The sequence below is a fragment of the Opisthocomus hoazin genome, chromosome 9 (genome assembly GCF_030867145.1).
Source record: "Opisthocomus hoazin isolate bOpiHoa1 chromosome 9, bOpiHoa1.hap1, whole genome shotgun sequence".
In the NCBI taxonomy this organism is placed as follows: Eukaryota; Metazoa; Chordata; class Aves; order Opisthocomiformes; family Opisthocomidae; genus Opisthocomus; species Opisthocomus hoazin.
The window spans coordinates 22,696,493-22,959,008 of record NC_134422.1 but is presented as its reverse complement, the minus strand read 5'-3'; the positions used below and the strand labels follow the sequence as shown (position 1 = coordinate 22,959,008).

General features: G+C 39.7%; 5 protein-coding genes and 1 pseudogene across 9 annotated transcripts; 3 read left to right on the top strand and 3 right to left on the bottom strand.

Moving 5' to 3' along the window:
- The first annotated feature begins 23,220 nt into the window (after window positions 1-23,220).
- Window positions 23,221-154,187, top strand: LRP2 (LDL receptor related protein 2). Its single transcript, XM_075430425.1, has 79 exons — window positions 23,221-23,314; window positions 42,440-42,547; window positions 44,461-44,583; window positions 47,073-47,189; window positions 53,606-53,716; window positions 53,838-53,951; window positions 55,743-55,859; window positions 56,637-56,780; window positions 57,800-57,919; window positions 60,309-60,437; window positions 62,127-62,296; window positions 64,558-64,781; window positions 65,581-65,787; window positions 67,413-67,615; window positions 68,249-68,389; window positions 69,320-69,523; window positions 73,104-73,296; window positions 74,473-74,598; window positions 74,892-75,022; window positions 75,785-75,922; window positions 76,820-77,101; window positions 78,139-78,378; window positions 79,019-79,138; window positions 79,524-79,640; window positions 80,469-80,846; window positions 81,734-81,982; window positions 83,165-83,376; window positions 83,859-84,043; window positions 84,958-85,186; window positions 86,249-86,426; window positions 88,464-88,592; window positions 92,535-92,701; window positions 96,086-96,229; window positions 97,174-97,283; window positions 98,982-99,159; window positions 99,497-99,710; window positions 100,195-100,434; window positions 100,563-100,751; window positions 101,849-102,769; window positions 103,304-103,469; window positions 104,307-104,465; window positions 108,032-108,321; window positions 109,633-109,836; window positions 110,238-110,480; window positions 111,579-111,704; window positions 113,357-113,476; window positions 114,328-114,459; window positions 115,391-115,592; window positions 116,090-116,385; window positions 116,889-117,405; window positions 119,348-119,500; window positions 119,986-120,156; window positions 121,441-121,664; window positions 122,074-122,251; window positions 123,184-123,380; window positions 124,974-125,219; window positions 126,154-126,282; window positions 126,975-127,094; window positions 127,674-127,790; window positions 128,053-128,169; window positions 128,557-128,694; window positions 129,484-129,606; window positions 130,544-130,672; window positions 132,642-132,773; window positions 133,765-133,896; window positions 136,113-136,256; window positions 137,051-137,216; window positions 139,684-139,812; window positions 140,600-140,820; window positions 141,249-141,425; window positions 142,176-142,295; window positions 144,507-144,597; window positions 145,174-145,241; window positions 145,401-145,521; window positions 147,634-147,763; window positions 150,020-150,139; window positions 150,235-150,342; window positions 151,572-151,643; window positions 152,725-154,187. Exons 1-79 carry the CDS (start codon window positions 23,221-23,223, stop codon window positions 152,884-152,886), a joined length of 13,986 nt encoding a protein of 4,661 aa, XP_075286540.1. The 3' UTR covers window positions 152,887-154,187.
- Window positions 154,188-157,342: 3,155 nt separating this feature from the next.
- On the bottom strand, window positions 157,343-164,890 carry LOC104329047 (retinol dehydrogenase 7-like; annotated as a pseudogene).
- Window positions 164,891-170,051: 5,161 nt separating this feature from the next.
- Window positions 170,052-197,887, bottom strand: DHRS9 (dehydrogenase/reductase 9). 3 transcript variants are annotated; one of them, XM_075431185.1, is made up of 6 exons: window positions 197,614-197,887; window positions 177,007-177,094; window positions 174,094-174,441; window positions 172,603-172,861; window positions 171,369-171,532; window positions 170,052-170,500 (listed from the first exon to the last, which is right to left on the bottom strand). In XM_075431185.1, exons 3-6 carry the CDS (start codon window positions 174,410-174,412, stop codon window positions 170,274-170,276), a joined length of 969 nt encoding a protein of 322 aa, XP_075287300.1. In that variant the 5' UTR covers window positions 174,413-174,441; window positions 177,007-177,094; window positions 197,614-197,887; the 3' UTR covers window positions 170,052-170,273. The 3 variants fall into 3 exon arrangements, with proteins under 3 accessions (XP_075287300.1, XP_075287299.1, XP_009932368.1); XM_075431184.1 differs by lacking the exon at window positions 197,614-197,887 and adding an exon at window positions 177,874-177,964; XM_009934066.2 differs by lacking the exons at window positions 177,007-177,094; window positions 197,614-197,887 and adding an exon at window positions 175,347-175,366.
- On the top strand, window positions 182,149-232,949 carry ABCB11 (ATP binding cassette subfamily B member 11). 3 transcript variants are annotated; one of them, XM_075431179.1, is made up of 28 exons: window positions 182,149-182,254; window positions 185,441-185,543; window positions 190,561-190,582; window positions 192,130-192,178; window positions 194,108-194,349; window positions 196,008-196,095; window positions 197,013-197,146; window positions 198,973-199,144; window positions 200,937-201,061; window positions 201,820-201,994; window positions 205,123-205,236; window positions 207,372-207,482; window positions 208,394-208,519; window positions 209,317-209,520; window positions 210,789-210,959; window positions 211,317-211,518; window positions 212,250-212,328; window positions 213,276-213,411; window positions 214,958-215,119; window positions 221,511-221,615; window positions 221,714-221,875; window positions 224,007-224,210; window positions 227,505-227,746; window positions 227,841-227,997; window positions 229,029-229,226; window positions 230,034-230,240; window positions 231,093-231,239; window positions 231,982-232,949. In XM_075431179.1, the coding sequence occupies exons 2-28, from the start codon at window positions 185,468-185,470 to the stop codon at window positions 232,180-232,182; spliced, it is 4,011 nt and encodes a 1,336-aa protein (XP_075287294.1). In that variant the 5' UTR covers window positions 182,149-182,254; window positions 185,441-185,467; the 3' UTR covers window positions 232,183-232,949. The 3 variants fall into 3 exon arrangements, with proteins under 3 accessions (XP_075287294.1, XP_075287295.1, XP_075287296.1); XM_075431180.1 differs by lacking the exon at window positions 210,789-210,959; XM_075431181.1 differs by lacking the exons at window positions 221,714-221,875; window positions 224,007-224,210; window positions 227,505-227,746; ... (3 more) ...; window positions 231,093-231,239; window positions 231,982-232,949 and having other exon boundaries at window positions 217,858-221,582.
- A 453-nt stretch (window positions 232,950-233,402) lies between these two features.
- On the bottom strand, window positions 233,403-244,093 carry G6PC2 (glucose-6-phosphatase catalytic subunit 2). Its single transcript, XM_009934069.2, has 5 exons — window positions 243,829-244,093; window positions 243,401-243,510; window positions 240,505-240,616; window positions 239,538-239,653; window positions 233,403-238,337 (listed from the first exon to the last, which is right to left on the bottom strand). The coding sequence occupies exons 1-5, from the start codon at window positions 244,044-244,046 to the stop codon at window positions 237,826-237,828; spliced, it is 1,068 nt and encodes a 355-aa protein (XP_009932371.1). The 5' UTR covers window positions 244,047-244,093; the 3' UTR covers window positions 233,403-237,825.
- A 7,349-nt stretch (window positions 244,094-251,442) lies between these two features.
- SPC25 (SPC25 component of NDC80 kinetochore complex) lies at window positions 251,443-255,677 on the top strand. Its single transcript, XM_075430455.1, has 7 exons — window positions 251,443-251,497; window positions 252,063-252,220; window positions 252,309-252,374; window positions 253,166-253,312; window positions 253,460-253,564; window positions 253,871-253,969; window positions 254,975-255,677. The coding sequence occupies exons 2-7, from the start codon at window positions 252,067-252,069 to the stop codon at window positions 255,106-255,108; spliced, it is 705 nt and encodes a 234-aa protein (XP_075286570.1). The 5' UTR covers window positions 251,443-251,497; window positions 252,063-252,066; the 3' UTR covers window positions 255,109-255,677.
- Window positions 255,678-262,516: the final 6,839 nt, after the last annotated feature.

The window sequence follows — 262,516 nt, the reverse complement described above, 5'->3', positions numbered from 1 at the left end:
GCTGCCCAGGGCTCACTGTCAGCTGTCTTGTCTTCCCTGTGCTGGATGCTCTGCGAGGAAAGGAGGGAGAAGTTGGGCTGCAAGCTCCTGTAAGAATTGGTGTCATGTGTCAGGAGGGGCCAGCAGACAGAGACAAGGAGAAAGGGGAAGAACAGCAATCTTGGCCCCCCCTTCTCGGCATCCACCCGCTCCTCTCCTCCTCTCCAGCCTATGCACATGCATCCTAGGTTTAGTCCCCCACAGTCATTTGCACTCATAAATCCTCGTCTGTACTTGCACATGTGTGGAAGAGGACTGTTCTCACCCTAACACAATTTCCTACACACCAGCCCAGCTGTGTTCACTCTCTTCTCCCATTACTACCACACACCTTTCAGCCCCACACTTCTGCACATCTGTCATGCTTTCGGAAGGCAGCTTTTAGTACTGGTCGTCATAAGTTCCACACCATCATAGTGGTCCATGTCCGTAGGATCCCTTTCAAACCTAAATAAATCTCCTCATAATGAAGTATTCCTGTTGCTTCTGTAGTAGAAAGATATTTACTGTCCCATGGACTGAGCCAACTGGAATATTAGTTGCTGTGAGATTGCCCAGCATGAGGAGGTCAAAAAAGACAGACCAGTCTGAAAGCCATACAGTTTCTCCAGCCTGTGTCACACCTATCCTTTCAAAGACTGTAATAGTTAGAGAACAAGGACCAACACATAATATGATGCCCTCAAAACCTAAGCTAGGTGGCTATGAATCCTGAAGGCTATCTCTTTTACCAGTGATTTCAGGGTGTCACCTAATTCTTAAATATCCTCAGAAAGATTTTGTGTTACAAACAAACACATTAAACGAGTAGCTCTTTTCCACAGAAATACATACTTTTTTTTCCTGTGGACCCATCATTTTCCACCTACATGCGTGCTATGGGGACCCAATGCAAACTGCTGTCCTCGTTTCCATCTTAAATATCCACCAGCTCAGCCCACTTATGACAATCACAGCCAAGGAGGCTGAGGGGATTATGGGGAAAGGAAGCAGCTTTGGCTCCACATTAAATAGGCAGGAGGGACTGGCAGGACAATGCAGCTGGATGCCGAAGCCGTTCACTATGGTTCTAGCCCTGTTTTATATTTTCCATCTTTAACAGTAATTGGTGCTAAACTGGTGAACTAGGATGGCTGAAGTGCGACTCTACATATTGTATGGCTGCTCATCCTTACCTAAGCTGAAAGTAGCTCAGATAAAGCTATTTGTGCTACAGTTACAGCTGAGAAAGGATCTTCTTTCAAGGTTGGAAAGAATTGATGTTTATTTCTCTTCAGCCACTTTTGTTTCTCCATGCTTACACTGACATATTTAGATTTTGATTAAGGCAAGGAATGAAAAGGCAATTTTTTTCCCTTTAGGGAATACAAATAATATGGTGTTTAACTGAAATAGATACAATAAATCTCACATAGCCCCTAAATCTTACTGAGAAAAAATCTAATTCTAGCAAGAAAAAGCATGTTAACTATGGTTGGGATTGTGTGCCTCCTGTAAGCAAAACATTGTCATTCTTTCATTTTCACTGCTAATTCCTACCTTAAAACATAGCTGGCAGATAATTTCTTGATTAAGTAACTATTCTGCCTGTATATTTAGTAGCAAGTTCTTGGCTTCAGGATATTTCCTTTTATTAATGAATGATGTTTACCCTCAGGACAAATTTTTCTTTTTTTATGTTTTGGCCAGGTGCAACTTTAAAAGCTTAGTGGGGCCTCCACATTTTTATAGCTCTTTGCGTGGGATGCATGGGATTATTCTGTCCAGAATTCCAGGTATGTGACATACCATACAGTACACTTCTAGACTTGTAGTCTTCTGAAGTTGTGATGTTCTCAATACCTGCACAATTCTTATGGTAACAGTTTATCGAAACCTAAATGATACCAATGTATAATATGTCTGCATTGATGCATCTGAGATAACTTAAGAATTAACAACAAGGTTTCTTGCCTCATTTACCTCAAACTTCATGAAGTGCGTATTTACCATTTTAATGGCACTACACTGTATGTATTCTTCAAATAGAGTGTCTTAAAAGCTATGATTAGAAACATTTATGCTGTCATTTAAATGTTATAAATTTACTGCTAGAATTCAACTCAATTTTTTTTGTAAAGAAATAAAAAAGTTTCCTATTTTACTAAGGAATCTAGGCATTGGATGCTTCAGCATACAATTAATAACACTTCTATTCACCTACTATTTAAACATATTTAAGTATCTTTGATGTCTCTGGGAGTTGACACTACAGACTTGCATACTTAGTTGACTAAGTTTGGCCCAGCTACCCCCACTCACGAATACTTTCAAGATGACAGTAGTTGGCATAAAGATTGGTTATCTTCACAGGTGTCAAAGACTGAAATGAATATAAAGGCTATGTTATAATTGCACCAGCTGAAGCTGAGGTTACCAATATTGCTGCATATCCAGATCTTTGGATTTTTTCCATCACTGTTTGAAATCCAAGGGTTCTCAGCTGTCTGAGCTCAGTATTTCAATCTGAGAAATGAAGCCTAACATTTTTTTCAGAGGATAAAGGGGTATATGAGAGCTATGTAAAACCACAGCTAAATAGGCAATGTAAATTATTTATAATATTTGAATTACATTAATGATAATTTAAATTCCTCAATTAAAGGAAATTTCTTATCATTTTAGAACCATGAGGAGAGATATAATGAAGAAGAATACACTCTTTCTGCAAGTGAGTGTGTTTAAGCACTATTAAGAAGGGAAACCAAAGTGATACTACGCCCCTTGGTCACTGCTGTTACCATTGCATAGGTGGTAACAGCTTCAGAGCTACATTAGGTGGCAAAGTCACTTTGAAGGGACACTGAATGAAGAATTGGGGTTAGAGATGCCAGTTGCTGTGGGTAGCACGACCTCTTGTAACAGTCCTCAACTATCCCTTTCCAATGGGCAGAAGTAGCAGCAAGCCTGACTTCCAAACTCCTTTCCTGGTGCTCTCTTCTTCGTCTGTCCCTGCTCTCTGTCTGTGGGTACCTCTCTCACAGCCTGGTCTGGCTCAACTGTGACCACTTCATCCGTTGGTTAGCAAAATTCAGTATATTATTGAGAAGCCTTGAGTATTTGTGGTGCTGAATTAACTAATGTCTTCTAGCATGGTATCATGTCACTAGAATGGGACAGAGCCCTGACTAGTCCTTCTTCAGCTATCTAACAAGCCTGCGACCGGACTGGAGATGGAGTAATCCAACATAGCTGGCAAAGTGTGATCTGAATATTTCCATATGCTAAAGCAATACTCAGTCACCAGGGAGGCCAGTTTTTGGGAGCACCATGAAGCAGACAGAACATGCCTGCAATTTTCCTCTGCTCTGATGGTATTTTTTTGTCCCAAAGAGCTTGACACGATGCTTTTGAAATGTATTTCTGTTTTTTTTTGCCACATCAGTGTGAATCATGCAAATATCTTGTCTGCTGTGAACTGTGAAAAATACACACAATCTTCTTCTAGTGTTTCATGGCCTCAAGATAGTCTTGACCATTTAACCTGACTGCATCATGCTGTAATGGTATTTCAAGAGTATTTATTTCATTGTGCTATACATGTCAGTACATGACCAAAGTGCCAAGAAGAAACTAAAACCTACCTGACTTGAACTTGTAAAATAATGAAAGCACACCATTTACAATATTTTGAATCCTGATATTAAAGAGCAATCTTATAAAGAATGTGGTTCACAGTCCCGTAAGTTGTATAACGTGTGAATTTCAGGAAAAACAGTTCAAAAGTTCAAATACTCAAAGTAATTGAATAAGAAAATTTAGAAAATCAGAACTGAACTTTAGTGAAGATTGTATCTGATGAAGGATAAAATAGAAATTTGTATTTTACCTTTTGACTGCAAAATGTGTTTTAGTGGATTTGACAGGACCATTCAGGCTGAATAGTCAGCTGAGTATGGTAAATCTTCACAAAGTGACCTCTCTTTGCCAACTGTTGTGGGTGCAGTTTTAAAAAAATTTTAACGTGGACCTGTGTTCTGTGACAAAACCTGATTGTTCTGTATGAAAAATGATGTCTTAATGGCACAGCCTTATAAAAACCTATAATGAAATCTTGGTGTATGCAAAGGTAGAGGCAGAACTATTGATCCCAGTGAGGCCAGGATTTTGTCTTTGCATTTCAGTACAAATCTTGAGCACATAGTCTGAAAGAGCTGATCAAAGCATATCAGCTTTAATGTGTTTTCATCTAAACTCACTCTCACAGAAAATGCTGTAAGCAAGGTCTTTGATGGCAAGGAGTTACTCTTTGTGTAGCTCCCAACAGATTTTAATGATTCTTTGGGACTGGAGTGGTAAACATGGCCTTCTCTTTTGCAGCTGGTATGAACTTGGCTCTCCATTTCCTCCTTTTTTCATATTGCTCTTCTGCAACATTTTTCAGGAGGTGCAGCGAGGAAACAAACTCTAATGAGGCATAAAGGCAGGAGGCTGCCTTCAGTACTGTGGCTCGTGTCCTGCCCCATCGAGGTGCCCAGGGAGATGGCTGGGGCTGCCCCCAGCCTGCCCAGCTCCCTTGCTGGGGGCACTGGGGCGGCTCTGGCTCAGAGGCCCTGCTCTGCGTTCCCCTGGGGAGCCCCTGTGCCCCTGCCCCGGCGATGAAGCCGGCCATCGCTGCTCCTGGCAGAGCTGGTGCTGTTACAGCTCCGCACAAATGCTGCTAGGTGTCTGAGCACTGGTGGGCATCCGTAGTGCTCACAAAACCCTCCATGAACCCTGTGTGAGACTTCAGCCCTATCCCGCAGCGTTTGCTCGTGGCTAACACGAAGCTACTGGAGCTGAGGGTAGGCCTTTGCTCTCGTAAACTAGCAAAACTCTGCCTCATTCAGAGGTTTTAAAGAAGGTGTCTTTAAATGTATGTTTGTAAATGAGAACTTGTAGAATGTAAACACCGTAGAGTTGCTTCTGTGGAGCGATGTTAGGAGGAACTCTGATCTGTGAATTGATTTTACGTGGTGCTTGAAACACCTCTAGGTGTGCCCGTAGCAAGCGCCGTAGGTATGTTTTTATGTGCAGGCACACATTAGCTGCAGAAGGAGTCTCTCCTATGGCTTGGTGAGTTAAGAGCTTCATGAAATGCAGTTATTACTGAACTGACAGCAGTAGGCAGTGTTTCATCCTGTTTATTCTTAACCATTTGGAGCACCAAGCCAGCTGAATCTTGGTGTTTAGCCCTCAAAAAAAGTCTTTCAGTACCTGATTTTGTACATGTTACAGGACTTTAGTTGTAGAGGCACTATACAAGGTGCTTAAGAAGGCGGGTTAAGATGCGCGGAGATAAAATAAAACAAAACCTGGTAACAGCTACATGGCGTTAGACCTCGCAAGCAAAGCGAGTAGCTTGAGCCGAGCTCAGCACACGTCCCACGGGGCCCCACTGCCGGGCCGGCCCGGGGGCGGCCATGCGCGGCCTCTCCGGGCGGCGGCCGAAGCGGTGCATGCCGGGAAGCGTAGTTCCCCGCCCTGCGGGGAGCCCTTCCCGCCGGCGGCTGTGGCTGACGGCTGCGCCGGGGTCGCGCTGCCCGGGGGGAGACAGCAGAAGTTTTACAGAGCAAGGTGTGGTTGCCTGTTGTCGCTGGACTGGTACACAGAGCCGAAACTGCTGCAGCACCTCTGCGCGCACAGAGCTCGCTTCTGAGGGCGAGCAGCGCGGCTCTTCTCAGCAGCTGCTGTAAAGGCCTCCTCAGTTCGGGAGGCAGAAGTCTGTGTAACCCGAGAGCAGTGTTTTCGCAGGAGTGGAGACAATAAATAATGTAAGGGTCAAAATGGCTGGTGGCTTTCTGCAGCGAAGACTTGGTTCCTCCTGCAGAGTTGACTTGTTAAATTGCTTAAGCATTTGATACAGCCATCAAATCCTCTGCAGGAGTGAAGGAATAGAGTAATGCAGTCTGCAGTGTGGAGCTAAGGGAACGCGACTCTGGTTTTCAATGCTTAAATAGTAACAGAAGTGGTGTAACACATTTGGTGCTAGTATAACAAGCGTTTTTGTAGTGGGGAAAAGTAGTGGTTCCTTTGGGCTTACTGAAGGACATGAACAATTCTCTGTAACATCTACCGGTTAAAATACATTATGCTGTAATCCTTTGTATCTAGCCTAGCAAAAATGCAAGCAGACCCTTATTTCTGGCTCTGAGGATTGCTATAAAAACTAAGCTATTAGTAGTGATGGTGTTTGTTTCAACAATATTTTTGTTTAAAAATTTTTGTTTCAGATTTTTTAAATTTATGTTGGATAAGTTTGCAGCTATCCATGCTGAAGCTCCCGAATTCAAAGAAGTGTTTTAATCTAGTTGTGGACTTGTTAGCTCTATATGCCAGAGAAGAAAAAAATTGGTCAGGCTTCCAACTTCCTTAGCAAGTTTCTGACTCAGTTTACGTAAAAATGAATGGAATGTTTTGCACCAGATATAGATAGTATGGACATTAGAATCATAGAATGGTAAGGGTCGGAAGGGAGCTATAAGATCCTCTGGATCCAACCCCCCTGCCATGAGCAGGGACATCTTCCACTAGACCAGGCTGCTCAGAGCTCCATCCAACAAATTGCAGACTCCAGTCTTCTGTGACTGCTAGTATTTTATAAATCTGTGCACTAAGTGTTATTCTGTGCCTTTTAAGGAGCAATAGAAAAAATTTCTGACAAAAACTACTGGACTCTGAATGCCTTGTTTCAAAGTGGTTTGTGTTTTAGCAGGTGGTGTGATTGACCTGCCTGCAGATATAATTTGAATCCATAAGATGCTACCACAATGCTATCCTGTGCTATTGCTGAGCTGGGTATCTTTTCAGCAACAGCTCTTCTGTATTCTACACTGCAAATCATGTACCCTAATACCATAGGCTCAGAATACTATGATGTGGCTTTTGCTATAAAGAAAGTTCTCCTGGTAGCCTGTTCGTGCCCTTGCTGCTTTCTCCTATTGCTATTTAAAAGCAAATCTGAAATACTTCAGATCAAGCAACTGTGACTTTGTAATTGGCATCACATGCAGCATCCATGTTCCATCTAAAATGATTTTGAGAGAGGGTTTAATCTCCATCATCTCCTCCAAATAGGATTACAAATTATGTCAAGATATTATTATAGTATTATTACTATTTTTGAAATTGAGATACTGTCTAAGGAAGATTAACTGTAGTTCAGACTCAACATTCAGAGACTTTTGTCCCAGACTCTTCAGGGTATTGAAGTTTTCACTGGTTATGATGGAAAACCTAGTGCCTCTGAAATAAATGATTCTTGGGTGTTTTAGCTGGTAAAACATTAACATCAATTCAGCCTTTATTTACCAGATAAACCACGACGTCTGTTGGATTGATGCTACTCTCCCACCTTTCAGTGGAGAATGTAATTCTGCTAGTCTAGTATATGCTGCCTTGGGGCTTGAATGCACTTGCTAAATTGCTGATAGTGAAATAATAACTACTTACCATGATAGCCTCGTGATATTTGCATCATTCTGCCCTGTTTTGCTGATCACATTGAAGGGTCGTGCTGCTAAGCATTTAGCAAAGATGGGGCATATGATAAACAAGGCATTTCTTGCTAGTATTGCAAAATTCCGCTGTATCATCTTTGGATAAGCTGAAACCTTAACTGTATGTAGTTATGCCTGTCAAGGCACCATGCACAGACAAAATCGTAACAGCTGGTGTCTTTGAGGGTGAATAAAATAAGGCTTTTTATTGCTTTTGAAGTGGTTTTCAGAAGAGAAGGCTGAAGGTCTGGTGTAGAATCTCACTATGGAATCTCAGTTCTTAATCAGGTTGGGATAAAAAAAAGATATGCCCACTGGGTGTCAGTCTTGACTCAAGTATGAACGTTTTGTGGGCTTTGCTGACTGCAGAGAATTGCTCTGAGATGCCTGATGGAGCAAAGCTATTAATACCAGTGCTACGACTAACATAATTCTTTTTTTGAAACTTCAGGAAATTGATCTGTCATGGAGGAGTAACAGTGCTATGATTGTAGCCACTTAGCTTCAAAAAGAGACCAAAATATGTAATGTGGTGGTTTTATAGTTTTGTTTTTCTGTTGAAAGGTCTTTTTGGGCATTGTGCTTTACCTATGGATCAGAAAGATGGAAATGGGAATAGCTGATCTTTCCTCCTCCCTGATCTGTGGAATACTATCATAAATAACTGCTGAGCAAGCACTGGCCTGTAATGGAGTGTGGGCCACTGGAGCTGTCCTTGAACTAAACAAAAACGTGGTGTGGTGTGGTGTAAGATCTTGTGTATGAACAGTATTGCCTGCTGAAATGGCTGAGATACAGGCTTTGTTAGTTAACCTAGCCTGCTTAGTATATTTACTGCCCTTTGCATGCACTTTTCCTGTATGTAAGAACTTAGTACTTTTTAGAGTTAATCTCATGTGACAGACCTTCAGCCTTCTCTTCTGAAAACCACTTGAAAATCTTCAGTTGTTCTGCACTGCAGAAAATAAAGTTTGTTTTTTTTAAGGATAGCATTTCTACACTCTCTTCCCAAAGGTAATCTTAAATAAAGTTTGGATATTGCATGTTCAATAGATGTCTAAGGCTATGTTACATTTCCTTATGTTGTCCATATCTCCACCTGACAGACAGGGAGATAAAAAAATACTTAGGGAACATCAAATGGTAGTAAATGAGTTTTGCCAAGCTGTTTTTGAATGGGGCTCAGACTATTAGTGATTCAGCTGAAAGGAAAATGCTGATTCAAAATATTCTGTAATATTTTAATAGTTAAAATTAATTCTCTTTTGAATTGTCTCAGAGTATGAAGACTTTCAAAGAAGTATAATCAAATTCAAGGGAATGTACGAAGGTACAATACTAGCAAAATTAATTTCAAAACATTTCCAAAATGAGCAAATTACAAGCTCATCTTTCCCATCTTTTTGGAGATCCAAAGGTAGCCTAACAGTCTGCTCCTTCCCCCTCTTCTTCTAATTACCTGCATTTATTGCTTATGTTTTCAGGAAGGTTTTTTTCCTAATGAAACTGCTTTTCAAGAGTGAGGTGCTGGTACTGATAAAGCTGACATAACTGGGAAGGAATGTTCCTCATGGTTAAAGTTAAGAAACCTTTTAGTGCTGGATTTCTTATATTCTGGAGACTGTGTGTTGAACTGAGATAACTTCAAATACGTGCTAGCTGAATGTTAGAATGCTGAAGTACCTTGAGCAGGATCTTGAAGCAGTTTCATTTAGTCTTTTATGTTATAACCAGGCAGGTTTTTATGGACATGTCAGCTGCTGATACATGGCTTACAGATTAGTGGCTTTCTTTGTAGAGCATCTTTAATTGGTTCGTATTGGTTTGCAGAGATCAGAGATGCTGGAGGTGCTGTGGGACAGAACTGCCCCAAATCTGGTTCAAAACTCATTTCCATGAATTATATGACAGCTGCCACATGCCTGTAGAGGTTGCTGTGTTCTGGGGTGATGCTTCTAAGCTGTAACTGGGACTTGGGAGAAGATGGACGATGCAGTAAGGTTAGGCTGAAGGAAACAGTGGTACCTTTTTTTCTGTGTGCTCACGAAGCCTGACCTAGACAAAGCAGCAACCACTTAGAGTGCCGTGACTGTTGCTTGTAGTGCTTGTTGTGTCATGCGAAGCAGTGGATCTTAGACCTTCTTGCCTCCTTGGCTTGAGAACCTCTTGAGAACTCTGGTCTGGATTAGAACTTCTTACCCCACTCTAAATACATAAAGTTCTAATGGAAGCATTTTAAAATAATAATAAAAAAAGTGAAGTTGCCTGAACTAGAAGTGGCTGCTCCTGGCTCTGATCATTGTATATTGTAAAGCATGCTGTGCAATAGTTAAGGCAGTTACTCTGCCAAATGCAAGCAGGAGGAATGTGCAGAGTTTACGAGGATTTTCATGTAAGATTCTTTGAGTATTTTATGTTTCTTTCCTACAGTCTTCACTGTGTCAGGTATTTGGTCCATCTCAGCCCTGTTGGTAATGGTTACCATCAAGAAGAAGACAAAGTCAAGAAGGAAGAAGTCCTTTGTCAAAGAATGAGACGTTAAGTGTACTGAATACATTACTATTTTGTTTGCTTTTAGAAGTCACTCATGCCGCAGGCCCTCCTGAGTAGACCCTCGCAGTCCACGTCTGTTTCCCAGGTCTGTTAAATGTCACCTCAGAGATCAGGAAAAATTTTTGCTCCTCCCCTTAAACCCATTTAGCCAGGGGCAGATGAACTAAAGATCACTTCAAAGGCCAAGCATGGCTTTTTTTTTTTTTCTTTTACTTGGCATTGCAGTGGCAGTAGGTGGTAGTCCTAATTTTACTGTCACAGTTAAATGTTATGACTATACCTGGTTCTCTTCATATTTGTGCATATCAGGAACATCTCTTGTAAAGATGCTGGAATTGCAGTAGCTGAAAATTGGTGTTGTAGAAATGGGATCATTCCCCATATGTGATAAGAACTCTAAGGCAGAAAAGGCATGCGACTCAACATCCCTTATCTTCAGCTGTAACTCCTTTCAGGAGTGCTTAGATAAGATTAAAAGAACCAGGCTTCCTTCCAACCATCTCCCACTTTTTCACCTGAAGAAATTTGCTGAGAAAAGGAGCAGACTCTAGCTGCAGAATTTGAGTCAGCTTCTAGCATGTCACAACACGGATTCAAATTCAAGTAAAACGGGTCATTTCTGCAAATGTGCATGTGAAACCGAGTTCTTTTTTGATGTTGCAATTCAGTTGATAGAAAAGATTGTTGGCTGCTTTTTGTCATTCATTCTCTGGGGAAAATTATGTAAACCAAATGCTAAAAGAACTGCAAACCAAAATCTGAGAGGATTCTTCCATATAGTTTAAATAAAGCAAAACTAAATTCAACAAACTATTAGAGTTGCAAACTTAAGTAGTCTGAAAATGTAAATGCTACTGTTGCCCACAAAACTTCACCTCTGATCCTCCTCACCAATGCATTTTTTTTTTCAGTCTTAAGGAAACAAGTGATAGTAGTGAAGATCTCTGTTTTGTTTGGCAGATAGGGGAATGCGGACATAAAGATCAAAACGACATTAAAACTAAAAGGGAATGTTTTATTATCTTGCAGGGTAAATCCACCAAACCGATATTTACTGTATTCAAATTGTTTAAAGTGCTTTGCATTTGTTTTTGGCCTCTCCCTTCTGTGACTGGATTATAAACTGGCAATGAGTTACGTGGGTGCTTACAAGAGCAATAGTGTGTGATGAAGTCCATAAAAATACTGAACTGTTTTTTATAGGAGGCTCAATGGAGCCTGCTGTCAACTGGTTTTTGTGCTTCAGCAAGCAAGTGTACCAGCAATGTATCAAAAATGTAACATGCAATATTCGTATAGGTGTTTATATCAAGGGCAATGTTTCTGTTTGGGAATTTGACATGAGAATCTCTGTGCTAGATAGCATGTTCAGACTGAGCACATCTGGGAAAATGGGCTGTGGTGGAGACACAGGAAGATGCACCCACATTTTTTTCTTCTTCCTTACTCCTGTCACCAAACAATCTAAAATAACACCGGATTAGTTCTGTGCTCTTTTCTGTAAAAGTTACCGGTATAATTGAACTTGTACATTGAGTCAACATCACATTTGTCTACTGTCATTCGTAGTAAGGGCTGCTTATGACTGTGCCCTGCCCAACAGCTGGGTGGGGGAATGCCATGGAAGAGAGTTAGCAAAGGGAAGGGAAAAAGGGTCTCTGTCTCCCACAGGCCCTGTAAATCATCCCAGTATCTTGGAGGCTGGTTTTCTAGTAGTGATACCAGATACCAGAACTAGACCTTAGTGTTTTGGCTGGATTTTCATGTCTGTTTTTTAGACACTGCTAATAATTCTTTAAAATATAGTACTGGCTCTTGAAATCTTGAAAGCAATAGAGGGAACTTAGCTAGCTAGCAATTGCTGAGATAGCAGAATGGTTTTATTATACATGTGTGTAAGCAGGTTGCAGGCATCAGTTAATATATTACTGTGTTTTCAAGAGCAGGAGATAGAGTTAAAATTTTGTATTTACAGTCTGTGTGTGTCCATACATAAAAATCAAAGTATATATTAATATTTAGACATCTTAAAAATAGTAGAAATACTGGTATCTGGTGCAGTTATTATTCAGGCTTTAGTAATAAAACCAAAAAATAAATAAAACTAAAAAATTATTCTTTATGAGAATTAAGTTTACACACTTATTTGATAGTGGCACCCAAAAGTTCAGTTAGGATGAAGAGTTAATTGGGTGGAACAGTGTAAAAATATGATTAGGCTTCTAGATACTGAGTTTTAATGAAAAGTATTACTTGAAATACTCTCATGTCCTCTATATTTAGAAACACTGCAACATGAACAGAGATGATAAATTTTTTTTTTTTAGCCTGATTTTGGGAATGTGACCCATGGAAAACTAGCTTTTGCTGTGAGGGGGAAAAAAGTCATCTCCTGCAGGATGACTGAGGGCATGGAGTGCAATTGTGTCCCTGTGGTAACTGGTCAGTTGTGACAGGTTTTTTAATCTCAGAAATAATAATAGTTCTCTTTAATATTCTAGAATATGGGAAATGCCTTATTCTTATATTTTAACCCTTAACTGAATTCTAGAGAGAATGGCATTTTGAATAGCTTTCTTCTGATTTAACCTGATTATTATACTGTTAAAAGCTAAAGGTCAAACTAAAATGGAAAACTGCCTACAAATCCCTAGTCTTTCACCGTGTTTAGCTCAGGATGAGTGTGAGATGATGACAGGTGGCTTTAAAGTACCTTTTGTCCTTTCCTAATCCTGGTTTATGGGGATTTAAACATCATGGGCATAGTAAGTAGTCAACAAACTGCTCTATCTCAGATAGTTGTCCAGGGAACACTGGGAACTAGGAAAATATAGAGGCTATAGTGTTGTACCTTCATCTCTTTCTGGCATGCCCTCTAGTTGTGGTCTGGAGTAGGATCTGCTCTGGTGACCCTAAATCATATTCAGTTTGTATGAGGTTTCTATACTGGTAAGTTAGCTCAAACCAGCAGCTTCATAGTTGTGAATCTGACATTATATCTTGCACTGTAACTTGATCAACATGTCAGTTTACATAAGAAGTAATTGTGTTGTGCTGTGAAAAGAGTAGTAAGAACTACTGCACATATTGATTACATTCTTTTTGTTTGTAGTCCTATTTGCTGTCTCTTGTAACCTAATCTTTAAAGAAGCAGATTAATGCCTGTAAGGAGATAGTAGCAAGACAAGAATATATTGGGAAGGAAAAGGAAATGGCAATTTAGAAAAATGTGTGATCCATACTGGGCTAAGTGAGGGTATAGTAACAGAAATAAACAATTATATATTATATATATTATATATAATATTATATATTATATATATTATAAACAATAAACAATTAATTCTCCATTAAGAGAACAGTAAATGGGTTTTGGTGCTGTAGCTCTAAGAGCAAGGTTTGACTCTGATGTTGTCTTTCATCAAAAAGACCTTGGTGCACAAATGGAAGAGTGCTGGCAATAACATATATATAATTTGAATCACTGTTGACTGTAGTCAGTGCTTCAGTATTTGAAACTTGCAGTCTGATGACATTTGGAAAAGCTGGATGATAGTAAAACATGAGAAGTTTCATGTATTTTGAATGTGTTCTGTAATTTTTGTTGAAGCTCACTTATCTGAATTGATTAAAAATGCAAAAAACTCATGTATTACTACATTCACGAGGCTTGTCAAAACCCAAGCAAGATAGAAACAACAGTGATTATTGGCAATGAGATGCATAAAGGAACAGATATGACTAAATCACATTACAATGATGGTGTGGGATGCCTGTGTTGATTACTGAGGATGTAAATGTCTTGAATTTTCACTAGGTCTCTTTTGATTGCTGGATATAAAGAGAGAGATATCTGCTTCTGCTGGAAAAGGTAAACGTGGATCAGCAGAATTTCTATTTAGTCTTTACTTCAGCATTTCTTAGTATCATCATCTGCCTGTGACAGCTTTTTAAATGAGAATTTCACCATTCATACATACATACATGCCTTTGCTCTTCAGATTGAATCACTTTATTATGCTTGAAGGGTAACAAGCCTTGAAGACCACTCAGAAACAACAGCTAATAAAAATTCAGGGGACTAATTGAAAGGTTGACTGCAAAAACTGGCTATTGACAACAATGAGTTACTGCTTCTAATTAGGACAACTAGATATCTAGTTTCTGAAGTCAGGCATGGATTTTTGTCATCTTTTGCTGAAAAATACCTTCTTTTCTTCCTGCAGTACATCCAGGCATCTTGTGTTTCATTTGAATAATGGCTATGGGGAGCTGGTCACTGACTGCTGATGAATCTTAGCTTAAACTACTGAATTTTAGAGTTTTCTCTTGTTAGTCTAATGGAACCAGAATATAACCTAGCGTCTAAATTTTTTTAAATCTAGAAGAAAGCTTTTTAACTCTGACCTGTGGAAATCATCTGAACATTTTCAGAATTGAAGACATACTTATTCATATGCACTTGATCACCCATCAGCTTTTCACAGGTAGATGGCAACGGTAATGTATCAGGACTGCTGAGTCCTTACTCCGCTTTTTCTATTGTGCAATATTTAACTGCGTGCCCAGCTTCATAATTCAAAGGTCTAAGGTTTGAGGCTTGTCCTCTTAATTATTTCTGGAGTTTTGACTACAATGCTACAATATGAATAAAACATTACATTCAGGTCAATATGAAGGTTCAAGCTCATGGCCTTCAGATTAATGAAACAACTTCTTCTGCTGTACCTAATCAGCCACAAAGGATTATGGGGACCTAGGGCATTTTCATTAGTATATCTTAAAATGCCTGACATAAAATGACATAGCTCCAGTTTTTCTAGAAAGGCTAAACATTAAACAGTCATTGTTAAGCAACAAAAGGAGTTTTAATATCTAGGGAAATGTGGTATGTAACCTTCTATTTACTTTTAATAGCTTATGGCTTTGACTTGCAATGACACTTAAGCACAATTTTTTCTCTTAAAGAGGAAAACAGCAATGAACACCCTCCTCCCTCACCCAAGTCTTCTAAGACATTGGTAATTACAGTGAGTATGTTGTATGGCCCTGTTCTTACATACTTTTTCAAACTCACAAACTACAGTTCCAGTGGAAATTTAGGCAAAACAAGTAAAGAATGTGTTCCTGTTGCTTGAGTATGCCATTTGGCTCATGGTGCAATGGAGCTGCACTAGAAACTCAAGTGTTATGTGTCTGAAATTTCTTAAGATAAGCACCAGAAAAGTAACTTTCCTGTTGGTTTTAATTTAAGATCTCATCCTCAATAATGTTGATCACTCTCTATTCAAAACAGTAAAACAGCAGGAGGTACCATTTACTGTGCTGAGGTCTTTAGAAGTATCCTAATCAGGAAAAATCTTAAATTTTAGAACTGGATTATACAACAATAACTTCTGTATGCAATAATGAGTGCTGAGAGGAAGGAGGAATTCCGTTAGGTATCTTGCAAAGTACAAAACACACCATTAAGCTGTTTTTTTGATGGCAAACTTCCATCTCGCAATTCTCTGTTCTGTGAAGTGGCTGTAAAAATGACATTGTATGCTCTCCTGGTGGCAGGTCAGGTGGATCTAGCTTCTCCAGGCATGCTATCCGGTTTGTAATCCTGGATTGTAAAGTACAATCTGATGAGATGTTGGCATGAGCAGTAAAGTTGGTTTAAGTGTGTTGTGCTCCCTGCTGCCATTTGCAGCTCTGCCCCATGTTTGTGGGGCTGTGCTGTACGGCAGGCACAGCAGTCAGCGCTCTCTTGAGGACCTGCACAGCTGAGGGGACAAAAGGGAGGGTGAATTGCGACGCTGCAGCTCCAAGGGAAGATGGATAAAGGGGGAAGGGTGGACTTCTCAAGCCAGTCACCCTGCTTACCGAAGTCTGTGCTCACTGAACTGTCCTATATCTCATTCCTGTGAGCAAGTCCCCCAAGGAGAAGAGAGGTTGTTTTTTTTTAATTATTGTAATCCTTTTGACCTCATGCATTCATGAGTTTGGTCTCTTCTTGTCAAAGTAGTTTTGCAGGTTGGCTGAATCAGGTACTATTTTCAAAGCAAGTATTTTGGGTATTGTTCCTTAGCAATCAGTTAAGAATTGCTAAAATGTGGCTTATCTGGAGCTATCAGTTTCTTCATATTTTTCCATTTAATTTAATATAACAAAATATATTTATACTGTAAATATCTCAGTATACAAATCAATAGTTCATATGCACAGGGTTTTGCAGGATAGCTGTATTTTGGTCATGCACTGAGGAACTTCGTTCTCAGAAAGACTGTGTTTTCTAGGCCTATTGCTGTCTAGTCCTCGTTTTCAATATGCATAAAGGTTTGTTCATGAAATTTGTTGAGTAAGACCTTATTTTCAGTTTTTCTGTTAAGTAGGCAGTGGTGAATCTCTGAAATACATATCAAAACTGTGAGAATCAGTCACCTGCAGTCCAGTGCAGCTAAACCATGTTCTCATTTGCTTACTGTTATTACCCTGGGTTTGGCCTGAGTTCTAATTAATACTACAGATCTGAAGGCTTATTTATCTTTTCTCAGGTGCTTTTGATGGACTGCTTTTGTGATCTCTCAAGCATTTCATCCCAGCTGTTCATGGAACAAGATGTAACAGTTCATGGTATGAGAGAGTCTCACTTACAAAGGTGTTTATCTGAACAGCCCTCAAATCTGCTATTAATAGGGATGTATACTAACAAAAATAGGTAATTTAACATATGACACGTGGTAGATACTGTTGTCTGTTTGGTAATTAAGTTTTTAAACTAACTCTGTGGGAAGTAAGAGGAAAAGAAATTTGCAGGACATTCTAGCTTGAATGATATATGAAGGGGTAGTAATCTTGCCTCATACTAGGTTCACTCAGTGTTATCTCTTATAATATCACATCTGTATTTACTTGAGATGGATGGTATACTGTTTTCTCCCACTGTCTTTTATACTACTTATATTTCACTGAGAAGAAGCTTACTGATTTCCTTTCAGAGTTTTTCTAGTTCTCAACTGTAAAGTGCCTGAGAGATTAATCTAGTTTTATGCATAGGGAACTGATGCACAGAAGGATTATGGTTAAATTATCCTTTGGTTTTTAGTTTCTGGGGTTTCTCTTTTTGGTACCTCAATTAAAATATCAAGGGCTCATAATTTCAGAGTACTTGATACTACACCTATAAAGTACAGCTCCTATCAACTTTGGTTACAGCAATGAGCACTTCAGGTTTTGCTAAACAGGCCCAGGTGTCTCAAATCAGAAAATAATGAATGCTTGAGAAGTTTTAAGTGACTCCCTATCATATAAAAAAAAAGGCTGTGGCCTAGGCAGAGCTAGAGTAAACTAGTGGTAAACTTTCTTTTCTTCTTTCTTGTTTCATTTGCTACTACATTTCTGCAAAAAAGGAGGCAAGGGCTTTTCCTCACTATTTTATCCTCATAGACTGCCCAGGAGTGGTCGGCTGGTATACTGAATGAGTTAGCATCCTACGCAAACCAGCAGGTCCTTGTGTAATTAAACTGTTCCTGAGTTCACTTCTGCCTTCAGATGTGAAGGTACATTGGCTCTTACTTTGAAAGACATGCTATGTGTTTCTGTCCTTTATAGAATACTGTGTGGAGATGCATGACCTTGAAAGTGAATGTTATCATACAGAACACCTAAAAATATGTGGGAAATGCTAATGTTTCTATTGCTTTTGTTGTACTTTCATTGCAGTGAAACTCAGGATACACATTCACAGAGTATTTTCTACCCTATGAGAACTCTTGGGATGTGCACTTGTATTTTTGCAATGCTGCCCAGGCGTGGTTGGTAGAGTGAATTTTGGTTGGAAAAACATCAAGAAGACAAGGACTCCGGTCTTGCTTTTTCTTTGCATAGCTCAATCTGCTCTTGTAAAGGGTGTTCAGTTATTCCAGCCTATCTGATTTCCCTTGTGAATACCCTAAAAACTTTTTAGAACATCAGTCATTGGGAAATACTTCTTTACCTCCCATTCCTTTTCAAGTGCAAATTTAATCTGTTGCTTCCTTGCAGGGCAAAGCAGGCACTGAAGGACCAGTGAAATAGCACAAAAATGAGGATCTCTGTTCTCGGAGACAGAGAAAGTGCCAAAGAAGCCTGCTTGCAGTAAGGCAGGTACCAAGAACTTTGGTAACTAGAGATATAGCTGGCGTAAAGCATACCTGCCCTTACTTTGTGACTGTGTCTGCAGGATAGGGCACAGGGACTTGCTGGCTGGACCAGACAGTGCCGACCTAGGGTGGAGGGGGACAGCTGAAGGCTGTTTGATCTTTCTCCACTTCCTTCTGCCTTCCAGGTAAATAAACTCTCTCATCTCCATACTGTTATTGTTAAACTCCATCACAGGCCCAGTCCTGCAGCTGAAATATATAGGTGTTGTTTGGAAGCTTGTTTAGTGACTGTGTCTTTGCTTTTCTCACTCATTTAGTGACAGTTACCAAAAAAGCTCACGGTTCCCATGCACTGCTTCTTGTTCCAGGGCACAGTGATATAATTCCAGGTTGAAAGAGGGAAGTTGTAATGTGTCGCTAGCCAGGAGACCTTGAGGAAACTTCTCACCACAGTGCTAGCTGCATTTTGCAATCCTGACTGTGATTTCTGTTGTATCCTGATTCATGTCTCCTCGATTTAATGTTTCTCACATTCATGTGGGCTAGGGATCCACCTTTGATCCAATCTTCTGGAAGTCTGTGCTCTAGTTATGAATATGCATTAGATGTTTGGGAACCATATCAACTGAGACCCTCTTTTTCTTGGTTTGAGATTGGGTGGGTTTTGTTTGTTCTTTTAAATCCTTGGAAAAAATACCTCCCTGGCAAATAACTGCTGTTGTTGTAGAGACTGTGAAAAGTGATGTGGCTTATATCAGAAACTTGGTGAACTTGGGGCTGTTTTCTGCTTTTCTCCTCCGTGCCCAGCAACAGGACAAGAGGCAGTGGGCACAAACTGAAGCACAGGAAGTTCCGTCTGAACATGAGGAAGAACTTCTTCCCTCTGAGGGTGATGGAGCACTGGAACAGGCTGCCCAGGGAGGTTGTGGAGTCTCCTTCTCTGGAGATATTCAAGACCCGCCTGGACAAGGTCCTGTGCAGCCTGCTGTAGGTGACCCTGCTTTGGCAGGAGGGTTGGACTAGATGACCCACAGAGGTCCCTTCCAACCCCTACCAGTCTGTGATTCTGTATGTTGTAGAGTTGAAATCAATATTGGTTCTATGAACTAAGATGCAGCCCAATTCCCTAAAACATGACCTTCCTATTTATGGAAACTTCTGCTCACGCTACATGTACTTGGAAAGATTTAAGTGGTGAAGTGCAAACACACATTGCTACTGTGGACCCCTATGAAAACAACTAAGTCTGCTCTCCCTGAACTCTGATGGCTTTGATGTAAACTGAATTGGGCCTTAGGTGAAGGAAATGCCTCAAAAGTATTACCTTTCAAGAGACTCTTCTGCCATTAATAGTCTGTTAAGAAAGGAAGCCTCTAACACACACAAATATTGTTGCTTGCTGTAAAACAGAGGTTCAGTTATATAAATGGGGCACTTAAAATTGTAGAATAGCACAGATTGATGAAATCTGAAGAATGAACTGCTGCTGTTGGGTACTCATGTTATTACCCAGGCAGAGAGACAGTCTTTAGTTTAGATTTGTATGACTTGTCATTACTCGTGTTCTCTCACAAAATGAGCATGGCTACAGGTAGCCTTGCTTTAGTATGATTAAATAAACAAAAATAACAAAAATGTTTGTCGTGATAAAGGCATAGGATTTAATGGTGAAACTTAAATGTGAAATTGGAAACACAACTTGTAACATGTTTTCTATGTGGAGAACCTGGGTTTATCCGAGGACAGATTGACCACAAGATTACTGAATGCCAGTGGCAATTACAGCTTTACTGGATAATGCACTGGGCATATCCTCAGCCTCTGTAAACTGTCCTAGCCCTGAGAAGTTCAGAAGAGACAAATTTACAGGTGCGGATTTGACCTACTGGTTCTTTTAGGATATATATCTTTTTTTTATTAGCCATCAGCTTTGTGTCTTTATCTAGTCATACATCAACCCTGGTGTGTGTGTCTGTCTGTTAAGAATTGGATGAGTTTGTGCACTAAATTAGAACAGAACCCTGGCCAAAACTCAGGCCTTTTAATTTTTAACTTCCGTGCTTAGCATGCATCTTTAATGTGTAAGCAATGTGGTTGTTCATTCTAAATTACACCTTTAACAGCTTTTCTGATTGCTTGCTTACAGCAGAAACCAGGCAAGCAAACACATCCCAAACTGTATTTTGAATTAAAAGCAGGCTTCAGTGAACAACTGCATTGCCTATGTTCTCTCCCTCTAACCTTCTAACAGATGTAGTCTGCATCTTCTTAACTTTGCAATAATCAGTTAAAAATCCCTAGATCTAGTTCAGTCAGAAAATGATGAGCTGACATTTTAGTCAACAGGAAGCTGACAGGGAGAAGTGTGTTACACTGGCACAGGGAATTTTGGATCTAGTTATGGAAAAGCATTGAGGTCTTTGAATCTGCTCTTTCAGCTCTAGTCTGACTGAAGCCGATTTGATGGTGTCCAGCCAGCCAGGGTACCTTTGGTTGGATGATGAGGTGCCACTGTAAAGTACGAGGAGAAAATTTTAAAGTAAATGGAGAACAGCATTGTCCTATGCTGGTTCCTTAGAGAGTATCATTCTTCGGCAGTGAAGCATCTGGGCTGATCAGTTCATTTGTCTCTGGATGCAAATTTTGTCTTCTGAGCGCAAAGAATAATGGGTGGGGAGGGCTGACCCACTGTCTCAGCATGGGGCTTCCCCTCACTATCAACAGCCTCTCCTCCGTTCCTGTTTGAGAATCCCTCTTGCCTACCACCCTCTGGGAAGTGCGGACGTGTAGAAGTGGTAATGGTGAACGGGGCAGGAGCACACCTTCTGGTTGCCAGCTGTGTGGGAGTGCGGCACAGGTAGGTGCCTCCCAAAGCTTGTCACGTCAAACATACAGTGAGGGAAGAGTGCACATAGCCCCCAGTCTGGATTTGCAGCTCCCCAGCACTGTTTGCCCTGTCTGCATGTTGCTGTGGTGTGAACTGCTTTAAACAATTCCCCTTCTAATTAAGTACGGTCAATCTGTGTGTCGGCTTTTCAGGCACCCATCTGTACAGAGCGGATCTGCCTGCTCCCCTCTGAGGATCCCTTCCTTCCCTCCCCATCGGCGTTGTTGGGGGATTAAAGCAGCGGCGGCCCCATACACAAACGCAGCTGGTTCCGTTTGGTCAGCCTGAGCCTTGCTGTGAAACCATGACAAGAATTCCAGTAAGTTGGCAACACTGAAACACAAAGAAAACAACAATAGGAAAAGTCCTTCCGTGCAGAAAGGAATGTTTCAAGCACTGTTCTCCTACAGTGAAAGGGGAGAGGGTGGGAGGGAGGAGAGAGATTTGAAGAGGGCAGGTCCCCCCCTCCCCCGGCAGCTCTGGATCTTGTGATGGAGAGATCTTATCCTCTCTTTGTGATTCAGAGGTGCCAGGAAGCTAATTGAATATTCTGATCTGCCCCTAGTGTTTCTTGTGGCTTGACCCCGGTGCTGTGTCGTACCACTACACCAAACAGCCCTGAACCTGCATAAATCACAACCTTGCAAAAGCCTACGCTCCACATCTTCTCCCCCTTCTCCCTCCCCTTTTCTATCCTGATAGATAGAAAACCTTTACGGAAAGATTTGGGCAGATTAGAGTCCTACAGGGTTTGGAGAAAAATCACAATCTGCTCATAAGCAAGAATATCTTTCTCTGCAACTTTTGCAAGAATAGTGCAGGCACCTCTACCCCTTAAGTGAAGTTGCAGTCCATGGCAAAAAGTAGTGATTTTCAAAGCATTAACTCTTCTTAGGTTCTGTTGCAGCATCAGCATCACTCACTGCAGTATAATGAACATGGCATGAAGCTAACATAAACAATATGTGGAATTTATAAAGGTGATGCCATTAAAATTAATCTGACAAAGATCTTGCAAGACAAATAGACCCATCATTCTCCCATGGTGTATATGCGCAGTAGTTATTGTTCACATGCATGTGTATGTGTGCATACATACAGAGAAAGCAACATGTATATGGCATAACATATATATGGCGTAACTGAATTTTCTACATGGAAGACTATTTCTGAGCAATATAAAACAAAATAGTGATTTAACTTCACACGGTTTCTGTGTGATGCTTCTGGTTCTGCAAGCAAAGCCTCCAAAATGTTTGCCCTTTTCCCAAGACTGCATTCCAACCTGAAGTATTAGGATATCTTTATCTTTCCCCTGTGATACTGTGCACTGTTCTACCCTTGTTAGTAGGTATATGATTGCTGAAATGGCAGCGGTAAAACAGAGGCAGACATTTCACATGTGCTGCACGCACTGTTGGAGAATTAGAAACCCAGTAAGGTGTCTCCAGCTGGTACCTTAAGCATTCACAGTCAAAGTACTTTACCAAACTGATTTTATCTGTTAAGAAAGAGGAAAGCAAGTTTCATCCCTACAGTTTTCCTTTCTCAGTATTTCTGTAAGGAGTAATAATAATAATAAGTTCTAAGCTTTGTCCTCTGCATTGGTAAGTAGATGTTGGGATGTTTTTCAAAGTTGTCAGAAATAACTTTTCTTGTTTGGAGCATGTCTTTGGGACACTAAAACCTGAGACATATTTCACTTGCAATCTGAAATTCCCATGATCTACTCAAAATAGGCAATGTGTAGCAGCAATGGACTCTGACAGCAAGTCTGCAGAGTGCAGGGACTTGGAAGCATCTTGCCTGTCCCGCGAAGGGTGGAAGGAGGGGCAGCGGCAGCCGGTGGCTGCAGGGCCTGGAGCGGTGCCTGATTCCCTCATGCTAGTTCCGGGGCCGCCGGGTATAAAGAGCTTTATGCAATGTCTGGAGGGTGGGAGTTTATAGAAAACGCGATGTCTCAACAGGCAAACGCGCCTTTCTTCTGCAGCTAGCGGGATAAGAAAAAGACACCAGGCTCCTTGGGCTGCTGCTGTGCAGATCAGCACCCCGGAGTCGAGCAGCCAGCTTCTGAGGGAGCTGGAGCATCCCAGCCCAGATGGGACCTCACCATCGGATGGATGGAAGAGCAGCAACTGCTTGCAAACTGCTCATATTATTCACTGCATGCATAATGCAGGGCAGTTGCCAAGGTAAGCGCTATGCTCCAGCCTCTCCAGAATGGGACTTGCACCGCAAGGAGCACATCCCTGTCCTGGGGACTTCCATGAGAAAAAGACCAAAGCGCCTGAAAGTAGAGGGTTAACGGGAGCCGATTCAGGGAGTTCTGGCTAACAGCTAGCGGAGACGGCTGGCTCTTTCCAGGAGCCGCTTGATGGAGTCGATTTCTGTTGCGGAAAAGGAAGTAGTGCCTTAAAACCCACTACAAACACCACCGGCTCTTTAGCTTCACTTCATCTTGGTTTTAAATTATCCCAGGATGTTTTTTCTGGTTTGTAGAAACTGTTTTCTGGTTGTACAAGATGGCAACATACAAATGTTGCTAAATGTGGAGGGACAGCTTAGACTTTGCAACTCCATGGTCTAAGCTCCCAGTTTTACAGAGGGGCAGGTGGGCAGCTTTCCCTGTAGCGAGTACTGCTTGCTGGCTGTGGCTAAGGTTAAAAAGAAAAATAATAATCACTCCGGAGTTTTTGCATTTTTTCCTTGTGCTCTTTGTGCCCTTCTTGCTGCTGAAGTGAGGGTGGTTTTGCAGAGCAGAGTTCACCTGCATTCCAAGAGCAGGTTTGGTGACCACTGGAATGGTACCTGGGGTGGTTTTTGCTGAGCAGTGCCCAGTCTGCGGCACTCGCAGGTAGACAGGTTGTGCCGGGGGGGGGGTATGGGGGCCAGGCTTGCATACGTGTGGTAAATGCCGTCATTTACAGAAGGCTACAGGAAAGAAACAGATGCTTAGTCTGGAGCACAATAAGCTGCCCTCCGTCCGTCTCGGGCGCAGATTTGAAGTTGAGAGGGAGAACTTTTTCCCTGGGCTTTGCTGTTGCTAGGCGACGCGCGGGAGCATGTGACGGCCGAGCGGGCGGAGGGCTGCTCCGCTGCTGCTAATCTGGCTGCTGGGGATGGAGCTGCCGCCTCTCCAGCTCGCTCCCCGGCCCGCCCCGGCCCCACCTCTGCGCGCACTTCGATCGCCCGGCAGCGAAAATGAAGCCTGTCTCGCTGGCGCAGGAGTGGACCCGGCAGGCCTGCGCCTTGTGTGTGTGTGTCTGTGTATTACACGGGCGTTCAAATTGTTAATCTGCTTTCTTTGCACAACTCTTAGTTTAAGCTCCTTAGACAGAATCAAGTAAGTAATTATACAGCAACTGCTGCTAGCAGCTCCCACTTAACGAGCAGGGCAATAGGAGATAGCTAATGTGCGGCAGGAGACCTGCAAAAGCTCTAGCCAAGGAGGTCACACTGGCCAGAGTTAATCCTATGCACTATTATTTTACATTGGATAGAATGGAAGCTGCAGTGCTGATTGAAAAGTTTATTTCTTTGCTCTACAGCTGCTTTTGACTGTTCAGGACGTGCCTGGTAAATGACATGACAGGATAAGCAGAGGGAAGCTCTGTAGTAGGATCCATAGGCAGTGGAAGTACAGGTTTTTTTTTACTTTGATGATGTCCCATTGCCCCCCGACCTTGAACGCAGAATAATTCTGCAAATGAAACAGTATAGTTTCAGTAATAGGTAACCGATACTAGTAAAATCTCTGGATAGCAATCTTGGCCACACTGTGATTATTATTGTGAAATATTTGGTATCCTTGAGTTCCAGCTCCTTGATTGTTGAGATCATGTCAGACTCATTTAAAAAAAACAAACAACCATGAAGAGAATCATGAAAGCAATTCCAAGGCTCAGAAAGAAAATGGTGACAATCATATTAACTTGCCTCATCCTCAGTATTTTCAAAGGTGCTTCCTCAATATTTTTGGAGGTTTTTGTTGACAATACCTGAGTGTTCCCAGTGTAAGCTGGATGTTTCTAGACGTAGTTTCACCTGAGCACTTGCTCAAATGATAGCATCATGATTCTTCCATGATTTTATCTAATTCTGGATTTACTGGAACTAAATATACCACTTATAAACTGAATATAAATACTGTCTCTTGTAATTGCCAGTAGCGTTTAGTTCTGCAACCTTTACTCTGTAAGCCTTGTTGCCTGTGAGGTAACTGTTATCAGAAAAAATTGCAGCTGGAATCTAAAAAACTACCTAACTGAAGGCAGTTGTCAAGAAGGAGCATCACAGGACTAACGTTAATGTTTGTTTTGAGGAATGTCAAAGTGCTTCATGCTCATAGTCATAAACTAGAGACGCTGGATGCATGTTGTACTCTCAGCAGTTTTGCAGAGGGCAAATGAGATCACTAGGGCAACTTCGTGTTTGAACAACGAGTTCTTTAATGTTACTGCAAAGCATACCAGATCTACGTACCCATGCAGTGTTCCACATAGCATCTGTTATCAGGCTCACCTTATCTAACATGGAAGGCCTGCTGTACTTTTTTTGATGAGGATTTAGTACTTGAGAGTGTTTGAATTTTTCTCTGTTCTGAATAGTTCAGCACCAGAGGAACCGTTAGCTCAGTTTCTTTGTAAAATCATTTGTATATATAAAATAAGCTATAAATCATTCATAGAAACCTGCTTTTGAACCCTTCTTTCTAGATACAAAGTGTTAATAACATTCTTCACAAATCTGCTATAGTTAATATTTCTGTAGCCTGTATATTTCAGATGACTTAGACTTCCTTTATTGCTTTTTGCTGCCCCTTAGGTCCTGATGACCTGCTTTCCACAGAGGTGATGTAAATCTCCCAGAAAAAAAATGTATTGGTATTAAAATAATATGAATTATCTAATAAATGTCATTGGAATTGATTTTTGTCACCAATTAGTGCAAGTTACAAAACAAAACAATGCCAGTATCATCTTTTTTCAGACTGGCATGCACTTACACTGAAATTCTGGCTTTGCTGCAATTTATTGTTAAGTACCAAACTGCTATGTAAAGGCCAGGATTTCACTGTATTGTGTAGTTTACAATGTTTACATTGCTGTTTGTCTCCCATGTCTTTCTAGTGGATACTTCTGAGGATCTTTTTATTTCTTTAGCACATTTCATGTATGGATTAAAAGATGACAGATTCACATTGCTGTGAATTACATGAGATCAATGATTGCTTAGCCAGGCTGTATATTTTCCTTGCTGATGATCATAATGTTCGTGTAAACTTTCAAATTCTGGGAAATGCAACTGGAAATGCAGGCATCGCCATTAATGGTCTTGCTCTCTACATATATGCTAATTTTTTGAATTTTTGGATTCCATGTTAAGAGGCCATAAGATCACAGCTAGGTTGACTTCTAGTATTTATTTTTTTGCTGCTCTTTTCAATAGCTCATAATTTACTGATTTTTTTATAGGTTTCTGTTGTTGATCTTGAGATCAGAAGGCTTATAATCTAAAATATTGTTTTTTAGGAAAGCTCATTATCTACTCTGTATGGGTCTTGGCAAAACATGATTTGTTCAGAAACTTTGCCGTAACACAAAAGTTAGTGCATCAAATTTGATTTACATCTTAAATCTCTGCAATGATAAATCATCAGCTTAAATACCTGCCAGGCCAATATGACTAAAATTTGTTACCATTATAAGGTTTCTATTAGTCTGAGAATGAAGGCTATTCTAAGAATGAATCTATATGGTGTGATATCATATCTCAGAAATCATAATAAACAGTTGCGTGAAGCGAAACCAGTAATGAATAGGTACAATAAGCCAAAGCAGAGAAGAGCTACAGCAGCTCTTTCCAGAATGACATGGAGAAACAGGCTTTTCCATCAAGCATTGTAATAGTTCAATCTCCAAATTAATAATTCAATCATTTTTAGACATTGCCATCACTCAAATCTATTTAATCTGTCCGTGGGATGATGTATAGTGACGTTGCTCTAGGCAACAGGCCAGAGTGAGTATTCATACTCCCTTGTACAGCACTGTGCGCTTTAAATGACAGCGAAGCCTGTCTGTAAGATTATGGTCCTGCCAAGACCTAGTGTTTGAAGACTTTGAGACTTTCCTTGGGGACTGAGGATTTGGGAGTAATGAGCAGGGAGAAAAAATGGCAAAATAAATGAATATACCAGTGCAATCCTGATGTACAATTTAATAGGTGTTGTGCATGACCTATGGGCTGCAGTGTTCATAATCCTGCACTGGTATAATTTTCTTGGTTTCTCTTAGAGATGTACTCACAAAAAATCAAGAGCAAAAGTCGCACTGAGTGTCCGTGTACCCAGCTCTGAACCAGTTTATTTCCTGAGGGCTGAGAATTTAAAAGTACTTGTCAGTGAAACACATTATAATCTTCTCACATTTTAATTAGAGTGGTATTTCTGTGCACTGACAGTCTTTTTTTTTTTTTTTTGTATGGTTCTTTTTAATGAGTAGCCTTCTTTTAGTACATCCCTTGAATTTTCTTAATGATTTACTCTTTTTCAGTATTCGGTTCAGCAAAGCATACCAGGAATTTGCAATGTAATCAGCTAATGTGAAGAATGGGACAAACCCCAGAATTTTAGTTAAAAATTGAAAGCAGTAATTGGATGATACCTGGTTAGATTTAGGTTCTATGCCAAATGCTAGAATTACAGTAAATAATTAAGCTACAGGAGTCAAGACAAATAGAGACAGAGCATCTGAGGAGATTTCAACTAAGATAAAAGTGTGATGTATGCGATGCTTCTATTTCCCTGTAAGACAAACTAAAACCTTCTTTCATATATTGAGCTGATTGGAAATTTGAGCAACGAAATCCTACTTTAATTGAGATTTACTTTCCATGTGTTTTGCAGGAAATGAGCAAAGATTCATTTGGGGGAAAGGTAGAATGCAATTTCATTAAAGCCTTTTAATTCTTTTCCTTTTGGGCTTCCTGGATTGACATGAAATCAATCATACTGTTTGGAGCCTTTCCTCCTCCATATGCCTTCTTGCACTACTGGGCTTTGATCTGGCAGTAATCTAACAGTGTTTTCTTAACTTCTCATTATTTAGCACCAAACCTGAAGGTTCTTCTGTCAAGATTTTTATTTTTTTGTCTGAATACTCTAATTTTTAATTGAGCAGTAAACAGACACGTTGTAGAGGTAGTCCATTTTGTCTTTATGAATATTGAATAAAATGTCATTCAGTCTTGCTACAATACTTATTTTTACATCTGAAAGCTTGTGAAAAGTCTTCAGATAGACAAATATGTAACTTTGAATCACATTGCACTATCACTTTTTTAAGCAGGGATTTATAATTGTTTCTCTTCTTTCAGAGCTCTGCTTAGAAAGTGCTGGAGTCATATAGCACTTTGGATGTTTCAAAGGAGATTACACTTTCTAGAAGTTGTCATTGTTGAAAAACATTCAAGGTCCCTTCTAATTAATGATCTACAGGTTGACATCTATTTAAAGAGAAGTTGATGTTTTTATTCTATGGTGGCTAATTAGCGATGATAATCAGATAATTTGTCAGCTTCTTTTTAATAGCTTACACTGAATGTGGCAAATAAAGGACAGAGCTGTTTTTCAAATTATTTGAAACTGAAGTGCTTCTTTATATAATTTGATAATTATACTTTATTCTTAAAGATACCTTGAGCTGTTTCTGGATGAAGGAATACCAAGGTTTCTTCTGAGTCTATCCAGTGCAACTCCATTAATTTCAAAGAAATTATCCTGGACTTGTACTGATCTAAGAGACAGAAAATAGGATTCAGTGAAGAGTAAACATCTCTTTTAATAGCTTATTATTGTTTGAGATCCATTTTGAAGTCCACTTTCTTATGATAATGTTCATTTTATTACCTGCTTTTTGCTTCTTTAGCTCAGCACACTTTTAGAATAGTTTAAGTAAATGAAGTTTAGTGAGTAAACATAGAAATGTTTAATGGAATGGATAGCCTTTAGCGGATTCCATAAGCTTTTACTGTTGGTTTCAAGGATTTTAATGTTTTCTTTGTTTTGCAATGCTTAAAGTGGATTAGAGATCTAAGGATCACTGTTATAAGTTTTGTTTTGGATTAATGAAATGACATATAAGAGTTGACTGAAATTGTTCTACTTTTATGACCTGTTCTATTTTTATGTTTTTAACATGAATAAGTTGCCTTTGTTTTACAATTAAGAAGCCAAATCTTCAGAGAAAGGACATTGTTTACAACAGCAGTGTGTCTGCCCAATTATTTTCTTGCACAAGCAGGTCATGATACTACACCCTGCTGAGTCGAGTTGAAGAATGGGGGCCCATTCCAATAGGGACTCTTTGATGGGGATTTCAGGCTCATGCTTTTGTGGAGCAAGCAAGATGGGGTTTTTAGTTGTGTTCTGTGGCATCTCTAAATAAACTCCCAGGCATATTCCACGAGATATCCCAGGAACTGACATATTCACTGATGTATTTAAAATCTAGGTAGTGGTTTTTATCTTCAGAAACAATTATGCACATTAACAACTCAGCTAAATATACCACAGAGTTTAGTTTAGCTAGAGGAAGTATAGGGCCTGCAGAACTGAACTACATACATATATCGATAATCCTCCCCAGGTTTGCCCAGAAGAAGGAAGTCTGCTATGTGAAGTTCCCATCATTCAACACCAGTGGGAGACCCCATTTAGATCTCATCATACTTTATCGTCTAAGGGTACAGAGAAGTGATGAGCCAATTGAACAGTTCACTGCTGCTGGAAGCAGGAGGCCCCACTCTCCTTCCCTCTCTCCTCCAGTGTCCCATTCCCATGTTGCTGCCAGCTTTGAGTTCTTGCTGCTCGCTTTGTGCTAGCACTGCTGCTCATGGGACCTCTCTGTGAACTACTTTCACTTACAAACCTGGAGGAAAACTAAACTGAGCATAGGGAATTGTCCCTGCCCATGGCAGGGGGTTTGGGACTAGATGATCTATAAGGTCCCTTCCAACCCAACCCATTCTGTGATTCTATGAATTAGGTGGTTTTCTGGTGGCTTAGTGATTTACAGCAACGTGCAGAAAGGTCTGGTAGCTACTGGAGTTTGGAAAAGAAAGTAAACCTTGGCGTCAAGTGGGAGAAGGAGAGGAGTTGGAAAGAGCAGGAGAGAGACCCTTTTTTCCTGCGGTAAGTCAGTGGGTTGACTCAGCTGGCCATGCAACCACTGCTTAATGCTACTGCTAAGAACATATAGGAAATGCTCGGCTGGCATGCTAGTTACAACAGTGGTCCCATGAGGGCTGCAGTGAACCAGTGTTAGCACTGCGGGAAACCCTTTTGTGAAGTTCTCTAGTGTAAACAGATGGCTTGACTTGAATGGGACTGCTCACGTGTTCACTTTTGAGCAGGATTGTGGGGCTATTCTCAACCTGCAATGCAATAAGTGAGCTGGACGATAACCAAGCACATGGAATGCTGCTGTGGTTTTTGTTGACCTTTTAGCTGTGTTAATAAAAATAACTTTTACAACTCTGAGGTCTAATAGGTTTTTAAACTATTTCATGTCAAACAAACGAGCTCCAGTTTGTGTCTGAAATGAGTGACAAAGTTTGTGTTGTCTTCTGTATGAATATATGAGCTATTTTTATTAGCTTTGCAGTTTTTACTTTTCTGTGTGAAGTCACCCACAGAATGCACTTTAAAACCTCACTGAAAATGAGTTTTTGTTCCTACTACTCTGTAAGTGTAGCAAAGTACTAAAATTCCTTTTGTTAACACCTTTGCAGTATGTGAAAGATATTTAGTGGAGTAATTAAACTGTGTCTACTTCAGTTGTTAATCTGTGCCTTGACAAATTTCTGTTGGCTGAACCAATAGCAAATCGGAGTAGAGCTTCAGACATAGCTCAGTCGTGGCCTTTTTCCTCAGACAGGCTTCACTGGGAGCTCTGCCTGAGTAAAGAGGGCAACAACGACATTCTGGCTCCTTTGGCACTTGCAGAAATGATATTCCGTCATGGAATTTGTGTTCTAACTGTAGGCAATTGAAAAAAATGACCATTTAACCATGGAAATTAAAAAATGCAGTTATTACTAGCTTTTATTAGTCTTTTTATTAGCCTGTGACAGAATGTGTTATAAAATTATCGTCTTATAGTGACAATGCAAAAAATAATAAAATTTTAAAGCTGAATTTTAAACCTTTAGAAATTTGGGTGTCTCTTGGATTTGAGGAAAAAAGAAACTAAAAGACAAATAATTAAATTCAATAAAATAATGAGAAGCAAAATTTAAATTACTTAAGAATGAGTAAAAGCTCCAACCTTGACGTATTTCATCCATGCTAAGACTTCATCACCTATTAGGTAACAGAAACCATTCCTTCCTGTTTTTTACTTGGTTTCCTAAAGAAAAGATGCTTTAGCAATTGATTGCCTTTTTTTTTTTTTCAGATGTACAATACTTTTAAACTTGTTGGCTTATGTAACTTTTTGTAATAGGGGTCAAGAATTCTCAGAGACTTAAATCCCAAGAAATTTCATAATGTAGTAGGGGGAGAGAGAGACCCAAATTATCACCCTGTTAAGGGAAAATTTTGATCATTAAACATTCCGTATGGAGATACTGGCTCTGTGGCCAGCAGTATACCAGGTATGGTTGTAATCTTCTTCCTAGCAGGCATTTTGAAAGACTGATGCAAACTATTGCTGTGAGGAAGGGATTAAGATTTAAAGGTTGCAAGTCTGTAGGCAGATGCCTGCAGTTCTGTGAGCTAATGTTATTTATATGTTGTGTGCTATCACTGTGAAATTGGGAGACAACATGTGCCTTTCCTGTCGTTTTGTGCGCTTGCTTCTGAATGGAAGTACACAGCGTGCAGCACTTGTATGTTCTTGTGTTTCCAAGGATGCAGCCAGTGTAGGGCTTATCCAGCTACACAAACTAAAGCAGAGGACCCTTCTTCATTGCTGTTCACCTCTGTGTCTGGAATGCTGCTTAGGGTAGCTAGTTAATGTAATGTAAATAGTTACTTAAAATATTAAGCCTGGCAACCACTGGTGAAGGGAAGTAGCAACAGAATCAAGGATCCTCAAAAAATCCAACTGGGTGAGGAAATCTGACAGTCGTAGAGTTTGGCTGGTTAGGGGACATGTGAGTAAAACACTTCCATTTGGGCTGACAGGAAAGGTAGTGTTTCAGTGGGAGATGATATTTCTTGTATTTATCCTCTTTGGCTGAATTCAAGGACTTTTCTTTTTAACTTGATTAACTCATTAGTATTACTGTTCGGGTAAAAGGATTTTTTAAAAATTATTTTTTAGACTGAGAAGTATAAAGAAAATGTACTACATTTAAAAATGAAATAGCCAAAGGATGATTTGATTCTTATTGTTCATTTTTAGGTCTATTAAGATGAAGTTGCATTTTCTGTGAGCGCATTGGACAGCATTGTTCTTTCAGTTCAGGTGACCCTTCCTTTACTCAGGCCTGCCTTAGCACATGGAGTTTCCTTTTCGAGATGCTTGATAAGGAGTGACCAGCCGTAGCTATTAGCTGCTAGCTGAAATTGAGTCACTACTGAATAAGGGAGAAATGTGATGAGTGTCAGCGCATCCGAAGAGATACATGTAGTTCCTAATGTCATGGGCAGTAGTAAGTAGCATTAGAATGTCTGTCTAGGCACAGTAGAGGCTTGTAGCATATGATCTGTCTGTTCTGTACTGACACTTCAGCTTTTCTGCTTTTCTGAAAATGTTCTCACGTGTAGTTTGTAACAAGTAACAGTTGCTGATTTTGAAGTGAGAAGTAGTGACTAGTATCCTGTGAAGCTTTGGGACACAGCTTTAATTGTCTACTTTTATCTAGAGTCCCACTAGTTATGATGGCACTATGCAAGTAGTGAAAAATTTTGTTACAGATACAGGTTCTGTGGTGGGAAGAGAGAAATAGCTTTTTCTTTATGTGCTTACTGTGTTTGTCTGTAGGGGAAAGTGGTTTATTTTTTCCATGCCAAGCTTCATTTTTCATTTAATAACTTGTGCTATAATATTCAAGTAAGGTTTATGATTTGGCAGTGTTACATGTTGCATAGCAATTTTCAATATAGCAATAATATATGAAATAAATATAAAAATTACCCAATTTCACTGTCACAAACTGGATTGGAAGGCTCTTACTGAGGCTGATTCCTAGTGCTACAATGACTCAGCCGCTTTCAGAAGAGCGTAGCTGAATTGAATACAGTTCACCATCTCAGTGTGGGGTCTAATTTTGAGAACAAACAGCACATTGCTTGGAAAATGTATCTAAAAAACAGTACAGGTCTCGGAATAGCTTCCTGACATGCAGCAGTAGATGATAAAACAACCTTCTGTCAGACTTTGTCAGTGGTATGTACTGTACGTGTTCTCTCTAATTTTAAGCACTTCTGTTTTCATTTTCCACACACTGTGTATTTGTAAATACTTCCTAGTCTTGAAGATCTTCCTGGTTTGGTCATATTCCCCCCCTCGTTCTGTTACCCAATTGTTATTCTGCAGCAGCCTTGGGGCCATTAGCAAGGTTCATTCTTATGAAAATGCTTGGGATACTTCCTTCTGTGAGTAACTGGGGCTGTCTTTATTTCTACCGTGTTTGCTTGTTCTTCTTCCTCTTTATGTTATTTGGTCAATTAGAACAGATTTTTGCATATTTAATGTGCCATTCATAAAAAAGAAGCTTCTGGGATTTAGGAGAGCTCAGGCGTGTATTCTTCCCTAGAGATCCAAGCACTTGCTTCACTTACCCAGCTAGCAAAATCACAATTGATTTATGTGGATTAAGACACCTAATGTCAACTGGCTGAGGTTATCCAATTTAGTGCAGAACATGTTCTTTACATGTGATGTATTCAAAATACTTTTTTATCTTGTGAAAGCTAATCTTTTATTACTGCAAATACTGGTTCTCTTGAATTTGGCCATACAGATAATAACTTCACTGAATTCTCTAACAAAGGAGTAGAAATAGTTTTCATTAGTCTCACCTGGAAAAATACTTTAGATACAGCTGGGTTTAAAGAAAGTGTCCAACAAAAAATAATAGCTGATTCGCAGTTATCACTGAAGTACAAGAAATTTGACAGTGACTTAAACAGAAGAAGGAACCTGGTCTATTCAATATAAGGAATATTTACTTTATCAGTAGAAAGGAGCATCACCTCCTATCTCTTAGAATTAGCCCTTGCTTAAAAGGATTGTTTCTTATTCCTGCCTTGTTACAGGACTAAGACGATAGTAAGAGTTTATTTGTTCCTATTAATAAAGTGTGTGAGTTGAAGCAAGGTTATAAAGGAACTTAATTTTGATTAATTTGCTTATAATATTGTCTGTTGGTAAAGATGCATAGTATGGATATGTGCTGTTTGTGGGCATGTATGATAAATAAATTGTTATGATTTTAAATTTAAGATGTTTATTTTTTTATTGAGGATCAGTGTGAATAAGTTTAAAATATTGTATATCTTTTTTTTTTTTACTTTTTCTAGGATGGCTGATTTTAAAGTGATGATGTAGAAACCATAGTTGTTTTGTTCTGGATACCAGAGCTTTAAGAAAAAAAAGAAATTAAAACTGAGAGTTTTTTCCAAGAAGTCCATATGTGGTTTGTCAGAAAATTAGGAACTTGTTATTGTTGAGGCTTATACTTGAAAAAAATAAAGTTGAATAGATTTGTTAAAAATGAATTTATAAACCATTTCTATTTTTATCAGGCTGTTTGCATTCATTGCTATTTCATTTAATAAAGCTAAAGTAAGGTAGAGGGGATGAGGATTATGAATATCTTTAACGTTGCTAGGAGACATTTACAGTGTCATTCCTTTGAACTTCATGTCTGCAGGAGACTTGAACCCTTTTTTCTTTGCAGGAAAGCTTTCCTACTTAGTTTCAGAATTAAAATCCTGAATTTCTTTAATTCTTGAATTTATGTTAAGGCATTAGCAGAAATGAATCTATAGTCCCTGTATTAACTGAAAACAAATAGTTTAACATAGAATACACTTATTTAAAGTAATTTAAAAGAAGATTTTGCATGTGAGCATTATTAAAATGAGATTTGATGCTTTAGTTTTAATGGTGGTTTTAACTGACAAGTGTCTGTATGTACAAGAGCACGCAGGCACAAAGCACGGAATATAAGGTAGATTCTTCTGCCTCCAGACTTCCTTTTTTTTTAACTACTTGGCAAGTGGTTTTGAAAGGGAAACCATAAAAATCTGCTCTTATTTTAGTGAAACATGGTATTTCTAAGTCCATACTGAAAGACAAAAATTTCGCTCTTGTTCTTGAATTTTAAGGTGCTTTTTATTAAAAATCATTGAGTAAAAATTTAAAATGCAGGTATTGGATTCTACTCTGACAGGCAAGATCCATTTATTACAGCTTCTGGTACCTGTCATTCCATTGAACTCGGGACTTGTTTTACTCAAAATTTCCTCTGCTATGAGTATGGAATATCTAGCTTACTCACCTGAGATGGAAATAGACTGCGTATCCAGGTACACTTAAGGAAGGGAACAAATGAGCAGATATTAAACTTCAGTTTCTCTTCTGTTTTCATTCCTCTCACCCTCATGATATCAGTTCTATTTATAATCTAGTAATATATAAAGTTCTACATGCGAGTGGATTTTTAGGGACAAGGGCTAGAAGTATAATTTTCTGCTGTTTGGTGGAGCAAAAGCTATTTTGTTATTGTCGTCAATGGATTTCTGCTAATTTTTGAGGAAGCTGTGCAACTGGGACTTGGGAGTCAAATCTCTTAGTCCACTTAGTGTCAGTGGAGAACAAGATCTGTTGCTTGATGTTCAGTCCTTTGTCATTTCCACATCTCCTCCCCTTCATAAATAATCTGAAATAATCTGTATGATTTGTGTACCAGAAAGTTTTCTAAAATGTCCGCATCTTTGCATGTGGGCTAGGGACTGCAAAATAAAACAATGAAATCAAATAAACGAAGTACTTCTGCACATACATCACATGATGTTTTTGGTATTCCAAAGAAGAAATGGACTCAAAACCAGAGTAGATGACTGTTGTGAAGAGTAGTACATTGACCACTGTTAAACACACCAGAGTTAGAGGTGGAGTCTCTGGCTCAGAATGCTTCCAGCATCAATTGGTAGAAGGTTGGAGGCCCTTCCATAGGAAGGATCAAGGTGTATGTTCCTTGTTTATAGTGCTGTCTAATAAATATGCCAGCAAAACTGAGTGTGCCTCTAATGTACTGTGACCTCCTGGAGTGCTACTGGAGAAACAGTAGGATATGAACAGGCGTTGGGGAAGGGAAGAACAGCACCATTTGGCCTTTGATTGTTGACACTGGGACATCCAGGTGAGTTCAAGTGCCTAGCATCTTTATGCTGCAAACTGTCTAATGTATGACCCATCTTTTTGTCAAGTGTTTGTACAGTGCAAGGCACAAAGAGTCCTGGATAAAATACTGAGTCTGTAGATGCTATTTTACTACTAATATTTTTGTAATATGTAATTGGATGGTGATTCAGTTATAGAAATCCTATACTTTCCTATTAATGTTGTAACTCTGTCTTTCTCGCACTGCAGCTCTTCTGCTGCAGATTGTCCCTTGAGTGTAGTTCCTTGTCCACCTATCAATCTGTTCAGAGATCTTCCAGTCATGTGAAGTGGGTGCACACTCACGTTTGTACTGTCTTTTTGTTGATATTGTCAGTTAAAATTATTTCTCTGATATAATGTAGTTTATACATATGTAAGTATGAAAGATGTTCTGTGTTGCAAGATCTTGAAGACTGAAGAGAAAGCGTGTACTGCTTTCTGTAATACCTATAAACGCTCGTGTATTCTGTGTTTTTTTAATCTGAAGAATTTGTATTAAATACAGTGGAGTTTGTGGAGTGTAGAAAGCCTGAAAGTTAGATATTATCTCAAGGTATATGAACTTTAGCATAATTTTATCAGACTTTATTTTTCTTCATATTTTAAATAATCTTTGTCCGTTAGCCTATTATAATTGCTAGCAGAATAGTATTTTTCAGTATCACAGGGCATTGCACAGCAATAAGCAAAGGTTTTGTCCTGAACTATGGATTTTACTTTTCTTCATTAGTGTGAGGGAACAGAGATGGAATTTCCAGAGATTCAGCTTCCCCTCCCTGAGCATTCCAAAACCTCGGGCTATTTGACATGTAATTAAGCTAGGCAAAAATCTGACATCCAGAGTGCATGGAAGGTGATTCTCCAGGATTCTTCTACCTGTAAGGCCATTGGAGTGGGCTGTTCTCTTTGGGGGCTGAATAGGAGCAAAGAGTACCCTTGATGGAAGGCAGAAAGGGAGAAAAGAGAGCTTATAACTTTTTTTTCTTTTTGTAAAAATTATGTGGAAGAGGCTTTTAATGTACAATTCATTTGCACTTATTTGTTGAAAAACTGCAGATGTATTAAATATGGAACTATTCAGTTGACAAAATATTGCCTTGAAGAACGTTACTCTTTTAAACACAGAAAATCTATTGAGAGAGTTGATTCCTGAAGTGTAAGGTAATTGCAGAAGTGTAAGTTTCATTTTTGAGTGAATGGTTTGAGAGTGGTGCAATCTACCCTGGGCTTCATACATTCTTCACTACTTTAAATTTTTCATTCATATTTGCCTGTTAAAGGGGTGTTAGCAGTTCTCAAAAGTATTGTGAGCATGAGCAAAAGAGAACAAATGAGGGTGTTTGGCCTGTTCTGTGTAGTCAGAATAGACAGTCATGGTGCCCATAATCTGTGGATGACAAATGTAATTCGAAAGGTTTGTAGTCAAAGTTAAAAGTATGAGGGACTTCAAGGTTGAATGGGCAGGTAAAAAGTATGAAAAGAATGAGAAAATACTAGAGCTGTTCAGAGAGGAACTGAAAGGAGTCTAAAGTAATGCGGAGAGTGGCAGAGGGTAAGGCAGTGTTGGTTTCCATTGTAAGCTGAACATAACGTTCTGGTTTTAACACCACAGGGTTGTATTTAAGCTTTAATTCTCAATCTAATTTCTACACAAACACATTGGGGCAAATGAAGCACGGAGGAGGTGGAGTGAGAGTAAGGGACTGCCTTCCGATTAAAGACTGTAGCCAGCTGGGTTAAACCATTCTGTGAAATGCCGGAAGCTGTTAACCTCTCTCTCTTCTTCTGGAGTTCCGTATCACTTAATGTGACGTGGAGTAACATTCATTAGTGATTTGAAGGTTGACTCCCGTCCTCTAGTGGCAGTGGAGTTTGTCTTTGGCAGTGGTTTAGCTTAGGATACTTCATTCCTATGCAGGCAACATTTGTTGGGCAGAACTTGTCTTGCAGAACAGAAGGTAGTTGTATTGAATAGTGCTTGTATTGCATTATTTCCTTTGGTAAGAGACGTTTATTTTTAATAAATTAAAAGCAAAAAAAAGTGTTTAACTGTTTTGTTCAAGCTTTGCTCTGACAAAATCACTATTATATTGCTTTATTCCAGTGGAAAGTGACTACCTGGCATAATCTTTATGCAAGTAGCTTACCCTGTACAAGTAATGTTAGCCTTCCTGTTTTTACCTGAGCAAATTGTGAGTCTTAAACATCCACTTAGGAGTCTCTTATAAGAGAATCCCAGGCACAGAACCACGGAAAGTCTAGTGACAAAGTTAGCATACAGCCCATAGATAGTAAGTATAGCAAGAAGTTTAGAAGTAGTGCTTTGGGCTATATTTTTCCAGTGGTGCTTCTGATCTGTGGTTTGCATTTTTCAGGACTAGACTGGTTTATATTAAAGATGATATATTTGTTTTTTTTTTCCTTGGTATGTTCCTGAATATTGAGCAGTTGAAACAGATCTTATCTTTCAAAATGATTGTAGTTAATGCCTAGAGATTCTTCTTTATATATGTTCTGATGTGATTCATAAGGTCTGCCATTTAAGTCCTTATTTTAGTAGTCATATAATCAGTCAGATGACTCAAATTGAATTATAGTAAAAGTACAACAACACCAAAAATTCAGTCATTTCTGAATTATGAAGTTTTAAAAGTCACCTAGATTATTTTGTATTAGCAAATTTTAAGCATGGCAGTGAAGCCTAATTGTTTTACTGCTTGTTTTTAAACTTGATAGTTGTTTCCTTCAGGAATCCTGCTAACAGGATTCTGTTTGCCTGAGAGAAGTGTCTGGGTTTATCAGCATCTATCAGAGTAAATCAGTATTTCTATGCAAATTAGCTCATTAGTATTAATATTTGGCAGTGTCTGACTGATTCATGAGCTGCCTTGCCATTTAAAAAACAAAAAAATCTGATACTGAAAGAGAAACCTTCCATGAAATTACTAATGACTAATCCTTCAGTGAATCAAGGCTTCAAATAATGGCAATAAACAAGCGGATACCCCTTGTCTTCTGACAGTTCCTGCTTTTGCTGAAACCCAGATGCTGCAGGCTCACGTTGCGTAGCATATACCAATGCAAACAGTCCTTTTGGACTCCATATGCTTCTTCTGTGGGTCATTACTACTCAGTGTGAGTAATGCCCACAACATTTTTACTTAAATTAATACTGTTTAAAATGTTTAGCTAAATTGATAGTAACTAAATCGCATTTCTTCAAATCTCAGAAGTTTCCAGTACTTGTTTTTAGTAGAATATGTACAGTTAAGTTTTGAGAAAATGGTCTCTGTAGTTGTCTATAGTAACAAACCTGATTATTGCTGACATGGTTATTTTTCTTTCATTCTGGGTATTTCTCCTGGATATTCATAGTAGTAATTTTGCAGTCACACATTTTTCCTCTGATTACTTCCTCCTTTATCAAAGTTAGAATCGTTTTTGTTTGCAGTTGAATCACAAGCTTTTCAGAACCTTGATGAGAAGTGTCCTTGATACTGTAGATCAGTTTTACTTCTTCCATATTACTGAGTTTCAAAGATTATCTTGTTAATGAATTAACATCGTTATCTGCTATGTACTTTTCTTTGATCTAAAGATAACATAAAACAGTGGTAAGTGAAGTATCAATCTTTCATATTTTTTAGAGGTGTTTCAGAGCTCTTTGCCTTCAGTTACAAGTAAGCATGCAAGATAACATCTGAAAAGCCTAATGCCATAATTAAATGAATTATAACAGGTCTGCTTAAGAATTGTGTAAAGGGACATTAATACAGTGCTTACTGCATTTAGGTGTGAGCAACTTAAACTATAATTCTGCAAAGTATTACGGAGTGTAGGAGGACTGCATGATTTGCTGGTTTTCTGTTAACATTCAGTTACCCTTTCTCATGCTGTACAAAGGCTGCTATGTTTATAATGCTTTCTAAAAAGTTTATCAGTGTTATCTTCATTTTTATCGCTATAAGGGTGTGTTTAACTATAGTAACTTAATACAAGATAGGCAAAATAAATTAGCGTTGTAAGTAGCGCTTGAAACTTTTTTGACTAGATATTATTTAGAAATAACATAAAAATTGCTTGTATTGCTTGTTTATAAGCATGTTTCGTTAGAAATTCTAATCACGTGGATGCAGATTTAATTCTGTATTGTAACTTCTTAAGTAAGTGGCTATGAATATTCCAGTGGTTTTGAATAGCAATAATATACTAAATATACAAGCAGATTTAGTATTTGCTTTGCATAGTAATTCCAATTGATAAATGGTGGTTTGTGTGTTGTGTTTATTAGAGCTTCAACTGCTAATCTCATATGGAAATGTTGCTTTGTAGGGCAAAATTCAGCTTGAGGGCCTGGGATTCCAGAGTGAACTTGTACATTCCTTCAGGGCATTTTTGCAAGGGAGGTTGTTGTGTTTTAAAGGTAGTTGATAAGAAACCTGCACCACCAACCCCAGACCTGCACCACCAACCACCATCATGCATTAGTCTATAGAAGGTATTTGGGTGAACATACTCCTGTACCACTCTGTACCACCATTTATCCAAGTGAAATTTTTGACCATTTGCAGGATACATTATAAATCAGGATGTCACTACCAGACAATCAGATTTGAACATTCCTTGCATAAAGTAGCTTGCCTATATCCCTTAGGAATACATCACTTAACTGTGTTTATGTGACAGTGTTGATATGCCTGGTTTTACATGAAAGTTAGGGTAGCGTATTATTTATGTCATCATGAATTCAAAAAGTAGGTGGTTGTGCTTTATGTATACTGAGGTTATCTTCTCTGGACAAATGACTCAGAATAATTGAAAGATGTAGTTTTATCATATGGCTATTAATTAAATTAGGAAACAGGATATTTTTTTTCCAGAGTTAGACTTTGCTACTAGGTCTTTTTTTTTTTCAGTGTTCCCTTCTCTGAGGTGCTGACAACAGATTAACATGAAACAGAACTCTGTTGAACCTAATTATGTTATAGCTCATTGTTTTGGGGACCTATAAAACTGTTCACTCCCATTTTATGAGGCTGTAGTCACAATGAAAGGCCATAAACAGTGCATTTTCTCTTTCCTGTGGGACTGGAGATTTCATTAGTAGACTCTAATAAAGGCCTGATCCAGCTGCATTTACACCTGGGAAAGAATGCTTCTTTATCAGGTCTTAATCCTTAGTAGGTCAAGCAGGAGGAACTGACAGCAGGATAGCTTTTGATCAGCCATAAATATTTGAAAGCTTAATTTCTTTTAAAATTATTTGCTATTCAAATGTTGACTGAAGGCATGCTGTCCTGCACTTCAGAGGAAAGATTTTAAATATTAGGACATTATTGAAAAGCAAAACAAAAATGGGGTCTTTCTGTACTTTCAAGCAGTCACTGTTGAAACAAGATTTCCACATCAGCTAAGGGAATTTTTATTTTTTTTAAATCCTCAGAGACTCAGGGGAGGACTAATGTTTAGCATGTTTAACCCTGAGAAATAATGTGGCAAATGATGCCCTACCTTTATTTAAGTCTACTGCTTGTGAATTTAAAGTTGATAGATTCCTGCTAAATAAATTTCTGTAGTGTGGGTGGTCTTCTGAGACTTGTTTGGGTTATTTTTCCTTTTTTTTGCTGTTGTTTGCATAATAGACAAATATTAAAGTTATGGGCATTTTCTAGCAATTTAGTTGAATTATATCCTGTAAGATTTAGAGCTGATTCTTTTCTTTTTTTTAGTTGACTGTGTACGATCTTTTTTATATATATAAATCACTTATAGTTTTGTATTATCATAATATTATTTTCTCTCCTCTCCATGCCACAAGGTGATGGATAGATTACAGTTGTTTGACAGGAATGCACTCCACTGTCCGTTTTTATGTGCTGTATCTGCTAACCTGCTTCTTACTCTGCTTTACGACAGGATGTGAGCGGGGGCAGTTTCGCTGTGGAAATGGTCGCTGTATTCCTGCAGATTGGAGGTGTGATGGGGCTAGAGACTGCTCGGATGATACAGATGAAGCTGGTTGTCGTAAGTGAAACAACTACAGAGCAACTTTTTTTGTAATATAATAAATACTGAGATCCAAATGTGCTCAGCTGTGCCTGTGGTACAAAAATGAATATCGGAGGGGGAGAACACTGCTGGTTGTTCAGATGACTGCCGAATCTGCTGAAGAATTGTTTTTCTTGAGTCCATTGGCTTTGGTAGTCAGAAAATCAAGTAGTGCTCTACTTCTAAGATGACGTCTTTGCTTAAAAATCGGAGTGTCCAATGATACAGTTTCATTTGATGACTAATGTTCTAAGTAGAACCCTGTCTGTTTCCAGGAACTCACATGCATTTTGACCTTCTCAGTTCTAGTGTTTTTTGAGGTCTTGTGGGCTGGTGCAGTTATCAGCCCCCTTGTAGGTTAGGCCAGGTTTTGCCCCTCAGATGATGGGGAGTGAGAAAGACTAATTTTTGTTGGTTCTTTTCACGCTAGATTGTTTCTTTGCTGCTTAACCCATATAATAATTGGAGGTCATTCCCACAGCTTGGCAATTTGTTTTGTTGTTTAGCACTTTAGTTAGTTCCAAAAACCAGTGCCATTCTGGATGAATGAATTTCTTAAACTGGCAAAACAAAATGGTGGTTTAGCTTGCTATTTCAGCTTAGTTCTGAACTGCAACTGTAAAGAAGTGTTGGGCTATGAACAAAGAGTGGGTAAAATTCACATTGCTCTCTGAAAGATAAAAAAAACCCCTGACACACACTGTATTTGTCATAGTTATAAGCATGACATTGAGTTGTTCTCATTTTCATACATGTGATGAATTAGGAAGATAAAAATTAAGCTTTTCAGGTTTTTTTTATTTAATTGTGCTTTTAAAAACAATACAAGAATGTGCTATAGGTAGTGGGGCATGTAGGTATCTAGGAAGATAGTTTTAAACTCTTTAAAACTGGCCTAAGGCTAGAATTATATTACAAGATTATTCTTTGGTTCTTAAAACAGGAATCAAAAAAAAGTATGCATGAAGTGCATTGTCTGTATGTAGTATGTGATCGGTTTTATCCCTCTAATTACTTTACCTCTAATGTAATTTTGTACTTCTCAACTCTAAATCTACAGTGTGATTGAATTTTTTCCCTTGATGTTTTGTTCACATTGGTAGTTGTGCTTGCATATCATCCCACGAGCACAGAGTGTTTCTAGTTGACTTTGCAATACTGCAAAAATATGATCCTGAGAAAAATGATGGTAAGACCAGAGTCCTGTCCACTGGACTATGTTGTGTTAGTGATTCTTCCCAGGAATATTAACTAGGGATGGAGTAAACTGTAACGCAGTTTCAAACATTTGTTGTGATCTTTCTGTCTAATGGCTCCCTGCTGTTTGGCTATTTGAAAAGTACAGAATGGAGCTGGGACAACAACATTCAGATTGTTCTGACCTGACCCTTGCTTTTGCCTCACTTCACATCACAATGAGAAGAGTCATGAGCTTGTTTTGAAAGACCTTCTTCCTACCAGGGATAGAGCACCTGAAGCGGAGTGAGAGCAACTGAACAGACCCCTGTGAGGCTGGGGAAGCTAGCATGACTCCATATATAAGTGGAAAAAAAGAGGCTCTGCCAGAGGGCAGTTCAGAGCCTTAAGGTTTTGCTGTGACCTGCCTTCTAGAGGAGCCTGTGTCTCCAGGGGAGGATACAAAACTGAAGATTCATATGCAGGAATTCACTAAGCTAGATTTTGCCTTTGAGCGCCCTTCTGCTGGCCCACTTTCCCCTCCCTGCTCTGTCCATTTTCTCTAGTTTTTCAAACACTTCACATGTTTAGTGGAAGTTACAGTCAATGGACACTTGAACCTGAAGTCGTCTTTTCCCTTATTTAATAATTTTCTTTGAAAGTGCTTTCCCAGATGTCTGTGAAATGACAATTTTTTTCGTTGCTTACACTAGCACAACCTACCTGTGAGGGAAATCAGTTTCAGTGTCAAACTGATGGCGAATGTATTCCACAATCATGGGTTTGTGATGATGAGGAAGACTGTGAAGATGGCTCAGATGAGCATCAACAGTGTCGTAAGTATTTAAGTTCTAATGTTACACCAGCTTTGTGAAATAAGGTAATTCACATAGCAGCATATTGAGAACATACAGAAACAAGTCTGCTGTAAGTGCAGCTTTTACCAGAAGAGTCTCTCTAAAGTAGTTTCTAGAGATGAAATAATCTGAAATAGATAAAATACAGAAAATATGTCCAAAAAGACATCTCCAGGTCTTGAAATCTGAAAATTACTGATGTTTCAGTTAATTAAAAGGATAAGAAAAGAAGAAAAATATACAGTGCACATTAGTTTTATAGTTGATACAAAACTTAGTTGTTCCAAAATTGGTGAAATATTCATAATAGTCAGATGTCCAAATGCTGCCTCAGTCACAGAAAAAGCTGCTTTATTCATTGCATAATGAAATTCACACTGGCATATCAGAACTATATATATTAAAAAGTTAATTTCTTTCTAGAAAGTTTTGAAATTTATATGTATACAAAACGGAGGAATTATCAGTCAGTTGAAGTAAACATTGCTAAAGATTCTTGTACTGCCTTCAGTGATGCTATTTAATGGCATTATTATTTAAAATGACCAGAGCTGTTCTTTCTTATGTTCAGATAGGAGGAATACCAAAAGTCCCGGTATGGGGTGAAAGTCTAGTCTTTTGATATCATTTGGACAGCTTAAACTTAGAACATAATTCCTATTAGTATTTCACTTTAATATGCTAAACAGTATATTAATTGTGTTCAAATTGCTATTTTAAACTAAAGTGTTTGATGTTCTCTGTGTATTTTAGAGAAAAGAAATCATTTAACAGCCTAACTGCCATAGCCATAGGCTCTTTCTTTTTCAGTATTGATAGCAAGTTAATTACTGATAATAATAAAATGTTACTCTGATTTTCAAATTTCGTGACTAAGCAGTATAAGGACTACATACAGTAAAGTACATGCTGACATGATGAACAGTGAACTGAGATGATTATTGCACCAAATTATGTTTTATGCGTTATTGCATAAGACTGGAAGAACAGGTGTTGTAGTGTTCTAAAGAACCGATTTCCTGCTACTTCTAGTATTAAAGTTACTTCAAGTGATGAGGATAAGATTAATTTATTTTCCTTTTGATTCTGTGTAGAAGTTTTGGATAACTTCTTTAAACTGAACAGCTCTGGACCTACTCACTAACTCCGTTGATTCTGGGGAGGTTTGCAGGTTTAAGTTTTGGAAGGATTTTTCTCACAGACTTGGTTTGTGCTTTCATATCTCAATACTTGTTCACACTGATGATGGAAAAATTGGAGCTAAGGTTAAGTGTCTTTTGCTGCTCTCTTTCTCTAAGAAGGTGTCAGCACAACTCGTTGTTTTAACTAAGGAATCTGTAGATACAAAATGTGAAATGAGCAACAGCTCTGAGTTGACTTTTGAACTGGGTCACTAACATTGTTCTCCATGAACTAGTTAATCCTGAGTGTTACTAACTATACAGTGGCGTTGTGCTGCTGCTGCTGTTTTTGAGCCATGTCCTGGTATTTGTCCTTATAAAGTGACTTTTTATCTCTGTGCTTGGGAATCCTGGAGGAGCTTTTCTTTCTTGAAATGTTAGAAATTTTTCCTGAGAAAAATGGCTGACAGCTCTGGAAGGCACACATCCAGAATTAAAACAAATTTGTTTTACTTTACTGTCTTGCTCTTGTTTTTCCTCATGACACTAGTATCCCAGTAGCTGATCTTACTTTGGAAGCACTGCTGACAGAAGAAGAAATAGAGAGCCCCTGTAAAGCAGCAGATCAGATACCAGCATATAGACTGGGGTGGTGTTGAGATATAGCATGAGTTTGAAAGAAACAAATGTGCAGGTGGCAGAGGGGAGGAAAAGTTAGCAATAACTTTGCCCTTCGGCTATATCGTCACAGACTGAATTAATTTGCCTAAGAACAGAGAGTTAAATTTAGCTGTAGTGGAATCAAAGTGGAATTGCATGGTTTTATGTGGTTGCCTTTCACTGACACAGCTGTCACGAGAAGAGACATAATGAATGTAAAATACTCCTGACTGCTGAGGTCCTGGCTGTGTTAGAAAGCAGTGCCTTCAGCAGTTACCTCCAGCTCTGCTGTGTTTACATTGTGGCATTCTAGTTGACCAAATAACTTAGTTACTGACAGATTTTGCCCAAGTAAACAAAGTAATAGAGAAAGCTTTAAAACAGTGAGAATTGGTAATTTAATCTTTTAGGCAGAACAATTATAGGGAGGTAATTTTTAAGCTAGCGGTCAACCCCTTTAGTGAAGAAAAGCAGCGACCTTGCACACTACAAAAGGCCTCAGAGTTATGTTATCTGCCATGTGTTTGACAAGTGTGCTTTAATCTCCTTGAGTACACAAAGGTACAGGAGTCTTATGCTAATTTTTGTGAGAAGGATGGAGTAGTTAGAGGAAGAGGGGAAATATTTTTATGCATTAAAAAAATTTTGATTGATGGAAAAGACTGATTGAATGCCCATTTCTTGCAGCGGGAAGGACATGCTCAAGTCAGCAGTTCACATGTTCAAATGGACAGTGTATCCCGAGTGCATACTGGTGCGATCGAGTAAAGGACTGCACTGATGGAACAGATGAAAGAGTTTGCCGTGAGTCTTAACTCTTAGCACTAGATCTGGTTTCATCTCATCTCTCAGTGGCATTTTAATAAATTTGTAAGATTAAAGGGCTTGTTGATGGACAGGATGACCACAATATGCTGCTTGTTACAAGAGTTTCATTTCAGATTCTTTTGTGTATTAGAGCTGATGTTCTGATACAGATCCATTATTGCAGAACTCAAATGCAAACTGCCACCATAGGATCAAGGATTCTTGTTTGTCGTTGTCTGAAAGATAATTAATATTGCATTGGAAAAAAGCAACCATGTTTAAATGTCTTAAAGCCTTGGGAGACTCAGGGCTAACTTTGCCAAATTTTTTCATATTCTTTTTGCATACTCCTTATGAAATCTGTGGTAACTATAACCTGTATAGAAAAGAAGAATTTGACCCCAAATCACTTCTCTGAGGGACTCTGACCCTTTCAAAAGCATTTGTATTCTAGACTTCAGTTTCCTGTGGAGATGAAGCAGCATTGGGTCATATTGTATTCAGATACACTGTTTATATTGCGCCAGCAAAATGCAGATGCACAAGTCGGTTTTTTTTCAGTCTAACTTCCCCAGAGCTGAGGTTGTCTGTCTGGTGACAGCATCCCTAGATCCTGGCCTACGTTGAATACTGATGGAAAGGACAGCTGGCCACAGAATAGAGGCCACATTTTTCAGAGATGTTTTTGCCTAATACCTACACAATAGTGTGTGACAGCATGTCTGTTCATTGTTAGTATTAAGGAAAAGCTTTACGCATGTCATGAGTGTCATGGAACATTAGAGCTGCTATTCCAGCTGTTAGAACTTAGTGTGTCTTTGGGAAAAAGACATAACTGTACACTTTCCTCAGAACCAGACCTTGGGTGGGAGGTGGGGGAAGAGGCTGCGATGCTAAGGAATGGATAAAGAAGCAAGAAATAAAAAGTTGTTAATGACTGGACTTAGAGGATAAAAGGGCATATGCACATGGTGTGTAAAGGAAAACCAGCATATTACACGGTCAGCCAACTGCTAGTGCGTTTTATCCCTGACTCATAAATGGCCAAAATCTATGCTCTGTGGAATGAAAGGTGATTTAGAACTATATGGTACTCTGGAATAAAAGGTTTCTGAGACAGCCAGCTTGGAACTTTTCCATGTGATAGACCCACAGTCAGTTCTGAAGTCACCAACACAAATGGCTAGAAGCCAAGATCCAAAGTACCCCATATTGTTACTGGAAGAATATCTTCTGTAGTTTGGCATTTTTTCTATTAAAATTAGAGGAAGAAAAGAGATTGGTAACTTAATTTAGCAAATCTGTGACACATTAACAAAAAGATCCTGAAGAAAATATACTTGTTTAAAAAATGCATTATCTGTGAATTAAAAAAGAGAAACTGCTCAGCACCTCTGAGAACTCTGTGAGCAGTCATTGAACACAGTGTGAAGCAGCCAGATGAAATGGTGTGATGGTTATAATGCAGTAAATCTGTGGCAGACTGGGAGTGGAGTCCGAAAGACAATACTTGCAATTCTTTCTTCAGAACAGAAGCTGCCGTGATGTTTGATAATTGAAGTGCACTTTTTATTTCATGTTTAACATTCTCAACTAAGTGAATTGGAAAGGGGCCTCTAGATATCTTAACAGTAGTGCTCTACTGCTGTGTGGGAAACCCAGTCCTTGCGGCATCAGCCAGCAGGCCCCACGACTGTTGTGAAGGCAGCGTATTTAGCCCCAGGGAGAGGGACTGCCTCATATCATTCAACAGCCTCTACTTTGGTTTATTAGAATATGTGTTGACAGTCCCTCTAACACAGAAGAATGACTGTGACTTGGAACATTGAAAGTAGGAGTGTTGGACTAGTTTAAAGAAATGTGATGATGCTGAAGACAAGACAATCAAGAAGAATGTGGTGACAAGACCCTTCCAGAAAAGCTGTTTACTTTTATTGCCTCTCTGTCTTTGCAAGGCCTGGAACTTTAAAAGAAGCCACAAGATAAAATTAATAATTTGGTGATTTTATGATTAACTATACAGTAGGCATTAGTGTAAGTGTTAGATTTTACTGTTTTGAAGCAGATTCTAATACTTGCTTTGAATACTGATTTTTCACACTGTTTAATCCATTTCCTTTTCCACACTATCTGATCTAAACAATTATAAGAGGAATATAATTATTTTGGCCTTTTCCTTTGTTGTTTTTCCTTAGTTAATTTACACTAAAAGGCTTCATAAATGAAAATGAAACTTCCATGAACAATGAAAGAAAAGCTATTTAGAATTGATTCTGTTATTTCTCGGAGCATGACAGAATGCAAACTTAATCACATCCATTTACTTATGCCTTGCACTCACTGATCTGTCTGGAAGCAGGTTTAGATTGTAAAGAAGATAAAGTTTTGTTGCTGAATAAGTTACATTATTTAAGACACTAGTCAAATGCAAAATGTCACCATTATGAAGTAACTCGGCAATTAAACATGTAAAGAAATAGAACAAAGGAATTTAAAGTCTTAGTCCATTTTACTGCTAATGGGATTAACAGCAAGGGAAAACTACCCATGCAGAGGCTAAGATAAACATCAGAACAATGTTTCAGCTACAGGTCATGTAATTAGTGCTTTGAAGCCATTTTAATTTTGTAAAATCGTGGTATTTTATTTTCTTTAAGTATATATGTATGTCAGGTTGTTTTCCAAGGGATTTTAAATAGTCAGCAGCTGGCAAATATTTTCATTTTAAAACTTTAGAAATGTAGAATGAAATGGCAGACTATGTGGTGTAGCAAATACTTTTTGGGAGTAAGCAGCCAACACTGGTGTCATTTTGCTGTGTCACATATTTTATTTCTTTGACTTAAAAGTGAAATTCTCTCTCCTGCCTCAGCTTCATAGATGAAAAATGAAAATCCCAGCCATGTCCATTTTGCTTTGCTGTGACTGACAGAATAACCTTCCTGGATACAGTTCTGGCAGCTGAGCACTGCACGGAGGCCATGAGGGAGAACGGGGAAGTATTTTAAAGACCTGTTGTTTGAGGCTGACGGGCTGAATGCAGGCGCAGGAACTCTGGATTTTTGATTCTAATTTTGATGTTGAGTTGCTGCCATGGATCAGCTGCCTAACCTGTTAATCCCTGCCTCTTGTTTGCTACACTAAATAGCTGTTGTGGTCAGGAAGTGGGCAGCCAGGTCTGGGATGCATTTGTGGACATCAGGGTGAAAGTGAACAAAGATCAAAAACTGAAGTGATCATAAGGCATGTAGCCCAAGACGGAAGAAAAGGGCCGTGGTCAGAGGCTAATGTTCTTGATGGTGGACAAATTACGTGTAACAGCTACAGGACAAGGCAGAAGTTCAGGCTGGAGGAAATATCTGCACCAGGGAGAGTCTGGGACAGGGAAGAAACAAAACTGGAGCAAGGTAAGGAAGGCAGCCAAAAACTAGAGGCAGGGATCAAAATCAAGAATTAAGGCCAGGAATGAGGGTCTAGCCAGTCTGCCAGCTCTCAAAGCATCTGTGCTATTAATGCTACCTGACATTATGTAGCTCATAGGACTCATGGGCTTGGGGTAAGTCCTACTCCTGGTGTCTCTGATAGGGTATGAGCTGTCTTGTCTTGGAGATGATTTGCCCACTGTGAGGTGGTGACTCATGACAGTGAGTCAAAGGGTTTAAATTAATTTTGTTTTGTAAAATGTTTTGAAATTTTGCTGCAATAAAAGAATGACACTTAAAAATAGGAAATTGCCCCCCCCCCCCCCCCCCCCCCTTTTTTTTTTCTTTCTCCTTCTTATAATGTGGGTTAGGGTCACGGAAGGTTACACCTTCTGACTGTGACAGAAATCAGTGTGTGCTAAATCAAATACCAATTGCCGCTGTTTCCTGTTACTGTTTTTGTATGGATTTATTTCCAGCTTGCAGAACAAAAGTGTTAGGCAATGAGCAAAATAATGTAGGTTTAGCAATTGCTGTGACATAGCTTTCAAGCATCTTCCAAATGTGTATGTTGAAATATGCCATTTAAATGTGTTTGCAGCTGTTGCCCCAAACAGTTTATGGGTTACAAGGAGCAAGGTGCCTCATCTGTCATTTGTGCTGGTGTTTGCCAGTTGTTTATATTTTGCAACTGAAGTGCTGGCATACCACAGGGAGACAGATTGTGGACAAGTATTTGGCTAAGAAAAAGATGCCTCATAGGACCAGAATGTATAATGTAATAAAGATTTTTCCAGGCTGAGGACTTCACCAGGGTTGCTACAGGAGAGAAAGCTTTGATAGTTTCCCTTCTTCTAAGGCAGTTTAATATGAGCTTGAGAAAATCTTATTATGGACTAGATCCTTAGATTGCCTGGGCATTCTTGAAGAAAGAGGCAGTGCAAGGCAATGGGTTCAACTTCCCATTTGTTTGACATTCAATCCATCAGAAACAGTTTGGAACATTACTGGAGGTATTTCTGTGGGATATGAAGAAAGATGAGGAAAATTACAAAACTGTCCATTATAAATACCCTTAAAAGCTTTCCCACTTCAGTGCAGTTACGAAACAGATACCTCTTACTGTTCTTTTTCTTATATGTGCCCCATAATACCTATAGTACCCTTGTGCTGCCATAGCTATTTCCTGCTATGCCACAGAACTCCTGAAGGTTGCTCCCTGTGATGGCTTCTCTGCTTCCAGACAGGGAAGAAGCATTGATTCCACAGTGAGCATAAAACGTGGGCCCAGGTCAGGCCTGCCTTTCTTTATGGAGGCAGAGTTAAGACTTCAGAATCCACATTATTTCCGAAGCTTTATGAGTTGTTCATAAGCTTAACCCAAGCAAGAAATGGATGAGATGTCAGTGTTAGAAGGGAGTTTGTCTGATTGAGAAGTGGAGCTAAAGGATGCTAATCGTGTAGGGCATGTGTTGGCGTTGTCATTGCAGGCTTTTGGAATGGAAGGTCTGGGAACTAGCACCAGAAGGCCACAGGTAGAAACACTGTAGCTGGAACCCTGGTAATTGGGAACTACCATTCCCTGATTAGGAACTTACTCTTCCTACCTGCCAGCTGCGGACTTATATTACTTGCAGTGAAAATCATAGAATCCTGGAAAATGATTCATGAAAATGAATGAAATGTAAATGCATCAATCAGGGAGATAGTCTGGCTAGGCTTGTAGTGCTTGTCAATATAGCTGTTTATGCTCTCATATTAAGAACTTAACATTTAAAATAATGTAAGCCTATTCCATAGGTGACTGAATTTTTGTGGGAATGCGATGATATATAGAACAGCAGGAGCAAACAAAACAGTTTGCCACTGCCTGGAAAAATTGCAGCTTTGCCGAGTTCTGCTTGAGCAATTTTATAATCCATGTTTTGAATTCCAATACAGTGAATGAGAATGTGCCTAAGTGAGAGCCTACTGTACCTGCTTTATTAACGAGTATGCAAGTAAAATGGTAGAAGAATTCAAACTGAAAATCCAGAAGGAGTAAAATAAAATTTGGTTATTCTGTTTTTTGAGTTCATTTATCTGTCTGTATTTCCATATACAGGCAAAGGTTCACCAAATCTCACTTCTAAAAATACCAATTATTTGCTTTCATACTTGCTGTTTGCCTGAAATAAGTAACTTTTGTCTACATGGCAACGAACTAAACTAAGTTCATATTCTCCTGCTTCACTCTAGCACATGTACATGCTTAATTTGTTGGATAGTTCCACTGAGGTCACTGACTACTTGTATGCAGAAGTATTTTCAGAATTGGTTTTAGGTGGTTTGAAATAATCCCTTGTGTTGGCCTGTAGGTTATCTAGATAAGTAGAACAGCCAGAAACTGAAAAATCATTCACTCTACAGAATCTTTTTTGTTTTGGGAAGGGAAAAACACGTAATAAAAAAACAGAGGTCCAAAAGTTGATCATGGACTTGGAAGTTTAACATCCTTGGCTTAATTAGAACAAAATCATAAAAACCTGAAGTCTCTGAGTTTGAGAACTCATGACATTCTAAGAGGACCTAGGAACTGTAAATTTCAGGAACTCTGTTTCTGCCTAAGTGCTTTTATTCAGATTAGGAAAGTGTGAAACTAAGGTACAAGTAAATAAAATAAATGTTCACTTCTTGCTGTCCTTTCGTGTTGCATTGTTTTCTATCATATTGTAAACAGTTTGGGCTGCAAATCTTTTTGGGGTGTGGGAGGGTATCTCCCTTGTTTCTTGGGAAGTTTTGTAGCATCTGTCTAGAGGATATTCTTAAATATCTGTTGCAGGAGACAGTATACTGGATAAATTGATTGTTTGTCAGTAGTAGTATGGGAAGTTTTGTATTCCCTTTTTGTTTTCCTGTAAATCAAGATATTCTGTTGACACTGGATATATATGACTCATTATACTCTGCAGTCTAACATTCATGCTAATACTGAAGGATTTCTTATTGTAGACTATCCAAGATGTGAACAGTTGTCATGTGCAAATGGAGCATGTTTTAACGCAAGCCAGCGATGTGATGGCAAAGTTGATTGCAGAGATTCTTCTGATGAAGCTAATTGCAGTAAGTATCACATGCAGAGTGATCCCAAACAAATATGTATTTTAGACCTTCTTTTAAAGTTAAAGACAGTAGTTTTCTGACAGATTTTCTGTATGTCTTTCTGTGCCAAAATCTCTTTCAGCACATGGATGTACCAGTACACAGTTTCAGTGTGCTAATGGAGAATGCATTCCACGAGCCTTTATCTGTGACCATGATGATGACTGTGGAGATAGGAGTGATGAAAACTCTTGCAGTACGATGTTTTTTTGTTTGTTTTTCTTCCACTTTCTTTAACTGTTTTACTAAGAACTGGTTCAAGCAGATAATACAAAGTAGGTTGCTTGGCTATACAGCCATCAAAAGCTAGCCACTGTTCAACACGGACTTTTTTGTATGGAAAGAAGAAAATAGCAGTGCTAATATTATAGACTTTCTTCAGGTTGTTGTTACTGCTAAGTGCCTGGGTGTGTGCTTACTATTTGAGTTTGCTGGATTCAATGACAGTTTGCTTCTTAACACATACAATTTCACTTCTTCATGTCATCATTTTCTTCATTTCATAGAATCATCATAGAATAGTTTGGGTCGGAAGGGACCTTATAGATCATCTAGTTCCAACCCCCCTGCCATGGGCAGGGACACTTTCCACTAGACCAGGTTGCTCAAAGCCTCATCCAGCCCGGCCTTGACCACTGCCAGGAAGGGGGCATCCACAGCTTCTCTGGGCAACCTGTGCCAGTGCCTCACCACCCTCACAGTAAAGAATTTCTACCTAATATCTAATATAAACCTACCCTCTCTCAGTTAAAGCCATTACCCCTTGTCTTATCGCTACATGCCCTTGTAAAAAGTCCCTCTCCAGCTTTCTTGTAGGCCCCTTCAGGTACTGCAAGGCTGCTCTAAGGTCTCCCTGGAGCCTTCTCTTCTCCAGACTGAACAGCCCCAACTCTCTCAGCCTTTCCTCACAGAACAGGTGTTCCATCCCTCTGATCATTTTCATGGCCCTCCTCTGGACCTGCTCCAACAGGTCCATGTTTCTCGTGTGCTGAGGGCTCCAGAGCTGGATGCAGGACTCCAGGTGGGGTGTTATTTCAGCATGACCCAAAGATAATTTCTTTACTCTGAAATCTCAATTAAATACAGCATGCTATTGTTTTTTTTCCAAATTTGTTTGGCTCTTTTTTGCATTTTTATTTTCTGATAGATTGAATGGATCTTCTAGAATTATTCCCAGTGATTATAATGTACAATTTACAGACAAATAACTGTACAAATAGTTGGCCTTTAGATATTCACGTAAGGTATTTAATTGACTGTTCTGTTTCTGGAAATTTCTCGCTCCTTCATTTTTTTGTGATCAGGGTATTCCAAAGCATTGCGTCTCTAGCCAGAATCATCGCTGTATGTGAGCTTGTGTGAGCTCTATATTTAAAAAGGTCCCCAACTGATTATAGGATCTAAATTAGTTTTATATTATGCATTGCAGGATGGCCACATGTTGCCATTTAGTTGCTCTATCCTACCAAGAACCCCACACCAGTATGATGCCCCCCCCCCCCCCCCCCCGATATTTCTCTTTTATGTCTTTGGAAGTGTCTTCCTTTTCGAGGACCCACAAATGAACTCTTAGCAGGGAATACTTCCCAATCATGGATGGCTTTGACATAAATGTTCATTGGGTTTTTAAAACTGTTTCTCTTAGTACAAGGCATACACATATTTCACCTCTTGATGTCTTGAGTATCGTCTCCTTGTCATGTCCACCTTCAGGAACCATGCTAGTAAGGCGTCTTGTGTCTAGATGCACAGCTAACTGAGAAATTTAACCTTCTCTTTCATCTACATAAAGAGCCAGAGTGTTCTAAAATAAAGGTCATTCCTAAACCCAAGCAAACCAACAGTGTTTCTAATATATATAAGATGTGGAACTAACTCAGTTTTTCAGGAGAGATTATAAATGACTGTTCATCTATGAGAAAATGTTACTATTTCTAACCTTTTAGTCACTTAGAGTACTTTGATTTTCTCATGTTTCTTTCCTTAGCTTATGCAACTTGCAGAGGCAACTTCTTCACTTGCCCAAGTGGCCGTTGCATTCATCAGAGCTGGATATGTGATGGAGATGATGATTGTGAAGATAACGAAGATGAAAGAGGATGTGGTATATACTAATGCTAACTTCTAATGATGACATTTTCAAAGGAAGACTTCACTAAGCTAATACATTTTAATACTGTGAAAACCTTAGAATTCTATCTTCACCTGTTTCTTTTTTTTCTTATGCAATGTTTTTTACTGTTGTGTCTGTGAGAGTTTTATTGCTGTGATTCCAAGTATGATGCAAATGAAGTTTAGCATATAGCAATATCTTTTTTCTTTTACATCTTCTCTTACATCTCTTGGGTTTTTTTTTTCCTGTGGAGATTTTTAAGGTCATCTGTTAAGACACAGGAGTCTCCTAATAATCAAAATCAATTGGTTGAAAATGAAAATAACTTGTCTCCTGCCAAGATTTGTCATGTGAGAAACAGAAATTTTAATGAATGAAAGCGTGGGCTTTTTTCTCTTTCATTGGCCTTTTCTATGATGAACATTATGCTCTTCATCCAGACATCCTTTGCATGTTTTGAAACCACAAAATGAGAGTTCCATTTTCAGTTAGTCTGAAGCTAAATGGTTTTACTGTTTCTAACAACAGAAAGCTAAAATGATTCATGTGTCTGCACAAGTATTGTTTGCATCGCACTTTGAAGGTAAAAAAAAAAAAGCATGCCAGGGAAGTGTAGACGCTGTTTCTTCTATAGTCTTTCCCAGCTGTGTGCAAGAACCAGAAAGTGGATAATGAAGGTTAGAGATGCTTTGGGAAGGTGTTAGGGAAGAAATTCTAAGTATTATTTGAAACATGATCCTCAGTTATTCTTGTTTTTCTTTTCCATAGAAAGTGGTCGTCATGAATGCTACCCGGGAGAGTGGGCCTGCCCTGGGTCAGGGCGTTGCATTCCAATTGGGAAAGTGTGTGATGGGGCTGCAGACTGCCCTGCAGGAGAAGATGAAACTAACATCACTGCGCGCAGACACTGCAGTACGTATTAGAATCAAAAGCATACACGGAATAGCAGAAACATCAGCATTAGTATCTTTTTACATTCACTTTTTGTCTCCTAAACAACGCTGATGTTTTGGAAGCTCGCTATTTTTGTTGGGACTGCTTTGACCAGGGTATTTTACATTTTTAATTTCTAGGAAGAGGAAAGTGCCTATTAATAAAATCATGCCTTTTGGGAAAGGAGAGCAGTAAATATAATAGGAAATTAAACCTTATTGTAAAAAGCATCTCTTGCTTAGCTGTCTATTTGAGTCATAACATCAGACGTGGGCTGCAAAGCAAGGCCTTTAACAGAAGAAACTGAGAAAAAGCAAGAGCAAAAGGAAGGAGGTGGAAGTCAGCAACTGCTTTACAACCATAATTTGATCACCTGTCACTGAATTGTTTATTAGGTAGTAGTACAAGGAAAGGGAGAAGTGGTGAAGGAAAAAAGAAAAAAGAGAGAGAGAAGAAAAGGCTAAAGAAGAGTTTCTCCATGGACACAACCTGACCAATATATTCTAATATATTGGACTAATATACATATTCTTCTTAATATAATGTAGTAGGTTTTTTCCTGCATAAAAGAGTAAATGATGAGGTCACATGCCTATAGATGGAGCTGGAGGAGGTGTTGTTCACAAGTAGGTCTTGTGGAGCCAGAGAAAGGTATGGTGCATTGCAGATGGCTTCCTCTGTGCAGCTTTTTACATGGCATTTACTAGTGGTGGTTCACGTAACATTGATGCTTATCCTTTAACCCCATTCTGAAAACCTGTTATAACCAGTAGCTTACCTTCTCTCTTGCATTTCCTTGCCTGCATGTATATAAGCACATGCAATTTTGTGGAACTTCAGAGATAATTTCTTGTGTAGAGTTGTTTTAAGAAGCCGTTCCTGAAATTGTAGATGACTTATAAAGAAGACTATAGCTTTTTAACTGTTAGTAAGGCAAAAAGCTGTTCTGCTGGTAATATGTGTAATTGTATTTCTGAAGTATTTTATTTCCTTTTTAGACATATCACACTGTGCTGCTCTGAGTTGCCAGTATCGCTGTCATTCTTCTCCATCAGGAGGGATGTGTTATTGCCCTTCAGGATATATAATAAGTAGCAATGACAGTCGTACTTGTATTGGTAAGTGAAGTACAGTGATTGCAGATACATAGTACCTTCTTATAGCTTATTGGGAAAGTCTGGATTCATTGAATCATAGAATGCTTTGGGTTGGAAGGGACCTTAGGTGGATGTACTGGCAAATAGAAAATCTCAAGAGTCAGCAAAAGAATAAAAATTGAAGTAGTACAATGGCAGCATGGTGACACAGAAACAAACCGGAGAGATATCATAAAGATCTCTCAATAAGACTGTTAAAGACATAGTGAGAGCATGGTTATGTTTAAAAAGATATACTCTTGGATGGTGTTTTATTATGGAATTTTTTTACAAGTCTTAGTGATTAGATGAGGAGAATTTGTTTCTGCTCCAGGGATGTGTGGTGTTGTGTTGTATGCCTGGAAAAACGGTTAATGATATTGAAGTGTTTGGTACTTTTTGAAAGTGGCTGTATATGAAGACAGTAGAACATTGTACTTTAAAATGAAAAGGGTGCTTTGTATTTGCATTATGGAATGGCTGTATCCTCTGTGACATTTCAGTATAGACATTATTTACATGAAAATTAAGAATATTTGCAAGAATGTAAAGGTAAGTGAGGTATTTTGGTTTTGCCTTTCTATTCCGTAGCTGCTGTAACTTGGTAGCACAAACCCTTGATAGTACAAATGATTTATCTCAGTAACTGGAAATAGACTAACTTCAGAATCCTGAAGTTTAGCACTGGCTAATAAAAGAAATTGGGTAAATATCTCTTACGGGTTTTCCACCCAAGCTGTCGTGTTTGTGCTAATAAAAGTATTCCAGGTGCTCAGTCTCTGATAAGATTTCTGTATTTTTGAGAATACTGGGTGGCCTAGTGCTGTGTGAGCTGCAGTGACAGTGTGGTTGCTCTTCATAGAGAGAAGGAATCAATGCACTGACTCCAGGCACAAAATTTGCTCCATGCTTTCTTATGTAGGAAATACATGAAGGACACATTTGCAAAGCTGTTGCAGTCTCAGTGAGTCCTGTTGTTCTTTGACTGCCCTGTAAACCCAGCTATCTGATTCTGGCTTGTAAATCTGAGTCAGTGTATTTTGGTTTGCCGAGAGCTAGGCATGTATTTGTAGTGGGAGCAAGACTTGTCATAGGGGAATGGCTCACAGTCAGTAGTGTATAATTCCAGATCTTAGTTTAAATCAATATTATTGGTTTAAGCCCAGAAGAATGAAAGTATAGTATTAGTGAAATGTATTACTTTTTGAAGCCATAATATTCTCAATTTGTTTTCTCTTTGTTTGCTTCTGGCTCCCTATATAGTGAAGGTTTTTACACATATGGAAGCTGGAAAGCTACTGAGCACAACATTGTTTTCAGTACCAAAATGTACTATCTAGGAAATATTTCATTTTCACTTACGTGTTAGTAAATGCTTAAAACCAGAAGTTCCAGTAGGAAGAGTATTTGAGATCTCATTTTCTCCTTTTTTGGCTTAACAATAGACTTACCGGTTTCCAGCAATGTAATGTACTGATTCTACTCAGGTTTTCAAGTGAAAGAGGTGAGACTTTTAGTGTCAAAACCATGTGTTAAGTAGTGTCAGAAATCTCCAGGGCTTTAAATAACCACATATAGGATGAAACACCAGACAGTGTTCAGATCTGATTTGATTTTTTTTTTTAGAAAATCAGATTTTTAAAATCGTTGTTTTTGAAAGATGACTAGTTAGATATTTCACAATTTTTGAAGTAAAAGATTCTGCAGTTACCCTCAAAATTGCTTGTAGAGCACATCTGTGAGAACTTGCTGGGTCGTCCTAGCTGCAGACTCTACCTATATGGTATTTTGCATGCCAAAGTGAACTTCTTTGTACTTTTTGCTGTCTGGTTCTGGTGCACAGCCAGCTTTTAGTTGGAAATCAGACACCTGTTAACATGGTACCAAGTCTGAGCTAATAAACAGTGCCTTTTAGGAGGACTTATTAGTTTGAGTACTGCACTAACATAAAGGTAGGGTTCTCCTTCAGAGTGGGCTTAAATCCAGTCAAGTGTGTGTGTGTGCGCGTGCACGCAAAGTGTACAAATCTGTTACAGAATATGTCCATGCGGTATTCTTCCTGCATCCTGGAAAGTAGACAATGACATCTGTTCCAATTAATTTTCCTCTGCTCTTGACAGGTGTGGGGTTTTTTTTGGGAGGGGGAAGGGTGTGTGGGTAGGTCCCTGGGCAGCAAACGTCAGTTGTTTTGTTATCCAGAAATAGAAAATTGAAACATTGGTGAATAAAACATACAAAACCTCTTTTCCCATGCCACAGTTTTGTGAACAGATATAAAGCAAGCAGAGAGGATAAACCTGCAGGTTCCCAAATATAATGACATCCTTTTATACAAAGCAGTGTTTATAAATATGCCTTATTCACTTGACAGATTTTGATGACTGCAAAATGTGGGGTGTCTGTGATCAGCTGTGTGAAGATCGTGTAGGACATCACCAGTGCCACTGTGTGGAAGGTTATTTCCTAGAGCATCATCGGCATTGTCGGGCCAACACTTCAGGTTAGTGTGCAACAGTGCAAGTTTCTTGCTGTTGTTGGACTAATACAGCTGGATAAAATGGGGCAGTTGGCATGGCTATGCCATACAACTGTGTTTGATTTTGGCATAACTCCGGCCTTAAGGACTTAATGTCAGGACAGCATCCAGAACATTAGCAAATATCAAAGGACTCTGCATCTGTGGGCACCTGTAGGCTGGCAGAGCTGATGGCCCCATCAGGGCTGCTTCTGCTCAGAACAATGTCTTCTGGGCTCCAGTGCTTTCTCAGCGTTCCTCACTTCCACAGACTTGAGAGGTCATTGCCAGAGCCCTCCTTAACTGACAAATCATGCTCCTATGAGAGGCACTTTCCTGATCCGCTCTCTGTAGAACCCAGTGGGATCAAGAAATTGGGAAACCTCATTTTTTTTAGGACTGTGACATGCAAGAAGATGATGCTGAATGGTGAGCTCAGACACTTGCCAGTGAGAGAAACCATGCTCCTGGCTTCTAATGTCCTGGAGTCTGAACTCTGCAAGAATGCTTGCCTCACACAGAGTGTGGTTCCCCATCAACAGTAGGCAGCTGCTCCTGGTTGTACACCTCCTAGTCTATTCTGAAAGCAGGCCTTGGGAAGGCCTTCTTTGTGGAGATGTAATAGCTTAACAGGCTTTTGTGTGAGGCAGGTGTTCCTGCCTGCAGGAACGCAATGGGAATGGGAGTCCCTGCTTGGCATAGCTGATTAGCAGGCTTGCTTCTTAGGAAAGCATGAACTGCCCAGTTCCCTCCCCCTTCCTTCTTTCTTCAGCCATGTCTGCAGAGTAGTCACCATCTCGCAGTTTTCTAAGTATGTCCTCAAAAAATAGGGAGGGTTTTTGAGCTAATGAAATATATTTGACTGTATTAAGACATGCGTATGCCAGCACTGGGAAAGATTGTTCTGTTTCCAGAAAATTTCCGTATCTTTCACAGGAAGCTTTCCATTCAAATTAGTGTGACTTTTGGACCAGTGAGTAGTTTAAGTGTTGATTTTCTATCTTATTAACGGGGGAATTTCATACCTGCTCTAAATCCGTTTTCCTGGATTCATTTTTGCTTTAATTGGGGAGGGTTTTATATGTAGGGTGAATAGGATTTGGGCTTAAATATATTCTTGTCAGACTTATACCAAGCCTTTCAACAGGCATCTACTTTGAAAGTGAACTTTCCTTCAAAGACTTGCTGGAATCTCTCTTCTATTGTAAGATACAGCAAAGGTTTTCTGATGAAATGAGAGAATGAAGAAGGTGGATAGGATAGAGCAGTACATAAAAAGATAAGAAACATGGCTTGCCTGCTAGAATCAAGGAATATTTGAATCTCATGGGGCAGAAAAATCTTAAAGTTTATACTTTGATTAAGAGAGCTAAAGCAAGGAAATAGAAAAGTAGTAGTAATCTTTTGCAGTTTAGATGCACAGGGGTTTTGTATAAGTTTCACCTGGTAGGGCTTTAGATACATATTCCTGCCTGGTTTGCTCCAAGTCTAGAAATCGAAGGCAAATCAAAGCAAGTTAGTACATGCGTAAAGACATTTATACAGATTGTAGTCTGAGCATCTATTTACACCTGTGTGTCCAGTGTGTGTGAATCACTATCTATATATTTCAATGCCCCTTTGCGAAATAGCTTGCCTGCAGAGGAGTCATGTATTTGTCACCCCTGCTTTCAGCTGGTGTTGCATCAATTATTTTTTCCAATGGCCGTGATTTACTGATTGGAGATCTTCATGGAAGAAGTTTTCGTACTTTGGTGCAGTCACAGAATCGTGGGGTTGCAGTTGGAGTGGACTTTCACTTTTACCTTCACAGAATCTTTTGGACTGATACAGTGCAAGATAAGGTGGGTAGAAATTTCAGAAAGAATATATTTTTGTGTATGTGGAAGTAGAGAACTGCAAGAGGCAGAGTGTGTTGATAGGCTTTCATTTTTGAGAGCAGAAGCTGGCTGTATTTTTGTTTTCTAACAAAAAAGCTCCTTGAAATGTTTTATGTTAATGGCTGCATTTTTCCAGCTATACTATTACATGTGACATATTAAACAAAGAATACTATTATATGGGAATGTCTTGAGCAACTTTTAATTTTACTCGAGATGGAGTCCAAAAAACTAATTAAGAGAAATAGTAGACATTCTTTCAAAACTGAAAAAATTTTTCTTGGTAATTTTTTGAAACATGATCATTTAAAATGTAAAAGCTGTGTGCCTTCCAAGATGATAAAAATCAGATTTCTTCGTATACTTCAAATGGCTCTGTAATTGAGCTTGGATAACAAATATTGACAGTATTTTGTGTAATGAGCCAGTATTTTCTTACCTTTTTTTTAAGAGGAAATATTTTAGCTTCAAGAAACAGTAAAAGAGTAATTTTTAAAAGCAGTCTGGAGATCCATGTGAAAGTTGGACTTCACCCTTGTTCTTTTTGTCTGTGCACAACTTACTGAAATAAAAAAAGTCCTAGGTCAAATGCTGACACTCCACAATCTTCATCCCCATGTTGATTGTCATGCAGAGTGAAGGAGAATCCATGGCCTGTCTCCTGCTGACAGAACGTATGGATCAATTTGGTGTCACTGCTGTTATTCTGAACCTACACATAAGCTGTAAACGATAGTTTCTACTACAGTACCACACTGGTTCTGTTAGAAAGCACACTGTAAAGCTGTTAAGTAGGACAGGATTTGCATGCACAATTTTTGACTTGTTCACAATTCTGGCATTTTAATTTTCACTACAATGGGTTCCCATTAATGCAATTGCATTGACAACGGCTGAATTAAGTCAGGGTCAAATTTTAACTTCCACGAGACAGGAGATTTGTGTTATCTCTGTAAAAGGTATACACAATAGATAATATGGTTTTTTTCACTGCACACCCCAGATGGCCAGGACTGCCTTTTCATCAGTCCCAATATAGTTAAATCCTAATTAATTAGTTAGGATTAATTAATCTAACTAAATCCTAGCTAGAATACCCTGGTGAAAACAATGACATTAAGAATTTTCTTATATGAAGCATATTTCCACCTGATGTCTTAAAATAAAAGTATTATTAAGTGATTAATTTTGGGATTTTTTTTGTTTTAGATTAAGATGTAAAGTAAACCATAAAATTGTGGGTTGTGTTCTGCATCATCTTTATCTCATTTAGTGTACTGCCTGATAACCTAATGCCCATAAGCTCTTCCATCAACAAGGTTTCCAAAGAACAGAATAGACAGTTAAATTGTTTGTTTCATTATTGTTACCTAGACCTGTACAATATTTAAAATGATACAACTATTTTAGCTCTTATTTTTCTTGCATATATTTACTCGTGGTAATCTATATTTTCATTTAAATACATTCCAGACCTCATGCTGTTGTTCCAAAAAAGTGGTAATGATTCCTAGCTTTTCACATTACCCAGTGGTATGATCAGATGATTACTGCATATATAAAATTATTGTGTTTGTACTGTCTGTTTCATGTAGCTCTGAGCTTGCTTGTAAGATAACAACATTATTTCTTCTTGAGCACGATGCTGTTAAAATTATCCTTAAATAAAGGAGAACAGAAGCAATGCTGAGCCTTCTCCTTTCTGTCAGGACAGAGAGCTTTCCCTTTCTTCACTTGGCAATTTCTCCTTAGCCGTTGGTGCAGTAAGAGCTCCCCCTTTTGTTTCTGGTCACTGAAGACAGTTTTGCTAAAACAGAAACAGAATCATTAAGGATGAAAACGTTCATTTGTTTTCAATTAATGAAAATACTGGTTATGCTAGATTCCAGGAAAGCAAGAAAGCAAGATGCACTTTCCTCATCTGTCTTTTTTTTTTTTTAATCCAGCAGTTTGTCACATTTGGTAAAGCACAAGGCTGTTTTTGTCTGTTACCTTGTCCATTTTGCAGAAATGCTAGTTGAAGGCAAGCTTCCTGTAGTTTTTATATTGTTTTCCAAATTTTTTGCAAAAAACTCTAAGCTAAGGAATAGCTTAGTGGGTAACTTGGTTGTATCTAGTGGCCAGCTGTGGATCTGTGCTCAGTGTGATGATAAAGGACAAGTGCCATGTGTCTTGTGATTAGCAAAACATCATGTGGGCACTGACAATATTTGTATTGTTTTCAGGTTTTTTCTATTAATATTGATGGCTCTGGTTTCCAAGAAGTTTTAAATGTTTCAGTTGACACACCTGAAAATCTAGCAGTGGATTGGGTTAACAATAAACTATATGTGGTCGAGACCAGTGTGAACAGAATAGATATGGTTAACTTGGATGGAACAAACCGTGTAACTCTTATTGCTGAAAATCTTGGAAATCCTAGAGGAATAGCACTTGATCCAACTGTAGGGTAAGTGATATATGTCAGGTAATGGTAAAAGATGTCAGAAATTCCTTTCTTCACATATGAAAGGAGGAGAAGTAAGAAATAGCTAGGGTGGTTGTTTTAGAATCAGATATAAAATGTTTTAAACACTTACATTCTATCCTAATCTGTTCTACACCTTAAATTGTCATGAGAGGGCTGTGCAGTGCTTTTATTCCCAATGTGCGGAATCTGTTTTATGACTAGAGTTGTGTGTGCTTGAGGAGCTCTGAAAACAGGGGAAATGTGGAATTGCCCTGCAGTAGAGTAGAAGTTATCCTGAAAGATTGCTGTTGTGATACTATCCACAGACCTCCTACTATCTGAAATAAAGTGGTGGAGTGAAGCCAGGGGAGCTAGTGTCTCCCAACCCAACAGGCTTCAAAAATATATGTGAGCCATGAAAACTTGGATCCTCAGAGAATGGGAAGAAGAATTTCATGCAACTTGTAGTGATGGGTGCTGCTTTTGTGATGCATCTATTTGTTGCCTGCTTCTTTCTGGTAGTACACTTAGAGTCTGTATTTTACTAAGGAAACTCAGTATTTCTGAGGTCTTTTGGGTGAAAGCGTGTTTCTTTCTAGATTCATTCTATAAAAGAAAATGCAAATTGCTTCTTGGGCAGGAAGTATAAACTGTCTTTTCATAGTATGCCAGCTGATAATCAAGCTCTGTCCTGAAAGGGTGCTGGTTTTAAATTCCATGTAAAATGTAATATTTTTTCAGTAAAATCTCAAGGAAAGATGGGAATTCTGCCTTTTTTTTTTTTTTTTTTCCTTTATAGTTATTTGTTTTTCTCAAACTGGGATAGTCTGTCTGGTGATCCTAAAGTGGAAAGGACCTTCATGGATGGCACAAACCGTCAGGATTTGATAAAAACAAAATTAGGCTGGCCTGCTGGAATAACTCTGGATATTGTATCAAAGAGACTTTACTGGGTTGACAGCCGGTTTGATTACATTGAGACTGTAACTTATGATGGGCTTCAAAGGTAGGAGAAATATTATTCCTTGGAGGTTACAGATACACTGATTATTTTGTATGTAGTTCAAAGAAAGATTTGTCTAACAAAATGAGATACAGAAAGGATGAAAATTACAACATAATGAATGTGAAGCACCTCGATAGCTTTGGTGCCATAATATTTCTAGACAATCTTTAATTCCTCCATCATTCTTTGTCCTTTTTCTACCTTGAATACCTATTGCACTTCTTTCATAATGTAGTTTTTGTAGTCCACCACTGCAGTACACTTTCTATAGCGTATGCTTTTCATTATTTTTGAATTATATACATTGTCTTCTATCATAATTTCTTTGCATCTTTTTTTCATGAATGAATTTATTTGAAATATTCCACTCCAAAGCACCACTTTGTGTAATGGGTATTAAGTGCTCTTCTTACATTTTATAAATCTTTGCTGCCAGAAATTAGGTCATCACTCACCCTATTATGATGCTGGGGAAACTGTATCACAGCATGCAAGAAAGGAGTCCTTGAGTTTTTGCGAGTCTGCATCTTATAGTATAGTGTTTAGAAGCCTGCTTACCTCTGTATCTGTGATTAGTCTCTGTTACTCAAGCACAAGAAAAAAATTGTCCGTTTTGGCATACCTCCTACATATTGATGTGAAAAACAGTCCTCTGCTCATTTGACAGGTTTATTGCTCAATGTATTTTTTCACTTACAAAATTATAAAAGTAATGCTGGTATCTTTGCTCCTTTATCATGGTTTAATAAAACAAGAATGAGTTTAGTAAAATTGCTGGTTTTTGGAGATAAAAACTTATCACTCACAGCAACACCAAAAATCTTGTAGATGTGAAAGTGGGCAAGAGGCAATGGCATAGTCTACAAAGAATGTTAAAATACAGCTTGCTGTCCACTTGTGTCACAGCTTGCATGCCTACAGCATGAACCTAAATCACCTGGGAAGCTGTTCGAGTAGAATTAATCTGATTTTGTAGACCTTCCTTCATAGCTCCATGAAAATAATATTTCAGTGTTATTGTTAGGTATTGTGTGAGGACTTAAAGGTCTCTCTTTTTCTGGATAAATATTAGGAGATAAATATTGTCATAATATCTTGCATAGAATAGATACAATTTATTAGCATTTGATTTCCTTTGGTTTTGCATGGGTGATTAGTTCAAGCTAAAGAAAGGTTTTTTGTTTTGTTTTTTTTGCACTGCACACATAGAATTTTATTTTTGGCCAGTCACTGTTGCAGCCATAATTTTTTTTACATTCAAGATTTCTTGAATATTTCAAATTGCTACAGATGTCTTTGATTTCTTCTGTTTGACCCCTTTCTCTAATTTTCTCTCAGTAATTATTAATATTTTCCTCCATTTTTGAGTTTTTGTGTTCAGTCACTGTGTTTTCTTGGAAATTGCTAACATTTTTGATTGCTCTGTTTTCACTCCGGTATCATTTATGTTTATGTACCGTCTATGTTTAGGTTCATCTCTTCAGTTCATTTGACCTTTTTCATTTGTACTTTGGCAGCTTCTATGTAGAAGCAAAAGCTAGTGAATGAATTAATAATCCTTCTGTTAAAAAAGTTATTTTCTAGATAATATTTTGTAAATAATTTTAAAACCATCTTTATAACAGGAGAACGATAGCTCATGGAGGCTCACTGATTCCTCATCCATATGGAATCACTTTGTTTGAACACAATGTTTATTTCACTGATTGGACCAAAATGGCAGTGGTGAAAGCTAACAAGTTTTCAGAATCTAACCCTCAAGTGATCTACCAGTCTTCACTGAGGCCTTATGGAGTGACAGTTTACCATGCTGCCAGGCAGCCATATGGTAAGACAGTAAGTAGATTGTTAAGGGAGATTTAGGAACTATCTTACCAAAAGTTGGTAAAAGTTATGAGACTCTTATTTTGCTGTAAAGAACTAATAATTGTGATATATAAATTTGTATTGTAAAACTGGTCTGGTTTTTATCACACAGTGGTTTCATCCAGCTCCTGTAGCTAATGAGCTGTCAAATGCAACATTAAGGGTGGGGGAACTTATTAAAGGTATTGATATTTCGAAGCGTCAAGCTTGTGCTTATGAGCAGTATTGGTGTTTGGGACTTTTTTTCCTCAACACTGCAATGAGGGTGCAGTTGGAAAAGGCTACCAGTATGAACAAATTCTGTGAAAAAGAATTCCGAGGTAGATCTATACGCAGAAAACTAAAGCCCAAATTATGGCCTCAATGCTGCGTGCTGAGTATCTCTGTACAGAGCTGAATACTTTTAACGCCGGTTAGCTCTGGTGTGATTTTGGTGTATTCCACGGTTGAACTGGGGGTGTATGATTTCCATGTGATGTAATTCCCAGAGTTGATATGATTTACTGTGGAAGTTGAGAAAAATCCTGAAAAATCAAGATAATGATGCCATTAGGTTAATAGATGAAGTTATAATTGTATCTGTGTTATTTTCCAGTAAGAAATCCTTGTGGAAGTAATAATGGGGGATGTGAACAGATCTGTGTTCTCAGCCATAAAACAGATAATGATGGACTAGGTTATCGCTGTAGATGTATACTGGGCTTTGATCTACATGTAGATGGACGACATTGTGTTGGTAAGAAAATGCCTCATGATTGTTGGAAATAGTACTGTTCCAGTAGCTCTAGAGCTATTTCTAAAACATCTTTACTCAGTAGCTTTGTGGGTTCAATATGCCAAGGACTTCATGTTTTCCCATCACAACTCTTGTTGACAGCTTTAAATGTAAGAATTTCTGCTGGTGTTCATTTCAAGCTATAACTTAAACTTACCACCTTTTATGAAGATTTTTAAGAGTCAGATATGGAATATGTGTAGACAGCTGTATGATTAAGCTCTTAATCCTGAAACCAAGCATGGATACTTGGTAATGTGCAGATTTTGCACAATTTTGAACATGTAAGCTTGCTTTCCTGTGCAGTAGTATGCAGATTAGATTGGTCTTCTCCTTTTGAACACATATGGCAAGAATAAGAGATTCAGTTTTGGAGCTGTGGCCTTCCGTCAGCAATCTGCTGCTTCCTGTTTGAGTGCAGAATTGTCACTAAGGGAGGTTTACCATATGTATCTATTGGCAAATTAAGCCAGATAGGTTGTCTATAGTTTTACTCTTTGACCATGCATTTATGTGGCTAGCTTACATATGGTCTGGTTATATGGTGGCTTCACAAAGCCTGTGAGTTACGTTTTTATAGATGATTGTAAAGAGGTGTGCACGGAAGATGACTTCTGCTGCTGTAGGGATAATGTTTTCTGTGAAGGTGTATTAGGACCACAGAAACAATGCAAGTAGAATAGCTGACCACATCACTTAATATTCTGGGTTGGGTTTTGTTTTTCTTCAGTTTTTAGGTCTGTATATATTTAAATCCCTATTTGCTCATTCTTCTTTTTTCTATTTCCAAGCTGTTAGTGTTGCCAAAGGAAAATAAAGCTTTATAGTTAATTAATACTCAATTGTCTCACCTTGTGAATAAGTAAAGACTGTGTCTGATCTCGTTTGCAGCTGTGCAGCAGTTCCTGCTGTTTTCATCCCAGCTGGCAGTGCGGGGGATCCCGTTCAATCTCTCCACCCAGGAAGATGTGATCATACCTGTAACAGGGAGCCCTTCATACTTCGTTGGAATTGACTTCTATGCTCAAGATGACACCATTTTTTTTTCAGACACAAGTAAAGACATGATCTATAAACAGAAAACCGATGGTTCAGGTGAGAATCATTCTTAGGAATTGTAGAGTAATTGCAGTAAGGAGAGTAGAATATATGTTTCTAAAAAGAAGCACAAAAAGTCACATTGTGGGATATACAGATAAATCTCAGTGTCACTCAAGTAATCTGGAAAATGTTTGTCAAAAACGTTTGTTCAATGCATATTAAACTCATTGAAGTCTCCCGTTCTTTGACAAATTTGCTGAATGTGTGTGGGAATGAACTATTTGTAGCGCTTCTCACAACTAGTATTTGTCACCAGCAGTCTGTTTATGCAGACTAGTATGCCTTCCACTAGTATGAAAATGAGTTTTTCCTTTTAATTTCCCTATCTGAAGAGCAGGATGTTTGTTATGATACTGTAATTCAGAAAAAGAACTGTTGTGGTTTAGCCCCGGGCAGCAACAAAGAACCACAAGCCGGTCTATCCCTCCTCCTCCTGCTGGGGTGGGGAGGAGAATTAGAAGAAAAAGGCAAAACTCGTGGGCCGGGATAAGGAAAGGTGCTCTGCTGGACCTTGTATTAACAAACGAGGAGGGACTGGTTGAGGATGTGAAGGTTGGAGGTAGACTCAGCTGCAGTGACCATGAAATGGTCGAGTTCAGGATCCTGCATGGAGGAAGCAGGGCGATAAGCAGGATCAAAACCTTGGACCGTAGGAGAGCTAACTTTGGCCTCTTCAAGGAGCTACTGGGAGGAATCCCGTGGGCCAGGGCTCTTGAAGGCTGGGGAGTCCAAGAGTGCTGGTCGCTGTTTAAACATCACTTCCTCCATGCTCAGGAGCGGTGCATCCCTCTAAGAAAGAAATCTAGCAAAGGAGGCAGGAGACCTGCATGGTTGAACAAAGAGCTTCTAGCGGAGATCAGGTGGAAAAGAAAGGTCCATGGAATGTGGAAAGAGGAGCAGGCCACTTGGGAAGAATACAGGAATGTGGTCAGAGCGTGCAGGGATGCGACGAGGAAGGCCAAGGCCCACCTGGAATTGAAGCTGGCAGGGGATGTCAAAAACAACAAGAAGGGCTTCTTCAAGTACATCAGTAGTAAAAGGAAGCCTAGGGACAAAGTGGGGCCGCTGCTGAATGAGGCGGGTGTCCTGGTTACGGAGGACGCAGAGAAGGCAGAGCTACTGAATGCCTTCTTTGCTTCAGTCTTCAGTGCCAAGGCAGGCCCTCAGGAATCCCAGGCCCCGGAGGTAAGAGAAGAAGCCCACAGAGAGGATGACTTTCCCTTGGTCGAGGAGGACTGCGTGAGGGATCGCTTAAGTGATCTGAAGACCCACAAATCCATGGGCCCCGATGGAATGCACCCACGAGTGCTGAGGGAGCTGGCGGATGTCATTGCTGAGCCACTCTCCATCATCTTTGAGAGGTCCTGGAGGACAGGAGAGGTGCCCGAGGACTGGAGAAAGGCCAATGTCACTTCAGTCTTCAAAAAGGGCAAGAAGGAGGACCCAGGGAACTGCAGGCCGGTGAGCCTCACCTCCATCCCGGGAAAGGTGATGGAGCAGCTTATCCTGGAGGTCATCAACAAGCAAGTGGAGGAAAAGAAGGTTATCAGGAGTAGTCAGCATGGATTCACCAAGGGGAAATCATGCCTGACCAATCTGATAGCTTTCTATGATGACATGACTGGCTAGGTAGACGAAGGGAGAGCCGTGGATGTTGTCTACCTCGACTTCAGCAAGGCTTTCGACACAGTCTCCCATAATATCCTCCTAGGGAAGCTCAGGAAGTGTGGGCTGGACGAGTGGTCGGTGAGGTGGATAGAGAACTGGCTGAATGGTAAAACTCAGAGGGTTGTCATCAGCGGCGCTGAGTCTAGTTGGAGGCCGGTAACTAGCGGTGTCCACCAGGGGTCAGTACTGAGCCCAGTCTTGTTTAACTTCTTCATCAACGACCTGGATGAAGAGTTAGAATGTACCCTCAGCACGTTTGCTGATGACACCAAACTGGGAGGAGTGGTAGATACACCAGAAGGCTGTGCTGCCATTCAGCGTGACCTGGACAGGCTGGAAAATTGGGCAGAGAGGAACCTGATGAGGTTCAACAAAGGCAAGTGCAGGATCCTGCATCTGGGGAGGAACAACCCCATGCATCAGTACAGGCTTTGGGTGGACCTGCTGGAGAGCAGCTCTGTGGAGAGGGACCTGGGTGTCCTGGTGGACAACAGGTTGACCATGAGCCAGCAGTGTGCCCTGGCTGCCAAGAAAGCTAATGGCATCCTGGGGTGCATTAGGAGGAGTGTGGCCAGCAGGTCAAGGGAGGTTCTCCTTCCCCTCTACGCTGCCCTAGTGAGACCTCATCTGGAGTTCTCTGTCCAGTTCTGGGCTCCCCAGTTCAAGAAAGATGAGGAGCTACTGGAGAGAGTCCAGCGGAGGGGTACGAGGATGGTGAGGGGACTGGAGTATCTCTCCTACGAGGAGAGGCTGAGGGAGCTGGGCTTGTTCAGCCTGAAGAAGAGAAGGCTGAGAGAGGGCCTTATAAATGCTTGGATGGAGCCAAACTCTTTTCAGTGGTGCCCAGCGACAGGACAAGGGGCAATGGGTACAAACTGAAGCAGAGGAAATTCCGTCTGAACATGAGGAAGAATTTTTTCCCTCTGAGGGTGACGGAGCACTGGAACAGGCTGCCCAGGGAGGTTGTGGTGTTTCCTTCTCTGGAGATGCTCAAGACCCGCCTGGACGCAGTCCTGTGCAGCCTACTGTAGGTGACCCTGCTTCGGCAGGAGGGTTGGACTAGATGACCCACAGAGGTCCCTTCCAACCCCTACCATTCTGTGATTCTGTGACTGTTTAACAGAACAGCAAAGGAAGTGAACAGTAACAACAATAATACTGATAAGAAGGATGTATAAAACAAGAGAATACACAGAGCAACTCTCTCACTGCCTGATGCCCAGCACACTCCCAAGCAGCAATTAACGTGCCCCCAGCCAGCTCCCCCCTTCAGAACTGAGCATGACGTGACACGGTATCAAATACCCCATTCGTTAAGCCATTGTGGGTCAGCTGCCCAGCTGTGTCCCCTCCTTGCTTTCTGATGAAGATTAACCCTATCCCAGCTGAACCCAAGAGAAGAACATTATGGCCGTGGGATTTTTGGAAGTCCTATTTGTGGTAGTTGTGAAGAATGTTTCTCTGCCATTTATAATAATGATGAAATATGTATGAAGTCAGCAAGTAGTCTTCTGAACTTGCTTGCTGCCTTGGGTCGGAGTGATAGTAGACTCTAGCTGACCACTACTCTACAAAGAGTAGGTGAGATCTGACTGTTGAGCAGGATGTCCTTACTGCACTGACCTTACTGATAAAACGCCTCCCAGTGTAAATTTAGTGACATTTTTTTCTCTTGTCTAAGTTACTCTCTATTTCTCTTCTTTTGGGTTTGTGCTCCTGAACATATACCTCCTTCACCTGGAGCAAAGGGCACCCAACTCCTCTTGGTTATTGGTCTTTATATTCGGTAGCACAAGGCAACATTTTTACCAAGGGAAACCACTAGTTTTGTGAACAGAGTACTGCATTCATGTTATCTCCTCTGTTCCTAAGCATTTACAATCATTGTGTGTGTTATAAATTCTAGGAAGAGAAATCCTGACTGCTAATAGAGTGGAAAGTGTTGAAGATTTGGCCTTTGACTGGATCTCAAAGAATCTATACTGGACAGACCCTCGATACAGGAGCATCAGTGTGATGAGGCTGGCAGATAAATCTAGGAGAGCTATTGTTCAGAATTTAAATAATCCTCGATCAATAGTGGTTCATCCTGTTATTGGGTAAGTTTAGCTTTGATTCTCATTTGAATCTATATGAACAAATTTATGGTTTAAGCAGAATTGGTGAGGTTAGATTTACATCTCATGCTGGATTTCTGTTTGGATTTGCGTTCTTTTCCAAAATACCATCTCTTTTCAGTTCTCTTGCCTTTATTTTGTTCGTTTTATTCTGGCTGAGGATTCAGCACCCAGAGGAAAGGGCAAGGTGATACAGATTCCACATGAAAGCAGCACTCCAAAGAATTCTCTTTAAAAGCACCATTTTTTTTCTTTTACTCCTGTGTGTTGACAAACAGGCAAAAGAACTTTGTTTCTTTGTATCACTCAGATTAGAAAGCTATTTCTCACAGTTGAAAGATAGAGTTTTCTAAATTATTTTTAATATACTTTCAGTTCCCGTAATATTAACCTTGGTTCCTTTATTTTTCTATCTAAATTGCTGTATTTTATTAGATGCTACTGGCTGTATTTAATACAGACTTTACAATATGTGATTCTTTATACATAAAATGAAGCCTTGCTGTTCTTCGATGGAAATGCTTAACTTCAAATTCAATACTCTGTTATTTGGCCATGCCAAAACAGCATTTCTTTCACAACATAGTTCATCTTCCTACCACCATACCACTTAATTTCTTAATTCTTGGATATTGAATTTTGATGTTTAGTAACCAGACATGCTATTTTGGGAATAATCTCATAAGAATAGTGTTGAACTTGGATCCTTGGGTATCCCAACCTTTTTTTTTCACTGCTTTGTAAATTTATTTAACACTAGCTTCAACTCTTTGACTATAGGCAGAGGTCAAAAGGATCAGGAGAAAATTTTTTGTGGTATTCATGCTTACTTGTGTTACCAGGAAGATGCATTTTTGCTTGATTCTTCCTCTTTGTCAATACTTTAATGAAATCCTTAATAATTTTAACAAAGTTATGGATATTTTATGTCTAAAGCGACAAACCACTTCTGAAGATTTTGGAAGTTGTTGTACAGAGGGTAAATACCAATAGTTGGCACCACTACCAATTGAGGAGAGGGTCAACATAAAATTGTATTTTTTTTAAGGTAGGTGAAGATGTGCTACAAAGAAGAATGTTAATGCTATTCAAACATTTGCTCTGTTTAATTACGCTATATCACTGGGTTTATGTGTATTCGGACATGTGTCCTTTCAGGTATATATTCTGGACAGATTGGTTCCGTCCTGCTAAAATCATGAGGGCCTGGAGTGATGGATCCCATGCCTTGCCAATTGTGAATACAACGCTGGGCTGGCCTAATGGCCTAGCCATTGACTGGAGGTAAGGACAACACAGAAGATAGAGAAGCTTTTTGAGCAAATGTGTTTATTCCTTTGAACTGTTAGGATATAAAAGTGAAGGAACTGTGTCAGATTGTGTACGCTGGCACTTTTGTATTGACCTTATTTTTTTATTTGTTGAAAAGCCTGTGAAATGTAAGATTTTCTCAGAATTGCTCCCCACACACCCCAATAGCCTCTTGTCAGGTTTAAGATTATTATTTAAGAAAATGTTAGTGCTTCCTAATGAACATAATGTCATTTGAAGAGATACGACATCTTCATTATTTCTAGTTCTCTAAGGCTGTACTGGGTGGATGCCTTTTTTGATAAAATTGAGCACAGCACATTTGATGGGCTGGACAGACGGACCCTTGAACGTATTACTCAGATGACTCACCCATTTGGCCTTACTATTTTTGGAGGTAAGTCTGGCACTGAAAAGTATTACCTATTGTTATTGAAGGTTTTTTTTTTTCATATGATGATCTGTGAGTATGTGAGATAAAATAACTTGGCCTTTGTAATACTGCTTTTCCTATAAAAAAGCACTGTTGAAAGTTTCTATAAAAATATATGTTTAGTACTTGCTTGTTTTTAGGACTGTTTTTATGTATATTTGTGTTTAAAAAATTTTATGTAGATGAAGTAACTCTTTTAGTGCAACAAGGCAGATATACCATACTAATTATACCTTCCAAGATGGGCTACTCATGCTGGACAGACAAAGTAAATCACATCCCTAGAGATGATCAGCAATTTCAGGATTTTATTAATTTTATGTAGAGTTTGTCACTGGATTTATATTGTGTGTGAAGAAAGATGTCAGCATCTGACCCCTTTTGACTTTGTGTAAAAGTATCTTAAAAATATTCTAAAATTTTCTGGAAAGTTATTTTAATGAATGACTTTCAAAGTTGTCTTGGAATTTGAAACGTCAGTTGAGTCTGATATATCTCAATTTAAGTGACATCTGAGAGAGCTTGTTTTGCTAAGTTATGTCTGCCCGTGACTGAAGGACTCGCTTTTACTGCATTAGTGATAAAAATCCTTTTGTCTTTTTTATGAAACTCTTATGAAAAGATATTAGATTTACATGAAAAGCCTTTCAGTTTTTACTCATGATGCTTAATTTTTTATGTTATATTACTATGTAATTGTTATATGTTAAATGTCTTTCAAAACAGGTTATGCCTACTTCACTGATTGGAGACTTGGTGGAATAGTTCGAGTGAGGAAGTCTGATGGAGGAGAAATGACTATTATTAGGAGGGGTGTTAATAACATTATGCATGTTAAAGCATACGATGCTCATTCCCAAATAGGTGAGATCTTCTGTTGTACAGATGAAAGACATGAAGTAGGGAATAAGAGACAAAATATCAGGACAGTAGGTTTCCACTCACAATTTTAGAAATGGCTTTACTGAATCATAACTGACAGGCAGGTGAGGCAGCACAGACACTTGCAATCACACGTGTATTTTGCTGTTTTATGACTGTATGCAGTTTTCCTGCACCACTCTTGTTACTTTTTTTAATAACCTTGTAAAATGAAATTATGATTCCATTGTATTTTGTGCAGTTCTATCACCAATTACAACCTTGTATTTCTCTTTTTCCAGTAGAAGTTTTAGTTAACCTGAACTATTTATTTTGAGAAATTGGGTAAACATTTATTAATCAAACTACTGTTCTTAAAGTAACCACTGTGTTTAAGTCTCTAATTTTTTTTTCTTTTCACTGCTGAATTCTATGCGATTCTATGATCTAAACCAAGGATTTGGTGTTGTAGTTGATTTAGTAAAACACCCAATGCACTTATCAAATATACGGTCAAACCATGTGCTAAGCCTCACCACCTATTTGGTGTCCAAAGACTGGATCAGGTCTCTCATTCTTGCTCAGACAAAGGTCCTCTTTTGTGGTAGTATACTTGTTTCCAGACAGTTGCTGAAAATTGCATGAAACTTAATAGTATGTTCTTGGCTTCCATAAACATTTGTGTCAATGAAGAGTATATGGAATGTGGGACTTACTATTATGACTTACCACTCCTGTTACTGTCAGTGAACTTAATCCTGTTTTGCAGTGTATGCCAAACCAGGATTTGCTACAACATCTTTTTTTGTAAAAAATTCTTTTACAGTTACTATGCATTTTTAATAGTTCCCAAGCTGTTATCAGTAGTGTATACGTTGATCTTCTCTATCACTTTTTAAGGCTCTAACTACTGTAACAGAGGAACAAATCCCAATGGAGACTGCAGCCATTTCTGCTTCCCTGTACCAAATTTTCAGAGAGTTTGTGGTTGTCCTTATGGCATGAAGCTGGCTCCAAATCAGCTGACATGTGTTGAAGATCCATCCAATGAGCCACCCACTTTGCAGTGTGGCTCCTACTCATTTTCCTGTGGTAATGGAAGATGTGTGCCTCGATACTATCAGTGTGATGGTGTTGATGATTGCCATGATAACAGTGATGAACAAAACTGTGGTTCTTTCAGTAAGTAATCCCTGTAATTTACAGTTAGTAGTTGTTGCTTGCAGTTCAGAAAGTTTGATGGATCAGTCTGATTTCATTGGAATAAACCCCAATTTCTTAGGGTTGCATCTGTGGATAAATCCTGAAATCTACCTGGGAGATTGATTACTTTGGAAATTATTTGGATAACTCATGGGAATACGGGATTCAACACTGGCCACCTAAAGAATGCACGAAAATATTCATATCTCACAAGTAACAAAATCATATGCAATGTCTAACCTTCCTCTAAGATTAGAGCAGTGCCTTTTATTTCATTTAATATCTGAATGGAAATTTTACTGTTTTCATTATATTTGGGCATTTCTGAACTATTGGTTGCATCTTTATTTTTACAGCAAAATGGATTAAAATCACATAAGTTCATTTCTTGGTTTTACTGTAAAGTGTCTCGCACAAAATATTTTGTTGATCAAGTAAATTGAGAGAACAGTGGGATAATTATAGTTGATAAGCTATTATATATATAAAAATATAATATATATTATATACATATATATGAGTTCTTGGCTTTTATGGCATATTTCGTGCTTCTTTCTTCAGAGTTAATTTTTTCTTTTAAACCACAAAAAAGAAAATAGGACATATAAATAAAATGTGCTCCTTAATGCATAGGATTAACTAGTATGACTAAGGCATAAACTCTATTTCTTGGTAGTGGGCTATTTCAGAATAACTAGAATGTCTTTTGGGGAAAATGAAAGTATAAAGCAAATGGCTACTTGAAGTTATTTTTCTTGTTCTTTAGATTGTTTTGAAGTGCTTAACAATTTAGTTTTTATTGATTCTTGCAGTTTAAAAAGAGCTTGTAAGTATTCTGTTCAGTTCAGCAGCATGTTGGCATGGCAGATACTTTCATTTGAAGCAATGTGCATTTTAGAATTTTATGCATATTTTAGACATTCTGTAAGTATACTAAATGTACTGAATACTATGGCAGGGAAGGCAAGTTTTGGAGATGTTTATAAAGGTGTTCTCCTGTTTTCTTTTTTATTTAGACAATACTTGTGCTTCATCAGCTTTTACCTGTGCCAGTGGGCAGTGTATTCCAGGTCGCTGGCGTTGCGATAAGCATAATGACTGCTTTGATGGCAGTGATGAATTGCATTGTCCTACACAAGTACCCACTTCATGCCCTGCAACCCTGTTCACCTGTGGTAATAATAAATGTATTCCTAGGATCTGGCTATGTGATACTGATAATGACTGTGGCGATGGGTCAGATGAAAAAAACTGCAGTGAGTATCACAACTGTCTGTTGTTTTTTAAACAACTATGTATGTCTACATGGAGATGTCTGTTGGTGTAAGGATGACAAGTGAAATTAGGAAGAAAGAACTAATATCAAGGTTAGGTTAATATTTTGCAGTCCATAAGAAGTGGAAAACTCACCTGATTTGAGCTACCAGAGCCAACTAGAATGCAGAAAAATAATAAAAAAAAAAGGGGGGGGGCAACTGTGATAGTTATAATCATGGTGCTTCATAATGTCATCCACTGCAATTTACAGCAAAAAGCAGCCAAAGCTTAGATGTTCTAAGCACTTATTTCATTAGTGATCTCAGTAATGACTAACGATGTAGTCAGCTAATCTAGTCTGGAAGTTTTTACCAGAAGTAAGACAGTAGTTTTTCCATATATGTTCTTTAGCACTATTTACCACTGAGTGGATTCTTCTGTTTGTTTTGCATGAGTCCAAGCCTACATATGAACAAACAATTACCTGATACTAATATATAAGTTCTTGTAATTTATGTGATTGTTAGCCACTCCATTACATGCTGCAAGTTAGTGATAGTGTTTTTTACTGTCTCAGTATGATGCTGATTTCAGAAGAGAGAAAAGAAACACATCTGCATTTATTGTCATTCTTAATAGCTTTCACGGGTACTTGTGAACCCAGGCAATTTCAGTGTCCAGACCATCGCTGTATTGACCCATTCTATGTCTGCGATGGAGACAAAGACTGTGTGGATGGTGCTGATGAGCATGACTGCAGTAAGTGTAACTTCGTTTGTTGAATGTCTCTTTATTGTTTCCTCGATCTTGCACCCTGAGGGGTCTTTGGTGACCTCATATTACCAGCTCCAAGATAGCAGAATGCATAGTAAACCCATCCATAAATTAACCCTGTTTGTGATGCTTGTTTTCGCATTTTAGTAAGCCCTTTGATCTATAGGCCGGTTGCAGAGGGCTGAAATCTGTTTCCTCTGTTTTCTATAGATTCCAGGGTTACTGGATCTTCTGTGTCCCAGGGAAATCATGGCCTTCAGTGGAACTCGGACTCCTGATGTCATATCTGAGTTGGACACCTGTAGAAAAATTGGGTGCAGTCTAGCTCTGTAAATAAAGAAATAACATCAATATTTTTTTTATTTTGTAGTATATAACTGCAGTGCCACAGAGTTTAAGTGTCGAAGTGGAGACCAGTGTATCAGTGCTTACTACCAGTGTGATGGTGTTTTTGACTGTAATGATCATTCAGATGAGACTGATTGCCGTAAGTATATTGATGCTGAAAGAAAGGCTTCAGTTATTAGGTGATGCTGCTGAAAATTTCCTTTATCTGCTATGTCAAATTATTGGCACTACTGTCCTTAAAACCTCAAAATTCTTTTTAGGGAAACTTGTCCAAGAATTGTTTTTCTGAGCAGAAATTTCAAACAGAGTAGGTTCCAGCTCAAGAGTAGATTTTTCTGGCGAAGAGTAGAGTTTGCATTCCTTTTGGTCATAATGTTTTGTTTTACTTGGCACCTCAGTCTCAGGGTTTAAAAGTAAAATTAAGAAGTCTGTTCATCTAGAAAACTGAAAACCTTGTGTCCATCAAATATTTCCCTTGAGTAACTATTTACATTTAAGTTAGTTAAAATATTGCAATGCAGGGTGGTGAAAACTTGTTTCAGCAACTAATTTCATATTGCTTTGGGCATGTACATAGATATCAATATATGTAGCTATCAGTATGTGCAGATATCATAGAATCACAGGTTGGAAAAGACCTCTAAGATCATCATTGTATGTGGATATCAATATATGTAGCTATCAATATGTGCAGATATCAATATATGTAGACATCAATATGTACTTTGTCAAAATATAACAATAGTTGAATTGCCTTGTTCACCATATTATAAAGTAGGAGTTAAATCAATGAGATTCTGAAATGTCATGTAGATTGACTGACTGTGGTTCTATGGCCTGATCTAAGAGCAACACAATTCTTTGTGATGGTATAACTACATATGCAACAGATGAACTGGACATAGTGATTTTGCTTCTCCGTCTAAAATTGAAACAGCTTCTGAACTGTTGAATGTCACTGTTTTAGCTACAAGACCATCAGGGATGTGCCACCAGAATGAATTCCAATGCCAATCAGATGGCAATTGTGTTCCTTCTAACTGGGAATGTGATGGCCATCTTGACTGTGCAGATGGCTCAGATGAACATCATAGATGTCCTGCCAGGACCTGTCCTCCATCTCATTTCCGCTGTGATAATGGCAACTGTGTCCATCGAGCATGGATCTGTGATGGTGACAATGACTGCAGGGATATGAGCGATGAGAGAGATTGTCCTACTCAACCCTTCCGGTGCCCAAGCTGGCAGTGGCAATGTCCAGGTCACAGTATCTGTGTGAATCTGAGCAAAGTATGTGATAATTCTGCCGACTGTCCTAATGGAGCGGATGAATCCCCGTTGTGCAGTAAGTTACTGTTCAAGCATCTACTATAGCCTACTATGTGCTACGGCTTCAGAAAGAAATGGAATGTTCAGCATTCTGTGTTTAGTACAGCAACATTTCTTTGCAGAAATTGTAAGCACACTGACATTAGAACTCAAATTACTAAGTGCAACTTGCTTGGAGTGAAAGGAGACTACAATGATGACTGATGAATTCATTAGCTATGTCCGATCTTGTGCTCCAAATTCACATGTGACTTCCATTGACTTCAGTATAGTTTTTTTATATAGCAATATGGGAATGAGCTTTGTGTTGCTGAACACATTCACTAAAGCATGATATGCTTTAAGTTCACATGAAATGTGGTTCAGTCCTTAATATTTTCTTTTAAATTTCTGACTTCAAAAATCATGAAAGAAAATCTAAAAGCTCACATGTAGCCAGAATTTGTAATTATGTTGATTATGAACTGATTTAAGCATAACCTTTTTCTTTCTTTCCTTCCTTCCTCCTTCTCTTTAATCAATGCACATTCTCAGATGAACCCCAGCCAGGTATGATTATAAATAATTTTAAATTATTGTTTATTAATACAATTCTAGGTTTGGAGTGGTACAGTAAAGTTTTGTATATTTCTAGCTAGCTTTGAAAAATTTGTTATAAATTCTTAGATGACCTTCTGTTTAGCATTCACTTACTGGGATTCAGTTGTTATCTACCTTTATGTTCATTGTGTGTGTTGTATTTTGCATAAAGGCCTCAGTCCAGCCTCACAGTGCATAACTGATGATTGTGCAGTCATGTTTTAGCAGCAGTCTTAGGCTAGTAATGCAACAGCAAAGTATTAAATTTAGTATAAGAAGCTTTTGTTAACTAATTGCTTATTTCCTTCCTGAACCCCATTTCAGATCAGGAGAGCTGCTCTGACAATAATGCCGGCTGCACTCATGAATGTATTCAAGGACCCTTTGGAGCTCAGTGTACTTGTCCTATTGGATACCAGCTTGCAAATGACTCCAAGACCTGTGAAGATATTAATGAATGTGACCCTCCAGGCTTTTGTAGTCAGCATTGTTACAATGAGAGAGGGTCTTTTAGGTGTTACTGTGATGAAGGATACATTCTAGAAGCCAATGGGAAGACTTGTAAAGCAGCAGGTGAGGAACAGTGATGTCAACCTAAAGAATGACAATGGAGTCTGGAAAATGTCCAGCTTTGCTATTCTGATATTATTCTTTTTTAAAAGAGCTGATGTAAACAGCCACTTACAGTTGTTCATGGTGGATAACCCTGAGTATTAAAAGTGTCAGCTGAGGGCTTAATTGGAAACTATTATTTCCTTGAAATAATATATTTAAATTAACACTGTAATTTTTAACCCTGGAGTGGTCAAAAATAATATTCTGGAGAAAAGCAGTACCAGGCACCTGTAAGCCATGGGTTTAAATTTGCTCTTTATAAAGTTCAGTTCTCACAGAGTGTTTAAATCCTAGCCTTTCACAAGACTTACCTAGTGCCTATGCCATACTTTTTCTAAAGAGCAAACAACACTGACACAGCCTAGCTATCCATTGCTCTGCATCTCTTATGTAGTACACTGATGGTGCGGGGGAGCCATATAGCCAGTGGAATTTCTCACCACAGGTCTCCTCGTTTAGGGTTATACTCAGGTAGCGGAAGACTCTTGCAATTTATCTGCAAATAAGTCTGGCCCTTACTAATAGGGAGTTTCTCATAGTTTGCTGTCTTTGTTGTTGCTACTCTTCAGTTGGTTTTCAGCAGCTTATTAGTGTAAGCTGCTGCACAGCAATCTAACCACTGCAGCCTATGGCTTTCCTGTAATGGGTTTATTCTCCTCCCTGGTACCCCAGCAGTGTAAAGGGGGGAAAAAACGAGCAGGCTGTCTAAAAATGAGGAAGAACCAGGCTATATAGAGTAACTGCTGGTACAAAGAACTTTGAGGGTTTGAATCAGGACTGGGAGCTGAGAGCGGCTTATGGAGGAATGAGGGCAGGATGTCAGCAGCAAAATGGTTAGACGATAGCGAAGAGGACCTGAGGTCAAGATGTGAGACTGGAAGGGGAGTCTAGTATAAAGAGCAGATGATGGAAAAAGGTGGAGGAAACCCAAGGTAGATCCAAAAGTCAGGATGGACAGATGGAATGTGATAAAAATATCTTGGCCTGAGAATTGATTTGAATTTGTCCTTTCAATATGTATATCTAGATACAATAGCTTTGATGCTATAAAACCATGTCAAATTACTTGGTGTTTCTTCTTCTTACAGAATTACTGTTGAATAGCTTATTGGTTTATTTTTATTTCTTTTCCTTTGACAGAGTCTGGGAATCTTCTTTTGCTGGTGGCAAGTCGTAACCAAATTGTTGTGGACAACATCACCTCTCAGTCACACAGTATTTATTCTCTGGTTCGGGATGGGAGGAACATTGTGGCTATTGATTTTGATTCAATCACAGATCGTATCTTCTGGTCTGATACAACACAGGATAAAATTTGGAGTGCTTATCAAAATGGGACCGACCGAAAAATAGTAAGTTTCACCAAGTTGTTCTTCTCTTTCTTGTGGAGAGAAAATGAAGACACTGTATCTCCAGTTAACAAAGGACAAGAGGGAAATCCCAACAGAGTAAGAAGAGAGATAACATAGACAAAATGAAACAACTTTGTAGATACTAAGCCAACATTTCATATAGCTTCTTGAAAAAGAAAACTGAATGCTTTCAAGAAGCCCCTTTTTAACATCAGGCTATAATTTCATTTTCCCATTAGCAGATGCTAACTTCAACAAACCCATTGAAGTTAGTAGGAGTGTTTGGGTATATGCTCTGTTAGCACTTAGAATACGTAGATTGTGACTCATTCTGTATGAGAGCTAGAAAATGTTGGCGATTTGGTTCCTCATTTTCTGTATCTATAGAAATAGAAAGGGTAAAAATTTAATATCAACTAGTTTCTTCTCTCTCTGTTTTTTTTCTTTTGTTTTTTTTTCTTTTAATTTTTGTTATTAAACAGGTGTTTGACAGTGGTGTCACCGTGACTGAAAGTATAGCAGTAGATTGGGTAGGTCGCAATCTTTACTGGACAGACTTTGTTCTGGAAACAATTGAAGTCTCTAAAATGGATGGGAGCCACAGGACTGTGCTGATTAGTGAAAACGTAACAAACCCAAGGGGACTAGTGTTAGATCCCAGAACTGAGTAAGATTTTTTGTTTTGTTTTGTTTTGAAAAGATGCATATTTTATGATGTAAAAATATTCAAATTTGAGATGTGCCAAAATTGCATTGTAATTGTAAATGACAAGTGGAAAAGACAATTTTTAAAAATAGTGTGTTTGCAGAGCTTATTTAGTAATTAAAGTCATATGGTAATTATTTGTAATCTGTTTCACTGTAGCAAGATAGTTTTTTTCATGCAAAACGGATTTTCCTACATTTGCTTCCTAGTTAAGAACTATTAATTCAAAATTCTGATGTATCATTAGCAGTTAGTGGAATACCGCAAACTTACATGTAATATAATGTGCTGTGACTACCTGGTGAGGAACAGGTTCCTTCAGAGTCCCAAGTCTAAAATAATTGTCTATACCGTACTAATATTCTCACAAAAGCACCTTCCCATTTAAGACAGCAAGTGTCATATAGTAAACGGAATGTTATGATTTGAACATACATGTACAAACTTTTGCTGTTTTTGGAGCTGTTCAGTGCCTTGAACTCTGTTTACTGCCAGCCACATGGGGCTCTTCAGTTATAGCACTGTTAACATTATCAGTGCATGCCTGTAAAAGTACAATCCCATATCAAATTACTATGTAGCAACTGGAGAAGCAGATTATAATCAATGTTGAAAGACAGTGATAACAGTAGTTTCTATATGCTGCTATTATTGACAAATGAAAATAGCAGTAGAAGTATTAAAAGAATTTTTACAGCAGAAATTATGGTAATATCTTAAGCATATTGCTGTAATGAATAATTTCAGTATCATTGTGTAGGACTCTTCTTAAAAAGCTTGTTTCTATTTTTTTTGGTTAATGAGTCTTCGTGTAATGTTTCTCAATAGGCAGTTAGCTTTTTTTCAGGTTGGTAACCACAAGTTACTTTTTTCAGTGCTCATGTAATGTTCTGGACAGACTGGGGCCAAAACCCTCGAATTGAAAAAGCCAGCATGGATGGCAAAATGCGAACAGTGATTATTAACAATAAAATCTACTGGCCCAATGGACTCTCCATTGATTACCCAAATAGACTTCTCTATTTTGCTGATGCCTATCTTGATTATATTGATTTTTGTGATTACAATGGAAACAACAGACGACAAGTGGTTGCAAGCGATTTGGTAAGACGTTAGTAAGAAACCATTGTTTTCCTATGTCCTTGCTGATAGTACTTAAAAACACATTTGGACTGTCATAGACATGGATGTATTTTTCTGCAAAATACTTGTCTGAAGCATATATGAAGTATTTTAGCTGCTTGCTACAGCTGGAAAAAGAATATCATATCCTATTCACAGTCCCTCAGGAGATCTTCAGCAGAACCTGGACCTGAGTGTAGACTTAGTGCTTTAGATCGCTCTCACTTTCTGTCTGCATGCATGAAGATGACATCTGACACTGCTGCTACTATCTGGTGTATTTGCTGTAGGCAAATACAGTACAAAAAAACTGGAAGAACCTTCCCCCGTCACCTTCTGTGAGTGATGATTGCTACTGTTCTTGGCAGCAGTGAAGGGTTTTGGGCTGCCAGGACTTGTTGCATGCAGGGCGCTTCCTGAAGACCATCCCTCTTACAGGCTATCTGCCAATGAAGTGCTGCTGGCAGCTTGTAGCACTGTCCCTGTACCAGCATAATAGTTCAGATGTTCAGCTGGAACACATAAGCTGGTATAAATCACCTCATGTATATTTTCAAGAATTGAACCTTGAGGCTTTTATTTTTGGCTGGAGAGACAATTATTGTGAAATAGGAGCTGGTGCAGTCTTTCTTGCCCCACTCCTAGTTTTCTGAAATTTAGATAATCCACCTTCTTTGACACTCTGGTAAATTGTAGGGGAGCTTATCAGAGATGCAAGGTCTTGGCAGGTCCATAGCTCTCACTAGACATTTCCTCTTGTGTTCTGCCCTACAGTCAGACTGCTTTGTTGATTCCTCATGCTGTACATCTCACAGGTTCTATTTAGCATTTTCATTTCAAAAAATTTATATTTCCCCCAAAATTAATGTCTTGCTTTCAGGCAATAGATGATATTTCATATTCTTTTGCTGAAAAATATCTTTGGAGACGCAGCTGCCTTTTTTCTTATATTTTTGAATTATGCTCAGGTCTGTTGTTACTTGACTGCAAGCTTTTCATGTACAAATTTCCAGCACTAAATTGGTAAATGTCCTTGCCTTTTAGATATTGCAGCATCCACATGCTCTAACTGTCTTTGAAGATTTTGTGTACTGGAGTGACCGCTACACTAATCGAGTGATTCGGGCCAACAAATGGCATGGAGGAAACCAGACAGTTATGATTTATAACATTCACCAGCCTTTGGGGCTTGTGGCAGTCCATCCTGTAAAGCAACCTCATGGTAAGTTCAGCAAAACAACTTTGGTAAATACAGACAGAAGCCATGTGATAATGTCATGCACAGGCACTCCTAGAATCAATCTTGTCAGTAAATGCACTGGGTTAAAACAAGCAAATAATTTATACTATTGACTTGCAACTGAAGGCCTTTTCAGCCTGTCCAGCCTGGTGTTTAGGGAAAGCAACCTAGAGAGCATGTAAACATGTTAGCCAAAAAGAATTGTAAAAAAACTAACCAAAAAGAATAATAGGGAATTAGTATGTGCCATTTTCTTACACTTTGTTTTGAATGTTTTTACAAGAAAATTGGAGCATTTTTGGAAAGCATTTTAATTTTTAAAATTTCTCTGTGACATACCAGACTCAGTTCCTTGTATGTTAATAATATAATTCTTTTAGACAAGATGACTGTCATCAGCCTTCTCTGAAAGCACTTTTCCTTTTGAAATAATAATAAATAAACCCCTTCATTGCATTCAAGATTCCCTCTGAGATCATATGCAGGTGGTCTTTTGCAGCTGAATAACTGTAAAAAAAAAAAAAAAAAAAAAGGAATTTTAAAGATTTTCTTTCTGTTAGGCAGAGTTATCATCCAAATCAGACTTTTCGTCACTTCGTGCCATAACTTGAAGTGTGGGAAATATATTGACACGAATATTGTCTTTCATTGTTTCTACTGTGTTTCTTGTGTATGGAGAGTTTTTGATTAATAAATACTACAATGACTTTTTTTTTTTCTTGAAAACTTTCATACCCAGGAGGGCGGAGACTTGCATCTGAGTAAGGCATTAGTAATTTTTGTGCTATATTTGTTTTGGAAGAAAACCTTCCTCAGTCATGTTCAGAGATAAAGCCATTTAGCACTCTCACTGCAAATTGTTCAGTCACCAGAGGGTACTGTGAATTTATACATTATAGTTCTGGTTTAAGAGGTTTTATTTTACAACCCAAGGTCTAAAAAACTTTCTACCACTGATGGAGAAAACTGCTTATTTTTCTTCATTGTATTAAATTACTACATTTTATGATTTTTCTTTTAGAATTGTTCTATTGTACTTTAGGTGGCCAGACAGAGAAGGGAATAAAGCACTTGCAATATAGCTAAACATGCTAATGTTTACAACTAAAGAAATTATTATTTGCTGATTGAAATTTCAGATTCAGTATTAAAACTGTCATCCACTCCTCTTTTTTTTTTTGTAAATCTTTAGATCTCACACCAACTAGAGTTTAGATATGTTATACTGATGAGATGAATAATTTTCTTACGGTTGGATTTCTGAGTTTATGCCATTGTTTTACTGTCATCTTGTTAATTATTTTTTTCAGTTCCTGTTAGTTTTTATATTTGGAACAACTGTGTCACTTTCTGGAACTTCCAGGCTTCTTAGAGTAAGACCTGCTGCAATTGCTAAGGATATACTCAAAATCTGATTTTTATTTTCTTATGAAAATGGCTCATCCTGAAAAATCCTCTTTAGCTGCAAGTTTGTGGAAGGAATCTAAATGGTTGAATGTTAGTGTATAGCAGTAATAGCAGTCACTAGAGACATTCTTCACTGTTCTTTTCACATTTTACAAGCTTAGACCGACAGTTTCAAAGTAATCCAAGAAATTATCCATTGAACTCCCACTACCTTTGAATGAGATGTAGGTAGCTATTTTGTCTTTTAAGTTTTCTCCAAGAAGCTTCAGTAAATAATTTAAGTCCCCCATCTAGAAGGGTTATAATTATCAAAGACTGAAAATCCTTCTGGCCTCCTGGTGCAGTTAAAAAAACTTTGAAAAGGAGTTTGAAAGATTTTCTATAATGCAAAAAAATTGAAAAGATCACTGTGATGATGGTACTGGTTTTACATGAAAAATTATGTCCTGTCACAAGTGTATTGTATTGCTTGTGGTTCTTGGAAATAAATTTTTCATTTTAAGGAATTGGCAAAACTGATTTAGTGCTGGGTTGATATTATCAGTAGCAATGACATTGAATGTTTTTTCCAGTCACTCGTATTGTTACAGTTGCTAATGCTTTACTTTTCAGGTATCAATTCTTGTGCATCGTCCCCCTGTAGCCACCTGTGCTTGCTTTCTGCATCTGGACCACTTTTTTTCTCCTGCGCTTGTCCTTCAGGATGGACGCTTTCTCCTGACAACAGGAACTGCATGAGAGGTAGGGCAGTAATAATGAGAGATTAATAAAAATGACCTGACACTGTCAAATCTATCCCTCTGTCAGGCAAAAAGCGTACTTCAGGTCTGTGGTCTGCTGCTCATAAAATCAAAGTCTGGGGCCTTTCCAGACAGACTTTATTTAGGTAGCATGGAATGTACTTGGCCTAAAGGTTTGGAGCCAGGTTTTGAAAGAACTCAGAGATTCAGATGATTCGTTGGGGGAAAATGGATGAACTCAGTTTTATTTTAAGCACTTCAAAAAAAAAAGCCACATCTTAAAATTTCTCAACACATTGAATGTTTTGCTGTTGCAATACATCTGTGAGGATCTTAGTATCAGTTAAAACCAAAGCATACTCTGGCGGAATGTTGTCCTTCTCATTGTAAATATTCAGCCTGGAAACCTGTTTTTAAGAGTTGCAATTGTAAGAATGTCGGGATTCAGAACTAGAAGGGACTTTCTTATTCATTCAAGTCTGTTTCCTCCTTGTCTTTGACTACCACATCATATGTCCCCTTTCAGCAGTGAAGCTCCAGTTTAAGACTGATTTGGTTTCTTGCCAAAACTCACTGAACCTCACAATTTTGATATGTGGAAATCTTCTGATTGTCTGTTCAAATATAGTCTTTCCCCAGTTTATGCCCATTTCTTATGCCATTTTTGTCCTTCAGGATAAATAACATCAATACTTCTCCTTCATCCTGGTATATATGTTCTGTTGCATATATTTGGATTTTTTATCACATTCTTTCTCAGCCTGTGTTGAAAGTCGTGATCTTTTGGTTTCCTCTAATCAGGAGAGATGCTCTCCCTATTCCTCATTACTGTCTTCAGCTTGTCTGAACTAACGTATTTTGGAATTCAGATCAAAATTTGACAGCTTGAGGTTTTTTCCTCCCCAGTGTAAAAAATTAGCATGCCAAATGCAGGAGGTCTGGAAACAGCCTTAAATTACAGATGTAATAGAGCTAACCTTTGCAAACAAAACTTCATATCAAAAAGTACCACTGAACTTTCTTTGAACAGTCCACAGACCTCAATGATTTGTAAAACTCATTTAGCCAGTTCATTTAAAAAAAAAAGTTCGAACAATTCAAATTACTGGCAGGCAGTTTGTGGCCAGAAATTTGACAAGATTAATTTTGTCATGTGAAGCATTCATAATTATTTTCCCATCAGTTGTACAGATATGAAGTGTGCTTTGGTGCCTCCCTAATAAGGAGGCTTCAAATCACTGAATTTTAAGTAGAAATTATCTTTGGGATCAGCTAACACTAGAAATCTGTTAGTCAAAACATCCTTTTCTTTTGATAATATTTAAATTTTAAAAGCCATGTCATGCTGTTTTCCTGCTTGATATTTAGCAGTGTGTTCTAAGAGCTGCATTGCATTCACATTTTTCTTAGCAGCAGTAAGAGAATTACCAATTTATGTAATCTTAAATGAAGTGCAAGTTTGTTTAATCTATTAAAAAAAGAGTGTTTCTTTTAGAAATATATACTGGTTTTAGTATGTGCAGGCTTATAGAGGGATCATGATGAAAGAAATGGAATATGGCAGGGATGAAGCACATGCATGTGTGGCATTCTGCCACTGAATCAAGCTATTGGTAGTTCTTATCTTTATTTCCCATATGTTGCAAAATTCCATGTGTCTGCATAGGTACAGTTGTGGCCCTTTTATAAATCATCTAATTGCTTAATATAAATTGTGTAAGAGAGAAATTAAAGTATCGTTCTGTGAATCGCAAGTCTTTTAAACTATATGGGCTTATTTTTTCTTTTTAGATGGAATTTATACATTTAAAACATTATGTTAAAAAAAACCTATAGATTTTGGGAATTTTAAAAAAGAATCTATTTGCTGAAGGTCAGCACATCAGAAAAAGTTCTTTTAAAATATGCTGATTCCTTTCATGATAAAAGTTTTTTATTACTGCTAATGATTACAAAGAAATAGGCATTTGCCGTTTCTCTTCTAGTATTTACTATGATCCTTACCCTTGCTGTCCTTGTTTACTTTAATAGGCCAGCACAAAGATTAACCTGAGCTGCATGCATTTGGTTGCCCAGTGTCTCTACAAAATAATGATATTACTGGCCTCTGCCTACCTAGCTTGTGTATTAAATACTGCTAACTTCATGTTGATGGAAAGGCATTGATTCTAGGATTGCACCATTTTGAGCTTTATGTAAGATGAAGAAGGCTAATATTATAAGATTAACTTTGCACTTGTTTTACTTACTTCAAACTGCAGCTCAAGTTGATATTAAAGATGATAATGTAGGAAGCTAGCTTGGAAATAAAGCAAGGAATTTGTGTGTATTAAAATCTATATTAATGTGGTAAATTTGCATATTTAATACAATAATACATGGATTTTATATGGGTTATCATGTGTCATGTAAGCCTGTATTAAGTTTAAGAATTGCAGAAGTTATGTTAATGTCTGTCTGATGAAGCTACACAGGTTTTTGTATCTGTATAGCTTGGCAAATTTGCTCTGTTGTCCACTATATGAATGAAGAATAATCAGACTATACAGATTTGCAGAGGTGTTAAAGGAAGCAATCAGCAAAAATTTTTCTGTAAAACAGGATTTGTTTAAATGAGACTATCAAACTTCTAAAGTACAAGCAGTCTAGCCTACAAAATTTGTATATCTGCATTTCAGCAGGATTCAGTGGTGCTGTACGGTGTGCAATTAGAAAGGGAATAATGACTCCAGGGTCTTGTATGCATTGGAACAATTTCATATGAATTTAGCTGTTCCTTGCAAATGTTTCATAGAAGAGCACTGGCATGCCACATTCCTAGGGGGTGAAAAAAGAATGGAAGAAGTCCAAGAATTTCAGTCAGAGCTAGCTATATATCCTCAGGCAAATATTTGCCAAAATGTGATTTTTGTGCCGATACAAATGATACCTAAGCTTATGTCAAATTTGAGAAATAGTTCCAGCTGCCAAAGAGAAGTATGGAGAATAATTTTTGAGACATGAAATGAAGCTGTGATTTGTGGTATTTCATGTCAAAATTTTCACTGCAAATTTTATGTAAATGTATTAAGCAGCCAGTGAAGAAAATCAAAATGAAAAACAAACCAAAAAAAATCTTTGATTTATTATAAGAGAAGAAATTAGTTACTACTGCTTTCTATGCAGCAGCAGCCCAGTTCCATATCAAGTAGTAGCTTGTGCCTGTGGAGAGAAGAGGCTAGAATTTCTTCTCCAACTGCAAAAGTACAAGGAAGAGTGGAATTGGTGTTCAGGAGATTCTTTTCCCCTACTCCCTACCAGATGAGAAATGAAGTTGCTGACTCACACTCTGCAGATCTTCAACGCATTTTCTCAGATCACCTGGCTTACAAGTTTACATAAAAATAAATATACTGTGAGGGATTATGTCTACTCCCTTAGAGATAAAAGAAGAAAACACAGTACTGCAGTTATATTCAAATAATAAAGATCAGCAATTGCTGCTGTGACACTGTACTTTCCCTGTGAGTCCTGCTCAATAGACATTAGAACCCATCTCAGGCATGTCCTGGGGAGCCCTCAGAGCTTTGTCTTGCTGGTTCCCATTCTCAGAGATTTGAAAAAGATGCTCACAGCAGCTGTGTGAATGTATTTCCCTCGGCCAGCAATGAGTGATCCCGCCTTACTTACTTCCTCCTCCTCAGAATTCGCTTGCACATGCATTGTGATTGCACAATGCTGAAACTTCAAATGTTACAACAAGGACAATAAGTGTCCTTGTTGTAACATTTGTCCCTCACTCCTAGTGAGGGAACAAACTTACAGGTAAGTGGTTGCAAAACATTACTGGTAATGTTCAACCATTCTCAGCACCAGGGAACTTTTGGGTGGGAGAAGGGAAGCATCTCATAATGCCATTTTCTTGATCCTAAACAATTCTGAATTACATTATATGTTTTCACAGTTGAACACCCTTTCCTTATTGCTGTAAGAGATAATATAATTTACGGAATTTCTCTGAACCCTGAGGAGAAGATGAATGATGCTATGGTTCCAATAGCAGGAGTTCAAAATGGTGTTGATGTTGACTTTGATGACTCTGAACAGATGATTTATTGGGTTGAAAATCCGGTAAGGTAGTATTTGTGTTCAAAATGTGCACTAAAATAAGACTTTTTATTTTAAAATAATGTTTTTGACTGAAATATGTTAGCATTGCAGGTAAAAACTTTGATAAATGTAATTAAAAGCAATGAAAGGTGTTTTCTTGGGGTTTTTTGGTTTTTCTGTTTGTATGGTTCTTTCCCCTAGGATAAGATAAAGAAGCTGCATCTCCTTCGTAAATTAGCTTTCATCTTTGTCAGCTGAAATATTTGATTAATTCTATTTCTGGCTCAGCCAAATACATGAACAGGAAATGTTGGAAAGCATTGGCAGAACCATACTCTCAGCCCCTCCTTTGCTATAGTCCACTCTTTCTCGTCTTGTCTTAGGACTTAATTCTGCAAACACAGCCAGAACACTTCTCCATGGGAGCAGTACTTTGGACACAGTGGCACTAAACATTAGAGTGAAAATACATGCATCTAGTTTGAGCACTTAATGAAGTAACATAGTAGAGAGACATCTTTTTCTTTAAGTAGAAGGAAATGGTTGCAAAGCCACAACAATTTCCAAGTAGCACATATGAGACTTACAGATATGAAAAATAGGTTGAATTAATTTTTAATAGTTGATTATAATTGTTTGACTAAGCGTTTTTAATGCTTGTCCTGAACTAAGAAACCATGTGTGTTCCCTAAGGCTAACTCACCACAAAAATAAAATCTGTGGCAGTGTGGAAGATGGATGTGGTAGGAAACTGCTGATTCAGCAATATGTGTTCTCTCCTGGAAACTTAAAAGCACTTCTTTTTTCAAGAAAAGCAATGCTTAGGTCCTGGAGAAGTATAATGGTAGATAAGGAGATTTCTGTAGTTATGTTTTATAGAAACAATTCACACTAACGTATTACCTTTTATCCACACAAGATTTGAGTTTTTTTCCCCAGATAATTTCCCTTACATTTTGCAGGTTTGAAGTAAAAATAAGTTTAAAAATCACTCATTTTAAAGCCTTTTCTGGGTCAGTCATAAAGGAATTGTAATTTATTTAAATACTTATTCATTTAAATTTATGATGTTTAGTTCCCATGAAGTATTTATATAGACCTGTTTAAGCAAACCTTTGCCCAAGAAACTAGATAAATACTCAGGAATCTATTTGATCCTCCATGCATTCTGAAAAGAAGTTCTTGGCAGATCTCAGCCAGCAGATACAGCTGACATTTACAAGAGGTAGAACAGTTCTGCAAGAGGTCATGGGCTGATGCATCCATTAACAGAGCTGGCAAGTGAAATGCTAGCTGCTTCTGCAGGCTGAGTGGGAGTAAGTGCTGTATTTTAGTTAGGTCTTGAGCTCCCACCTGACAAACGCGTGACTATGGGCTGTACCCCTGACTTGCAGGTCTCAGGCTGCTCTTGCTCCCAAACCAAGCTGACACACCTATGTCAGTCACGGCTCGCTCTCTGAAAAAAGATATTTCTGTAGTTTCTAATGACAGAGGCGTACTTGCCTATATTCTTAGTTATAGTCCTTGTCCACTGCCACAAGACCTCTTCCTTAACACCCTGTTTTGCCTTCATCCATTGCGTGTTTGGATTTTCCAGGTGTTTGTCTACACTCGCATAGTTTATAGCTGTAATTTCACTGCCAATGTTGCCAACAGTTGAAGCTGTAGTTAGAGCTCAAGTGAACATCGGTCAACTCATTCACCCTGTCTGAAGCATCTTGAGGGAGCAGAGAGAAGTATCAGAGTCCTCCCTATTCTACCTGAAAAACACTTCCCAAGTATTTTTATCTTCAGCTGTTATGTTCCCTAGGTTATTAATTGTAAATGTCAATAATAGGCAGGAGAATTCCTTACTGTCTTTCAAGTGTCTATGATACTCTACATGGTTGTAAATATTCAACGTCCATCAGGCTCTCAAAGTAGGTTTATACGGTACCAAAAGTTATCCTACTTCCTTCTGTAGACTCCAGGACAGGTTAATTTGCAAATAGCACTACATTTTTAGGATTCAGCAAGCAACACTCTACCAGTGTCTAAGAAATTCTACCTGTTTAAGCCAGCAGTGAATTTGGTCTGGAGTTCTTGTTCAGGTTTTTGCCATTTGATATGTTGATTCCTTTCTGAAGCACCATTTTAAATTCTGCCCTGAGGTGTTTAGGCAGTGTACCGATATTGTGGTAACAGAGCATGGACAAAATGATCACTGGGTGCTTTTCCTAAAGCTGTTTATACCTTGTTTCTGCTCTTAGATGGCAACTGCAACCTGTTCTCCATTTTTTACTGCCTGGGCCTGCTCTGTCTCTGCCTGTACCCCCTCCCTTCCTGAACTGAGCTAGTGTTAGCTGCACAGCTTCCATCTTCAGGTGATGCAAGGTTCAGGCTCTAATGGTGCGCTCTATGTTCTGTCCCTTTGAGTTGGCAGTGCCCCTCTGTCTTTCCAGCAAAGTGCCAGAGCAGAACAGACCTACTGCATGTGTTGCCTCAGTGAAGAACTGGGCTGGTGGGTCCCAGTGCTACCTTGTCTGGGAGCCTGCACCATGGAGTGAGATCTTCCAAGGACAGGCACAGCATGTCTGCGTCAGTGGAGGAGGAAGTAAATAGTGAGGGGAGAGAAACTGATTTCAACCCTTGCCCACAGCTCCCCTAACCCTACTGACCTCTTATCCAAAGGACTTAATAATGTGCGATAGCTGCTGGTATTTCAATTCTACATCAATACTAGTTGTGAAAGATTCGTGTGATAATACACAGGACTTCTGCAGAACACCTGTAAAACTGACATAACCTGAAGAAAGCTCAGGAAGGCAGCTATGGTAACCGTTTCAGACCTTTATCTGGCTTGTCTCTCTGTTTAGTGCTTGTTTATATCATGCTTTAACATCACACACTGTAGATAATATCATAGAATCTGCAAGTGATAGGTTATCATTTCAAGGGTTACCCTGGTGAAGAATCTTAGTCTTGATTCTATGTATTACAGCTTATTAAAAATTTTGTTCTTAAATATTTATGCGTGGAGAGAGCACTATTTTCCCTTACTAGATTTCAGGTGTATTGAAGACAGTTAACTGAGGTATACTGGTAAAAATCTTTTGATAATGAAATACAAATTACAGAAGTGTGACTGTATATAGCTTAAATGTATACAGTTCAACCTTGTGTAATATAGTAGTTTTATTTCTGTTGATCAGGTTTTGTTTGGTGAACAGTAATGCCTCTTTACACTGGATAATTGTGATTACAATAATATTTTTCCCATGTTTATGCTTTGAGCATAGGTTTCTTTCTACTGGATTTTCATTTTGCTAAAAAAAGATTGTAATATAAAGTGCTGATGTAGTTGGAATAAACCAGTGTGTTCTGCTCTTGACATTTTTCTATGTTTGTTATCTCTTTTTTTCCAAGGGTGAAATTCACAGAGTGAGGTCAGATGGAACCAACAGGACAGTTTTTGCTCCAGCAGCTGTTATTGGTGCTCCTTTTGGCCTGGCATTGGATTGGATATCTGCAAACCTGTATTACAGTAACCCAGGGACGCAGTCAATTGAGGTAATTATTTAAGAGGGGCAACAGGAAAGTAAGAGCCTAGATTTTTGACTGCTATATATATAGGTTGAAATTACTAATTTTTTTTTAGTGAAAAAGTGAGATTAGATTTATTTTAAAATGCAAACAGTCTGTAGAGCAATACTTTACAAACATCAAGAAATAAATCTGAATTTGAGCACAGTCAAAAAAATTGAAAGCAGTGTATTCAGGGAACTTTATTTGTGCATAGATCTCTTCCCCTTCCCCCTTTTTTTTTTATCTTCCGTTCAAGTCATTAAGCTTCTGATGTTTGACACACAACCTTTCTGATCAGTAGAGTTATTATTATTACTATTATCACTTCAAATCAATGATCCCAAAGCAGTGCCTCTGAAAGTAAAGGAATGTTGCCATCAAATGCAGTAAGATACACTCCCAAATGCTTTGATATCCTATTATGTAGCTTTCTAGAGACTGGCAGTCTTATGGTATGTGAAGGATAAAATTGCCATTTAGTGAAGCAAATAGAGTATAAGCAATATATAATAGAGTAATGACTGTGAATAGGCACAGTCATTAATGTCCTTGTCTTGAGATATAAATATGTACTATTAAATTTAAAGACAGCTAATTTAAACAAATAAAATGGAATACTTTCTAAATCAACATTTCGTCAACTTGTTCAGCCTGTAATGCTTTCAAGATATTGTGGAAGCTGAAAGATTAACTATTTTGATACCTTATTTGTTAACATAGGCAAATTCTGAGCTGGAAGCAGCTCATTTAAGGGGTGTGTGTTAGAGAAGGGAGATGGTCAGAGTACAGAACAATATTGCTTTTTCTTCATAGTATTTGAGAGTCTTCTTCAATTTCAACTCCATGTGGATTTAGGCTTCCTTCCTTTAATTTGAAAATCTATCTTAAATTCTGTATTACGTGCTCTAATGAGTTTAATGTTTGTATAGGTCCTGAAGTTGCATGGTGACGTAATGTACAGGAAAACACTGATTACCAATGACGGTACCTCTCTGGGAGCTGGCACGCCGATTGGTTTGACAGTTGATCCAGCAAGAGGGTAAATTTCCAAAATTGCTGTTGTCTTTGTGTATTAGTATGTTCTCCACGTTTTTCTTAATTTTTGGGGTCTTCAGCTTCCATCCTGGATTTGACATGGGGTTTTTTTTTCATATTTGTGCAAAATTTATTTGTTCTTTGTCATGGTTTAGCCTGGCAGGCCGCTAAACACCACAGCTGTTTGCTCACTCCTTTCCCCCTTCAGTGGGATGGGAGAGAGAACTGAAAAAAAAAAAAAAAGGTGAAACTTGTGGGTTGAGATAAAGACAGTTTAGTGGGACAGAAAAAGAACAGAAAATAATAATAATGATAAAATAATACACAAAATAAGTGATGCACAATGCAATTGCTCACCACATTCTGACTGATGCCCATCCCATCCCTGAGCAGCAGTAGCCACCCCTTGACCAACTCCCCCTGGTTTATATGCTGAGCATGACATTGTATGGAACGAAATACCCCTTTGGCCAGTTGGGGTCAGCTGTCCTGGCTGTGCCCCCTCCCACCTTCTTGTACACCCCCAGCCTACTTGCCAGTGGGATGGTGTGAGAAGCAGAAAAGACCTTGACTCTGTATAAGCGTTGCTTAGCAACAACTAAAACATCAGTATGTTATCAATATTATTCTCATACTACATCCAAAACACAGCACTGTACCAGCTACTAGGAAGAAAATTAACTCTAACCCAGCTGAAACCAGGTCATTCTTTTTAAGCCCTAGAAAATAATTGCATGGCTTCATAAATTGTTGCATAGCTGTTCATTCTCCTTAATTTACCATATACTTATATGTTAATTTTTTTTTATTAAAAAGGATCTCAGAATATTATGATTGTGAAAAAAATCTCTGAAAAATGGGAACCCAGAGTAAAGAGAACTCTGAAGTCTTTCTTTGTAAAATGTTATGAATATCTTGTGATGTCTGTCTTGAGGCCTGTCTGCAGTAGAAAGACACACTGCATGGGAAGAATGTCACATGTTCAATAGCGTAACACTACAGACAATTTTACTGCTCTCTCCCAAAGACATATAATTTACTTTTTTTTCGAGTAGAGTACTCAAAACTGCAATCCAATCCCCAGCCACAATATTCCATAGGAGCATATTAGTAATGAGACAGTTCTGCTGGTGACTTGGAAGGCTTTCAGATAAATTGATGCCTGACTTTTTGTCCCTAGTTGGGAGTCTGGCTGCCATGTGCCCCACGTGTTCTTCAGCAGTGGAGGCCAGAGCAGTGCACATATTCCCCAGAGCCAGATAATGGAATTCTCTTTCATCTAGATTGTTAGACTTGTCATTTTATTTAAGTTGGAACCAAACTCACTGCTGAAACTTTGCAGCTGTCTGTGATACAGAATTATTATTCTCCCACTTTATTGTTATAGTCCTAATACTCTACTGAGTTTACCTGCTGACGGTATTGTGGATGACACAGAGGAGGATATGAATTTCTAAAAACAATTTAGCAGGCATTGTTCCCTTTTTCAAGGAAACAGGCATTTCTCTTTTTAAAGAGAAACAAGCATTTTTGTCTTTTTTCAAATGAGCTTTTTTTCATTATGTCCTTGTTCAAAGTGGTCTCTGTTCAGCATGTGCTGAAGTGTTTGGCTGAGGAAGGATTTAAGCCTATGCTCAAGTGACTCTGATCCATGGATCTCTGCTATCAGCTTTGCTAACAGATGTGATGATGTGTGTTACAGGAAGCTGTACTGGACAGACCATGGCACTGACAGTGGAGTTCCAGCAAAGATTGCCCGTGCAAACATGGATGGATCGGGCATACAAACCCTCTTCACTGGCAACCTTGACCATGTAGAGTTCATTACCATTGACATTAAGGAACAAAAGTTGTACTGGGCTGTCACAAGCACAGGAGTGGTAGGAGATTTTTTTCAAGAATTGCTTTTTTACCTGTCAGTCTATCTCTGTCTGTGGTTCACATGACTAATTCAGTTACTTTAGTTTACTCATGTAACTGGGAGTTGCAGGACCGAGCAAAATCTGAGTAACTGTTGATACTAGTTACCATTAAAAACATATTATTGATTTGAATGAAAAACCAGAAATCATTATTGGTATGCTGCTGACCCTTTCCTTCCTCTCATGTATAAAGAGATTTTAGTAGCATATGTTGCGTTTTAATTTTGTGTGGTAACATTGATCTTTTATTTTAAGAAATGTATTACATTTATTAAGCTTTAAACTGATTTCTTAGGTTGAGAAAGGCAATGTGGATGGTACAAATCGTGTGACTCTGGTGGTTCATCTTTCTCACCCATGGGGAATTGCTGTGTATGATACTTTTCTGTACTATACTGATCGAGATTATGAAGTTATTGAACGAGTTGACAAGTCCACTGGAGCAAACAAAGTAGTACTGAGAGATAATGTCCCAAGACTGAAGTGCCTACGCGTGTATTACAGAGACAGTGAGTATTTGCTAAAGAGACATTTTAAGCTATCCAACTTGTGAAAACTCAAACTTCCCTCAGAGGCATAATGCACATTCTTTGAAAGCAAATGGTATGATTAGGCTTTCAGGAAAAGTGTCAGAAGCATTTACCTGCTTTTCGGAAAGAGATGTTCCATCATTCTGTTAAGGCATCTATTGGCACATGCAGTTTTACTAAAATATTATCAATGTAATATTTGCTAAATAACAAATTTTGTTACTTTGGCTTCAAATTTATGTATCTGTTTTATCTGATTCTTGGCCCCATTGATCTTAGAGTACAATAAACCAGCAAATCCATTGCTAAAGCTTATGTGCTAAAATGTACAGTGATTAAGATCTTTATTTTTGTCAGCTGGTTGTTAATACTATGCAAGTATATGAATTTGGTTATATAGCTGCAGGAGTTTGTGATGACACAGTTCAGATTTTTTATGTCTTGCCATGTGTGTCTTTCACAGATTCTGCTGGTTCCTCAAATGGCTGCAGTAATAATATTGGAGTTTGCCAGCAGCTTTGCCTGCCTGTACCTGGTGGATTATTCTCCTGTGCCTGTGCTACCGGCTTTCAGCTAAATCCTGATAACAGAACCTGTTCCCCATACAGCTCATTTGTAATTGTTTCTATGCTTTCTGCAATTAAAGGATTTAGTTTAGAGACATCTGATCACTCTGAAGCCATGGTACCACTGGCAGGAAGAGGTATGTGAATATTATAGTAGGAAAAAATCTTGTAATGCCTAATATTTTGGCACTTCTTGCTGGCATAGCACATATTTTAAACAAGTTAGTTTATATCAATGATGATTATTACTTTTCAATTGTTTCAGGACGAAATGCGCTTCACGTGGATGTTCACATGCCTTCTGGTTTCATTTACTGGTGTGACTTCAGTAGCACAATTTCTTCTCAGAATGCAATACGTAAAATTAAACCTGATGGTTCTTATTTTAGAAATGTTGTTACAAATGGAATAGGACGAAATGGGATCCGTGGCATTGCAATTGACTGGGTAGCAGGTAAGCATAGCTGAATTTAGGAGAATGTTATTCTGTACAGATTGTAAAATTTTTAGACTAACATAAACGGATCCTAGTGGAACTATTTTGAATGGAAGTCCTATGATTCTAACTTGTGTGTCTAAGGACTGATTTTAAAACAAGAAATAGTACTGAATCACTCTTATGTTTAGATAGGTGTGTAAAAATGAAAGTTTATCAGAACAGATGGATACAACCTTTTCACATGATGCTTTCATATTTGTCTTAGGGCTTTTTTCTTCTCTGTGCACTCATAAATAGCTGTAATCCAGTGTACTACTGTATTTTAATACCATAGTGGAAAACAGGTAGCAGAGAAGAGTGCACAAAAGTTGTCTGATGACATTGTTGATAAGAAAGAAGGACCCTTCATCTACCCTCAGATTACTTTGTACAAATCCTATAAATTGGAATGAAAAGTAAAGAAAGCAGAAGAAATACTTTTTCTTTGAACTTTAATTTTCCCCCTTGCACTTCCTGTTCCTATTTAAATGTATTAGAGATTAATTCAAACATTAACTTTTCAGAAAGTGTTCATCGACCATTGCCATTAATACCTTTATTTTATACATAAACATACTATATATATGTTTTGCAAAAGCTCTTCTGTTGATTGATAGGCTTGTTGGGATGAGTTTTAGAATAATCATCTACTGTATTCATTTAACTTATTTACTGTATACAGTGCTGTGCTATAACATGGATTTCATAGCTGTGCATTGTAAAAGGTAAAGGAATAGGCATATGGAAGGGCAAACCAACAGTTTAGATTAAAAAAGCCAAACCAACAGAACACCAAAAGAACAGCTGTAGTTAATGCACTTTTCATCTTATACCACTGATTTTTCCCCATGGAAATCAATGAGGATTTAGAAATTGATTGACTATCGTCAGTTTGGGTGTCTTCTAATTCTTCAAAGTGTAGGCAAGTACCTTATGCTTCCAACTACTAAGATGTTTTGGATATTCATTTTATAGCTTAGTATTTTATCAGCTCATGTTTCTTAGATGTTAATGATATATATTAACTTTCTGGTTTGTTTTTCACTCTTTCTTTTTTTCTTCGTTAAATACAGGAAATCTTTATTTTACAAATGCATTCCTGACAGAGACTTTTATAGAAGTTTTGCGTTTAAACACAACTTATCGCCGTGTTCTGTTGAAAACTACCATAGATATGCCAAGGCACATAGTAGTCGACCCAAAAAACAGATATCTCTTCTGGGCAGATTATGGGCAAAATCCAAAGATCGAACGTGCATTTCTTGACTGCACCAACAGAACAGTTCTTGTGTCTGAGGGTGTTGTCACACCTCGTGGGTTGGCCATAGATCACAGCAATGGTTACATTTACTGGGTGGATGATTCCTTAGATATGATTGCAAGAATTCAGCCTGATGGTGGTGATGTTGAAATTGTGCGTTACGGCAGTCGCTATCCAACTCCGTATGGTATCACTGTCTTTGGAAGTTCTATAATCTGGGTGGATCGGAACCTGAAAAAAGTCTTCCAAGCCAGCAAGGAGCCAGGCAACTCTGATCAGCCAACAGTAATACGAGACAACATTAATTGGCTAAGGGATGTTACCATTTACAACAGTCATTTCCAGTCACGTTCACCCCTTGATGTCAACAACAATCCTTGTTTGGACAACAACGGAGGCTGTTCTCATCTGTGTTTTGCCCTGCCTGACATGCAGACACCCAGGTGTGGTTGTGCCTTTGGAACACTAGGCAGCGATGGCAAGAGATGTTCCATTTCAACTGATGATTACTTGATTTTTGCTCTTGAGAATGCCCTCAGAAGTATCCACCTAGATCCTGAAAATCACAGTCCCCCCTTCCGCCCAGTCAATGTGTTAAGAACTGCAGTGGCCCTGGATTTTGACAGCATAAACAACAGAATATATTTTACACAAAGTTATCCTTCAGGGACAGGAAGAATCAGCTATGTTAGTATTTACTCAGGAACTGGCTCTCCAACAGTAGTTGCATCTGGTAAGTGCACTGAAATATGATACAAAGTAATTGGATATTGAAAAAAATGGACTGCAGCACCTAGCACTAGCTCAGCAGGTATTTTTATCCTGATGGTCAAGGTAGACTATTTAGTTAAGATATTTGATTAAATGCTCCTTTTGACTCTTCTTGTCAGTTTTTTTCCTCTTCTGAGATTCTTATTTCATCTTGATCACAATGAAGTGGAAGTATAAAAATGTTACATATAGTTTTTATATATATGATAATATTTAATAAATTAAAATTATATATAGTAAATTATTATTATGGAGGGAGAGATGATTCCTGCTACCAGAATAGCAAGCCGAACTTAGGTCTATCTAACGAAATGGTCTTTGTAACACTACTGCATGCACAGGACTGCCTGAGTCCTAAGTATTAGTTCTTCAGATTTCTAAATGGACAGATTTTCACAAGGAGATCTTTGGTGTTGCCACATTATAATAGGCAAAGAGTATTGCAATATCTCAGGAAACCGTACTGAACTCGTGTGTGTGCTTGCATCTGTCTAAGACCTGGGGACTCCAGACGGCATAGCCTTTGACTGGATCAACAACAGAGTTTACTACAGTGACTACCTCAATCAGACGATCAGCTCCATGGCTGTGGATGGCTCTAACCGCACAGTGATTGCCCGGGTTCCACGACCAAGAGCTGTTGTATTAGATCCCTGCAGAGGGTATGTGTTGCACTTCGTGTATGTTATTTTGACTGCAAGTGAAACTACAGTTTAGACTTTGATGAAGACTGCCAGATACTTCCTGTTCTGAGCCCTAAGTTTCAGGTGTGCATAACAACCCTAGATCTAACTCTTCAGGTTTAAATTTTCTAAGGTGATCTCAGAGATTTGAATTTTCTTCTGTGATTTTTAGAAAGTTTATGAATGTGTAGTGCATGAGGCTCCACTTAGTGCAAGTGGGAGCCAGGTACTAGGGGTAAATGAGAACCATGTTACAGGTGTTTGTCAAGAAGTCAACCATCCTCCATTTGCTGTGTAAGACAGAAAAACAAAGGGTATTTCTTGAAATCAAGATTTCTTTGAGAATATCATATGATGATAATCAGGTGACACTGCCAAGAGATCTCTCTGTAGAGTCTTACATGATCTGTCCCCTTTTCTGCTGCATTTCCTGAATGCCTCAGAAGAATTCTTGTTTCCATATCAAAACACTCCCTGAGAGGCTGGGGACATCACGGTATTATACTGTATTTCTAATTTCATTACTAATTATACTCTGTTTCAAATGAAGATAGATAAGAAAGAGATTAAATGACTTTATGGATTCCCACAGGAGCTAGAAAAACTTTTCTGACATTCACTCCAGTGGAGCCCAGTGATCCCTGCTAGAAGATTCCCTTGTCAATGTGCGCCAAAATAGAGGCAGATGTTCTTTCCCACTAGTTTTGCACTGCACGCTTCAGTGAGAGACACCAGGGTAGAAATACCCTGGAGCAGATAAGAGCTTCATGAGCTTTATTTGCTGAAAATATAACCTTGCAATCATGTTATTGACAGGTATATGTACTGGACTGACTGGAGTTCAAATGCAAAGATAGAGCGAGCTACACTTGGAGGAAACTTCAGAACACCTATTGTAAGCACCAACTTGGTATGGCCAAACGGGCTTACCCTGGACTATGAAGAACAGCAGCTATACTGGGCTGATGCAAATCTGTATGTATTGTTGGTTTACATTTGTTGGTTTACATTTGGTTAATTTTTTAATAGGTCTGTTAATTATTTCTGCTCATTTCTTATTTGTTTTTCAGCAATTCAGTTGAATTTGGTACTTTGTATTACACATCTTAAGAGTTATGTAATAGCAATGCAATCTCAAGTCTTGATATTGATGTGGAACTACTGCACAATAAGAAGTTTTATTATGCCACAGTGCAGATTTAGTCCACTGCTTTATGGCATTTGTACCCCCTGGCAGTTTGTTCATCTTACATGCAACTTGGGACTTTTATAAGCATCTTGTCTAACAAATACAATCCCAGTGTACATTTTACATCATTCATTGCTCATGGCGCCTGTCACCTGTGGAATTCAGCATGATGTTCTTGCTGTTGCCTACCAGACGGAACTCTACACTTCAATTTGTGCCACCAGAATTTCTGCTGTCAGCAGGAAAGTTTTTAAAAATAGTTCGGTTTGTATCCATTCACATTCACCCAAATGACTGCAGCAGTCAGACCTTTCCCCTATGGTTCCTTCAGCATGGCAGTTGTTTTGTAGGCTTTTCCTTTGCTGTGACAGAAAAGTGATGTCTGTAATGTAATAACTCTTATAGTCTGTGCGTGTATGGGATCTTCTTGGAGGAAGGCATTCTTATTTGGATCCATCTGTGTGCAGAAGGACAGGGCATCTGAAATGGGACCTTCTATTTTAAGGGGAATGCTGGATGTCAAATGAGACATCCTCTTTTCTCTTTCAGACTCTAGTTAATGTAGGTAGGGGAGCATATGCTTCAACAGTGTGAAGTTGTCTTTGTTCTGTCTTTCATGGAGAGGGCCTTTACCCCTTCAGAGGGACAGATACCACTATCGGGTAAGATATGAAGCGCAGACACTCAAAAATGACAATGCTCCTTAGCTCTGAATGCACCAAGAGAATACAAGTGCGAGGCGTATATTCGTCTCCATTTTAAGTCTTCCTTATTCTCATCTTGCTTATGCTAGTCTCCCAAAGGTGCTATCCTCTTTTCTTTAAAGTAGTGTTTCTGTTCTTTTGTTCTAGACCCTTCTGTTGCCTTGTAGGCATTGTGATACGATTGAGCACATACGCAACTCTTGAGATACATCTGAAGCATATAGAAAGTATGTGCTAGTTGTACTCGGTTCCTTTCCTGTATCTTCACAATTGGTGCATACAACATAGTAAGAATCCCTCACCAGATAACACCTTGGAACGCTATGTACAGGGCTCCCCCTCGAAAGTTCCCTGTGGCTTGAAAGGGGGAAATTCTCCTGCAATACAGGCTCAGATAGTCGCATTTGAGCTTCTTTCTTTTGTAGAAGCACAATTTCATAGAAAAGTGCCTTTGTGCACTTTTCTTACAACTGTTCTTTCACATTAAAGTTTTTGCCTTATAAAGTGTCTGCCTATTTTTATTTTCCCGTAGTAGTTACTAAAATCATATTTTTTCTTCTCCTCCCTATATGAAATGCAGCCTTTCACTTCCTACAAGTGATGACAAAGGAGATGACCTGTTCAGCTTGTTGAGAAATTTCTTATCTGCTCATTTTGTCTTGTTAGCCATTTCCATTCTTACTGAGCCCACACTGGCAGTCTACATGCCTTAAATACAAATGCCTTAAATACAATTGGTAATAATTAAATTTTGTCTTTAGCGGATACTTAAACATACAGTTGCTTTGATGTTCGAAAAAATAAGGTCAAGTGATTTTCTTACTGCTAATGCTAAATTGTTGGAGCATTTCTGTGTTTCTGTGAGAACTCTTTTGGTGGCTTGAACCAAAAGATGGAGCTTCTGCTTGCAGTCTCCAACAGCAAGATTTGGCCCTTCTGAATTCACAGACAAGAGGTATTGACCACACAGTGACGAACAGGGAGAGAAGCGGCTATCAGGAAGAACATCACCGGTTGGGATGTCTTTAGTCCCACATCTTCCTTATCCTTACCCTCCATAGGGCCATTCTGTGACTCTTATTAACTCCTTTTCAGAAGCTTGTGTGTGAAAGATACCACAGCCTCTTAGAGAATCGTTCTGTTCCATTGACGTTCCGTAAACACCACTCCACTTCTTAGGCCTTATGCCTTTATGCATAAGCATACACACTGCCCTACCTTTGTCTGCTCTTTAGAGATGAGTATTAAGAGCAGTGCAGTTGAATGATGCCATACTTGATGGAGCAGAGACAACCCGAAGTGAGTTCTTTCTGTCAGTAAAAGGTTGGCAGCCTTGCCGTGTGAACGTTACAGTGTGACTGAACAGCAAGATGCTGGGAGCTGGACACAAGGAACAGCCTTTGTCTGTGCTCGTTCTCGTTCTACTATCTTCAGCTGGCTGACTATCTCATCTCATCTCATCTCATCTCATCTCATCTCATCTCATCTCATCTCATCTCATCTCATCTCATCTCATCTCATCTCATCTCATCTCATCTCATCATCTCATTTTCAGCATTTACTTATATCCTGATGTTTTCTGTCAAGCTGTTTCTCTTCCTTTGAATAACCCCATCCATTACTTGTTAATCCTTCTCTTGTCATCCTCATTGCAAATAACTTTTGAACATTCTCAATTTTCTCTTCTCTCATGCTTTATTCTTGTATGGTCTGCCTGTCTCAGGAATCTGTGTGGTAAAAGGAACCTTTAACATTTGTCATTGTTTTATAAATAATGTTTAGAAATATGTCCTTGCATGAATAGTGCATATGAAGTCTCCTGGCATCAGCATGTTTTCTCCTGCTTCCCCACTGACCTTTGCTGAAGTGCTCATTACAGGTGGGAATGGCTGAAGGGGAGAGGCAGTGACAAGGTGGTTGTGGGTCAGTAGTACTGTCTGCATGAGTTCACATACAGCAGGAACATGTCTATCACAGAACTTGGAGTTAAATGCTGATTTTCTGGGGCTCCTTGAAGTCTTGCATGTTGGAATTTTGTTTATCATTGCAAACACTGTTCTAAGGTAGAATCAGAACTGGAATTTCAACTAGGAAGAAATGTTTATCATAGACTATATATTTTATATATGTGGTTGTCATTAATATTAGAACTGTCTTTCCCTCCTGTATTCTTATATGAGAAATAGCGAAAAAATGCGTGTTTATAGTCTTGTGAATTTGCTTGTATTTTCTGATTGTGTAAATTTGGATCTTCAGAAAATAAAACTGAAATGAAAATGTGTCCCATTTCATGGGAAATCTGGTTTTCTCCTTGTACAAGAAGTCATTAACATCATACCCATTCCAAAAGTATATTCTCTCATGAAGTTTTGCATTGTTTTTAGATATCAGTAGTGTAGTTGTTTAAACATTTCAGTCTTCAGCCTGATTACTCTCAGTACATTATTGTGTCAGTATTACAGAGCTGCTACTCTGCATCACTATTGAAGGCATAGACTGGAAAATTTGAGATTATTAACTCATAATAGTACCCTGCATATTGGTGCACATTACCAAAATGGTGGATACTAGTTGCAGGACTAATTAGAGCATGGCTTTATGCATTAAAGACTTTCTTTTAAGGTGTAATAATTTCTTTGTTATTTTAGACAGAAGATTGAGCGATGCACTCTCACCGGTACAAATCGTGAGGTAATTGTTAGCACTGCTCTACATCCATTTGCAATGACATTGTTTGATCAGCACATATATTGGACAGACTGGAACACACGAAGCATTTACCGAGCTAATAAGTATGATGGTTCGGATCAGATTGTAATGATCATGAATCTTCCACAAAGACCAATGGATATTCATGTCTGGGCAAAAAGTAAGCAGCAGCAGTGTACCAACCCTTGCAACCAGTTCAATGGTGGCTGCAGTCACATCTGTGCACCAGGTAAGTTGTTACACTTTGATGACTGTAAGCTGTTAGTGTTGCTTGTTCTACAGTTCATAGTAGAACAGTTTTAGTCACATGGGGACAGCTAAAATATTTCTTGGTATTCCTGAATGTTTAATATTTATTTTACTTATAAATGCAATCAAAATGATTGCCATTCAAGATCATAGTATTTTGCAAACACACCTGAGGTTTGTGTCCGAGAACCCTCACAAATAGAAATAATGGGTTTCTCTAATTTAAACCAAAACATTGTTTTCTGGGGTTTTAACTTTTTTTTCCTCGGGGATGAGACATGAAGTGAGCTCTGCAGCATACGATTACCTTGGGAATACATACTGATACGCTGTATACTGAACAGATGTTTTCTGTCACATATTCAAAAAATCTTTATGGTCACTATTTTTTTTATCACATATTATTATCAAGTCCTTCCCTAATGATTAATTTCCAAAATAAACATTTCTACTGCCTCATTTTAAATGTTGGACAATTACTAAGAAGATAACACAAATTTCTGTCTACAATGTGGAGCAGATGTCCTTTTGAGTCATGGACTCCAGAAGCATACTCTGTATCATCAGCTCTATATTGGGGTGAGACCTGAGTGACACATGTATCCTATCTTGTATCTCTCCTTGTGCATGTGTAAGCAGACAGTCAAAGCGCTCCAACAGGTTGCCAGTCCAGGTGGCCAGGAAACCAGAAAGGCAGTGCACCCCAAAGAGCATACCTGTTACAGAGCATGTGTTGTGCATTTTTGGAAGTTATGATCCTTGACTTTAAAAACCTCATTCAGTGCCTGCTTCCATTTTTAGCATCTTAAATGCCTTTAAAAATCTGTCTTGCCTGAAAACAATTCAAATTTCTAATTGATTTTGAGAGCAGTTAGTCTAGTGCATGGAGTTTTGAAAACCGTGTTTCGATTCTGAGGGACAGAGCCTCAGCTGGTGTGGCACTGATACTCGAAAGCATCAGATGCCATCTTGCTGCCAACCAAAAATTATTTGGACAACAAGCAAATATTAAGATACTCCAGGTTCTCATCTCAGTTCATCTAGGGAACTCTGAAATAACTCTTGTGGGTTTTGATGGGTTTGCATACGCTTAACTGAGATGAAAATCTGGCTAAGTCACCACACTTCTATGTAAGCAGATGGATCTTAGAGGAATTGTGAGAAGTTAATTGCCTTTTCCAATGGTACAACTGTGAACGGTTTCATAGAATCCTATGCAAAGCATCAATGTTAAATCTGTTTCATTTTTTTATCTCTTGTTTTTTTCTTAAACTGTCAAACATAAATTTAGGTCCAGCTGGTGCAGAATGTCAGTGCCCCTCTGAAGGTCGCTGGTATTTAGCCAATAATAACAAGCACTGTATTGTGGATAATGGTACCAGGTGTGATACTGGTTTCTTTACATGCCTTAATGGGCAATGTATCTCCGAGCGATGGAAGTGCGACAATGACAATGATTGTGGTGATGGCAGTGATGAGTTGGAAAGTGTGTGTGGTAAGCATTTAAAATAACTGCATGAAAATGATGCAGACTCTGTCTTGTCTGTATGGTATTCTCTAACACTTTTATGGCTTTATGATCATGGATCTTGTGGCTGTAGTTTGGAAACAATCCCTCGCTTGCTCACAGACTTGGGGTCTGAATAGCAACTGGTTCGCTGTAGAATCCAAAAGCGCTATAGTATTGAATTTTTAGCATGTATAGCCAATTTCTACTTTGTTTAATTCAAATATATATTTTACTTTTCATGCAGTCCGTTTTGCGGCTGTGTTTGTCCTGGCAGGTAAAAAAATCGTGATTTTACTTGTTACTTTGTCAGAGAACTTAGATTACATCTTATCCATGTCTATTCTTTCTCTCTTTCTTTCTTTCTTTCTTTTTTTTATTTTCTGCAGCTTTCCATACTTGTCAGCCAACAGCTTTTACGTGTGGTAATGGGCGATGCGTGCCCTATCATTACCGCTGTGATCACTACAATGACTGTGGAGATAACAGTGATGAGGTTGGCTGCTTGTTCCGAACTTGTGACTCCCACACAGAATTTACTTGCAATAATGGAAGGTGTATATCTCTTCAGTACGTCTGCAACGGGGTAAACAACTGTTACGATGATGGCACATCAGATGAGAGAAATTGTCGTAAGTTTATCTTAATTACCTAGTGCATATTTGAGTCTGACTCTTTAGACCAAAGAAGAGCCAAATATTTTTGTGTGTGAAGAATTCTGACAAAACCAGCAAAGGGGAGAAAAGATTTCGTTATTTGCATTACAGATTTTACTTTGTGTTATTTCAAGTGAATAGAACTGTTAAAAGATATTCCAGAGTACCCTAAGATATTACATAATAACTATTGCTTTAAATAGTCTGCCTTGGTGCAACAAATGCTCATGCAGTGCTGAATGTTAGGTCTTGTGAGTAATCCCATGAATTTAAAAAAGATTATTTCAGATGAATTGGATGTGAGGCTTGTATTTTTGCAGGATTAGCCTGGAGTTTGACAGTGGGTTTTTACTTGTATCATGCTATATTAATTATACTAGATTTAATCATCAGGATTGTATATTGTGACTCTCATGCAGGCAGTTTGTTCTGTTTAAAATTATCTTCCTTAGAGCTCTCAAAGTTATCAGTTGTATTTGTTTTTCTTAAGATGTAAACTATGATTAGTTTGATATTGACTACTTATTGCAGATAATCAAATGAATCATGTCTTTGCACTAAGATTACATTCTTCCATGGAAAATTTATATCTGGAGTCAGTGAAAGTGATGAAAGTGTGTTTAGAGAAGTTTGGGATTTTTTACACTTCTGTGTGCACACTGATTTTTTTTTTTTTTCTTTTTAACATATTATTTGTGACAATTTTTTTGTTCTCGGTGAAATCTGAATATTTGAAATTCCTGGTCTGTTAGTAATTTTTAGTTGGTCTGATGATTCATACAGTACTAGCTGGTTGCAAATGCAGGTGTTACAGTGTGAATACATGTCAGTTTACATTCCTTCACCCCCAAGTATTAGCATGTATTTCTTTGATCATGTTTTTGTCAGGATTGTTGTCAGTGAAAGCAGTTGTCTAATTATTTCCATAGAGCATGAGTAGTATGAGCGCACTTTAGCAAGTGAGTGACATGAGACTCTTCCTAACAATATTTTGTATTTTTCAATGAGATACAGCTTAACAGTATTTTAAAAAGCTCTGAAGAACTTTTGCTTTTTTTTTCTCCCTCCTTAAAGCCGAGCGCACTTGCCAGTCTGGTTTTACAAAATGTCAAAGCACAAATATTTGCATTCCTCGAACGTATTTGTGTGATGGTGATAATGACTGTGGAGATATGAGTGACGAGAGTCCTACTCACTGTGGTAAGCTAACAAGGCCTTGGTTACTTTTCTGTTAATTCAGTAATTAATTCCACTGATCTTTACCCTGTGACATAATTCTCAAAACATCCGCTCTTGTAATACTAAAGTGTTATAAGGTATATGCATTGTGTTATTAGTTCTCAATTATCTAAATCATGCTTTTGTCTAATAAAAGGGATCGTAATTTTTTTGCAGCATTTTTATACAGCATTTTAGGGATCATTCCTTTTGCTTATTCCGCTCTGTATCCTTTATGGTTTTACAAGGTAATTGGCACTTAAGTATTGGAGCGAATTGGCTTTTTCTGGAACTTTAACATTAGAATATTTTTCCTTCTAATCAAATGAAATGGTATACAGTCTCAAAGGTAATTTCTTTTAGCTCTTTCATGTAGTTATGTATGCCTTAGCAAATGGTTCATTGTTCATTGTAGCTTCCAGTTAGTGTATAGAAGTGTCTAGTTTTCAATCAGTTGTAATTACAAACCAGTTTATCTTTGCTAGTACAGACATTTGTTTTTGGTACTAGCCAGGTAGTACTTTTCACATATGAAATGTTTTGGATCAGCTTGTAAAACATAATGGATATTTTCAGATAATTCATTTTTTGTATTGTGTAAAAGTGGATTATTTTTGCTTTTGCTGGTTTTCCTAAAGGTACCTGCCTTGAATTAACTATGCCACAATTTCTGTAAAATATGAGTTCATTTTTTCTAGCCAGAATGTGGCCATTTTGTCTATGGACAGCTACATGTCAAAAATGTGTGGCTATATATACAGACATAGTGAGTCTTGTGCTGCTCATGAAAGGTGTGCTTTGTCTCTTCCACTGTTTATCCCAGCAGCACTGCTGAACTATTAAATTGAGAAGTGGTGAAGGGCAAGAAAGAGGAGAGAAACGGGAATGGGAGACGGAATTGCTTTTGATTTCCACCATTAAAGGCACATAGAAGAGCAAGTTAAAAGGCCAGACTAGGTTCTTTTGGTATCTTGAAATCATCAGAGGGTACAGGAAAGTATTAGTAACTGCTGAAGAAATTATCAAACCCACTATGCCTGCCAGGATCAAAGGGCTCAGCCAAAGTGCACAAGGAATGTTTGCAGTGTGCTTAGCTGGAACTATTCAGTGTTACAGTTTGTTCTTCACTGCCATTAAGAGGATTCCTACCTGCAAGTGAAGAAAAATTGGTGGAAGAACAAGGAAAGCATTATCTGCCATGAGATGTTACTTCCTTACTGCATGTTTTGATTCCTTGTAAAGCATGCAGTCTGCTACCTCCTGGTTTGGGCACTGGAGAAATGAGCATACTGGATTGTGGTCATTTTCTTGTGCACAAATCTCAAGTATAAATGTAGAACATATTTACAGTTACTGCATGCAATCCTATTTCCAGGGCAGATTCTGTCTACTTATTAGCTGATATGTATATCCAAGGAGAGAATTAAGTCCATTTTCTGCTTACAAAGATCAAGCTAGTTTGTACAAAGCACTCTTTGCAGATAGGCTGTGAAAAGACATCCTTTCTAGCATAATTTTTTCTCTTTCATTTTTGGGGTCTGTAATTTTTTTCATAACATGGGCTCAAAAGCAACTTAAAACAAATTGGAAAGATAACAGAAAGAAAAAAGTCATACATAGGTTTTTTCTTCCAGTCTCACTGACTTGCACAAATAGTGAGTTTCGCTGTACATCGGGACGTTGTATTCCTGCTCATTGGTACTGTGATCAAGGAATAGACTGTGCTGATGGCTCTGATGAACCTGCCTCTTGTGGTAAGTTTATGCTCAGAAGATACAACACAATAGATTATGAGAAATCAGTAGTTCCTCTTGTAGGCAGCAGCCTGAATCCAGACTAGGTGGAAAAGAAGTATTTTCTGAGGTTTACTCACTGACTCTAAGTAATCTGAGTCACTGAGTAATTGAAGTCTTAAATGCTTAAATCTGTGTATGGAATATGAAGGCTTTTAATTGCCACAATTGATTGTGTTTAATGTGATTATTCTTAATGTATAACCTCCTGTCTCTTTATAAGACTATGATGGTGGTGAATCAAGTGATGAAAAGTAGCAAGTATTTTGATGTTGTTTTGGATGTAAAAGCAGATGTCATGCTGTACAGGGAGTGTGCACGCAATATTGCATTTGGGAAAAAAAGGAATGTGGGATGCAGAGGAACATTTTTCACACAGTATGAGGTAGAGTATCATAGAATTACAATAAGAAAATCCTGTATGTACAACAGAAACTGATGGTAATAAGCAGCAGAGAGGGTAAGAAGGTGAAAAGAAGTAGGGTAATCTCCAGGAAGGAAGAGGAGAGTCTAACTGAAGGAACTGAGAATTGATGTTACAACATAGTCATTATTCTCACTGTAAAAGTTGGCATAACACAAAGCAGAACAGAGTCTTCTATGACTGAAGCAGGGCTGATAGCTCACTTTGCACATTGCTGGAGTTGCGTGCTTAGCTTAAGAGAATGTCTTGCAGCTTACACCTTAACTCTCTTACACTTAAGCTTCTGTTTTGCATTTGTCATAAGATTCTCCCTAAATACCCTCCTCAGTAGATTTTCATGGCAGTGCAGCTTAGCTGAACAAGCAGAGTGACTGTGTTCATTTTAAAGTGCCCCAAGTGCGGAGTTGTTCAAGTGACCAGTTCAGATGTGACGATGGCAGATGTATCCCAGCAACATGGATCTGTGATGGTGATAATGACTGTGGGGATATGAGTGATGAGGATCAAAGACATAATTGTGGTAAGTGATTAATGCAAATAGATGTTGCACTTTCTTTGTTTGTCCTGCAGACATTTTTTAGAAAACAACCAACCAACCACCAAACCTCAACCCTCTGCCAATTTTCCTATCCATAAAGATGCACATTAAGCATGAGGTACACTCTGTACCTTCATTTTCACTATATTGAATTAAAATTGAATATTTTGCTGGTAAAAAATTAAAAACAATTGTTCTAATTTTGTGATTACTCTTCTCTGAATTGTTGAGTTCAAATGGAGCTATAATTAACCTGGGTTGTTTGTGTGATCTGGGCAGCAATAGCAGCTTCAGTGGAGATACTCTCTGATCATCACACGCTACATCTTGTGCATATTAATAACATGTGGTTTTGGCATAATTTCTTTAAAAATTAGTAAGCAAAATAAGCATGGCTGTTTAGAGGGAAGAAGGTTCACCAAGCCTGGTCCTGCTTCTTCATTCTTTTAACAGCAGCTGGATACACTTGCAATCCTTGCCCTCTTTAACTGCAGTGGTACTCCCTCTTTTTGCTCCCTGGAGCGCAGAATACCTTGAAGAAAGCAGGAGATAGAGAGCCTAGGCCTAATATCTGTTCAGCTCCCAGAAAATCTGGCCATGTGCATGAAAAGCTTAACTGAGAATTCAACAAGATCTAGAGTTCTGCACATGCCAGCATTGCCTAAGGAATTGTAAAGTGCTTTGACTCCCAGTCAGCCTCCATAAAGAGCAATGCTCAATGAAAATTAGTGGGAAATGAGTAAGAGTTTTGTCTATGAGAGGGTGCAGTGGTATCTGTCTCTGCACATGCAGCAGAGCGTGGCTCTATTGTGTGTTAAGGGTGGATATCCAGGCTGCGAGTGTGTGCAGCAGGGAAGGGTGTTACATACACAGAGTGTAACTTGGTGTGTCCGTGAACATACTTTTCTTTCAGCAAACCGCAACTGCACAGCAGCAGAGTTCACATGTGCTAACAATCGACCGCCGCTCAGGAGGTGCATTCCTCGGGCGTGGATCTGTGATGGTGATGCTGACTGTGGTGATGCACTTGATGAACATCAGAACTGTACACGAAGATCTTGCACAGAAAATGAGTTTACTTGTAGTAATGGCTTGTGCATCCGAAACCCTTACAGGTTTGTAACTACCTGAGCTGCTGCAGAAATTCTCAAAAATTGCTTGAAATGAAGGAGCTAACTCAACCTTTTTTTCCCACTATTTAGTTGTTAAGTAGATCTGCATATTCTAATGAAACTATTTATCTGCTCTGCATTCATGCATTAGTTTGAACTCGAAACTGCTTTGGAATTTTCTCTGTTAATATCCCCAGTGCTCATCATTAGCATTTAATCCTTTTTATTGTGCCTAGTAACCTCTTCTGAGGTGATTCTGTTCTTGTAATGCGTATGGGGAATACAAGCAGGACTCATGGGATCAAACTATATAATATGACCCTGATTTCTGAAAGTCTTCCATTGGAGCCAATAATATCTGACCTTCTTTGGAAACCAGGAGAGTTCCATTGGAGCCAATAATATCTGACCTTCTTTGGAAACCAGGAGAGTATATCTATCCATCTGCCCTACAGATAGTGATTGCCTTATATTTGAAAAAAGTGTTCATTCTTCTTCAGATGTGACAGGCGGAATGACTGTGGTGACAGCAGTGATGAAAGGGGTTGCATCTATGAACCGTGTCAACAGCACCAGTTTACTTGTCAGAATGGACGCTGCATTTCCAAGGCCTATATCTGTGATGGGGATAACGACTGTGGTGATGAATCTGATGAGCTGGAACATCTCTGTAGCACACCAGAAGCGACCTGCTCTCCCCATCATTTTAAATGCGACAATGGAAACTGCATTGAAATGGTTAAAGTCTGCAATCGGTTGGATGATTGCTTAGATGATAGTGATGAAAAAGGATGTGGTATGTGTAGATTTATTTGTACTGTCTTATTTAATTTCAAATGCTTAAGCAGCTTTAAAAAAAATGAACTCTTAAGTCAATTGCTTCATTACAATCATATCTATTCCATGGTGGTCTCTCAGAAGAAATGCATATATCTAATTTTTTGTTTTAATTAAATCATACTTAATATGTACTGTTCTAACAAACTGTGAAAATCAGCTGATTATATAAACTGTAAATATAGTTTATACATTGTTATGTATTGCCCTTACATTTCCGAAATACACCCACATAAGTGTACATTTTGCACTCAGTGAGCTTGGTGACAGACCTGAAAGGAGCTAGAATAATTTTATATTAGACTAGATTCTTTTCCTTGCTCCTTTATTACAGTAGCCCAGATTCATATTCAGTGTTTTCAGGGGGCAGCAGGGAGAGAGATAGAGAGAGAACAGTGGAAAGTGACTGCACTGTTTTCTCTGCTAGCTGGTTCCTTGAATAGAACTCCTTTCTTTCCCCAGGCATAAATGAATGCAGTGACCCTTCAATCAGTGGATGTGATCACAACTGTACAGACACACAGACAAGTTTCTACTGTTCTTGTCATCCCGGATACAAACTTATGTCCGATAAACGGACTTGTGATGACATTGATGAGTGCAATGAAACTCCATCAGTATGTAGCCAGATTTGTGAGAACACAGCTGGCTCCTACATCTGTAAGTGTGCCCCAGGCTATATCCGGGAGCCTGATGGAAAAAGTTGCCGGCAAAATAGTAATATCTCCCCATACCTTATTTTTAGCAACCGTTACTATCTGAGAAATCTCACAGCAGATGGCCAGTCTTACTCTCTCATTTTGCAAGGACTGAGAAATGTGGTCGCACTGGACTTTGACAGGGTGGAAAAGAGGTTGTACTGGATTGATGTGGGGAGGAAGGTCATTGAACGCATGTTCCTGAATGGAACAAATAAGGAGGCAGTGATAAGTGATGATGTGCCCAACGGGGAAGGTATCGCTGTTGACTGGGTTGGCAGGTAAGAAAATAAATTTTCTGCTTTCTGGGCTACAAAGGAAATGATGTGTGAGGGAGTTTATCTTAGGGTTTTTCTCCCACTTGATATGAAATTCCCAATGAGTGCTGAAATAGTTTTGGATTGTGGATGCCATCTTATACAACTGCTCTGGAATTGTTTATCAGCATCTAATACATTACATAACACTTTTCTAATTGCTCTCATATCTAGTATACTGAGGTTATATCAGAGTTGATGTCTCATCAGTAATAAAGTAGTGTGTATAACCCTTGGGAAAAACTTGTTAGGAAACCACTAATGAACAGACTAGGCAAGCAGGCAGGTGGGATGTTACATGTAGCTATGGGGTAGGGATGCTGAGCTTAGGCTCTTTATTCTTTTGCTAGCAGTTGTTGGGGTTGTAGCAGGCTTCACTCTATGCATAAGCAGTATGTTACAACAGATAACTAGTTTCCAATGAACTATGTAATAATAAACATTAGGGAAATTTACCTCCTGTACCAATGTGAAGACCTTTCTTCTTTTGCTCTTGAAAAATGCATCTTTAACTGACACTCAGACAACATGATCCACATCATGTGCTGTAAGGAGGGCAATATAAGGGTGAGATAATTGGAAAGCACTTTGCATTATGGTCATTTTTTAATTGCCTGCTGTGTGTCAAAAAGTAGTCCGAATTACTCCCACAGAAACTCTGTCCTTATGTGGTGCCCTCTCTGACAGTGTTCTTGGCTGTGTTTCATCAAGTTTTGCTTTGAGAGCAGTGCTATCAGTATGAAAAACTTAAATATCATAAATCAGACTCTGCAAAATATGAGAATGGTCCAAAAAGTCACATTTTGAACTTATATGAGAGTGTTTATATGAATATCAATACAGTATTTTTTATTTTTAAACCACTTTGTCTCTAAACCTAGTGATAATTAATGTTACCAGCAGTCCCAAATCCGTTATGATTCATAGAGAGGTGGGGAAGCAAAAGCCTAATTATAGCCGAAGTGGTCCTACTGCTTCAATACTAATACAGTTTCTGAATTATTTCAACTACCATTAGTTATGTCTTTAGTCAGTTTTTGTTTAGATGTTTTGGAAAGACTGAAGGATGCTATAATGGTAGATGAGGTTTTCTGCTCACTTTTGGTATAGGGAGAGCACTGGTGGATGCCATGAGATGCAGGCTGGGAAGACTATGTTCTCCTCCTCCCTGGTGGAAATGGTACTGCTCAGGGTGGTGTAGACAGAGACTGTATCTGTCAGACTATTTCAGGAATGACCCTATGGATGCTGGAGCTCACCAGCTGTGCAGACAATTTCAAAGTATCTTGCTGTAGTTCTAATTAAGTTAAATGCTTTGTTTTGTTGCAGGCTTTTTAAAATCATCGCTTCAGCTTGCATGATTTCTTTCATTACAGCTGTGTATAATTCCTAGGCAAAGTAATAGAAGTGTTAGAAAATTCTAGGTGAAGTTTGAAGTAGGCCGTCGAACTGCTTAGGAATTTTCAAAGGAGAACCTGGCAACTGTCTGAGAGCAGAGGTGGCAGCGTGGAACAGATGGTGATTCCCTCTGTTACTTTACAGGCCTGGTCATAATCCATTGCACTGCATGTCTGTTTTCCTGCTCCTGTTCCTTGGCCGTTGTTGGCAGGAGAGGAAGGGAAGAGTAGGGGAGTTTAGGAATTCATAGGCAAATAGCATATTCTTACTCAGCTGGGCAACTGTATGAATTTGGCACTGGTGACTGTGGATGCAGGAACAGGAGTAGTGAAAGGGCAGTCTGGAGCATGGTGTAGAAAAGATGTCGGTACAGTATGTGTAGTCTTCTTTTGCAGTGGATATGTTGCTTCTAGGAGAGAAAAAACTGTGAAATTTAACATGCTGTGAAGCAAAATAAACAACAAAAAAAGTAAATAAGAGTAAACAAATTAACTCTAAAACATTTCAGAAAATTGTACTGGGTGGATGCCTACAAAGATTGTCTGTATGTCTCTGAACTTGATGGAAGATTCCGGAAAAAGCTGGTGGATCGGTGTGTGGATGCCAACAACACTTTCTGTTTTCAGTACCCCAGAGCAATTGTTGTTCATCCAAAATACGGGTATGACATTTCAAGAGTGCTTTTCCTTTCTTTTGCAAATAGTCTTGCACTGTCTCTGAAAATCTGAAATAAATTTTGTCTGCCTGCACTTAGATTTGTTGTGTGGCATTAGATCTGAGTTCCAGTGTAGGAAAAACAGTGGCTTGCCTTTTCGAGGTATATATGCAGGGCTATTGGATATCGTTGAAAATGGAATTTGGTTCCATGTGGACAAGGAAGTTTTGATTGCAAGGCTAAAAATGTAGATACAAGTGTGTGTGGTTTGGTAGATGGTGGGGCTACCAGCTGCATTCTTTACAGACAGCTATGATCACACAATTGTCTGCTATAGCAGTTAAAGTAACAAATATAATAACCTTTTTCTTATCTTCCTCAATTTCTGCTTTAGTTCTGTTGCAGGAAATACTATATTTGAGGTATGACTTCTAATATTTACTTCAGCATATATTTGCTATAATCCTAACTATAAGTATTTATTTGAACAGACAGATTTACTGGACAGACTGGGCAGATCGAGCCTATATTGGACGAGCAGGCATGGATGGCAAGGAGAAGACAGTGATTATCTCTACAAAGTTAGAGTGGCCCAATGGACTCACCATAGATTACACCAACGACAAGCTCTACTGGGCAGATGCCCATCTAAATTACATTGAGTAAGTACGCAGAAAAGAATCAAACAACAGAATAATTGCTCATATCAGATTGCAGTGGTAGCATTTACAGATCCTGTAAGTATCGTATGTATTTCTACCCACTGACTCTATAGGAAACCAGTTAGAAAGTCTAGAGTAGTAGGTGATATGAATCACTAGATGACACAGTGGCCTAGTTACTATATGTGCATCCTAGGTCCCACTGGAAGTGGTCCAAAAATTATAGTGAAAAGATTCACAGTCTGTACTCGAATATACAGCTTCTCTATATCTAGGTGTACAACCTGAACCAAAGCAAAACTGCATATAAAATGGCTATTTGTTTCTGATTCTCTTGTTTCTGCCTATGGATAAGAGTTGAGCTGTAACTAAACTAGTTATGTGCTAATAAAATAGTGTGCAAATTGTTGGAAGACCTCTGAACATTTGTCCATGGGTATGACATGAAATTTCCTGTTAGCATATGGGGTTTTCTTGTTAATCAAGAAAAATCTGTTAACTGCTTCTAGTGGTAGAAAATTTCCACTTAAATATCAGTAAAATCAAATAACTAGAATTCTAGTTCTTGTCATGGCATTGAAATACTTTAAAACCTTTTTTTTAATATTTATATTGGTATTTATATTTGTATTCATATTTACATGTACATTTAGATTTGTATTTACTTCTGTTCTTCTCTACATTCATTCTTCTGGCAGCCTTTTCTATGCTGAAGTGTTGAAAATGTCTTTTTAAAAATGTGTAGTAATTATATGTATGTTTCTCTGTCTCTATCTTTTTCTCTCTTGTATTTCATAATTTCCCCCTATAGCAAGGTGGTAGTAAAAAATACAAAAACTTATTAAAGACAGATCATCAGAGGAGTCTCTAAATCAGAAAGACATGTAGAATTTAGGTATCTAAGAGCCCTATTATTGTCTAAGTTTTCCATTATTAGCAGTCTGAATGGTCTGGGCAAGGTAGTCTCCTGTGTGACTGCTGTAAGGCAGTAAATGTGCAAAATTTCATTGGACTAGCTAATAACCTTTTGTGGGAAGACTTCACATTTCAGTGGATGTTCCTCTGTTCTATTTATTTGCCTAAAATAACCTGTTTTACGTTCCTGCATATCTTAAAATGAATTTAGTAAGGACTGAGTCCCTATCATTAGGGACTGAAGAAGCTGCAACTCTGCATTATGTGATCCTGGTTACCAATAATGAAGTACCATGAACACACATAATAAAGATGTGAAGATGTTTTAGCACCTATCTGAATGTTTTGCACATATTTTTCTTTGTGTAGGTACTCTGACCTGGATGGACATCATCGTCACACAGTATATGATGGGACTTTACCTCATCCGTTTGCAATAACAATTTTTGAAGACACGATATATTGGACTGACTGGAACACAAGAACCATTGAAAAGGGAAATAAATATGATGGATCAGACAGGACTGTTCTTGTGAACACCACGCACAGGCCATTTGACATCCATGTTTACCATCCATACAGACAGCCATTTGGTGAGAAAACAGGATTAGATTTTAATTTAGAGGGTCAGCTGTTATACAGAGAATAACTGTCAAGGGTCCTGAGTGCACTCAGCTTTTGCCTTTGCTGAGAGGAATAAAACACAAAGAGTAAATGTAGGCCTCTACTTTATATTTATAAATTGCCTTTTCTTTGAATAGCGATGACTGGAAATGCATAATTTTAAATTAGCTTCTAAAACGTCGTGACTTAACAGCGTATGTTTTCTATGTATGAAATAGTACGTATTTCTCTCACTAAGTGCCTACTTATCTAGGTTTTGTTTTTCAGCTTATTACATTTAAGCTTTCAATACAATATTAGAGGAGTCTGTTGTAGATTAAGACCTTTGTGTCTTGGGATTTGCAAAGTATGGTAACATTTATTCTTCTGTTTTACCAGTTAATAATCCCTGTGGCAACAACAATGGTGGTTGTTCCCATCTTTGTCTAATAAAAGCTGGTGGTCAGGGTTATTCCTGTGAATGTCCCGATAACTTCATGATAGTACAGTTCGGCAATACAGCTCACTGCCTTCCAATGTGCTCTAGCACCCAGTTTCTCTGTGCAGACACTGAGAGGTAAGTCCACTGCTCACTGTCTTTTTTTCAATGTCTTTTTTAAGAATATATTTTACAGTTTAGTCTCTTCAAAAGGGCGTGAGATTAGGGATTCCTTCAGCTCTCACTATGAGTTTGTGGTGTGCTTACAAAGACAAAACCAGGACCAGACACGCTTCCATTTCGGATGAATAATTCTAGACTCATTGTTTAAATAGTACTTTTTCCATTTTCTTCTTGTTATATGATATTGCTAATGTAGCAAAGTTTGGGTTGTTAGAAACATGTACCTCCATAAATAATTTCTAGTTACATTCACAAACCTGAAACCTTCTCTGATTTTTTTTTTTTTTTGTCCATCTTTTACAATGTATCTGTTTCTGCCAAATATATGCCATCTGCCAGTGGCCCAGGAAACCCATTTAGCTGATGTGGGGGCACATTTCCAACCCTTTTTCTGAGATAACAGCAGTGGGGGAAAAGGAATGGTGGTATAAGAGCTACTGTGCTGATATTGTGTCACTCTGGAGCCTGTGAGGCAGGTGTGCTTATTGGGTGGCCTTTTGAAGCAGTGTTACAGTGATAATCCGTAGTGAAATTCTTGTGCTGAAGTTCAGGTGAATATTAAAATATTTTGTCATTAAAAATCCAATTGAAGATTGATTTAAAAAGCATAAGAGGTGGTTACGACAAACATAGATAAAAATTAAAGCCTTACTAATTTGCTGTGAACTTCCTTCTAGAGGCCCACCAATATAATCTGTTTCTCGTGACAGTATTCTGGCATATTTTGTTAGCATTTGACATATGAAACAGGAGACATGAAATTCAAGATGTCTTGGAAGTTTCAAGAAATAACACTGAGACAAGACTGTCTTTTGTGCTGTGAAAGGATGGTTGTGTATCTGCAGAGACATATCCTCAACAAAGAAAACACTGTTTTCTCTTTGCAGGTGTATTCCTATCTGGTGGAAATGTGATGGACAGAGGGACTGTCGAGATGGCTCTGACGAGGCCCCTACCTGTCCACACCGATACTGTCCTGTTGGTCAGTTCCAGTGTAATGATGGGAACTGCACAAGTCCGTATTTCTTGTGCAATACCCAGCCAGATTGCCATGACAGATCAGATGAAGATCCTGTGCTTTGTGGTATGTTACAACTAACAAATTTAAGTGTTTTGCCAGTACAACACATGTAAACTATATACAAATTTCAGAATCATTATGCCTTTTTTACAGATGCAAAGGTGAGGTAGATGGATGCGATCTTTTCTAGTGTTGCACCTGCGACAGTAATTTACCTCAGTGCGAAAGCAGGGTAAAGAAAGCACAAATATACCATATTGAAACATAAACATTTTCTATACCTTTGAGACACATTTGCACTGGTGTAAATTGCAATCTGAGGTATAAAATACTAGAAGCAGGACTCACTTTCTTTTGTCCAGAGTAAAGCCATGGTGAATATGAGGAATCTAAGGCTTCCTAATGCCCAGGTCAGTCTACCAGGTATGCTAATTTTCCCTATATTCTAGAGCTTTACGTAACGGGACAAAATTATTGCACCGTCTGCATTGCACAAAATCCAGTGCATGTGGGAAGATTTGTTTTGGAGAGCTGTATCTGGTGGCAGTATTTTAGAAATGTAGCCTAATTATGCTGGTGGAATAATGTTATTTCCTTAAAAACCTGTCTTATTCACCATACTTATAATTTAAAAAAGCACATCTTTAGCTCACTTTTTGTAAAGAATGTAGTTCTGGCAGTTGCAGGCTTAGAAATATAAAGGGGAGGTGGGAGAGGAAAATAGTATGGTTGTATAACTGATGGTTCCATTGCCTTCCATTAGAAAAGTGTTTCCAACAATGACAGAATTAAATGAAATGTCAATTTTACCTGAGTTTCAAGTAGCTAAGCTCTTAAGTGTGGCACAGGGTAATATTAAATAAGTAGAAATGTGGCAGTTGCATAATGTGTCACTGGTTTCAACATACTGGGCGCAATGAAAGTCAGTTTAGGTCTATATAATTCCTTCTGCTCACCATCTCGTGCATTGGAATAGAATCCTTTAGTCTAGAAAATGCATGGAAATTATGATATACTGTTTCCTCTTGAACAGTTTAGTAGTATATGTGAAAAAGTAGTAGGATGGTGTCCAGAGACACATACAAAGTCTGTAAGCAGAGGTCAGTGTTGACTCCTATTTTCATAGACCTTCAGAGCTGCCCCAGTTTTCCAGCACTGCTGACATCAACTTCCAGTGCTTTGCCCTTCGGGAATTGAGGCTGTACAGTTATAGGTTGTGGAGCTGTGATTAGCATGGTCTTCCGCGAAGTTTTCTGACTTGTTCATTCATAGTCAGAGGAACAGGCTCATCAGGCAATACACATCTAAGTTGGTAGCATGACCAGAGGCACGATGTCATTTAGCTCCTCTGCAAAGTGACTAGGAGCCCCTGCCTCAGTCATGTTTGAATGCTGGGTGTACTCCCCTCTGCTTTAGGAGAAGATAATATCTGTCTCATTCTTAGAAAAATGTAGAGCCTTAGTGAGCTTGTCTGAAGATGACTGTGAAAAATGTGCCATGTGACATGAGAAATCTGTACATTAACCTGGCAAGTAAATGTGATGTTTTTGTCTTTTTACCTTTTGGTGTAGATGTGATAACTGTTCAACTGACATAACAGCAGCAGACCATTCCTGTAAGTTTCAGTATCCTAACAGCCAATTTGCATTCTTTCAGCTAATCACCAGTGTGAAACTCATCAGTGGCAATGTGCCAATAAACGATGTATCCCAGAAGCCTGGCAGTGTGATAGAGAGGATGACTGTGGTGACAACTCAGATGAAGATCGCACTCACTGTGCCAGCAGAACCTGTCCCCCAGGCCAATTTAAATGTGATAATGGCCGCTGCATCCCGCAGTCCTGGAAGTGTGATGTGGATGATGATTGTGGTGATAACTCTGATGAGCCATTCCACGAATGCAGTAAGCACAAAGCTATAGTAAGCTGCCCACATTATAGTGCACCAAAAGCAGAGCAAACTGCATTACTTCATTTTCCTGAGGCTGAGAATTTATTGGAAAGGAATATTTTCGGCAAGCTAATTGAAATCATGTAGTAAAGAGTGTTAGAAAACATAGAAGCTATGTGATATTTTAGTACTTTCATACTGTTGAAGGGGAGAAAACTTATTTATGCTGGTCAGATTATCAAGAACTGGCAACATTTCACTCTGACTTGCTTGGTGCTAGCAGCATCCTTTGCTTGGCCCGTAACAACACTTTGTAAAAAGGCTATATGCTGATCATTGCCTATGTGGAAGCAGCAAATGACAGTTCACCAGTTTTTAGCCTACTTTGGAGCATGACGTATGTCATACTTTTTTTAAAAAAAACCCCAAAGTAAAGTTTCATTTCTTGAAGCTAAAGTTTCTCATGATGATAGGCACATGATTTGGAAACAAAAGCTGACAAGGCGAACAAATGCAGAGCACAGTCTAGCCTGTGTTTAACAGCAGGATTTTACTATGTGCTCCAGCGTGTCTCTCTGAGTCACTGGCCATCTGGAAGAACTCGTGACCAAGTTTTACCGTCTAAGGACAAGCTGCCTCCTGTGGCTTGCAGGTTTGGGGCTTCTGTTACCACTGTTACCAGCTTTTAATACTTCAGGGAAAAACAGACTGAATGTGGTTTGAACCTGTCATGGGTTTGTAGTGTATGCAGAATACAAGCAGCATAGATTGGAAAAGATAGTAAAATCAGATACTTTTAATGCTTTCTTTTTTACAACACTGAAGTTAGCAGATAGCTCTTTTTAGTAGAAATAATTGACTATAAATCATAACAGATTTTGAAAGGCAGAATAGCAAGAACAGTTTAATGGCTAAGTAACACTAACTTTGACAACTGCCTCTTTCAGTGGGCCCTGCCTATCGGTGTGACAATCACACACAATTCAGCTGTAGAACCAACTACCGCTGCATACCACTGTGGGCAGTGTGCAATGGGAATGATGACTGCAGAGACAACAGTGACGAACAAGGCTGTGGTAGGTTTGGAGAAGAAACATAACTTTGTACCTAAAATATTTCTCCAATTGACAAACACCTTGATTTTCTGAAAGTCTCCAGTAATAATGTGCCTGGGCACATTTTGTCTGATATCAATTAATTACCATGGTAGTTATTTGTCTTCACAAAAAATTCTATGTGCAGCAATTCATTGTGCAGCTCACATGTTTATGAGCTCTGAAGATCAAGCTTGTATTATTTTGCCCAATATGTCATCAAATGAAACGGGAAATACTTTTACTTGAGCTGAACTATTCTAGACAATTAAAACTGTCAGTGTTTTCTGCATTTACTTAAATTACCTCCTGTGCTGGTGAAACCATCGTAATGGGAAGTATGATGATGCTTTCCCAGACCCTCGCATTTGTGTTGAGGCCTCTCGTACACTTACGCACAAAGCGTAGAGGACATCGGATCACTATATCAGGACTTGGAAGTTTAACACACCATGAGGTCTAGATGCCCTCCTTTGACAGTACTAAGTTTCTCTTTGTGCTCCCATCTCAGTTCTATATAGTTATTTCAGCTGTTTCTTAATCACTTCTCTATTACTTGGCCCAGTTTGTGGCATGAAACTTTCTATCTACTTCCATTATATTCTGTGCATTCCATCTTATTGAAAGATTATGCTAATGTGTGCTGTTTCATTGGCAAACTGTGTACACTGCAGAGGAGATGACTTGCAGTCCTTTTGGAGATTTCCGTTGTGACAATCATCGATGTATCCCACTGCGCTGGAAGTGTGATGGAGATAATGACTGTGGAGATAACTCTGATGAGCACAACTGCAGTGAGTGCTTTTTTGGCTGTCATGATATAGTCCAGCTTTTGACTTAGCTATCCTTCTATTTCTTATGAGAATGGGGCAGACAGCTCTCAGTTGCAACCATTCCATTGTTTTACTCTATAGCTTGTCTTTTCTTTGCTGAACTACCACAGTGATGTTACAAGGAAGCATTTTGGATACATAAAACCGCTCATAAATCCAGTCATCACAATAACAGAAATTCCTGTTTTCCACTAAGAAGTGACATTTCAATTCTGCCCTGTGTGCAAATGTGGTATTATACAGTTCTATAAACTATGAGAGTGTATTTTCTTTTTTTTTTCTTCCCTGATTTGGAATAAAAATTCCTATATTATGTGATGAAACAAACGCTACAATGAATTTCCTTTTTTCTGTGTCAAGAAGGACATAGAATGTTTAACGTAATTACAGAGTATTGGGGGGGATGCTGTTTCAACATCATCTATTTTTAAGGATTATACCACATTATCTGCCAGTATTACTTTTGTCTGGTTTAATGAGACATGTTTGAATCTACATCTGGCAAACTTTTTCACATTTGTACATTCACTTTAAATAAAGGTCCTCGTGAATGCACAGAAAGTGAATACCGTTGTGACAATTTGCGCTGCATTCCTTCCCGGTGGATCTGTGATCACGATGATGACTGTGAAGACAATTCAGATGAACGTGACTGTGGTGTGTATTGTCTTGATGTTACCTCTTACGTGTTCACACTTTGTTTCTAATGTGATGAATTATTTGGCAAAATGATCTTTTATGGGAAGCATCTTTAATGGAGTAATGTTGGTCTCTTCAGTTGTTCCACCAAAAGCAGAGGATACCACAGTTTTAATGGTCTGGGATTTTGCAGTCTTTTTTAGGATGTTCTCGAAAAAATAAACACTTTATCTGGATTTGAACAAGAAGGCATTTCAACAGTTATTCTGAATCTTTTCAGAGTTGAGAACCTGCCACCCAGGTTATTTCCAGTGTGACAGTGGACACTGTGTTGCAGAGCGCTTCAGATGTGATGGAAATGCAGACTGTCTTGATTTCTCTGATGAAGCAACTTGTTGTGAGTTTCAATCTTTGCAATTGGTGCTCATTGAGCTCACTTCCAGAAAGTTCATTATTCACCTTTATTACTGAACTAGATTTGTCTGTAACAAATTCAAGTAGCGCTTGTTAAATGCATGACAGTTTATTTTCAAAAGCTCCTGGGAGTAATTTATGTTGTTTCACTATTCATTCAAACCTGAATTAATTATGTTATAGCTACCAAGAAGTCCTCAGTCCTTGCAGTCTGTTGTTGGTATAGATCTTTGCAGTGCCTCATGTTGTATCTCCTACTATGGAAAGAAGGGTATTGAAAAAACAATATAGAGTTGGACTGAATATTTTTCAGGGAAACCTGAAATTTTCATTGTAAATGAAAATGTCATAATAAATTTATTTTCTTCAGCAACACGATATCCTAATGGTACATACTGTCCGCCCATGCTGTTTGAATGTAAAAACCATGTCTGTATCCAGCCATACTGGAAATGTGATGGTGATAATGACTGTGGAGATGACTCCGATGAAGAACTTCACCTTTGCTGTAAGAGAGAAAAAACATATTAAAATGAAAAATATGCATAATAAAATCTCTAATTACAATAGAGAGAACAATTAGAAAAAAAATTTAAGTATTTTCTTTTCACTGGAGATTCTCACAGACTTAATTTAGGATGAGTGCTGAGAATTTTACTTCATATGCAAGTTCACTTCATTCTCCTACAGTATGTTTCTCACTGCTTTGCAGATGTTTGTATATGTGGTTATAAAAGCAGGGAGAAACATATTAAAGAGCTAAGAACACTATTTCACATTTTCAGGTTGGTTATCTAGAAGAAGAGCATCAGTTTGCAATTAAAGATACAATTCAGATAATGTGTATTCTCAAAGGTGCTGAGCTTTTAAAGCTATCAGTATAGTTGGAATATCTTTGTAAATATGGTTGAGGAGTCCTGAGCTTAGCTCTAAAAATGAAGTGTTGCAGGTGCTACTTAAAATTTTTGTCAGTTGTGCACTCTATAGCCACTTAATTAGCATGTTGGGTTTTCAATCGGTTTACTTCATAAACAAATCTAGAAACCTCAGTGTTATATGTAGTTGTAGGCTATGCCTTTGGCCAAAGATGATGTACTGTCTTCTGACACAAAATGTGTAATGGCCTAACATACAATCACCAAAATGTGGAGATAATATTCTTTTGGATCTCACTGCCTCCACATCTTTTAAAATATAGGGAATATAGGGTTATTACCACATAAAAGTGATTGGGATAATTTGTGACTCAATGGCATGAAGTACCAAAGTGTGACTGACTTGATCTTTGTGATTTCAGTGGATATTGCTTGTGAATCTCCATTCCGTTTCCGATGTGAAAACAATCGCTGTATATACAGTCATGAGCTGTGCAACCAGGAGGATGACTGTGGAGATGGAAGTGATGAGAAGGAGGAACACTGTATGTTTACACAAAACTGAACAGTGAATTTAGTAAATGTGATGTGCTTAATGCTTATTAATACCAAAGATCTATAGAAATGTAAAAATTAAACATAAATTATGAAAACTAGAGCTCGATATGAAATAATTTGAACTATGATTATTGGTACTACATATTCACAGCTTTCCATACAGGTAGCAAAAATCATCAAACATTTGTCTGAAAAGTACAGATCATGGTTTTCAAAATCATACTGTATTTTATTATGAACAGCAGCTAAATTGTGTCAACTTATTATGAACTCCACTTAAAATAAGGAAAAAGAAAGAATTTGGCTGTATCATAAATTAAGGATGGGATGGGTAGCTGGGACTTTTAAAATAAAGAAACGGGTACTTCTGAATTTGTTATACACATAGTAAGAGTGTTGATATTTAGGCTCAAATCCTGCAGAATCTCTGTTAGTATTCAATAGGTTTTTGCCCTCAGATATCTTATGTAGTTGTCATTGACTATGTTGATTTTTGTAGTATCAAGTTTAATCATATTTTTGGTTGCTTAATGATATTTCCTGGCTTTATTGTACAATATTCTCAAAGTTAATAGTTTGCTAATATTTCAATAATCTCTTGAAGTCTGCAATAGATGCAGGAAGTATATCGTTAAAGGATATTAATAGATTTGCACTATTAAAAAGAAAGTTCAATCAACTATTAACAAGAAGAATTTACCTTCTGTCTTTATAAAATGGAGGGGCTTCTTGCAGTTCATGGGGATGTGACTAGAAGTCAGGAGGCTCCAGTTATAGTTTTAGCTTTACTACAGGCTTCCAAAGTCATTCTAGTCATTATTTTACCAGATTGTATCGGTTTCCTCATTAGTGATGTGGAATAGTGCTATCAGGTACTGTGTAGCTGAAACTGTGACAGCGGAGTGTTTCGCTTCTCGACTGTAGGTAGAGAACCAACTCCAAGACCTTGTACAACTGAAGAATTCAAGTGCAGTAATGGAAATTGCATTCCTCTACATTATGTCTGTGACAATTATGATGACTGTGGAGATCATTTTGACGAAGTGGGCTGCAGTAAGTAATAATATCAATAGAATACAAAATTAAAATTCTATTGAAATAAAGACTTCTGGAACTAATAACAATACATGTTTCTTCTTGAGTAGCATATTAAGAAGTTTTGATTTTTAATTAGCCTGTGCTAGTATTATCCATTAGCCATGACAGTATCTTCCGTTTTTCTTCTTTTAGGGAAAATCCTATGAAATTCAGCACTTGGAACGGTCCTTTTTAGGCTTAGAGTATTTATGCATCACAAAAAAGGGTCTGATCTTGTTTTGAAATGGGTTGCATTAAGGAGGCAAGAACACCCAAATACTTAAACAATAATTTCAATAGGCAAACCTGCAGAATTGTTCATGGGCAGACTCTGGACTGGCACAGGTTGCTCTAGCCCTGTTAAAAACAGAAGTATATTGAGATGCTGCTGTTGTCCTGTCTCCAGACATAAGCACAGAGTCTATAAGGACAGCCAGTCCTCGGGCTGAGGGCCCTCTCCAATCCTCTGCACAACTTTTATTAACTATGCATTATAAATTTACTAGCATCAATTTAGATGCAAAAGCCTTGACTTGAACTCTGAGGCAAGAAGAAGTATTCTCATGGAATGTGGAAAAAAGCCCCCCAGACTTCCTAACTTTTTGTATCAATATACAGGCAGCTGCAGAATGATAATATGAGCATGTACTTGCAGTTTCAATTTGTCAGGCTTTGATGGCTTCAAGTGAAAGTGTGCCAAATGATGCACTGGTGATTTACAATCCGGCATGCTTGCAAAACACAAATAACTCAGACACCTATAGTGCAGTCCATTCTGAAGCAGCTGGTTTCTCTGTTTTGCATACCATCCCAACGGTCTTTAGGTAATATAACCTAATACAATGACTTGATGAAAATATAGAAGGATAAAAAGGATATGAAACAGTGAAAAACAGACACCTTCTGGCAGTTAGTGTTCTACTGTTTGGGGATAGATGTGAATGCAGATCAGATGGTAATGTTTGTAGCCTTCCCAACATCAAATACTTGTGTTGTAGAGAAAATAGAATATTTACGTGTGTGTGTGCACAATGAATTTATGCTTCTACTTGTATATGAAATTGAGCTGTTTAAATTTAATTTAATCAGCACTGGGATGTATATGTGTAAAGGAGATAAGCAGCTTGATGTAATGTCTTTGCCATACATCTATATCTTTTTCTCATGCTCTGTCAATAAACTTATATTATTTGTCTTTTCTACTCATGTAACAGATGTGAGTTTGAAAGTACTTTGTGTATACGTAGAGCATGTCAGAATCAATAGAATTCTATATGTACTTTGAGAAGAGTGTAATTTTCATTATCTGTTAGAGAGTATCTATTCTCCCTGACTTGCTTTTTCCATTATAGGCACACTTGAAAGGGCAGCGCATTCTGTGCAATGACCTGTATTGACTTCAGTAGGTTTTAGATTAGGTACCGCAGGAAGAAGCTGTCATCTTCTCTCTAATTTCCAGATATAAATAATGTAGGGCCTGTATTATGCATGATAGCAATTGAGAACATCTTTTGTTTAGCTGATAAGAAAGGACTGGGTAAGAAAGAGGTAGGTTGGCAAAGGCAGGAGTACAGAGTCAAGTCTCTTAAATAGTTTATGCAGTTACTGCAGATTTGTGGTAATACAGGCTGCCATTTCTCTTAAGGAAGGTGAGCTTGGATAGTTATGGCTCTTATTTTGACCCTGTTCATCTACTGCTGGAGGTTAAACTTAGTTGACAGCTGTATTGACCACCGTTTACCACCCTCTTCTAGTTAGTTATGCCTTAGAGAAAAGATGTTCACATTGAGTTTCAGTTAGAACAAAAGGAAAGAAAACTACTGTTTTCTACCTGAATACCATTTTCAGTGATGATAAAGATCAAAATTATGACACATCCCTCCCACTTATCACTTTATTCTTTGGTTATAATTGTATAATTTAGTGGTTTTTTTTTCCCCTCCAGATCCTGGAACAGGGCGAACTTGTGCAGAAAATATCTGTGAGCATAACTGCAGCAACCTGAGTGAAGGAGGCTTTATCTGTTCCTGTAGGCCAGGGTACAAGGCCAGCGAAAGTAACCGAAACTCCTGTGATGGTATTTTCAATCTTCTAAACATCTTCTCACTGATAAGTGTTCAGTGACCTGTTGCTTCATCATTCTAATGTGACTACCGATTTTTGCATTCTAACAGCATTTTTATACATATAGCAGATGCTTCCTAAAAGATTTCGCTTCTGAATCATGTTTTCTAACATGCAGGCTTGATTTAACAAAGAACTGGCTCCACAGTTCAGACTTACTTTAAGCTTTTGGTGGCTGTAGGGATATGTTTTTGCTTTACTGTATATAGGTGTTGTCATATCTTTGCAATCTGAGGGACAGAAATTTGCTGGGGTTTTTTTTCCTTATTAAAAGAAAACTTACTGAAGGTTATACTCTCCTTCTGTTTTGCTCCAGAACAGACCTCCGGTAAAAGGTCTTTTCTGCTATATTTTTGCCCTGGTTACATGCAGATAAAATATGGTGAGGAGTCCACCCAAAGGCCATTTTTTGTGGTCATGCAATATAGTACCTTCACAGTTACCATTTCAGTATGGTTTGATGAGAACACTTCTGTTTGCTCCCAGCTCTTGTGGAAAATTTGTGTAATTTTATTAAACGTGATCCAACGCCACCCCTTGCTTTCCTTCACGCTGATACTGTTCCTGAGGACTAGGTATCTTTGCTTCAACATTTCAAGAAGGCTTTGCACTTGCATCTCATTGTAGTCATGCCTCATCTTTTGTCTTTCCTTGGTGATTTAACACAAAAATACATGAACAAAAATGTCTCTCTGAAAAGCTATCTGATAAGCAGGAGCTATGCAGTTATTTACAATCTGTAGTTAAGACATGTTAAACAGTAGATGAGTAATGAGGAATTCTGTTAGATAACAGATGCTGATGTTAAAGATCACTTACTAGGTCACTGATCTTTTAGAGCATGTGGGGAAGGGACAGACCTACCACTTCATGGAGTAAAGGTGACCAGCATGTGGGAGAGAGAGAGATTAAGCTCTAGGTATGTTTTCTTTACTTATGTCTAGATATCAATGAGTGTGAGATCTTTGGAATGTGCACCCAGGACTGCAAGAATTCCAAAGGAAGCTATGAATGTTTCTGTGCAGATGGCTTCAGGTCTGTGGGTGATCAACAAGGGAAACAGTGCGCAGCTAATGGTATGTTACCTGATAGCAAGATTGATTGCTACCTGTAAAGAGCAAGTGGAGTACAGCAACTTAATGAATATAATCTACTCTTTTTTTTAGGAAGGGGATAATGAAAACTGAACTTTATTCTGTAACATAGTATTATCTATGTACCCCACCCATTCCATAATCAGGAACAGAAGTGCTCATCTCTGCTTCCAGTTGTAAACATTAAAAATAATATCCTCATTTGGATACCTGCCTTCCTTTCTCCTGAAATTTTCTCCAAACAAAAACCTGCTTATCCTCTGGTTGTCATCAGAAGAAAATTAATGTTGCTTACTTCTGAAGTTTAGGTTTTCTCAACAAAATAATGAATTGGAAGAAATTTGCATTAAACTGGTACAAATCAAAGGCAGTTTGATGACAGATAGCCATTCATTGTTCATGGACAGATGCACACAAATAGAAGGACCTTGGCCAATGTTTAACGTCAATCATCAGCTTTTCATCATACCTCAGTGCGGTGACTACAGTGTGTGACAGTCATTGAATAGGTAGAGAGTTGATTCAGAAAATAATAGTAATAGAATAGTACTAATAAAGAGCTGAAGAAAATAGAAAAAAGTAACAGTACTACACTTTAACAGCTTCAAGAGACACATGATAGAAATGTGATATACCTAGTCAAATCGTAAAGTCTTCAGAACAAAACCTGTGATCAAAACTGCATGTTGCTGAAGGTTTTGAAACCTAGAAATTATTTCTAATATCAGAAATGATGCAGGAAAGCCAGTTCTCTGGTTTCTGGTCCAGGGGCCTAATTCAGCAAATATTTGCTGTTGAGCATGAGACTGGAAATACAAAAGGGCGTTTGCACCTGAGTTTCTACCTGGTTGCCTCTTTTTGTGCTTGTGTCAGAAATCTAGTTCTTTGAACTAGATTTCGTCTGCTCTAGGTGACCCTGCTTCGGCAGGGGGGTTGGACTAGATGACCCACAGAGGTCCCTTCCAACCTCTACCATTCTGTGATTCTGTGTGATTCTGTGAAACCCTTGTTTATAGGCTTTATTCAGGAATCATCTAGACATCCAAAATTTTCAAGCCTAAGTGATAGAAGATAACATGATTGTAGCTGGTAATATCATGAAATCTGTTATGCCTAAAGTTCTACTTCTGTGTATGCCTAGAACTCCACAGCTGTTTGTAGTACAAGCTCACAGCACTCATAAATGAGGGCTTCCTTTGCCTATGTCTGCTGCAGGCCTGGCCAGTAGGTATTTGCAGAACACACATAGAATATTAGGTCTCCTTTTTCCTGTAATAGTTTATATATTGGAAATGCTGTCAATGTCTACACTGAATTGTATGTTCATTAGAGAACAGAGTCACTTGCCTTATTCTCCCATAGTTGGGCATGACTTAGAGGGAAAGGGATTGAGTTCAAATGAACACTTCATAGGAAATTGGGAATTATTAGTTGGAAAAGGCACTGGTAAATGAGGTCTTCCTTTCCCAGGTGAATGCCTTGTTCATTTGTCATTAGCTCTGTGAAGATGTGATTAATGTAGGAGAACTTCTTCTCTGGAAGAAGGCCTAGGTTTTAAGTCCATGACTCCCAACTGGACTTTGTCCTTAGCAAAAGAGCTGAAACAACTGAATTTTCTGACCAGCAAAGTGAGTGAGGTGGGACTGATACTGCATGTAGTCAAGTCATTAGAGTATTGAGGCTAACACCCAATTAACCTGGGGCTGGATAGGAAAGCATTCATCTGAATGTGGAGACATTAGGATTGAAAGGCTTTCAGGCAGGACAACTCAGACAGGTTGTGGCTTAAGGTATTGGCAATTTATTTGTACTCTCAAAATTGTTTCGTGTGCTTTGAGGCAGGGAACAGAACTGCATAGTGTGTAGCAGCATTCAGTTTTTGAGATGTGAGGTGGTGATATGCCAGCACTGTAAAACTTAAGAATTTTTAAGGATTTATCCCTAAATGATTACTACTGCACAAAATCTATGGTGAAAAGGACAATACTATCCTCAGCGATAAGCATTTCTAGAGTTTTTAATGAATTTTGCAAAGCCAAGAAGTTGAATAGCTCTGAAGCTTTAGCCTGTGTGCCTTCTGCTTCTTATTCAAATGGAAGTTGTGAAAACCTCAGTTTAGTTTTGACTAAAAGAGACTGTCATCTGTTTTTTTCTAAAAAGAGAAATACATGAAAGTAAAATTCATGATCGTTTCCCAGGTAATCCTCCGTTGTTACTGCTGCCAGATAATGTGCGGATCCGAAGATACAATATCTCATCAGAACAGTACTCTGACTATATTGACAACCAGGAGCGCATCCAAGCTCTGGATTATGATTGGGACCCTGAAGGCATAGGCCTGAGTGAGTATGTGTAGAACATTAATACTCAACCATGCAATGGTTTGTTTAAAAAATGCATTTCTGCAGCATAGGTATTTCTTTTATGCTGGAAATCAAAATCAAATTAGATTAACTAGCCAGGTCTTGATTGAATGTGTCCTAGCCCTCTACTCATTCATCAGCATCAGTGTAGTTCCTTTGAATACTTCAGTTTAGTGTAGCTGGGTTTTGTTCTGTTTTTCCTTTCGTTTTGGTGTGAGTTCAACTGTGGAACTGTGGCTCTTTAGGATTGTGCAGTAGTAGAGGGTTGCTATAAATAAACCCCTTCCTATTCCATGTCTGCCAGTCCCCAGCCTGGTTCAAGTCTTGCAAGGACGAATCCTTATACTCAGCAGGAATGGCCAGCAGATCCTTATATTAGCTTATATTTTTGCCTCTTTATCGGCTTCCTTGCTTTTGCCTTTTTCACTGGGCCAGTGTCCTGGGCCATACTTGCTCCTTAGGGTCATGAGAGGCTAATTACTCCTAAAATCATGTGCAAAGGCTTCAAAGCTAAGACCCTCTACTCTTGAAAAATGTGATACATGTTTCTTGATAATCTATATCAAGATGATTTTAGATGTCTGTCTTACCTATGATGAATGGCTTTAAAATTTACACACTGACACAGTGTAATTTAATTGAATAGACAACTCTGTGTTATTCATAAAAAAATAGGTCTGGTATCTTGACATAAGAGCCTCAGAAAGATTAGCATTTTCAAAAAATGTGGAATAACTAGACATTAAGAATTATCTTTGTCATCTTTTTTGAAGGTATTGTGTACTTCAGCATTCTGGGACAGGGTTCTGAGTTTGGAGCCATCAAACGTGCTTATCTGCCCACATTTGACAGCAGTAGAAACAATCCTACAAAGGAAGTTGACTTGAATCTCAAGTACATAGTTAATCCTGATGGGTTAGCTGTTGACTGGGTTGGAAGGTAAGTGCACTGAAAAGCTAGAAAAATGCTGTACGTTGAATGTGATCAGGCAGGGCAAAATCCACTTTTTTCTTCCTTACGAGCTGTCTGTGAAGATGTCTAGTATCAAGGTAGTTCAGAAGAGTATAGTAAGCTCTGTTTGCCCAGACAGCAGGTTAATAGGTCAAATGCTTGTTGCTGACTGCGTCAAGTATTCTCTGAGGAAACTTGCATTACTCCACAACTGGTAGATCAGTTGTGCATCAGTAAAGTTATAATACACTGGCTTTCATGTCAGATGGATTATTCTTCAAGGATTCAGATAAGCTCCAGGGAACAAGCTTTCTATGCTGTTGGAAGGAGACCTCTCCAATCCATAAGGGAATTTGTCTTTTATCTTTGCTCCTTTCTTACCAGCCTTGTGCTATATGAGCTAATCCCAAAGTAGAAGCAGCTCTGAAGTCTGATGAATATGTGTGTTTTCTCAGAAAATGATTAAATTTTTGTAATTGTGTCTCAGTTTTTTCTCCCTCTTGTTGACTGTGGATTTTTTTAGGCTAAACAAGGCTATTTTGTAACTTAATCCTAGAAATCATGAGATCACTGCTTATTTTCTCTCTCTTGGAGAAGAGCTGGGAGAAAGTTGGGCATGACTTCTGGGAGTTTGACTCTGATGTCAATGGTGTCATTTCTTATTTGCAATGTAACTGTTAAAGGATGTGGTGGACATGCATAGCTGTAGTTCATTTGGTGTAATGTTGAAAGGATCCTGATGTTTGTAGATAGGCATTATGAAATGTAGTCAGGGTTCCATTTGAAGCTGAATGGACAGAGGTTGTAGAGATGAGGCAATCTTCTGAATGCTGTTGTCAAATTCTGAAAGTTCCTGGTAATGTAGTCAATAAGGTGAAGAAGAATAGTGTTAAGATCATTATCTTAGTAGTAAAGCATGACATTTCTGGATAACTGAAAAATAAAAGAAGGAACTTAGCTGTCTGCTTCCCTTCTGTCACATGGTTATCGACTAAGTGGATGAATACTGTTTACCTTTTATGTCCTCAATCAAAATATGATTGGAAGGTGCTTCAGATCTGGATTGTAGCTAGGTAGCACTTAACTCTGAATTGTTTTTCTGGCAACAGAGATTTCTAATGACTCAAAAAGCTGTTGTATGAGTAAGCAAAGATTGGGAAAAGACTTATTCCACTTTGGGGCCTGATACGTAGCTTTCATTATCTATTTATACTGTGTTTGTGTTAGGTGATGTATGCTGTGTTAGGTGTTGTGTCCTATGAAGTAGTTATGGAGTTGCTCATGCCATATACCACCCTGATTTCTAGAGCAGGATAAAGCCAGTGGCTAGCTGAAGTGATTCAATAGCCTGAAAAATTGCGCCAGTCATGATGTAAATAAAGAAGTGGAAAATTATATCTTTCCTTCCAGCAGTTTTTAAATATGAGATAGAGGTATCAAGGTCTGGGCTAGCCTTCAGCCTTCAGGTTATTTTGCTGTTTGTATTGTGAACTGCAGGCCACCCGGAGAGCCAAATGTGTCTGAAGGCAGAAGGGAGTGTCTGAATTTCTATTCACAAATCTGTATGGTCATGACTGCAAGGATAGCAGATACATATCACCAGAATCCTGGTGAGGGCAACATCCTCAGCACTTCAAACACAGTGTTACACTGATTCCAGAACAATACTGAAGCGTATTTTAAAAAAACTTGTTCAGGTGTCTGCACATTATATAAAACCTGATACACATGGTTTGAAACACTTAGTCCTTCTGCCCATCTGCACGATAGGAATTATAGTATTTTCTTACATTCCCAAGCCAATTATGAGATAATTTATTCCATCAGAAGGCATAGTGTGATTAGTGAGTGCATACTAATAAGTGTGTTTATTATCTAAGATGAAAAAAATAATAAAACCATGATGATAAAGATAAGCAAAATTCAGTGCAGAGTAGACTGTCCTGTTTGTAAGGACTGAAAGTATTTGCATCTGATGTGGTAACAATTTATTCATTAACATCTGTCAGAAGACAAAGGTCTAGAGACAAGCTGTGGGTATCTTCAGAGTTGCCATATAAGTTACATGGTAAATACATTTTTATTTGTAATGAACCTCGTTGTCTTCTGGAGAACTGAATTTAAAGATGCTTATTAGCCAGCTCTGGTGCTTAAAAGTAACAACGAAGGTTCTTAGTAGCCCTTTAATGAAGATTGCTTGACAGGGAAGAGAGATAGCTGCAGAAACTTTGTCAGAGGAGGAAACTAGCTGATAAGATCACATTTGTTGAACTCAGCTATATATAGGGTCTGTATGTTCCAGACTGGAAAAGTTCAGATGTAATCAATGCAGCTTCATTATATTACTTTTGTTCAGGTTTGAGATAGCTTATCTTCTTGAAAAGATTTTTTTTTAATTACTTTCCCAAGTATAAACTATTTACTTTTGGTATGTTTTGTGTTTTATGTAATTCAGACATCTTTACTGGACTGATGCAGGGACTAATCGCATCGAGGTGGCAAAATTAGATGGACGGTACAGAAAATGGCTTATATTTTCTCTACTGGACCGACCGGCAGCTATTGCTGTCAATCCAAAACGTGGGTAAGTACTATAGGACTTCCCAGAATTATTTTCGCTGCTGTTCAGTACCAAAACCCCCACAATGATAGACTTTACAGGACAGACTAAAGGAATGCTTTCTGGAGTTTCCCTTTACTAATGTTAGGAAATTTTTGTACACGGGAAAGTATTTTTAGGATTAGATTTCATATGTGTGCTTGTGTTGGTGACAACACCAGGTAGGTCAAATAAAAATCTCCTTTCTCCAGTATAGTGTGCCCACCAAATTTCTCTGTTACTACTGAAATGGGGAAATTGATGGAAATGTCTCTTTACTAGCTCTGAGTAACACAGACATAGCCTCCTTCACAGGGGAAAGCACTGTAAATGCACTGGTACATTCAGCAGCTGTGCTTGCAACATCTTGTATCTTATGATGATTCACCAGATATTGCGATATAGGCTTCTCTCAGCTGGAATAAACCAGAAAGGCTCCCTGAAGTCACCTGGGTTCTGCAGCTTTATCGTGACTGATGGGTGTTCAGTGTTTACAGTCATTTTTCTTCCACTGAGAATGAGAAACTGACATTAAGACCACTTTCTTTTCAAATCAGAACACAAAATGCAAACACTCTTCTTTTGGTATTTATATTCTGTACTTGAAACAAACTTGTTCAGTGAACTCACTGTGACTTTCCTGATCACATGTGCAAAACATAAGTTGCTGAACATCTTTATCTTCCACAACTGGCCTTTTCCATGAAACTCTGAAGGATAATTATGGTGACCAGATTCTGAACTATATTAAATTCTGGTTCTGTCCTTTCAGGCTCATGTATTGGACTGACTGGGGAAGGCAGCCAAAGATTGAATGTGCCTGGATGGATGGACAACAAAGACAAACTCTGGTCTCTGAAGACCTTGGCTGGCCAACAGGTCTTTCTATTGATTATTTGAACAATGATAGGATCTATTGGAGTGATTCTAAAGAAAATATTATTGAATCCATGAGACCTGATGGGACAGACAGAACCACAGTATTACATGGAGGTAAGAACTTATGATTCAAGTAATATAATAGTAACCAAGATGTATGCTAACAAGCACTTGGGCTTTGCAAGTGGAGCTAGATTTGGGAGCTTTTCAAAGAGTAAGCCTTGGTAGTGTTTCCTCCTCCTTTATACAGGGATAAATGGCTCACCACATTCAGAGCTCTTTATGCCTCATAACTAGATTGCCTGAGGGTAATTTGCATGACCCAAATAGGGGAGAATGTGAAAAATGGGATACTTGCTTTTTTATGCATATTATTAAGCAGTCTGCAGTTACAGTGGCATGAAGTGGTCAGGCACATGTATAGCTGCAAATGTCTTAAAATGAAAGGATTAGATGGTGTATTGAAGCTGAATAACAGCAGTGTTATCGCTCCTGGTAGCGATTTGCTTGCTGACAGTCTATTGTTTGGTTCCTTTGAGAAGTAGGCAGTCCATACAGCCTTGATGTCTTTGAAGGCCATTTATATTGGATAGCTAAAGAACGAGGAGAAGTCTGGAAGAAAGATAAATTTGGAATTGGAGAAAAAGTGAAAGTTCTGACTGTAAATCCGTGGCTTACTCAAGTGCGCATCTATCACCAGCACAGATACAATCAGTCAGGTAGGTAATCAGCATCCTGGTGAACCATTCCTTGCTATGAGATCGAAGTTGGTATTGATATCTTCTAAGAGCTTAGTAATCTTCTGATAATGCGTCTGTCAGTACATGAGAATATTCATTTCTGAAAACCTGAAAATGGAGTAGAGGCCGGCAAGTATTTTTTGCATACTCAAAGTGAAATCAACAGTGGAATACCACACACTGCTCCTCAGAGTCTCTTAGTTCTAAGTTATGACCCTGTCTTTTCTCTTCTTCCCCTCCATCATGGACTTGTCATAGAACTGGCAGTCAGAATATGAATTCATCCTGCTAACATACAAAATGCTGGCCATTTAGTATTGCCTCCTAGGGGGATATTTCAGTTATGGCATGTCCCCAGTAGTCACAGGGGAGGATGCCCAGAGGAATGTCCAGAGGAATATCCAGCATACCCCTCTATGAAGTTGTTTTAGCTTTCAGAATCAGAAAGTTCCGTGTTGCTTGGAGATGTTCAGTTTCTTCTTGGATCTACACTGGCTCCCAATAGCAAGTAGTCTCTCTCTTAAGAATATAAGAAAAGGCAGAGAGAAGGTTTTGATATAAATGTGGTATTTAGGCATCAGTTGTTTTAAAAAATGGATCTAGACTTGTTTAGATGTTTGGTGTGTGATATTGATGAGATATACGCTGCTGACTAGGGAATTGCCCTGTCTTACCTCAGGAATATGCTGCACTGCTTCTTCAACAGTCTTTATAACTTTTTTTTTTCAGTGCCTAATCCCTGTAAAGATGTCTGCAGCCACCTCTGCTTGCTGAGACCGGGAGGGTACACATGCACTTGTCCTCAAGGGACTCAGTTCATAGAAGGCAGCAGCACAGAGTGTGATGCAGGTAGAATAATTTGTCAAACTGTAAATGAAAGCAAAGGAAACTTTTCCTTAGAAATCGAAACGCATTACTGAATTAGAAATACGGAGGGATAAGCTAGCTGGTATAATAGATGTTGCTAAGTCAGGACATCTGGCTTTTATTCTCAGCCATCACTGATTTGTGGTCACCTTGTGCATTTCATTGAATCTCTTTGCATGTCAATCCAGACCCAGCTGCAAAATTGGTCACAGTTTCAGATTTTGGTTTTGAAATTCTAAAATATTCTATTTTCATTTTTTTCAAATCCATTGATGACAGAACTAGAGAATTTCTATTTCTGACAAATTACAGTTTACAATTGTGTTTACAATTCTGTACAAGGTATTGTTTGATCAATAGAAACTTGAAGCAAAGCTTACAGAACTCACAGTGTGAGATAACTTCTAAATAATTATCATACTCTGGAAAGACTTTGAAGCACTAGAATTTAGTGCTTGGTTGTTGCATTGCAGCAGAGCCCCCACAGTGCTTCCAGGAGTACCAATAAAATAGAATTGCTCAGCCCTTCCTGAGAAGAAAGAGCATACCACTGCAGGATTTCTGTTTCTCTAGCTGAGAGTCTGCATTCTTAGCTTAAGATGTCCTTGTACTTGTCCTTGCAACGTATCTCTAACAAATTATGCTTTATAAGATTGTCTGCCATCTTTTCTATGGTTAATCTTCTCTGAATTCTCCTCTTTTTGCATTAAAAGAGAAAATGTCATAATTTTTTACACTGCTTTACCTCTAAATTACGTTTTCTTAATAATTGTTAATGCTCTTTCCTGAGGTGCAGAAAGAGGAGCTAGTAATATGATGTAATAGTAAATGGAAGTGTGCAATACATGTTTAAATTAGGGATCAATAACACTGCTGATTGCATTTGCTATTTGCTGGTCATTGCTCTGAGGACACTGCATTTGTTACTCTTTGCTGAAACTGATTTACCTAAAATGTTCAGGAATTAAGAAAACTACGCTTGACCTTATTTTGAGGAAAAGGAGGAGACAGCAAAGAGGATATACAGTACTGTATATCCTATTTTTTAACTTCAGTTTTTATCTTGACTTTAAGCAAATTTTTTTAGTCGGTGAACTGTAACTGCCATGATTGATGTACTGACCAAACACAGCTTTTGCATATACATTTTGTTTATTTGGTCCTTTCCCCATATTGCAGCTACTGAGAAACACAGCCTGTAAGACCTCTGTGTCTCCTCTTTTTGTATCCCATTTATCTGAAAGGAATTTTACCTGTAAGGAACATTATAGCAACAGACTTTCCTCTACCTCTGGCTGATAAAAATTTTATGACGAAAGTATTATGATCTAACTTGTCAGTGTAAGAGAGACTGTCAAAGTCCATCCTTAATTTATAGCCTATAATGATGTTTAAGATCCAGAGCTTTTCCTATGTGAACTGTACTTTTCTGACAGCATATCCTGAGCTCTTACTGAAGGCTGGTACAAGAAATTTCACTTTTTGTTTTTTTACTTGTCTTGGCATTAGAGTAACATCAGATCTTTGCAGCTCTGTGTTTGGGCCAGCTCAGGCTGTGCTGCCACCTGGGCAGCTCAGGGCTCCTGGAGTGCAGCTGAGCCACTGGCACGATGACGAACAGGCTGATGTGCTACCTGGTGCCAAGCCGGCAGCCTGTGCTCTGCACTGACAGAAAATGAGAACTCTGGGTTTCTCTCTCCTTCTCACTGTCCAGGGTGTATGAGAGTTTAGAGGGCCCTCCTACATGTGCATTTCCATCTACTACTTTTCTTCATAAGTAAATGCATCACAGCCTGGCCCTCTCTGTGCAACCTCCAGCTGGTTGGATGGAAAGGTCTGGGCAAAGGACAGAACATATTGCTGCTTTCTGAATAGAGGGATTTGAAGAGTGGTGGTGGGCTGCATAGCACAGGCAAAAGAAAGTGACGGGACATACAGCTTTGCAGTTGTGTCTGCCTACTTTTACTGAAGAAGCCATTATTTTCTGAGAACAGGTTTTACTTCAATTAAAATATGCTAATTGGTCAGAAGAATAAATATAAGAGCAACAAATACACGTGCTATTAAAAGCAAAGCTTCTGAAAAGTAGCCTGTGAATTTGCATGTGCAAGTTCTGTTCATAAATAAAATGTGGTGGTATTTCTTTTATCGACAATGTCTTAATAACACATATGTGGCTTTTGAATTTTGCAGCTATTGAATCCCCTCCCACAATGCCACCAGCATGCAGGTGCATGTATGGAGGAACATGCTATATAGATGAAAGTGGTCTTCCAAAATGCAAGTAAGTCAGTACGTTGTTAGAGTAGTCCAGGGTCTGATTGTGCTGATTTAGTCTCACCAGATAATTAAACTCTTTGAAATATGTTGGAAATGCTTCAGAAGATGTCATACATCTGCAGTAGCATGCTTGTAACTATTACAGAAAAACACATATATGCATAAAAAATCAGCAAATAAGCAATGTAAATGCATCAGTTTGGAAAAAAAACCAAACAAAAAATCCCCCAAACAAACAAGCCCTCAAAAACCCAGAAAGGCAAATCTCTGAAGATTCTAGTAAAATGCTATACCAAAAAAATTCTAATGGAGAAGTAATGCTCAGTAAATGTAGCTTTGAACAGTCAGTAGGTGCCACTGATGCTCCTCTGAAACCAGTCTTTTGACTTCAGTGACTAGTTTCCTGACTCAGCACTTTTTATTTCCACTTTTAATTCTATGAAGATACCAGACATACTATATTTACAGTCAGTGAAATATATGCAATTACTGAGCATGGAGTTAAATAATGCAGAATATAACAATAAAGCTGAGATCCTAGACTTAAAAGCCATTCAGTCAACTGTCCTTACATTTATAGGTGTTCTTATGGCTACACTGGGAATTACTGTGAAATAGGATTGTCAAAGGGAGTGCCTCCTGGAACAAGTAAGCTTCAAGTATATCCTACACTTGATACTTTGAGCTAAAGAATGTATAATACCTCACGATGATACCTGTTCAAGGTCAAGCTTATAATTCTCTGGGTTCTATTTTACACTGAACTATGCTTGCTTGAATATTTGCTTATTATTCTCTCTTTGATAGCAGCAGTAGCAGTGTTGCTGACAGTCATACTAATCATAATAATTGGAGTGTTAGCGGTTGGAGGCTTCTTTAACTACAGACGAACAGGATCCCTTTTACCAGCACTTCCTAAACTACCAAGGTATGTTTTGAAGGCTTTCGTAGTGGCAATGTCTGTGCACTGAAAATCTATGTTTGTTCCTAAATATTTCTGAAAAATCCACTTTGTTTGCTGTGTGCCCATTCTGCTGGAATATGCAAAATGCAGTGTTGCAGCAATTCCAGTGGATTTTTGATTACAAGCAATATCATAGCAGATCACTATTTTCTAACAAAGGACTATTGTAAAACTCTCCTACGTTCTAAATTAGCATTTAGATACTGAGCAATATGGAAGACTGTTTACCAGATCTGGAACTGGATATTCAGTTCAGAAGGATACAAAGGACCATAGTTATATATGATTTAATTTTTTATAAAACATTGCCAGAAGATGATTCCAACAAAGAGATTTTTTTAACATTGAAAGGCTGAACTTGTCTGCAACACTGTATTCATCTGTTTAAACAGAATATGGGGCATGTGTAGTGACTTCTATCTGTTTCCAGTGCTTGAGAAATCTGGGCTTTTTGTAGGTTCCCGCTCTCCTGACAGTTATACTGACCAGTGAAAACCAGCCAAAAATATTTGATGTCTTAAATCAAAGGAAGATGAAGAAAAAATATTTGTAATGACTTTAAATTATTTTTTGAAAAAAAGTGTCAGAATGTGATGCTTCAAAATGTTTTTAGCTTTAAGCTTTTTGCTTTAAGCAAATTATGTGTTTTCAAAGGTATAAAGCTGCATCTTCATAGTCTTTGCACCAATTTCACAGTAGTAGCTCTTAAATCTGTGTAATTAAATCATTATAGTCAGTAATGTGGATGTAGCTATAACTACTTCCTCATTGAAGAATTACAGTGAAGTCATTAAATTTATTTATGACTTGATATATTTAAATTGGGGCAAAATTTTTGTGCAGATGAATCCTGCAGGACAAAGAGTTTGTAAGAAACCTCCAAACTGCTCACTGAAATTCCCTGTTTCTTACTTTCTTGAATGGAAATTTTCTGTATCAGTGAATGAGTAGAAATTTTAATGCACTGACTCAAACTTTACTGTTCAACAATACTTCTCATATAAGTTATGAGGCCATGTGAAATGGAGATGTCAGTTTTTTGTTTGTGAGGCTTGATTCATAGTTTTCATTTCTGCCATGAATATGCCTTAATACTGCCATTCCTCAATCCCACTTTAAACTGTTAGTTTATACTTTTACTGCAGAGTTAACTAAAGCTATAGCTTAGCTGTTATCATGTTAACATGGGACTTGTCCATGTACAGGAATCATAGCTAAGACTTATGTTTTTTTAACTTGAATCAGCTGATGCCTACGGGGCCAACTGGTAAAGTGTGTGTACAACACACCAGCTGTAGGCAAGAGTTTTAGCACAAGCCAGCTCCAGCGAGGACACACAAATGGAAAGATTATTTCAATGCTTCTGTCTTCCTTTGAGTCAGGCAAATGTGACAAAATGAACTGAAATGTTTTCTCTGCAGTGGATTTTAGTTGCATGTTTTTGCAGAGTTGCATGATCAGAGTTCTGTGTGGAAGGTCCTGTATTCGTCTACTCATTACTGTCTTTCACTGCTCCTATTATTTTGAGCCTGACAGTGTTCTTTCAGCCAATTTCCAATATTTCTCATGTGAATCTAATGTGCAATTCTGGTTACTGTAAATCTATATGCAGATTGAACACTTGCTTACATGAAAACAGTATCCTTCAGATCTGCGTGCATAAACATCTTTAGTATAGATGTTGTTGAAATTATATCCACAAATTTGTATGCCATTTCAGCTGCATTTTTGTTAAATCTATTTAAATGAATTTGAATAACTGAGTGGATTAATGCATTTGTCTGTAAATCAACACTCAAGTAAGCGTAGTCAAAATGTAGGTAAATTTGGGGGAATTGTAATTCACTGAGTTCATCTGATGTCTACGTGAGCATACATAAAGATAGTTGAGATCATTCTGAGTGGCCTAACTTTGGTTAAAAAGCCTGTTGAACTAATGCAGGAATAGTATTTCTGATGCCTGCTCTAGCTTGCTTTTAGCCAGCAAAAATTCCAAGTCATAAGTATGCTTAGAACAACTAGAAGAATCTGTTTTATAAGCTGTCTTTCTGTATAATCTGTTCTTTTTGTTTGTAGTTTAAGCAGTCTTGTAAAATCTACTGAAAGTGGCAATGGGGTAACTTTCCGATCTGGAGCAGATGTGAGTATGGACATAGGAGTCTCTGGCTTTGGAGGAGACTCAGCTATAGACAGAGCAATGCAAATGGTAAGGTTTATTTCTGATTTTTGAATTGTGTTCTTTTTATGTCATTTTTAGCTGATAGATGGAAGCTTTTTATGTAAAAAAGGTAGTGAGATGATAAATGTGTTCTAGAAAAACAAGTGAACATTGATTAATAATTTCCTGAAATAGATTTTTATAAATTGAAGGCAAGGACAAATGCAGGCTGTTCTTCATAATAATGTGACTTTTCTCAAGATTTATATGCAGAAATTAAGCTGTTTACCCCCTTTCCTATTTCAGAATATTAACGGAATATATAGAGAATGAATAGGCAAATGAAAATATTGTAGCAAGGAATTTTTTGAGGGCCTTTGTGTTCCATAGAAAAGGTTAAAATGTGTGGGTTTCAAATTCAGGCTGTATGTTAGTAACTTCAGAGGTAAAACTCAGGCCCAACTGCAGGATGCAGTACTTTGCACAAAATATTATAAATTGGACAGTTTCTTATTTTACCTAGTTTAAACAATCATGTTTAATAGTTTTGGGGACATCATAAAGCGTAACTCTACTTCATCCGTGTTTTATTATTCACATCTGAGAAACAGCACATCCTTGTGTTTCCTATACCGTGTACTTCTTCACAGAAAAAATATTCCCCTGTTTACCACAAGAAGTACAATGTACAAAAGATTTTTACTTATAGGAAACAGATCACAGGTATGTTTGAATAATAAATACTTGCTGCAAAGTCTACACTGGAAGCTCCCTAAACTAAACTAAAGACAAATTACAGGCTTAACTGACGGTAAATTAACCTGAAAAGAAACAGCTAGTGAAGATAAGCTCATAATACATGTATATGACCATTTTTTAGATGAAGCACACTCTTTGTTAAAACTAGGCAGCCTGTGTGATGAAACAACCATGTGAACATTTCAGTAGATACTGGGGAAAATAGCTTTAGGCTTGAATATTACCTCAAACCTTTTTCATGCATGAAAAACTTTACAGTACTTTCCATTTTCTGGCCCAATATTGATATACTGAAGTCCAACAGATCCAGTTTTTGCATTGCTAATAACAGGTCTGGGTACACACCATTTCTACTTAAGTGGCATTAATTTTCCCTGTGTATTCAGTGTATAAACAAAAAATTGTATAGTTCACTGGAAAAGAATTCAAAGCATTTGGTTTATGGCAGCAAAGAACTGTAGGATGTGCCTCCTAAAATTTTAATATCACATATATGCACAAATAGGTGTTAGAGGGATATTTTTCAGTGTGGCTGTTCTTAGCTAAGCTAGCCTAATTTGAGGGAGCTGACAAGCTGTATGCTAAAGAGCTATATATATTCTGATAGCACAAAGCATGAATCCTTATGGCATGAAGCAGTGGTTTGTAGAAATGAGGGAGTTTTAAAGAACTAGCTGATGTACTATTCCTGTGTTATTCCTCACTGTTCCTCTAATGGGGCTATGACAAGAAGCAGGACAAGTGAGTCTGGGTGGGGTTTTGCTTTCATTAGCCTTCTACCTGTTGATGCTCAGCTAGCTAGCCCTGGGTGGCTATCCTTATGTGGCACTAAATATTTTCTTAAGAAACACTTAACTCAGCACCTTTCCCCACCTGCTGCCAGCCCTGTAGCTGCAGCTCAGGGTTTGGCACAATATGTGTGTAGTAGCTGCTATCCACACAGTGGTCTTCATGCATGGGCAAAGTATTGATTTCTAATAAGAGATATGCTAAACACTGTGAAACATTTTATTTCTGACATAACTCTTTTATAAATAAGGGATACACTTACTGCTTTGTCTCAAAAAAAAAAATAGCAATCTCCCTGCTGGGACAAAGTGAATCAATCCCATTCTTTTGTATTTCTGATAGTGCTTATTAATTTGTATGCAATTTTGAAGTCTCTGAAATTAAATATTTATTTTGGGATTATTCTTCCTTTGATATCTCTTCCCTATTGAAGCTGTGATCTGTGAGAATAATTTTTCCTCATCATAAAATAATTTGAGTCAATTATTGAAATGTGGGGTTTTTTTTGTCTAGCTAGGAAATGGGGTAATATTGGAACAATCAATGGTCCAGGCTGCTAAGTTAGGGAGTAAAATAATGGATGGCAAACTAATGTTACAGTTTTAACGGATGCTAGATTTTGTCTAAGCCTATGTGAAAGTAAAGATGCGTTGTTCCCTGAGGTGAAGAACTGGACTATAAATGAATTCCTAGGAATATGGATGTGTTTATTGCACTGCAGGTTTTTTTTTAATTTTTTTTGTTTTTTCTTCATAGAATGAAAACTTTGCAGTGGAGTCAGGGAAACAGCCAATCACATTTGAAAATCCAATGTATGCAACCAGAGATGGTGGAGCCAGCACAACCAGTGCAGTTACAGTTGTTCAGCCAACACATGTAGGACAAACTTAGGCTTAACTTTCATCTTTCATTTTACTTTATGACCTTCTTTTCTTCTTTGAAGGAGACTGATTTTCCTTCTTCTCCTATAGGTGGCAGCAGCTGGTAGCGAGGAAAATGAAAATTTCGAAAATCCTGTGTATGCCTCTGTGGTATCTGCTAGCCCAAAGGAACCCCCTCAGAGTACAGATGCACCTCAGGTAGGACACAGAAATGCTCTAAGGCTGCCTTTTCTGTTTTGTGCTTCAAATCAGGGAAATGGAATTGTTAGGGAAGCTGCAATATAGTTTCATTCTCTTTAAATAATCGAGTTGGCACATAATCTGCATCAAGTCCAACTAACTGGACCATATTTATAAGATTTACAAGAGTTGATCAGGAACAGTTTGATAAGAGAAAAGCAGCACAAGCGCAGAATTGCCCAGGGCACACAGTAATGATCTATTTGGATTAAACCCCATCTTTTTCCTGGATCACCCAATTATTTTAAAGTGAATAGACTGGAACAGAGTTTCCTTTCACTATTGTGCTTCATTTTGAGGGCAGATGCTAGTCTGAAAATTGTAATGTAACTGCTGTAAATTGTCATCACTCCCCAGCAGAAATTATTATCACTAAGGCTTTACTTCAGACTTTTAACAATTATTACACGTTGATAGAAGCAGCAGAGTGTGGGTCATGTCCCCCGTCCCCCCCCCCTAAATAGAAAACCCAAGAAAAATTATGTTTTAGTTTAAACCAGTGAAACCTCAGGGGTTTTTTGGTATGGAAAACTGAAATAAAGACATTTAGTGTACTGTCATCAATTCTTTCACATTTATTTGTCATTTTATCCATATTTAGAAGTGCTACCAAGGACACTGAAGACACTTGTTCTATGTGTTCTAGCAGGACATTTGAACAATCAAGACCGAAGTATTGCCTCATCTAGATTATTCATGATTCATGGAAGATACATTTTTATGTCTCAAAATCCATCTGAATGAGCTGATGGTGGCTTGTTTACAGGACTATTTTCACACATTGTGCACTGAACAGCACTGTTGCTGAGCTTTGAAATGACAGCTCTGTCAAACTGTTGGTGCAGTTTCATGTCCCTCAGTAACTTCTCTTGTATTTTTTTCAAGACAATTTTTTCCTCTTTGACCTATTTGTCTGGAGTGATAGCCTTCTGTGAATTAATTTAGTCACTTTTGTTGCCTTCTGACCTAGCTTCATGGATGCTGCTTTAGGTAAAATAACCATAACTCGTTATCTAGCAGAAAAGGAAGTTGGGTCTCATGCTTACAGTTACAACTGTAATGTAAGAACAACCAACTGAAATCGCTGAGTTAGCAGTCAGTGCAAGTGAAATCCAACAACAGTGATGTCAGTTTCCAAAGAAGTTGTGAGAAAAATGTGTAAAGTTCTAATTATTTTTATGTTTCAGGAATCAAAATGGAGTTTCTTCAAGAGAAAAATTAAGCAAAACACTAATTTTGAAAACCCAATATATGCGGAGGTATTTCTTAATATTGTATAATTCTATTTTTTGACTAATGTACTTCTGGACTTTGTTCTTGCTTTCATAGGATAAAGATTATGGGTAGATTCTGCTGCTAAGTAAAACAGCACAAAAATTCCAGACCAGGTCAAGGTGGGACTGAAGTGGTTTTGGGAAATGTTATAAAGTCTAGTGCAGAATGAGGTGTTCAGCAGGCATCCAGCTCAGACAGCACAGCTGCACTGCCCACATCACTGCTTTCCCAGCCTGAGTACTGCAGCCTGCTTCTGCTCCTGATCTCAGATGCTGGTTGCAGCTTGCTGGTGAATTCTGGTACAGCTAAAGGACCCGGTACAAGTGGGAGGCTATTGTACTGCTCTAGGAGTGAAGTCTCTGTTTCTGCCCTCTAAGTCCTGGCTTCAGCACTGCACAAATATTAAATAGCTCTGTGTACTGCGGCCCTGTTTTTTTCAGCCATACAGTTGGATGAGACAGTTCTTTTAAGATGGTGTGCCAGCGGGTGGCATGTGTGCTGGAGGTTTGGGGTTCTACTGACTTGAGCCAGTAATTCCAGCCCATTTCATCTTCCAGTTTAAAATTTCCAGATGAAAGTGACTTAAGTGACTTCCTAAGTGACTTAAGAAGCTCAGTCCCACAGTCACATGACTAACACTAGCTGCCTGTTGTGAAGAACTTAGGTTTCTAATGCTTGAACAAGGTGAGAGGGTGAGTGTTCAGGAAGCCAGGGATTCATTTCCCCAACACTAATGAATGTAACTATTTACAAAGAGTAGTAGAGCCAATGTTATCTACATTCATGTATATGCATATAGACATATCAAGCTACTCCTGACATTAAGCATTAAAATAGAAGTCTCAGTGTGTGGAGTAAGTTTGTAGTAGTGTGTTTACTCAGCTGTACCATCTGAGGTGAAATTAGCATTTAATTTTGTTACAGGTGGTGATTTGCAGAAGTGACTTACACCATGACACTTGACTTCAGCAAAATGCTTGGATATTTATTAAACATTTCTGAAAGTTAAGGTTGGTTGGTTTGTACATTAGAATGTAAACTTGGATTTTATTATTATTGTTTCAGATGGAAAAGGAACAGCAACAGGACACAGAAAATGTTCCTACCCCTTCTCCTTCACTGCCTCCCAAGATTACTCTGAAGAGAGACCAACCATTAGCTTATACAGCAACAGAGGATACATTTAAAGACACCGCCAATCTTGTTAAAGAGGACTCTGTGGTATAACTAGGTAACTGATTTAGAGAAAATTAGACACATCCATTTGCACATGTATTTTTTATAAACAGAAAAGTAAGGTTCACATTCAAATGCTTTATAAAAATATATACATCTCTTAGCCAATGGCTGGAGATGTATGTTGAAACTATGCCTTGTTTTTTGATAAATGCCAATTTCTATTTTTGTGAACAATTATCGTGATGTACTATATGTATATCTTTGCACTGAAGCTGTCTGAAAGTAATGTTATAAATATATTGTACATTTGTAAATTTTTGAAAGATTATCTTGTTTGGTGATGTTGCTAGTAGAAATCTGTATGGAATTGGTCGTATCTTTAGGGATAAATTCATTAGATAAATACTTCAACTAAAAAAGAACCAAACAAGGCAAATATAGGAACATTACTGATTTACAGGATCTTTAGAGTATATATTTATAACAGCACCTTTTAAAAGTTCTACTGGTGCTCTGGGCATCCTTACCACCTATTTTGTATACTACTGTATGGGTGTCTATCTTGTATTAAACAAAAAATGGAAGAGCCAATGCAGCAGCATTGTGCTGAATAGTTACCTGTGCAAAATGTTGTTCATACAATATTTTCACTGCCTGAGATTATAAAAAAATTTCCTCTCAATCCATAAGACACATACTTTTCCTCTAGTTTCCAATTAACACCATTCCATTAGTAGTGTTCTTAAAAAGATCTGATATATTTAGATTTTAGTGCCACAAGTACTTAATTTAATGAGATTTTCTCCTGCTCATCAATGGAATAGCTTTGTTCTTGACTGGAGTCTCTGGAAGTAACTTGTACTATTAAATGAAGTAGCTAGATTTCTATAACAGCTTATTTCCAAATAGCAAAATAGGAAAGATATTGGTTCATTTAAGAAATTATTCAGGTTTTTTAATGTGAAAATTTAATTTTATTGACTATTTATTTCCTGAGGTGGATATTAATAGAAAGGGAAACAATTTCTACTAATGCAGTCTTTGTAGTTATCTGGCTATTTCTATAACCTTCCATCAGAACATACTGCACATCTTATTAGCTTTTCTATTAATTAGCCAAGGTAGTTTCCACAACGAGAACTGTTTGAGGAAACTCTGAGTACCACTGCAGGAACATGTTCTTCTGCATTCCTGGCTAGCTACTCATATAATTTAAAAGTTCCTAAAGTTCTAATCATTGAGACTTCTGATAATTGATTGATCCTATCTGAGTTCTCAAAATATATACCATTTTTAATTAGAATGCTTATAATTACTTTGTAATGTACTTTGATTAGAAAAGTCAACTGGAAAATGCTGCTGAATAAATCTAATAAATGTATTATTTTATCATGTCCTCATTCCATAATTTGTTTCAAGGCTCTATGTACCTTTTTCAGTTGTGGAGACTTCAGTGCACTCTGAGATGAAAACAACAGTGCTTTAGATAAAGTCAAATAAGAATAGTGCTTACTACTTCACACAACTGTCAAAAGTTCTTGATATAACATCACTGACATTGTATCACTGTAAGTGTGAAAACTGCCATGTTACACACATTAGATAAACTGGCCCTTGAAACAGGAAACTCTTATTATGGATTGTAGGAGACTGACTATCAAGGTAGTATGGACATAAGTGACTAAAACCTTAGTTCAATGAATTTTCATATCTAAGTGCTCTAATAGGGAAAATTCCTTAGAACTGGGGACACAGCATACACATTTGTAAGGCTACAAGAAAGGATTTCTTTGAAAGGGAGGTTGCTGTTCTTAAGGAAAGAGTTCACAATGGTTTTTGAAAGAGAGAAGGCAGGGCTAACATTTCCACAAGACTCTCCTCCGGTTGTACCACAAGAAAAAGTAGCATCAGTTTTGTGAATAGTCTTTGGCAGCAGAAAGATTTGGAACCAGTTTTGCAGAAAACTGCTGATATGTCAGCTATGTATCAGAGATACTGTGTTGCCCACCTATAAGAATTTTAATTTTTCAGATGTGGAAGAAAACTATCCCTGGGATACTGTATGGGTAGGTAGTATGTAGATTTGATTGTTTAACATACCTGATGGTGAAGGATTCCTAAGCTTCGCAGAATCACAGAATGGTAGGGGTTGGAAGGGACCTCTGTGGGTCATCTAGTCCAACCCCCCCTGCCAAAGCAGGGTCACCTACAGCAGGTTGCACGGGACCTTGTCCAGGCATGTCTTGAATATCTCCAGAGAAGGAGACTCCACCACCTCCCTGGGCAGCCTGTTCCAGGGCTCCGTCACCCTCAGAGGGAAGAAGTTCTTCCTCATGTTCAGACGGAACTTCCTCTGCTTCAGTTTGTGCCCATTGCCCCTTGTCCTGTCGCTGGGCACCACTGAAAAGACTCTGGCCCCATTCTCCTGACACCCACCCTTGAGATATTTATAAGCATATATTAGGTCCCCTCGCAGCCTTCTCTTCTTCAGGCTGAACAAGCCCAGCTCCCTCAGCCTCTCCTTGTAGGGGAGATGCTCCAGTCCCCTCCTCATCCTCGTAGCCCTCTGCTGGACTCTCTCCAGTAGCTCCTCATCTTTCTTGAACTGGGGAGCCCAGAACTGGACAGAGTACTCCAGATGAGGCCTCACTAGGGCAGTGTAGAGGGGAAGGAGAAGCTCCCTTGACCTGGTGGCCACACTCCTTCTAATGCACCCCAGGATGCCATTGGCCTTCTTGGCAGCCAGGGCACACTGCTGGCTCATGGTTAACCTGTTGTCCACCAGGACACCCAGGTCCCTCTCCACAGAGCTGCTCTCCAGCAGGTCCGCCCCAAGCCTGCACTGATGCATGGGGTTGTTCCTCCCCAGGTGCAGGACCCTGCATTTGCCCTTGTTGAACCTCATCAGGTTCCTCTCTGCCCAACTTTCCAGCCTGTCCAGGTCACGCTGAATGGCAGCACAGCCTTCTGGTGTATCCACCACACCTCCCAGTTTGGTGTCATCAGCAAACTTGCTGAGGATTCAACTGGACCTTTTCCTCTCAGTAGCATACCACAATGTCAAATTTAATGTTTGGTACTTTGTTCAACAGAAGCTTTAGATTCTGTTCAGTACCTTTCTGTAATCTGCCACTACAGGGCTGATAAATTAAACCATTAAGTGTTTTTCACGTACATTGTCTTTACAGCTGTCAGGCCGGACACAGAGAACTATCTCTCTGCAGGTATTATCATGAAATGAAGTAAAATAAATTTATTCTTGAAGCCATTTGCCAGAGAATAGAACCTCAATGAAATACTTAAAGGTTACTAAACACTGTTTACGCTCTGTCCTTTCTTGCGCGTGCACAAACACACACACACCCCCTCTCACACACAGAGAGTGATGAAACTCCTTTTCTTACATTTGGAGTTCTGACCGGCACACGGTATTTTTGAAAGCTTAATTGGATTGGACATTAATGATTAATCACCAGTGCAAGTCTTTAGCAAATAAACCCTTTACCCCTTCAGTTTTAATATCTCTAGGAACATCAGTTTGTGAGCTTCTGGCCAGCAGCTTAACAGATAGAAACGGTGTACAAGAGGCACAGTAATCTCAACTAACATTTTGCCATGCAGAACACACTCTTTGTACAGTCAAACTAATTTGCCAGAGCGTATGATAGTCACCTGTTTCACGTAATGAGTGAAATAATCATCCTTTTAACTTGCAAAGCACACTGAGGATGAAAGGAATGTGAATGCATATTATTTTTAATATTTTCCTCACAAACTATACTAATATTAGGAAGAAAGTTAAAATATAGTTTTGGATACCCTGTTTGGATAGTAAGAGAGTACAATGTAGTTTTCATTTTCCCTGTAATTGCATACCTATAAAATATCTTGTGTTTATCTCTACACAGTTGAATAGTCAGGTGATTAGATGTGGTCAAATACTGCAACTGTAATTTTTGGAATATGTTGCAATAGCTGGGCTTTGTTATTATTTGATTTGGTATCTTCTGTTCAGAAGCTTGTGAAGTTTAGCAACTCCTGAACATGACTATGAGCAAACCCCCCATGAAATAGATGACTAACTACATTCTGTAAGTTATGTATATAAGATATATGTTCTAAAAGGCCATTGTTTGATTTCAAGTTCACTAGCAGCCTATATGTTGATGAAGTCTACTTTAAAAAAAATATTCTTTTAGTGATTTTATTTTTCTTATTTAAAAATGTTTTATTGGGCGAGTAGTATTAACCAGCTTGTAGCTGAGTATTTTATGAATGCAGATTCTATGGAGGTATCATTTCTGCGCATAAAAAATGACCTTCAAAAACATGCTGAATTTGCAAGCCTATCTGCAAACTCAGAAATTCCAGGTAAGGAGGGGTTGAGGGTGGAGGAAGCGTCTTTTGAAAGGAATTTAAGCAGTCTAGTAATGGGCAAAGAAGAGGACGTCTGGTTTTGACAAGATTAATACTTTTTTTCTGCAGAGCTGATACTGGTTTAATACTAAATGTTAATTAGAATTTCAGGAACTGATCTCCCACTAGCTGCTGGAACTGGAAACATACACAGCAGCATGTCAGATAAACAGCTTGGGGCATAGCAGAGAAACAGCCAAAAGAACTTTGCATCCCATCCAGCTCCGTATCATGTCCTGGGGTACTTTGCTATCAGGGCACGTTTCATGCATTTTATGACCTTGGAAATATCAGAGTCATGCAGTCTTTCCACTGATGATCTTTGAGCTTTTATATCTGCAAAGAAGAAAATAAACCTGAAAGCATTTATATACAACATTCTCTGCAAGAGTATACTTTATATTGAAAGGTTTGGCTACAGCTTTAGGCTTGCTTTAAAGTACTGCCTCAAGTACTGGGAGCAGTATAGCTACAGCAGAGCAGAGACCAGAAAGGCTGCAGAACACCCAAAAGCCTGGTAAACAGAAGCCTCTGTGGCCCATATTGTGAGCCAGCTTTTCCCTACAGTCAGAGCAGTGTGACACAGCACAACTTTTCAGGTATTAGTAAGCCATATACTTAGCATATCGTCATAGCAATTAACTCCCCCTGGGCATTCTACCTCTAAGTATGGACGGACTAAGGATGGTAGCATGACATCACATCTCACCAATCTCAGATGGGAACTGATAGCACAGGCCTCATCTAACATACACATAGTCCAGAACAGTCAGCAATGGGCTCTTAATGAACATTAATAAAATCCAGCAAATGTTCAAGAAAACACAGTTTGGTTCAGGTTGGAAGGGACCTCTGATCCAACCACTCTGCTCAAGCTGGGTCACCTAGACCAGGTTGCCCAGGACCGTGTCCAGACAGCTTCTGAGTATCTCCAAAGATGGAGACTCTACAACCTCCCTGGGCAACCTGTGCCAGCGCTCAGTCACCCTCACAGTAATAATGGGTTTCCTGACGTTCAGCTGGAACATCATGTGTTTCAGTGTGTGCCCATTGCCTCAGGTCCTGTCCCTGGGCACCACTGAAAAAAGCCTGGCTCTGTTGTCTTTACCCTTCAGGTATTTATACACGTTGATAATATCCCTCCTGAGCTTTCATACAGTCCTATTTCTACTTACATTCAACAAAGTATTGTTCTTCATAGGTGTCCCTGATCTTAGGAGTCAGTCTGTTCCAAAGTCTTAAGAGGTCTCTCTCCATGACATCTGAATTAGCTCATCCTGCCTTAAAGAAACCATGTTCAATAACACTTACTTTCACTCCAAAATGCTGCGTCTCCATCCCAGAAGAAGAAAATCCCCAAACCATCCCTGACCACCCAATAATGTCATAACTATTAAACACAAGTTGAAAATTTGTCACATAAATGAATATTTGAGACTGATTCTTATCGTCAAATGTCAGAATAATTTTGAGATGTTCAAATTACCTTCATAGCAATGTACCTGTCCTGTAAAGGTGCAGCAGGAAATTAACTTTGAGGAAAAAAAGCAGTGTCAGGTAGATTCACAAGCATTCTGTGTGGTTTGTGTTGGACTGGTGCAAAGGATGCAGCAGCCAGCTGCATCTTGGCCACGTGTTATCAAACTAAAACTTTTGACTATTTCAAATACTGTTGTATCATTTCAGCTTCCAGCAGAAACAGATTATTAAAGTGTCTGGGAAAAGGAGAAGTGAGCAAAAATTTTCACTTGGGTTAGAACCTTATTCTGTATTGTATGGTTAAATGGCTACGGTTAAGTGTTTAAATTTTGTGCAATAAAGTTTAGTGTATCTTGTAGCGTGGTTCCCTCTATATAATTTTGAGTTGCAATGCAGCTGCTTTGGGAGGAAAATGGTCTCTGTCTTGCTGGACAGCTCAAAAGACCCAGGCAGCTACCTTCCAAAGTGTACGAAGGAATGGACCACGTGTACATTACCCAGTAGTTTACATTATATTTCCTTGGGGCATATACTTTATGTAAGCATTCGTAATGGTTTGCAAACAGCTTTGCTAGTCCATGTGAAGTCTTCACTCGCTGGTCTAGGCCTTAGCCTTCTTAAGCTGTACAACACAACTGGCTTTAGTGAAGGGTGCTCAGCTGAATTTTCTGAAGTTACGAGTACCTTTGGTAATGTGGTTGCTGCCTGGAATTGCCCAGCTCAGATTGTTGTGGAGCATTACAGCAAAATAAAATGGGTTGTAAATGTACAAGTACAACTAAGTACAACTTGCCCAGGAAACTCTGGGTGTCTGACCAGGCTATGCTGTTGATTTACTTTCATGAACGCAGTGGATTCACGTGCCTGAAAGCTGCATGCTAGCCATTTGTCCAGGATATGAAAATTTTTCCCAGTGCAGTTTCCTGGTGGATCTGTTCATAGTACTGGAGACTGAAAACCCAAACAAGTGACCAACATCCTCTTATTTTCCTTTCCCCCTTTAGGCAAGATTTCCAGAGGGAAAAAAAGAGAGGCAAACATATAGTCACCCTTCCTCGGCACAATAGAGTATGTTCTTGGATTCATGCACGTATTTCTAGCTACTCACTAAGATGTCAGAAAAAGCTTCCATGCCCCACTTGGACAGGCTGTAGCCAACCCCTACAAAAGCCATGAGGCCTTTGGCATTAGTTAGATTGACTCCTCTTCCCTCAGCTTTTTTCAGAAGTGGCAGAAGCTTGAGCATGATTTCAGTCAATCCTAGCAGACTAACATCCAGCACTGAGTGGAAGTCTTCAGTCCTCAGCCAGTCGGTAGGCACTATGGGTACTGTTCCTTCAGCATTGCTCACCAAGCCCAAAAGCCCTAAGAGGATTTAAAAAAACATTTATTTGTCAATATCTTACCCTAGAGTTTCATATGTAGCATTGGGGACCAAGTACACAGTCTGCAAAAACTTCAGTGAGGTGAATACAGTTGTCTGGGATTTGCTTGGCAAAATTTGCTGAAGGCCTTAGGCAATGACTCTAAAAGAGCATGGTAAAGTATTAAAGGAAAACTATTTTGCTTGGAGATATGGGTCACCATACTGGGCTTTATTATCTAGATCTTGTCAAGTATGTGGTCTTCTAATACGCACTTACATTTTTCTGAAAATCAAACAGTGCACATAGAAGTTGAGAGAATGATTTTTCTAGGTTGGGGTCTAAAGGTCTGAACCAGATTTGGAATTAGCCAATGCTTCTAAAAATATTAGCTTAACCCTGTGTATTGATAATACTGCTTTACTACCTTATGAATTACTTGAGGAACTTTAGATAAATAGTGACGCTTCCAAGAGTTTGTTGAGGACAGCCTGCGCCTGAGAGGCCGAAAGTCCAGCACTCAGCTCCATAAAGAGTTTCTCACACTGAGGTGACAGTATTAGCACTGGTTACCCCAGCCGAGATCGCGTGACTTTCCACAAGCTGGAGCAGGGACTTGCCGGAGGAGGTAAGTGCTAATAATTATGTTGTCCCTGCCCTCAGTCGCTACATTCAAGAATGGTCTGGAACTGTCTTGATAAGGCCAACAGTGTTTTACAAGCTTTGAGGAAAAAGTACTACTGGTAGAAGATACATGTTTTGCTGTTGTAGCTAGTTAATTAATTAACGAGCCTATTGAATGTTTGGTATAACGGTGTGTTATAGCTGGTAGTTGCAGTGCTATGATCCCCTTTGGTGGCCCTCAACAATGTCCAGTCTGAGCTATCAGCGCTAAGAAACATGTATTGCCACAGCTGACATATGTACCACGCAGATCTTTTTATCACCCTTTGCCAAAGACAATACTTGAATCTTTTTTTTTTTTTAATTCCACTTATAGGTGTCCAAAGCCAAACCTTTCCTCTTTTAGACAGGTGTCCAGAGGTGGATGATAGCAGTAGTGAGAGCTACCCTGTATAACAACTCTAAGAAAACTGGCTGAGATGGCAAGTGCTTAGCTGCTAGTCAGTGCAATTTTTGTGTGCATTGCAAAACTCTGACTCACTCAGCCATGCAAAAACACTCTTCTGCTTACTAGAGGAGGGCTAAGACGTCCTGCACCAGCCATTTTCATTTGGGTTGGCTGGTTTTATTGTCAAGAAAGTTCTTTCTGATACTGATATGCCTTCCCCCCACTAAGATTCTTCAACTGCACCAAAAAAAGTCTGAAAAACACACCAGGGAATGATCTGGTTTCAATAGACCAAGCGACTAGATTTTTAGGAACCCTGTTGGTGACAGCGAGGGGAAGCCCAAAAGCATTGCTGGAGAGAATCTCTTTGAACAGAGAAGAGACAGAACTGAAGAATGAATGTGTTTATCAGTAAGATGAAAAATGCCTCTGTGGAGAGTGGAGAGGCACCAGAACTCTTAGCTAGACCAGGTTTGGTTAGATTGAATATTTTTTCTGGGAAATCACCTTGCCACTTACCCTTGCCAGCCATCTCTTCAGTCACAAATATCACAGCCCTGGTAATGCTGTTGGAATCATCTAATTTCAGGTTGACCGTCTTCAGTGAGAGTGAGGAGCATGACCTTGGCCTCCTTTTTCTGTGGCATGTGCAGTAACGGCACAAAATCCACTTTTGTCAAGCCATTTAGCCAGTGAGTTTCCAAGTCTGGTGTCACAGCCTGTTATGAAGACATGCTTTCCACTCAGTTTTCTCGCTCTGTGACTGTCTCTGATGAGCCAGTAAATGACAAGAGAAAGAATGGAAGCCAAAATTGCTACGTGCAGTGAGTCTGAAAGTAAGAGCAAATAAGTTAATGATCTAGAAATGCAATGAAGCAGATGTGCTTAGCCAGCCCCCCAGCTTCCTCAGACACAGTTCCCGTAAGGGGCTTTGTTTCTAGTTGCAACCCTTCCAGGGCACTGTAAGTTAGGGGAGAGCAGGGGTGGAAGCTTTGGCACAATGTGATTGGGATCCGTGAATAATATGTGCCTTGGCAAAACCTTCCCTACCCTCCTTTTCAATAGATTTCCACTGTTTTCAAGCTTTGCTGACCAATCTTTCTGGTCAGCCCTGTTCTTTCAGGAGGATGTTTCGGACTGAAAGGAATGATTGCGTCAGTTCTCATGGTCTGGGCTTTTTTGTGGACACTGGTGATTATTTGTGCTAATACTGGAGAGAGGAATTCCTCTGGGAAGAAGGACGATTCTCTTTGACCGCCTGTACGATGCCACCCAGGCTGCTCTTCTGATCTGTAGTATGGAAGCACAGCAACCTCAAGGACAGCCAGAAAAGCCTAAACTGTAGTGGTGGGTCTGATGACTAATTTATTGTGTGATGGCGAGTGATCTGCTCTCTGTCCTTTAGACAAGGTAGACTTTGCGGCAGTGCCTGAGTCTTCTGTCTCCTTCCTCCTTGCCTGTTTAGCACTGATAAATATAGAATATATTCTATAGCAAGTGTATTTGTATAAAGAAATGTGGAAATGCATAGAGATGTTGCCCTCAAAAAACAAACAAACAAAAGAAAGCACTGAGGAAACAAGGTTTCCTAACTCTGTTGGGGAGGATACTGTTTGCTTATCACAAAAATTTTTGATAAAAGTGGAAAAGAGTTCTTGCCATCTAAAATCTTCATGAGTGATTACTGTTTTTCTATTTGTATTTTTGATTTGTGTAAGAATTAAACCCAAATAATTCACTAAAGCAAATATTTATGGGAAGGCTGGTAAGCACTTTCCAGACATCCTGTTAAAGAGAAACTTTTTTATGGGTGCTAAGAACTCACCTAGGCTCTAGCTACCTACATATGTATAGAGGTGAAGACGTCTGGCCTGTAAAATGTGATTGTATTCAAAGAATGAAGTGATACTTTAAAAAAAAGGAATTTGTGATAATTTTTACATCCTGAAAGTACTTGAAGAGGAAGCGGTCTGTCTTCTCTAACTCATAGCTGTCTGAAGTTAAGCATTCATTTGGCTGATTCTTGTGTAACATCCTTGTTATCTTAAGATGTGAATATTCGAGGATGCCCAGTGTATTAGGCCTGGTTGCTAGAGCCTGTCTAGTGTTTTTGTTCCTACTGAGTTCACGGAGTGATTTGGATTTATTCTCATTCTAACTTTTTCTGTCTCCTCACCAAGTAGGAATGCAAGGAATCTCAGAATCTGATAGCGAATGAATGTTGAACACTCATTAAACAATTAAATCAGTCACATAGCTGATAAATGATAACAAGTTACAACATTCTTCGCCACTTAATAATCTTATTTTGTATAGTTGGGTGCCTCAGTAGTCATCAATACGGAGTTCTGAGCTACTGGTTAATGCTCTCTGAGTTTAAAAGGTTAAGCAAATATATACAGATAAGAATTCGCTTCTCCTTCCACCAAGTTTGACATGGGCTGCTTCTCCTTCCACTGCAATCTACAGGGAGGCTCCCACCAAACTTTCTGCGTGCTAGATCGGTCCCTGGGCTGCACTGGTTATTTTAGCAGCCCATCTCACTGTTGTTTGGAGGCTGATGTATTCGGTTCTCTAGTTCAGGTACTTCACTTAGATACTTGGCTTTTTTTGCTCTGAATGTCCCTGTTAAGTCTGACAAGGATTGCAGTGTTCCTGAGTGTGTGCACTTTGGAATCATCTTTGTAATGTTTCACTGAGTTGGTGACATTTATTTTCTGAGGGGACTCACAGAGTGTGCTCTGACAAAGGGCCATTAAAACCATGTGAAAGAGCCCAAGAGAATTCAGGCTTCTCTGCTGTAAAATCAAGTCTGAAAACAGGATGTTGCAGCAGCCGATCACAGACACCCCCAGTCCACTTGCGACGATGTGCCAGGCAATGACATTTCCTTTGACTGCTGATTTAGAATTTGGAGCCGAGCTAGACACAGAGAGAGGAGTTGCCACCAGCAGGCTCTTGTCACCCCATGCCAATGAATTTCAGCAAGCTAGTGCTGTGATATATCATTTTAGGACTCAATTCACCTTTTTCCCAGTACAAAAGTGAATGAAATAAAAGATTTGGGGAAAAATTTAACCTAATTGGAAACAGGAGCTGTAAATCACATCTTCCTTCCTTGGCCGTGCTGTAGAGAGGAAGCAGTGGGCAGTGAGCTTGCACTACTGGAAAACAGGTTAAATTTTGAACTGGGCTCTGTGGAGAAGTACTGGAGTGTCTGCACAGGATGCCTGCTTGGCTCCTGTAAGAGAAACATCTGGGACTGCTCTGGTTAGTGTTAGTCCCTGTGTTTAGGTAGCAATAATTTGCACAGAAGCACTGTAAGGGAAGGGGCCCTAGGGGTGACAGCTGAGAGGGCAGTGCTGTGTGCGGAGCCTCTGCTGCTCCTCTCTCCCCTATCAGCCCTGGGCCAGTGGTCCAGAGCCTATAATCCCTGATCGCCTCGCTCTCCCCAAGTACCAGTGCTCCTTCTCTGATAACATGTGGACATTTGGTGCTGAGCACCATGGCGAGTTTTGCTCTGCTGGAGCCTTCTGCAGGTGTTTATTCTGCTAGATGACATCATTGCTGCTGGAAGGAGTCTGGGGTCAGAATCAAAGGAAAGAGTTAAAGTTTTCTTCCAAGAAAATTGTATAGTTCTGTGAATGTACAATGTTATGCAAAATATTTCTTGCTTGATAATTGTGGAGCACTAAAAAACCTACTTGTCTTTCAGGGGCATATCGATTTTGAAATAGCTGCCTGGAGTGGCAAAGAGCGTGTGTCCAGAGAAAATGTCAGCATGGTATTTCAAGAGTATTGCTAGATCTTCATAAATATGAATTCTGATTACTAATGTAGCCAGTAAATAGCTAAGGGCAAATTCTACTTTCCATTAAAACTTTGTTATTTGCCTGGCAGATTGAGAACTCTTGGGACAGAGCTTGGCTTCTAATGCCCAGACAAGTGCCACTATAAAAGCAATTGATTTTAGAGAAAAGCAGCATGACTACACCAAGAGCCCTGTAAGATCCTCAGATGACTGCAAAATGCAGCATCTCTCTGCTTCTCTGCACTGAAGGAAACGGAAGCACGTAGACCATACTGAAGAGAGGTGTTACTGTTTTACTCCCACAGCAAGTTTGCTTTGGTAGTCGTGCCCAAGAACCTCAGGTCAGGGTGAGGTTTGGGGTCTGGGTGTGCTTTGGATTCCTTCACTGCTGCTGTGCTGGCAGTGCAAACCTCCTGCAGTCAGTGCTCTGCAATGGGTTGGAGCGACCTGCCAGGCACGCTGAGGAAGGACTGCTGAGGGGAAATTTAGGGACTGGGGTTCTTCAGATACAGCACTCTTGTAGCACTCAGTGGAGGGTTTGGATTTATCAGACAACACCCTGACAGATCACCCAACAGCTCTCCAGAGTCTAGGAACTACAAAGTTTACATACTGCCAGAGCTACAAAACCCCTGGCCTTCACTTCATAAATTGAACATATATGCAGGCACAAACACATCGCATCTCCCACTCTTAGGTGAGCTATTCCTGCAAGTGCTGGACTTCGCACTTTTGTTTAATGGAAAAGGAGTGATTTTTCATATGCTGTGTAAAAATGTCAGTGTGATAATTCAGCTTGGTGGTCAACAGATAAGATCTTCCTTAATATGTCACCTTAAAAGAAATATATTTCCAAACTCTCCTACTCTGCATTTTGCAGGGAGATGAATGTAGTCTGGTACAATGGGGCCTGATTTCTTGGCATGATTGTGTCTTTCCTTGTATGGTTTGCACTTCAGATTTTTAACACAGCATCAGTAAAATACACAGGAAAATAAAACCCTGTAAACTCTTAGGCAACTGACTCAGTAATTCAAAATAAACAAGTAGAGAAAGATTACACATGTTGGGAAGAACGTTTCTGAGTTAGCATTTTACTCAGAAGGTGTAGGTGCTTAAATAAACAACAATTGTTAAAATCACTCTAGAAAGGAAGGGACTGCATGTTCTCTTGTCTGTGCACTCAAAAACAAATGCTTAATTTATTCTCTTAGCTACTCTGCAAATGCCTATAATGGGTACTGCTCACTGTAACGACAGACACGAGTTCTGTTTCTGTGCCATTATTCACGTTCTGGGGAGGCATCTGCAAGCTCAGTCTTTAGCTCCAGGTGCTCCTGAATTGCCTTCATCAGTTATTTCCAGTGTCAGAACATAGAAACAGCCCGAGTCAAACTCGTAAGCTTGTGCACCAAGGCCTGCATGGTGATAGTTTCCAAAAAAATCTCACTGTAAGTTCTGTGTCTGGTAGTGCTTTCTGATGGCTGTACATTGGCTGACAAGCACAGCTCCTCTCCCTGCTGTTGATAATGACTTGTGCTGTGATGCTTCTACCTTAGGGACTTACTTGGTATTAATCTTCTGTATATGCTCCATACCTGCTTATCCTACCTATGTTGTGTAAGCATTGCTGGCTATATACAGTCATCTACAGACCCTGGAGGACTGTCAAGATTTATTAGGGAGAACCAATCTACTCAGCTGGGAAGGACGGGTCTGTGCTTTGTCTTGAAACCAGCAGGCGACTTTCCATTGATTTAACAGAGCTTTGTTCAGACCCCAACCTTTTCTCCTGCATGTGAGCGAATTATCATTGGTGTGACTTAATCTTTTAAGATACATCCTTGTGTGTGAAAACTTTCAGGGATGAAATTATTTTTTCTAATATAAGGTAAGCTTTTTGATACTAGAAACAAATCAATTGTCTGAGTAACTAAGCAGTGTTTTTAAAAGCTCGAATTCTACAAACTGTGCAAACAGAAGCTCTACAGTTTGCATGGGAAAAGACACGAAGATACGACTGCTCGGCTGCTTGTTTGCTCCCTGGCGCAGGGTCTGCCAGGCACTTCTGATGCAGCTCTGAGTGCTGTTGTGTAAGTGTGTGAGCAGAACTCCTTTCCGCACTCTTCACGCCTCCCCATTCACAGCGCTGTGTGGTGCCGGGTGCTGCAGGAGGTCAGGAGGCTTGGGCAAAGAGCGTTCTCAACAGCATAATGAATGAATACGCTTTTTATGAAAACTAATTTGAAACTAACAGAATGAGAAGGAAATTAGAACTGCGGAAATGAAGCAAGATGGTAGGAAGGTCCTACACCTGGGTCAGGGCATCCTCGGTATCAATACAGGCTGGGGGATGATGTGATTGTGAGCAGCCCTGTGGAGAAGGACTTGGGGGTACTGATGGATGGCACAAGCCTGGCAGAACTGCCTGCTGCGCCTGCCTAGTCCTGACTGGCCTGAGTCAAACCACAGGCTCTGCACTCCACCAGCACGCAAAGCCCATCACGGGGGAACATTTCTCCAGTAGCGTCAGGTCAGTAGTCTTGCTGTTGTAAGTAAAAATCCTTTGCCACACAAACTTCGGAAAGAAAAAGGTAAAAGGAGTTTATCTACTGTTGACATGTTTTCTCAAAAAACTGCTTTAGAACTGTAGAAAATAATTTCAGAAAGCTGAATAGATCCTGCTTAGCATCTTGCAAAACACTGAAATGGGGAATTTTTCCAGTAAGTTCCCTTTCTCACAGGGGCTCCTCTGACTTGCTCAGAGCACAGCATGCAAGGAAGCATAACGGAAGAGAAACCACCTAAGCAAAATGTGAACTCCATATGCAGCTTTCCGTCCGGGAGCTTGGCACGAGACCATCTTTCATCTGCAGAAAGCAGCATTTGACTGTCTGATTTCCCATTGACTCCTTAGATGTACTTCATAATGACATCCCTGACTCCTAGAAAAGATGTGGAAAAATTACTCTGCTTGAAGCATAACATTGGGGAAGGAAAGTTCGTTCTTAAGTGAAAAGCAAGAAGCTAAGGTTATTCCTGCTGGACAGTGGAGGTTTTGAAGTGCACCTTTGTGTGCTGGCTCTAAGAAGCTAAGTGAAGCCAGGTGCTGTGGGTGCTGTGCCCCAGGACGTTCTGACCTTGTGGAAGTCATGGGTCTTCTCCTGAACAAGTTCCTTCTACTCCCTAAAAACACATGTCTATATATTCACCTGCCTTATACAGCCTTGAGAGTAGGACAGGTTTTGATAGCCATAGCAGAGCACACTGTGGTTTGCTCATTTCCAAAAGTCACTGGTTTTACTGCTGGCGTCTGAGTAAACGAGGCGTCTGGTTCCAGGAGAGAAAATGCCAGCATCTTCTAGCCCTCCATACACTGAGAAGTAATACATTGAGCAGCTGATATTTTTCCTGTATTTCTAATTTAAATAATGTATTTGTAGCTAGTGTGCCCCATCCCAAATTCTGTTTGCATTTTCCTTTAAATGTTAACCTTTGCAGTGCTAGCGTCTTGCAGCAGCTGACTGTATACTTGTGGTCTGACAGGGACTGAATTAAACCAGCCAAAATGTAATTTCTAAAGATAAAGGTCAGAGTAGGTGGTGTCATTTCATACTTATTTTGTTTCCCTAATCACTCTTGGCTGACTGATCTTGGTGGTGGAAAAACGCGCTTTAGCTTCTAGAAAGGCTCTGTGTGAAGTGACTCCAGGGCTGTCTGCTGCCTTCAGATGATGAGTTTCACACCCTGCTGTGAAAGGGCCAAGGATTTAACTGACTGGGATGGATGGATCTCTTGCCTGGAAAGCTAGCAGCTCATCCAGATTGGGACAAGGAAGCTACTACCTCACCAGACAGCTACACAGCAGCCTTCAGTTTAAATGTTAAATAAAGAAAACTTCTTTTTCTGTCACTTTTATTGACAGAAAGTTGGTTTTAAAATAAAATGTACTACAGGAGTGCCATCACTACCTCAGTAAGAGTAGCCAGCAGAGAGGTATTCACCTCAAAACTGCTCTAGAAGGAACAGCTTTTTCAGATCACTGAGAGATAAATTCAATGTCCCCGCTAAAGCCTACACATAAACTGCACTGAGAAAAGTAGAACTGATATTTTGCATGCTCAAAAGAAACTAAATTGAAAACCAGCGGTGTTTGGATAGCCACCAGGTAACCTGCTCTTTAGCCTGATCACATCACAGCAAATTCACCAGCAAGAGGAAAGCATTTGTTTCATCGCTGAGTAGTTTCCATGGCAGTGGCAAATGGCTTCCCGAGCAGTGCACAGTTACAGACTTGACCTAGGGTCTCTGCAGTTCTCAAGCACTTTGCCATGACTACCTCCAGTGGAGCTGGGTCTTAACAGGCACTTGTGTTAGGAGTTGAACAAGAGCAGCACCTCTCCATGGGGATTACTCAGCATCTCACAAAACACAGGGCTATTATTTTTATGCCAAAAAATAGCTCCCAGACTTGAAGTCTTGCAAGCTCATAATTTCATTTTTTTTAATAAACAACATATCTCTTCACTACCTTAATTGCAGATATTGGGCCCCTGTAATTGCATCCACAGTCTACATTTGTAGCTATGGATCCTTTGTAACAGAGGGGTACATCTGGACTTTCAAGATCCTCAAGATTTAGCATGCTGACCAGGAAAATGCCTCACCTAAGCCTTGCCCAGTCCTGTGAGTGGGAAGGGGTGTGATTCCCAACCAGCTTAACGAGTCGGGCACTTTATTTTGCTTGCTTTCCAGTTAGGATTGTACCAAAGAATGGCAACCACAGTTTCCTTGACTTTAAAAGAGAATACGGGTGACTGCTAAAGAAAGCAGTATCAGGAAGAGGATTTTCTGCCCTCCTTCCCAGTTTATATTGCAAGAGTTCACTTCTCCCAGAGGAAGGCCCTGTTTCCATTCCGTGCTCTGCCTGAGATGTCCAAACTTTGCCTGCAGTAGGGACTTCCCTATTTTCCTGGGATATTTTTGTTTTATGGATCTTTGTGAAAACTGGAGCCTTCAGGGATTCTCAAACTGAGCACCTTAAAGGTGAAGGAACTGAAAAATCACAGTATATTCTGAAAGTTTAATAGTTCATTTGTTCTTTCTGGTTTACACTTCAAAAATGAAATAATATCTTTTTTTTTAATAGTAGCAGATACTGGAAAAATGGATATATTTCTTGGATTTATAGGGAATATGTGTGTATTTGTAGTATAGTTTGTATCATGCCAATATAAAGGACAGCTCTTATAGAAGCAGTCTTGTCTGTGATGGACGATATATTGTCAAATAGTTACTTTGCGTGGGAAGCTGCAAGCTCTGCTCTGTTCCGCAGCAGCAGGAAGTCTTGTATAACTGCTGGCATTCTTGAGAGGGGATTCCAAAACAACTTTGCATCCTGCCCAACAACATAATGGGCACGGGGATGGAGACTTGTTAGGGCATGCTCCATGCACTGAACAACTGGTGAAATGTCCTTGTTAAGACACATCTTGGACAGCTTTTCTTTCTGTGCTGCATCTGTAAAGCTCAAAAAAAGACTATTTAGTGACAGTCAGGCAAGGTGACTTTTACCTCTTCCCCCGATGCTGATGTGTGCAATATCACTAAGGAATTGGTATTTCTTGTTTCTCCCTAGACAAGAATTTATAGTGGTTTCTGAACACCAAGTCCCCATCCATCATGAGCTTCTGGTATAGTTGACCCCACGAATGGTATAGTTACCCTTAATTGTGCAACGGTCATGGAAAAACTGGACCTGTATGGCCTTAGGACAGGCAACCAGCATTGACAGTAGCTCAGAACAAACATAACTATGTAAGAGGCACAGGGAAGCAGAAATGCTGTAGTTGTAAATGAGTCTCTTGTAGTAAGAAAATTGCTTTGCAGAAAGTTGTGAAACACAACTGTAAAGAAGAAATTCCAGGGACAAGGAAGTCCAAGGATCAAAAGACTAGCAGCCCCTGTTCAAGCAGGCTTAGCCAGCATTTGTCAGGTCCTGAATGGCTTCATCACCACTGGGGCTAGCAAAAGCAAAGGGAATTGATCCCTATTTGATTACTAAATAAGTAAAAAATAATGACAGAAAAATACATTGAGCACATTGATTACATGATCAGATAAAAGTTTTTCTGTCTGGGAGTTTGCTCAAAAGCTTTATGCCGACATGAATAATTAATATTTAACTGAGATTTCAGTAAAGCTTCCCAGAACAAGTCTTTTGTGCAGATACTCCTATCACGATGCAGACGCATTTGAAGAGTAACTTTTCACATCGCAGTCTTTCCGAAAAGTCAGAATGATTAGAAGATATAGTGCTACTTTGCAAGGCTTTCTCAGCAAGAAATGTGTTGCTTCTGTTGACATAAATGTCTGGAAATGGCCTCACCTTTCTGAAAATACTCCTCTCCATATTGCTTTTTAATATCCAGGGGAAGCTTATTCCAAATAACCTCCTTCTCTTTCATAATTCTTGCTTGATTGGATAATGCTGTTTTGAACAGTCCAGGTCGAATGCAACAAACCTTAACTCCAAAAGCTTTCATATCTCTCCTGCAAAGACAGCACAACAATTTAATCGCATTAGACTTTATTATTAATACTATGGGATTTTTTTCTGTACTAACATTCTTATTTCTGTCTTTATATGGCACACCAGCGCACAAATACTGTGAAGTTTGTTCATGCTTGTGAACTTCCAGCTTGTTGTCCCTAAATGAAAGAGGGATGAACTATCTTACCTGCTTCACAGAGTAAGAACATGCATGGGCAAAGAACATGTGCGGGCAGTGACTGTGCAGTACCTGGCATAGAGTATTTCACATCCTAGTTCACCTCGCAGTAGCTCATAGTTTATCTGACTTGTATGTAAGACTGGCTGGCTGCCTAGATGCAAATATGTAGAGCCATTTTACATGTCCTGGGCATTACCCTTTGACCTCTGGCTGATGCTCCAGATTGGCACAGTTTCTTCCGGCCCCATCTTCTATCTGTCAGCCCTGTGTGAGTGTCCTGGTATCTAAAATGGCACTATATATTTAGGCACACAAATCACTCCCTGTGTTACAAGAAGAAGCCACAGTGGTCCCCAGGATTAGTTTGCTACATTCTCTAGATCTCTCCAATGATTGGTATAACTAAGAGAAGACACTTTGGAGAATGAAGATTAGACAAAAGTTAATATCATGCATTAACTCATGGTATGTGTTTTTTCTGGATGGGCAGCTGCTGGAAGTTTCTAGGTGCACTTTTCAACTAGGAAAATTAGGTTCGTATTGCAAAGACACTTCAGTTCCCTTGAGCGGAGCTTCTTCTGCAATAAAGCCTCTGTGCACACTAAGATAGGTTAGTTGTGAAGCTGTTGGTGTGCCAACTGCGTTGCAGTAGTACTTGAGGACAGCTTGTGTGCCCAACAGGCTTTGTACCTTTAGTCTTCAAAAGTGGAATAATCTGTGTTGAGCAAAAGCACTTTTAAGAAGAATTAGTTCAAAGTGTCTAATGTTTTTCAATTTTATACCAAGTGCCAGGATTGTAAGTCAGCTCCTATTCTGCATGTGCCAGTTTTACGTTAGTATATCAGCCTTAGAAAAAAGAGTGCTTTTTCCTCATAGTCAGTGTTATACCTTAAGCTGTCATTAAATCCTTCTACCCCAAACTTTGAAGGAGAATAGCCTCCACCACTGAATGCCAGGCAACCTGCAACACTGGACATGTTTACTATCCTTCCCTTCGCTTTTTTTATCAAGGGAAGCATATTTATTGTAACATTTATGAGTCCAATTAAATTAACTTCAATTGGTTCTCGAAAGTGCTCAATATCCAGCCAGTCTGTAGGACCTGATGGCCCCATAATCCCAGCATTATTGACAAGTCCCCAGAGACCTGCAGGAAAAAAAAGAAGAAGAAAGTCAGGAAGCAAATTTTCACCTAATGTGTCAGATTATTTGAACTAGGTGAGACTTCACAGAAAATCAGTGAGGGGCCAGGAGGGCAATGAAGACTTGGAGGAATTGCCTGAGAATGTCCTGCAGTATTCAGCTTTATTCTCAGTGTCCAGGTTTTATCACCATGCTTTCCGTCACTCTTTGCATAGTCTTCCTCCTGCCACAGCATTTTGGGCAGGGGGTGATGTTGGCTTTTTGTGGGAGAAAGGGTAGTAGAGGAAGGTCAGGGATGGCAAAGAGCAGCTATATTGGGTGACAGGAACAGACCTGGTCCTTGGTACAGGTAGAGCGTCCTGAGACACAGGTAAGTGTGCCCTGGTTCTGAGATGGATGAGGTGCCAGGACAACAAAAACCAGCTGTTGTTTACAAAAAAAATTTAAAAATCCTTTTCAAAGGTTTGAAAGCAAGATGGGAACTGTGACAGAGAAGGCTTTCGCTATTCTTTTCCCCTCCACTGACATTTTTGTTGTAGCAGAGAACTTATGCCTCACATTGACTGACATGCCCCAACTGGAAATGTGAAGGACTTTTTTTGAAATGAACAGCGAGCTCTGAAAGATGAGATGGAGGCAGGCAAAACAGCAGCAGCAGCTTGTCTTGCACAACTTGTTAGGTCAGGGATGTGGGATTTTTCTGTTTTTCAGATGGTCTGCAAGCAATATTCCAAAATCATTATACTCAGATTTATTCAATAGAATTCATATGTATTTTTTACTTTTGATAGAATGAGTGATTAATTAAGTCATTTATTACATGTTTTCAGTTTTAAAAACGAGAACTCTTTAAGCTTGTTAGTGGAATTTATTTCATTTGTTCCCTAGCTGGGTAACATAGCATGGGAGGTGGTGAGCACTCGTGCCATAACTCAGATACGCGTGTGAGTGCAAACTGTCCCAAGGAAGGTTCCAGGAACTGGATTCCTGCTCTGACAATGATGTATTGATAAGCCAGACTTTTTGAGCACATTCCCAAATATTTACCGACCACTAACTAGATGGATAAAACATCCCTCTAGTGAGATCTTCTTCCATGTTTGTGGAAGGTGACAAGACATCCATACATGCTTGTCAAATGTCAATTAAAATGTGAATATAGCATGGTATTTTTAGGAAAACTCTATTGTGATTTGTTTGGGTTCTTTTTTTAAGGACAGATATTCTGGCACTCACCTTCTGACTGAACTTCAGCTTTGACCCATGCAGCCACTTTCTTAATGCTGTCTGAATCTCTCACATCTAGCAGCACTGTCTGAAGCTGCTTTGAGGTCACAGCTTGTAGCTCTTTGGCTCCTGTTTCAGTCAGACAGCTGGCAAAAACACGGAACCCCTTTTTATCAAAAACCTTAGCTGCCATATTTCCAAATCCTGTATCACATCCAGTGATGAATACATATTTTCCGGTGAGATTTGTAACCTTCATCCTGTCTCTTGCCCTCCAATGCAACCACAGAGAGACGATGCCAAGAAAGAGCAACATGTAGAAAAGCATTTTTACTGAAGTCTTCTGGACATGTTCTCCTAAAATGCAAAAGAAAAGCTGCTAGTTTTTAAGGGACAGTTAGTTGGTTCCTTTTTTTTTTTTTTGAGTTGCCTGACTAACTATTCAGAGAAGCAGGCACAATTCAGAGCAGTGTCCTCCTTGTGCTAAAACAAAACAAAAAAATCCTTCCTTGAGCACAGACGAGAACTTGATATAAATTGTAACAAGGTTACAAAGAATAATGCATGTTATGTTACTGCTGCCAGTTCAGTAAGCTCCCATCGAACATATCTGGGGGAAACACTGACTAGAAAAGAGTAGCAAAAATGAAATATTTGCACGGAAACCAACAGAAATGTCTGAATTTAGTGTCAGTTCATAGAAAATTAAAGAGTAAGACCGGGGCCAGCTGGCAACAAACTGTCAAGCAAGATCAGCAGGACCCAGAGCTCTTCTCTTCACTCTGGATACTTAAGGAACACTTGCCAAGAAACGTGATTTACTTTATTTTACTAAAAGCCTTTGTTGTCAGTGCCAGACTCTCCAGAAAAAAGGTAGGAAGTACTGCCACTTTGCCTCTCAAGACATAAATTCCCCCCAGCAAGGCTGCAGGGGTGCGTATGTGGTCCCTGAGCACAGGAAGAAGGGTGAAGGCTGGAGCACCTCACCTGACGGAGTGAAGCTCAGGCAGCGTGACAGCATTGATACTGCAAAATACGTTTGGGAAGAGTCTGTTTATCTAGGATTACACTCCAATTGCATAAATAGTGGACTTACAAGTAACTACTGATGATGGATGAAATTCCACTTGGAAAAAACAATTCAGTTATACTTCTTCATGAGCACTCGTGGCCCAGAAAACAGGAGATGCCTAATGCAATCGACTAACAAAATAATTCTAAACAGACATAAAGGAGTACAGATCTTTTTAGAGATCACTTACAGTCAATCCATCTCTGCAGGGTAAGATGCAATGAAGTTGCATTTATTACGGCCAAATTCTCCTCTGACAAAACTTAAATTAAAAGGAAATTGAAAACACAAGTTTTTAAAGCATCCTAACAGGAGTGGGAACACCCTGTTTATTTCCTGCACATAAAATGGCTTTCTGCTCTGACTCGGGAGGTTCAGCTTATCTCAATTTCTACTGCAAGCCCTGCGGCTGCTCATGTGTGTGCTGGTGAAAGGCAGCTTCTTGTGCTGGCTGGAAGTTACCCAGGGTGTTGCAGAAGTTGCAATGCAGAGATGCTAGTTTTTGTTGCTTAACTTCCTCTGCAGCATTGCTAGTGAAGAAAGGATGAAGAAGGAATTAGGTAACTGCCTTCCCAGTGCAGTATTTCAAAGTTCCTTTAAGATAAGGAAGTTTTTCTCTCGGCATATGTATGCACGTGTAGCAGACCCAGCAGAGCGGCTGGCTTTCCTTCTCCCGCAACTCTTGCTAAAATTACCATTTTCCTTATAATAACGCTCGCTCTGCTCGAAGCTGCCATGCTCCTTCGCAGCCCTCCTGTGCCTGCAGCTGACGAGCAGTCCGGGCAGCCCCCGGCTGTCGCATGTCGGAGCCAGGGCCAGGCCTGCTCCCGGGGCCTGCGCAGCCACCTGCCCTCCTCCGCATGGGAGCACGGTTCCCCTCTCCCCCTGGCCTCCTGCACCGCCTGCCCGCAGACCCCCGCCATGGCGGGCAGCTGCCCCTCCTGCGCGCTGAACCTGTGCAGAGCCCAGGCATGGCAGCAACCGGGGGGCCCAGGGACGGCGAAGGCTTTAGAAGAGCCCCTCCAGAGGAGACAGAACTGGGTTTCATCACACTATGTGTCAACTATAAAGTAGACATAAAGCATAACTAGCAAATTAGCACAAGTAAAATAAAGTTCTGGCCTGATCTGTAATCTGGTCAGTAAAAAAAAGCCAAAAGCCAATTTAGCTAGACCGAGGTAAAAGGCTCGCCTAGGCATGTTTTTGCCGCAGCAACAGGCATGTCTACAAACACGGGACTTGGACAGTCAGGGTTAACTTCTGGTCCCTGTGATCTCTGATCCCTGGGTCGGTGGGACTCCTGGGTCGCAGTGCTTTGTGTGGGCTGTGCGGGGTGACTGGCAGGCCCGGCATCTGCCCACCGCAGCCGGGCTGTGCAGCGTGAAGATCTACCTCTGATTTTGTACAGGGGCCACCAACCAACAAAGAAACCAAAGGGCTCGTCAAGGAAAAATGTATTTCTCTCCAGTTTCCCGGACGGAGAGTGGTAAGAGGCACTCAGTCAGCAGCCCCAGAGGCGTTTCGGTGGCAGCATTTGAGAGCAGCTGGGAAAGTGGAGGCGCAGGGGACAGGCAGACTTGTGCGGCCATGCCACCTCTGACAGGAACAGGCAAGGGGACGGAGGGGCTGGCTGCCCAGAGACTGCTGGGGCAGGCGCTCCCAGAGATCACTTTTTGAAAGAATTTTTTTATTTTAACCTGTTCAACCACTTAATTTTGACACAAAATTTATAGTTTTCATTTTAAATTTACAGGGTTTTGTTTTGTTTTTATTTTGTTTTTTGGCAGTGTTGTTGCCATCTTTGCTATTTAAATTTGTATAAGTGTTTGGAATGGGGAAAAAATCCTTACCAGCTGCCAGACTTGGGTAGGATCAACGGGACAAGTGAGCACGTGTCCTGCTTCTGGTGCTTTCCAAGAGCAGACGGTGAGAGGCGAACTGCAGAAACAGGGTAACGAGAGGTCAGTCCCTTGCTGCCTGCCTCCCAGCCTCCCTGCTGGACCCACTCCAGACAGTATTTTGCAGTTTCAGTATCGCATGTTTTTGTGACCAAGAAATAAATACACCATGACTTGGTGTCTCCGATCATGATTTAGGCCATGGGAGAAAAAATAAGTTTGTTTCTTTCTTTGTGCTAGTCTCCCACCTGGAGGTACCGGCTTCTGACAATCACTGCCTTGGACTTCTTACTTTCCGTAACAAGTGAAAGTCACCTTCACAGAAATATCCCCATTGTGCCCCGAGGCACTTTGCTTGTTTCACTGTAAGGAAAGTATCTGCTGTTCCCCGTTTCAGTATGAAGAGATGTAGTTTAGTTTGACTGTAAAAAAAGGAAATTGACTTTTTAACAACAAACAGCTTTTTGCTTGCAGCAAAAATGATAAAACCAAGCCATCAGAAAAGTAAGTCTTGCTCTTGGGTGCAAAAAGCAGGTTTCCATGTAGAACACTTGCTAAAGATCTTTGGAAAAGACAGTAACTTTTTCAAAAGTCATGCTGCATTGAAGGAAATAATGTATGTCTGCACCTCATGGGACTGATGTCATTTCCTTTTCAATAACATAAATCACAAATCAGTAAGCTCCATGTAAAATTCACTTTGCATTGTACAAAGTGAATACTAAGTCACATTTGTATAACTGCTGTAGTGCCAGGAAAAGAATGAAGATCCAGCCTGTGAGTATGTGCCAAACTGACCGACCGTGTGTGCGTACCGACCTTTCCTGCAGCTTCCCACTCCTCCAGTCTCTGCCCTGATCGGAGTTCCACAGAGGAGTCTGTTCTTTTCCAGCCCAGTTCTGTTGGCTTTGTCCTCTAGATACCTTTGTACTGTGATAATTTTTTTTAGATGAATTTCGTAAGCAGTATTTAAGAAGTGACACTGCAAGAATAGATGTGGAAGTCCTGCCTAATAATTCAAGCTGCAAACTGTATCTACTTTATTTCAAATGTCCCTTACCTTAAATCAGGATACCAAAAGAGAGCTGTAATTTACTTTTATTTAGAGTTCACTTTACTTTCACCTTCCTACTATTTCGGTGAAAAAATTGTCATAGCATGTGGACCAAAATAACAAAAAATATTTTCAAAAGCCAGGAGAAATAAAGAAGCGAACAAAGTGTTTTCCTTTGTTTTTCAAAGGACTGGAGGACAGGAAGACAAAGCATCATGCAGAAGCAGCAGTGTACTACAATACTGAGATCTGCCTTACACTTCTGACACTCTGTGGTGCTATCACTGCTAGTGGCACAATTAAGATGGGGAAAATCTAGTGTCTGGCTTCTTGGCCCTGGAACCACAGTATGGTAGCTATGGAAATAAATTTGGCTATGAACGGTTAAAAAATAGATTAATGAAGCATAAGAACTATCTGTTCAATGCCTTCTGTCAGGCAAGAGAGTTCAGAATGCTGTAGTTGCATACAGACTTTAGCACAAAACACAGAAACAAGCTGCTCACCTGGCATCTCAGCCTGCAGCGGCAGACTGAGTCTATTCACCTGGTGGAAAACTGCGGCCCCCTACTCCTCCATAGCTGCAAGCTCTCAGTGCTAAATTTCTGGCTATCTTTAGGAAGCTATGGAAGCATTTTATTTGATTGCTGCTACTAGCTGTTGTCAATACTGGAGTAAAGAACAATAAGCTATAGAATACAGCTTAGAGCTGAGGAGACCTGTGGCAAAAGAGTGCATGGGCTTTCATTTCTTACTGAGAAATTATCTGTACAGGAATAACTAAGATTCATTTTTACTCACTTGCACTTATGAACTGTTGGAAAAAATCCAGAGAAGAGAGAATGATTTCATTTGGAGTGATAACATGCTGGAATAAACAACTACTCAAATTGAGGGAAGAAGCAGTTATTTTACTGCGTTTGGCTGAACGGATTGTGATCTTCTTCCTCTGCAAAGAGGTATTAAAATGACGTAAACTGTAGGCAAAATTTTTCCTTTCAACTCAGACCATGACTGAAGGGCATTATCCTAACAGTATTGCTCATATTTCATCAACTAAATAGTATCTATAATCTACCAAAATTCAGAGATTCTGCATGTGTCCCCTATGAGATTCAGGGATGGGAGCATCTGTCCTCAGTCTCCTCGATTTACCAAAGTCCTGCTCTCTATTGTTTTAGTTCAGTGGCTGGTTCTTCATTCACTGAAGACTAACTCTAGCAACAGAAATTGAGTTTTCCCTTTCCAGGACAACAGAAGGAAACAAAGTACAAGAGGGCTTGAGGAGATGGAGTGGATTTGGCTAGTTTTTCCACTAGCAGCTGTAAAAGGGGAAGGTGACTCTATGGGAGCGGGACCAAAACTGAGTGCTGTATGTTTGCCACTTTGCTCTACACAGATGGATGACTTTTCAGCATAGATTCATTTTTATGGCACATGTCATAAAGTCAGGTCAGAATTTATTAAACTTCAGGACTTTTTGTAAGGATGAGTTGAGAGAAACATAGGTTTAGGTGGGAGAAGAGCCCTTCAAAAAGGCTGGGGCAGTCTATGCTCTCAGCTCCAATTCATCACTGCCTTAACCTACTTCATTCGCAGGGTGAAACAGGCTCTGCACACGCTTTCTGAATCCTTAGATGAATCACAGAATCACAGAATCACAGAATGGTAGGGGTTGGAAGGGACCTCTGTGGGTCACCTAGTCCAACCCCCCCTGCTGAAGCAGGGTCACCTACAGCAGGCTGCACAGGACCTTGTCCAGGCGGGTCTTGAATATCTCCAGAGAAGGAGACTCCACCACCTCCCTGGGCAGCCTGTTCCAGGGCTCCGTCACCCTCAGGGGGAAGAAGTTCTTCCTCATGTTCAGACGGAACTTCCTCTGCTTCAGTTTGTGCCCATTGCCCCTTGTCCTGTCGCTGGGCACCACTGAAAAGACTCTGGCCCCATTCTCCTGACACCCACCCTTGAGATATTTATAAGCATATATTAGGTCCCCTCGCAGCCTTCTCTTCTTCAGGCTGAACAAGCCCAGCTCCCTCAGCCTCTCCTCGTAGGGGAGATGCTCCAGTCCCCTCCTCATCCTCGTAGCCCTCCGCTGGACTCTCTCCAGTAGCTCCTCATCTTTCTTGAACTGGGGAGCCCAGAACTGGACAGAGTACTCTAGATGGGGCCTCACTAGGGCAGTGTAGAGGGGAAGGAGAAGCTCCCTCGACCTGCTGGCCACACTCCTCCTAATGCACCCCAGGATGCCATTGGCCTTCTTGGCAGCCAGGGCACACTGCTGGCTCATGGTCAACCTGTCGTCCACCAGGACACCCAGGTCCCTCTCCACAGAGCTGCTCTCCAGCAGGTCCACCCAAAGCCTGTACTGATGCATGGGGTTGTTCCTCCCCAAGTGCAGGACCCTGCACTTGCCCTTGTTGAACCTCATCAGGTTCCTCTCTGCCCAACTTTCCAGCCTGTCCAGGTCACGCTGAATGGCAGCACAGCCTTCTGGTGTATCCACCACTCCTCCCAGTTTGGTGTCATCAGCAAACTTGCTGAGGGTACATTCTAACTCTTCATCCAGGTCATTGATGAAGAAGTTAAACAAGACTGGGCCCAGTACTGACCCCTGGGGGACACCACTAGTTACCAGCCTCCAACTAGACTCAGCGCTGCTGATGACAACCCTCTGAGTTCTGCCATTCAGCCAGTTCTCAATCCACCTCTCTGACCACTCATCCAGCCCACACTTCCTGAGCTTCCCTAGGAGGATGTTATGGGAGACTGTGTCGAAAGCCTTGCTGAAGTCGAGGTAGACAACATCCACGGCTCTCCCCTCATCTACCCAGCCAGTCATGCCATCGTAGAAAGCTATCAGAACAAAGTCTTTAAGTGAAAAGACTGAAGTAACTAGTGCGAAGCTAAAATTACGTTTTGTCTCTGGCAAGCCAAGCCTTGTCTGGAGGTGCTGGACTTTCTTGCATGCCAACTGTGAGCTCTGCTCGAGTACCTTGAAGAGCAAAGACACTGCATGACCTTTGGCCATGTTGCTCCTGAAGAAGCTGTCAGGGGAGAATGAAGCAAAGCAGAGTTCTGCTCACCATATAATTTTTCTTCCAGCCTTTCCACTCCTGTGCCCCGCGCTGCAAGCAACTTTTTTTTTGCCCTCTAGCTCTATAATGTGGTGGACAAGAGGATTAGCACTGTGACTTTACTGCAGATAGTGTTATTCTCAAACCTATGCTGTGTACATTAGTATAGATGTAGACTTCTTTTTGTTAGGAAAATGAGAGAAGACAACAGGTTAGCATTTGGTTACGCTGGTGCTGTGAACACAGCAATGATGCTAAACCAGGAAAATAGATTTCTGCTTAGCCACGTTTAATCGTGATGCACTTTTGTGCATGAGGCTTTTTCATGGAAAATTTGAGAGCACGGAAGACTTGAGGAGAGCTGACACTAAGATTAAGGCATTGCCTTTCTATCTGGTCATATCATTGTCATCACCAATGTCCCTTACTGAAAAATCCATGGAGGGCTCATCTCCCAACAAGAACTTGCTACTTCTCAGGAGCTTCCAGGTTTTAAAATCTTCATTTCGAAGAAAGAGTGGTGAAATATTAGAAGCCATGGGGAGAGGGACAAGCTATGGGTTAGAAAACCACGCTTTTGAGCAAGTTTTTAATGTGAATTTATCTTACTCTCTGAACAATTTTTCATATTGTTCCGCTGATGTAACTGTTTACTGCAGGGACAGTGGCGTACACTGAATTATTGCATGGCTAATAAAGTAATTCTATACTAATACTGATAAAATAATGCTATGATAACCTCTTCCTGTACATTCAGCGTGAGCTTTTTTTTTTCCAGAGAGTCATCTGGTCTCCTGGTGTATAATGGCTTTCCAAGTGCCCTGCCTTTATGCTGTGAGATTACATTAGTCAAATTTAAACCCTCCATTAGATGTCAATGAACTGTAACCATTGTGACTGCACGGTTATTGACCCAGGTGCAAATAGTCAATGCCCAATTTAAAGATTCAGTCCTGACAAATGGGTTAGAATAATGAAAACATGATGGGAAGTGGCTGGGTGCTTCACTGACTAATTGAACAGGATCCTTGCAATTTGTTCTATGATACATGATTTTTCACAGTCGTGGGTGAGTAACAAATCTATCATGTTTACTGTTTCAGAGTGAACTGATAAAACTTCCTGAACTGAAAGGTACCGGTACTTTTCCTTCAAAATAATTTAAGCTAAATGTTAAATTCCCTCTGCACAGTCAGTGGGTTTTTTTTGAACTCGACCGCAGGACAAGACATTCAAGTTCTATTTCTAAGCAAAATGTCTTTCTGCGTGTATACTATCACTAACATTTGAAGAACCTAGATTTAAAGAAAAATGAAGGGTAGTGCTTTCAGGGTCAGTTTTTATTGGGTCCGTGTCCCTCCCCCTACCCTTACGTTAAATAAAGATCTGTTCTGAATAAAGATGCCGTTTGAAAAAGCTTTCAAAGGGCTTTGGATCAGGTCCTAATGTTACTTCATTCTATAGAGTATGTTCCTTTGTTAGCATTTTTCAAGTATTACTTGTTTAAATCTGGATTTTTAGTTCCTTAAAGATGTTTGTTTATCAGAAATCCAGCAGCCATACCTTAACTGGCTAGAGTAAAATGCTATTCTACTTTAGTGCAGTTTCCGAGGTATTCTCTGCTCCTAGTTTGCATCCTGCACACACAGGTAGATGGGATGATCTAATACTTTCTATTATCTCTGATTATTATTATCTAAATAATTTTTAATGCAGACATGAGCAACAGGATTTTTCATGATGTTGTTAAGTGATCCCCAGTTAAACATTCGGACCTTGAGGAAGATTATTTTAATATTCTAATACAGCATGCTAAGCTGCTATATTGTTCTGTTTAAGTCAGTTAATGAATAATGCCTGCTGGATGGGATAGTATGTGGATAGTATTTGATGTGTTGAGCTTTAGAAAAGATAGTAAAAATGTGAGACAGTCACATTTTTACTGGAAAAGTGACATCATTTCAGAAAGTTTAACTCTAGCAAGCATTTGTAACAAGAATTCTTACTCAAGTCTATCAATCATCGGGTGTTTTTTCACTTTTACTATTAGAATCATAGAATCACAGAATCATTAAGGCTGGTAAAGACCTCTAAGATCATCAGGTCCAACCATCCACCCAACACCACTATGCCTGCCAAACCATATCCCGAAGTGTCACATCTACACATTTTTTGAACACCTCCAGGGATGGTGACTCCACCACTTCCCTGGGCAGCCTGTTCCAATGCCTGACCACTCTTTCTGTGAAGAAATTTTTCCTAATATCTAATCTAAACCTCCCCTGATGTAACTTGAGGCCACTGCCTCTTGTCCTATCGCTAGTTCCTTGGGAGAAGAGACCAACACCCACCTCACTACAACTTCATTTCAGGTAATTGTAGAGAGCAACGACGTCTCCTCTGAGCCTCCTCTTTTCCAGACTGAACAGCCCCAGTTCCTTCAGCTGCTCCTCATAACATTTGTTCTCTAGACCCCTCACCAGCCTTGTTGCCCTTCTTTGGACACGCTCCTCTAGCAACTCAATGTCTCGTAGTGAGAGGCCCAAAACTGAACACAGTACTCGAGGTGCGGCTTCACCAGTGCCGAGTACAGGGGCACGATCACCTCCCTACTCCTGCTGGCCACACTATTCCTGATACAAGCCAGGATGCTGTTGGCCGCCTTGGCCACCTGGGCACACTGCTGGCTCATGTTCAGCCAGCTGTCAACCAACATCTCCAGGTCCTTTTCTGCTGGGCAGCTTTCCAGCCACTCCTCCCCAAGCCTGTAGCGTTGCATGGGGTTGTTGTGACCCAAGTGCAGGACCCGGCACTTGGCCTTGTTGAAACTCATACAGTTGGCCTCGGCCCATTGATCCAGCCTGTCCAGATCCCTCAGCAGAGCCTTCCTATCCTCCAGCAGATCAACACTCCCACCCAGCTTGGTGTTATTTGCAAATCACTGAGGGAGCACTCAATCCCCTCATCCAGATCATTGATAAAGATGTTAAACAAGACCGGACCCAAAACTGAGCCCTGGGGAACACCACTTACGACCGGCCGTCAGCTGGATTTAACTCCATTCACCACCACTCTCTGCGCTCGGCCATTCAGCCAGTTCTTTATCCAGCAAAGCGTACACCCATCCAAACCATGGGCAGCTAGTTTCTCCAGGAGGATGCTGTGGGGAACAGTGCCAAAGGCCTTAGTAAAGTCCAGGTAGATCACATCCACAGCCTTACCTTCATCCACTAGGTGGGTCACCTGGTCATAGAAGGAGATCTGTTTCAAACTATTTCAATCAATCAGAGCAAAAGGCAGGAGGGAGGGAGCAGAATAAGCTCTGGGTTTTCACCGAAGTGAGTAAATTTTTTTTTCTCACTTGGGGAAAATTATCACTCTCATCTTCAGTGAAAACATAATCTCAAGTGACTTAAAGCAGCCAGGAGTATATGCTTGCTCTTTTTGGGAAACTACATTTATTTCAATATAAACTGAATAATCTCATCTGGAAATGAAGCCCTTGTTAAATCCTCTTCCATATGTTTGATGCAAATCCATCTGAAGTGAAATTTAATGATTTGTAGATAGGTCCCATGTGAAACAGTGATATCTATATAGAGCTTTCCTGTCTTTCTGGTCAGAAGCAGGAATAGGTGAATTTCCTTCCTCCTCCGGTAATTTCAGAGCCAAGCTTCTTCTCAGTCCTTCCTTATTGTGAGGAACTGCCCGGCTGTAGCTGATTACACAGCTGTTGCCAATATGAAGGATTTTGGTAGTGGTTTTAATACTATTAGCAGAAAAGAAGTGGTTCCTTTTGAGGGCCAAATAGGGAAAAACTCAGCTGGCTGAGCGCCTGCCTGCTGCTCCCTCAGAACTGAGGCAGGATCCCCTGTATTGGCATCTCAGTGTATAACCTATGAATGTTACCTGTGCAAAAGCAGTAGTCTATTTTAATACAGCCATTAATGGGGACAGGGCTGTCTGCAGTGGGCTGCATAGCCCGCTGAGCAGGCCTTGCCTGAGGCAGGAGGCACTGAGGCCTTCCAGGGGCCTTGCACTGAGGGGCGAATCGCAGATGCCTCTCTGAGGTGTCTTTCTGCTCTGTAGTTTCACTGTGTCTGGGACATGTTACAACTTGTGCTGTAATCAGTGGCATTGCCCTGGGGTAATGAGGGCAAAACTGAGGTAAGCAGGAGTTTAATGTAATATTGTTGTATTTTCACAGACAAATGTATGCTGATACACTTTTTTTTTTACTCCCCCCTCTCCACAGGGCTTCTGATTTAAATAACTAATCGTCATGTCTGACCCTGTTGTTTTGCGTAGCATCAAGAGATTGGGAGACGATAACTATGCTTTTGACTCGGATGGCAAATGTAAGAAGTTTATTCTTCAGTCAGCTTCTTATTTTATAAAGCATGTAAAATTGGTGGTGGGTGCCTTAAGTGGAGCAAATAGTCTACAGAATACAAAGCAAATAGCTTGTGGAATAAATACAAAGTTATGTGGTACCCGCTGTTATGTGTATGCTGCCTGCAAAAGAACTTTTTTGTAAAAGCTATGTATAACAATCCCTACCCATGGATAATCTTTACTTACCAGCCTACAAGTTCATGGTATCTACCTAGGGTTTTATAGTCAGTACTTTGGTGTACAAGCAAAGGGCCTTTACTGGGAAAAAAAAATAAAGACTTCTGTCTTCCACAGTTTCTAGAGCTGCTTTCAACAAACACATCTGTAGTCATATTAGACAGAATTCTTATGAGCTATTGCCATGCGAAGATCTGCATTCCTTCTCATCAGAGCTTTTCCTCTTCCATTTTTCCTTCGCAATGTGCACTTTTCCATTTTGCCAATGTAAATGCAGCAAGTGTCAAGGAGAAACATGAAGAGAAACTGCTAAATATTTTGAGTTCTGTTTATAAGACTTGAGAAAAGCAGACAGAGAGGGGTGTTAAATATTTATATTGAATGTAAGGTCCAAAAGAAAGCAAAACACATGCACATCATAGAAGATAAATTGCAATACGATGCAATGCCTATGCTCCTCAGTTAGAGTAAAAAGGGTTCACACAAGGATTCCAGCACGCGGATATCACCAGATTCCCTAAGCATACATACATTTTGTATTTTCAAATTCCCTAACAGCTCTGGCCTAATCCTGGAAGCGTTTAAGGTTTCATTAAAAACATTCTCCTAGGACCCAATGAAATGCTTCAGACCATGTAACAAATAGCCTGTGTTCTAAATACAGGCCTTACTGGGATTTACAAATGTGGCATTTGCTCCCAATTTCACCTGCGTCATCACAAACATAGGTGCTCTCAGGTCAGCTCTGAACAAAACACAGCTTGAGGAGGAGGGATGCTTTTGTATCTTGGGTTCTCTCTCTTTTTTTTTTTTTTCTAATTAATCAGGTGTACTGTTAAAACAATCAAGCTGGATAGTGATAAAGATCATGCAGTTTTATTTCATTTGAAATACTTTATGACAGATTACCTCCAGAAAACTGGAGACTCATGTTGAAAGACAGTCCCTCTCTCTTGGAACTATTTTTCACCAACAAAAGGAAATCAAAGCAAACCATACTAGACTGAGGTACAGTGGAATTTTTTCTCCTGCCTAGACAACAGCTCAGGTTTAAGGCAGTCCAGCCTCAGCCTTTTTCGTTCTGTGGGAACCATACATCTACCTTTTGTTAAAACTTGTGGCACGCAGCTAAGTTCTTCATGTATATCATGAAATTTCAGACAATAATCAAACTTTTTAAAGACCTGATTTTTTAATGATAGCCCTCTTCAAGCCTCTCTCCCTGCTATATACCAGCACAGTGTCTCAGCTATAACTTGATCTGTGATGTCTGTTGTTATTTTCAAAACTTAGTAGCTGCTAATTCATGCTAAGTCTCTATTTCAAATCTAGTATCATTCATTGTTTGGCTTTGTGATTTCCTCCCAATCTTCATCTGTAATAGGATGTCTCACTGGACTGCTAGCATAACAGTAGAATTTGAACACATCTGGAGTATTCAGTCTGAGCTTGGAAAAGCCTTGATTGTGGTTATCTCTGTAGAGATTGACTGATACCTGCAAACACAAAAGCAGCTGTTCCATTAGAAGACAGTACATGTGCTTTTTTTGTGGTCTGACATTAGAAACTGAACAAGAGCTTCACGTGTAGAAGGTGTTTTGTTCCCACCTTCTCTGTGTTGGCCAGATAATTCCTTTGGTTTTAGCCATCCTCATCAAATCTCTTTTGCTTTGCTGGGATTATTTTCCTAGACTAGATAATCTCTTATTCAACAGATTCAAAGGTCTGTTTTCATTAGGAACTTTAAATCTATTGTTGCAGCTGGTAAGAAGATAGTGTAGGAAATTATTCTCTGAATAACCTGAATGTGTTCTTAAAATGAAAGCTGGCATTCTGTAGCTGATCTTAAAGTCTGCAACACAGCAGCAGCAACCTCAGCTCCATGACTGTGAGAGAAACCAATGTGAATGTTTTCTGAAAGTCTGCTCTCTCCCCAGTATATTGCTACCCCAGCACACTGCTCTGCATCCTGCTGGAATGAGCAGCCATCAGCGTGCTGAAGGAGCACAGATCTCCCTGCTCCCCTCCTCTGCTGTGTTTTGTTCTGTTTTTAAAACTTCTCACTTAGGCTGCAAGCTGAATGCTGTTTCAATGCATGGGGCATTGTCGGCCCTTATATTGGTGGGGAGGGGGGAATAATGATGCGAAAAGGGAGTGAATAGGTGAAAGGGTATGTCCTTCTACTTCTGGGACAGAAAACTGTTCGTCTCTTCCAGCCCCTTACTTAGAATTTCTCGCAGATTGCCCAGATTTCTTTAGCTGGTTTGAGGGGTTGTTTTTTATCTGTCTGTATTATATACTTGTTGCATTTACTTGTAGGATTTTGGCAAAAGAATTTCTGTTGGGACCAAAGCTATTCCTCTTTTCACAGTTGGGTTTTTTTTGGTCTATCCAAGTGAGTTTGCCTCTGGTTTCTCAGTTTCCTTGGAAATGCACTGTATTTTCTGCTAAATGTAATGAGTAGTTTGTTGAACTGCTAGAGCACCTTTCCTAAAAGAAACAACACTGCTTTAAAACCCTACTGGCATTCTGCTGATTGATCTCTTCTGCTCTGTAATCTCCAGTGAGGTTTGTTTCAATAACCATCTTTTGTACATATTAGAAAGATTTAGCCTTCTCTGGATCAACCTTTGAACACAACATCTATAGGTGTAGTTAAGAGCAATCTTTAGTTGGGAGCCTTTTGAGGGCAGTATTTCATCACTTGAATCAAGTATCAGGTTTCCATAGGCTTAACTTGTACTGTGTTCTCACAATACCAGTAAAAACTCAAATTCTTGGCAATATTCTTCAGCTTTCCCTTGACTCTGTGCTTTTTTTTCAAATTGTAAAATACCTTATAAAGTGCCTTAATTCCTCTTTCAGAATTTTTTGAGCATTTAAAGATTACTACAGCTTTTTTCTTTAGGGTTAATAAATTCTTTCATCTTCCCTACATTTTTTTCTTTTCAATAAAAATTATGTTCTGTCCTCTATTTCTATTTTTTTTAGTTGTAGCAGTATGAACTGTTACTCATCTCTTTCTTTCCTTCAAATTAAGCATAGCTAACATCATTCCAAATTCTCCTCCTGCTTAAAAACTGCTGGCCTGCAAGAGCTGGCCCACAGTTCCTTGCACTCTTGAACAGCATTGGTATACTCATTTCCTTCTTCAAGTTCATAGATTAGGGTTTCTTCCCCTTCAAAGAATGTTTATTTTGCTCTCTAAATTGATATGACTCAGAAATCTATTTCACCAGACTCTTCTGTTCCTCCTATTTTCCTCCCAGTAGCCAATGCCTTTATTTTTTGCAAAACACTTTGCATTACCAGCCTGCAGAAGTGGCTTTCTCTAACCTTATGTTTTCTGATAAACCCTGGATAATCTTCTAGTGATGGTTTCAAACCATTACAGCTGTTACAAACTGCCAAACTCAAAAAAACTGCACACATATGTTTCTTTTTCCTTCACAACCAGCTCATTTCTAACACCAAATGATTCTTTGTACTAATAATTTTATAAATTAAAACATTCCTGGAAAATGTCTGGGATTCCTGGGACAGACATAAGTCCTTACTGAAATAATCTTTTTTCACCATCCCTGAGTAACAAGCAAAGCAGAATAAAACCATTAGAGACATTGTTAGCTAAAGCCAAACAAAGCTTTCTTAATAACCCCAAAAGGAGATGTATTCAGCTATTCCCTCAGACTGCTTCCATCTAACATTGTTGCCTTAGGAAATGCAAAACTCTGGAGACAGCTTTCTTCCATTGGGTAGGAAAATGATGGAGGCAAAATTTGTGGTTGCAGTGACTTCTTTTGCACCCTCTGTGAACTGTGATGCAAAGTTTCTCTGTGTTTGCTCTGAGACGGGCTCATACATGTTCAGTGTTGTGTCACTAGATGTGAAGAAATCAAGGCACTGCTAGAAAAGCTCACTACGTTTCCAAATGTGATGCTGAGCTGCCAAATGCATAGTAAACAAGCAAGGTGCATATGCCTGGCACCCTTTGATTATCCAACTGTGCTGTATATATAAAACTAGCTCTTTATTTGTCATCATCTCAAGTGATGTACAGTAAATGTTTTCTACATCAGCCCTTACGGTGACACTTCTTCTTTGAGGCCCCTGCAAACACATGCTATGCTTTAGGTATGTTGTCTTTAACAACATCTCTTGATAGGGAGCTAAATCCAGACCTGTTCTGGGGACTAAGGAATTGCCCTGCACCACAATTATATCTTGTAGTATAATTCCATTTCTCTAAGCTATGGTTCCTTAGAGAGTATGCCAAGAATAGACATCAGTGTGACAAGTTCATCTTACCCTCCAGGGGCACAGCTGCCCCTCTTCCACAGGATTTGCAGTCTCTAAGTTGCTGGAAGGCAAGAGTGAAGAGCTACTGATGCTCCTTTCAGAGAGCACGCATGGACTGCCAGAAGAGTAGTATTCCTTGATGAGACAGTGTCCAAGAGAACTAGTTGATATTAGCAAACAGTTTGCAATGAAAATGAGTTGACTTTCGGCAATAGTTCTTCATAATGTGCTTAGTGAAAACCATTTTGTCATCTGGGGGACTGAAAACTTGAGACTACTTCTTCAACAGAAAGCAGGAATAAATTTATATAAAATTACCAAGAAATTTTTTGGATCCATGTCAGTTCATGTCCCTGGCGAGATGCATCAATGGGAATAAGATGCTTATAACTCAGGAATGATCAGGTCCCTTGTGTTCTAGGTTTTACATTTCACATGTCTGCAGAAGATGATGTACTTTAACAATGTTTGTTAACTAGACTGTGCATTTATTTTTCCTAACAGGTAACAGCTTCAAGAAATCAGAGTAAGTCATGTACACAAATGGAACAATTGGTATTTCTAGGAATATTCAAAGAAGTTAATGTCACCGGATCAAATCGACACATTTATAGAACATACGGTATTTAATTATAAGCTCTTCTCTAGGAGCTGACAACTGACACAGGTAGACCAAAACAGTCCTAGAAACGTTTAAAAACACAGAGTAATGGCAGCAGAATATAGTCTTTCTTATGAAAATGTTTGGTATTAAAATTTATGTTTCTTCAGTGCTTTTAGAATGAGAAATTAGTTTTTCAGGAATTTTAATCAATCTTGATTAATTTTTCTTAAAGCTTAACTGTGAGACTTTAAAATAAAAGGAATTAGCTCACATCATTTGAGCTTAGATATTAAGATTTAAATGTTGAATGCTAAATAGCTAAAAGCTGAATTGACTTAGAGACCTTGACCTTCAGCTATAATCTAAGATTTGAATGGGGTTACGAGCCTCCCTCTTCCTAGATCTTGGGACAACTCTGTAGCAGACAGGACATCCTAATGGGTGCTGTAATTTGTGCCAGCTCTTTCTGACACAGTGTACACAGTCTGAGAACTACTTCTACAATGAGGAAGCAAGAGCATCGCTAAATTTTTGTCTTTGTCAGGTTGCCCATCTCAGAGAGTACCAGCCCAGTATTCAAGGTCTACCATGATCCTTGCACATATCTTGAAGCACAAGTTCTGTTGAACTTTCACATGTAGCACACATATGGTCCTACCTACTACATGCATGAAGCTTCCATCATGCTTTCCAGGGTCTAGTTTCTAAAAGCTGTTAATGACAAATATATCGAATTAATTTGTTTCATTAAAAACGTAAATCCAAATTCAAAATCCCTACTCATTCATCACTGAATGTATACAGCTGATGATTACTTGCTATACTATGGATCCCATCCATAATGGTGCAACTAGTCCTTTAGGTTTTAACTGATCATATGGAATAGCAACACATAACATGAGCACTGAAAAAACCCTGTAGGGTAGGGTGAGGGATTCTACTGCCACTATGGACATATGAACATACAGGCAATATAAGAGGGAATGGGAATAGGACCTTCCTCTGTCTTAAAGAAAAGCCTAGCCAACAGTTTGGATGCTAGGATTTTCTCTGACCTCCAAGTGCTCACAATCCGCATAATAGCAACAGTGTTTTGAGGAGCTGCTTATGAAACAAAGCATAAACCTTCAGATAATTTTATCCTAACCTCCTTTCTAGTCCCTGTCTAAAATTTAAAAGAACCATCAAATCACTGGTTCCAAAGGAATCTGAAAGAAACAGCTTGTCTCTTAAAATTCTGGGCAAAATGTCTCAAATAAAATGTAGTTTCAGAGAAGTAACTAAGAGAATAAAAGAATTAATATAAAATATTATCCCTTTTGCTAGGAATTTCCATACATATGAAGAACCTTTCAGAAAGAAGAAAAGTGAAAAGCGAGTGAAGTTCAATTCTGTGTACTATCTTTGCATATAGAACAAAATATGCACTAAATTAAAAGTTTGTAACTTCATGTTTTCTGTTCTTGAAGGTCATCAGAAAAGAAGGAAAACAGTATTCGTGTTGGCTTCTTTCAGCTGGTAATGAAAGCAATGGCTATAAATATTTTATGTGTATTGTGCTGCAGAATAAGTGACAATAATCTATACAGTTGTTTTAGGGAATAGCTGTGACTAAGCCAAACTTTCAAGAATTAAACCATTTGGTATGAAATCCTGACATTAAAGTCAATGGGAATTTAATAGAACCCTTTGTCATTTTGTCAGCTTGGTATTGATTATTGATATTTGTGTTATCATTGTCTGCTAGACACATTATATTGAACCTACAGGTAGATATGGGGAAAAAAGATGCACAGCAGGGATCCAGGTGACCTTGGGTCATTCTTATTTCTGCCAAAAATTTGCTGTGTGATATCTGGCAGATCATTTAGCTCCCTTGTAATTGCTCTATGGGTATTAGAAAACTTGATAACTATAGAAACTTGGGAATGCACAATACTGTATGGTACTTCTAGCCTTTGATGGGTCTTGGAATCCCATAGGGTGCATCTAAATTTTAAAATCGATGCAGCAGTGAGATGTCCAACCCAGCAGCATGCAACTAAGAGGTTTTATTACTTCTGTTTTCCATGTAGTCTAGGCAATTAGCCTGTAATGTGTCCAGACTAATACAGTCCTGACTGTAGTACTGGGCTAGTGCAGTTACATTCATGTGGCTTGCACTCTAGCTGGCTAAGCACCTCAGCTCTTACTTGGGTGCAGAGAAAGGGCTATGTCTGTCAAGCAGAGGGGCTTGAATTTTTTAACACGTTTTGCGCAGATGTTTAACTCCTAAAGTGCAGTTGGTAAACACTGTATGTTTGTATCAGCTGTGCTGAGAGATTAGATATCACATATCTATGCATTTTCTATGTTTATTTTTTTTTTAATCAAGGGAATTCCTAGACTTCTTATGAGCAAGGTTTGCAAAACAGCGGTAGAGCTACAGTTTTCTTGTGATGTTTTTTTGTAGAAAGACCTTTTAGTTCTTTCTCTTTTATGTTAACTGGCTTGTTTTTCCCTTTATCTTATCTCTGACCTAATGTCTCTTCTCCGTATGTGCTCTAATTTCCCACCCTTTCTTTTCTTAGACACATTATAGCTCCTACAGAACCTAGACAGGTTCTTCAGCAGGCTATGATTCCTCTTTGCATTCCTATTTCAAAATATATAGCATTTGATAACTGATATTCTCTATGGACAGTTTGATCTATATATTTATGCATGACTTCAGCCTGAGAATCAGACTTCACACAGTCATGACAAGGGTAACTTGGGTCGCTGTATATTGGTTGAGTCACTAGCTGCATGTGTGCATGCTCTTGGCCCATGGCAAATGGAAAGTAACAGGACTTATCTCAATTTTTTTTTTACTGCATACTATGTCATATTTCTATACTTTTCTCCCAGATTAAGAGCCAATGCACAACTGCCTGGCTCAGCCAACAGTTTTTAGAATATTAATTATAAGAACTTGCTCTGAGATGTTTAGTTGGCTCTCTACCACAGGACTCCAGAATTTTGAGAAATTGGCAAACTCTATTCAAAGGCTCTGCATTACGCCCTAAGGCTCTTTCCTCCCTTCCTTCTCCCTCCGTCCCCACAGGAAATCTGCAAAACAGACTATATGTATGAATTCTAATTACTATTCTTAATCTTCTAGCTAGCTTCTGGAATGATGACAATGTGGAATGATACTGAGCTGTTAATGTTATATGATAATACATTCATTCACATGGTCAGATTCTGATGTCAACTAAAAGAGAGCTCGTAATAATTTATGAGGCTGTAATCACAGGTGCGATTAGATTAGGGAGAAAAATTTGTCTTCTTTCTGTATTGAAGATAATTCTGAAATTTAAAGAGAATGATTTTGTATCTGATCCATCTGATTAATGATTTACCAGTATACAACCAGCATGAAGACTGCCTCTCAGCAAAGACTGTATTTTTTTCCTGTCTCTTTAGTTTCGATTTTCTTCATCTATGGAAATTTTAATGATGGCTGTTGGTAGTTTCTGTGCTGTTATTCATGGAGCAGCCCAGCCAGCTGTGTTGCTTGTGTTTGGTGCAATGGCAGACACTTTTATTGAATATGACATTGAAATGCAAGAGCTTAAAGACCCAGGCAAGATATGTGTAAATAACACCATAGTGTGGATTAATGGTACTATTCATCAGAATGAAAAGAACGCCACAATAAGATGTGGGTAAGTACCAGATGTATTTGTTTCTTTTCCTTTGTTATTATGGATTGTCAGAGAATGTATTGGTAGTGAAAGTCCACTTCAGCCTTTAAACCTTATATTTTCTATCCATAATGCAGAAAAGGGGCATGGTTCCTGTTACAGATTCCTTTTTCTGAGCTGGAGATGCTACCTGGGGGGAGGGAAGGTCAGCTTGGGTCTTGGTTTTTCAGCTATAAATGTCAGCAAGGATATTCTTTGATGATGATTGTTTTGATAACAGATGTATCTGCTACACATCTGAGTTCATTAATCTGTTTTCTCTGATGACACTGTAGGTAATAGTGACTTCTGGCCATTCTGGTTAGGACTTCAGTACCTGTAGGTGCCTGCTGACTTCCGAGCAAGTTAGCTAAACTTCAGACATTGAAGAGAAATGAGCGCTTCCAGGATGCAATCCATCTTAGCTTATGGGAGATGTCTAAGGCACGTCAGATGAACTGCCCTATAAGGGTGCCTGTTACTTTACATTAACTATAATAAATGGAGTCTAAATGATTCATTCAGATACAGGTATCTGTCAAAGCCAAATTTAAACCTGTAACCTTTCCTAAGGCTCATCTTCCAGTGCATCATTCTCAGAGTTTTCCAATCTCTGAGCGACATTTAATTAGATATGTAATTAGAATTAAAAGTTACTTGTCTTAAAGGTCTCTGAAATTCAGAGCACATGGGAAGTGATTCACATTCCTACATGTAGGTGACTGGGGCCAAATTATTTGCTCCACGCTGTTCAAACCAGCCCTCCGAGATGGAGCTGGCAGATAGAATATGGATTTGCTGCAGACCTCTGTTCTTCTGAAGCAGCAACTATGCACCAGGCAGGATACATTAAAGCATTAAAAATGGTAGTGGATAACTGTGTCAGGCACCTGAGTTGTTTCCGTTCTTGTTCCTTGCAAGAGATCAGGTCAGGTGCATAGTGTTCCCTTTGGCTTAAAATGTCAGTGTACCAGATTTTGGGTAAGCAGAATAAAATTTGCTATCTGCAGGATATTTTTAAAAAGTTGTCTAAAAGCATAACCGATAACAACCTGAAATGCCTATTTCAAAGTAATCTAAATGCAATAGCACCAACTCAATGCCCTTCACTGACATTAAGAGTAATTTAATACTCCTACTTGAACTAAAAGAAATTATCGCTTCAGATTAGCAAATTTATGGTACAAAGTAATACTTGAATTGATTTTACCAGCCCTCATTTCTCTCTGTAAAACACTCTTTAAATCCGAGTGTTATTCGTTGGTGTAATGGCACAAAGCAAGTGCATTCAACATCTGATGAAAACTCTGTGGGCAGCTCTTCCTGAAACACCCTCTCACCTGTGTTGTTTCGGAGCATGCAGTCTGGTGGGGTTTCTCAGAGGCTGCAGGGCTGCTCCAGGATGGCAGAGCATCTCCTGGTACCTGCCACTGCCCTACCCCTGTGCAACAAGCAGAGCAAGCAAACCAGCCACTGCTAGTGGCAGCCTTGGTAGTGGGAAACAATGCCTCTGTCTGTTAGCAAAACAAGCTGATTTGATAGCTGACGTGACTCTAATTTGAAGAAACACCAGATGAAAAATGTGTGAGAAACTTAAAAGAGTATTGATGACTTTCTTTTTTTCCCTTTTTTTTTTCAAGGCTGCTGGACATTGAACAAGAAATGATCAAGTTTGCAGGTTACTATGCAGGAATTGGTTGTGCCGTACTTCTGTTAGGATACCTCCAAGTCAGTATTTTGTTCCATATTTTGATTTCAAAGTTTAAATCACTAAATAATTAAATTTATAATAATTATATTCCCTTTAACTGCTTAGTCAGCTGCCCATCTGAGCAGAGCAGGTACTTTCAGTTCTCATTTTATCAGCTGAAATAGGCTAGCTCTGGTAATCTGAGACCTCCTTGGAATTGTGCATGCATACTTTCGTACAAGGATATGTTTTACTCAGTAAGAGGAATGCGTTCTGCTCCTTTCACACCACAAGGAATACTTGTTCAAGTGTCCTTACTATGGAATCCACATGCCCTCCCAAAGTGACAGCTGAAGGGTATGCAGATTCCCAGTAGGCGTCTCAACTGCGTTGAGCCCTGTATTTCTGTTACAGAGATATCACAGACTAATACTGCTGTAAAACTAGTGTTGGAGAAGAATCACACCCTACGTATTCTGTAGTAATGGTTCAATCCTTATGACTGAGATGAGCCACAAGCTTGGATGATTCCTACATAATCTGCTAAAGGGTCCACTGCTTTTGAAGATTTTTATAATTGCAAAAATGACTTGTCATTCTCCTTGCTGAAAACTGCCACAGAGTTTTGCTGAGGTGGGATGGCTGCCATCCCTACATTACTTACAGCTGTGGATAGAAAAATGTTTGTCCGTGTGACATTCACATAACAGCACAAGTAATTTAACTTGCATCTCCTCTCAGCCTATTAGAACTGATACAAATGCTTGATCCAGAGGCTTTATAAAATTGTTGGATTATTTAACGATCAAAGGCATAAACCGACTATCATATCTGTGCAGCTAGTATGTATTTTTCCTGAATAGTAATTTTATCAATAGCCAAATGCTTTTTCCCATTTGTTAGGAGTAGAAAGACTTTTTACTGCAATTTATCAGCCACATTATGCTCTTCCCAGATCTGCTTTTGGGTTACGGCTGCAGCTCGTCAGATACAGAAAATCAGGAAAGCTTATTTCAGGAAAGTAATGCGAATGGATATAGGCTGGTTTGACTGTACATCTGTAGGAGAACTGAACACCCGAATTTCTGAGTAAGTAATCTAGAAAAAAACATATGCTACAGAGAACATCTTGCGCTTCCTTCCAAATACAACCGAGTGCCAATAACTAGGCGTTTGACAAACACTTTCTAATATAAAATACAGCTATGTTCCTGGGAGCAGGGATCAGGCTGATTATCTCCTCCACCTTCGAACTGAGTGCTTTAACTGTTGAGCCATAATTATTTCCCTTTTGTGCCTTGTCTGTCAGTAAATGTGGGGGGTTTATTGCTGGGTTTTGGGGTGGGATTTTGTTGCCACCTTGTCCTATCCTCCTCCTCTTGTGCCCAGTCCTTCGCGAGTAGTCTATAATTTGGCTGCCACTGCACACTCCCATGAAGCTGGAGATGTGCGTTTGAACCCACTCTCACATTAGGGGCACACTTTGCCTTTGTTGGCTTTTAAAAGAGACGACTGAGCCTTGCTTAATCTTCTGCTAAAAAGGTACAAGCACCTACCTTTAGAAACGGACCCAAGGAAGACAGAGAAACCTTCTTATCCTGGGTAAACATTTAGCCGTGAGGAAGCAGCGCTGGAGGTTGGCTCCTTGTCTGAGTGGTTCCCGTTGGCAGGCTGCTGGCAGCTGGGAGGGGAGCCGCCGGCTCTAGATGGCTCCCTGTCCTCAGCCGCGCCTGCAGAACAGCGGTCACATCTGCAGGAGAGTTCTCTGTAGCTGAAGTGGGTTTTGCTTGCGTTTACTCACTGCCCAGTGGTATGTATGACTTTCTGTGGTGTTCTTCTTATGAAGAACAAATGCCAAGTGAAAGTCGCTGTGAAGAATTTCTCTGGCAAAAAATAGGAACTGAGCATGTGTTTATCTGAGAAGTAACACTTAGTTCCCTGTTTTTTTCAAACAATGTTGTCCTGTGCCTACAAAAAGCTTCCTGACTGCAAAAAACATTCTCCAGAAGAAATATAAACACATTCTTCAACTCAACACTCTTAAATTTTTTGACAGAGGACAGTAATTTCACTTCATATATCAACGAGTTACAACTTTGCACTTTAAACCTCAACACCACTTTCTCCTATTTTCTTCCAGGCTTCTAATCTCAGGGGTGAGGTAGTAGCCAAGACTGGCAAAAGCATAATGACTGTTTTGTTTTGAGACATTTTTTCTCTGTTAGCCATGTGTAAGAGAGCACAAATGAGCTCTGCAGCTGCCTGGGGGTCGAATGATGTCAGCTGCTGTACCTCTGTCCCCCATGTGATAGAGCTGTCATGTTTTCCCGCTGCCTACAGTGGTAAAGGAGCCCTCTTCAGTTTTCCCACTCTCCCTCTCATTTAGAGAACAAGCTACCTGACAGGGTGGAGAGAGGAACTCAGGGGTGGTGGAAGGTGGAACTAGAAGAGAGTTACAGCCTTCCTCCCTTTTCCTGCCCCTCCGAGCAAGGTGGTATGGTACATTCTCAGTGCCCCATGCTGGGAGGAACGCCATTATCAGCTACACGGATTTTCCCATTATCAGATAGCTGTATCCAGCTGGGATGTCTCTGCCCCCTCCTTTGAATCAGCTGGGACACAGTACTATGAACCAGCTAGTGAATGAGTCTGCTGGCAGGACGACTTTTCCTGGGAAAAGACAATATCTTTTCTGCAGTATTTATACATAAAAGCCTTCTGCCATTGCTAAAGCACCAGGTTTTCTCACTGTAGCCCAGGGGTCTTTGGAAGGGGTGCTGGTGGAAAGAATAGGGGTGAGGAACGGCCTTCTCCAAGGAAAAGCAATTAACCCAAACGTGGCCAACATCTGCAACACAAACAAAGGATATGCTTGCCAATCTTGTGTTCGTTTTTGTTGTGTTTTTTTTTTCCAGTGATGTTAACAAAATTAATGATGCTATTGCTGACCAAGTAGCAATCTTTATCCAGCGCTTAACGACCTTTATGTGTGGATTCCTACTGGGATTTGTCAGTGGCTGGAAATTGACCTTGGTTATCATTGCAGTCAGCCCTCTGCTTGGGGTTGGAGCAGCTGTCTATGGATTGGTAAGTGAATTGTGAGAGGTTCATGTTGAGGTATGATGAGAAGGGAAGGTCATGCCATAGAACCGGGGGGATTGGTGGGTGAGAAGGTTTTTATACACCTTTAAAGTCAAGAGAGGCAGATTATGGTCACAGCTGCACCGGGGGTGGGGGAGTGGGCCGGCGGGCTTTGCTTATTCTGATTCCCAGAATAATACATCCTGCTTCCAGGATGGGAGGGAAAGCGTACCTTTTATTGGGTCCTGTGGATGGGTGTTATGGTTGGTGAGATCAGAACCTGGCCTACACCTTCTCTCTATTACTACACATCTGGTTTAAATGGTTACTAGATATGGTGCCTGATTTCTCTGTGGATTAGGGGGTTTTAGAGACAATCAAGTTTTGGAGCTGTAAAATAGTTGAAAACAACTGCTAAAACCTACCTCAAGCTGTCCCTGCTCCTGGCAGCTGCTGCATCCTCTCCCAGTCGTTCCTGTTCTGCTCCACCACCTGCTCCCTACAAATTCATTGTCACTGTGAGAGGAAGGACAGGGAAGAGGGAAACTGCGTGATTCTCTGCCCTCTTACCTCCTCCCCCCTCTTACCTCCTCCCCCACACCCAGCAGGGCTGGGCAGTTCCTGCTCCTCCTCTGCCCTCTCTCACACTCTGCTCTTTGGGCGGCTTTAGCCCTTTGTCTATGTCACTTCTTCCCCGTCAGGAGCAGTTTGCTGTCATTTTGCTGTCAAACCTCTAACGTAACTCTGACTAATGTCTCATCTTCCTGCTCTCCTTTATAATCTTGTGCTGGGTCCAAGTAGATGACATGAATAATGACTCAGTGTGAAGTGGGAGAGCAGAATCCTGGCGGGGAATGAAATAAACCCCAAAATGCCTCTTTCCTTCATTTGCAATTTCCTTCTGAGCTCATTCTCCTTTATGTTTGTATTTTTCCCTCTTTCCATTCCTATGTCTTTGTCCCCATCTCTTTCTTTTCACATATCCACTGTTCAGTGTTTCTTCCTTATGAGCATTTCCAGTCCAAGTTTTTGTTTTATACCGTAAAGAAAACAGACCCAAGGTCAATCTAGCTTCGTTTTCTGTCTCCAAAAGCGGCTAATAGATGCCTGGGATAGGGTATTTGAAGAGAGAAAGCAAATGGTGATACTTTACAATTTCTAGTGATATGTCATTCCCAATCCAAAGTATCCTTGTGTGGAATTTTACATGACTACATTTGCTTCCACTAATTTAAGCATTTTTTTGAGCCCAAGTAAGCTTTTGGCATCCAGTGTGCTCTGGGCTGCTGTGTAGGGACCTGATTGCCGTCAGCCCAAGAAACAAAGCACAGTGTTGGGCAATATCTGTTTCCATCCCCCCCATCAGTACTATTACCTCTTATTCCTGAAGCTGGGCTCTGCCACAGTGGCTAAAGCGCTGCTCTTGCCACTTAAGCTCCCCCTTCCTCCCCCGATGCACAAACTGTCAGTCTGCAGTCTTCATAAGCCCGGTTAGCAGCAGGGAGAGATGGAGGGAGGGAAAGCAGGTGTTGTCAGCTGCTCTTTCTTGCTACCTGAAGCAGAGCTGTAGGCCAAGGGGGCAACTGTTCTGCAAAACATATGCTACAGAGGTATATGTGCTGACACTAGAAGACAGAAGTGTTCAAGTGTGCAGCGTGCCCAATAAAAGCTGGCTCAGAGCGGAGGAGGTGACCTCAGGCAGAGCAGACAGTGCAGCGTGACAGGCAGCACTGCTTGCTGCTGTCCTTGTCTTGCACCTACAGTTCACCTGTAACCAGCGCTTCTTATGCTTTTGTAGGCTGTGGCAAAACTAACAGGCCGAGAATTAAAGGCTTATGCAAAAGCTGGAGCTGTAGCTGATGAAGTGCTCTCATCTATCAGAACAGTGGCTGCCTTTGGTGGGGAGAAGAAAGAAGTTGAAAGGTTTGTTTGGATAAATTGTAAGGTCTCTAATATTCTTTCTCCTGTAGCAACATAATGCTGTAATGCATTTCAAGAGGTATGGCATTAATCTCTAAATTCTACAACAATGACCATCTGTTAGCTTTGAGAATTATATGCACGTATGTTACAAAAATTTAGGTTTCAATTAACATTACATATGCAAAACCAGTTTTGTAATTCAGTCAATCAGTGAAATAAAACATAGACAATAACAATAAGTCATTCCCACTGGTAGGAACATACTGTCAAATTTTCCCTGAAACATTGTCTGATATATCACTTCTGCAACACATCTGAAAACTTTGGGTACTTTCAAGCTAAGTAAGAGAACTAGTTCCATCAAGATATAATGATTTGATGGTGTTAAGCTGCAAATTTCTCTTAAATTCATTTAAAACATAACATGGCTGTAGAATGTGCTCTGAAGCATTGGCCAAATTCTCAGGTTCTGTGTCACTCTGCTAAAACCCCCAAACCCTGTAGTGAGGTATCTGCAGTGAGCGTGGCTTCTCTTGTGCTTATTACACTAGAACATATAAGGATTTCATGATCTGGGAGAACTGCTGGTTTCAGCAGTTGTCTCTCACTTCAGAGTGAGAGGTATCAACTTTATGTGGACCCTCTGTTAACTGTAGCACAGCCAGTCATTGAAGACACCTCATTTTGTTGGCCTTTGCTAATTTTGAATTTTCTATCAAATTCATTTAGTCCCATTCTATTTTTCTCTCTTTCTACAGATATGATAAGAATCTGGTGTTTGCTCAGCACTGGGGAATTCGAAAAGGAATAATAATGGGATTATTCACTGGTTACATGTGGCTTATAATTTTCATGTGTTATGCATTAGCCTTTTGGTATGGCTCTAAACTTGTCCTTGAAGAAGAAGAGTATTCACCTGGCACTCTTCTGCAGGTACCCATTTTAGCTTGATGCAACTTTTCTGGACTGTTTCTTAAAACATTAATTCTGGAACACATATTTGTAGCTTAGTGTGGCTTAGTGGTAACAAACACTGTATGTGTCTTTTAAAGATCATTACTCAGTGTATGCATGAAAGTGTATGACACAATTGGATAAGATAAAAAAAAAACATGTTTATTTTAAAGATTTGAAATGCTGCCTTCTGTGATCAGAATAATGCTTTCATTCAGGAGCCTGCTACACAGTTGGCAGAGGTCTGTAAAACTAGCTTTCCCATCTTGTCGATCAGCATGTCATTCTGGGATATTGGCTTCTCTGAAGAACTTAGTTGGTGATGAAAAGCCCCATTGTGGTAATGAGAAACCTGACCAAAGAAAGTTTTATCAAACCGAACCTCTCTCTCATGAATGCTTTCTGATCCTTTGAATCTCCATTTTCTCTTGCTAATTGCCCACCCAGCTCTATAGATGACAAAGAACATACAAACATATATGTTGATAAAAACACACATGGCTGTGGCTCCTGCAGCGTATATAAAAAACATACTAACCTGCACGTCACTCATGCATCCACTTCTGCACAGTAGATGCTTTAGACACTGATGACCTAAATGCAATAAAACCAATATCTACAGATACTTTGGTTATTTGCTGTAAGCCAGGACCGCCCAAATGGCAGGCTCCAATCTAGACCCAGAGTAAATTTTTCCTGAACCTTGGTAAATACTGGGTGTTCTGATGAGATACCTGTTTCTGATCCTTCTCTGCCTATTACACACCATAAGAGCTCCCAACCACCAGCAGCCTGCTGTGCAAAACTTCCTGTTAAATCGAGCTTGGTAAATTACTCCAAGAACATTGTAAAATTGAGTCATTCTGTTCAAGGAGGATGTCCCTCACAGGAAATCATTTGCAACTGCTCTTGACATCAGTAGCTGATACAAGGTAGTGCTGTGAAAAACAAAGTGAGCAATTTCCTTGCCTTGCACATGATAACTATAGTTCAGTGCTTCCAAATGACAAATGGTGAACAGTAAGGAGCTACCCTGTAGCTGAAATATTGTAGCTGTCAATGGAGAGAATCTCCCTTATGCTCCCCTTCCTCTCTCAGTTTCCAGCCATCTTTCTTGTATTTCATGTTTTCTACCATACACTCCTAGTCTTGCAGGGGGGAAGAGGGGAGGATTTGTAGATACAAAACATTGAAATATGCTTTTCCTGGTCTTTGACAAACTGTTGTGCACCAGCCATACTGCATTGAGATAGACTAACCAGTGCTTTCCCTTCTTCTTCTATCAAACATACAGAATCTGCTGTCTCAGGTTTGTGATGGATTCTGCCATGCATGTAATCTACTTGCTTTGGGACTCGTTCACACAAGAAAATTAGTTTGTAGTAAAGCTGCATATAAAATTACGGCATGATCTATACATCCCAGTGTAGATGTTTGCAGTGCACAGTATGGGCACAGTTTTTCCACTTTAACCAGGGGGTTATTCTCAGTAAATATCACTATGGTGCAAGGGAGAACTGAGTCCTGTGCACTTTTATTTCTTTCTTAATGGTAGTGTTTCCTTATACACATTGCCCATTTATCCTGACAACTGTTTGTGTTGCATTCAAAAGGCTAGGTGAGTCCTTGGTTGCTTCTTAGCAGAATTCTCAGGTATTGCCAAACTAAAACAGAGGATTACACACCAGTTTTCCTAATGCTCAGGGTGAACGTTCAAACTATCAGCCACAATAAAGCAAAAAATGGACCAAGAGCCTACACCAAAGACATTATCCAAACCTTTATAATCTGCTCTGCCAAAGCACCTCTGTAACTGAAAAAATAAGGCTGAATAAAGCAGAGTAAATTCTAGGAAAAAATTTCATTCTGACAAGTACACCCTGGTATATTATCACTGAGAAGAATAAGTTATACTTGCAATACAACGCAGCTCACTCCTTGTGGTAAAGACAGACAATCAATGCATTCGCATGTGTGTGGTATATAGGTTGTAAATAAGCCTTTATCTTTTGATGTTCACTATCCTTTTCTTTGAAGCTCCTGTCTCTTATCAGGATTGCCAACATTTTAAGCCTTAGGTAGTTCCTGTCTACACTTAAGAACCTTGATAAAAACCCTGGTATAGGAAACGAAGCATTAGCAGCTCTTAGGAAATATTTAATAAATGCATTTGGCATTTTGGTTGATGTGCTCCAGCTTCACTTGCTTCTGATCTGCAAGGCCAGACTCCAAGGCTGAATTCTTGGAGTGAAGTGTCCTCTGATAGTCGATACTGTGTCCAGCTGCCTTTATCATGTGTCAGTCCTTCCAGGAAGAGTGGATGGTGTGGCTTATTTTTTCTCATGTTGTCCTAGGCTTAGACCAAAAGGGGATCCTGGGGCTTTCAGAAGAGAGTCACCAGTGAATAACTCTTCCCTTTTGTTCTTGGAAAGGGACTTAAAACAGTGAGCACATCGGGTATGTGCTATCTGCAGAAACTGTCCACCTGCACTGAGAATAATCTCACCTCGAATAGCGGCTTATCCAGTGTTGGCAACCCTTACAGTTCATTTCTGTGTGAGATGGAGAAATAAATATTGTCTGGAGCTGGTACCAGCTCCAGAAGTAAGTTTTATGATTATTGGATGAGACAGGAACTGCAATATACGGAGGCTGTAATACAGTGTTTTAAGCTTCTTTCTGTTTTTGAATTGCTGTAGTCTCTCATCTGCTTACTGGTAAAAGACACCTCCGAAATAATCTACTTGACACCGATGTTCGGTTCCAGCCCTTGTTTCAAGGCACAGGCACCCAGTCAAATTGAGGTGGCTTAAAAACACATCAGTGGCACCTCAGTAAATATCTGGGTGCACAAGTTTTTAGGTCAATAAGAGATAAGTTGATTTACTTCAGCCTGGAAGTAAAGTTATGAAAGACAGTGAAAATCCCTTTTAAGATACATTTGTTTGCTTTCTTGTGGGCTAATTATGCTCATACAGTGAATCACTGCAGCTCAGCTGATGCACAAAAAGTCATTAAGGTACTGTAGTTTGATTTGCCTGACTAAGCTCTAAACTGTAATAAAAAAGTATGTCATATTTTGTTAATTTCTTTTTCCACTTCTTCAGGTTTTCTTTGGCGTTTTAATAGGAGCTTTAAATCTTGGCCAGGCATCTCCCTGTCTGGAAGCTTTTGCCACAGGCCGTGGGGCTGCAGCAAACATTTTTGAGACAATAGATAAAGTAAGTAAAGGATTTCTAAGCTGTGTCACTTTGTGGTGGAAAAATAAGTGTCTCAAGCGGTAGTAGTTTTATGAGGAAAAATGAGTGCAATGAAAGGAAAATAGACTGTGCAATAGAGAAGTCTAGTGGCATGCACATGGGCTCAGAGAGGGTGTTGAACAGATTTCTTCATGGCCCATTTCTGAGTAATGAAGCTGTACCTCACCTACTGCTGTTTCTTACTCCCATTTCTCCTTACGTACAATCACTGATCAGTGCTGGCCCATGAAAAGTGTACTGCAGGCAGTAATGGTCACCTTGCGGCCAAACATTCAGCAAGCGTCTAGCTCCCAGCCTCCGGATGGCATCAAAAGATGTGGCTCTGTTGGCATTAGTAGCAAAGGTGGCCTCTGTCACCTGTCCCAGAGCCACCCTGAGTGAAAATGAAACCAAATGAGCACATGCACTGGTCATGCAGCAGTCATAAGAGTTAATTACAATATTATCTAGACAGATAGATATTTGAAATAAGGTTGTAGGAGAAAGTCTTAGAGCCACTGGCACTTATGGATAAGAATTCCTTTCTTTATCAGTATAAATTTAGTGGTTGACAAAATACTGCTGATTTCTTAGCAGTACGTAGTATCTCTGGTCATTGACAAGCTTTATTGTGCTAAAGCTGCTTGTCTTTTACAGAGCACACAAGGGTATATAAAGAAGGCTAGAGGGGCTGTGGTAAAGCTAATGGACTTTTTAATCACCCTTCAATGTTCTTTAATAACACATATGCCTTATAAATGCACTTCATAAGCTAAAGCTCTAAGATAAACCGAACAAGAGATGAATAAGAGCAGTGTTTTTTAGAGAAAAATTTAACAAGCACAGAAGAGTTGCAACAGTAAGAATTAATCTCAAAATTCAAGATAAGACTGAGTCAGATAACCTTAGGGTAAAAAAAGCAAATTAAAGTGAGATTTCATCTGTCTAGAGAAAGAGTGACAAAATTTGATCCATCTGCTTGCTGCATTTGTAGATTTGTGATGAGACAGTAAAAGCACAGCTCTGCCCTGATACAGATTTTTTTCTTTTCTGGAACTAAACTTACAGCCCTACTGAGGTTCCCATTTGCTGGATCAGTGAAACTTTTCTTCATAGCTTAGTATCTGAATTTAATGCTAAAGAGGAACCAATCTTTCAGCTGTTCTTAACATCTTAGAACACACACATCTCTTGTATTAAAATTCCCTTCAATCTGTCAGGTTACATAAAAAATCATGCATGTTTCACTTATCAAATATTGGTGTTGCTATAGTTTTAACTAATTCTCTGTATTCCATGCTTCAGAAATCTACCCTTAGCAAATTTGGTTTCTTTGGGATTCCTCAAATTCTCTTAGTCCTCTGCTCATGTCCAGCAGTCCGCAATAGCCAAGGCCTGGCCAAAAGTATGTGAGACCCAGAGCATTGCATGCCAAAACTTCAGGATTCCAGCTCTTACGACTGGATGTGCAAGGATGGTGTTTTAAATGCAAAGTAATGAAGCGTGCAGATTTTCAGCAATGAATTGGTTGTTCAGTGCTGTAGGGAAATGTTTATATGAGCAAAGTAGTGCCATGTTATTCCTAAGGAGCTGGCTAAATTAACTTAGTCAAATGTCTCAGCCAGCTAAAACTACCAGAGTGGTTGACTGTGGTAATTGCAGTAAGCCTAAAATGAGATGAGGGTGTATTCATCTTGCCCGTACCACCTACTGGTGGCAACTCGCCCATCACTGCGGCCTTCAAATTCACATCCTTTGCCTGCTAGCCCTGGGGCAGAGCCTGCTGCTGGCTCAGTGCAGCCAAGTCTGTTCAAACAGAAGTGCCATAGCTTTGTATGGTATTGGGCATATTTATCTACTTGTCATGGTTTAGTCTGGCTGGACACCAGGTGCCAACACAAGCTGCTCCGTCACTCACCCACCTCAACTGGACAGGGGAGAAAAAATATCACAAAAGGCTTGTGGGTCAAGATAAGGACAGGGAGATCACTCAGCAGTTACCGTCACAGGGAAAACAGACTCAGCTTGGGGAAATTACTGCAGCAGTGTTGGGGAAATTACTGCAGCAGTGTTGGCTGTTTAACAGCAAATAAATAACACAATAAATTCTCTCCTAGAAACCCGTTATTGACTGCATGTCAGAAGATGGCTACAAGCTGGATAAAGTACAAGGTCAAATTGAATTTCATAATGTAACGTTCCATTATCCCTCCAGACCAGACGTAAAGGTAATTATTCAGCATCCACTCTGTGAAAACAATTACTATAAACAATCAAAATATCCCAGTTCTGTCAGCGATTTCTAAATTTTCAGTAGAGTTTGTTTTGCAGAAGCCCAGACCCTCTGTTTAAATGTAGACTAAATAATTTATCTATTAAAGGATTCTTCTACTTATCTTTCTGCTTATTTTACCATTCTGACATATCCATGACCATACATATTCCTTGCTGCTGAACATAAACTCGTAGTAATTTCAGATGAATTCACCTGAATACAGCTTCTCTTACAATCAGTTATGCACTTGTATCAACGTGTGCTAGGATAGGGCACAAAGCAATAAGCTGAATCGTGCAAGGAGATTTTATAAAACTCTTCCACCACCCTAGGGATGTGTCATGTGACCCATTAAAATGCTAGGAAAACGTGCAGGAGCTGTATACACCATTAATTCTCTACTGCTGTGTGTGAATTGACAAATTCTCCTTGGAAAAGTAAATTATTGGACAATATAATATTGAAGTATCAGATTTTTCTTCATAATTTCACTGTTACGTTCTTAATATTTATGCTTGAGCAGGCATTCATAATAAACATGCAGTGTTGTTTAAAGGGGATTTATTGCCAAGTTCTCTGACAGTATTTATTTGACTAGTTCTTAGTGATGAACAACAGGAACAAACAACGATCAAAATCTGCCTGCCTGTCATGGAAAACACTGCTCTGCATTTATAAACTCTTCAAACAGTGTAAAAATGTTTGGCTTTCTTTTTCCTCCTTCTTCATAATATTTTTCTGAATTTTGTAAAATTGCTTTGAATCTCCATTTTAAGATACAGAATATACCCACTTGGTATATTCACATACGACTGTGAGAGAATTCGAATGGATAGATTCTGTTTCTTTTTTTTCCCTGTCCAGATTTTGGATAACCTTAATATGGTTATTAAAGCAGGGGAGACAACAGCTTTTGTTGGAGCTAGTGGAGCTGGAAAAAGTACAACAATACAGCTCATCCAGCGTTTCTATGACCCGACTGATGGCATGGTGAGTGTACCAATCTAGAATGTGTCTCTCTAGCCTTAGGGAATTGAAAGAATGACACTGTTTCTTCTCCAAGGTGGGAAGGAAGACTCCTAACTTTTTTTCTTTTTTTTTTTTTAAATCAGCTAAATATCCTCTTGTGCATTTCAGGGGAATGCTGAACAGTCTTATAAAAAATAATTATGTGAAAGAGAAAAACCATTAGGAGAAAATAAAAATTCAGTGCTAAATCTGAGTACAAACTATACCTATAGATACAATAATTGAGGAGTGACAAATCATTTTCCATTCTGGAGAACACAGTATTGAACATTTAATCATTATCCCATAATATTGCTTTAGTATATGCAATTATCATTTAGTAATGGATTGGCTAAGAATATGAATTACATCTATTAACAGTCTCATTCCATTTATATGTTCCTAGTTGGCACAAATCACATACATGGTGACCTGTATTTGAATGTATAAAGACAAAGAATCAATTTATAGTAAGCATATAACCGTGATTTTGATGATTACTTTCCACCTGGTTTTATTTCTGAGGCCAAGGACAAAGAGGTATTGGAAAATGAAATCAAAGAGCACAACTCCTAGGCCCAAGAACTAGCATATACTACTGCTACTGCAGTGCATTCTTTTATGTATGAAAGTTGGTTTTTACGCTGGTCATGGAAACACAGCATCACAGGCCTTTCATTTCCATTGTGTCTTTTTTTGTCTCTGAACTGGAGGAGATGATCTCCCTGACTTTTTTTTTCTTTTTTTTTTTGTGTCAATGTTTTAATTGGCTTCTGTAGATTACCCTGGATGGCCATGACATTCGTTCCCTTAATATCCAGTGGCTACGATCACAGATTGGTATTGTTGAACAAGAGCCAGTGCTGTTTGCCACCACGATTGCAGAAAACATTCGCTATGGTCGGGATGAGGCTACCATGGAAGACATAATCAAAGCAGCCAAACAGGCCAATGCCTACAATTTCATCATGGACTTGCCACAGGTGCGCTGTGCCTTTTAAAATGTTTGGCAGAATCTGACAGAAAAATAGAGAATCCTTTTGTCCTTTCCCTCATGAAGCCATTTTTGCTCAGGTGGAAGGGCAGAAGATTAATATAGATAGTAGGCAGCAACCGTTCCTTTGACCAGAGTTAATTAGGTCTTACTGCATGTATGTCACCAAGTTTAAAAAAAAAACAACACCCTCCCCCCCCCAAAACATGAAGAATTAGTTCCTCAGGAATCATATGCACAGCATTCAATGTCATGGTACTTATCATAGCATGATTTTAAGATATGTATTTTTCATGCTGTGGACATCTGTTTCTGCTTAGGCTAAAAGCAGTTTAGAGTCCTGACTCTCAATAGCCAACATCTGTTTTTGAGCAGTCTGTACTGATCTTCACAACCTCATCTCCTTGTATGAACTTTGTAAGTTAGCTGGAGGTTCCCTCTTCCTCGGTTCCCTCCCTTATGATGATAGGGCTTTGATCAGTCCTATGGTATCCTCCTTACAAAGCCCATCTTTGATAGTACTGAGCTGTTTACTTTTCTAGAATGTTATTTTGCCCAGTAGCTTCTCAAAGTGACATGTTACAACAATGAACCTGATTGACAGGATTCTAGTACCATTGACTAATGTCAGTACCTACTTTTTATCCTTCATCTATGCATTTCCAGGCTTCCAGGAAACTATTCATAGAAAGGCTGTGTAAAGGCCCCTGTTTATTTCCTGGAAATGAAGAAATAAACACGATTTGGCTCTAGGTGAATAAAATTACTCTGGCTCTTAAGATGCTACACTTTATGTGTTTATTTAATTCTCTACCTGAACCTGGTACCACCAGAATATGATGTCCACGAATAACAGACACAGTGTTCATGAGTCACAGGCCATCAGCAGACAAGTCCAGCTCTGTGGAAAGTTTGCTGGTGAGTCATCTGACGGAGAGTGGGCAGGTGTTTCCTCTCCATTTCAGCTTTTGCTGATTTTGAGCCAAACCGGAACATTTCACCTTTTTATCAGTACATGTTTTTGGCTTGGGGTTGGAACCCCAGTTCAGGCAAAATGATGTTGTTCATTATGAAGGAAGTTATTTCATCAGCTCTGCTTTGAATCTGGTGCACTAACAATGTTTTTGCCTTTCAAAGACAATAATTTTTTAAGTGTACTCCCAGGACAAATCTGAGAGACATTTTACTCATGTCTTCACCAGAAGCTTAACAGACCCTTTTGTTACTTGTTTCATTTAAATTTTTTCCTTCACACAGCAATTTGACACTCATGTTGGAGAGGGTGGAAGCCAGATGAGTGGAGGTCAAAAACAGAGAATAGCTATTGCTCGAGCTCTTGTGCGAAACCCGAAAATCCTGCTTCTGGATATGGCTACGTCAGCACTTGATAATGAAAGTGAAGCTACTGTCCAAGAAGCACTTCATAAGGTTTGCTATAGCATGGCATAAATCAGACTTAAAAGGGCAGAAATTATTTTTACTGCACTCTGCAGAGGGTGCTGCTGAATTTCAACAAAGCAGTAAGAAGCTTTTCTTCATAGCTGTTTCATATGCACATGTAGAACCTTAGTATTATTGACAGAAAATATTTTTTTCATACATTGGGACCATAACAGAAATCTGTAGCTCCCTTTGCTCAGAAACAGATGCTCACCTGTGGGCTATGGATGGAGATCAAGTCAGTCAGTTGAAACCACTAGAAAGACTCCTGTTGATTTGACCATAACACGGGTTCTAAGCATTTCTGTTCGCTGTCCTGGGAATGGGGCTGTTGTTCCCTGTCAGGCTCGCCTTGGCCGCACAGCAATCTCGATAGCTCACCGCCTGTCAGCCATCAAAGCTGCCGATGTCATTGTTGGGTTTGAGCATGGAAGGGCTGTGGAGAGAGGAACTCACGAGGAACTCTTGAAGAGGAAAGGGGTTTATTTCATGCTGGTGACCTTGCAAAGCAAAGGAGACACAGCACTTAACAGAAAAGCATCGGAAAGTAAGCATTTTATTTTCTTTCTTAAAATAATGTAAAATTCCACAGAATGCAGATTTATTTTTTTTTTAGTGGGGGCTAGCTGCTTCTCTTTTTTTCTTCTGCCTTTATGGCTGAATTTTAGCATGCATGGAAGTAATACATTGATAGCCCTGGCCAAAGTGTTTTTACTGCATATGCTCTAAATGACCTTCTTAATTTAGATCTGCCCTGAAACATTAATCCTGACCTGCAATACCCATCATTTTATAGCTCCAGTTATTGCTGACAGTCCAGTCCTGCTGCATCTGAAATGCAAGCAAATTACAGAGTAATTCAGTAGCAGCTGAAACCACTCTATTTGTTTTATTGAAGGCACATTTGAATCAAAACTTCTTGAAATGGAGATCTAATACAATAATCTGTTGTATTATTGTGAAGCATCATACCTTGGATATGATTATCTTAAAACAAGGGAGCAATTACAGTGCTAAAATAGGGGAACAGCCTTTAGCAGTCACTTCCCAAGTGAGATGGTCCTTTGGTTAGTATTCAGTTAACTTCATCATGTCAAATACAAATAGAAAACTTGTGGTACGTGTAGGTTGAGTAGCAAGGTTGTATTACCTTTTTTGCCTTCTACAATGTATTCCAGTTATGACTTCAAGACACTGCACGTTTTTGCAGAGCCACAGTGGACTTAGGCTGTGTTCATTTTAGCACAAACTGAGAGCTCTATATGCTACATTTTACAGCTGCAGAAAATAATGTGGTTGAGCCAAATCTTGAGAAAGTCCAGTCATTCAGCAGAGGAAGCTATCGGGCCGGTTTGCGGTGAGTCTTAAAAATGATTGTAAATCTTCATATGTTTCCAGATCTCTGTACTTCGTCCCACTATTCCAAAATCCCAATAGGGTTAATGAATCACTTCTGTGTATGTTGCATAAAAGAGGGTGGAAGGGCTGCAAGCATTTTACTAAGAGTTCACTTGGAAAGAAATAGTTTGGGTAATATGTTACTGATTGAAAGCCCATGGATAAATGGAAGACTCTTAATTTTACTCCTCTTCCTATCCATACTACCTTCTCTCCAATTCTGGTTTACTGCATTAGTGTTCCATTTTTAACATTACTAGCGTACAGCCATGTATTTGTTTTACCTAATGTGCTTTCAGTCCAGTCACTTGAAAAATAACTTGCTGTGCAATTACTTGAGAAATCAATGCAATGTACAAGGACATTTTTATTATCGCTTCTACCTGATGAAAGTTAAAGCATTTTACAAGCCAGACTGTCTTGTAGCTGGACACTCATTTCTTTCAGGCAAGTCCATTTCAGACATATACAAGTAAGTACATGTCTCCTACATTAAAGGGTTTTGTTTTGTCAGAGATAGAGGTGAATTGTTTCAGCATCCTGTTTTTCTGGACTGAATTACTTCATAGTGGTAACGGTGAGTTGACTTGGTGTCTTAAAAGCTTGTGCAAATATAGTAGGATACATCTCCATTTTGCTTAACACATACGTAGTGCAGGGTACATATGAGACAACATCTGAGTGGTGGGGGTGGAATACAATTTTGAAGAGTATTTGTCCCTGTTGTGGGATATTTTCTTCTCAACAAGTTGAAAGAACATAAAAAAAAAAAGAAAAAGTCCATGGGGTTCTTATGATCTGCTTCAGTGAATCCTGATTTAGTTGACATGAAAACTGCACCTGCTTTGCAAGCCAGTATTGTGTTACTGAGCTGTGAATTAAAAAACATTTCTGTTCTCTTCACAGAGCTTCACTTCGGCAGCGCTCCAGATCTCAGCTCTCTAATGTGGTCCCTGACCCTCCATTATCCGTTGCAAGAGATCATGCAGAGTCTATGTATAATATGCCTTCTTATGAAGAAGATGATGGACAAGCAAAAAAGGTCAGGTCCAATAGTTTGTTAGTAAATTTTAAACTGAACAGGTTGTATTACTTGGTGATAATAACCTGTAGGTATGTGCCTCTGTTATAGGAGTTGCTGGCAGCTACATCTTCTTGGATTGATCCTTTTCTCTATTTAATAAAACCACAGCTTCAGTTCTTATCCTCTTTGTAAACCCTAGGCTGCATTTTGATGGCTGTTATGCTTATTGGTCCATATAAAACTTCTAGCAGAGCATGACCTTTTGGTAAATTGATATATGTTGTAGATTAAGTTGAAAAAGGTATACTCATAAAAGCTGAATCAACTGACATAAAGCAAAATTCTCAGTCTGTGAAATGTAATAGCCAATCAGTGATACAAATGATACTGCTTCTTGTTCAATAGAGAGTAAATTCACTTTTTTCTCAAAATCATCTGGAGATTTGAGTACAGAGAGACCCTCACTGCAACCTAACCCAGAGTCCTTTCACTGACAGTGTCCTCATGCAATCAACTAGCATAGAAAACAAAGACAGCATGCCTTAACACAGAATATGTAGAAATATACACAGTGGGTTTCCAAAGTCCTTATGAAGCTCCCTGCAATAATTTGCTTGGCTACAGTTGTTCAGTGCAGAGAGCAGAATTTAGAAGTCACTGTTCTTGCTACTGCTAAGCCTGCTCTGTGGGTAGGAGGCTTTAGTGCTGTCCCTCTGGCATTACCTCAGAAGGAAGAGAAAATACAAGATGCTTCTACCCCTTCATCCTTGCACATTTCCAGCAGATAGATAGGTCTTCACAGGGTCTGTTTTGTCTGGGCGTTTCCAGCCATGTGAACTGAGGGAGAAGAGCAGGGCTCAGCACACTGAGTGTTACAAAAATTCTGCACAAATCAAACTGCAGGGTAAGTTATAATTTGATGATGAATATTCTGCTCTCACTGGGAATAATTATGGGAATTCAGCACATAGTCTGGGGATGTTTCACAGAAGGAGGCGTAATTAGCGTGTACAAGGCCTGAATCCAGCTATCACTCTGAGATCTCGCTTGTTTTAATTATACACCATACCTGTTAATTTGATGCAGAGTCTGTGTGTTCACCCACAATACTTTAAAATAATATTTAAGAAGATTCCATGAGTGACACAAAAATGCGCTTGTGAGGAAGGAGTTTAAATTTTGGCACTGGGTATTGCATCACACCTCACCTGGAGGCAGCAAAAAGGGAACAGCCTGAGTTTCAGTGGCAGAAAATCTTAAACTGGTCATAATCAACCTCTTAAGCTGGAATCAGTAGAGCTGCACAAGGCATGAATCTCTCTCTCCTTCTCCAGGGACAATGAAGGTAGTCATGTATGTAACCTCTTGTGACTCCCCAGCCCTACAAAAGACCTCCATACAGCAGCCAAGACACATCACTGTCCCTTCCTGTGCAAAGCTAGACCAGCTGTTTGAGCACTAGATGGCCACTTTACGGATCATGCTAATTATTTTATCTCATTGTCAAACGGAGGACATCACTAGGGGAGTGCATTTGCTTCATAAACCCAACCTGTTTTTTCAGGACTCTGTTGTTGTGGAGGAAGATGTCAAGCCTGTGTCATTTACTAGGATTCTGAAATACAACGCCTCTGAATGGCCATACATGGTGTTTGGATCTCTGTCAGCAGCTGTGAATGGAGCAGTCAATCCACTCTACGCTTTGTTATTCAGTCAGATTCTTGGGGTATGTTATGCTAACATTTTAAAGTGTGTTTTAGCTCTGAAGCAGAGGAGAGTGAATGTATGATGCAGAACTTGACATGTTTTGGGCAAATCTTTGGATCTCATCAAGTAAATGGGGTTAGCCTTCTTGCCTATAAACAATTATTCAGTAGATATATTTATATCACTGTCATCGCACTATCATTTGAGCTCTTTGAATGGGTAGGCTTATTAGCATCTGTCATGTGTTCTTCATTATCTCTCTTGTTCGCTTACCAGGAACTGTTGGGAGTGGGTTTCTAAACTTGCATACAGTTTATTTTAGATGAGACAAGATGTACTTCATGTGCAGGTGCTGTGGAGAGAGAGACATGCAGAGGTCCTTCCCTGCAGAATTTTCTTCTACAGACTTGGCCAAGCCTTTGAGAAAGCTATTGGATCAGGTCTAAAAAATACTTCACTTACTTTGTTCATATATTTCTGCCTGCTCCCTGTAGAATGCCCAGGGAGAGGTAGATAATGGTAACAGGGTTCATAGCTGCTAGCAAAAAGTAGACTTTTATCAACAAGTTTGGAAAACAAGCAGGAGACAGGAGTACACTTTAAACGTTGGCATTCAGTAAAGGATGCATTAGCATCAAAATCCACAGCCTCGCTTGAAACTTCTCAAAAGTTCAGCCTGGACTGTTTTTTCCTTCAAAAACTTGCCATAATCGAAAGAGGATGCTTCCCATTTTGTAAAACAGCTTTTTGGGGAAACATATGCCAAGTTAGTGGGAAACTGGAGAGCTGCCTGAAGAAATTTAGTGCTGCTCTAACTAATGCCTAGGAAAATGTCCTAAATCTTCAAGAATTAGGGGACAGAGAAAATTCCTCTGTTAATGCTGTTTGTTACTGGGTAAAGGAATGAGACATTCACTGGTAAGAAAATGGGAATGCCGCTATCATTTTGTGGTTTGGGTACTGTCGCGTTAATTTGGCAGAAAATAAAACCCCTTGCTTTCTAACGCTATTCACCGAAGTGAGAGGCTAGGTGCGGCTAAGTTTAAATTCTGAGTGATGTCCAATTTCCCACTACCAGTCCAGTCGCATTTAATATGTATATTAAACTACCATGATTCTGGATACACTAATAGCAGTCTGCACCTTCAGTCCAGTCGTGCTCATGAACTAGCACGGCCGCATTTGGTCGCGTTCAGTGAGAAACTGGGACAACTGGCTACTGAAACAGTGCAGTTTTATTTCTGCAACAGGTATATATGTTTTTTGAATTGCTGGTGATAGTGACTGTCTGCAAGAAAGCACGTGCAAATATAAAACACGTGAAAAGGTTATAAATAATACAGCCTGGCTATAAACATTAGGGAGTAACTATTCCCAAGAAAAGCGCTTAGTTTAAGTCTCACCCAAGGTGTCCCAAGGGGGGGAGAAGCAAGGCTCATCCCGTCGGCCAATCCTGGTTGTCGGAGGCAGTCTGAGGTGGAGTTTCCCTTGACTTGCTCACGTTGTTATCTTCTTTTTCTCTGAAGATCTACAGTGTTATCTTCTTCTCAGAAAATCCCCCATTTCCCTGGTTATTTTTATATTCTTTCTACCTTTAAGGTGGAGTTTGAGTGACTGTAGTCATACATATTTTTTATCATGATTGGTGTAAAATTCTCTCGCTTCACATTTAAAGGTATAGTTTACGAAAAATCGAGAGCGCAGACTCGAAGAGGGGTGGTCGCACCTCAGAGGGGGGTAGCCTTCGGGATGGAGGTGTGTTTTGGCATTAAAATGATATTAAAATGAGCAAAGTTCACGAGAGGATAGCACTTTGGCAAGGTTTCAAAAACCTGTTGGCTCAGGGGGCCAGATGAGCTGCTTGTCAGTTCTAGAGGACCATTTCTTCCCGCTTTATCATCACGGAGCAGGGCCACGGAGTCTCCACTCTGTTCCATCCTCTATGGTACATTGCAGGGAGTTGCTGTGTGAGTGGATTCCTCGCATGCCTGCTGCAGCTGTGTCCCATCCTCAGAGCTCCTTTTGATTTCATGCTTTTCCTCAATGGGTGAACACTGCTACGTTTTTCATATAAACCTTAATTTTCAGATGTAAGAGCTTAATTTTACTAATAATTCCACAGGTACCTGCCTGAGATAGGATAAAACTTATGTTGTTTTTCCCACTTACTTGTTTAGGTCATGGTAGGTACATCTGTGTGCAAAGAATATCTGACCTAAAGGGCAGACACTCTTCTAGAAACTGGAGGTGCAAAACCTTTCAGGCAGGAAAGAGTGAGTGAGTGAATGAATGAATGAATGCCTCAGCATCTGAGCTACTGATTAGAAAAGGGTTGAGAAAATGCTCCTAATAGCAGTGCCAGCAATCTTTGAAACAAAAATTGACCTTTTGCTGTTGGTTTGTTCTTTTTTTTTTTTTGGGGGGGGGGGGGTGGGCAGGAGGTGGTGGTAGTATGTTTGTTTTGTCTTAAACGTTTCTCTCTGGGAAGTTACTCTGGACTTTGAATCACATTTACTTGCTCCTCGATGTTTACTAGCTGACATCCAGGCAGGGGCAGAGCAAAAGATGTTCCAGTCCCTGTTGATCCACTTAGTGGCTCCTGGCCAATGTGCTTCGCCTTTTAGCCATAGGTGTACCATCTCCAAACACTTTTTGAGTAGACCTCATGCCAAGGACTGTGGCTTTCACTGGACAGTAGGTGAGACATTGCTATGTGCGTTCCACAATGACTCTAACCTTTCATTCCTTTTGAGACAGGTTTTCTAGACACTGGAAGGGCTGACGTCATCCTGCAAGATGTTAAAAGCCTTTATTGCCAAGGATTAATTCCTTCGCTTGAAGGTCTCAGTCGATCAAGGGAGAGAGGCTGCAACAAAAAACAAGCCATAATGAACATGAGCAAAGTCCAACATCTGTGTTTCGTTATTCATAAACTTAAAACATTTCTGCCTGGTGCCAAGGCAGTCAGGCAGATGGAATATGCATCTGCTTTCCAAGCTGTCTGAATATCTGCCATGATGTTGTGACAGACACGTGGCCTTGTACTCTGGGACCAATATTCTGGGGAAGTGAGGGGAAAAATCCCCACAGCTAAGAAATGAAAGGATAAATTTAGCAAAGTCTGCCCTGAAGGTTCTCGGCAATTGATCCCAAAAAGTGAATGAAGAACTGGGTAAGACTAGATATGTCTTCTGATCAGTGCAGATGTGAAGTGTACCTTTGGAACAAATTTCTCAGTAGTTTCTTTTTACTATGTTTTGGTTCCCACTGTGGAACTGTCTCAGAGTATGAGAAATGGATCCTTGCCAGTGTAACTCAACTGGAAGATGTGCTCCAACTGCTATTGGGCATGTAGCCCATGGCTGCAGATAAAAGATAGTCCACACCAAAACTCTTGAAACTTGTATAATCTGAGCATGGACACCTCAGGAACAACTCTTCCCTTTTATATACCTGATGGTATTGTCCATGCTACCTGTTACTGTAATCAGTGTTATTTTTCTGAATCAAGAACATAGGTTAAAACCATAGCTGAGCATGTTAGGATAGCTGCAGAATGGGATAGTTCAGTTTTACAGGACAGATTTGCAAGGGGAAAAAGAATCCTCTGTTTGCCATACAGAGATCTCTTCCCAACTAATGTTATCCACATTTCCTTCTGTATGAAAGGACTATGAAGTGCTATTGCTCTCAGTTTAGGGAGAGTGTAAGCACGTACTTCACCCCATTGCTTTTCTTGAGTTGGGATGCTTCCCTGAATTTAGAGCTTGTAATAGGAATCCCAGACTGACCAGTAAGTGGTTTCACCAGAAACCCTCAAGGTGTCTTGCAGACATTGCAGTTCTCTCAGCCTTTATCTAGGAGCAACGGAGAGCCTGGCCACAGGAACTGGGAAGGCCTTTCACAATGTATGTCTTGCATAAAACAAGGGAACCACTTTGAATATGGGTGATATGGACAGAACAAAGCTTAAAGCAAAAGCTTAAAACAAAGGCTCACAGCGCTCTTCCTTTTCATGAGCACCTTTCATAAGCATGGATACGGTTCTAGCCTCCCTGAAATCAGGAACCGTGTTGCCTTTGACTTTCTTGAAATGAAGACTCCTACTTAACCTTGCCTACCATCAAGCCATACAGAAGCAATGAACCAAAGTGTATTTATAACAAGCATAAATACTTACTGTGACTCACTGTAGGTTGCTAGGGCAAGTGTTTATCTCTTTAATGCTCAGTCTTGTATTTGATGTTTTTTCACTTGACTAGAGAGAAAAATTTCATAGTGTGAAAAGAAAAAATGTTAAGATCAACCCATATATGGGGCCATCCCAGTGTTTCGGGAAGACTCTGCAGAGAAGGCATGCAAATCATTTGTGAAAAAGCCATGAACCCCTCTGGAGAGTAGTGTTTTTATCCCAGTTCACAACTGTATATTTATTATGATCCATCACACACTCTGTTTATCATACTGTTTATTAATATTACTCATTAGAATTCCTATTCATTTCAACAGAGATTTTGCTGGTGTTTTTTCACATGAGAAAGTACCACAGCACTGTAGTTAACATGACATACGTGTTAACAAATGTTCACAATGATGAGCAGTTAGTTATTCCCCTGGTTATGTTTTAGGCTAGCTATGCATGTGGCATGACCCCTACTACGAAGTGCATTCTCCCTTTCATGTCTAGATATTACATGCCGTGATGATACAGAAAATGCCATCAGAGCAATTCTAAAATCCAGAATTGTCATAGGACACAGTTTATGCATGCACTGAGTTCACCTTGTATCTCATTCACTCCAAGTGTTCGACTAGAATATTTCCTACAGAAAAAACAAAAAACCAAACAAAACCCAGTGGTATCTTTTTTAGATACATAAGTTACAAAGATACATGAAATCTGCTCAAGCCTCTTCAATTCAGAATCAAACATGAATTACTGAATGTACAGCAGATTTCACTAAGAGGATAGAAACAGCAGCAGATCATTATATATGTTTTGTTCCTATTATGACTGATTAAATCATACCTGGTGATTTCTTTTTTAAACAAAGATTAATCTAAGCAAGTAGTATGCCTTGCTACTGATAAGAGAGCATAGCATTGGAACAGCTCTTAGCTTGAAACACTAAGTGCTGGTTTGATATTGTAATTTTGGATTTTGCAGGATTTATTTTGTTGCCAAGGTACTGATGTACAAAGTTAAAATACTTTCAGTGGGATTCCAACTAGACAACAGCTATGTCTTTTGCTCAAAGTCATGCTCTGTTTCCTCCCTGTTACTTTGATGCACAGCTCATTTTGAACTGTAAATAATTTGGGTTGACCTTCTAAGGCTAGTAGTTATTTTTGTGGAATTTTTACATTTTGCAGCTGTAATGAAAATTCCTTCTTCTCTTTCTACTGTTAAATACTTACCTAGAAGAATTTAAGCTGGTTTTGATATAAGTAAAAGTTGAATGCACAAGTTATTTTTAATTACAGCTTACAGATAACAGGTTGAGAGATTAGTTAATTGAGAGTAATTTTTACCTGTGAAATTCAATTAGAATTAATTTAAGGTTACTAGAGAAGTACAAACATGAGCTGTGCCTTATACTTGCAAGTAGCAGAAGTAGTTTCACAACTTCAGGTAGGTTAACTGACCTGCACATCAGCTGCTCTGACTGAAAGGAATTGGTAAAGGATGGTTACTTAGATTTGGACCACTACTTCAGCAGCAGCTGGTAACGCTGGCAGGTGTTGAAAAAGGCCAGATACGAAGAACAAGGGGCAAAAGGAAAATACCATGGAGACTGGAGCAGAATGGGGTGGAGGGGCTCTAAGCACTAATGCTTTTTCTCAAGTACGCAGCAATAAGCAAATAGCTCATATCCACACTCGCTCAGCAAAAGACAATAGGTTCCTCTTGAAGCCTACCTATAGCAATTACAGTATCCGTTAGTGTTGTGCAAGGAAAGTCATGCTGGGGTATAATTATTTACACAGACTTCATTTTGTATGGCCCAATTGTCATAGATTAGAGTGGAGGTAAGGGAGCTGCTGCGCTGTTGCTTTGTTGCTATGCTGTTTATTTCATTCGTGTTTTCTGGTTACCACACTGGATCTTGTTTAGAGTAGGGGGATGATTGACATTGTAACTAGGGATGGGCAACAAGTGATAGCAATATGTGCAGACACCGAGTATAACGGACTTGTTGTTTAACAGGAGCAAAAAGCATTATGTGGCACCCAGGCTCACCTTAGGAAAAGTAAGGAAAGGGGCCTTTGCAAGGGGTGAGGGAGAGCTCTGTGTCCTGGCTTTGGATCTAGGGTGGGCTTCTGCACTGGGCAATAGCAAGTCATGAATAAACTTCATGCACGGCAAAACCGACACTTCTAATATGATGCCACCCATTTTTTTTTCAAAGACCTTCTCCATTCTTGATGAAGAAGAACAAAGAATCCAGATCAATGGTGTCTGCCTGCTCTTTGTCTTTATTGGAATTCTTTCATTTCTCACACAGTTTCTACAGGTAATAGCAGTCCAATACGAGTAAATTTTGTTTCTGATCCCTTACTCTGTGTGTATCTTTTTCTGTACAATATTTGTATTTATTCTTATGCACCCCAGGGATACACCTTTGCCAAGTCTGGTGAGCTGCTTACAAGACGGTTAAGGAAAATTGGTTTCCAGGCTATGCTGGGGCAAGACATTGGTTGGTTTGATGACCGGAAGAACAGCCCTGGTGCTTTGACTACCAGGCTGGCAACAGATGCCTCACAGGTCCAAGGGGTAAGGCCCAGCAGCTGAAGAATGGTATAATAGAAGCACTGATTGAAGGCCTATTTTGGCACATTGTCACAGAAATTAGCTAGCATGCAGCCAGCGAGGTCAGTGTAGATCAGGCCTTCGTCAGTCAATTAAACTATTTCTATTTATCACAGACTGTCAATGTGGAACTATTATCATTGTGTTTACCTAAAAGCACAAATAGGGTCACAATTTACTGCCCATTATTCCTGCCAGTATTACCAGAACAAGAACACAAAAATCAGTAAAATACCAACTATCAATGGAACCGGAAGGAACACCCAGTGCAGAAGTCTTATTTTTTTTTATTTTTTTCTGGAGGTGAATTAGCTTTTTGCTACAATGCTTAAGTGTTTATTACAAAAACACGTCAGACTAGTATTTCAGTGACATTCGTCACTGATCATGTTTTCAAGTTTTCAGCATGGCATTGTGCTTGTTGTGACAGTTTTGATTTAAACTGACAGTCCGTTTGAAAAAATAGTTTACAATATGGGCTGGTGCTCCAGCCGGGGGATCATGCAGCCAGCTTTAGTGTGACTTTATTTGGGAAAGTGAACCACTAACTCCGTGTGTTGTGCCCCCCAGGGGGTGAGGGTTAAATCCTGCTGAGCTCTAATTGTTACCTATCTGAATGGGTGCTTTGGCAGAAGTGAGTCAGATGCCATTTTACTTGGCTCCAATGCAAGCAATTTTCTAGAAATGAAGAAGGAAACATACAGATTTCTTTGTTATAAAAATTGTCCTGTTTCAGCTTGACTGAAGATGGCAGGTTATTTTTTTAAAAACTGTTAATGGAGGTTTTAAGAATTTAAGAGACAAATGAGAGAAGAGGTTCCCAAAACCCGTCAGCAGCAATTTCTGCAGAGTCAGAGAAACCAGCTGCAAACCTTTTCAGCCCCTACCGGCACTTATAGGACTTATTTTAATTGAACTAACAAACTTGTAAAACACTGACTGAACCATTTAATAGCTTCCTAAGGGACATCTGTGTTCTAAGCACTTGTAGAGCAGTGGGGCACAATCATTCAACCCACAGCTCCGGAAGAAAAAAACCAGAACTTCTTGAGCTGCAGTGTCCCCTGCCTTTTACTGCCTGACGCAGAGCTTAGCCAACTGCTGCTGCTGCAGAGCCAGCTGAGGTGAGAAGATGCACGCAAATGCCCAGGCTCTGAAAATGTCTACATCGGCACCAGGAGTAAGAAGTGGACTCTTGGAGTGTGTGTGTGGGGGGGGGCTGTCAGAGCTGCAGGGTCCAGGTTAAGAGCAGCCCTACAGCTGCTCCTTTTGGCAGCCTCTGCAGAGCTGGGAGGTGTACCTTCCACGTGGCCAGGCCCGAGGCACCATGCCCTCTGCTACAGGTCAGAGGAGTAGGTGATGAGCATTTTGTGCTGCAAGGTCACGTCCTGCAAATGAACTCAGCTGAGAATGATCAAGGATATCAAATGTGTATTTTTTTTCAAATACATAGCAACCTAGTTCCTATCTAGGGCTGCTGTTTACTGCCATGAAAGAAAATGACTTTTGAGCAAATAAATATTACAAAGAATAGTGTCCCTGAAGTACATAAGGAGAAGATGAATGCATTCAATAAAGGTGATGTCAAAGGGGTATTTAAATTTTTTCTTTAATAAAGAGACAGGGAGAAATGCAACTTTAATTCATCCTTTCTCAGTGATGTTTCTTACTGATTTTAGCACAGCTGAGACTTTGTTGTTAATAGTTATGATGCAAAAGGGTTCTGTTTATTATTTAAATCTAGAGGGATAAACGTAGGGGCTAGGCAGAGTATTCAGACGAGTGATTCCCCAGGGAACCAAGGGAACTAATTTCAATAGCTAGATTGTCTTTCTCACAATCATTAGAAAACAATTTTCTGAGTTCTCAGTGGAAAGCTTGGTGGGCGAAAGGAATATTGGACATTTGCAGTTTTTCTAATTGGAAACAGTATATCCAAACTGGCTAAATTCCACTGCGGTCAGCAGCCACTGGTGCCTTATGGTATTTTAATAAGATTTAGAGTTTTCTGAAGTTTTACAGGAAATTTTATTTAAAGATTATTGAAATTACTATTGGAGTACAAGTCAATCTCCTCTGTTTCTTTTCTTTGAAGGCAACTGGATCGCAGATAGGAATGATTGTCAATTCCTTAACCAACATTGGGGTGGCCATGATCATTGCTTTCTACTTCAGCTGGAAACTGAGTTTAGTTATACTGTGTTTCCTGCCATTTCTGGCCTTATCTGGAGCGGTGCAGGCTAGAATGCTGACAGGATTCGCCTCTCAGGACAAGAAAGCGCTGGAAGCTACTGGACGGGTAATGTATATTTGCAGTCCCGGGTAGTTGAAAAATCAGGCATTTGGGACCACCAGTAATTCAAAAGTAATAATACTGGCAATGTTTTGCAAATAAGTTGTAATATTTCAGCTTGTCAAACCATTGAAACACCATTGGGAACTCCCTAACTTGCTGCATGGAATGTGACTGACTTTTCAATAGTTATTAGACCTAACTGGTAGACACAGACCTCTCAGCAGTCTGTTTCACCTTTGCTGGGTTTTACTGAAATACCCATTTGTTGATGCCCTGTGATTATGCTGTCCTCAGAATGCAGAGAAACTTGTTCACGTAGAAATCCTCACATCTGAGAATTCGGCACTGAACCATAGATCAGTACATGGATTGTAGAGAGAGCAGAATTGTTGCTTCAGTGGGTTCTACTTGCTTACCAGCTTCTCCATCAATGTGTGCTGCTAGATCACAAGCATAACTTTATTCTTGTGCATGGATTCTAAGGGTCAAAATTCTATCAATTCTCATTTCTCAGCTAGTATATAAATCTTTGCATTTTTTTTTTAAATTCAGATAGGCACTAACCCTTTTTCTGTTAATTTGTAACAGGAGACATAGCACTTTCTCATAATACTTTAAATTTTGCTCCATGGTGAAAACACACCTGTGTGGATATTAAACCAACCAGCTTGGGACACGAGGAAGGAATTCCCTTTCCTTGGAAAGAACGCATACAGTTTTCAGTGACCCCTGGCTAAAGCCCTCCTCCTTGTTACTCTAAATCCAGTATCACGGGTAGCAGCATCCCACGGTCAGCTGGCTGCAGGACCCTGCAAACCGCGTCACCTCAAAGGCTGGCAATAGGTTTATGTAGTTTGCACTGGCTGAGCAGGCTTCCAGTCCATGTTCCAAGCAGGGAAAAGGTAGGGACACAAGAGAAAGGGAAGTCATTTGCTCACGAGTTCAGTCCCGTGCAGCTCTGCTGCCTTTGGAACACTCAGACTTCTTTGACTTTAGTTCTGGGTCACTAAGTTCTGGCATGTGACCCAGAACCTGATGCTTTTCAAATATACCTAGTTCAACTGTGCAGACTGAACTGCATCAGAAACACAGCCGATTTAGGAGGCAGGCGGCATGAGGAAGACTACCTCAGTTTACCCTGCTCAGAGTAATGCCTGAGCCTTCTCCCCTGCTTTAGGCTGCCATGTTTCTAGCATCAGAAAAAGAAAGCTTTGCAGGCCCTCTCAAAGCCTCAGATCTTCCTTCTGAGAGCTACTTCAGCCCATCCTAAAATGACTCTTGCGGAGTTCCCACTCCTCCTGATCCTCCTTGTTCCCACATAAAAGTCCTGCCCACAAAATGTCTTACCCATCCCACCTTCCACCCTGCCCCATCGGAACCTCCCCTCTACCCAGCTGAGTTCTCAACCGTCTTCAGCCTCCTCTTGACTTTAATCTATGCAGCAAACACAGGGGCTGGAGCCCTTTGCCCCGGCGAGCTCCGCATCTGCTGGCTGGTTCCCTCCCACTGCCTGCTGCAGCTCGCTCAGCCTGCCACCCCCCTTTTTGACTTCTCCTGAAGAAGCAAATCTTCAGCTCCCGATTTCCTTTTCTGGGTGTGATTTAAAGAAGCCTGTTGTGACTGTGGGCATAGAACTTAGAAAATCATTTTGATTACACATACATGCAGACTTCGGAAATCATTTTTTTCTGAAATGCACAAAAGCTATTACGTGAATTAATATCACTTGACTGTGGTACCACTAATCAAATGAATACATTTACAGGCCACTGCTGAGCACTGTTAGGAACAATCTTCAGTCCCAGAACCCAAGGAAGAATTAAGACCTGACTAATTGCCCACATTCAGAATAGTTTAATTATTTACAAAAAGTGATAAATCAAAATACAGTCATTGAACTGACAAGGAGAGAAACTTCACTAAATAGTCAAGGCATCAGCTTTTGTTCAACAGAATGGCCCAGAGGCTGGGATGAAAAGGGCACTCAAGGCATCAGCAGTTTTGGCAATGACTGATTATGTCTGGTCTTATTTTCTAATTTATTTGCCAGCACTGCATCCCAATGCTGAATACTCTGATTTCTTTCACAGTGATTGCTCGTCAGCCACGCTCAACATAGAAAAGAACAGCCTGACCAATCCAATTCGCAGTACCTACTCACCGCTCCTTCATGTTGTGTGATAATGCAAGAGATATGACTCTCAATTTTGGCCAGGGGAAAAAAAACCTGAAATTGGATGGAATATTTTTAATTATTTATATTCAGATCTCTTCCTACATGCTGAGAACATTCATAAGCCATATACCAGACTATTGCTTCCCACAGGAAAATGTCACATTATGCAGCTGCTATCAAAGTCCAGGCAAAGTGCAGCATTTAAAACCAATTTCTTAATAACATGACTTGATAAGTGAGGTGAAATTAAGATCAAACAGTCAATTTACTTCGTAGATGAAACTGTAGTGCTATTTTTTTGGGATGGAAACCCAAATTCTGGCTGGCAACAAAACACAATATAAAGCCTACCATTAATTAAGGCTCCGGAGAGGTTTCCAACTCAGATAAAGATCATGGAGATCATCTCAGAGTTTCCTGTGTTGCATTTTTCTATGCACGTAGGTGAGCTCTTGCTTACTCTCTGGCTATGCACAAGGTAAAAATCTTGGCCATTGTGTCCCTGATGTTAGAGGAATCAAGGTGTCACCCTCCATTTATATGTTCCACCTCATCAGGCTTTTTTTGGACATAAACAAGAGAAAGAGGGAGGGTTAGCAGGTGAGGAAATGTAGTAAATTCATGTGGTTTTAATTTATGAAACAGCAGTTGGAGATAGCATCCCTTCTAACTCCTGACTATTGGTATAAATAAAACAAAGAAAATAATTGAAATCAACATCTTTAATTAATAAATGTATGCAATCAAGGAAATAACAGTGTTCCTAAAGCCATTTTTGCTTTTGCGGATGTCCCATTTATTCACATTACGTGAAATAAGTCACAAGTGAGAGCATGTGCCCGATTTCCTAAGTGTGCTTACAGTAACTTCGCTCTAGTGAAGCAGACAGAGCGTTGCTATTGAGGGTGTTAGTAGATAATTCCTTGTAGGAAAGTTTCTGTTTAGGTTGGCCGATATTTGAGCTGGTCTGTATCATCTCTGAATCAATTTATATATGGCATTAGTGGCCTGTGTTCATAAAAGAATTCTGCATTTGTGAAAGAGCACACTCTGCTTTTCCAAGTAAAAATTCGGAGCTTTTACTCCAAAAATTAGGAGCTTTCATTTTTTTCCTCCTCCAGATTTCCAGTGAAGCCCTCTCTAACATCAGGACTGTAGCTGGCATAGGGAAAGAGAAAACGTTTATCAACAATTTTGAGAAGCACCTGGATATGCCCTACAGAGCTGCAATCAAGAAAGCACATGTTTACGGCATCTGCTTTGGCTTTGCCCAGAGCATCGTGTTCATCGCCAACGCTGTCTCTTACAGATACGGAGGGTTTCTGGTGGACACTGAAGGACTCCACTACAGCTTTGTGTTCAGGTGAGACCTGCCTGGTGCCAGAAGCGCTGGTCTCAGCGTCGCGTTCCGTTTCCCACTGGCTTCCCAGGAGTGACCGTGTTGCCCTTCCCCGCAGGGTGATCTCTGCTATTGTGACCAGTGGAACTGCTCTGGGGAGAGCTTCCTCCTATACCCCCAACTATGCCAAAGCCAAAACATCTGCTGCACGCTTCTTTCAACTGGTTGATCGCCTTCCTAAAATCAGTGTTTACAGTGAAAAAGGGGACAAATGGGTAAGAGCGGAGATGAGTAGTTTGTGATGTCATTCAGCTCAGTATAAGCATTGAAGTTGCACTAACGATTTGTAAGTCAACGAGGATTGCTGCTTTACAGGAAGGTTATGCTGATTGTGTAATTGTTACTTGTCTTTGCTCTTTTGGAAGCACTGAGCTGTGCACTAGACAGCCAGAGAAACACTAGGTGTGGCTCTCAGGAATTTGTCAGTGTAAAACTCCTGTAAATTGAAATAGGACCAATCTGGATGACAGGCAGAACAGCACGGTTTTAATTTCTGCTCTACAGTTCACACATGAGCATGACTATCGCTCGCTTGTAATGGAGGCTTTCTTCCATTCACATCAAAGCGTTGGGGTGTTCATGCGGAGGCGAATCATCTTTGAGTTAGACAAAATGAAAATGCTCAGTTTTTGGTGAAATGAAAAGTCAGACCCATGAAATTCAAATAGTTTATTTTTCATTTAACTTTTTTCACTAGAATTAAATGAAAACTTTAAATAATTATTATGAAGTAAATACATTAAGTAATTTGCTTCAAACCATGAAAATGAAGTATCTTGATTCACTTGAGAGTTTTGTAGAACAGTTTTTTAAGAGTTCTGGGAAAATTGACCTGAATTCTTGTACTGTTTTAACGTTGCAGAGTTCAATAGATTTTTTTTTTACCAAATCCAGCTTTTTGCACAAATGTATTTGGACTATCACCAAATTTACACTTACCCAGTGTCTGTATTAAAATAAAACCCCTACCCGTTTGTAGGGCAATCCTATTTCCAGTTGATGCCTCTGACCAGTGCAGTCCGGGAAGTGTAAGCAGAGCACTAGTGCTATGGCTAACGGCTTCATCTCTAGGACAGCTACTCCAGTATGGTTTTTATCCTTTTTTCTGGGCTAATTTCACAACCACTAATGTCATATTTTAAACAAGAGATGCAAGAATGGAATCTGAGGAAGAGTTACTTTGTACTTCACAACTCAATTTTGAGTTCAACCTCATTGTACCATCTCTCTCATTTTTTTTCCCCAGGATCATTTCAAGGGAAGCATTGAATTTCTTAATTGTGAATTCACATACCCTTCTCGGCCTGATATTCAGGTCCTGAAAGGCCTCTCTGTAGCTGTTAGGCCTGGACAGACTTTGGCATTTGTTGGAAGTAGCGGCTGTGGTAAGAGCACCAGTGTTCAGCTTCTGGAGCGTTTCTATGACCCTGACAAAGGCAGTGTGGTAAGCAGAGGAAGCGTGGTGTGGGGGCTGTTGGTTTCAGCAGCGCTGCAGGGACTCTTGGCAGTGTGTCCTGCTGTGCAGCCCAGCAGTGGTGGCACGTACACGTGCAGCTTGGGGCTTCAGCTCCTTCTCGAGCAAATGTGGACTGTTCTGGCAAGTCCCGAGCGTCATCTCAGCTGTGTTCGGGCAAGACCAGAACAGCAGAAGTCTCAGGTGCACCCTCGTGCATTGCGTAGGCTGTAGGCATTTGCTCCGGTGGCTCCTGGCTGAAACCTGTGTAACACGTGGTGTGCCTTGCAGGAGCACAAGTGAAAATCAAGCCTGAATGGAGCTACAGAGAGTCTGGAACATCCCCAAACACATAGCTTCAACATGCAGCTTCTTTTTAGGCTGAGTTTGTCCAGATTTAACTTCCAGTTATTCAGTTACTGATAGTTTAAAAAGCTTTTATAGCTTTTCCTCTGATAAATACTTAACCATCTAGTTTGAGTTCTCTGTCTTTGCAAAAAAAAAAAAGGTGTGGTGATAGCTATGCCAGGAAGGCAACAAAGCATGTGCCTAACCTGAAGCAATCACATAGTTCACTTGGATTTAAGCTTAAGCAAATGGTCTGCTGTTTGGCTGGACCACAGACATACCCAGAAAATACACATCATGCACAAAGGAATCAAATATAAGCAGATTCTTCAAGTTACATTAAATTGGTTTTGTCTGCATTTTAGTAACATGGCTAAATCATTTAGTTGTGCTGTAAACTATTTGGGTTTTGCAAGCTGTTGTTTCAAGTTTTCTCCTGTTTCTTGGTAGTTAATAGATGGACACGACACCAAGAAAGTAAATGTACAGTTTCTTAGATCAAAAATCGGAATAGTGTCCCAGGAGCCCGTGCTGTTTGACTGCAGCATTGCTGATAACATTAAATACGGCAGCAACACCAAAGAGGCGACGATGGAAAAAGTTGTGGAAGCGGCCCAGCAGGCTCAGCTGCATGATTTCGTCATGTCGCTGCCTGATGTAAGTACCCGCGAGGTCTTGGCTGTGGAACTACAGAAGGCTGCTCGGTGTTCGCTGCAGCAGGAGTTGCTCCAAACCCAGCTGAAGCTGCTACACGCGTAGACCTTTTATTTACTTTTACAGCTCTAACAGTAGGAGCAAAGAGGGTGTCATGGCCATTCCTTCCCTGAGAGTTTGGGCGTGAGTTGCTGCTCGATTTTACACAGTAGGCAAATATTTATAAAACTGAAACTGGCAGTTACAGCTCTAAACTAGCGGAAAAGGGAAGATTTTTCAAAGCCATGGACAAGACAGAAGCAGCAGCACAGTTTGGCAGTCACAGTGTTCCACTGTGCCAGGAAATACGACTCCTGTTCCCAGCTGTGGGAGGTTTGCCCTGTGACTAGGGCATGATACATAGACAAAAATATTTGAAGCTGGCTACATATGTGCATTTAAGACATGTTTAAATGCACTGAAATCATATAAAAATAAATCAGAAGAACATGAATGGTGTGAATACAGTTTAGGCACCCAAACAAAACGCTTGTCAGAAAGACTTTAAATCACTTTTAGCCTCTTCTCCCCAGTCTAGGGTGAGAGGACTTCTTTTGCCTCAGACAAATCAGCCAACATCTTGCTATCAAATGTTTCTCCCAGGCCCGTCACCACCCTGCCTGGGCCCCTGGGCCGAGCACACTGCAAAGCACAGCTCGCATGCAGCACCGCTACAGTACTTCCACACTGCCAGGTTTTTTAAGGAGGAGGCAGCAATGGTCAGCTCTCGCCTCTCTCCTCCCGCTCTGCCTTCAGGCTGCGTACTGGTGTGTTGGCCTACACCTGACTAAAATTGTCCTTTTGTATATTTTTCAGAAATATGAAACTAATGTTGGGGCTCAAGGATCCCAGCTGTCTCGTGGGCAAAAACAACGCATTGCTATAGCGAGGGCCATCATACGAGATCCTAAAATCTTGTTACTGGATGAAGCTACATCTGCCTTAGACACAGAAAGTGAAAAGGTAACTGCGCAGTGATAAGCACCAAGGGAAAGTGAATACAATGGCTTACAGTGTACACTGCTGCCTTCGGCTCAACAGAGCCATCCCGATGTACTCCACTACACGACCACGTTACTCCACATTGTTAATTCAGCACTTGTACCTTTGATGCTCTTTTGCTCCAGGAAGCACAGCTATAAAACCAGCAGCCAGCTACAGGGGCTCGCAGACTGCCAGGGAGAGGCAGCACTTCCGAAATGTGCATACTAATTCCCTGGGTTTCAAAGTGTTCCGTGGGAATGTTTCACAAACATAGCTTCTGCACATTAAAAAAAAAAAAACCTAATCAAAAATGTATTCCAGCAGATGAATGGTGAAGCCTGAATAGCTAATCAAAACAGTGGTGAGGGGCCTAAGAACTTGGGCAAGGATTTGTGTGGCTTGGTTACACCCAGAGATTAGAGAAAGGTGGAAAGTTACAAACACACCCGTACTGAGGTGCCATTCAGCTTGCCAGCTGCATAAAGGCCTGCCTTGATTTCTGCTGCTGCTGTGCTTACCTGTCCCTTCTCTGTACTGCTAACAGACTGAGTTCACGACCCAGCTGGGCACATCAGTGACATAACCTTTGATTTAGCCTCATAGTCACTTGTTTACAAGTGCTGCACAATACGGTTAATTAATCTGCAGCGATCAGATTTTTCCAGCTGAGCCCTGGTTTGGTTTGCATATTTTCACTCTCCACTTTGTCTGTTGCCTTTAGACTGTGCAGGCAGCGCTGGATAAGGCCAGAGAAGGGCGTACCTGCATCGTCATTGCCCACCGCTTGTCCACCATCCAGAACGCCGACATCATCGCCGTGATGTCGCAAGGACTCATCATTGAAAGGGGCACGCATGAGGAACTGATGGCCATGGAAGGAGCTTATTATAAGCTTGTTACCACTGGAGCCCCAATTAGCTGAATTACTGTGATTCTAAATTTGAAAGATTTCTTTTCTGTAAGCAAATGCTCTGCGGTAGGTATGTGGATGTTGGCACCCCGTTCTGCTACAAAGTGTTCTACAGTGGTGTGAGAGCTGTGCTACCCTCAATGTACGCAGCTCTCTGCATCAAGCACACTCGTCAGGCACGTGCAGGGGCCTAAGCGTAGGCTGATGCGCTCAGGAAGTAGCTTAGCCCTCTGCAAAGCAAAAGAAAGCCTGAAAATGGGAAGGATCTTTGCTGGCGAGGTGGGGAATTGCCACACCTGCAGTCAGACTGCACAGCCCTGTCCTTCCTCAACCAGCAATCAAGGAAGACTCTGCTCTGGTGCTCTGGGAACTGTCTAGGTAAGCTGTGCAAATAAAAATCAGTCCCAGGAGTGATGCTGCATATCTGAAGGGATCAAATCGCCCCTAACGCTCGGTCTGCAGAGGATTACACCAGCCACCCTTACTGTGGGTGCAGAACCCCCACCCTCCGCCCCTTCGGCAGCTGGGCTGTCGGGGCAGGCACGGCTTCCACTGTGTGCGGCGGCCTCAGCACCAGCACGCCGGCGCCCAAGCCTGGCACAGCCGTGCCACTTCACCAAAACCATCAAGTACTGACAAAGAAGGCCGCCCCACACAAGTAAAGGAAGCAATCAAGAAGAGGACCAGGAGCTGGTGAGGATCATTTCCCCTACACTCACCGCGCTGATCAAAGCTGTCAAACAGATTTTGAATAGGAATAAATGCTTCAGTTAAATCAATGCACAGTCCTACAGTTAATCATCGCAGTTATTTAAATCACTTCTATTGAGACGGTGATGGATAATATGTTCTCTTTTTTTCAGATGGCAAGACAATGATAAGTATTTTTACAGAAACCATAAATAGATGCAGTAAAGGTGGGAAAAAAATTAGCCATAATTAGCTATCTGTTTGTATTAAGCAGAGTTGATAAACAGACAACAATTCGCTCAGAAATGACAAAGGTCAGGAAGTATCTCCTTCTGGCAGAAGCGTGTATCTCTAACAGTTTATTACAAGGTCTACTGCCTGTTTCTCTGAAATATGTTATTGGTTATTGTCTGCAGGACAACAGGACTCTTCCCTTTAGTGACTGGGATCTTGGAGACAAAACAGATACACAGAAAGTCTAAATTAAAGTCTCAAAATTCAAATCTTGAGTTTGAGTAATACAATATAACTGCAAAAGTCATTCCCCATTTCCAAAAATCTGCAGCTGCGGGGGTTCACCCACTTTATAACAAATCACACCACAACGAATTCTCTTAAAAAAATACAGAACAGTACTAACTGCTGAAACTTGAATAGAGCTGGAAGCGTGAAAACTTTATTAGGCTATATCCCCTAATTCCAGGCAGCAAAAAACAATTTCAACTTTTGCACAACTCTGTTACCAGAATTACTTCAACAGAACCTACTGAAATCACATAGCTGACACCAAAATGTTATTTTCCCAAGGAAACCTGTATTTTACTCCTTAACTGAGAGTAAAAAAAGAAGCTGCTTTATTTGTCATCTGTTTTAACCTTTTTAGCCCTTTAATGTTTTAGAACAATAATTAGTTTGGATGGCTCAGGACTGAAACTATTGACAGAATGCCCATCAATAACCTATTGACATACCTATATGATATTTAATTTATATTAGTATTTAAGGCCATTGAAAAACAACTGCTCTTCATTAAAAACTACAATTAGTATGTGTACTTATTCCATAATTCTTTTTCCTAAAGGACACCACTTTCATGGCCCAAATTATACCAATAATTGTGTCTTTTACAAGCTCTTGAGCTTTAGCACTTCATGTCTTACCCTTCAGACAGGTGTGTGAGTATCTTGCAGCAGATGATGAGTATTTCTATGTATTTAGATCATGTCTGTAATGAGGGTCTGCTGTGCGGGACAGAGCTGTTGGAAAGGCCAATGCAACTACACTAGCCCCCACCTGCAAGGGAGCCTGCCATCGCCTGGCAGGAGCACAGTGACATGGGCCCAGCTGGGAGGTGCTACTACTGCTCTTCACTGTAACACCATCCTATTTTTAGGCAGCTAGTAAATATTGGGAGCTAGGTAGTGGGAAGTACGCCTGTACAACGAAGGCACTCACGGTGTGCACAAACTGTGGCATTGGTCTTACACGTTCTTGGGTGCCACCTCCTGCCACTTGGTGCCTGGTGTGCCATTGAGAACCAGTTGATTATAAAGCCCTCCAGTACCCATGGGAAGGGACTGCAGTGCAAGCGGGGCTACACGGTGTGTCTGGGCATGAGCAGCAAGCCTTGAGGGACCGCTCGGGGCAGAGCTGCACTGGCCTTTCCTCTGCAGCTGCCTCACAGGCAAGATCTCCAGCCCTGAGCTTGGTGACAAGACGCCTGAGCAGACCCAGAGGCATTGGCGTGCGTCTTTCAGAGCCAGCCCCGAGTCACTGGTCTTGACAGAAGCCGCCGACAGCATCGTTTGTGCGTCCTGCTGTATGTTCCTCCGCATGCTCCCTGGCAGCTGCGTTACCTGGTTTTGCAGCTACCCTGTTCCTCTGGATAAATACAGCCATGATACTGCAGTGGGATGGCACCTGAGTGCAAACACAGCCCATGCTCCAACGAGACTGCTCTGAGTAGGAACAGCCTGTCTGGGGCCAGAGCCCTTCCATCGGGAAGGCCGAACAGCGAATGGGGAAGACGACAAGCTGCGTATCAGCAAAAGTGAGTGTTGTGAGCTGAATGCAATGCCAACCTGCCAGCGTGAGGGACACTTTCTCCTCATCTAACTTCTGGCTAGTGTGAATCTTTCTGCAGACAGATGGAAGGACTTCTGGAATTGCGTTATCCGAATTTGGGCATCTCCAAGTCAAAAGATCTCCTAGGATCCCATTAGTGGGAGCAAGGGGACCAGTGAAGCACTTTCCACCCTCCTTGCTAGATTGGGAAAGATTAATTCAAAAGCGGGTCTCGTGGCCCAGACCAGGTTGAGTAGTTCAGCCCATCATTGTATAAGTGTATTATGCTCTGTAACTGTTCCAAATATTAACAATATAAAGAGCTGCAAAAGCCCAGTGAAGTTACAGTTTAAATGTTTAACAATCTGAGAGCTCTTAGTTCAGGTGCCCCACAATCTTATTAAATAAGGCTTGAAGTGTAATTTTCAACTATGATAAATTCACTGAAGCCTGACTATGGGACACGCAGACCTATTTCACTGTATGAACTAAATGGCTGGCTCCTGATTTGCAATACTAATTCTATCAAAATATCAAGATTATCTCAAGACACTTGTTTACCCCACCACTCTGGAAAAGGCTAGCTCTGACGTTTCAGGAGTCCTCTCTGGAGATTCTTCAGGCAGCTGCACAAAACTCTGTAACCCAACACACTCAGCTGTGCAGAAAGTGTCTCATTCTACTGCCATGGCTTTATCAACAGGTTAACTGCTGAAGTTACTGGCAAAATAAAACTAACCATTTATTCAGTTTTCCCACCATTTTTGGTTTTAGTAATGTTTTAATAGTTGCAGAAAGCATGAGCGGTGGGTCAGAGAGGAGGCTGGTCTTTGTCCCTTTCCCTGAAGCACTGCAGTTGCAGGCTGAACTAACAGGACATGCCAAGCAAGCGAGCGGGAGCCCACGTCTCGTTACGGGTCTGTACGGTACTTAGAAGAGCACTGCAGAAACGCCAGCTGTCATTCTACATCGATGGCTCTGCCTATCCCAACAGTGGCACTGAGATTCTCTGTCAGTACCAGGAAGCACAGCCCGCCACGTACTAGGAGCTTCAAAACGTGATGTCGCCCGCAACTCCCAGCTCAAAACAGCCAGCACTGCCAGCAGGCCCAAACACAGCTGCCAGAGCCACAGGCGGCTGCGCACAAAGAATCCCCTGCCGAGGGCCAGGAGTGAAGAACAGAAGGACAGCCAGAGCAACCTCCTAGCGTTCTGTGATGCCTCTGTAGGTCACCTCACTGGCAGGGAATAACAAAGCACAGAACAACTTGAACACGGGAAAAATCTCTGTCATAGCTGGCTGTCTTCATTATTTGTTTCTAGTCCTATTAGCTTAGTCATTTTGCTTAAGCAGTCACAATTATAGAAAAGACGGGTTTCAGGCCAGCTGCTGTGCAAAAAAAAGTTCAGAGAATCATTAAAGAAGATATCAGGAGATGCATAAAGCAGAATACTCCTCTGACTGTTAAAACCAGATGATTAATTTTCTTAAGTCAAGGTAGTCTTAGTAGGCTTTTAAATAAGGATGCCTGTTTCAGATTTGCATTGGTAATTTGTATCACACTCAGTCCCAAGGGCCAACTCAAACTACTCACCTTCTTCTCCCAATTAAATAAGATTCTTTCCATTTCAGTGATCCCACAACTAACTGGAAGTCCTGTAGCAATATCATGTTCACATCTTCTAAGCCTTATTGCTATCTGATTATACATACAGAGCCCTTACTACCCATATTAAGCCTTATGTTGCTTGTACACTAAGTATTATGAGATGGTATCAGCAAAATATTGCCTAAAGATTGTGCACCAAAAGGTAATATGCAACAGTAGGTTCTAAGTAATGAATAAAAAGGGAAAGTACCTGCCTTTGCCTATTTAGAGCATCCATTTTATACAGCAAACATATATTTAACATATTAAGGTACTTGTCTGCTTAGGTAAACCAAGCTGACAAGAATACAAATTGCAATGACTTCATCTGCAATCACATTTTCATGATTTACACAGTCAGTAACAGTGACTGCAGCTTGTGACTCTTGACCTGAGAGAATGAGACTAATTTACCTTTGCAATACAGGAGCATGAACAACATTCTTGAGGTGATATGCTAAGATAATTTCATTATGGACGATTTTCTTCATTTGTTGCTCTGTGTAGATGTACAGAACCCAAAGATGTGTTACACCATATCTACGTATTTTCAATATCAAAGGTGTAACCTGTATCACTCCTGATTTATGTGAACACTTTCAAAAAGTAAAAATGACAAAACACACAGAGTAACGCAAAAATACATTCTGCAGTATCTAATTGAAGTAACCTTTTATTTTTTTCTCACCTGGCTTAATCAGAAGCTGTTTTGCTCAGGAAGCTCAATAAGTTAAATCTAAAGCCTTGTTTATAACTACGCTGGCCTTTTTCACAGTGTCTGAGTATAACTGTACAGCTGTTGGTGGTGTGATACTGTCACACCATTATCTAGCAGTTTAATACGCAATATCAATATATAAAAAAATTAAATATTGAGTATCACTATATACAACTGAGGCTCGAAGCACCATCTAGCTGGAGATGGACAGAACTAAAAGACCACCAAGCAGCTAAATGAAACTGTTGATTATACTTTAAAACTTCATTATGACCCCGAATACTGGGTCATTTCTAACCATACTGCAGTGTGATTGCAATATTTCTAGGAGTAAAATCAGCCATTAATATTTCTGAGCTGCCAAAGTCACTCTTGAATGTACTGATTTTGGATGTACTGGTTACTTACCAGGAACACATCAAAGATGCAGTGGCATCCCCCTTGGTTAAAACGAGACAGCAAAACTGCCCTTGCGGAGGGTTCTTGAACAGTTCATATCCATCCCCATATTGCTAACCATTTGGAAAACTTAATCTAATTAAGTTTCTTTTCAGCTGTCCTCATTAACGAGTGAACACAGTACGGAACCAAGGCAACTACAGTCAGAGGCATAGCTGCACTCTTACAAAAAGAGAGAGTGTAGAACAAATACTCAGTATGAGTAGGTATCTTAACGAAATTATACAGCTGCAGTGTAGCTAAAGAAGCAGCTACACACAATAAGCGGAAACTTATCCTACAGCTATTTTTACCTTTGCAGCTCGAGATGAACATTTCAGAGTTAATTCCGAGACCTAAGCCAAAGAGCGCACCTAAATTCCTCACCAGTCCAGCAAATGGAGTTGTGTCAATGTTTATCCAGTCTGGGTTGGCACACCACTTCTTGGCCTTTGGCACAGACCATAGCAAGTCAATATTGAGAAGCTTAAGGACTAGATAAAAGCCAAGGGCAAAGACGAAAAGAAACAAGTTTGTCTTCATGTACATTCTCAAGCTTGCTGTCTGAATAGCAGGGGTATGCTCAAATGCTTCTGCCACAAAAATGCCTGCGGATGAGAAACTCAGTGTTACATGGAACAACACACTTGTACTTTGAAGGAACACTTTTTACAGTGCTCCTGTAGAATTTGACTTTTGAAGACAGAAGAATCTATCTATATATTTTATATATATATGTGTATATATACACACACATACATGCACAATTTACTACTTCTACAGTACATTACAAAACTGTTTCTCTCACTCAAAACTGCTAATTTGGAAAAAAAGCAATTAAATACCAAGCACTGCATGCTTCTGATGTGAGGCATACCTTAGGCCTGACTGCATCTCTCAGATGACAACTTATCAAATGTTCGATGTCAAGCAGAACATTTCTTTTCCAAAAGAGCCCCCCACTCAAAGACTGGCCCCAGCGATGCCGAATTCAATACCAGCTCCCACACAGGCTTGGAATGTTGAAGGAAAAGACACAGAACACACCTATTTTCCTTCTTAGGCATTTTACCCTGGTTGTGAAAAGGGAGAGCTGGACTGCAAGCCGTCAGCCAGTGCTGCCCAGGCTGCTCTGCATCCATGAAAGAGAACGGAAGCAGGCAGCTCCCACCCAATGCTCTGGTCACCCTCCTTAGAACCAGACAGACACGAGAGAGATTGTTCATAGCTTGAATTCCCTAAATACTAATTTGAAACATGTTTACCTAACTGAAAAATGTACTTCAGCTCCTTAAATCACCGTGGAAGGTTTGCACTGCTAATTTGCCTTTTTGTCTGTGTTGCCCCAGGTCTCTGGCCCCGTGCTTGTCCACACTGCACACACACTAATTTGTGCCTCGACACCATTTGAAGTGAACCAAATCGCTTCCTCCAGGGAGGAACGGTCAGGACCCTATAGGAGCAACTTCCTCTCTGACCCCTTCCACACAGGCCGCACAGATAAAGATCAGCCGCAGCCAGTACAAACCAGATAGCGCTAGTCTGTGGCAGTGTGGACATAACACAGACTGCATCAACTGGCACACGGACAAGGGCTCGCTCCCTGTGAGAATGACAAAGACAGCGGATACATACTACCTCACAGATTTTACCTTTAAACTATCATCAAGTCCTTGATCTTTCAGAGAGTGGAGAGCACAACTAGAGCTACAAGCTGAGAAGCACTACTAAAAATCTCTTGCCTTTTCTCATATTTCATTTTTTTCAGATTTTGCATGGATATTGAAAAGAAAAAATAGCAGCATTACCAGCAAATACTCCGAGAATAACTTGATGAGGGAAATGTGTTGCTATGAATACTCTCGAGATGCATACACTGATCTGGATAATCCAAAAAATACTCCAGAGGAATGACCATGTCAGTCTAAGAGGGAAAAGGAAGATGCTTAAAAATTAAGACAAGATATTTCACCTAGTAATTTACACTAGACCTGTTCCTGTAAGGCTTATATTTTTAGCAAGCAGAGGTTTACAAGTAGAGAAGTTTAGAATCAGTTGGTCAAGAACTGGAAGCCAGTACTCAAACACTTAGCAAGAGTGGTTGCTCTTCCACCCACATCTAGGGCTGCACGAACAGACCCCAGTAGTTTCAGGTCCAAGACACCATCATGGTTTTAGTGATGAAAATCATTAATGGGCAAGTTAAATTAGCACTAGTACCTTGAACATATTTCTCATCATCAAGTCATACTTAAATGCAAAAGTTCAATTATTTGTTGACAAAATTCACATAGTATGCGAACCATCTTGTCAGGCTTGGAAAGAACAGCCATCTAAGCAATTTTCAGACTTCCCCAAGAGCCGAATAACACATTACACTGAACTTTGCCAACATTATGTGCTTTTGCTTTAAAATGAGGTAAGAAGGACTACCATCAAAGCAGTAAATTTATGTACTAACCAGAAGATCCAACATGTAAGGATAATTAATAGAATTCAAAACTTCCAGTGCTGAAGACGTGACATGACCTTTAATAGGAGCCAATTCAGAGATACTGTATGCAACGAACATAAGGTAATAAATATCAACCTATACAAATGGACAAATCATCTTAATATGCTTTGTCTGAAGTAGATCATAATAAAGAGTTGTTCTTTTTTTTTTTTTACAAACTGGACAACACAGACTATGACTATTTGGTTAAAATAAGCCTATTAAAAACATAGCTTGTATATAAAGAAGTACCTGTATGAGAACAATGGAAAGACACTGACCTGTGAAGGGTAACTGCTGATTTATCTTTCCGTCTAACGGTGTAGCTAAGTGCTGCTGTGACCATTACATACCAGACGCAGGAAGATCCCATGGCATGTCCAGATGGGCTTCCTAGTAAAAAAAAAAAAAGAAATATTCAAGCTTAAAAATGATGACTGTAACATTTGTCGTATAGCAAATGTCTACTCGCAGTTACCCAGGCACCTAATCACTTAGAAAGAAAATGGTTAGCAAAGGCTGAAAGAATGTCAATTGCTTGTCAAAAGTTAATTTTCCCCATACAAATTTTTCAGAAGACTCATCCATATGGAATCCAGAACATTTGTCTGAAATCAAGTGGGTAACAGCTTAACCATCTTCCATTGGTGTGAGCTGGTATCCTGCTTGGAAAGAATAGTATTTTTCCACGACTTGGATTTGGATTGTGATTTCAAAAATAGAGCATCCAGCACTCTCTTAGGGCTGTAGCACACTACATAGATGTTATACATGAGGATCAGATGAGATAGGTTTTGAATAGGCTACCTCATAATTAAGGGGAGCAATAGAGATTTAGCTCTTTGTAACAGTCTAAATTAAAGTACCAGGATGACTTTAAATGACCCTTCCAGGCTGCCTTTTATCTGCTCCTCTGTATGCTAAGTATGCTGGCATGATGCAAGGGAAACGATTCCTAAAATTACTCTGTCACTTCCTTTCCCCTGTTCACCAGGTTTACATTCAACAAATTGAAACAGGGAAGGAGAGGAAACAAAATCATTGGAATCTGTCTATACCAGACTTCTACAGCTTGGCTTTCTGTGGAGACAAAAGAGAAGTAAAAGGGACAGGGTTATTTCACTGGCAGAAGAAATCATTTTGGCTGAAGAATGTGTTATGACTTAGCACTATACAGTAGCTTGCAAAGCAAAAGAATATTTCAGTGAAGCAGCAAAGCAGGAATGTGCAGGGAGGACAAGCACAATGATTTCTGGCTCCCTGCACTAATTTTCAGTGTGCTGCTTGGCAGTATCTTTAGTAGGCATGCTAACGACCTAATTTTGTAACAGACGTACACTTGTGAACCCCACAACAGAACAAATGTCACTGATAAGGAAACCATAATGTTGTGTATCAGCGTTGGGAAAGCTTCTGTTTGTGGTCATCTAGGAAAAATGTTTCATAGTTCATCTGCAGATTACCCACTAGAAAGAGCATAAACTCCACCTTATGGTTTATGTTCTTAAAACCTTACAAATACCAGAGAAAGGATGGCTGCAGGGTTTTAGTTCAGTTCTTTCCAGAAGTACAAAACAAATCCAGGCCTTAGATTGCTTGCCATGTAGTCATACAATCAGTTCCCTCAGCCTGTCCTTCTGTTGAGCCGCAGAGTTTGAGGTTCAGGCTATCCTAGCAATATTTGGATATGCCCTTCTCATGTCTGTGGCTGCTTGTCTCATCTTTTCACACAAATTCATGTTTTAAGAGTGTGTGGAGTACCCTGTAAGCTCCCACAATGACTGTGTGCACCTAACAGCCGCACTGACTGCACCTCCTCTTGTTAATGAGGAACAGGTGAGTAACAGATACCGTCAATGGTCAAGGGCAAATCTGGAGGTGGGAGGAAATGTGGTCATTGTAAGTTTAAATATGGAATCAATATGACAGTGGTACCCGCTGGACAGAAATAGGAATGACTTGTTACTTCAGGAAGAAAGTAATAGGAAGAAAGGCCTTCTGGCTCAACAAATCAAAATGAAACCCTCTGGTTCCTTAGCCAGGGCTTGGAGCTACATCGTGCTGAATGGGCTCAGTTCTGCAGGCTTTTGAGAAGATCTGAAGGACCTTAATACTTTGGGTTAGGTCCCAAATGAATCCACTCAAAACAGACTGCAGATCATGTACACACCAGGCATTATTAAACCTTGCCTGATGCAAGGGCTTAAGCTTCTCGTTCAATAGGAGTGGGATATACAGTGGGATATAATGCCGGATATTGTTAACAAAATACAGCTCTGCAAACCACTTAAAAGCTTGCAGTGGCATTGACGAGGAGCAAAGCACATTCATTTCCACAGTCAGTATTTTCTTGTACAATGAATTAAACTACATTCAGTCAGTTAGCTCCAACCAAGTTTACCTTATTTCACATATTAGGGTTGCACAAACTCATTTAACTTCAGCAGTATGGCATTCGAGTTCCACAGAGAAGTCAATGAGATATAAAAAAGTAAAAATATATTGAAAAGGTACATTTTGTTAAAGATTGTTTTTTTCCATATATTTGTACACCCTCCTCAGTCCTCTCCCCACCCCCCGCATTCCGTGCCACTGTCTGGTTCTGGGAAGAGGGGTTCTATTTTCCACTTGTGATACATTACATGATCAATCGTTGCTACTATTTTTATTTACACTGAACCACCTACTAGTTTTTGTGGTTTGAATAATTCTTGCAGTAGTGCACAAGCCCTCAAACTCAACAGCCCCCTGCTCTGTTTAGGAACACTCTGAAACAATGTGGAATTTCTCTCCCCAAGCTGATGTCTTTGGCACTGCAACTGTTCCTAAAAGTGACCTCACAAAGCAGGTGAATCACTGTTCCTGAACCTTTAACACAAGATTTGTGAAAATTCCTTGCCAATACGCTGGTTCATTCTAGTAGGGGTTATTTTTAAGCCAAATTCCCCTCCTTTGCACTGTTTAAAGGCAATGAAGTAAACATTCTTGTCACACAGCAATCAAACAGCTATCACATTTTATTTCTTCCTTTTTATCTTCTTGTGTTTTGGTGCTATTTTAAACACGAGCTCTGAGATTTGTAGATCATGTAAGGTCTTTATAAGTCACATCCTCTCCCCCCAGAAAGTCGCTATCTCTATTAAATGTACCAATGTAATCTCCAATGTAATTTCTTACCTGGTCCAGTTTCACATGTTATAGGAAACTGTTCAAGGCATGGGCTTGACTGATTGGGATAAATCATTGTTTCTTGCACCCACCAGTACGGGCGATGGCCAAACAAAATCCTGACAAAAAAATAAAATGAAGCATAAGCGCGATAAAAAGATTTTTATGTAAGAAGGCCTCAGCAAAGCACAATAAATAATCTCACAATGAATAAGAGCTATATTGCCAAAACTATTCTGTAACAGTTCTATAGGTTCTTCTTGTCTTATCAAATACCATTTAAAACATATCTTAAATACCTTCACTGTGAATTCCTGTTTTATAATTACAGGGGAAAGTCTACTAGTACATTATTCACAAAAAGTTTTCTAAACTTGAGGCACATATAGTAACCATCATTAAAAATACCATATTTTAAAATAAATCCAACTTCTTACCATTTAAATATGAGGTTGAACCAATCACCAATGACTGCCACCCATATCATTTTAGTACCAACCACTTGGTTGAGCTGAAACCAAAGAGGAAAATAAACTGAGAATATATTCCGGGGATCACCAACATGCGACATAAAATTAAGGAAATCCTGGTAAGCCCTGTAGTCCCTCTGTAAATGCTGAATGATAAGCACGCCATTGCTATGAAGGAGATCCATCTAAATGGATTAAACTGTACTTGAAATATAGTAAAGGTCCTTTAAGATTAAGTTTCTAGTGATGGAGAATGAGAACGATGGCGGGGAGCTATTAAAAAGTGAGAGAAGGTGATTGACGTTGCCTTTATATTGTATTGCTGTGGTGTACCCAGCCATTCCTGGAACACGTGTCTCCAAATCTCCGGGAAAGCACATGAGTCTGTCAGCACTGGAAAGCTTTTCTATTTGCAAATTTTAATTGGAGGAAACTAAGTGAAGTACATGCTGAGCAGCAGCAAATTGTGGGGAAAGTTTTGTGGAAGCACAATGCGTGACTGGTGCAATCCTTTGTATGAACAGTTGGAACATGTTTGCTTGAATTTTTTCACAGTTCATTTCTCTGCAGGATGGACATTAGCAATGTGTATACTTCATTAAGTGTTGCCTGTATAAAGCATAGAAAGACTACACAAATAACTGGTCTTTGCAGAGCTGTCATTAAAGCTGTACATTTCACTTTGAAATAGAATTTGGCTACCATGCTGTGTCTAATACTTTGCACAACACAGTTGCAGTCATGGAAAATACAAACAGCATCCATACATCAATGATGCTGTTGAGCTCTAGATTCATGATTAAAGCAGAAATATTCTCCAAGCACTGAAAAGCAAATGTTTCCTTTGTACAAGAGGCCACGTGAATGCAGGACCGACCGCAGATGAAGCTTAGTCTCCAAGTCATCCCATCCAGTATCACCATTCTTGCATATTGCTCAGAGGACGCGAGTCCCACATGCCTCTGCCAGGAGGAGCGGCAGCCTGGCCACCGCCAGCCCCCTCCTCGCTGCCCAGCCGAGCAGAAACGAGACCCGAGGCCTGCTTCACAGACCAGAGCATGGCTGGGAACACACGATTACCAGTATTTCCCTGAAGTATTCCCTAATGAAGCACTGGGGACTCCAGGGAAAACAGCCAAGAGGAATCACAGCATGGTAGGGGTTGGAAGGGACCTCTGTGGGTCACCTACTCCAACCCCCTGCCGAAGCAGGGTCACCTACAGCAGGCTGCACAGGACCTTGTCCAGGTGGGTCTTGAATATCTCCAGAGAGGGAGACTCCACAATCGAGATTCTGTCAGATAGCAGGATTTTAAGAGTATACAGCAAATAATGTAATAGCACATCAGATTTATCAACAGTAGTACTAATAACTGTTGCACAGGAAAAGATTACGTTCATTTGTGAGGTGGCTACATGAGGAACATTTTTCCACATGACATTAAATGGCTACCAAAAGCCTGCTGATACCACCACCTGATACCACAGTGGCAAGAGGAGAACGTCAGTTCTTTATCAGGCTCTAATATTCAGAAATACGCATATATTCTATCTATTAAATATCTACGTAGCTGAAACAATTAAAATCAGAAACCAAAAGCAGCTGTATATACGCACTGCGCACTGCCCCACTGCTTCCTCCGTGGCACTTCAAGCTAAACTATACAAGCTGTGGAGACAAAGATATGAACTACTTCACTGGTTTGCTGAAGAGAGACTTAACGGCTTAACAGGGCTTTATGATGTGTGGTCGGGGAAGTCACACGGAAACACTAAGTAGATTCAACAAATAAGCCATGACAATTGAATGGACTTAGAAGACGTCTCTTCCTGACACAGCCTCACATTTACTTTAGCCATTAATAGTCTGTTTTCAGAAACTTTTTAGCAGATTTAAATCCCATATGTTTATTGCTACCAGTTTCATTGCATTGAGCCATGTAGAAAACCTTGAAAAGAGATTTAGAATTCTATGTACTGTTTCTGAATAACTACTACAACATTTTTCTGTACATTGACTGAAATACTTCAACTGGTATCACCTGATTTCAGGGAAAACCCTTTCAAAATCAAAATTTCAGGATATTTCAACAATAAATATTTCCTAGCTTTTTAGCTGCCAATATTTGGGGAGGTTTGTTTCTTGCTAAGCCATACAGCTTATAGCTTTTCAGGGTGACCCACGAGGGAGCTATGATATAAATGAACTGATGGAATTAGTTTTCCCTCTCCCAGTTCTTTCCCAAGAACTTACTTGTTTAGAAACAACTCTCCCAAATAACTTTTCATATGTTATTACTAGAGAAAATGTCCATTTGTTACATTTTTTTTGCTGCAAAAGTATCTCTCCTTTAAAGATAAGTACGACTTACAATAAAGATAAGTAGGACTTACAATAACAACAACAACAAACCCCACTCTTTTATAGATGTCTGGGCTCAGGATGCAAAAATGTGGAAAGTCTGAGGTTTTCTTCTGTTTTTCAGTCTAGTTTATAAAGAATAATTAGCTTTGAACATGACTGTAAATGCCAAGTCAGCCAGTGGCTGGGTAACAGCCATCTTACTTCCAGTATTTGGTTAAAACAGCAACTGTGATGAGGTTAAGTCTAAATAACTATTGTTCTATTAGGAAAAATATTTTGTGATAAGTAAGTTTCCATCAGGATACAATTTGATGTCCTCAGGAGAGTCTACCAAGTAATAAAACAGATCACTTTCCAGTCCCTCTTTAATGCCACCATTGTTGCTCAGTAGTATCAGAAACATTGCCTCTCTGATGCAGGCTGCGCAGCACCATTGCAATAACTTTTTTGCATGTTTGTTTTATTTACAAGAATAAAAACACCTGCCCATGTTACCCACTGGGATACTGCTGCATCTGCTCAGGCTGAACTCTTCTTCAGACAGAACCACTCCGGCACACTTTGGTTCTCCAGAGACTTTAACGTAATATTTGGATGTATGTCTTGGCAATGTTTCAGTGAAGTAACCTCTTTTGTATAAATGCTAAAGGGCTCCTGACATTAATTTTAAAAATTTTGCTGCTGTTTCATATGCTGCTAATTATCTTTCTGCTTAGATAGAAAGATAAGCACCTTAGACATAATGAAGACTAACAGCTAATAGCAAAAATAAATAAGCTTTAATTTTTTCCTATATTCTTTCTGACTGTTTCAGAAGCTCCTACATCCACCTCTTAGACATACCAGAGGAGCCATGTTTACAAAACACGTTTAAAAAAACCCCAACCCAAATCCACAATCTACAAAACAGAAAGCAGGAAGTTTTTGGAACAGGTAAGCAGGTGCCTGCAAGAGAGGCAGTTCAGGTGATGTTCTCGTGGTGGAATGACCCTGCTTCACCCAAGAGGCAATCAACAACTGACATGCGAGTGATCTTTCGTCCTGCCTGTGATATCTGGCAATCTATAAAAGTCTAAGACTTCCCTAGCTCTAGTAACCAGCTGAGAAATGATGGCAAAACATGTCCTGAAATACTATGTCTAATAACTCATTCAAACTAACAGAGGAGAAATACCTCTTCAACAGGCTTTTTTCCCCTCCTTCCTATGCAAAGCACTGCATAACGCTTCTGTAATGCACTTAAGTTATTTCACAGCCACTTGAGACAACAGATGAAATACAACTATTTGCGATATTTTAGTATGTGGAATTGTGTGGAAAACTAGTGATCTGTACAAAATGGTCAGAATGTGTATACAATAAATTTTTTAAATCAAAGCTTTCACTTGTTTTGATATTATAGAACTAAGGTTAGGCTTTCACATGATCAAATGATTTCTTAGTGCAAAGCAAAAAGCTTTAAAATGCCATCTGTTCATATAAAGAGTTTTAAATTTATTGATATTTTCTTGATTTATTTTATTTTCCAAGACACACAAAACCAAAGGCTATCCAAAAATCTATATATACTTGGCAATAATGTAGAACCAAGAATCATGTTGATGATTCACTGAAGGGAGGATAAAATGTTTACAGCTGCTTAACACCTACATATTAGAGCAAATATTACATAATGGATATCAGATGTTGTTAAGCAAATGTTTGCAAGGGAAGGAAAAGACATCAAAGCAAACATTTTCTAAAACACTGTTAATGGAGGCCTATGTACTATGTCTAACTTTCTGGTACATTATGCTTACTTGAACAATAACGTTAATTTCCACATCAGTGTTTTCATTGGCACTGGACCAGCTACAAGGATTAACTAGCAATTTAGTAAGTTCACAAGCAGACATTGTGTACGACAACTGACAGCTGTTTTATTAGGTATGAGTATTTTCCAAATGGAACACTGAGAAGATACATCTTAATTTTAGATTTAGGAAGAGAAGAATCTTTCAAGCTCTTTCTTTCTTTCTTTTCATATTTTATTCCCTCAAGCATTCCTCACTGGGTCCAGGCAGCCCTAATTAAAGTCAGGCTTCTTTAGGGTTGGACTGACCAGTAGAGGTTTAGCAATCGCTAACATGAACCAGTTGCTTTCTCTTGGGTCTGCCACCTTAATCTAATCTTTCCTAGTTACTACACTGTCATTATTCCTTGCTATAAAGTTAATTATGCAAATACAGGAAACTAACAAAACTTGTGTTTGCAATAGAACAGTAACTGCCAGACCTTAATACTTGTTTATATTTGTGTGTGTTTTTATGTGTAACAGTGTAAATGATACAAACAATGCCTGGAATACAATTCTGACATGTTAATCAAAAAGTCACATATAAGGAATTCTAGTTGTTGCAATTTTAAGTATGAAAAGCTACTTGTTAGAAATCACAAGCAACCTAGAGTTTAACAGCGAATAAAAATCCTTCAAGTTCCATAAACCGCAAGCAGAAATGGAGTCTGGACCCATAAGGGCCACAATCTCCACTGTATTTTTTTTGTTCCCTTTCCAATAAGATTACTGCCTTATTTATTGCCATTCTGTAATCCCTGAAGCCAGCCCTATGCCAACCATAGCCCAGTGAGGTCAGAAACCTGCCAAGAGAAGTGGCTGAGTCTGTTAGCACCAGTTCTTCAATTTTGTGTTCCCTTAGCAGTTTCCACCCAATCTGCAGTAGCTCTCCGACCCTGCACTACACCTCTCACCTACACCTTAACCCAGCACTGGAATAGGCCAGTATGGACTTTGAGCTAGCAATAACATAAAGCAACAGATCTTTGTTGGCAATAGCTTGCCCTTCAGTTTGATTGCAGGTTAACCGTACGTCTCAGACCCTGAAGTTTAACGAAGCACCCTAGGGTTACAAAGACATCTGTGAAGAGCTGGCAAATGCAGAAAAGGGGTACGCGGTACAATTACATTGTCTCCAGCAAAGCTCATAGAGCTAGAAATAGAGTAAATCACTGTTCAAACTTTCTTCCATCCATGACTACCCTGTGGCTTGGTATGACAGGCATCGAGAAAAAAACATTCAGAACAAGTTAGAGTTACAGTAAGGTTAGGTGCCAGCGTTTCTGACTATGGAGCCTCTTGAATCAGACCTAACCGAGGATTTAAGAAGCGTATGACCTGTGCTAGTTTAGGTCACGAGGCCACATTTCTGTTTGCGGTTGGTAAAAGCTGTCAGTTTGAACAGAGAACTAGTGCCTGCTAAAACCACCACGCTTCATTTAAACACGCAGCTGGCAAGCTGACTGTGGCAGGAGTTCATAGAGGGAAAGTAAGGCTGAGGGTAGGTTATACTGTGAGTTCGCATCTCTAGAAAACCCTGAGGAAGGACTCACAAACCAGCCAGAAAAAAGATCAATTAAGGTATGGACTGTGCTAGTAGATGTCACAGGTTGTATATAGTTTTTGGCTGGTGAAAGTCTAAAACAAAGGAACAGAACTAATGAAATCCAGAGAAACCTCACTGATGAAGAAAGATACCTAACATTTTGGAGCTAGTGCCAGCTGCTGTGGGGTGAACACAGCAGCTATGTATGTTAACGAAAGGATTCAGAAGAGACCAGACTGAAGAACCCACCAAAAGATTATGGATTAGAATTCAGGATTTGTTTAGATTAGATGAACTTGTATTTGCTAAATGCCAGCAGCTGGGAAAATTTTGTATACAGGAAGTGATGAGCTCAAATAACAAAGGCTAGTGATGTCAGGGGCAATATTTAAACTTTATACTGGCAGCATTCATGGCTAGGTTTAAGGTGTGATCGGGAAAAAGAGAGAAATGGTCCTAGGCAAAAAAAGCCACAAAGTACAGGCTCCAGAACACCCAAATTTGTACGTGGCTAAGTAATCATCCTTGAACCAGCCCAACCTCAGTATATTTATCTGAGGCAGGTAAGAAACAGTGGTCTCATAATTAGTTTTCGGACTAATGCTGAAGAAACTGAAATCTGGAGAAGTTGGTCCAAGTCAAATGGGACAGAAATACAATTAAGTAGAAGTGCTATCCACCAGCAGTAACCGTTTACAGAAGAATAATGCAACTAATGGTTGGTGGCCTCAGCTCAGACTTTGCTCTGGGTCTGGTGGGGGGGAAGAGTAACTAATGGTTTCAGACAGCAATCCTCAAAACTTTCCTAAGTTCACATTATTCTGAGATCATCTGAATAGCACTACAGTAAATTAAAGTTAGGAGAAATTCAATAGCTATGGTAACAAAATGGTTAGCAAGTAGCTTCCACGGTAAGCTGAAGGCTGGTTACCTGGGGTCACAAGCTAGCACTTATCCAGAGCCAAAAGGGAATATACCCAACTGGAGAAAAATTAGGCATGGTGGGGTAAGGACAATCACAATGACAGAGGCTTATGACAGGTGTTTCACTGGGCACAGGCAGGGCTGCTGCATTGTGGTTTTGTTCATAAAAGGGCTACAGTTACTGCCGTATGTCAGTCTCCCATCACAAAGATCTACCTTGAAGATTAGATTTTTATTGTTTACTTATATATACTACTACTTACATATAAAATAAGGTAAATTTAGCTGTCATAAAGGTAGGTGCATAGTTTTACACTTAGGAGAGACTTCAGGCTTGGGGAATTACAAGGCAATTCAGGAGTGCGACAAACCTCACGACCAGCTTACCCCAGCAACGCTTCGTGAATAAGCCAGGCGCTGGAAACGAGCTCCGGCTTCAGCGGAGTGCAAAGCGGGCAGCCTGCTCCCCGACTCGAGCACGGCTCCGCTCAGCACGGAGCAGGCCCTCGCACGAACCGCGCCCGGCCCCCCAGGGCGGCCCCCCGGCCCCCGGCCCGGCGCTGCAGGCAGCCCAGCCGCCGCCCCCTCCGGGGGCCCTGAGAACACGGCTCGCGCCATCCCAGCAGCCGCTTCCCAGAGAACGAGAGCGACTCGCAGCCGACCCCCCCCCCCCCCAGCACCGTCACCGACCGCCTCCGCAGGCCCCGAGCGGCTGCACGGCGGGCACCGCCCGGCCCGCCCCGCCCCGGCCCGGCCCGGCCCAGCCCAGCCCTCACGTCATGGCGGCGCCGCCTCGCCCCGGGGGACCGTTACCGTGGCAACGGCGCCGGCAGCTCCCAGCAGGCCCTGCGGCTCCAGCGGCGGCGGGGAGGATGGCCGAGCCAATCAGCGGCGCGCTTGTTGCGAGGCGGTGCCCAGTTAGAAAGCAGCCGTTGGGAGGCGGGAAGGCGCCGGCGGTTTGAAAGCTGGTGGGTGCAGGGGCTGCTTGTCCTGTCCCGCTCCCCCGGGCAGGCTGCGGCCCTGGCCCAGCACCGCCGCTAACAGCTCGCTGGGGGGGACACACGACCCTCCGCAGCCGCCCCTCGGCCTGGGCTGCGAGCGCGGGGAGCGGGCCCGGCTCGGAGCGAGCCCCGCGGGAGGGCGGCGAAGGGGCGGGAGCGGCCCGGCGGCAGGGGGGAAGCGGGCCCGGGCCCGGCCGCCTCCTGAGACAGATAACCCATCGCTGGCGGAGCAGCGAACGGAATCATAGGATGGTTTGGGCTGGAAGGGACCTTAAAGATCCGGTTCCAACCCCCCTGCCATGGGCAGGGACACCTTGCACTAGGCCAGGTTGCTCAGAGCTCCATCCAGCCTGGCCTTACCGTTAGTGCGCGTTGTAGTGTGGATAACGACACAGCTGATGGGAAGAGGTTCCAGTGACGGGCCGACGGGATACGTGCAGCCCTGGAGGGCTGCCCGGCGATTATGACTGCGGTAGTTGTCTTGCCTCTCTTGATGCTGTATTTTATTTATTCGCTTACATGTCTGTTGCAGCACTATGGCTAATATAAAGACAGAAGATGAAATAATGCTCTTTGAAAGAGAAATGAAAGAGTTTTGGACCAAATTAAAGGCCGTTTATGGCACTGAACAGATCAATCAGACTTTAGCACTGAGAGATTCATGCAAGGAGTCCATAAAAGCGCTTTCAGGTAAAAAGGCTCTGTGTTACTGTTACCTCTACTTTTTCCAAATTACCATCAAACTTCTTCAGATAACTGAGATAACTTTCTATTACAGAGAAATGGTCCAAGAAGTTAAAAGAAGGGGACCTGATGATTGATAAAATTCAGGAGTATAGCAGTGGTATAGTATGGTGTCTTTTTGTTGTTACTAACAGTTCTAAAATTAACTTAATACAGTTGAATAATATGTTTAACTTCCCATTTAAAGAGGTAAATGGCAACATCAGAGTGAAGACGGAATTAAAACCAAACATGTTTGGTTACAGGATGTAAATTGCAAGTCATGAGCAATTTGTAGGAAAACACTGATAATACAAAAAGATAAAGATCAGGTAGAAGCTTTCTGTGTAAGGGGTTTGGTTCTTAAGTACTTAAAACAACAAAGTACCAGAACTTGCTGACTGCAATAGGAAAAGTAAATTGCTTAGTAAGTTAAATATTCTAAAGTTACTTATGTCTCTTCCATATCAGTAATAGAATTCAGTAAGCCTGTCTAGGATTCACTACTCTGAATTTTGTAGTTAAACATCAGAGTATCAGGTAAAAATAATTGCAACTCTAGTATCAGTCAGTGTTGCCATTCCTTGCTTTCTGTCAAATTATTTGTCTGTGGACAGGATACACCATCCTCATGCTTTGAAGATGTATATAGTGCTGGCACCAGAAACAAATTGCATCTGACTGAAGTATCAGAGGAGCTCCCTACTTAGTAGCTTCTCTTCTGAATAACTTTCACTTGAAGCTTTTCTTTGATGCTCTCAGTATAGTTATGCTGATTTCTCTCTTCAGCTGAGATAGCATGCATTTCACTAGATTTATAAATGAGTCAGCTCAGACTACACAGATAAGTGCTAAATAGCAGCGACCTAATTAATCAGCTGCATATGTTCATATTTTCTTGCTTCCTTTCAGAGATTCTCCAGCAGAGCCAACGCATATCAGAAAATCAAGAGCACTTGACAGAAATAAAATCTAACCTGAATCATGAAGAAGAACAAAAGAAGGATTTGACTGACAGCATCCAAGAGCTTAAAGAAGAGTTGATGAAGAAAAAGGAAAGTAAGCAAAGGATAATAAGTAAATCTTTCTAAAGAGAGGAGGAATTGTTTTCAACACTTGCTCTTGATGGGCTTTTCTACTACTCTATTTTTTTATGTGCTTGTTTTACCTTTACTTTGATATTTATGGTGGCTTTTAAAATTCTAGTAATATCATCTAAAACCAAAGCTGCTAAGGAGAGAGTGGAACGACTGTGCAAGTCTAAAGTATTGTTTGAAGAACGGCTTGGACTGGAGATACGCAGAATTCACAGTAAGTTTTGGTAGCTTCTGTAGTTTCCATGTACGATGTGGTTAATGTTGGACTCCGTCGTGAAGAACATACCAGCTTACACAACTGAAGAATTGTCCCAGCCCAGGTGTTACCACTGTCTCTCAAATGGCGAAATAGGGCACATTAAAATGTATTTGTCTTTCAAAGAGAGCAAGGTTGCTTAATTTGTGAGTGTTCTAAGAATATTAATTGAAACTGTAGCTTAGTATTGTGATTTTTAGTCATCATTGTGACTTTCCAGCAGAAGTTAATGGTGTTAATTAATTCTGTTTGTGTTTGCTTTAGATGAACAATTACAGTTTATATTCAGACACATTGACCACAAAGATCCTGACAAGCCATATGTGTTTACCCTTTCCATAAACGAACAGGGAGATTATGAAGGTATGTCAGTTTTGAATATGTAAGCAAGAGGACAAATCTGATGCCCTTATCTGAAAAAAGGGGGAGAGGAGTAAAGTGCAGTTTAATTGTAACCTTTACCTTCCAATTTCTGAATGAAAAATCTTGAAGTGGTAATACCTATTTTAATGAAGTTTCTCTTGTCAATTTATATGAAAATACAACTTCTGCTTATCTTCACTGCTCTCCATTTGTGGAGTTGCTGTTTACTTTATATCAAGCAGAGCAGGAGAGAGCAGAGATAGAGAGATATATAGATGCTTCAGTTTGTAGTTTGTTGCTTCTTTCCCTTTATGCTACAGTGTTTATGCTAACAGGCATATTTCAGCCTGTTTGAGAAGCCTAAAGGGCAAAAAAAAACTATTGTGGGGAATCCTTACAGCTCTGTGTCATAGGAGAAAGATTAAAACTTGAATTCCAGCAATGCTCTTCTGCAAGGGTACGGCCTTCCAGATCCTGAAGCTGGTTTTGCAGTATGGATCTTACTTCAGTTACCAAGAACAGTAGCAGTAATTTGAGTACTGTGCTGAGTAGTTTCTAGATGGATGCTACTGTTGCTCTGCTATGCCCCTAGGTATGGACCGAACAGATTTCTGGTTTTACTAATTCAAATCTAAACTGTGCTGAAGTTAAAAGTTTATCGTGTGCTGGGCTGCATCAGTTTTCAGTCTGCCTGCATGCAGAGCAACAAAATGTTTAGGAATGTGATTTTTCGAGCAGGCTATGGATTACTGGGAATTGCTCTAACAATTCGAACAGGAGCACAGCACTGACTGGGAGGTCTGGAAATAAAAAAAAAATTGTGTGTTCTTTGAGGCTTTGTCTCTGCTGGAAGAAAATTATTAAAAAGTTACTCAAAACCAATACTGGATGAAGCTAAAACATGCAAAGACAGCAAACTACATCTGTATTTAATAGCATGGAAAACCACTAATACTGAATTTTTTTTATAATAGTCTAATCTTTTGGAAATTTTTGTCATTTTAGTGACTTCCTGTACTCCTCCTCTGGACTGTATAGCAGAGTTCCAGCTCAAAGTGAGAGAAACTAACAATTTTTCTGCGTTTGTTGCAAACATCAGAAAAGCTTTCACTGCTTTATCTTATAAACAGTCTGCATAAAACTAGCTTACACCTCTTTCTGGCTGCAGAGCACTTTTTTTCTTTCCTTCCTGTGTTGTGAAAGTATGTGTTAATCCATGCTTTACTCTAATTTCTAAATAAAGGAAAATAATGAAAACAATACTTTAGTCCGCTGTCACCTAGAGACATTTTGGATCATTCTTCAAACAGTAGAATCAACTACTTCCTTAACTGAATGTCTCCAGGCATGTAAATTGTGGTCCAGTAGCAAGTAGCTTAATGATGTAATGATCTCTATTTAACTAGCCCAGGAAGATATTAAAAATAAAGTGCATTCTGTAACTTATGTCTCTCTTCCAAAAGCACAGAAGTGTCTTTCAGGTTTGCATGTGGTTGGAATAGGCCTGAAACCTACCAAAATAATGCAGGGGAGCTTAGCAATTACTTCAGTTACCTGTGTCACAGGGCACTATCTTAATTTGTACCCTGTCTTGTACTCTCCAGTGTTATCACTCATTTTCATATGTGTAAATTGTTGGTTTTCTTTTGGTCTGTTAAACTATATATTTTGCTGCCTATTTCTGTTCTTAGTAACAAAACCGTTTGATGTGCATGCTATTCTTGAATAAAGATCTGAATAGGAATACGTAGGAACTTTGTATTGATTTGATTAGAAGTCCATCCTAGAGACCTGAAACGGAACCCTGCTGTAGCTGCCCAAAACACTCAGCTGGGCAGAAAGCTGGCCTGAAACTTGAACCTCACTGGTGAATGAGTAACACTCATAAGATTACCAGCCTTTGTTTTATTTGGTACGTTTTAGAACAGACTAGTCACTCTTCTTGGATAAACCATGTCGCAGTGAAGGACTATTTACCACTGTCATTGGAAATCTTAAGACACGGCAAAGCCTGGAGTATAATGGATGAAAGCATGCAATGTAGTAGTTAGATAAATCATCTGTATATCTTGCAGCTTATCAAGATGACTGTTACTGCCACAGTACTCAGCTTTGATTAAGACTATTCTCTATCTTATTTGTAAAGCCTTTTCCTTTTCACAAAATATTTAAATGGAACAAGAAAGAAAACTCTTCATTTGATAATTTAATATGGGTTCAAACTAAATTCTGTCCTGGAAATCTTAATGAAGTTAAAGACCACTTGAATTGAAAACTAATGATGATCCCTCTTGAAACACAAATCTTTAAGTACATAAAAATGGAATACAGCATAAAGAGTAAAAATATCCAACACTTGGCAGACCCTGTGAAAAATTATTTAGAATTCTAGCATTTCCCAAATAATAAAAAATAACCCTTTAAAATACCTTTTTGAAGAATGTTCCAAATTGCTTTTCAATAAAACTTTTAAGAATATTTTCTGTGAAGTGAAAATTCTTCATGTAAACTAACTCCCTGTCTCAAAGCACCTGTAAACAGAGCCCTGTCTTTCCTGCGAGATGCTAGTTCAGTTAACTTCCTCCAATTTATACAGCAGGTACCTACATTAGCATTTCATTTTTTATCAGGAGTGGGCTTTTGGAGTGAATCTCCTGCTCCTCACTACTTTGGTTCACATTTCAAATGCAACTGCATTCCTTTCGGATGGCAACTGAACTGGGAGATGCATGCGTAGTATGTTCCTGCGGTTAATGTTATGTAGTCCATAGGACAGAGCAGAGCTGGTTCAAACCAGCAATTGGTGCAGCGTTGGTCTTCCCGTTTACGAAGGTAACTGTAGCAGCACTCACTGTTCTTGCCCCAAACCTCTTAATCTTCTGCTTGGAGAAAAAAATCCACAACAAACACCCCTCCCTCCCCCCTTTTATACCTATACCTTCATCGGCTTCTTAATATGCAAGACCTGGCCATTTAAGCATGTTTAAATCTGGTCATGCTGACAAGATACTCTTATTACAGTTGAGAATATTGCCCAGTCGCATGTGAACTGTATTTTAAATCACTTGGTTTGTCTAAACGTAACAGTACAACTTGCTGCATACAGCACAGACTACGCACTCAATCTGCTATGAGATAGCTAACGTGCATCTTAACAAAAAGCAGTAACCCATGTTTGCACATTGGCTCCAAAAAAGAGATAACCTTCCATTTCTTTTTCCCTGTAGGGCATAATTTGCTATTTTCTAAATAATGCATCATTTTCCTTGGTATGCCTTACGGTTTTTTTAACTTGTGCTACAGCCAGCTATAGACAAAACAGAACAGTATGAGTGGTGAAGGTGCCGACTGATTGCAATTTTAGAACAGAGTTGCAGCAGAGATTACTAGGCATTTCTATAATGCCTAGTAGAAAGCCTGCCACCTTAGAAAGCCTGTCCCTTCTGGCTTCTCACCAATGGGATCGCCCCTGTATCCAGAAGGACTGCATGCATTTTGAAGCACACTCCTGCCCTTCTCCACCTGTCTGTGCCAAGCAACTCTTAGTCGCTCTCAAAATTCAGAGCTTCAGGATGATCAACCAAATATTTACAGCTGCTGTATGGAAGCAAAAAGACAGGCACTATGCAGCCACCTCATTTCCATGTTTTCAAATGGAGCTGTTGATTCATTAAGGGTGTACATATCGCTCCGATGCACTCTATAGCATATCTGATTTTATCATCATCTTCACAGGAGGAAAAAAATTGAAACACACACTGAGCAACAAAGACAAATGCTCAGACTTACTGCCATTTTCTTCTCATGTTCATCCCAGGCATGAGTAGTTGGTTTATTGCTTCTAACAAAATTGCCAAGATTGCTATGCACAGAACATAAAATATATGACAACCACTGCACTGGAATTTACATTCTTAGGAACTATTTGCTGGAAAAGATGATGTGCCTGGCTGTAAATGTTCTGTGCATATGCCTAAAGCAAGAAGTAAAGTTTCAAATGTTTATTGAGTGTAATTTAAACCTTTACAGCTCCTTTTGGAGTATGAATAATGAACCTGCTTAGGTATTTGCGAAGGCAAAAACAGTCAGGCATTCCAGAAGTAGGTGAAAACTAGGAAAGTGTATACAATAGATTTTTTTCTTTTCTTATTATAAAATATGAAGTAAAACTGGCTTGTGACATCCCTAAACCAACCTTTATGGTAGCTGAAGATCTGTCTTAAAATCTTAAAACCTTTGTGCCTTTTTCAAATACACTTCGTGCTCACAGAATTTCACACACCTGGATATATGGCAATTTGGAATTTTCTATTTGTTCTGAAGCTGCACAATACAGTGATATCCAGTAATAGTAAGGACAACTAGGATAATACTATACACTGACCCAACGGATGCCTGTACTGGGACCCCAGTGTACTGGATAGCATGCAAACACACTGAAATGCCCCAGAGGGAAAGCTCTTGAGCTCAAAAGGAATACACAGCTTAGGGACTGCAACACACAATCAACCAACCCTCTCCAGTTGGTGCTACTGCTCTATGTATTAGCAGGATCAAGTTTACTTTAAGGCAGACATAAATTTTAGTGAAGGTCAGTAAAGGCTTTTTCATAAATCAGTTTGCCCAACCAAGAATGTTGCTTTCCCTTTCAAACTGCTGGCCTGTACTTAGCTACCAAGGGTCAAGCCTGAAATGCATGGGCCATGAGCTAATGCTGACCATACAGAAAACTGCTGATGTACTGCTGTGCAGCACCTCATCAAATTTATCTCACAATATAATGTAAAAATATGGAGAAAAGGTGCTGAATTTATTAGATACTGGAAATACACTGTGAATTTAAGGACTGTTAGGAAGACAAAATATTAAACATTTAGAACATAGGTGCCAAGTGCATTTAATCATTGCTCTTTGTATGCTAGCTGGAGGTCAGAGCTGAAAAGAAATCAAATTACTGTAAGAGTCCTTCTGGCTAACAGAACAGTTCTGTGACACACCTACTAGACCAAGAGTGGAGGTGGTTAAGCTGAGTTTGTTAACATTTTTCATAAACCCTCTTGGATGTTGCTAGATGTATTTTGTAAAGCAAACAAACAAGTATTGGCTACACTTGTGAAAATTAAGACAGACTGGGAAGTTATGCTGTGCTTCTGTCATATTCCAATTGTCTATATTACTTACTGTCTTCTCCAATGCCTCCATAAACTTTGTGAATTTGTTCAGTACCTGGACATTTTCTAAACTAGTGCTGTCATTATAAATACTCTAAAATCACTGTGAACTCATTTGTGAGCGATTTATAACTTTTTTAAAGCCCTGCTGAACCCAATATAACAAACATATAAATGTTATATATAAACACCCACAAATCAGCCCCACAGGCAGATTACAGTACATTTTTAACTGTATGAATAAACTATACTAAATAATTGTGGTAATACTCTTACCTTTCTGAAACCAATAGTTGCAATCCAATTACATCAGGTTTTACTGCTGGATAGGATTGCATCCCTGAAAGGTTGGGGGGAATGGCTCTGATTGCCAGACAGTGAGACTCCATTCTTTTTGTCCTTCTTATTATCTCTGATCACTCTTGTTCCAGCAGAAGCAGAGGTAGTGAAGTCCGATTTCCCACAGATCTGTGGTTTATGTCCTTAAACCATTCTCTGCATTGCAATATCCCAGCTCTTTACAGTCTCTGTCTCAGATGCGAGACAGCACCACTCCTGAGTTCTGCTAATTCAGCCTCTGCTTGGCTGCTAGTAATGGCACAGGACAACGGTTGCACTCTGCTTACCCTTGCTTCAGCATGGAGCATTGACTTGTCGTTCCCTCCTTTAGCTGGCTGCTGATTTTTAGGGCCCTGTAAGAACAGGGATAGCTGCAGCACAATCTCCTTTTCAAATTTTGGCTAATTGAGCAACGAGTTCAAAAGTTGTTAGGGAGACTGACAGACTATGATAAAAATAGTGTTTAATCATGGAAGTGCACAGTGTTTTTTTTATGACCTTATATATATTTTAATGTGGCTGTGCACTGAAGTGATGAATTGACGGGAGATACAATTAGTTTTAATTTTATTTCCTTCCTCTTCAGTCACAGCATGTTGAACAGTGCTAATTGCTATTGATTCACTTGTTTTGTGACTGTTTGATGGGTAACTCTCTACAAGAAAATATGCTCTTTTATTGACATGCCTCAAGGAATTCTTTTGCACTGGCTACTGGATCATGGGCTCAGTTCTTCACTATGCATTATCTTCTGCACCAGAGCTTCAGCTGCAGTAACTGGCTTGGCAGAGAAACAGGTCTGTTGAACGAACACCAGCTACACATCAACTCAAACCATTCTATGATTCTGTTGTTTTGCTCTGGAAGCATGCTACACTTATTTTACACTGATGACAATTGTCATTAAGGATTCCAGGCAGACTGCATACATGAACTTTTTCACTAAGTGAGGAGTAGGTAGAAGTGATAGAGGGGTGGCCTTGTGGGTGGTGTACTAGCTGTTTAAGTTCAGGCACAATACATTCAAGTAAATGCTTACCTCGTAGATTAAAAATAAAAACAGGCAAATAACTTTCCAAATGAAGCTAACGAGATAAACTTGCTTGTTTTAACTCCATGTCTGACACAGCCCCATTAATGGAAAGACAATGCAGCAAATTCATAATTGTATTCTTTTAACATTAGTCGTCAGTATCAGCATGACTTACTGGCCTGTATTTTCCTACACTTGGTGCAAAGGCAGAGAAGCCATCTGATGAAATCTTGTTTCTAAAGGAAAGAGGGAAAACCTCTTCTGACACGCAATCCCCAAGGCTGTCATCTGCAACTCTGTAGCAATTAGCTGTCATTTTAGGCTCCAGCCTTCTCTAAGTTTAGTCCATAATTCTGACATTCTGCTTGGGACTGTGTTACAGTAGGGACCACCTTTACTAAATGCTCTGCTAACGGCATCACAATGAATCAAAATATAAAATTTACAGTCAATGTTCATGCAATTCACATGAGAAAGCGGGTTTACTTTCCTCAGCTGCTCCTGCTGAAGTTTCCCTCAACTATCGTTTCTTGACTATATTGTTTGGTGCAGAACAAGCATTAAAAATTTGCATCCAATCTTGTTTTTGATTGTGCATTAATCCTATCCAAATGGCAGCTGATGTCACTGTTAGCAATCCATTTTTCCCCTTCCAAATAATATAGTTAGAATTTTATAGTAGTTACCTATCGAGTCTTACACGATGAGTTCTCTAAGAATTCTCCCACGCCAAACAGCTCAGTTTGTGCTGGATGCTTGGACTAGTTGCAAGAGTAGCACAGATCACCATAGCTTAACTATGAGCAGTCTCAGTGGCTCGCACGCTCTTTATTTGACAAACAATTTCTTTGAAAAAATTGATTCAATTAGTAGGAAATTGCTATGAAAGGGGAGCAGCTATTTAAAGAACTTCACGTGAAGACGAAGCTGCTTCTAGTCTGGAGAGCAGTCCTGGCTGCTTTTTAGATCCACCTGGTCCAGGGGGTACCACAACTTGGGTCATCACTTCCTCAATGTTGCTGAGGTACCAGATGTTGGACCTACATTTAAAGCGCTCTAGACTACTGATGTGCAAATCCTTTCCTGGAGCTGGCATATGGATTAGGTTGTCTCATAAAATAACAGCTATGGGCACTGAGAGCAGAGATTGTTCAGTGAGAAACCATATATAAAAATGAGACTCAGTACCATCTAAATGCTTTGGCTGAATTTAAATTGAAGTAAAAATTAGAAGAGAGACATTGCAAATATAACTGTAAAACAGCAAGCCTTTCTGGTAGGAAGCAGCTATTTCACAGATACCTTAGGAGAGCAACAGTAATTAACATTAGTATTCCTGGGATTTAAAAGGGGAGGTTATCTTTAAAACAAGCCCAGAAACAGGACAGAAAGTTGCTTGTTAGGTTAATACAGGAGGGAGCCAATGCAATTTTAATTAAGGAAGGATCACATTCCACCTGAATTTCAGGATTATTTTTTCATGTGGGGAGACTGGAAAAAGTTGCCTAAATATGGCAAGAAAGGTTATTGTCACACAGTTGTACAGGAGCCTTACTCAGTCCTATTTTGGAATGAGTAAAAAATAAGCTGCAGAGTATTTTCTAGGGAGAGGATCTTATACTTGGAAGTGTTCAAAAATACCAGACGTACAATGGTGTTTGTCAGATGTTTAATACAGGCTATTAATTTGGGAATACAACTATATGTTGGCAGCAAGCAGCTTTAAAAAGTATGTTATCTTTTCATCTAATAAGTGAACTACAGGACTAACATTACATGTTGGTCATGCTGCTCTTACAGATTTGAACTACAATACTCAACTGTCTCGTAACGCTTGATTTTACATTGCACTTTCCAGTGACTAAAAGCTAATGGTTCTCTGTAACATCTAAACAACTATATTTGAAAGTCATAACCTTTCAAACACTTAAGTGCTGCATACAACCCTGCATTAAGCAGTCCCTCTACAAGAATCACCAAGGGCTTTGCAGACTCAGGGTTGAA

Bases quoted from the DNA above. Each gene is read 5' to 3' on its own strand.
- SPC25 (XM_075430455.1), top strand. From the start codon at position 252,067: ATGGCTAATATAAAGACAGAAGATGAAATAATGCTCTTTGAAAGAGAA. The intron at 253,565-253,870 runs GTAAGTTTTGGT...TGTTTGCTTTAG, and splicing joins GGAGATACGCAGAATTCACA to ATGAACAATTACAGTTTATA. The intron at 253,970-254,974 runs GTATGTCAGTTT...TTGTCATTTTAG, and splicing joins CGAACAGGGAGATTATGAAG to TGACTTCCTGTACTCCTCCT.
- DHRS9 (XM_075431185.1), bottom strand. From the start codon at position 174,412: ATGCTTTTCTACATGTTGCTCTTTCTTGGCATCGTCTCTCTGTGGTTG. The intron at 171,533-172,602 runs GTATAACACTGA...CTGTCTTTGCAG, and splicing joins GGATTTAATGACAGCTTAAG to GAGAGATATGAAAGCTTTTG. The intron at 170,501-171,368 runs GTGAGGCCATTT...TGAGCTTTACAG, and splicing joins AGAGGAGTATTTTCAGAAAG to ATGCAGCACAGAAAGAAAAG.
- LRP2 (XM_075430425.1), top strand. From the start codon at position 23,221: ATGGGACCTCACCATCGGATGGATGGAAGAGCAGCAACTGCTTGCAAA. The intron at 86,427-88,463 runs GTAAGTTCAGCA...TTTACTTTTCAG, and splicing joins TCCTGTAAAGCAACCTCATG to GTATCAATTCTTGTGCATCG. The intron at 145,522-147,633 runs GTATGTTTTGAA...TTTTGTTTGTAG, and splicing joins GCACTTCCTAAACTACCAAG to TTTAAGCAGTCTTGTAAAAT.
- ABCB11 (XM_075431179.1), top strand. From the start codon at position 185,468: ATGTCTGACCCTGTTGTTTTGCGTAGCATCAAGAGATTGGGAGACGAT. The intron at 197,147-198,972 runs GTAAGTAATCTA...TTTTTTTTCCAG, and splicing joins CTGAACACCCGAATTTCTGA to TGATGTTAACAAAATTAATG. The intron at 209,521-210,788 runs GTGCGCTGTGCC...TCCTTCACACAG, and splicing joins TCATCATGGACTTGCCACAG to CAATTTGACACTCATGTTGG.
- G6PC2 (XM_009934069.2), bottom strand. From the start codon at position 244,046: ATGGATCTCCTTCATAGCAATGGCGTGCTTATCATTCAGCATTTACAG. The intron at 243,511-243,828 runs GTAAGAAGTTGG...TTTTTTTGTCAG, and splicing joins TTCAACCTCATATTTAAATG to GATTTTGTTTGGCCATCGCC. The intron at 240,617-243,400 runs GTAAGAAATTAC...TTTTTTTACTAG, and splicing joins AACATGTGAAACTGGACCAG to GAAGCCCATCTGGACATGCC.